Consider the following 288,358-nt stretch of genomic DNA (forward strand, 5'->3'; position numbering starts at 1 on the left):
CTGTAGCTGAGCCAGCAGCAGGGCTCCATGTCGGTCTCGTCGAGGCCCCAGAAGGCAAGCTCCTCCTCGAAGAGGGGTCCGCACAGGTTGGCCGGGCAGTGCAACTTGCCCATGCGATAGTAGTTGAGCACAAAGGCGAAGAGTCCCAGGTGCCAGTCGAAGAAGAGCTCGGCAGGGCTGGGGCTCGGCCAGGCGGGTGCCTGGCTGGGCACGCAAGGTGCTACGGTAGGTCTCGTGCCAGGTGCCCCCCATGTTTAGCACCACCCTGTCCGTGCCGTTGCCCCGGGCCAGCTCCTCCGGGCTTGGCTTGTGGGGGGCTTTGCCTGAGGACTTGCAGCCCTGGCTCGAGGACACACACACGGAGTTGAGCATTGGGGCAACAGGTGCGGCCTCTGATCGATGCACCTCTTGCTCCCTCCAGCTGTCAGTGATGCTCAAATCCCCGGTGGATGGCAGCGAAGACGCAGCCTCCACCCTTCTCGTTGCTTTGCAACTTCAGTGCCATTTGCCTGGCTACAGCAAGACCCTGCCAAAAGCCACAGTAACCCCCCCTCCCCTAAAAAGCAGCAAAGAGACCGAGACAGAAATGCATTTCATCCCACATTGCCTCTTCCTCCCAGTCCAGCAGCTTTACTGTGTCTTTGCCATTTCCACTCTCTTGGAGCCAGCTCCTTTTCCCTGACATCCGATCCCCGCTCGCTATAGCCCAGCATCACCCCTTCATGATCCAACAAATGCTTTGTCTTTGCTACCTCCATCTGGCCTTGGAACTTTCTGCCCATAAAGTAACATGAAGCATGATCGTCCCAAGCTGGAAACGTGGCTGATATGACATGCGCCCCGCCCCACCCCATCCACTGCACCCCAGCCAAGCAGAGAAGGCAAAGGGTAAGACACAGTTTTGAAGCCCCGGCCTTCCTTGTGTCCTGTGTGGCTGCACTGCCGGCCCTGACAGGCAGTTATGACAGGCCCCTAGGGCTGGCCTAGAGAAACCCTGCCTCTATGGCAAAAATAGAAAGTTCATAGGGCCATAGATAAGGGAAGTAGGGAGGTTAAGTAGGGAGAGCTGCTGTTGGACTCAAAATGGGAGGTGAAATGGACAGAGAGGGAGATATAGAGCAAGGAAGGGTGAGAGAAATGCTAGGCCATGCATCCAACCTTAAAAAAAAGAATGGAAAGGGGGCAGGGAGACAGACAGAAAGAAAGAGGAGGGGGGCATGGTCTGCTTATGTGTGGGGATCGTGCCGGCAGATGGGGCATTGCTCCAATTGCCCCCATATGCATATTGCATCGGATCGGGCATAGGTCGGTCCCGATTGGGCAGGTTCGTGAATCTAGCCCTAAGAGCAGCAAGCAGTCCTATCAAAACAGTAAATAAAAATACTAAATGTGTACCGTATACTGTATTAGAAAGTCTGTTTGCTTCATTATTCTGTATCAGTTTCCATACAGGATTTCCAAGAGGAAAAAAAAGCACAACTACCTTGTTTTACTAGTTTTACTTAGCAGTAACTTGAATCATTGCCTTCATCATATAAAAATACATACACATCACACTGATCATGCTGCATTCCTGCTTTACATAGAGCAAAAAAATAAAAATTTAAAAAAGACTTTCACGAGGATACTTCTATTTGGTCCCGCTGCTTGCTCTGTTTGTTTGGACTTCCAGCACAACGAGGATGTGCTCTAACTGAACTAAAGCAAAATTTCATCTCATTCCAACACCATTTTATTCCAATTCCCTTTTATATTACTAAATCAGCAACAGTTCTTCCCAAGCCCCACATGCTTTGAAATAACTCCCTTTAGGAAGGCTGCTTCTGCATTGTCCATAGTCCAAGCTCTCTCCAGGAGCAAAAGCCAGACCCAGCATTTAACAATAGCACTGGCGATAGACCACTGTGCAACAGAGCCAAGATAAGATCAAATTGCAGTATACCGAAAAACCTAATCCTACTGCTTAAGGATGATCATTTCTAAACACTGCTTCAAGAAGGTTCAGGATAAATAATAAAAATCACGATGAACATGCATACCACCCACTTCAGACATCCCTCTACAGTCACACAGATCTCTGATAAGACACAGGCCTGCTATCTCCCCCCAACTCTGTCAACATCACACGTAGTAATAACTGTATGAAAGACTGGACACATTACCAATATGAAAACTTTCCATCTGTGCTTACTGAACGGCTGCTTTCATAATTTGCTACATGGTACCCATTATTTAGAGATGCACTACAATTGCTAGGCATCACTGGGTGAGGGCGAAAGTTTGAGTAATTTTCTCCAGCATGGAAAGATAGAAACAATCAATAACAAATGAGTCAGATTAAAGTTACTAACATCACTTTGGCAGATCTAAAACTTATTTGCCTCAGTATATGGAGAGGGAGTTTGACAGCCCAAATGATAAGATGGCATTTTGACATAATAAAATGCAATAACTGTACTAGGTTCAGTATCTCCCCAGATCTCATTCTCTCATTGTTTTATTGATTTAACCAAACCCTTTTTGGAAAATTAATACAAAGAGGTTATGATTAAAGGTTATAGCTTTCAGTTCATCAATACAAAATAATCTCTCTCCTTGGAGGTATGGAAAGGAAAGCAGATTTCTAGACCACTAGCAAAACTTACTGCACCATTATCTGCTTTCAGATTCTCATCTGAACATGAAGCTTTCCAACATCTCCCATAACAAGTCATCATAAAATCTTCATGTCTTCCACTTCCTCTATAACAGGAAGTAAAAATACATTAAAAGCAACAAAGTTAACCATGTATTGCTGGTGATTATCCAACCAGGTTAAGAGAAAGCCAGAGCAGTTAAAGTGCCATTTAGTCATCCTGCCAGTCCTCCAGTGCCCACTCAGGCATTGTGGTAGAATAGTCAAATTCTGCTCCTTTGTACCGCAGGGCATGCAAATACATCACCAAATCCTTGGGCAATGGGTCTGGCCTCTCAATCTTACACTCCCCACATAAAGGATCTTTCAGTATCCTTTGTATTTCTTCTTGTCCATTGGGACTACACCCTTCACTTACTTTAGCTATCTCCCCCTTCAAAGAAAAGTCCACATTGGAAATGTCTATGTTTGCAGGCTGGGAGACACCAGATTCTTCAAAGTCTCTGCCTTCTATTACAAGTTTCAAATTATCTTCTGAAAGATCCAGAATATTCAACCTCTGATTTGCTCTATGTTCTTCCACCAAAGCCTTGAGCAGCTCATCATCAATCTTACCATTTTTTCCTTTTGTAGGACCCCAAGCATTTGTGTTATAGATAGGGTCATTAACTATGGGGTGACCCAAGAACTGCAAATGAACACGAATCTGATGGGTTCGGCCAGTATATGGGAAGCATTTAACCACACTGGATTTGCCATTATAGCTGAGTCTTTGGAAAATAGTCTTGCAGTATTTGCCTTTAGGAGCCACAAGATGCATTACAGGTATATAGGATACTTGCAGAATGGGCTCTTCACATGTCAGTTCACCTTCAGGAAACTCTCCAGCTACCCGGCATACATATTCCTTCTCCACCTGAAAAAAACACAAAAAAACAACAGTTACCCAACTTAATTTACTCATATATAACAAACTTAGCAACGAAAACTACAGTTCTGCAAAGTATTGTTGACATAAAATCACCATCATGGAATAAATTTTTCTCCCAATATCTGCTTATCACTCATCTGGTTTCTGCTTTACTTTATATTCTATTTGCTCTACTGAGTAACTTAACTGCAAGCTCTTCAGTTATTAGGTTCTTACCTTAATAATCTTTTTTTCCAGTAGAAAAGCAAACGAGTCCTGAACGAGTGGGTAGTGCATCTTTACCCACGAGTACTGCAGAAGGCATCATCTACATTTTCAACTCTGCCTCCCTGCTCTTTCTCCTCAGTTTGTACCAAAGCAAAGATAAACCCTGAAATAGGAAAATTAACAAGGAGGGGTACGGCGACTGAAGTAGGAAAATTAACGAGGGGCAAGAAAGCAAAACTCATTAACAAATGCTACATGGCATCAACAAGACAGAACGAAATCAACCACCTACCCGAGTACAACCAGCACCAACAATTCTTCAGCTCCGACAGTCAAGAGCAATCCTATATATAAATTCTTGTATCTCTGAAGCCGTAGCTTTGTATTATTTGAATGCCATTAGACAAGCCTCTGCAGAAACATATCTGTCTGGGGCGAAAAGCAGGCTACACTGATAACTGATAGGGTGGCGCTTCAGGACTCATGTGCTTTTCTACTGGAAAGAAGATTATCAAGATAAGAACCTAGTCTTTAGTTCCAGTGCAAAGAGCACATGAGTTCTGAACCTGTGGGATGTATGAAAGCAGTCCCTTGAGCTTAGGATAGGAAAGAAAAGCCTGCTGCGAGCACCACGTGCCCAACAGTGAAGTCCTTTTGTGCTGCCACATTCACTCTATAAAAAACTTAGTAAAGGTATGTAGAGTGGACCATGTAGCTGTCCTACAGATTTTATCATCCAGTACTATATTATACTTCGCCCATGAGGGCACCACACTTCTGATAAAATGCACTTTCAAGGAAATGAGAAGATGTTTGCCACATCCAGTGTGGCCAGAAATAGCTGGCATATCCAACAGGAAATCGAAACCTTAGAGGCCGGTCTTCCTGTCTAGTTCAGATCCATTATGACAAAGCGATGATCTGAAAGTTGGAAATCCTTTGCTGCTTCCAGGTAACAAAGGAGTATCCTTCAGACATCTAGCTGTGCTAGTACTTTGTCCTGCTTCTTTGCACCTGTGACCTGAAATGCTAGCAGTTGGACTTCCTGATCCATATAGAACCGCCAACATCACCTTCGGCAAAAAGGAGGGAATCGTACGTAGGATCACTCCTGTGTCCTTGATTCTGAGGAATGGTTCCCTGCATGACAAGGCCTGGAATTCTGATCTTTCTAGATGAAATGATGGCCACCAGAAAAAAAATATCTTTATTGTGAGATCTGACACTGTTAGCCTCCTGTAAGGACTCGTATGGAGACTTAATTAAAGCTCTCAACAAAAGGTTAAGGTTCCATGAAAGACAAGTGTAACCCCTTGCTTACCTGGATGCTGGGAAGGGGCACAGAGAGTTATTTTTATTTGTTCAGACTACAGCTGGGACCAATTTATAAGCTGGAGTTCCACAGCAAGCATGCACCAGATTTTCTCACTAGCTCTCTCGAGAGATTACGGGAGCTCACGGCAGCCATTTCCTATGAGTGATCTGCACAGGGCAGGAGCGTAGGAAGATCGCTCCTGCCCTGAAAACCTGCTAGGGATTCCGGGGAAAAGCGGGAGGGAGGTGGGGAAGGTCCGGAATACAGCTTTAATTCTGGGGGAAAACGGGGGGTGGGTCAGAACTGGCCCGAATATTATTCAGTTTTTTTTATATTCGCGGGCTGGTTCTACCCCTAACACCCGCGAATATTGAGGGAAAAGTGTATAAAACAAAACTGAATCAAAAGGTAGTATGGTAAAACTACATTATTGATAGAAAAGGACAAGGAAAGGGACACACAATTGGAAGGGAAGACAAATACTATCGAAAAAGAAAGGGATCAGAATCTTTGTTTGAAAGGAAAAAAGGGAGAGATCGTCCTTATGAGGACGGTTAGAGCCCAAAGGCATCTTTAAACAGGAATGCTTTTAAGTTGGATTTCAAATAATTTAAAGAGGCAGCTTCTCTTAAATGGTTAGGAGTAGAGTTCCAAAGAGATGGGGCAGTGACTGAGAAAATATAAGCACTCGTCTCATTTTCCCTGAGCTCAGTGCCATGACTGGAGGGTCTCCGAGCATGCGTGGATGTCAACACAATAACATCACATGCATGCACATGACATCATCACATCGACATCCGCGCATGCTTGGAGGCCCTCCAAACATGGCCCTGAGCTCAGAGAAAATGAGACAAGATTTGTGTGGGGGCAGAGTAGAGGCGCCAATGGCGGAAGTGACACTTGGTGCGCATCATGAGTCCTTCAATACCTGGCGACACACCCGGAATTTTGCCGCAGCACATTAGTGTGACGTGGCACACAATTTGCCATTCACTGTGCTATATGGTGTATGGTTTTACATTTGTTTCCCTACTAATTTTGCATTAGCAATGTACAATACCATGATTGACAAAAGGACAAAAAATGTATTTTAGAAAACTTAAGGCATTAGCCGAAATTCTTAGAAGCCGTGAGAAAAGTTACTGGTATTTGTTCTAGGAATATATATTTAAAATAAATTTCCTATCCTTCTCAGCATCCTAATAATAACTCCTGAGCCTAGCTGAAGTCCCTACCCTAATTCTAGCATATCCCTGCCTAAGGCAGCAATGCCTCCTCCAGTGGTTCTGACCCCATTTTCTGACAGATATGGTCCCTGGCTCCACCCCTTCTAGTTCTGTACTCAGCTGATACCAAATTTCAGATGCCCCCTGAGTTTTCCAGCCCTACTGACACATGAGACAGTCCCCCTACAACAGGGGTGTCAAAGTCCTTCTTCGAGGGCCGCAATCCAATCTAGTTTTCAGGATTTCCCCAAATGAATATGTATAAGATTTATTAGCATACAATGAAAGCAGTGCATGCAAATAGATCTCATGCATATTCATTAGGGAAATCCTGAAACCCCAACTGGATTGCGGCCCTCGAGGAGGGACTTTGACACCCCTGCCATACAACAACATTGTGAACCAGATTCTTCTTTGCAATCAACAGTTTCATAATTCATTTATAATCCCCAATATTTGAATGTTACAAACTGATGTAGGGTCTGATGTATTCCAAAAGTTTGATGCATTTTATTCACAACTAATGTTGATTTTATCAGTGCCTTAATTTTTACACTTCAGGCTTGTTTCTCTTTATCCACTAGCTGTTTTTCTACTACCTTTTTTAAAAATAAACTATGTTTGTTGTTATCTGACTACAAAGAGTTTTATTGATATGCCCAGTAACATCAGCAACCTCATCAGCCACAGAAACAGGAACCACAGGAATCATATAAAGACCTCCAATTTTGTAAATAAACCCTGTTAACTGCTGGGGGTCATCATCTTCAAATGCCATTTGATGTGACTAACCTGATGTCCTTGGATCTGTTCACTGAGCCTCTTTTTCACTTCTAGAGTTTTAGCAAATATCAGTACACCAGAGGTCATGCAGTCTAATCTATGAACAGGGCGGAGCTCCCTCAAGTTATGCTCCTTGCCCAGAATAAATATGACCGTGTTGTGTTGGAATCTGCCACTAGGATGCACTGGAAGAGAAGATGGCTTGTCCACAACCACTATGTCTTCATTCTCAGCCAAAATGCAAACGGGTTGAGCAGTGACTGGGGGTTCATGACGATGCGCTGTGTTCCTCAAGAAGTCATTATTCTACAAGAAATATATATCCTGTTAGAACAAAAAGACATGCAGTTCAACTGCAAAATGTTATGCCAAATAGTTATCTAACCCTAAGGTGAAAGGGAGGAAAAATTACTTCACATCAGGGCTCACCAAATATCAGTTGCCAGGTCACCATGGCAACTGGACATATACTTCTGGCACCTGGGATTTTTGTAGTCCTTAAAATAAATAGTTTTTTCTGCAGCTACTGCTGCAATCAGAGCAGGAGCTTCTCCCTGCACTTTGTGGTTTTGTGAGAGTGAGCCAACAGTACAAGAACTCTCAGGTTGATCTTGTGACTGTTCAGATCCTGATAAGAGAATGACAAGGAGACAACTTTGTCCCCATCCCTGCAGGATCTATCTCCACCCCATCCCCGCAAGTTCTGTCCCTGTAAGCTCTGCGCTCATCTGCACAAGCCTCAAACACTTTAAAATCATAGGTGTTCAAGGCTTGTGAAGATGAGGGTAGAACCTGCATGGATGTGGCGAGGATGGGACAGGGATGGAGACAGATCTCGCAAAGACAGGGACAAATCTGTCCCCATGTCATTCTCTGAGAACAATATGAGAATTCCTGCACCACATGGATCAGACTCATGGAATCAAGCAGAGCAGGAAGCAGGAAGTTCATACTTCCAAGGCCACAGACAGCAGGGTGTGGCCAAGGGTTGATTAGTTTACAAACAGGGGATAGCAAGGTGTGGCCAAGGGCTAACTAGCTTAAAGACAGGGACTAACAGGGCATAGCTAAGGGCTGATTAGTTTGCAAGGTCATGCATTTGGGCTGCAAAAACCGAAGGAACGGTACAGTTTAGGGGATGAAGAACTTCTTTGCACGACAGAAGAGCAGGACTTGGGTATGATTGTATGTGATGATCTTAAGGTGGCCAAACAGGTTGAAAAGGTGACGGCAAAAGCTAGAAGGATGCTAGGGTGCTTAGGGAGAGGTATGGCCAGTAAGAAAAATGAGGTATTGATGCTATTGTACAAGACCCCGATAAGACCTCATTTAGAATATTGTGTACAATTCTGGAGGCCGCACCTTCAAAAAGATATAAAAAGGATGGAGTTGGTCCAGAGGAAGGCTACTAAAATGGTGCATGGTTTTTGCCATAAGGTGTATGGGGACAGTCTTAAATATCTCAATCTGTATACTTTAGAGCAGTGTATATCAAACTGTGTGCCTCCTAAGATTTCAGGTGTGCCACAGCACACTGGGAATGAGGAGAAACGGTGCCAGCTGACTGCCTACAGGACGTGCCTCTCATGGCAGAGACACGTCCTGTAGGCAATCAGCCAGCGCCTCTCATTCTCTCCGACCCTCTTCCCTGCTGGCATCCCTCACTTGATTCTCAGGGCCCATCTGGAGGGCTTTCGCGCATGTGTGGTCAACGTGATGATGTCATCACAGTGACATCCACGCATTTCCAGATGCCTTGAACCACGGCTCGAGAAAGTTTGCAGGACACTGCTTTAGAGAAAAGGCAGAGAGGGGAGGTATGATAGAGACATTTAAATACCTATGTGGCGTAAATGCACACGAGTCAATTCTCTTTCAATTGAAAAGAAGCTCTGGAATGAGAGGGTATAGGATGAAGTTAAGAGATGATAGGCTCCGGAGTAATCAAAGGAAATACTTTTTACAGAAAAGGTAGTAGATGCGTGGTACAGTCTCTCGGAAGAAGTAGTAGAGGCAGAGATTGTGTCTGAATTCAAGAAGGCGTGGGATAGGTACGTGGGATCTCTCATAGAGAGAAAGAGATAATGGTTACTGTGAAAGGGCAGACTAGATGGGTCATTTGGCCTTTATCTGCCATCACATTTCTAGCTTGTGAGGGAGTGGGATAATAGCTGAAGGAAGGTCAGTGACTGGCTTGCAGGGGGATAGGATGACGGGTTCACTGGGCTACAAGTGGGCTGATCAGCTTTGCAGGAGGAAGAAGTTGACTAGCTTGCAGAGGTGACAATATGGGCTGGGCTGACTGACTTACTGGGTTATAGGCTTTGGCGTGAGAGTTAGGTGGCTTTCTGGGGTGGGGGTGGCTGATTGAAGGGAAAAGTGAGAGCTAAAAGAGTTGGAATAATAACAGGGTGGTGGGGAGAAAGGGTGGTGACTGTCGTGAGGGATATTATAGACTCCTGGCTGTTTATTTTAGGCTATGGCCTAAGGAGGTGCATCAAGGATAATTTTACTAAGCTTTATTTTCCCTTGGAAAACAGCCTAAATCAGACTCTAAACAAGGTAAAGGTCTCAGAAGAAATATCCCCACCAACACTCAACTTCAGCAGAAACAACTAGGGTGGGGGGAGGGAGAGATGAAAGTTTCCAATATCCAACAAAATTTGTCAACATCTGATTCATAGAAATACTCACATATTATTTTAAAGTACTAAAAAGTAATTTTTCGGAAAGATCAAAGTTATTATGATCTATGAAACAGATTAAGATGACAGATTTTAAGATTAATATGAATAGTTTATTATTATTATGCTTAGTTTCTATCTCTCCTATAGAAGTTGATATATAGTGATGACATTAACCACTACCATGATAACTTTCAAAGTGGTTTCATTATAATAAAGAGGATGACAAACATGGTCTCCATTGTCTTGTAAGACCAACCCTTTGTAGGGAAGAAGATTAAAAATGTGAGTCTGTCTGTCAAGTGACCTAACATCAGCATGAATTTGACTGCGTTTTCTATGGAAAGCCTCAATTCCCTTCAATGGGAAGGGACTCGCCTTAAGTACAATGTTCAGATCCTGCACCGGTTCCTCGTTGAGGCGCAGGCGGCCAGCTCTGGATGCGGCGTGGTAGTATTCGATAGGTTCGGCCCGGAACTCAGAGCTGAAGACCTGCAGGAGACTTTTGCCCACCCATCGGCCCTTACAATAAGTCTCGAAGTCGAAGTAGTAGGGCCGCACTTTGCGCAGGCCGCCCTCCAGGTAGCATTCCGTTTCGCGAAAGTGAGACTCTCCGAAGCTCACACCGAGGTGACGCTTCTTCGGTGGAGGCACGTACCTCTCCCCGCGGCCCGTTTTCAATTTCCTCTGGCTCCAGACCCGCTGCTTCTTGTTTGGCCGAGCTGGCTCATGTGCGGCGCCTTCTTCGCTCTTCCGCTTCCCAGCCTCCTGCAAACCCCCACTATGCTGGCACCAGGCGGCTGTACGAATATTACCGAGTACATGCTTCCAGCCCTGCACTATGCGACCACGACGAGGGGCCCTCACTAAGAGCATGGAGCAATCTACCAACACCGATCGCATGCACGAGTTCAGCATGATGCTAACTCAGCCAGTTACCGCCGGTCGCACCCCAAATACGCCAGGCAGCCAGCAGGCCTATTGGAGGACAGGGAGCCAAGAGATGACCCAAAGCAAACGTCACGTTCTCCATGAATAGGAGTCCCCTGGCACACTCCCCGCGGGAAACCATCCCCATGTCATTTAATTTAATGTAGTGTCTTTTATACCGCTAAGTCTCCCAAAGCAGTTTGAAAAACAATTAAATTGACTGAAGTCATGACCAAAAATCTAATCAGAGTAAAAAATGGGCACAACCACTGACCCTCAAGAATGCTGGTGTAGACTGAGGTTGAGATAGACACTAAATAATTTATTTTATTATGTTAATAAATAAATGTTTAATATGGTGCTTTGGTTAGATTGTGATCCCTTTTGGACAGAAAGGGAAGTTTTAAGCACCTAGTGTTAACTGCCTTGATCCCACAATAATTGTAAGGAAAAGCGGTATATCAAATAAACTGAATATACATACATACACTAAAGAATGACATGGGATGCTTTCAAGGGTTACCAGATTTTAAATGAGTAAAATCCAGACATGTGGCCCTGCCCCTCAGCCCCACCCAGTTCTGCCCTGTTCTGCTCCAGCCCCACCCCCAAATCTCCTCAGAGCCACATTTGGAGGGCCTCCAAGCATGCATGGGTGTGATGTGATATCACATGCGCAGATGCTCTACAGACGTGACCTCAAGCTCAAAGCTTTAAAGCCATCCGGATTCCTGGATAGTCCTCTAAAAAGAGGACATGTCAGGGTAAATCTGGACGTCTGGAAACCCTAATGGTTTCCGACAGTTATCCATGGGAACTGTGCCAAATTCTGTTACTGTGCCATTTAGCTTTCCAACACTAGCTTATAAAAAGTGAAGGAAGCAAGGATGTGGTGGGAGGAAAAAAAATGAAGAGGCACATTTATGGAAGCAATTGGTGAGGAAGAGATAACTCAAAGCAACAAAGAATGGAACCCTTGTGTAAATTATTACTATTACCGTATTTTTTGCTCCATAAGATGCACTTTTTTTCCCCCAAAAAAGTGGGTGGAAAAAAGTCAATGGCTGGCCCGGACCTTCATTCTGGGATAAGGCTTCTGTGCCAGCTGCGTGCAATCGCTGTACCTACCTGGCCCTTCCCAGCAATAGGTTCCGTGGCGGCTCCCCGCTCATTCAGTGACCTGCTGCTGAGCCAGAAGTCCAACCCCTCCCCCCCACAGCAGCAGGAGGTAATTAAATTCAGTGGGCGGGCTTGGAGGGGGCAGAAGAGGATAAAGGCTGGAAGGCAGTGAGGGAAACATAGGAGGGAGGGAGGAAGGGATAATTGTTGGGCCTGAGTGTGTGTGTGGGGGGGGAAGAGGACAAAGGCTGGAAGGCAGTAAGGGGAGCATAGGAGATGGAAGGAAGGGACAATTGTTGGGCCTGAGGAAGGAAAGAAAGAATGAAATCACCAGACAACAAGGGGGAGGAAGAGGACAAAGGCTGGAAGGCATTGAGGGGGGAGATCATAGGATGGAGGGAGGGAGGAGGGGAAAATTGTTGGGCCTGAGGAAGGAAAGAAAGAAATCACATGACAACCAAAGGTAGGAAAAATGATTTTATTTTCAATTTAGTGATCAAAATGTGTCAGTTTTGAGAATTTATATCTGCTGTTTATATTTGGCACTATATTTGTCTATTTTCCTATAGTTGTTACTGAGGTGACATTGCATATTTTAAAAAGTCATCTGCCTTGACATCTGTGCCCTGTCCTTGCCACCACCAGAGGGGGGATAGGGTACAAAGCCTGGCAGGGAGGGGGGACAGGGTGCAGAGCCTGGCAAGGAATGTGGGGTTGGGTGCAGAGCCTGGCAGGGAGAATTTGGTTCAGAATGTTTTTTTTCTTGTTTTCCTCCTCTAAATTTAGGGTGCATCTTATGGTCTTATGGAGCGAAAAATACGGTAATTATTTCTAGAGCATTACCAGACTTATGCAGCACTGTAGAGTCACAAAGGAGACAGTCCCTGCCCCAATGAGCTTACAATCTAAACAATCAAGACAGACCAACAGGTTGCCAGGGAGTTAGAGAGGATGATTAAACTGCTGGCTAGCGTGGTGTGCAGAAGGAAGTAGGGTTATGAGATCAAGAGAGTTGAAGCAAGGAGGACCTTACAGAGTTCTAGCGTGCCCAGTTTAGAGATGTGCAAAAGAATATGCAGAAGCACAAAGATAAACATTGGGCCCTGAATCTAGCATCTCCAATCAAGCAGGCTATGAATTTTGTAGAATTAAAGGCACCTGGAGCAATTAGGGTATATTAGGATAAATTCAATATAGGCCATAAAAGTTAAGCATCAAAACCTTGGTGCTAAGCTAATATTCTATAACAGTAGAATTATACTAGTATTTCACATATAAGTTCACAGTTACGCACCCAACTTTAGGTGTAACCACATATACCACCATCTATGACTTGTATAAATGATGGTGTCTTAAGTGCAGCTGTTGGCACAAAAATACAACCATTCTATAAAGTGACACAAGGTTAGTCAGAATACTCTTGATATGCTCATTCCCATGCCACTTTAATGGCCCTTTTGCAATTATACAAGAGAGAAGTTAGGCAGATGTAGGGTTACCAGACAACTTTTTAGAGGACTGTCTGGGTTCCTGGATGGACTTTCCAAAACCTAGCAGTTTGTTCGTAACTTGGAAAGCCCTGAGCTCTAGAGAGCCTTCAAAAAGCATGGAGGACCTCCAGACACGGCTTGGAGGTCAGAAAAAAGAGATGAGGCTTTTGGGGGGCAGGGCTGGAGGCAGAATAGGATGGGTTGGAGGCAGAACAGGGTGGGGCTGGGTTTCGCCGTTCTTAAATATGGTAACCCTAGGCAGATGACAAGCAAGAGGACATGGATTCAGCTGACTCAGACCATGTACATTTTCTCACTGCACATTTAAAACCCCTGTTCTCTCATTTTTTTACATCTCTGGACATATATTCTATACATAATACACAAAAACTCTTAGAACTGCAAGGTACAGGCGGAATATAAGTCATTAATGTAATGTAATGTAAAAACTCAAATCTTCTTGCTGTCTTTTTTTGTATTTTAGTACTGTAATTGAGTGTGTTGCTGCTCTTATTTCTATCTGTAGTGTCCTTCCCTCTCCCCCCCTCCATTTATTGTGGGCTTACTTTCACTAAACCATATATATTTTTTTATTGATATAATTTTGGCTCAATTTATGGTTTAATCAGAACTTTCTTTACAGTTTTAGTAACATTTATGACAAAGCACAACATAAATTGTAAAAGTATGGAAAAAAATCTATTTTTGGTGGCACATCAAAAGCGCGGACATTGGCGCACCGACAACCCCATGCAGACATATACACGCAGGACCAATGTGCACCACCTGTTTGACCACTTTCACGCCTTACCGTTAGCGTTCTGAGGGAGGATGGGGGGGGGACCCCCACTACACTTATAACTGCTCGCACTTCTGCTGGGGAGTGTGGGGGGAACAACCCTCCCACTATACTGAAAACTCCCATACAGCGAGAGAACTGAAGTTTTCAGTGTACTGGGGGGTTCCCCCTCCCAAAACACCCCCCAACGGGAGCGTGACCAGTTCTAAGTGTACTGGGGGGGGGTTCCCCCACCCCCCTCAGAACGCTAACGGTAAGGCGTGAAAGCAGCAGAATCGGCAGCGCGCATTGGTCCTGCGCCAGAAGTCTGGTGGGATTGTCTGTGCGCTTTCATCAGTGTACCCTATTTTTAGGATAGAAAAATCCTAAATTCATACTAAACCAGATGACATCCACATAATCACATATTCAGACTAATAGACACACTTAGAAGCCTTAAGGCCTAAACAACCACAATCGTCATTCCAAGATAATATAATCCAATGTCCCAGGCACAACAAATCAAAGCACTGTAATCCACAGGTAAAGGTGAACAGGTGCATTTTCAAGGCACCCCTAAAGCTCTTAGCTGAAGACCAGGTTTTCACTGGCCTAATTTATCAACACCTATCTCGGATGCCTAGCGTTGCCTAACTCAACCATCTCTATTCTCCGCCCCGTAACCACACCTGCTTTTCAGGTAGCCATTGTTAGGCACTGGAAGGTGCCTCCACTTAGGCATCGCTAGGCGCTGCACAGAATTCTGCACCTAACTTTTAATTTTTTTTTTTTACTACTTATTCAATTAATTTCAATGGCACAGTCAGTTCCCATGCTATTTAAGCAAATTAATTTAAATTAGAAACATAGAAACATAGAAATAGATGGCAGATAAGGGCCACGGCCCATCCAATCTGCCCACCCTAATGACCCTCCCCTACCTTTACTCTGTGAATAGATCCCACATGTCGATCCCATTTGGCTTTAAAATCAGGCACGCTGCTGGCCTCAATCACCTGAAGTGGAAGACTATTCCAGTGTTATGCCTATGGCCAGGGGGTAACTGAAACTCAGCATACTACGTGACATGTCTCCTCAAGTCTGCTTATCTGACCTTCTGACCTCAGTGACATGGGTGTTGCCAAAACAGAGAACAAAAGGACAGTAAAACCAGGTTGACCAGGTGTCCGAGTGAAGACAGCTGGTTTCTGCAACAAGTCTGCTTATCTGCTATCCTGACCTCCGTGACCTGGGTGTTGCCAAAACAACAACAAAAGGACAGTAAAACCAGATAGAAAGCTGGTTTCTGCAACAAGTCTGCTTATCTGCTATCCTGACCTCCGTGACCTAGGTGCTGCCAAAACAAAGAACAAAAGACCAGGACCGGGTGTGCCTGAATCATAGTGAAGGACGCTGGTTACTGCAGGACCAGCTGTATAACTATGAACTCAGCAGCTTTCACCCTATATAAGGACGGGACTCTGCCCCTAACATTAGAATCCAAGACGTTGCAACCATGGGACAGTCTCCTTTGGTCCACCCACCTATCAATTGCAGGGATTCCCAATTGTGAAGGATGGTCGTTGCCTGGGATCACGGTGAATCTATTTTATTCTTATATTCATATATATATATATATATATAATAAAGGGTTATTGTTTATGCTTTTATATTGTCTGTGTGCTTTTCTGAGTGTCACTGATCATCCCATCTGACAGAAATAAGTGGCGGAACATCCAGCGATCAACTACCCTTTCAGTGAAAAAGAATTTCCTGGTGTCACTGTGCAGTTTCCCACCCCTGATTTTCCACGGATGCCCTCTTGTTGCCGTGGGACCCTTGAAAAAGAAGATATCTTCCTCCGCTTCAATGCGGCTCGTGAGATACTTGAACATCTCGATCATGTCTCCCCTCTCTCTTCGCTCCTCGAGCGAGTATAGCTGCAATTTATCTAGCCGTTCCTCGTATGGGAGATCCTTGAGTCCCGAGACCATCCGGGTGGCCATTCTCTGAACCGACTCCAGTCTCAGCACATCCTTGCGATAATGCAGCCTCCAGAATTGCACACAGTATTCCAGGTGGGGCCTCATCATGGATCTATACAATGGGTGTAGGTTGTCAGGCCCCATTGCCTTGTTAACCTTGAGCTTTGACAGCTCACAGTAGACACTGCTGGGCGTAAACTCGAAATTATTAAACGGGTCAACTGTGTCAACCCTTGTCTGTAGCTGAGGGCCGAGTCCCGGCGCCTCTCGGGTGAAGACTGAGCAGAAGTATTTGTTTAACAGTTGGGCTTTTTCCGAGTCCTTTTCTACATAGTCTCCATCTGGTTTCCTAAGACATACTATCTCGCCTGAGTTTTTACTTCTGTCACTGATGTACCTGAAGAAGGATTTATCTCCCTTCTGGATGTTCTTCGCTAGAGACTCCTCCATGTGGAATTTGGCCTCCCTAACTGCTGTTTTGACGGCTTTTGACTTTGTCAGATAGTCTGCTCTAGAGTCCTGTTTCTCCGATTGTTTGTAAGAGATGAATGCTTTTTTCTTCTCCTTGATGAGGTCCGAGATCTCTGCAGTGAACCACTATGGCTTATTGTTTCTGCGCCGTTTACTTACTAAGCATGGATTTTAGTTAGGCAAAGGCGACCTCAATTACGGCGCCTAAGTAGGGTGCCTTTTATAGAATCTGGCCCTTAATGTTAGCCCAGCATAGATCACATTACAGTAGCCAAGTCTGGATATAATGAGAGCTTGAATAAAGTAGGAAAAGAAACATCAAAGTGAAATTTAATAGGACAGATTTTCCAAAAAATGAAAAATCTAGTCTTCACTACAGATGAAATGTGATCTGAGAAAGTGAATTATTAATCTATTTTAACACCCAGATATTTAATTAAAAAAATTTTTAAAAAGTAAACAATGCTTTCCTTTCAGCTGCTGAATTTTATTTAAGAGGCTTTTTTAGAATGTGGATAATTGTATAAACAAAAAGTTAGTAACCCCCTGTACCTTTAATAGTATACTATAAAATTTTAGCTTTCTAGTGAAGAAATTAATTCATTTAATTTATTTGCCTTATCCAGTTCAGATACATATCATTACTGGATATCTGAAAAATGGAACATGTTTCAACAGGTAATCCATTTACTTAGACTTTAATTTGTTAAATCTTAATGATGGATTTTAAAATCACACATAATGTGAATAAATCATAAGTAGTAAGACAAATTCCCTCCCCCCCTTTTTTTTACAAAACCATAGCTGCGGTGATAACAGCTCCAATGCTCATAGAATTCCTATGAGCATTGGAGCTGTTACTGTCATGGCTGACGCTAAAACCACGCTACAGTTTTGTAAATAAAAAAAAAGGAGGGGGGGTTTATGATTTGCACTGATGTATCAAAGGCATGTGGTATGTCAAGGGCCCTGATTCCGCAGGCCCTTTGTGTTTGTGCTTCAAAAGTCAAGAGCCCTACATCCAGCAGGAAATACAGATCGGCCTATCCTACAAGCTCTTAGGCATGGGTTATTCTGAATACAAATGTCCAGCTTATTGGAGAAAACCCTTCAATCATCTGCTTTATAAATGACTAAGCAGAGAAACTATGGATGACTATGACCGACTGAGAAATTATGGATGACTATTTAATCATGTGGCCTCTTCTGTCCTTTTAAAAATAAGTAATCAGTTTTAAAGCACCTAGAATAATCTATTTGTGTGCAAAGATGGTGCTGAAGAACAAGTCATGAAAACATTCATCCCTCAGAATCAAAGTTTGTGCTATTAGGATATGGTATCTTGCTCTTCTGCATGAAGATAATGGTTTCATTCTACAAACTGCCATGGTCCAGTATCAGAGTTAGGTTGGATGATGCCAGAGTCATCAGACGTTGACTGGAAATCTGCTCTTTCACACTTATTGCTTAGCTTGGTCATGGGCTCCCTCCTTTGCCCAATCCTAGGTTTATAAATAAAGACTCCCTTTAAAAAACAATAGGGAAATCTTTAATCCCATCTTCAAATTCTTTATAGCTGCAGTACATCAGAGTTCATCACTAAAATAAAAATAAGAAACTCATGTTACTGCTCTGTTTCCATTAAACTTATTCCTCACTATATGTCCTAAAGATAAGTTACATAGCTTACCTCTGCTACCACATAGATATAAACTCTTACAGTTAGGGACACTGAAAGCATGTGAAGAATGCTGTACAGCATTTTGCATACAGGTGGTTTGCTAGAAATAATTATTAATTTCTCCTCTTTTGTGTGGCAAAATCAAGTCATCACCAATTTCACTTTCTTCCTGTCTAGTGGCCAATATTTCATTTGGGAATAACTAGAACATAAAACATTATTTAAATAATAAGGAGATGTACCCATTACTATACCAATCAATTAATGAAACTTTTCTAACTCATTGTAAATAGCACGGAACTTCCCGGTCCGGCAGTATATAAACTGTTGTTATTATTAATGTTGTTAATATCAGATGGTCACTGTTATACTCTGTAATTCACCGACTGTACAGTTTCACCTCACTGTAAACCGCCTAGAAGTCGCAAGATTGTTGGCGGTATATAAGAATAAAGTTATTATTATTATTATTATACAGATCCTACACTTTTTCTGTTATACATCCATCCCACTGTTCCGCTTAGGGCAATCTGGTGCATTCCTAAGACACAAGACTTTCTCTACCTACACTAGCGGGACTTGCCATAGTTACTTGTCAAAACTAGAGAAAACTAGGTTTATGCTTATTTGGATACCCTCAATAATTTTCTTATTTTGTGTCCTGTCAACACCAAATTTTCAAGCAGTGGGGGGTGGGGGGGCGGGGCATAAGAAGCTGGCCATGGTTTCTTTCTGGATCCAAGTATTTCACACTGAAGGGTGCACAGGTGCCATCCTCCAGTAATAATGTTCCCATTCAGAGCCCTATCAACATCAAAGTTTTAGGGCATTATTGGGGACATCCAGGAAGATAAAAGCTCTTTGACAAACAGCACTTGAGCGCTTATTAACTTCAAACCCCTGCCATTTATTATAACATTTATAATACACCAAATACATCTAGATGAATAACAGTTAAACATTTAAAACAATAACCATCACTATGCAACATTTAGGGCTTCTTTTATTAAGGCGCGCTACGGGGGTAAGCGCGTCGGACATTTCATCACGCGCTAACCCCCGCGGCAGCCTAAAATCCTAACGCCTCGTCAATAGAGGCGTTAGGTATTAGCGCAGCAGGCGATTTAAGGCGCGGTATTCTGCGCGTTAAACCGCTACCGCGCCTTTGTAAAAGGACCCCTTAGTCTGACACACATGAATATCATATCAAAAGTCAAGCATCATTCGACATTATTTGTTAAACTCTTGCACACCCCTTTCCTAATACTGCTGAAGGGTACTAAAACAAGATGGCCACATTTGAGGAAGATGAGAAATCTCTGAATCTGAAATTACTGCATGTTAAATGAACTAGATTTGTGTTTCACCATTATTAAGGGGTCCTTTTACTAAGGCGTGCTAGCCGTTTTAGCACGCGCTAAACGCTAACGCGTCCATAGACTATAATGGACACGTTAGTATTTAGCACGTGCTAATATTTAGCATGCGCTAAAACGGCTAGCGCACCTTAGTGAAAGGACCACTAAGTTAGGTAAGAAAGCACAAAAACTAAACATGCACATTTTAGAGGACTAATCAGAGGCTGTGGCACTGAATTTCAGTATTCTTTAAGGGGCTTATTTTCAAAGCACTTAGCTACACAAAGTACCATAGGTTTCTATGGTACTTTGTGTACCAAAGTGCTTTGAAAATGAGGCTGTCTAGCAAACTAAAAGTATGTGTTTGCATGGTACAGTTTAATATTAAGACAGGTATAGAGAGGGCTCATTCAAAAGTAAAGGTTCTAGACTTTAAAAAACGAACTTTGTTTGGATGGGGGATTACGTCAAGGAATTCTTGTCTGGATGGGAACATCTGGAAGGAGTAGAAATGCAGTGAGCAAAACTGAAAGGACTTATTGTAAGGGTGACAAACCTTTTTATGAAGCAAGTAAGTAAACATAAGAGGAAAAGAATGCTGCTTTGGTTCTCAAAAGTGGTAGCTGAGAAGGTAAGAAAAAAAGCGGTTAGCTTTCATAAACTACAAAAGATAGCAGAAAGAGGAAGACAGGAAAAATATCTAAAAAAGCTAAGAGAGGCTGGTCGAGTGGTCAGGAAAGCAAAGATACAAATGGAAGAAAAAAATAGCTGACATGGTAAAAATGGGAAAACAAAACATTTTTTAGATATATCAGTGATAGGAAGAAGTGCAAAACTAGCATTTTGAGACTCAAAAGTGAAGGAGAAGAATATGTAGAAGCTGATAAAGAAAAGGCTGAATTGCCTAACAAATATTTCTGTTCTGTGTTCACAGCTAAAGCGCTGGGAGTGGAACCACAGAAGATAAATGCGAATAGAGATGGAAGAATGGTAGACCCCGATCGATTTTCAGAGGATTGTGTTCGTGAGGAGCTAGCTAAATTAAAAGTAGACAAAACAATAAGACCAGATGGTGTACATCCAAGGATACTGAAGGAACTTAGGTAAGTTCTGGTGGCTCCACTGAATGATCTTTTCAATGCTTCTCTTGAATCGGAAGTGGTACCCAAGGACTGGAGAAGGGCGGATGTGGTCCCTCTCCACAAAAGTGGAAGTAAGGAAGAAGTAGGGAATTACAGGCTAGTAAGTCTGAATTCTGTGGTAAGCAAATTAATGGAAACACTTTTAAAACAGAGAATGGTGAAGTTTCTGGAATCCAGTGGATTACAGGACCAGAGGCAACATGGATTCACTAGAGATAGGTCTTGTCAGACAAATCTGATCAGTTTCTTTGACTGAGTGACCAGAGAATTAGGTAGAGGAAGTGCACTATATGAGGTGTATTTAGATTTTAGCAAAGCCTTTGACAGTGTGCCACACAGACGTCTAATAAATACTGTAAACTGAGTTCCCCCGGGATAGGCCCCAAAGTGACAGGCTGGGTCAAGAACTGGATGAGTGGAAGACAACAGAGGGTAGTGGTTAATGGAGATTGCTCTGAGAAAAGGGATGTTACCAGTGGTGTGCCTCAAGGTTCTGTTCTTGGGCCTGTTCTTTTTAACATTTTTATAAGCGATATTGCTGAAGGGCTGTCAGGTAAGATTTGCCTCTTTGTGGATGATGCCAAAATCTGCAATAGGGTAGACACCTTGGATGGTGTAAATAACATGCGAAGCTTGAAGAATGGTCTGAAATTTGGCAGCTAAAATTTAATGCTAAGAAATGCAAAGTCATGCATTTGGGCTGCAGAAATCCGAAGGAACTGTACAGTTTAGGGGGTAAAGAACTTATATGCATGAGAGAAGAGCATGACTTGGGTGTGATTGTATGTGATGATCTTAAGGTGGCCAAACAGGTTGAAAAGGTGACGATGAAAGCTAGAAAGATGCTAGGGTGCATAGGAAGAGGTCTGGCCAGTAGGAAACAGGAGGTATTGATGCCCCTGTAAAAGACTCTGGTGAGACCTCATTTAGAATATTGTGTACAATTTTGGAGACCGCACCTTCAAAAAGATATAAAAAGGATGGAGTCAGTCCAGAGGAAGGCTACTAAAATGGTGCGTGGTCTTCGTCATAAGGCATATGGGTACAGACTTAAAGATTTCAAGCTGTATGCTTTGGAGGAAAGGTGGGAGAGGAAAGATATGATAGAGACATTTAAAACCTATGTGGCATAAATGCATATGAGTTGAGTCTCATTTGAAAGGAGGCTCTGGAATGAGAGGGCATGGGATGAAGTTAAGAGGTGATAGGCTCAGGAGTAATCTAAGGAAAAACCTTTTTACAGAAAGGGTGGTAGATGCGTAGGTACAGTCTCCCGGAAGTAGTGGTGAAGACAGAAACTGTGTTTGAATTCAAGAAGATGTGGGATAGGCACATGGGATCTTTTAGAGAGAGGAAGAGATAATGGTTATTCGGATGGGCAGACTAGATGAACCATTTGGCCTTTATCTGTCATTATGTTTCAACATAGTTACCTTCAGATGATCAAGGTTAGCAAAGAAAGAAAGAAGAGTCATTGATTCACTTACCTTGGCCATTGCTTCTTCTTGTCTGTTAGGGGCACATAGATTACTCCCATCAACTGTGTCTTCACAATCTGACCATCACTGGTCTTGTCATACTGCTCTAGAACTTGGTTCCCACCTTCTGGGCCAACTGGCAAAATAAGTCTCCCACCTGGTTTTAATTCATCAAGCAACTGAAAAAGAAAATATCAAAGGGAGTAAATTCAGAAAAGAAATCAATACACAAGTAAATCATATTAAAAAATTTGCAAGAAACAGATTTTTTCTTATTGAACTCTTTCAATCCTAAACTATAATGCATCCTGTTTAGCAATGGGACAAATGAGAGGCTGGGATCTGCAACGCTAACTACAGCAGTAATGAGAGCAGATTAGATGATCGCACAGTAATAGAGGTGTAAGTATCCTTAATGCATATATAAAATACAAAATCCAGTGTTATGACAAAAATCTGTCAATAAATAGATCAAATAAATACATAAATAAACAGAATCACAGCAATGGCATGCAGTGACATTTCTAGCAGATGAGTCAGTAGAGGAGCTAAACCAGGGGTGGCCAATCTCAGTCCTCGCTAAGTCGGTATTTCAGGATTTTCACCATGAATATTAGGGTGGTCCATAAGACTATGGTAAAAATTCAACCTTATCAGAACATGCCTCCACAAGTCTGAATATGTTCTAACTCATGTAGATAAGATATGGTTAAAATTTTAAGTAGTTTGGGAAAATTTAGAGGTCGCACATGGTCTTACAATATCCTCATAATGCAGGTGTGGCAATGTGGTTAGAAACTGTTTCTTAATATTGGATACTAAAGAGCTATTCTTTAAAGCTGTTGTTATTGACAACAACCATTTTATTGTTATTTGAATAATAACTTAGAACTAGTAGTGCTGCAAAGCAGAAAAAGAGATTATGTACTTACCCTGGTAAGCTCTTTTCCAGGAGATAGGTGAGACATTCTAGACAGTAGGGTTATTTCCTTATAGCCGCGTGCTGCTGCAGAAGGACTCCACTCTGGATTTTTCCCTTTACCTCTGTTATATTTCACTGGGCTCTCTAGCTCCACCTTCAGTTAGTACCCAAGCACATAGAGTCACCCAATACACATGAAGTAGGGGCACCTGTAGCAACAGGCTTAAACAAATTGTTCTGCTCAAAAGTAACTAAACAGTACTGTTAACTGCTAACACAGGCTTCAAAGGAGCTCAGAAACTATTCTCAAATAAATTGAAACATATATACAAATTCTTCCCAGCCCCCAAGGGTTGACAGGCATCCAAGAATCAGCTTGGAGAAGCATAAACAGACTGAAAACTGTAAGCAGGTGCAGGAAGGGCAGGGTAGGAGTCTAGAATGTCTCACCTATGTGCTGTAAAAGAGCTTACTAGGGCAAGTACATAATCTCTTTTTCTAGTGCAATACATGAACATTCTAGACAGTAGGAATGTACAAAAGCAGTCCTCCAAAAAGCTAGGGCGGGCTTGCTGCGCTGACCCTTAAAACCGAGGACCCAAAGGCAGAGTCCTGTCTTGCCACCACATCCGTCCTTATCTGTTAAGGTCCATACAGATTCACTGGTTAAGAGATGTTTTATTGTCCTCTGTAAGCTGCGTACTATTAGGAAATATTTTGATTTTACATCATTTAAAATCCTGGTCCAATCTTCAATCCTTTCAATATTGGATTATTGTAATGTTATTTAAATAATCACTATATAAAATAACCACTAGTTGATTAAAAATCATACAAAATACAGCTTTTCATTTGATTTTTAATTTGAAAAAACACAATCATATCAGTGTATATTATCAAAAGCTTCAATGGCTTCCGTTTGAGGCTAGAGTGTTATTTAAATTTGGATGCATTTGTTTTAAAGTTTTATTTGGCTTAGCACCTGCTTACCTTGTTTCTCATTTTAGTTTTTTTATTTTTAAGAAAAATATCCATAGATCTAGTTGGTTTTATTTTCCTTCAGCAAATGCATGTCGTTACAAAAAATTTTTGGATGGGACCCTAGCATTCCAAGCAGGATTAACCTTTTCCTATCATAATAAATTTTACGTTACGCTGGTTCCAATTGTAATTCTTTTAGCAAAGTTTTGTATTATTCACCGTTATCGTTTATGGCTATTGTAAACATAATGTAAATAAATCTAAGTCTGTAAATTCAAATATTTTGTGTTCCTGGCTCTTTATTAGTCCATACAGACTGTTTATCCATGATGGCAACGACATTTTTGGAATGTCCCGTCATCCGGGACACATGAAAGGAAAAGATTAATGAATTCATGTTTGAATCTTCTTGTTTCTCCATTTCTTACTTACTATCAATTTTGAAAAGATCTTAAAACCCATTTATTTAAACAACATAATATACATTATTGATTTTAATATTATCATGTAGTTATAATGTACTTTTTATCTGCACTTATTTTAGTTGATATGTTATCTTTATTCATTAGTTTTAATGTTTGTATTAGTTACTATGATTTTATTATGTATGATGTTATTATTATGTTGTATGCTGAGTACCTAATTGTGTAAACCGCTATGAACTGCTGGTTAGGCGGTATATAAAAATAAATTATTATTGTTATCATCCACTCTGTAGAACTTTGCCGCTCTACAAATCTACTCAGGAGAGACAGATCTAGCTTCAGCCCACAAAAAAGCCACACTCCTGTTAGAATGTGCCTTAATAGAAACAGGAGACTGTTTCGCCGAAAGAATGTAGGCTGACAAAATGTCCCTTTGGATCCATCTGGAAATCATGGCCTTGGAAGCGGGAGCACCCCACTTAACTGAGTGAGTCAGCACAAACAAATGGTCAGAGAGACAAAACTTGTTGGTGACCTCCAAATAACACAGAAGAACTCTGCGCACATCCAGTTTCCTGTGACTTGTAACCTGTCGGTTGAAAACCAGGCAAACATACTTCCTGATTGACATGGAAAGCCGAAACTACCTTTGGCAAGAAGGAAGAAACTGTCCGAAGGGAAACCCCTGCCTCTGAAATATGGAGGAAAGGGTCCCTGCAAGACAAAGCCTGCAGTTCCGATGCGCCAATATAATGGCGACCAGAAAAATGGTTTTGAGTGTAAAGTCCAAGAGGGTAGCATCTTGAAAGGGCTCAAAAGGAGCCTTGGTAAGGCTAGACAACACCAAATTAAGGTCCCAGGAAGGGAAAGGATGCTTAACCGGCAGTCGGACACAAAGAGCCCTTTTCAAGAATCTAGCGACATCAGGATGAGACGCCAAGAAGACCAATGCTCCCAGAATCTAAAACAGGAGAGCCCAGCCACTTGGACCCGAAGAAAAGCCACAGTGAAGCTTTTATCTAAACCAGACTGAAGAAAAGTGAGAATTAGCGAGATTGGAGCTAAATAAGGGTCCATCTGGTCCTGGTCACACCAATGTTGGAAGGCCTTCCACACCTTAGCGTAAGCCGACACCATTGATGACTTCTTAGACTTCAGAAGAGTATCAACAACCAGAGCAGAATATCCCTTATGCTCTAAGGCTGTGTGCTCAAGAGCCATGCCTTAAGAGGACAGTAACCCGGATTGCCCATGGAAACCGGACCCTGCATGAGAAGGTCCAGATAGGTACTCAGCCGAAGGCTGTGACCCTTGCATTGCCTCATCAGATCTGTGTACAATGGTCTGCGAGGCCAATCTCGAGCCACCAGAATGACATGGCCCAGATGAGCTGCAATCCTACAAATAACCCAGCTGATCAATGGCCAAGGAGAAAAAACATATAGGAGAATCTCCTGAAGTCACGGCTGCACCAGAGCGTTGAGCCCCTCGCTTCTGGGCTTGGATCTTTGACTGAAAAAGCGATCCGCTTTCTTGTTTCTTGCCGTGGCCATGAGGTCGAAGCAGAGCCTCCCCCAGTGCCCCACTGCCACTTGGAATGTTTCTGGGGACAGGATCCATTCGTCTGGATCCATAGTCTGTCTGCTGAGGAAATCTGCTTGAACATTGTCGGAGAAGACCCTGACCGCTTGGCCCTTCAGAGACTTCTGCAATCTCATCAGAGATAGTCGAATGGCTCTGAGCTCCAACCTGTTGATTAACCACTTTCGCTGAGAAGGCGTCCAACACCCCTGATCAGGACAATGTCATTACCATGATCCAGGAGGCAATGTGTAGCGGTACACCCCTGTGGAGCAATTGCGGGAGAAGCCACCAGTCCATACTTGCTTGGGTTTCCAGAGTCCAAGGTAGATGGGTCTGCAAGGCATCCCTGTGTGGAGCCCATTGAGAGGACACATGTGCTCCCTTGCCCAGTGTGGCAACCATTGATCCCAGAACCTGAAGATAATCCTTCTGGAAGACTCAGCCCACTGATGTGTCAAAAAGGACTCCCAGGTATTCCAGTGATTGTGTGAGTGTCAGATGGTTCTTCCTGAAGCTGACAATCCAGCCCAGGTCTTCTAGCACCTGGAGCACCCGCTCTACCATTTGTCGTCCCTCAGCCAATAAGGGAGCTCTGATCAGCCAGTTGTCCAAGTAAGGGTGAACTTGGAGACCCATCTTTCACAGGTAGACTGCCACTACCACATCACCTTAGTGAAGGTCTGGGGCGCTGTTGCTAGACAAAAGGGCAGTGCCAAGAACTGGTACTGCTGTTCCAGAACATGCAATCGCAAGAATTTGCGGTGGTCTGGAAAAATAGGAATGTGTAATCTTTGAGATCCAGAGAGGCAAGAAACTCTCCTGGGGCCACTACTGCAATAACCAAATGCAGTCTCCATTCTGAATCAAGGAATCTTGAGAGACACATTCACATGCTGAAGATCCAGAATAGGCCTCCAATCTTCTGAGCCTTTCTTTGGCACGATAAAGTAAATGGAGTATCTGCCTGAGCCCGAGAGGTTAGGTGGTACTGGCTCTATAGCTTGAATATCCAGCAAGGTCTGAACAGTGGCTTGCACCCTGAGTGCTTTGTCCAGGTGGCCTGGAGGAGAGTCCATGAAGCAATCTGTCAAGGCCTTTGGGATTTTCAGTGAATCCCCAGCCATTCAGCCATGCTCTTTTTTTTGTTTACATTTTGCTTGATGCAGTTTGATTGGTTGAACAGAATTTCCCTTATTGCATGTTTTTCTCTTCCCCACTCTAGGTAGGTGCCATTGATCACTGAAATTCTCTCTGATTCCCCTCTGACTATTTTAGACACCACGGTCTTCTGACACAATATTTGGCCATTAATGAGCTTGACTTCACTAACACATGCCACCCATTTCATAAAACACAGCATTATGTTAACAATATATTTGGTCCTCACTCAGTTGTCTGGTTTTAATCCAGACTAGCCTTAATCCATTCTGGCATTAACCCATGTTTATTTTTCACTTTATATGAAATATTATTGAACATCAAATTATTTTATGATTTCATATTTAAGAATTATTTTATGTACAGTGCTATGATTTATATGTATTTATTTGATCTATTTATTGATTGTTTTATCTCTGGTTAGCAGTTGCCCCTGACTCAGCCTTGTAGGTGAAACATGTCACGTCAAGTTTTGTGTACATTAAAGATTCCTTTACCTCAGCTATTGTGTGGTCATCTGTGATCTGCTCTCGTTGCCCTGATTATCAATCAACAGTTTTCACCCATTCTGTGTCTCTAGAAAAATTCATTCATCCATCAGGCCCTCAACATAAACAGATGGTTCAATGACTTGAGATTTAAACAGGCTGGTTAAATCTGTGAACGCCGCTTGATTTAAGGGGGATTTCCTTGATAAAACCCTTTGTGGGCGAAACATAGATCTATGTCGGAGTGCCTGACCCCCACCCGTGTAGATTAAGATGAGTATTTCTAATTACAAAATATTTAAACTATATATTTATTGAGATCAATGACGACCATAGGTGCCGTAATGCTGTATGATCCAAAAGTCTAATGGCATACAGGTGGCACTACCGAGGTCTATAAGTTAAATAAAGCAGCACTTAGTTAAATTAGACTCTCTATATGTTCTATTGTGTTATTGGCCAAATAGAGTCTTGAGAATACTTTTGAGCTAGTTGGTTTGATTGCTGTGTTCAGTCAGAAGTCTTTTGATCCCATACTTTAAAAGTGAAATACTGAACCTTTCTTCATAGGGAAAGGGGAAAGAGAATGGGGACGTGTATACTGCCTTTTTGTTGCTTTCACATAGCCCCTGTTCACTCTTACCGCCTGGGGTACTTTTGCCGCTGCTGCTCCCACATGTATAGCATCATAAGGTGCTTCTCCAGGGTAACCCTGCCTGCCATCCCCAACTGTATAAATTAAGAAAGAAGATTAACAGGCAGGAAGAAAATAGAACTTCTCTGCATTCACATAGCTTATTTGCATATCGGAGAAAGATTCTTTCATTTTATTTAACATAATTTATTAACCACCTTTATGAAGAGATTCACCCAAGGTGGTATACAGCACCTTTACATAAACCTGACAGTTTTGTAAAGAGCACAGCAACAGTAAAATGATCAAATATAAGCATGAATACAATCAATGAGGCAAACCTGGAGACAGGCAAATTGAATCCTGATAACAGGAGTAACAGGATACAGTGTCAGAAATATACACATTAAAATAACATAATAGAATAATCATATAAATAGACCAAGGGCTGAAGCCCAAAAAACTAGACTGAGGAAGATAATACTTCAAAGATAAAATAAAACACAATACAGATACATGTATATAGGCTATGGGCTCCTTTTATCAAAGTGCGCTAATGGAGTTAGCGCGTCGGACATTTCATCACGCGCTAACCCCCACGGCACTAAAATCCTAACGCCTCATCAATGGAGGCGTTAGGTACTAGCGCAGCAGGCGGTTTAACGCGCGGTATTCCGTGCATTAAACCGCTACCGCGCCTTTGTAAAAGGACCTCTATATTTAATTGAATAGGCCAAACTCCTTAGGACAGGGGTGCCCACACTTTTTTGGATTGCGAGTTATTTTAAAAATGACCAAGTCAAAATTATTTACCAACAATAAAATTTTAAAAAAAACACACAGAGAAAATGTTAATTATCATTTATATTTGAGGTTTTTTTCAAAGAGATCAAGGCAGATGACTTTAAAATATGCAATGTCACCTCAGTAGCAAATATACAAAAATAGACAAATATACCCCCCTCCCCTGCAATAGCGATTTTTAGCACAGGCAGCTGCGCTGAATGCCCCGCACTACTCCTGACACTTATAGGCTCCCTGCGCTAAAAACAGCTATCGCGGACTTTAGAAGGGTGTTAAAGTAAAGCAGTTGTTTGATACATTAAGCCTTTCTTAATTTTATTTAATTAAATTCCTTTTTCTATCTCTCATATAATGTGACCACTCACCCTAAATTGTGGTCTAAGAAATTGATTATTATGATTGATTGATGTAAGTTTGATTTCTGATGCCTTGAATTGGTTTTCCTCCCTGTGTTTAATGGTGCAAGATTTATTCTTGTGAAATTTAATGTAAAATTAGAAATAAATAAATTTTTAAAAAAACCAGCTATTGTGGTTTAATAAAAGGGGGCCCTAGTGCAAAACATAGATAGCAGATATAAATTCTCAAAATGGACATATTTTGATCACTAAATTGAAAATAAAATAATTTTTCCTACCTTTGTTGTCTGGTGATTTCATGAGTCTCTGGTTGCTCTTCCTTCTTCTGACTGTAAATGCCTCCTGCATGCTTCCTCTCCTCCAGACCTTATTCCATTCCCCAACCAACATCTCTCTCTGTTCCTCCATGGGTGCAACTTTTTCTTCCTCTCTCCCTGCCCCCCTTTCTTTCTTTCTTTCTTTCTATCTCCATGCCCCATTTCTTTCTGTCTGTCTTTCTTTCTTCCTCCCTGCCCTCCTTTCTTTCTTTCTGTCTGTATGTCTTTCTCTCTCCCTGCACCCCCCAAGCCACCGCTGCCGATTTCTCCCTGCTTCCCCGATGCCAGGCCAGGCGCGTACAAGCACCGAGCCCACAGCTTTCCCCCCTCCCCATCCCCCCACCCCCTGACGTCAATTCTGATGTCGGAGAGGAAGTTCCGGGCCAGCCGGGAACTTCCTTTCCGACATCAGAATTGATGTTGGGGCGGGGGGGAGACTGTGGGCCCGGCGCTTGTATGCGCCTGGCCTGGTGTCAGGGAAGCAGGGAGAACAGAATGCAAAGGCAATGCCACTGCAATCTACTGGTCGATCACGATCGACCTTTTGGGAACTCCTGCTTTAGGAGGTGTTTAAATATTGTGTACTTAGCTGCAGTAGTAAACCTAATATTAGATGTGAAGATAGGTAGGACAATTGATTTGGTATGAACATATACATATAAGTAGGACGATCGATGTGCCGGTAACATAAGTAGGATGATTGATTGATTATGCCATAATCATGCTGGTATTAATAACTCAAACACCGCTACAGAAGCCCCTGTAACTCTGTATAGAGCCCATATATTGTAACACCTCACAGAAGCTTTTTCTAATTCTGTATTGTAACACCTCTACAGAAGTTAATGTGATGTAACACCTTTACAGAAGCTCATGCAAACCGCTCTGAATTGACTCCCCAGTCATTAGTAGTGGTATAGAAGCTAACAATAAACATACAGAGCATGATACATAGAATTATTTCCTCTGCATTTACAGCAATGCTCTCCAATCTTTTTCATGTAAAGGGCCGCATTGTGATTATAAAAAAGCTCTGAGGGCCACAAAAGATTTCAGACTTACACATACTACTAATTTTGTAAATCGCCTTCATACCGTTCAGACTGGGTATTAAACATTAAAACTGAATACTAATATTGATTGTACAACATTTCAAGGATACATTTTAAAATCTCACTTTATTTTGGATTGTCAACAGTAGAAAATTCCATAAATGAGACACCTGCAATCCGTGTCGTCGGTGGGTGGCGTTCCTCTGATCGCCTCCATTTGAATATGGACCCATAGTGAATTGGTCATCCTGCCACGGATCGGACGCGATCGGGCAGGTTAGTGAATCGGGGCCTTTAGGACTGTTTGCAGTCAAGTGGGCAAGATTGAAATTAAAGCATTTACAAGATTTGAAGAGCATATCAACCAACTGAGGGCTGCAAGTTGGAGACCATTAATGTACAATAAATGTGTTGTGGGGGGTTAGTGGATATGTGTAAAAATGCGTGAATGTTTATTTGTGTTGGTATGTGCGTATGCATGTTTGCATGTGTGCGTTTTTTCTGTGGGTCTGTGATCAAGAGAGGAGATACGAAGGGAAGGCAGCTAAAAAGCTGCAATTCCTTAATCACAATGTTACAGTGAAATTACTGTTCAAGGGGGTGGTGTGGCAGTTGCAGGGCTTAGTTTTTGGGTGTGGAGAAGTTGGAGTGGTGGGACAGTTGCAAGTGGTAGCTTTTGGGTTGCTAATGGCTGGGCCAGCCCTAAATTCTTGTTAAATCTGTAGACTAGTGAAGCTGGTTAGAACTGAAAATGGAAATAAAGGTATGTATTTTTTAAAATTACTTAATTGTGCTATACCTAGACCAGTAAGAGTCAAGTTGTTCATTTTGAGTTTGTAACATGTTACAGAAAAAAAGAGGCGATAATGCTACTGTACAAGCCATTGCTTCCTGGCTGGTCAACCATCAGCTAAAATTAAACCCCACCTGGAGAAAGTCGCTGCTTATCCCTGGGGTCAAGTAGCTTGGAAATCTTGCAACTTTCTAGGAATCTACCAGGTACTTGTGACCTGGTCTAGCCACTGCTAGAAATGGGATTTTGTTAGATAGACCTTTGGTCTGCCCCAACTGAACAACTCTTATGTTCATCCACAATTCTCAATAGAGAGAAAAAAAAGTGTGGGGAAGAGCACTTACCTAACAGCTTTAAACGACCAGAAGTGAGCAGAGTTGGGTCATCCTGTTGAACATTTCGAATTGAGTCACTCACAAGTTCTCCTATGTGTTCAATACCCACCACCTTCCCTGTAGCACCTATCTGAAAATAAATAGGTTACAGAGCCATTAACTTCCAAGCTGCCACAGAGCAGATCCTGTAATCTAGTCCCTGGTGAGGAAGTATGGATTTTGTTTTCCATTGCATATGTTTTGCTATGTGCTGCACTGCTGAGTAGGGCAGAAGCTGAATTTCTAGTAAGGGCTGGTTTAAAAGCTGCTATATTCCTCTGTCTTTATTATTATCTAGTCAATTTTCCAGTTATTGAGAATCTACTTGCACATGAAATGCTCTTTGTGATATTTCCTGAAACCAATCTATTTTGCACCACTGGTCTAAAATGAATGCTTGGAAACATATACAGTAAGCAAATCACAATTTGAATGGTTTTAAGTGAGAGGCTCAGCTTGCCTCTCTTCTCACGGCATTTTATTAATTAATGCTTACAGATGTTAATAAAGACTAAACTCGTCACTCATTTTACAAGAGGCTTAAATTGGCTCACAAATAGAACCTCACTACCTTGACTAAGAACATATGAAGACTGTGTCCCTCCTAAAGGGGAGCAGCTCTACCAAAGATAACGATGTATGTTTGTTGGGGGAAGGTCTTTCTGTGGGAATGGGTAGAAGTGAATTAGAAACAACTCCAATGTGCTGCTTACCATTCTAGCAAAGCAAACAGTTAGGTATCCACTTCCTGATCCCACATCCAGTGCTTTTGCTCCCTCCACCAGCTTATCTTTCAGCAATTCCAGGGCATGTGCATGCTGTAAGACACCATCCATCAGCCTATCAGGTTTTGCTCTTACAAGTCAAATAGGGCTATTGCACCCTTATAAAAGCACTAAGTATGGGTACTTTATGTAAGGAAAGGGATTGGGACTTGTATACCTCCTTTTTGTAGTTTTTACAACCACACTCAAAGCAGTACAAACAGGTACTTCAAGCATTTTCACTATCTGTCACAGAGGGCTCACAATTTGTCTAATGTACCTGGGGAAGTGGAAGATTAAATGACTTGCCCAGGGTCAGAAGGAGCAGCGGGGAGTTTGAACCCACAACTTTAGGGTGCTGAGGCTGTAGCTCTAACCACTATGCCACACTTTCCTCTCCGCTGTGGTGTAGTCGGAGTGGAGTATTTTAAAGGTAAATTTTATAATTCCTAAGGTTTGGCATTCAGAATATTCAAATGATCACTTAGCTGTATATTTTATTAAAGATTTTTGCATTCATAGTAAGAGACTAATAAGTAACATGCATATCCAGACCTTATTTAGGATGGCAGAAAATTTTGCCCTTACCATATGGGGTGCACTGATGGTAGCTTTGTATCCTGAATGGAAGAGAACAAAAATCAGTTTTTGAGAGGATTAAAGAACACCCTTCAAATCTGCGAGCAGTACAGTCATTTCCAGGAAGCTCAGCTATGTAGGAGCCCTTCCACTGCCGTACAACTCAGCTTTCATTCTTTTCCTATCTTTCTCACAGTGGGCATTCAGAGCCACCAAGGGCATTCTAGAATTCTTTCCAGTGGACATGGCACTTAATTTTTAACAGCACTTAACCTCACTTAAAAATGTGATCCTTCTCTTTCTGTGCCTAAATGAGCAAGGTAATCTCATAGGGTCTGCACAAGCATGGATAAGACCCCCTCCACTATAAAGTCATAATGAGTCTTCAGAATTAGGGTTACTGCATTTCAAGAATGGAAAACTGGGACACACTTGTACTGCTGAAGCACAAGGGCATGGGGGAGGGGGGTTGAAGAGGTGGTCTACTTCTTCAATCTTAGCTACAGCACATTCAGGAGTCCTGGTCAGAAATACATGTATTGGCTAATGGTGCAAAGCCAAAACTGGGGCCTTCTATCAACATAACTTTCCAGCAAATATGTACACCCTGTTTTCCATTCTGTCAGGGGCACCAAACCTCAGCCTTGGCTCACTCCTAGTATCTGTTACTAACATTCCTGTACCTGTTCCGCCGAGCATCTTTGACTTAAATCTCACATACAAGCTGACTTCCTACACTTTAAACATATGCTGACCTCCTTCAGTTTGCTCTTACACTGGCTAAGCAAGATTACTACACCCAGTTAAATAATTCTTTCTTCCAACCCCCCGCCGTCTCTTTGCCACGTTGAACTCCCTCCTCAAAGTTCCCCCTCCTCTCTCCCCAGACTATGGCTGAATACTTCCATGACAAGGTTCACAATATCACCCTTGAATTTGCTACAAAGTTACATCCTTCTCCCATCCACTCTCTTGACCTTCCAGCTCCCTCTATCCTTTCTTCTTCACCTGAACAATCCAGTAGCAACCCACATATCCTCCCCCTCTAGCCCCACCTCCCCTTGCTGGGTCCCTCGCTCTCGACCCTCCTTCAACTCCTGCTGACTTTTCTTCCTTCTCTAAAATCACGGAGAAAAACCACATGACTTCAAGCCTCTGACCCCATTCCCACCCCTCTACTTGACTCCATCTCACATACTGTTAGCCCTGCTATCTGTCATATCCTCAACCTATATATTTCCACTACAACTGTTCCCAAGGCCTTCAAACGTGGTGCCTTCAAACATGCTTCTCAAAAACCCTCTCTAGACCCCACCTGCCCTTCCAACTGTGTCCCTTCTTTTATTCCTATCCAAGCTACTCAAGTGTGCTGTCCTACATCACTGCCTTGACTTCGTTTCACCTAAACCGATTCTTGATCCTCTTCAGTCTGGATTTTGTCCCCTACACTCCACTGAGACTACCCTTACCAAAGTCTGCAGTGATCTGCTCCTAGTCAGATCCAAGGGCCTTTACTCAATCTTCATCCTTCTTGACCTGTCTGCTGCTTTTGATACTGTTAATCACTGCCTTCTTCGCTTGGATTCCATGAATCTGTCATTTCCTGGTTTGCCTCTTACCTCTCCCATAGCATCTTTAGTGTATGCGCTAGTGGATCCTCCTTGGCTGCTATCCCACTAGTGGTTGGTGTACCCCAGGTTTCTGTCTTAAGACCTCTTCTCTCTCTACACCTCTTCCCTTGGTGCCCTGATTTCCTTCCATGGCTTCTAGTATCACCTATATACTTATGATTCCCAGATCTACCTTTCTACATCTGAGATTTCACCAAAAATCCAAGAAAAAGTCTCTACCTGTATGTCTGACATTGCTGCTTGGATGTCTAGCCACTACCTGAAACAAAACATATCCAAGACTGAGCTGCTTCTCTTTCCTCCTAAACCCTCCTCTTCTCTCCCTCCATTCTCTGTCTCTGTAAATATACTGTTATCGTTCCTGTCTCCTCTGCTCGCAACCTTGGAGACATCTTTGACTCTGACCTCTTATTTTTTATGCGCATCCAGCAAACTGCTAAAGCCTGTCGCTTCTGTCTCTACAACATCACCAAAATTCGCCCCTTCCTCTCTGAGCACACTACCTGGACCCTTGTCCACACCTTCGTAACCTCACGCTTAGATCACAACAATGTACACTTCTCCCTTCGTATTCACTGTGATAGGGGATTAACAGAGCCGCAAATACAGAAAAACCACGAATAACTTTTTCATATGTTATTCGCTGTTTTCTATTAAAAACCATCATGAATATGGTGAAACTGCGAATAACATGGTGGGAGACCTGGCCTGTTCCTGAAGGAGAGGCAAAACACAGTGAAGAAAGTTCTGGGAATCGGTGATTTTTCTCTGTAAACTCTTGGAATTGGCGATTTCTCTATGCAAGTTGATGTAATTTGGGGGGAGGAGCAGCAAGCTAAAACCGTGAATGATCAAAACTGCGATTACTGAAACCGCGAATATGGAGGGAGAAGTGTACTTCTAACAATGTACTTCCACTGAGCCTGCAATCTGTTCAAAACTCTGCTGCACAACTCATCTACTGCCAGCCTTGCAACTCTCACATTACCCCTCTTCTCAAATCACTTTACTGGCTCTGTCTCAGCCTTCACATACAGTTCAAACTCCAATTACTAACATACCAGTATGTTCATTCTGCAGTCCCTCAGTATCTCTCTTCTCTTGTCTCTCCTTATACACTTTCCCGAGAACTCTGTTCCTCAGATAATTTTTTTCTGAACTTTTCTCCTCCACTGCCAATTCCGTACTTCGTTCCTTTCACCTTGCTGCCCCATATGCATGGAATAGACTACCTCATGCTTCACACCCTTTCCTTTCCCTTGTTTAAAAATAGCCTGAAATCCCACCTTTTCGTGATCTCCTTCAACACTTAACCCTCTCATAAGAACATAAGAAGTTGCCTCCACTGGGTCAGACCAGAGGTCCATCCTGCCCAGCGGTCCGCTCCTGCGGCGGCCCATCAGGTCCGCGACCTGTGAAGTGGTTTCTGACCACTTCTATAACCTACCTCAAGTTCTATCTGTACCCCTCTATCCCCTTTTCCTCCAGGAACCTATCCAAACCTTCCTTGAAACCCTGTACAGAGTTCTGGCTTATCACCTCCTCTGGAAGCTTGTTCCATGTGTCCACCACCCTCTGGGTAAAAAAGAACTTCCTAGCATTTGTTCTAAACCTGTCCCCTTTCAATTTCTCCAAGTGACCCCTAGTGCTTGTGGCTCCCCACAGTTTGAAGAATCTGTCCTTATTCACTTTCTCTATGCCCTTTAGGATTTTGAATGTTTCTATCATGTCCCCTCTAAGTCTCCTCTTCTCCAGAGAGAACAGCCCCAGCTTTTTTAACCTGTCAGCGTATGAGAAATTTTCCATACCTTTTATCAGTTTAGTCGCCCTCCTCTGCACTCCCTCGAGTACCGCCATGTCCTTTTTGAGGTACGGCGACCAGTATTGAACACAGTACTCCAGGTGCGGGCGCACCATTGCGCGATACAGCGGCATGATGACTTCCTTCATCCTGGTTGTGATACCCTTTTTGATGATGCCCAGCATTCTGTTTGCTTTCTTTGAGGCTGTCGCACACTGCGCCGATGGTTTCAGTGATGTGTCGACCATCACCCCCAGATCCCTTTCAAGGTTACTCACCCCTAGCCGTGTTCCCCCCATTTTGTAGCTGAACATCGGGTTCTTTTTCCCTATATGCATGACTTTGCATTTCTCTACGTTAAAACTCATTTGCCACTTATTTGCCCAGTCTTCCAGTCTCGTTAGGTCCCTTTGCAGGTTTTCACAGTCTTCCGTGTTCCTAACCCTGCTGCAGAGTTTGGTGTCATCAGCAAATTTGATAACCTCACATTTTGTCCCCGTCTCCAGATCGTCAATAAATATATTGAACAATAGAGGTCTCCCACTGCTCATCACCCTAGCCATCAGTTTAACCATCCCCTCTGCTAACTTCAATCCCTATCCTGGCAACCTGTTCATCTGTCTTGATTGATTAGATTGTAAGCTCATTCGAGCAGGGATTGTCTCCTTCATGACTATGTACAGCACTGCATATGTCTGGTAGCGTTCTAGAAACAATTATTATTAGTAGTAGTAGTAGTAGTAGTAATAGTACAGAGATCTAAATCAGGATTCAGAAAACAAGAAATGCAGAATTAAGAGGCCAATGTACTGCTAATACCAGAATTAACCCCACAGTCTCCCTCCTGGTAGGATTATTATCCAATGCCTGCTACATCAATGCAAATGCTATAAGAATAGTTTGCTTCCATTCCTTTTATTCATCTATGAAATCCCCTTTACTGCCATTCCAAGGAAAACAGGAGTTTATAAATGAGCCATGGATTGCAAAATTAGTTCATGTCCACAGCTTTTTATCTACATGATTCTACTGTAACATCATTAAAAAAATCATACAGCTCTGCCAACAGCATCATCTTACTGAGCGGCGCACTACTTCTGGAAGGTTCTATTTACAACAGCTCCTTTCATTATCACCATTAGCATGCTTTCAGCACTAACAAGCAATCAAGTACTTCAGAAAAAATGTCCACAATGAGTCAAATAAAAAATACAGTAGTTGAATATCTGGATTGTTTCTCATGCAGCCAAAAAATAAAAGGGCTGTTTCAAGGATTATATACACCTCTGCCATACAGCAGCTCTTGTTTGTCCATAACATTTTGCTCCTCAGTTCTGCAAATTTTAACAGGATGCCAATGTGAGAAGTAGAAAAAGCACCTATTTTAAGCCTATTTTACTAAAACAGCACAAGTGTCTAGTTGCCTTTGTAAGAGGCCCCCCAGATACAGCACTAACAGCACACAAATGCCGATGCCCAAACTTACGCCTACTCTGAAAAAAGTATAAATATGGGTATGTACGTATTTGTGACCCAGGTGACAATGTGTGCGCAATGGTTAAGAAGGTATATTTCAAACTGCGCATGATGAACAACTTAAGGCCATATCTATCAGGCAATATGTTTAAGATTGTCCTGCAGACCTATAGTCTTATCCAGCCTTGACTACTGTAATCTGTTTTTGTTTTGTTTTTTTGGGGGGGCATACTTGCATCAGCATTAAGCGCTTTGCAGGTTGTGCAAAATTCAATGGTTCGGACACTTTTTAGATTAGGAAGGCGTGAACATATTACCGAAGGCTATATAATGTTGCACTGGCTCAAATTAGAGTACCGGATATGTTATAAACTGTTGTTAATGGTTTTATCTTTGCGTACACAATCAAGCACCCAAGTACCATATGCTCGCTAAGTCAGTTGCATTCTGTGGATCGGTCTGATCTACACATTCCTACAGTGAAGCAATTAAGGTTAAAGGTGTCTAGGACCAGGATGTTTTCTCGTATAGGCCTCCAAGAATGGAATACACTTCGATTGTATATATGCCAGCACGCAAATGTGAGCAATTCCGAAAGACTGTTAAAAAGATATCTTTTTTGTATGATAAAGTATGGGAACTGAATGTTATGCAGTATGTTTGAGTGCTGGTCGGGTATTGTAATTTTGATAATAATTCAGTCATATATGTATCGATTTTATGATTTTGTATGTATTTGTTGTGACCCACTTTGTGTAAAGCGGGATAGAAATAAATAAACTATAAACTATTAAGCCTGATGTTAACCCTACTTCTTGCTATGATGGGTAATTATAGGGGAGATCTGTGCCCTGGAATAAGCATCAGTTTGTAACATTACAGTCACATCTAGTATTTTTGCATAGAGCAGCTATTAGACCTGTACTACCAGGAGGGACTGGGAGGGAGCTGGTGATCTATATATACAGAAATATTAGGTTCTTACCTCAATAATCTTCTTTCTTGAAGATGTGTTTAGTGGTCCTGAACATTAGGATTGCAACTGCAAGTTGCTAACAGAATGCTGCTAATCATCTTTTGAACTCTGCCTCCTTCCCAGGAAGCTGATCCTGCTCCCTCAGTGTGTAAAAAAGCAATCAAGTAGCAGACATGACCAGAAGGAGGGAAATGGGGAAAAATCCCAGACACAAAGTGACATCACTGGCTGGCATGGACGGCTGAATGTTTTGCTCTGCATGCCTTGATAAAGAATTGCGTTCTGTCCTGCGTGCTCAGTTCATGGAGAGTTGCAGTGCGGATGTAGTTCGCATGAGTAAATGGCGCAGTCCAGCCGCAGACCTTTGAAGGACTTTACCTATACCACTGGTGACTCAGAACCTAGTAAAATGGTGGCTCATCGAGTTCCGCAGGCTGCTTCTCCAGCATTATTAATGGAGTCAAATTCTACTAGAACATAAGAACTGCCACTGCTGGGTCAGACCAGTGATCCATCGTGCCCAACAGTCCGCTCACACGGCGGCCCTTAGGTCAAAGACCAGTGCCCTAACTGAGACTAGCCTTACCTGCATATGTTCTGGTTCAGCAGGAACTTGTCTAATTCCCTAGAGGGTGTTTTCCCCTATAACAGCCTCCAAAAGAGTGTTCCAGTTTTCCACCACTCTCTGGGTGAAGAAGAACTTCCTTACGTTTGTACAGAATCTATCCCCTTTTAACTTTAGAGAGTGCCCTCTCATTCTTGATACCTTGGAGAGGGTCAACAACCTCCTGTCTTTATCTATTAAGTCTATTCCCTTCATTATCTTGAATGTTTCTATCATGTCCCCTCCCAGTTTCTCTAATCTCTCACTGTACGGCAACTCCTCCAGCCCCTCAACCATTTTAGTCGCTCTTCTCTGGACCCTTTCGAGTAGTACTGTGTCCTTCTTCATGTACGGCGACCAGTGCTGGATGCAGTATTCCAGGTGAAGGCGTACCATGGCCCGGTACATCGGCATGATAACCTTCTCTGATCTGTTCGTGATCCCCTTCTTAATCATTCCTAGCATTCTGTTCGCCCTTTTCGCCGCTGCCACACATTGCGCAGATGACTTCATTGACTTGTCGACCAGTACTCCCAAGTCTCTATCCTGGGGGGATCTCTCTAAGTACTGCACCAGACATCCTGTATTTGTGTATAAGATTTTTTGTTATTAACATGCATCACCTTACACTTATCCACGTTAAACCTCATTTTTCATGTCACATTGCAGGTCTTCGCAATCCTCCTGCCTCTTCACTACTCTGAATAACTTCGTATCGTCTGCAAATTTAATCACCTCACTCGTCGTACCGATTTCCGGGTCGTTTATAAATATGTTGAAGAGCACGGATCCAAGCACCGAACCCTGCAGCATTCCACTAGTGACGCTTTTCCAGTCTGAGTATTGTCCATTACCCCCACTCTCTGTTTCCTATCTGCCAACCAGTTTTTAATCCACGTGAGTATTTCACCCTCGTTTCCATGGCTTGCAATTTTTCAAAGTAGTCGTTCATGCGGGACCTTGTGGAACGCCTTCTGAAAATCCCTTGTTTATCTGCCTGTTTACTCCCTCAAAGAAGTGCAGCAAGTTCATCAAGCAAGATCTTCCCTTGCTGAAGCCATGCTGGCTGGTCCTCATCAGATTGTGTCCGTCAAGGTGATCAATGATGCGGTCCTTTATCAGCACCTCTACCATCTTTCCCAGTACTGAGGTCAGACTCACTGGTCTGTAATTTCCCGGATCTCCCCTTGAACCTTTCTTGAAGATTGGCGTAACATTCGCCACTTTTCAGTCTTCTGGAATCCTTCCTGATTTGATCGACAGATTGGCTATTAGTTGAAGCAGTTCAACTATAGCCCCTTTCAGTTCCTTGATTATCCTCGGATAGATGCCATCCGGTCCCGGGGATTTATCATTTTTAAGCCTATCAATCTGCCTACATACCTCTACCAGACTGACTGTCAACCCTGTGTGACCAGGCAGGATCCATCCTGGCCTTGGTCCCAGTGATTTCCTGATCATCCACCAGGAGAGAAAGCCGGAGGGAGGAAGCTAGGAGAGAGGAAGACAAGGGAGATAGCAGCGGCGAGAGTAAGCTCCGCCTACCCTCACCGCATCAGCAACAGAATCATCGGCCGGACTCCCCTTAAAAGGAGGAGAGCCACGGCGCGAAGGCCACTGCCGTATGGAAGAAGAAGAAGGAGCAGACAGCAGCTGGTAGGAGAGAAAGCCGGAGGGAGGAAGCTAGGAGAGAGGAAGACAAGGGTGATAGCAGCGGCGAGGAGCGGGCAGCAGCGACAGTAAGCTCCGTCCACGTGCACTGCATCAGCAACAGCATCATCGGCCGGACTCCCCCTTAAAAGGGAGGGAGCCAACGGTGGCGTGCGGCGAAGGCGAGCGGCAAAGGTGCTCGCCTTAGCGAGAGCGCCTTTGCGAAGGGCCTTAAGAAGGGCCGGTCACTACATCCAGGAACAGAAGGAAAGACAGCAAGGTAAGAAAGTAGCAAGCACAAAGGGGGACATATACATACATATACAAGCGAAGTATACACTCACAGGCAAGTAAGGCAAAGGATCAGCAGGCACAGAGGACAAGGAACAGGTAGGCCCAGGAGGGACCACACACACGAGCAAAGAGAAGCAACAGAGGGTGCAGAAGAAGAGCAGAAGGACCAAGAGATAAGGAAGGGGTAGGCCCAAGAGGTAGCATACGCGCACCTCAGCGAAGGGCAGCAACAGAAGAACAGGAAAAAGGAGACTCGGGAGAACACACACATGCATACAAGCAAAAAGGTAGCAGACGAGGGAACACACACACATACACAAACAAAAGGAACTAGCAGGCACAGAGGGCTAGGAAGAGGCAGACAGCTCGCGCGCACAAGCGGAGGGAAGCAGGAGACGAAGAAGGTAAGGAAGAACCAGGAACAGGAGTGAGCACAAAAGCAAAGAGTAAAGGCACTTCAAGAGGCAAACAAGAATGGAAGCTGAAGGAACCCTGAGGATATGCTTCCCAGTATATTGCACGGACTGTCACATGTACGACTACCTCCCCTCAGGGAGGCAGTCATATGTGTGCGGACAATGTCAGGAACTGAAAAGCTTGAAGAGCGAGGTCAATAGTCTGAAGCACAGGATCCGGGAACTGGAGGGACTCTACATCTCAGAAGACCCACTCCAAAAGACCAACTCCAGACAGCCGAAGACCCTATGAGAGAGAGGCACATCGAGGAACAAGTCAGGGAGCTCGAGAAGTTAATCGAGGATACCTACAGGGGAGTGGAAGAACAAGAGCATGAGCAGAGCAGGAACAAGGAAGATGCACTAAATGGAGGACCAGAACCACCTGACACCAAGGCAGAAGGAATCCATGGAGGAATCTTCCAGGCAGAAGTGGCAAGATCCTACCAGTGCCTAGAGGGAGAAGAAACAAAGCGCACCAAGGACACAGACCTGCGACCGCAGCGGAAACTGAAAAAAGGGAAATCTGCAATCCTGGTAGGAGACTCAATCCTAAGGCAGGTGGACAGTCACATAGCAGGAGGGAGAGAGGATCGGCTGGTGACCTGTCTACCAGGAGCAAGAACTAAGGACATCATCGACAGAATTGAAAGGATCCTGGAAGGAGCAGAGACGGAAGAGACGGCAGTGATAGTCCATGTCAGGACAAATGATGTCACCAGGAGAGACTACAGCAGGAATGCACTTACTGAACAGTTCAAGATCTTAGGAAGGAAGCTGAAAATGAGGACTCAGAGGATAGTGTTCTCAGAGATCCTACCAGTACCGAGGGCTGATGTGAAGAGACAGACGGAACTACAATCAATAAATGCGTGGATGAGGAGATGGTGTGAGGAAGAGGGATTTCACTTCGTGAGGAATTGGACAACGTTCTGGGGCAAGAACAAGCTCTAAAGGAGAGATGGACTACACCTGAGCATGGCGGGAACTAGACTACTAGCAAACAATGTCAGGAGAGGAATGGAGCAAGCTTTAAACTAAGAAGAAGAAGGAAGCCGACAGTCGATCAGGTGTCGATGATTCGGAAGACAGTATCCCGAGAAGATACTGAGTGGGGAAAGTGTTGGGAAAATGATAAAGGCACAAAACAGGAGCTGAAAAACCAAGGGAGACAGACGAAAAAAGAGGAAGTTAAGAGGAGTGTACTACGAGCGGTAGACAAAATGGAGCAAGATGAAGGGGAGGATCCAGAGGAGGATAAGGGGATTACAAGGGAGACTGTAGCAAGATTTATGGTATACTAATCAGTTACATAAACAAGTTACGTGTCTGTTAGTTTTGTCTAGGGAAAACCATAAACGCTGATCCAGGTTCAGCTTTCTTGCCTGTTTATACGACACAAGACCCAGGCTAATGAGAAATACTTTTATTATGAAAATAGAAAAATATAATTCACAAGCCAGCTGCAATATCTAAATATTGTTCACAAAATATCTGATTACATACATGAAACTAAGTACATAATTATCACAATACACTTGTTAGATAACTAAGTAAAACTAATTGTTACACACACTAAACAATTCCTTATAATAATAATAATCCCTGATTAGCAGCAAATGATTCCAGTTATCACCAAGGTAGCTTTACAAACCTTGTCCTATATCACAATCGGATATACTTATCTAACCCCAGCTGATAAGATAATAAGTTCCATATGCTCACCCTCTGATTAGGCCTCTGGTGAAAATTAGGTGAAATGGAAACTTTCTTGTTAGCTTTAGGAGACGTAAGAAATCCTTTGTTAAAGGCACACGTGTTCGTCAACCACTGGTAAGGCTATAATTCACTGGCAGTCAAGTTTCCTTGTAGTGCTGGAATTCAGAGCTGTTTAGAGTCCGATTTACTCTCTCTTAGGCAGAGAGTCACACGAGGTAACTGTTCAGGTCTTAATTATTTAAGAAAGAGATGCGTGCAGGACACCTGTGGTAAGATTTGAGCTTCCTCGCATCCCGACACAGACTAATTATAATTCGCAACTTTTCACTTGGACCTCGTCAGATGACGTCCTCGGACCAATCCAGAAACAGAACTTAGATGAATAGCCTTTCTGTGTAAGGTCTCATACAGGCTGGGAGACATAGGCGCCTTGAGACAGATAAGACAGGATAGGAGCATAACTCCCCCAAGAATCACACAGTCTAATTATGAAGACATAGATGGATGTCCTTGAGTAGAATACCATTCTGGTACATACCCAGAATGCATCAGGCAGAAACAGCAAAGATGTGTTCTTCTTTCTCTCTTCTTGCAAAGTTCATGCTGGAAAGATTTCTTGCAGACAGTGGTTCAGGCTTGATGATGTCAGAGAGGCCTAACCTTCAGGTGCTAATACGGAAACACCCCTACAAGACAATAACTTGGAGTCTGCAGGACAGGTAGGGGACAGAAAGAAAAATGAAATGCAAGGGAAAATAACAAGGAGGAAAAAATACCATGACCTGAACTGCATGTACACTAATGCAAAAAGCCTAAAGAACAAAATGGGGGAACTAGAAGTCATGGCCAAAGATGAGAACCTAGACATTATAGCGATCACGGAAACATGGTGGAACGAGGAAGACAAATGGGACATAGTACTGCTAGGGTACAAGCTCTACCGAAGAGATAGGTCACATCAGAAAGGAGGAGGAGTACCACTTTACATAAAGGATACCATTCACTCAACCGGAGTGGACGCAGCAACGACAAATGACAAACTAGAATCACTATGGGTCAAAATACCGGGAAGAAAGGGAGCCGAGACAAAGATGGGGCTGTACTACCGCCCACCAGGGCAAACTGAAGCAAGGGACATAGAACTGGGAGCCGAGTTGAGGCGGGAATGCAAAAAGCAAACACCGTAGTTATGGGAGACTTCAACTATCCCGGGATAGACTGGAGTCTTGGAATTTCCAAATGTACAAAGGAAACGGAGTTCCTAGAGGCTGTACGGGATTGCTTCTTGGAACAGCTTGTCAGGGAGCCAACAAGAGGGACAGCCATTCTCGACCTAATCCTCAACGGGCTGAATGGAAGTGGAAGTAGTGGGACCATTAGGGAACAGTGATCACAACATGATCCAGTTCAAAGTGGATATAGGAGTGCACAAGGGGAAAAGAACCATTGCAACAACATTTAACTTCAAGAAAGGGAACTATGATGCCATGAGACGAATGGTGAAGAAGAAACTCAGGAACAGCTTCAGGAAAGCACAGAAAGTGGAGCAAGCATGGTCCTTATTCAAAGACACAGTAAATGAAGCGCAAAACCTATATGTACCCAGATTTAGAAAAGGGTGCAAAAAGAATCAAGCAAAAGACCCGGCATGGATAACCAATGAAGTCAAGAAGGTGACGGGGGCAAGAAAACATCATTCCAGAAGTGGAAAAAGGATAAAACCGAGGAAAATTGGAAAGAGCACAGGAAGCATCAAAAAGAATGTCATCGCATGTCAGAAAAGCAAAAAAAGAGTATGAAGAGAGACTTGCCAGGGAAGCACGGAATTTTAAACCATTCTTCCGATATGTGAAAGGAAAACAGCCGGTGAGGGAGGAGGTGGGACCGCTCGATGAGGGAGACAGGAAGGGAGTGGTGAAGGAGGAAGAAGAGGTGGCAGACAGACTTCACAAAGGAGGACATATCCAACGTGCCGGAACCGGAAAAAATCTTCAAGGGGGATCAGGAGGGAAAATTATCATGCACGGAGGTAAGCCTTAATGATGTACTCAAACAGATAGATAGATTGAAAACTGACAAATCTCCGGGCCCAGACGGAATCCACCCGAGAATACTGAAGGAGCTCAGAGACGAAACGGCGGAGTTGCTGCAGCAGATTTGCAACCTATCCTTGAAAACAGGGGTAATTCCGGAGGACTGGAGGATAGCAAATGTTACACCTATCTTTAAAAAAGGATCAAGAGGCGACCCGGGGAACTACAGACTGGTGAGCTTAACCTCAGTTCCGGGGAAGATGGCCAAATCATTGATCAAAGACAGTATCAATGAACATATAGAAAGAAATAATCTGATGAGAACAAGCCAGCAAGGTTTCTATAAAGGAAGATCATGCCAAACGAATCTACTGCACTTCTTTGAGGGGTAAGCAAACAATTGGACAAAGATGACCCCATAGACATCATATATCTGAACTTCCAGAAAGCCTTCAGCAAGGTATACCCCATGAGCGCCTACTAAGGAAACTGTGGAACCACGGGGTAGAAGGGGAAGTGCACAGATGGATCAAAAATTGGCTGGCAGACAGGAAGCAGAGGGTAGGAGTAAAGGGACACTACTCCGGCTGGAAAGGGGTCACGAGTGGCATCCCGCAGGGGTCAGTACTGGGACCGCTGCTGTTCAATATATTCATAAATGACCCAGAGTCAGGGACGAAGTGTGAAGTTATAAAATTTGCGGACGACACGAAACTCTCCAGTAGGGTTATAACTGTGGAGGAATGCAAAGAACTATAAAGGGACCTGAACAAACTGAGTGAGTGGGCAAACAAATGGCAGATGAGCTTCAATGTAGAGAAATGTAAAGTCTTGCACATAGGGAAGGGAAACCCGATGTATAACTACACGATGGGGGGGTTGGTGCTGGGAGAAGGTAAATTGGAAAAGGAATTGGGGGTTTTAGTGGATAACACAATGAAGCTGGTGGCACAATGCGCAGCGGCCTCAAAGAAGGTGAATAGAATGCTGGGCATTATCAAAAAAGGTATCACTACCAGAACGAAGGAAGTTATCCTGCCACTGTATCGGGCGATGGTGCGCCTGCATCTGGAGTACTGCGTTCAATACTGGTCGTTGTACCTTAAGAAGGATATGGCGATACTCAAGAGGGCCCAGAGAAGAGCAACAAAGATGATAAAAGGCATGGAAAACCTTTCATATGCTGAAAGGCTAGAGAAGCTGGGGCTCTTTTCCTTGAAAAAGCAAAGACTTAGAGGGGACATGATAGAAACTTATAAGATCATGAAGGGTATGGAGAAGGTAGAGAGGGACAGATTCTTTAGACTAACGGGGGAAACAAAAACAAGAGGGCATTCGCTAAAATTGAAAGGAGACAGATTCAAAACAAATGCTAGGAAGTTCTTCTTCACTCAGAGAGGGTGGTGGACATCTGGAATGCGCTTCCAGAGGAGGTGGTAGGGCAGAGTACGATTTTGGGTTTCAAAATGGGATTGGATGATTTCCTGAAGGAAAAGGGGATTGAAGGGTATAGTTAGAGGGTTACCTACAGGATATTAAATGACTAGGGAATAGAATGTTTTAGGTATAAGATCACTTACAGGTCGTGAACCTGGGGGGGCCCCCGCGGAAGCAGACTGCTGGGCGTGATGGACCCATGGTCTGACTCGGCAGAGGCCATGCTTATGTTCTTATGTTCATTTCTTAAATGAAGTCTTCTTGTCTCTGATCGCTTCCTTCACCGCTACAGTGAGCTACGCCTGTTCCTTGTTCTTATTCCTCTTGGTGACTGTGTCCTTAAAAAGGGACCATGCTTGCTCTAGCATTTTTACAGTGCTTATCCTCTTCTTAATCTTCTTCCCCACCATGAGTCTCATCCCTTTGTAATTCCCTTTTCGGAAGTTCAGTGCCGTGGCCGTCATTCTGGATCGATGTTTTGCCCCTGTGTCCAGACATCTTGAATTGTAATAGTTTTGTCACCTATCTCAGGCCTATTAATAGGCCCTGAGGGCATTGAAACAGGAGATACCAACAAAATTTGTTTTCCCATTAAATATCTTTTTGAGTCCAGCTCTTTTAGTTGTGGAGAAGTAGAGTCCAATCTTGCAATAAGGACGGAGTCATCCTTCTCCAAAGAAGTTAAGGCAGGTTGAGGTTGAGGAGTGGGTTCACCCGAGTATAGAGAGGCAGATTGAAGTTGACAGAGATTCTTACCTTCAAAGGTGATCCAGAAATCGTGCAAAGGTAGCGATCCATCGGACCAGTAATAATTGGTATAGTAGCAGAGGAAACAATCTTCGGCTTTCTTTTGCCCATAATTACCTCCTGGCTTCTTTCTGCTTCTCGCTCCTCATAGCTCAAAAGGGGCGTGTCCTGCCCATTTGGACATGCGGCTGCGGCTCACCGACGTTTAAATCACTGGAGAGAGGACCTCCCCTCCAGAAGGCAGCAAATGCCGGTTGGTGGCTTCAGGGATGCCTGACTTGAGATGAAAATTCCACAGGGTTTAGTCAGCCCTTCCACAATTGTGCTTTTGAACCACTAGTTTATCACTGGTGAACACAGATGAAGTCCCTTGAAAACCAAACACAAAAGTTTGAAAGAAATTCTCACAGAAATGGGTAACCAGTGTAACTCCCTTAGAAGTGGTGAAACATGATCATATTTCTTCTTATAAGTGATCAATCGAGCAGCAGTGTTGTGTACCTTTTTAGCCCAACCTTAGGAAGGCCTGCATACAAAGCATTGCAACAATTTAATCTACTAACAAAAGCATGCACTACTTTTGCAAGATTTAAGAGGTCTTAATTGTTGAATTAAACTGAGTTGAAGATAACACAGTCTTATTACAGTAGTAAGCTGTTGGTTAAATTTCAATGATGCATCATAAACTATCAAAAGTTACAATTTCATCCCTGAGAGGAACCAGCTTACCCTTCAACACAGGGGGAAAACTCAAAGAAATAGGTAACCAAAGTGCAGCAGGTTTGTCAACATTCAAAAATAAGTCATGTTCTTGAAGCCACTGTGCTAAGTTTGTTGTTTAAATCAGACATAATATCAGCTTGATTGTTTTTCATGAAAACAAGTAATTGTAAATCATCAACAAATAAATTAAATGAGCAATCCTAACTCTCCAACATTCTGACCAGTGGAATCAGGTACAGGTTAAAAAGAATGGGAGATAAGTGACCCCTCAGAGACACCACGACACAAGATCAAGCTATCAGATCTGACCTGATTCCACGGGACAAATCGAGTCCTATGAGAAAGATAAGATTGAAACCACTTCAGAACATCTGAACAGATGCCAAACTTGCCAAGTAAATCTAATAACTTGGAATGAGACACTGATCATGTTGTTGCATTATTTTACTGCACAAAAATTTACTGCAGCTACTCACGAAACTGTAGACCTTTACCGTCACTACTCTTTGCGTGTCTTACCTATAGTTTGAGGAGAATCCATATATGAAAAATATTTGATGTAATGGGCCCGGTCAGTGGCCAGCATTACATCAAAGACACGTTCCGACTTGATCACTCCATTTTCTACAATCCAAAAAGAAAGAAAAAAGGATGAACAATACTCTTTCCTACTGCAAATTACATTAGTGCTGGAACTTATTACTCCTGGCAGAACTCTGTTCAACTTTGCACAGCAGAATTTGTGCAGAATTCCCCATCCACACAGGCTTCTGCATATGCTGTGCAAACCTTCGCTTCTGCTCCTGTCCCCTCCTTCTCCCCTGCACTGATTTGAACTTTCCTTCCGACTGCCCCCCCTGCCCCCCGTGAAATCACACATACCTGTGGGCCTCCAAAGGAAGCAGCAGTGGCAGCAGCTAGCCAACAGAGGCAGTGCTGTGAACAGGCTGCTTGCAGCCAGCTCCACCAGGGCCTTCCTTCTGCCACAGCACTTCCTGTAGATAGAAGGCATGACAGAAGGAAGGACTTGGCAGGGTTGGCCGTTCACTGCTCTACCTCTGCTGGTTGGCTGCCACCACTGCTCCTTCTCTGGAAGGCCTGCAAGTATGTCTAATCTCACAGGGCGTGTTGGTTGGAGAGAGAGGCCAGACCCATGTAGGGGAAGAGGAGGCAATGGGAACATGGATGTTAGACCACAATTTGGGGAAGGAGCTGGAGGAGGGAACATGGATGCTAGGCCCATGATGGGGTGGGGAGTGGAGGGGACTGGATGCTGCACTGCAAGTGGGAGAGGAGGGAAGGGACACGGATCCTGGATTGCAAGTTGGGGGAAGAGCAGCGGAAATGGATCCAGGACTGCAAATGGGGGGGGGGGGGTATTAGGAGGAGACATGAATGCTAGACCTGCAGGGGGAGAAGAAGGAAGGGAACATGGATCCTGGGCTGCAAGTGGGGGGGGGGGGTGGAGAAGGGGACATGGATCCTGGACTGTAAGTAGGGAGTGGAGGAGAGGAGGGGACATAGGTCCTGGACTGAAAGTGGGAGGGGGAGAGGAGGGGATATGGATGCTACACCTGCAGGGGGACAAGGAGAGAGGAGGGGACATGGATGCTGGACCAACGTCAAAGTATGCAGCCTAGGGGTGATCATGGACAGCGATCTTTTGCCCTCTGACCACATCTCCCAAGTATTATCTGCCTCATTCTACCACCTCCAACAGCTACGGAAAAATATGACAATACTTCTCTGACCCAGACTTCTCTCAACTACTTTACGACTTTGTCCTCTCTCGTATGAACTACTGCAATGTGCTCCTAAACGGGCTCACTGGAAAAAACCTCCATCGACTTCAACAAGTACAAAATGCCCCAATCCGACTCCTGAAGAACCTCCGCATATCAGACCCAATCGCCTCGGTGCTATGAGCTGCTCACTGGCTGCTGATCAACCAACGATGTATATTCAAAGGCCTAGTAATGGCCTACAAACTCTTCCATGACATGGTATCAGCCTATATAGCCACCAAACTTCTGCCCTACACCCCAAATTGACCACTTCATGCCCTTCACCTTGAGAAAGCTCGGAAAAGATCTTACTCACACTACCTACCATGCCTCTAGAATAAACTACCTAACCACATGAGATCAACAGAAGGTCTACTGAGGTTCAGGAAGGCTATAAAAACTCACCTCTTCCCCTGATCCTCTATGAGAGTGTGCTGATCCAAATTCCCCTAACCTTCTGACAAAGTGCCCCATACCATATTCTCTCATAGAAACATAATGGTAAATAAAAGCCAAATGGCCCATCCAGTCTGCCCATCCACAGTAACCATTATCTCTTCCTCTCTCTAACAGATCCCACACTTTCTTGAATTCAGACCACGCCTATCCCACGCTTTCCTGAATTCAGACACAGTCTCTGTCTCCACCACCTCTTCCAGGAGACTGTTCTACACATCTACCACCCTTTCTGTAAAAAAGCATTTTCTTAGATTACTCCTGAGCCTGTCACCTCTTAACTTCATCCTATGCTCTCTCATTCCAGAGCTTCCTTTCATTAGAAAGACTCAACTCATGTGCATTTATGCCACGTAGGTATTTAAACGTCTCTATTATATCTCCCATTTCCCACCTTTCCTCTAAATTATACATATTGAGATCTTTAAGTCTGTCCCCATTCACCTTATGACGAAGACCACGCACCATTTTAGTAGCCTTCCTCTGGACCGACTCCATCCTTTTTATATCTTTTTGAAGGTGCGATCTCCAGAATTGCACACAATATTCTAAATGAGGTCTCACCAGAGTCTTATACAGGGGCATCAATACCTCCTTTTTCCTACTGGCCACACCTCTCTACCTATGCACCCTAACAGTGGCGTACCAAGGGGGGGCAGTCCACCCCGGGTGCACAGCTTGGGGGGGTGAACAGCCGGCCAGGTCCGGGTCCTCCTGCCCTTCCTTTCCCCCAGTCTGCGCCTACAATCTTACCTCCCCGCTACTGCTGCTAATTGCCGACAAGAAGTCCTCTTTCCGACGTCAATTCTGACGTCAGAGAGAACGTTCCGGGCCAGCCAGGCAGTGATTGGCTGGCCTGGAACGTCCTCTCCGACGTCAGAATTGATGTCGGAAAGAAGACTTCTTGTCGGCGATTAGCAGCAGCAGCAGGGAGGTAAGATTGCAGCAGCGTGGACCGGGGGAAAAGAAGGAGAGAGGAGCTTTTTTATTTCCATGGCAGGGAGGGAGGGAGATAGGTAGGCAGGCAGGCAGGCTGGCTTTGGAGGTAGACAAAATCTGAAAGGCAGTGGGGGGACATAGAAAGGAGGCACTGGGGGTACTAAGGACATGGGAAGGAGGCACTGTGGGCACTATGGACACAGGAAGGAGGCACTGGGGGTACCATGGACACAGGAAGGAAGCACTAGAGGCACCATGGACACAGGACGGAGGCACTGGGGGCACTATGGACACAGGAAGGAGGCACTGGGGGCACCATGGACACAGGAAGGAGGCACTGGGGGCACTAAGGACATGGGAAGGAGGCACTAAGGACACGGGAAGGAGGCACTATGGACATAGGAAGGAGGCACTGGGAGCACCATGGACACAGGAAGGAGGCACTGGGGGCACCATGGACACAGGAAGGAGGCACTGGGGGCACTAAGGACACGGGAAGGAGGCACTGGGGGCACCATGAACACAGGACGGAGGCACTGGGGGCACTAAGGACACGAGAAGGAGGCACTGGGTGCACCATGGACACAGGACGGAGGCACTGGGGGCACTAAGGACACGAGAAGGAGGCACTGGGTGCACCATGGACACAGGACGGAGGCATTGGGGGCACCATGGACACGGGAAGGAGGCACTGGGGCACCATGGACACGGGACGGGGGCACTGGGGGCACTAAAGACACGGGAGGGAGGCACTGGGGGCACTATGGACACAAGATGGAGGCAATGGGGGCACCATGGACACAGGACGGAGTCACTGGCGGCACCATGGACACAGGAAGGAGGCACTGGGGGCACTATGGACACAAGATGGAGGCACTGGGGGCACCATGGACACAGGACGGAGTCACTGGCGGCACCATGGACACAGGACGGAGGCACTGGCGGCACCATGGACACAGGACGGAGGCACTGGGGACACCATGGACACAGGACGGAGGCACTGGGGACACCATGGACACAGGCACTGGGGGCACCATGGACACAGGAAGGAGGCACTGGGGGCACCATGGACACAGGAAGGAGGCACTGGGGGCACCATGGACACAGGAAGGAGGCACTGGGGGCACCATGGACACAGGAAGGAGGCACTGGGGGCACCATGGACACAGGATGGAGGCACTGGGGGCACTAAGGAAATGGGAAGGAGGCACTGGGGGCACCATGGACACAGGACAGAGGCACTGGGGGCACCATGGACACAGGATGGAGGCACTGGGGGCACTAAAGACATGGGAAGGAGGCACTGGGGGGCACTAAGGACACGGGAAGGAGGCACTGGGGGGCACTAAGGACACGGGAAGGAGGCATTGGGGGCACCATGGACACAGGACGGAGACTCTGGGGGCACCATGGACACAGGACCGAGGCACTGGGGGTACTAAGGACACAGAAGGATGCACTGGGGGCATCATGGACACAGGACGGAGGCACTAGGGGCACTAAGGACACGGGAAGGAGGCACTGGGGGCAATATGGACACAGGAAGGAGGCACTGGGGGCACCATGGACATAGGAAGGAGGCACTGGGGGCACCATGGACACAGGACAGAGGCACTGGGGGCACTAAAGACACGGGAAGGAGGCACTGGGGGCACTAATGACATGGGATGGAAGGAGGGAGGGAATAGAAAGGGACAATTGTTGGGCCTGAGTGCAGAAAGAAAGAAATGAAAGAAAGGATACACAGTCAATTAATAGATGTCCCCTTTTGATGAAAAAAATAAATGGTCACGTTATCTCTGACTTACTTTCTCTGCAGTAGAGTCAGCAGCCGCGCTGAGGTGCAGGAAAGTCCAGCGATGACTCATCTGCCGTCTCTGCTCCGGAAGAAGTAAGTTACGTCAGAGGGGGTGACTTGGCAGACGCAGTCATTGCAGGACTTTGCCACAACTCCCTCCGTCTGCTGGGTCCACCCCCTCCAACGTAACTTACTTCTTCCGGAGCAGAGCCAGCAGACGAGTCATCGTGGGACCTTCCAGCATGCGGCTGCTGAGTCTGCTCCAGAGCAAGTACGTCGGAGTGGGGTGGACTAGCAGCCGGCAGCTACAGTTATTATGGGACCTTGCTGCATGAAGGGAGAGAAAGGAGCAGGACTGCTGGAATGGAAGAGTGGTGGACGGAAAGAAAGGGGGCAGGGTGGTATGAAGGGTGGTGCTGATGGAATTGATGTACAGAGAAAGGGGAGAGTTTATTGGAGTGGAAGTTTATTGGAGGGAAAGGGGGCAGATGCTGATTGAAGAGGGGTGGATGGTGAGAGAAAGGGCAGACATTGGATGGTGGGGAGGCTATGCTGGATGGAAGTGCAGATGGGAGAGATAAGGAAGCAAATGCAGGAAGGAAATGGGAGGAGAGAAAGAGGGGAGCAGACGCTGGATGGAAGTGGACAGAGAGAGGAGTATGTACTAGATGGAAGGGTTGGAGAAAGAGGGTACATGAGGGAAGGAGAGGATAAATAAAAGGAGGGCACATGATGGGGAGAAAAGGATTGAGTTAGAGAAACACTGGAGGGGTGAGGGAAAGAGGTGGCAAGCTTTAGGTAGACAGTAAAAAAGGACATTGATGAGAGGGTAGTAAGAACGTAATCTAGACAGATGCAGAAAATAAATTGAAAAGGAAAATGAGGGAAAAAAGGGAAAGGGATTGAGAGGAGAGGTGTGGGAGAGGGAAGGAGAGGAGAGAAATGCCATACCAATGGGGGTGAAAGGAGAGATGGCATACAGTTTCTGGAAGAGGCATAGAAGGAGAAAAGATGCCATATAGGGGAAGAGAGACAGCAGACAGTAGATGGAAGGAAGAGAGTTACAAGAAGATGAGGAAAGCATAAACCACAGAAGACAAAGGTAGAAAAATGTTTTTTATTTATTTATTGCTTTAGGAGACATGTGTCACTGTTTCTGTGGTGCACTATATGCAGAGTCCAGTTTCTTACTGGTTCAATTTAACCTTTGTTTATGTATTTCTATTTTATCCCCCTTTTACAAAACTGTGGAGCGTTTTTAGCGCCAGCCATGGTAGTAGCAGCTCTGATGCTCAGAATTCTATGAGCGTCAGAGCTGTTACCACCGTGGCTAAAATCCACACTACAGTTTTGTAAAAGAGGGAGGGGTTAGTTTGTGATTACATATTCCATACTAGGCGAAGGTATTTTCTGTGTTCTGTGTGTTTGAAAGACATGGTTTTTTGTTAGGATTGACTGCAGGATTGATCTGTACTAGTCTGGCTTGTTTAGTTTTACAATGGGTGTATTGATGTTGTACTGCTCACTGCAGTATATAAGATGCTGCCTTTTCCTAGGTACTCATGTGTGACGTGTAGCTTGTTACTATAAATCATGTTTTTCTTACAGATGGGGGGGGGGGTCAAAAATGATGGGCCCCGGGTGTCACATATGCTAGGTTTGCCACTGCACCCTAACATCGTTCTAGCTTTCGCCCTCACTTTTTCAGCCTGTTTGGCTACCTTAAGATTATCACATACAATCACACCCAAGTTCCGCTCTTCTGTTGTGCATATAAGTTCTTCACCCCCTAGACTGTACCGTTCCCTCGGGATTTTGCAACCCAAATGCGTGTTTCTTTCTTGCATTTCTTAGGATTAAATTTTAGCTGCTAAATTTCAGACCATTCTTCAAGCTTCGCTAGGTCTTTCTTCATGTTATTCACACCATCACGCCATTCAATGTTCTTCCACACCTTGTCATAATGTTCACCATCTCTATACTAATCCACTAGAATATACTCTACTATACACCATATTTACTATATTTATTTATTTTGTTCATTCATTTTCTATCCCATCCTCCCCACAGAGCTCAGAACAGGTTACAGTAGAGTCTTAGTTAATTGGACTTTGGTTATCTGATGCTCCAGATCAACTCACTGGCGGCTCACTAGGCATACTATGTTTGCCATACTATGACCACCATAATCTCTCATATCATGTTTGCCATTCAATGTTTACTGTATCATGTCTTCCATACAAAACATTTCTAGAGTCTATTTCAAATGTGCTTGCTTTACATTTAAGATCTTGTATGGTCCTTCCTTGCTCCCTCTATTTTGGAATTCTACAAGATCTGAGATTACCAGACCTTCTCAAAAACTTAAATTATCCTTTCCTACGCTGAAAGGCATCATCTATACTGGAAAACTAGGTAAGTCTCTTCTTTTCAAATTTACTGAGCTCTGGAATAATTTTCCTGTCCAGTTGCGTGATCTGGGCTCTCTCCAATCATTCTGCAAACATCTGAAAACTTGGCTTTTTTCAAAATTGTGATCTTGATTTCCTTCTATATTATCCCTATCCCTATTGTATTTTTTAAAAAAAATTTTACTGTAAACCGTGTCGAGCTCTATTCTTATAGAGAAGATGTGGTATATAAGCTTAAGTTTAGTTTAGTTTACATGCTTATCTTACCATTTTTGCCCAAGTCATGTCTCACTTTGTCAGCCACACTATGACTGCCGTGCTATGCTCTGCCATTCTATACTCACCATGCCATGTTTCACTGTACCATGTTTTGCCATTTTATGTTTTACCATGCTTTGTTAACTATATTTGCTATCTCTATCAAACAATGGTTACCTTGCTATTTTCAACCATACGATGTCTGAGAGTGTAGTGCAGGGGTTACAACTACAGCCTCGATACCCTGTAGTTGTGGATTCAAGCCCATGTTGTCCCCTGTGACCCTGAACAAGACACCTGGTCTCTCACTGCCCCAGGCACATTAGATAGATTGTGAACCCACTGGGACAGATGGGGAAAAATGCTTGAGTACCTGAATAAATACATGTAAACTATTTTGAGCTCCCCTAGGGAAAATGATATAGAAAACTGAATAAATAAATACAGAGAAGGACGATGAAAATGATAAAAGGGATGGGTCGACTTCCCTATGAGGAAAGGCCAAAGCAGCTACAGCTCTTCAGCACTGAGAAGAGACGGCTCAGAGGTGATATGCTATAAAATACTGAATGGAGTGGAAAAGGTAGATATGAATCATTTTGTTTACTCTTTCCAAAAATACTAGGACTAAGGGAGACGCGATGAAGCTACTAAGTAGTAGATTTAAAACAAGCCGTAGAAAATATTTCTTCACACAATGTGTAATTAAACTCTGGATTTCGTTGTCGAAGAATGTGGTGAAATCAGTTAGCTTATCAGTATTTAAGAAAGGTTTGTATAGGTCATTATTAAGATGGCTTAGAGCAGGGGTGCCCAATAGGTCGATCGCGATCGCCGGGTAGCTCGCCAAGGCAAAGTGAGTCGATCATCCAGGACTCATTTTGCTTTGGCGATCTATCGGACCGATCAGTCTTCCTCTCCCCAACGTCAATTCTGCCTTCGGAGAGGAAGTTCGGGCCAGCCAATCGCTGCTTGGCTGGGCGGAACTTCCTCTCCGACGGCAGAATTGACGTCGGGGAGAGGAATGCTGGTCTGCCCAAAGCAGGGAGAGCATGGGGCGTCGTCGGCTTTGGGGCCTGTTATCCATTGGTGGTGTTTTGGGTCCTGTTCCCCGATGGCAGCGGCAGTGGCAATGGCTTGGGGAAGGGCAGGGAGAAAGAAAGAAAGAAAGAAAGAAAGAAAGGGGGCAGGCAGGGAGACAGAAGGAAAGAAGAGAAACAGAAAAAAAGAAAGAGGGCATGAAGAGAGAAAGAAAGAAAGGTCAGGGAGAGAGGAAGAAAAAGTTGGGGGAGGGAATGAGGTGTGGAGGAGAGGAAGTATACAGGCTGAAAGAAAGATTGGATGCACAGTCAGAAGAAGAAAGTGCAACCAGAGACTCATGAAATCACCAGACAAGGTAGGAAAAATGACTTTATTTTCAATTTAGTGATCAAAATGTGTCTGAATTTATATCTGCTGTCTATATTTTGCACTATGGCCCCCCTTTTACTAAACCGCAATAGTGTTTTTTAGCGCAGGGAGCCTATGAGCGTCGAAAGCAGCGCTGGGCATTCAACGCAGCTCCCTGCGCTAAAAACTGCTATTGTGGTTTAGTAAAAAGGGAGGGGATGGGTATTTGTCTATTTTTGTATGGTTGTTACTGAGGTGACAGTGCATAGAGTCATCTGCTTTGACCTCTTTGAAAAAACCCCGGAATAGGAATGATAATTAACAATTCTATGCATACAGTGTGTGTTGTGTTTTTTTTTTTTTTATTTTATTGTTGGTAGATCATTTTGACTTGGTCATTTTTAAAGTAGCTCGCGAGTCAAAAAAGTGTGGGCACCCCTGGCTTAGAGAGAGACACACAGAAAGAAAGACAGACAGACAAGAGGCCAGGAAGAGAGACAGACAGAAAGAAAAACAGACAGACAGGAGGCCAGGAAGAGAGACAGACAGACAGCGGGAGTGAGAGAGATAGAAAGTAGAGAATGACACGGTGGCGGTTTACCCGCGGCCACCGCATTTAAGCCGCGGGTCACCGCCGAAAACGGGGAAGAAAACTAGCAGTCGCTGCGGCGACGGGGACAAGGCCATTCACCGCCCGCGGAAACGGTGAATAGATTTGTCCCCGCAGGCCAATGTCCCCTCTTCTAAGAACCGCTATTTACCCGTGTTTCACCGTGTTCGTGAACGGGTGTTAGATTTCTCCGCCGAGTACACATTTTCCCCAGAGACGCCAAGTCCCGACACATTCGGTTGCCCTCACGCTCCGAGCACCCCCCCCCAAGGACCCGGGACTCCCTTTCCCTTTCTTTCTCTCGCTCTTCCTCCCCCCCCCATAGCACCACATCCCCCCCTCCATCTCAACCCCCACCAGCCCTACCTCCGAACTTGTTTTCGAGATCGCCGGCAGCAAACAGCAATTTATACAGGTACCTGCGACGGCCCCGGAGCTTTCCCTCTGCCGCGCCCGCCCTCCCGGAAACAGGAAGTTCCGTCAGAGGGGGGGGGGAGGGCGGGAGGCGAAGCTGCGTCAGAGGAGGGCGGGACGTCGGTGTGGGACGTCTTCGAGGTTGGGTTTTAGGCGAGGTGTAGGAGTTGTCAGTGACAGCGAAGAGTACGAAGGTAGGATGTGGGGAGTTTGATAACGAGGGAGAGATACCGGGCTGCAAACGGGGGGCAGGGAGAGACATGGTGGACCGAGTAGCATGGAATTAGGGAGGGAGAGATGCTAGACCTAGGGGGAGGGAGGATCTGGATTGAAGAGGGGTGATTAGTATGGAAACGTGTAGAGGCTGGGGATTAAGAGGGTGAGAGAAAGTTAATTTCCGGACTGTCCAGCGCCGTAGTTCATACTAGGCCTTGCTCCTGTTCAAATAAAGAATGTAAACTTGAGAAGCGTCTCCTGTCTATTCAGATGCACCCAAGTTTACGTGCGCATGCATGAATGCATTTGCCCATATATCACTGTATGGTTCCCACACTTATTGTGGCTAAATCTGTACGTGCAAGACTTTTCTATGTCCCGTAGCTTTATTTTACGGTTTGGGGGTTGGTTTGTTTTTGCAATTTAGAATACACAATTATTTGTTTTTGTATAGTTTTTAAGTAATATTAAACAAAGTTTTAAAGTTTTACAGAATGTTTCCTTTAAACGTAAATAAAGAAAATTATATAAAATCGTACCCGTTTGAGGCTTTTATGTATGCGACGGTGACGGTGACGGGGCGGTGAATGGGGTTGCAGTGGCGGTGACGGGGCGGTGAATGGGATGGCAGTGGCGGTGACGGGGCGGTGAATGGAATGGCGGTGACGGGGCGGTGCAGAGGATGGTGAGACGGTGACGGGGACCAATTTTTTCACCGTGTCATTCTCTAATAGAAAGAGACAGGGGCAGGGAGAGAGACAGAAAGAAAGAAAGATAGACGGGGGGGCCATAGAAACAGAGATAGACAGGGGGCCAGAGAGAGAGACAGACAGACAAAGGGGGCCAGGAAGAGAGACAGACAGAAAGAAAGAAAGAAAGATAGACAGTGGGAGGGAGAGAGACATAAAGAAAGGAAGAAAGAGACAGGGGCATGGAGAGAGACAGACAGAAAGAAAGATAGACAAACAGGGGGCCAGAGATACAGACAGATAGGGGGGGCCAGAGAGAGAGACAGGCAGACAAAGGGGGCTAGGGAGAGAGACATACAGAAAGAAAGACAGACAGACAGCGGGCCAGGGAGAGAGATAGACAGAAAGAAATACAGACAGACATATATTCTTGCACCTGTTAATGTAACGGGCTTAAACACTAGTAAACAATGTAATACAGAACATCGCAAGTCACTCAGTTTTGGTTAGTGCCCCAGAACCCCTCCCCACCCCCAACAACTAACAATAACACAATGACCAACAAGGAAACAAATCAAAAGAACCCAGCAAGAAAACAAACCCCGTTCAGCACCAAAACAGCAAAGTGCAACTATAAACTGCTCAAGTGTACCCCCCCGGTTCCCCCCCTCCCACTGTGGTTACATACAGTACCCCAAAGACCTCAAACCAACCCACATCACCCAACCCCCCAAACTAGAAAGCCATCCTTCCTCTTTACAATGTAACTTAGATGTATTGGACCACTGCACCATGTTATCAGCTATGGCTTAGGGAATCTGTTTTTGTCTTCTCGGACCCTGATCTGGGCAATCTAGTGCCCAACTAAAATAAGAAGTGCTCACAGAACCAGAAAATGAGGAAGATAACGAGTCTGTTCAACACTGTACTATCTTAAACAGGTATGTAAAGAATTTGTACACCATCTCTGTGCTTTCCATATGTTTCAGAGAGCTCAAGTCTAGCTAATAATGTTGAGGCGTAAAAATCTGTATATCCCCAGATTCAGAAAGGAGTGCAAAAAGAGTCGAACAAAAGACCCGGCATGGATAACTAAAATAGTGAAGGAGGCGATAGGCAATAAGAAAAATTCATTCAGGAAATGGAAAAAGGACAAAACTGAGGGGAACTGGAAAGAGCACAGGAAGTATCAAAAAGAATGTCACCGTGTGGTTCGAAAAGCCAAAAGAGAGAATGAAGAGAGGCTAGCCAGGGAAGCACGAAATTTCAAACCATTTTTTAGATATGTTAAAGGGAAGCAGCCGGTTAGGGAGGAGGTGGAACCGCTGGACGACGGAGACAGGAAGGGAGTGGTGAAGGAGGAGAAAGAAGTCGCGGAAAGACTTTTCGTCTGTATTCACAAACAAAGACACAACCAACATACCGGAACCTGAGCAATTCTTCAATGGAAATCAAGCAGAAAAATTAACATCCATGGAAGTGAGCCTGGAAGATGTGCGCAGGCAGATAGAAAAACTAAAAACTGACAAATCCCCGGGTCCGGACGGAATCCATCCAAGGGTTCTGAAGGAATTAAAGGAGGAGATAGCGGAACTACTGCAGCAAATTTGCAACCTATCCCTGAAAACAGGCGTGATCCCAGAGGATTGGAAGATAGCCAACGTTACGCCCATCTTTAAAAAGAAGACTGGAAAGTGGCGAATGTTACTCCAATCTTCGAGAAAGGTTCGAGGGGAGATCCGGGAAACTATAGACCGGAGAGTCTGACCTTGGTTCTGGGGAAAATGGCAGAGGCACTGATAAACGAAAACATCGATGATCATTTTGAAAGAAACAAACTTCTGATAACCAGCCAACATGGTTTCTGTAGGGGGAGATCGTGCCTAACTAACTTATTGCATTTCTTCGAAGGAATTAACAAACGGATGGACAGAGGAGACCCCATAGACATCATATACCTAGATTTCCAAAAAGCCTTTGACAAGGTGCCTCATGAACGTCTACTCCGGAAACTGAAGAACCATGGGGTGGACTGAGATGTACATAGATGGATCAGAAACTGGTTGGCGGGTAGGAAACAGAGGGTAGGGGTGAAGGGCCACTACTCGGACTGGAGGAGGGTCACGAGTGGCATTCCGCAGGGATCGGTGCTTGGGCCGCTGCTATTTAATATATTCATAAATGATCTAGAAACAGGGACAAAGTGTGAGATAATAAAATTTGCGGACGACACCAAACTATTTAGTGGAGCTCGGACTAAAGAGAACTGCGAAGAATTGCAAAGAGACTTGAACAAACTAGGGGAATGGGCGACGAGATGGCAGATGAAGTTCAACATTGAGAAATGTAAAGTATTACATGTGGGAAGCAGAAACCCGAGGTACAAGGGATGGAAATCCTTTCATACACTGAGAGATTGGAGAAACTGGGTCTCTTTTCCCTGGAGAAGAGGAGACTTAGAGGGGATATGATAGAGATTTACAAGATCATGAAGGGCATAGAGAGAGTAGAGAGGGACAGATTCTTCAAACTTTCAAAAAATAAAAGAACAAGACGGCATTCGGAAAAGTTGAAAGGGGACAGGTTCAAAATGAATGCTAGGAAGTTCTTCTTTACCCAACGTGTGGTGGACACCTGGAATGTACTTCCAGAGGACGTAATAGGGCAGAGTACGGTACTGGGGTTTAAGAAAGGACTGGACAATTTCCTGCTGGAAAAGGGGATAGAAGTGTATAGATAGAGGATTACTGCACAGGTCCTGGACCTGTTGGGCCACCGTGTGAGTGGACTCCTGGGCACGATGGACCTCAGGTCTGACCCAGCGGAGGCATTGCTTATGTTCTCTCCCAGACATTGGGCTGTAAGTTAGCGCCTAGATCATGCTTACCCACACCTATCTTAATTGCTTTAATTGGCTTTAATCAGTGTGGTAAATGACCGTGCCATTTAAAACCAATGAAAAACTTGTTTTAAAAAAAAATTAGGCACCAGAATCGCACCTAAGGTCAAAATAGGCATGGTTAGAGGCAGAGATGACCTTAGGTGCCGCTAAGCACAATTCTCCCAAAATGACAGTAATATAGGCCAGAGTTTTAAAGCCCTACATTACCAGTGCCTAAGTTTTTTTCTTAGGTGCCAGTAGCTGTGATTCTGTTAACAACGCTTAAGTGTGATTGACAAATGGCTGGTGCAATTTTTCTAGGCGCCAGCCGATTTAGACATCATTTGCAGAATCTGGCCTTTACTGTCTCCTCCCTTCAAAGATATAATTATTAATGTAGCCTATCATCTAGAAAAGATTCCACACCCCTGGCATGGATAACTTAGCCCTAGTATATCTCCCAACATAATTTCTTGAATAAACACTGGCTGTGGGGGAGCTTACTGTACCCCTTTTCCAGTCACTTGTCAGGGAGAGCTGTTATGGAGAATGCTGCAGTAGTTAGAGATCTATGAAAAATACAATTTTCACTAGTCCCAGCCACCAAAACTCACAGAGGGGCTGGATCTGTTACTGACAGGCAAACACATAAGAAGCTTTGACTTAGAACTGTTTGTTATAACTTTAGAAAATGAAGTCAGTGCAGCCTGAAAAATCTGCTTCTGATAAAATCAGAAGGCCTAAAGTTAAATGAGCAAGTTCTACAGTATAACCAAATTATTTTAAATGAAATATGAAAATCCACTTGATGAGAACTCTAGCCCTGTCTTTTACACATTGTTCCTTATGTTTTGCTGGAGTCAGTCAGTACTCACTGTGGAGGTTGTTGATAAGCTCAGCATGCGTTTTCCCACTTGAAATCCAAGCCATGGTTCTAGTGAGAATCAGTCCCATGGGTAAGGCGAAAGTCGCCAGTCGCATTTTATAGAATCTCATATGTCACACTCCTCAGGCCTGCCCTCTGAGCCTACAAATACAGCAAGGCCAATTTACATTAGGCAGAAATTAGATCTGACCTCCTCTAGTGCAGCACTAGCCAGAATTAAGAATAGAATAGCAAGTGACTGAAGCAGAAATAGTATGGAAAGTTCAAATGCTGTCAAGCTAAACTGTAAATTTGCATGGCAGGTCGATTATTCCAAGTTATAGCATGCTGGAACAGGCTGGATAGGATTTCCAGGTGACTTATCCACACACACACACATACATGCCAGGACACACTTTGTAACTGACAATAAGAGTTTTTATTATTCGGGCAGGTGGGATCTCTTGGAGAGAGAAAGAGATAATGGTTACTGCGGATGGGTAGACCAGATGGGCTATTTGGCAACGTCAGAGGGAAGGCTTTCAGCTGAGGCATGGGACGCTGCCCACGGCTTTGTGCACTGCAGCACTGAGGAAGAAGGAGCCGGCCTGTAGATAACACCGGGGGGCAGGCCAGAAGGCAAGGCACAGCATGGAGGGAGGGAGACAACAACGGTAGGGGGAATGATTTTATTTTTTAATTTAGTGATTGATTTACATCTGCTGTCTGTTCAGGAAGAAATGCATTTGTTTCTTTTCCTCTGGGGTTGTACTGCATGCAGTCTTGCATCTTAGGGTTTGTTTGTATATATTAGTACTTTTAGTTTTTAGTCCCATATTTGCATGGGGTTATCTGTGTTCTGGTATGAATGAATATTGAGAAGCATATAGTGTGCTCTGTGTAGTTAAATTTCGTGGTTAACCATTATGTGTTATTAATACGATTATATTGTGTGTGTGTGTATATATATGAAAAATGAATGGAAAAAATGGTGTTACAATTAGTACTATTATGGGGGTGGGGGCGGAGATTGGGTGGAGATGGGCAGGATCTGGCCCATGACATAGCCCAGTCCACAAAATAACCGGTGCCAGTCCACAAAATAATTATTTCATTTCCGCCAGTCCATAGGTGTCAAAAGGTTGAAGAACATTGCTCTAGACCACAGAGCTATGAGCTCCTGGCACCATTTCTGTATTGGGAAACATCAGGAAATATATATATTTTTGAACTCACAAACAAATCATTCATATGTTTAAAGAATAAGCATAAGCAGCATTGCAATCAGATTCCAAGGCAATGTGGTCCTCTGAGTAATCATCTCCAACAAGGATTTTAGGAAGCCTGTAGGTGCTATATTGGCCCAGGCCTCATCCTAGTCAAATCCAGTTCCCAACTGTCCCCAGATGGTAAACATTAGGCTCTTACCACTGGTGGCAAAGCTTCCAGTGGCATTTTAAGGATCTCTTGAAAGGACCAATAGGGACTTAGAAAATTTTAAAAGTTTGTAATTGTTCCCCTCACTTTAATATTTAGAGAATCATCTTTCACCAAGGCTTTTCTGAGAGCTTGTTACTCTTCCCTTTTTTCTTCTAGAGAGCCAATCTTGATAGCATTCTTTTTTAGCACTTAGGCCTGATCAATCACTGCCCTAGAAACAATAGTAACATCTCCCACAAGTTAGCCAGATTCTTTCAACAAGTAGTTGAGAACTTCAATGGCATCTGATCAGGAAAAGTTTTGGTAGCTTATGTAGACTAAAATCTGTCCGTCTATTGTTTTATCGAAGTCATTTTCCTACTCTTGTTCACTTGATCATACTGGCCCAATTAGATTATTGTAATTCAGTCTATCATGGTGTTGTTAGTAAAGCAAATTTAAAATGATTACAGCTGTTACAAAATACTACAGTTAGACTGATATTTAATAAAAACAGATTTGAGTATGTTACTCCGCTGATGAAAACTTTACATTGGTTACCAGTAGAATCTAGAGTGAAGTTTAAAGTTTAAGTGACTTGGCCAGGTCACAGGGAACAATGCAGTTTGAACCCACAAGTGAAAGTAAATGTGCAGTTTAACAGCACACACGCTTTTACCCTCTGCAGAAAGTATGTGTGGGAATAGAGAATGACACGGAGACCGTTTACCGCGGTAAACCGTGGGTCACTGCAGTATATCCGCAGGAATGGAGACATTTGCAACTGGTTTACCACAGGAATGGGGGGCAAGACTTTTCACTGCCCCACGGGAATGGGGACAAGATCTTTTACCGCCCCGTGGGAGTGTTAAAAAGTCTTACTCCTGTGGTAAAAAAAATTGCACCCATGCCAGACTCGGCATCTTCTCCCCAGCTCCTCTTACACCTATTTTACCTTCAGGAGCCAACCATGCCATGATGAAGACAGAAGGAACCTAAAACCAAAGCCTGAGACCAATGTGATTTGAAGAATAAAATTACCAGACAACAAAAAGAAAAAAAAAAGAAATTATTTTATATTTTGTGATTAGAATATTTAGATTTGAAATATGTATCCTGCTAGAGCTGGTATTAGACATAACTGAGGATGCAAAGTCCAGGCTGTGCTCTTTAGCTTCCAGCTGGCTTAGGACTCTCTCTCTGACCAGGGGGAAGTTGCCTTAGTTGCACTCCCCTAACATTATTCTTGCCATATGTGACTAAAGTATTCTGTTAGCTTGATTTTTTTATGTAGCATTCTGTAGCAATTTGGTTTGTTCAGTTTTCACAATAGTGAAGAGGATATTTGTGAAAGGGAGGGGAGATGGTTTTTCTTGAACCTTGCTCTGTTTTATTTGTGTTTATAAAATGACAATTGTCAGAGAAGAAGCTTCCGCCCACACACACGTGACTGCAGGGCGGCACAGGCAGACTTCACCAGCATCAGTTTCTTTTCTAAAGCACCGCGAAGGTAAGGGGGAGGGAGGGGGATAGATTTGGCCAGAGGGAGGGAAGGGGCCGCACTTGATCGGTAACTGCGCACCTTCCCTCCCTTAAGTTTCTTTACACCATGAAGGTAAGGGGAGGGAGATTCTTGGGTCGCTGAAAGGTGGTGAGGTGGCAAGAGGGTAGGGTGGATGCTGCGGGGACGGGGCAGTGAAGGGGACGGGGACAGGGCGATGAAGGAGATGGCGGGTTCGGGGACAGAGCAGTGAAGGGGACAGTGGTCTGGTGACGGGGACAGATTTTATCCCCGTGTCATTCTCTAGTTGGGAATATGGTGGGTCTCAGGGAGAGGGGAGAGGAGAAGGAAGAAAAGTCAGGTGCTTGCCTTTCTCTCCCCCAATCATTTTGTCAGACCTTACAAAAAAAAAATGCCTTGAGCTAAAAATACATATATTTTTTCTTTCTATAAAATGTAAATACCTTGTAATTATTCATCTTGAATTTTAACTAGTTCATGTGATCTTACATTCATTGTGAACTTTATTAAACCTGTCTTTGTCATTAGGAACATTGAACAAGTTCTGATTTTTGAACTCCAAAGCCAGGCATTCTGAGATATGGCAGACTACACAGTATTCTGTATTAAAATAGGTTGGCAAATTCCAGAATATTAAGGGATATGAGCTAGAAAAACACAACTAACTAAAAATGTTTCAGATATATTAAAGCTGAGCAGCAAATAGGGGCCCTCTTTTACTAAGCCACAGTAGAGGTTTCTAACATGGTTCAGAGTGCCAAGTACTCCCCCGCTTTGGGCTACAGTAGAAGCCTCTACCACTGCTTAGTAAAAGTGTGTGTGAGGGGGGGGGGAAATGATGTTTTAATGTGATGCTGAATATGAATTCTAGTATGTTTCTATTTTATAGGCTAAGTATCCTAGAATATTTTACAAATTCAACTAATTTCTTGTGCACTGAAAGATCTTGGTATTTGAAGTGGGTGTCAAAATTCTTTAAAATAATCTGTCAGGCTTACCATGTAATATGAGATGGAACACACAGTTTTTACCAAAGATAAAAACTATGGTAAAAATCAAGGATGTACAAGAAAAGCAAACCATGTTGCTTCCCTTCTCTTTTGTGTGGTGAAATGCTGGTAACCATGAGTAATTCAAAATAAAGTTATCTTAACTTTCATTCATATATATGGTTACCAATTTGCATTTAACCCCCCTCCACTCCTCCCCCCCCCCAACAGTAGTTATGCATCCTAAAAACCTCCACACTATTTATGGGCTACCAGAGTTTTATAGGGAAGCTTTATTTCCAAACGGGCCCAAATTAATTAGTAAGGGGACACTAACCCCCCCCCCCCCCCTTTAACAAAACTGTAGTGCATTTTTTAGCGCCGGCCGTGGCAGTAACAGCTCCGATGCTCGTAGGAATTATATGAGCGTCGGGAGCTGTTACCACTGAGGCTAGCGCTAAAAACCGCACTACAGTTTTGAAAGGGGGGGGGGGAGTTAAAAGTAAAACCACCTGTTTGCCAACCCTTCTGTGTTCTTTGATTTATAATCCTGATTACTGTGTATTAATTAATGCAGCTTCTTGTCAAATTTGTTTGTCGTGACTAGATTGTAAGCTCTTTTGAGCAGGTACTGTCTCTTCTACATTTTGATGCACAGCGCAACGTATGTCTAGTAACGCTATAGAAATCGATTAGTAGTAGTTATTTGGTCTCCGTTTTTCTGGTTGTCCCCATTTTTGATCATTTGCCCCCTCATTTCTTATCTCGAAATCTGTCGTCTTCCTCTTATTTATTCTATCTCGTCCATCTGTTCGCTTTAACGTGTATCTGTCCCTTCACCCCAGTTGTCTCTGCTGCTTTTTCTTCAAAGCTGAATGTTTCTCTTCCCTTCTCCAAATGTGGAACCGATGATCTTGTTAAAAAGCTTTATTTGAAAATGGTGCAAGATCATCGGTTCCACATTTTTTGCCTTCCGCTTTGCTTTCGTTTTTGTGGAACCTCTTCGGTGGTCTACTTTTTGTTTTTCTCTTCCCTTCTCCCCCAGTCTCTTTCCTCACCTTTTGGTTTGGTACAAGTAGCTTCAGTTTCTGCTCCGCACACGTTTCGTCAACTGCACAGGTTTGAGTCGTACGGGTGCCCGTACGCATGCTGTGTTCTCGCGATCGAGAAGGAACGAGAGCAAGCGTACACCGCGGCACCGAGAAGAAGTCTGAACGTGAACGTGGACGCGGCGCGGTAGTGCAGGTGAGCGGAGGCGACCAGAGCATGCGTGGAGGGGATAAATCAAAGCGGCAGCGCTCTATTCTCTGCTGCTTTTAATTTGAAGCATAACATTATAGTTGAGAATGCTAAACTGCAAATACCCGAGGGTCACAGTGCGGTATAGGGACTTTGGAGCACCTTTATAAGTTGGAGGGGATCGAACAAACCAAGTCTCCCAGCTCAGTAGAAGCTGATACTGTGTTGGCCAAGGCCCATTCCATTTCACTGCCTGGGACACACAATGGGGGTTTAGCCTGTTTTCAGAGGCTTGTGTATGTGTTGGTATTAGCTTCTCCGTTCGATGTACTGTACCGTCTATCTAAAAGATGCATCAGGAGGGACTCAATGTCACGAGGTTTTTACTTTGTGTTGAGGAAGTAGGTGGAGGTGTGTGAATATAGCTTCCATCAGTTCTGAAATAAATAAATTATTTTGTATGTTTTCTTTGCCCGATACTTAGGAGTGGGATATTGAAATTACTGGAAAACAATCTCTGGCCAACGGCAGTATATTTGACACCCAGGGCCAATCATTTTGAACACCTTCTTCTCTCTATGAAAATATACAGTACAGTATATATATTTAGTGATAATCCATGGAGTCACACAACGAGGGTGCACCTAGGAAAAGACAGCATTTGATGTTCTAGTGCTCACTGCATGGTGGGAGACCTGACCTGTTCCTGAAAGAGAAGCAAAACACGGTGAAGAAAGTGCTGGGAATCAGCGATTTTCTCTGTAAACACTTGGACTCAGCAATTTCTCTTTGCAAGCTGATGTAATTTTGGGGGGAAGGAGCCAGCAAACTAAAAACCGTGAATAATTGCAATCACGATTGCTGAAACTGCAAATACGAAGGGAGAAGTGTATACCCATTGCAAAACTAAAGAAGCCAAATTAGTACAGATTGAACATGCACAGTCAATGCTAACAGAAAACCATGTCTTTTTTATAGTTTCAAGTTTAATAAAAATGTACTATACTGCCTATCAGTTCTAAGCAGTTTGTACATAATAAAAATAGGGTAACATAATTAAAACATACAGGACCTACTGTAACGATAGGATTAAGGTAAAGAAGTACATCATACACACAGAGCACAGATACACCCTTGCCCAGTATGGAATAAGTAATCACAAACTAAAAATATAAATATGTAGACAAAAATTAAACAGAACCACTAAGAAACCAGACAGTGTACAATGCAGCATCGCAGAACCAGTGACACATCCCCTAATACTGCAAAATATAAAGAAAGTAGACAAATAAAAATCATCACTTACAAATTAACAAATAGAAATAAAACAAAAATGGAAAATAAGAAAATACCATTTTATTGGACTAATACATTTCTCAGTTAGCTTTAACTCAGTATAGTACAATGTACTAGAGAGCTGCACGGGGACCACGGGAATCTCCCCAGGTCCTCGGGGATCTGGCAGAGATGGCAGCTTCCTATGGCATACTTGCTCACTCTTTTCAGACCACTGGCAGCTGACCCTGAAACCTTCTCTCCGACGTGTTTTGTGTCAGAGGGAAGGCTTCCAATCAGCTACCAGTAGCATGGAGGAGGGAAGTAACACTGCCAGCGGCCTGAAGAGAAAGGCTGGTAAGACACTGCACAGGCTCGGGGGTGGGTGGGAAGAGAGGGAAAGAGATGCTGAACACATTGGTAGGGGGTGTGGGAAGAGGGAAGGAAGGAAGAGTTGCTGCATGGGCTAGGGCAACTTGCAGCTCTTCTGCCCCCCAGACCTACTGAAGTATCTGGTGGTCCTGCGTTCTTCGAGGTAGGAGTGCAGACCTTTCTGCCTTCTAAAATGGCTGCCGCGACCTCGTCTGATATTACTGGAAATGTTACACGCATCTGGGAAAGGTCACGGCCCCATTTTAGAAGACAGCTGTGAGGAGGCAAGAGCAAAAGGGCTGCATTCCTACCTTGAAGACTATCACTGGACCACTTGGTACCTCAGTAGGCCGAGGGGGCTACCTTAAATATGGTAGAGTGGGGGCATTTTAAGGTTGAGCTGGCAGCATCCCTGAGAGGGCTCCTGTCCCCAAGATCCCCCCGGCTGGACCCGGTGCCCAGGAAGGCCCATGAGGGATGGGAAATCATGGGTTGGGAGGGAGAGAAAAGGTTGGGGCCTGGATAGAGCCATGGCTAGGGTGTTCTTATCTCAATAATCTTCTTTCCAATGCAATAGGTGAGACATTATAATCTAGACAGATGGGTTGTGTTTCCATGTCCGTGTGCTGTTTGCAGAAGGAAACCACTCCGGATTTTTTCTCTATGCGTCTGCTGTACTTCTTTGGGCTCCTTAGCTCCTGATTATTCAGCTCTGCCTGCATTGAGATCACACAGACTTTGGCTGCGGATTGGTGGACTTTGGCTGGATCATGGCGATGACAGGTGTCGGCCTTTGGGACTGGGGAGTCCACTGCAATTGTCCCATCCAGGGGTGTTGGACATTCTCTCAGAGGAAGTGGTCAATCAACCGGTTGGAACTGAGAACCATTTGGCTGGCTCTGGTGCAACTGCAGAAGACTCTGGAGGGCCAAGCGGGTCAGGGTCTTCTCCAACAATGTGATGGCAGTATCCTGTCAATCGATAGGGAGGGACCAACAGCACCCCTCTGGCTCAGGAAGTCTGCCTTCTTTTTCTGTTGGCGCATTTGGTGGGAGTCAACAGTGTTCAAGCCGACTTCCTCAGCAGACAGATTTTGGATCAGAGTGAGTGGACTCTGTCCTCAACGGCATTCTGAACCATAGTGTGACATGGCCATGGCAAAGAACAAGAAAGCAGATCGTTTATTCAGTCGAAGATCCAAGCCCGGAAGCAGCCATGGTCTCATGAGATTCTCCCGTATGTCTTTTCTCCCTAGCCCATGATAGGCCAAGTCATTTGGCGGATCTGGCTCCAGATTGACCTTGCACAGTGAAGTACAGCAGAGGCACAGAGAAAAAAATCCAGAATGGATTCTACAGATGGCATGTGACCATTTGTCTATCTACTGGAAAAAAGCTTACCAGGATAAGTACATAATACTTTGTATTTGGGGATATCTAAATCGGTCTCCACAATATCATTCCCTGCACATCAGTTCTGAAGACAAAAGGGGATAACATTGACTTCAAACAATACAGGAGATGAAGCTGGGCAAAACCTGATTGAATGGTTTTTAGCACTTGAGCACTCATATTTAATTTTGAATCCAAGCTTACTCCTAACAAGAGCATTTCATTCTTAACCCTCAGCTTTTCATTCATTATCCAAATATTCTGGCCATCCTTCATCAACCTCACGTGAGACAAACATCACCTCAGTTTTGTCCACATTAAGATGTAATCCATGTGCTACCATTAACTCCACATAATTATCCATATAATCATTCAATTGGTTTTCTATCAGCATATAACCTATAACAGACTGTTAATGAATCAAATAACATACCAATTTTAATTATATAAATATTACTTTCAAACAATTTTATTGATGACAACTGATTTCCACAGTACAACAATAATCATGACATCCACTTTGTAATACAGAAATATTAATGTATTATGTGTCACATTAGGCTAAAAATTTATATTGATAAATCTTGCACTGTAACTGTGTCTGATTTATCCAGTAAACTGCATATTATGTTTATTGGCATTAGATCCCTAGTATATGTCAAGTAAGGATAAAACTTACTTGCACTGGAAGTATGTGTTGAATTAGGATAAAAACTTGTATGAAAAAAACCCCAAACCTTTATACTGTAACTATAGCAAATTGTATATTATGTATATCAACCTGTAACAATCTGTTCTCTTTTGGGAGAACAGATAGAAAACAAATTAAATAAATAAATAACAGCTGATACAATAAATGCACAATACTGAGCAGAGCTTTGAGTTTCTGGCCCAGAAATATCTAAGAAACAATTTAAATTAAATCATTAATTATAGAGTGTATGTTTGGGCAGACTGGATGGACCATGCAGGTCTTTATCTGCCGTCATTTACTATGTTACTAAATGTCCAGTAAACCATATTTAGTCAGTATAAGCATATAAATAATCCCACTTAATTCCTCCCCCACCCCCTCCCACTGTTTACAAAACTGTAGTGCGGTTTTTAGTGCCAACCGTGGTAGTAACAGCTAGGACGCTCATAGGAATTCTATGAGCATCGAAGCTGTTACCGTTCCGGCTGGTGCTAAAAACTGCGCTATGGTTTTCTAAAAGGATGAGTTTATCAGATACCTTCTTAGCGTCAAAACTTATAAGCAAGGATGGCATTTTCTCTCTGGTTCAAAATTCCAAGGATGTCAGATTATTTGCTGCTGACTTGCCGTGAACAAACCCCACCTGAAAATCATGGAGTAGTTTGGGCAGAATCCTTGCTAATCGATTGGCCATAACTTTGGCTAATAACGTTACCTCAAAGTTAAGCAACAAAATGGGTCGATAGGAATCTGGCCTGGTGGGATCGCTTCCTGACTTCAGAAGCACTAATAATTGAGCTACATTAAGAGTTTCCGGCATGTCCTCTGCATTAACCGACATGTTAAACATATTAGTAAGTGGTTGCATTATATCTGCTTTCATAATCTTATAAAACTGAGCTTGATACCTAACCAAGTGCCTTTAAGGTAGAGCTTTTCCCAATGGCCAACTCCACTTCCCTTTATTTCATCATATAAATATTAAATAATAATGCTGACCCCCTGTGGAACTCTGTTACCTATAGGAACTTCCTTTGATGGAAATATTAAAGTAGATCTCATGAGAATACCAGTGAGGAAGAAAATTAAAATTCTTGGAATTTGGTTAGATTCGACATTATCAGTGAGAGATCAAGTGTTAGCTACAGTGAAATCTTCATTTTTCCAAAAGTAGCTATTGAATAGACTGAAGCCAATGTTATCAAAATATGATTTTCAGATAGTAGTTCAATGTATAATATTACAGAAATTGGACTATTGCAATGCCTTATACCTGGGGATGGGATCCTCTTTAAGTGTTGGGCACTGCAGGTAGTCCAGAATGCCACTGAATGAATGATTTTTGGAAGTGATAGGTTGGGACATGTAACCCCCTCCCTCCTTTTGCGACAGTTATACTGGCTTCCTGTTAAATGTAGAATTTTGTTTAAAGCTTTAGTGTTAATATTTTAGGCAGTGCATAATGGCATACTTTGGTATTTATCACAAGCTATGACATTGTATAACCCCCTTTAAGATATGAGATGACGATGTGCTTGTCACTAGATGGAATGCAGCGTGTGAAATATGCGGAGACTAGGATGAAGGCGATTTTGATAGCAGGGGTGAAAATGTGGAACAACTTAGTTGGACAGTTAAGAATGATGGACAATATGCAACATTTTAAAAAGCTGCAGAAAGCAATCTTATTTATTGAAATGTTTTGTTAAATATGAAGAAACCCACTGCAGTATTAATCCTTTACTTCTAACTTTTCCAGCTTTAACAACAGCGCTAAATGAATTGAACCAAAAGCCCCTGATACATCCAATGATACCATACAATAAGACAAATTACAAATTTGTTAGAAAGTGATGTGAACTACATTAATATGTTGTTTTGCTTTTCAGACCCTTGTCCTACATATATTCCTATGAAAATGTTTCAGAACATTGACTCTGCTACCACAAGGTCAAGTGAAGACCTCTGGACTGAAATCTGTTCATGTTTGCCAGCTGCTAACCAACAGGAGGATTCTAGCAGTACTTTTTCAGATTCTTTCATGGGTTTCTGTGCAGAAACAGAAAGCGAAAGCTATTCATCCTCCGAACATCAGTATGAAAATCAAGACGGTACTGTCCAAAATTGCATAAAGCCATGGGCTCCATTGAAGGATTCTGAAATGTATTTAGCTTCTCTAGGTGAGTATTTCTAGCCCATTGTATAACACTGCAAGAAGCTAATGTAAAATTTGCATATGGTATGTGGGAGGTGCATTGACAGCCATAAACTTTCTCCTCCAGAGAAACAGACACTTGTATATAAAGTTCCAGGACAGTTTGAATTGCGTGCCAATGGGAAGTTCTTTTGAAACGTGTTGAGTAGCTTGAAACCTCACAAGTAACCTCCTTTTTTCCGTGTGTTGATATCTGTTTTCTTCTCCAAGCTACAGCAGTTTTTGTGAAAGTATGTTTTCATGATCTCTTTCATATTTTTCATCATGTGCGACCTCAATGAGCAGCGCTACAGCATGAAGTTCTGTTTTAAATTGGGTAAGACCGCTACAGAAACTTATGAAATGTTGAAAGTGGCTTACGGGGAATATGTGGAAGGTATTTTGAATATTTCAAAATTCCTGAATTTTGGGCAAAAAACACAATGACGGTTCTTCTCCAGCTACCTTAGTCTCCTAACTTGGCCTCTGCTGACTTCTTTGTGTTTCCTAAACTTAAATCCATGCTGAAAGGAAAGCGATTCAACACCATCGAAGACATAAAGCAAAATTTGACGCAACAACCTTTGGCGATTCCTAAAGATGCATTTAAGGACTCTTCCAGAAGTGGGAATGACGTAGGGAAGGGGAGTACTTTGAAGGGGACCCAATGGAATAAGTTGTAAGGTTGTTTAATACATTTTTATAAAATCAGTCCTGGAACCTTTTTAAGAGACTTGTGCAGGTTGGAAAGAACTACATGAGCCTTGCATGCTTTTCCCACACCTTGTGATCATTGTTAAGCAGAAGGGCCTGGTAGGATTTGAACCCTTTACCTTTCTTCAGGGTACAAGGCTGACTGAGATAACAGTAAAACTGTTTTCTAGCCCTGGATTTTGTGAGGGACATTTGGGATCTTGAGTGGGTTTGAGAGTGCTGCAGCAGCTCCAGAAGGATTTAGTTTGCGGATTAGCATTCCCTCCCTCTTAAATAGGAAGGAGATGATCAGAGGATAGGAATTTGTGGGACATATTGAATCTTCTTTAGGAGTTCCTCTACCCCAATGCTTTGCTTATGTCATACTCATCAAGGGCTATTTTAAATGAAGCTAATCTATCCAGAACAAAGAGAAGTTTGGGGAGTAGACTTTATATTGCTGGTGTTTCTGAACCTACAATATAATAATCCAAGTACTTGGCCTATTAAAGTGGCCATACATCTAAAACTCCCAGTAGTTGCATAAGGTTCATTTAGGAATGCTATGTCTGCCTCAGAAAAATCCTTGGCAAATACAATTGATTAGGTGTTAGGGGCAGGATCAGAACTGCAAGATTTTACGAGGGCTATAGAGCAGAATACAACCCCTGGGAGGAATATTAAAATGTTATAACAGCAGATAAATGACCTTGAGGGATCTGATGTTTTGGTTAAAGTTAAAATTGTATTTGCAGGAAGCCAAGAACAAAAGTATTCTGGGAAGGTGTCTCAAAGTGTATAATTCCTCGATGGAAGAACTACATAGTATGACAACTTATAGATAGTTTTGGCAAGCCATTAAAACATGGTTATTCCATGCTTACTTAGTTATGCTATTTTGGTCTGCTCTTTTGTTCAGTTACTATTAGTGTATTCTGGTGTATTTTATTAATGTAGGAGGATGTCTTGTACTCTTTTGATGCACTTGTGGATGTTTGTATTTGGTATAAGTGTGTACTGTATTCTTGCTGGGCACTTTTGGAATCCACCTTGAACATCTTGGTAAATTTGGAATCTAAATGTTTAATACTAAATTAAGATAGCTTTATGATGGAGACTTTTGAAATGTAGTATAAAAGGCTTAATTGGAGATTGATTGAGACATGATATTGCTAAGGTGGCAGAGAGCAGTGATGGAAGTCCGTGTAAATGCAGAAAGTGAGAGAGAAAATAATTATAGGGAGTTCCACAAATATGTTTGCTCAGAGGATAATATAATGTTATCCTGACTCTACATACAGTGAAAGTACTGAATTGTTACTGCTTATAACAAAGGAAATTGGAATTCAAAAGCCCCTCTTCATTCTCATCCATAATGGCAATGGCAGTAATTTTGCTAGAGTTAAACTAACCTCGGTTTCAGTCTGAGGGCAAGCAAAGATGTGCATATATTTCAAGTTGGATTTTAATTACTCACCTTTCCAAATCAGAGCTAAAGACAAATTACGAATTGGTTACAAAGAGTATTTCCCAACTCAAGAGAGTTTATAGTCTGTTTTGTATGTAAGGGAATGGAGGGTTAAGGGTCTTAACGCCAGGAAACAAGACATGTTATTGAGAAAATCCATGGTTTCCTTCATTCTCTGCCCACTGCTCTAACCGCTAGGCTATCCCTCCCACTCCTTTTTTGTCTTTGTAGGCAGAGTGGAGAGTGTTAGTAGAATGTCTGAGTGTTTGCTGGCTGACTTTTCAGTGCTTCTCTAGAATCGGGAGTGGTATCAGAGGACTGGAGAAGGGCGGAAGTAATGAAGAAGTAGGGAACTACAGGCCGGTAAGTCTGACTTCTGTGGTAAGTAAATTAATGGAAACACTTTTAAAACAGAGAATAGTGATGTTTCTGGAATCCAATGAATTTCAAAAACCGAGGCAACATGGATTCGCTAGAGGCAGGTCTTACCAGACAAATTTCTTTGACTGGGTGACCAGAGAATTGGATAGAGGGAGTGTGCTAGATGTGTTGTATTTAGATTTTAGCAAAGCCTTTGACAGTGTTCCATATAGATGTCTAATAAACTGAGGGCTCTCGGGATGGGCCCCAAAGTGACAGACTGGGTCAATAACTGTTTGAGTGGATGGCAACAGAGAGTAGTGGTCAATGGAGATCTCTCTGAGGAAAGGGATGTTACTTGTGGTGTGCCTCAATGTTCTTTTCTTGGACCTGTTCTTGTTAACATTTTTGTAAGCGATATTGCTGAAGATCTGTCAGGTAAGATTTGTCTCTTTGCAAATGATACCAAAATCTGTAATAGAGTAGACACCGCTGATGGTGTGAATAACTTGAGGAAGGACCTAGCAAAGCTTGAAGAATGGTCTGAAATTTGGCAGCTAAGATTTAATGCTTAGAAATGCATTGGGCTATAGAAACCCGAGGGAACAGTACAGTTTAGGAGTGAAGAACTTTTGTGCATGGAAGAGGAACGGAACTTGGGTGTGATAGTATGTGATGATCTTAAGGTAGCCAAACAGGTTGAAAAAGCAACGGCAAAAGCTAGAAGGATGCTAGGGTGCATAATGAGAGTAGGAGAAAGGAGGTATTAATGTCCCTATATAAGACTTTGGTGAGGCCTCATTTAGAATATTGTGTTCAATTCTGGAGTCCACACCTTCAAAAAGATATAAACAGGATGGAGTTTGTCCAGAGGAAGGCTACTAAAATGTTCAGTGGTCTTCGTCATAAGGCATATGGGGACGGACTTAAAGATCTCAATATGTATACAGTGGAACCTTGGTTTTCGAGCATAATTCGTTCTAGAAGCATGCTCGTAAACCAAATTGCTCGTATATCAAAGCAAGTTTCCCCATAGGAAGTAAGGGAAACTCGCTTTGATTGGTTCCACCTCTTACCCCCCCCCCCCCCCGAGGCTACTGGCGCTGCTCCATTTTCCCCCCCTTGAGGCCACCGACACTGCTCCATACCCCTCCCCGCGATCCGGCATCCCCCCCTGCAAACCAGCATCCTCCCCCCCGCTCGCATTGCCCCCCCTCCACCGCGATCCTACATCCCCCCCCCCGAGCACGGCAATGACATCCCTTACCCCGACTGGGCACCAGTGCCGGTGCCCAAAGATCCTCCCTCTTCTGGCACGGCCTGGGCGGTGCATCGGAGATCCTCCCTCTCAGATTCAGAATCTCGGAGAGAGCGAGACCAGAAGGCTTTGAGCATGCGCAAATGCTCAAAGCCAGTCCAGCCGGCCCAGCCCAGAAGAGGGAGGATCTCCGACGCACCGCCCAGCCCAGGCCGTGCCAGAAGAGGGAGGATCTTCGGGCACCGGCACTGGTGCCCAGTCGGGGTAAGGGATGTCATTGCCGTGCTCGGGGGGTATGTAGGATCACGGGGGGGGGGGGGCAGACGCGAGCTGGGGGGGATGCCGGATCGCGGGAGGGGGGCGCTCGTACAGCAAGGCAAGCTCGGTTTACGAGGCACCAAGTTTGCAAATGTTTTGCTCGTCTTGCAAAACAGTCACAAACCGGTGCACTCGTAAACCGAGGTACCATTGTACTTTGGAGTAAAGAATGACAAGGGGACAAATTTTTTTCCCTGTCCTCTTAGGAACTCAATTTCCCTGAACCGTCCCCACAAGTTTTGTCCCTGCCCCATTCCTGTAAGCTCTGCCTTAACTGCACAAGTCTCAAACACTTATGATTTTAAAGTGTTTGAGGCTTCTGCAAATGAGGACAGAGCTTGCAGGAATGGGGTAGGGACAGGAAAAGAACTCTTAGGAATGGAGAAAAATTTGTTCCTGTGTCATTCTCCAATTTGGAGGTAAGGTGAGAGAGGGGAGATATGATAGAGACTTTTAAATACATATGTGGCGTAAATATGCATGATTTAAGTCTTTCATTTGAAAGGAAGCTCCAGAATGAGAAGGCATATGATGAAGTTAAGAGGTGGTAGGCTCATGAGTAACTTTTTTACAGAAAGGGTGGTAGATGTGTGGAATAGTCTCCCAGTAGAAGTGGTGGAGACAAAGACTGTGTCTGAATTCATGTAAGTGTGGGACAGGCACGTGGAATCTTTTAGGGAGAGGAAGAGATAGTGGATGAGCAGACTGGATGGGCCATTTGGCTTTTATCTGCCATCATGTTTCTGTTTTTCCACTGAATATCTTATTTCAGGTTGTGAGAAATATATCACGATTACAATGGTTCCTATTTGCAGATTTTTTTTTTCACTATTTTCTCTGTATAGGTCAAAACATTCTGATGAATGAAGCCTAAAGTGATTTATCTTCATATTGATTACCTGCTTGCACTTTAGACACTTGAAAATAACAGTCTACTGAACTTTTTTTATTTCCATTTCAAAATACTTAGAATCAAAAAACTCTTTGAGAAGAACACAGTGAGGTACATAATCGAAATGAAAATACATCTAAAAACCTGTCTAAATCGGCACTTGGACGAGCAAAAAGACAAGTCATCCAAGTGCCGATAATCGAAATGGGGTTTTTAGATGTATCTAAAGGCATCTTAGGCCTTTTCACTGCCGCTGTGCGCCCAGAGTGAAAAGGGGCATTTTTCGAGCAGTGGTTAGGGTGGGAAGTGGGCGGGATGTGGGTTGGCCAAATTTAGTCGTCCTACAGCGATAATCGAAAGTTTGACAAGACTACCTATACCAGGGGTGTCAAACTCAATCAAATTAAGGGGCCAAAATCCAAAACACAGGCTAAGTTGCGGGCCAGGCCCAGCCCAATCTCTGCCCCAGACTCCGACCCCATAGTAATACTAATTATAGCACAATTTTTTCCATTCATTTTTCCATATATACACACAATATAATCTTATTAACACATAATGCATAACTACAAAATTAAACTATACAAAGCACACTGTATGCTTGTCAACATTCATTCCTACCAAAACACAGATAACCCCTAAGCAAATATGGGCCCAAAAACTAAAAGTACTAATATATAAAAAAGAAACCCTAAAATTCAAGTCTGCATTCAGTACAACCCCCAGAGAAATAAAAAGAAAATGTATTTCTTCCTGAGCAGTGCAAAAAATAGACAGCAGATTAAAATTCTCAAAATTGACACAATTCAAACACTAAATTGAAAATAAAATAATTCCCCCCTACTTTGTTGTCTCTTTCCCTCCATGCTGTGCCTCCCTCCAGCGGGTGTCTTACCTTCTGGCCATTTTATGCAGCCCGCGGTCCAATGCCCCTGGTGTTCTCTTGTGGCCGGCTCCCTCCTCCTTACAGCCGCAGTGTGCACAAAGCCGTGTGCAGTGGCTCCTTGCGCGTTCTGCACCTGAACCGGAAGCCTTTTCTGACGTCGCAACGTCAGAGGGAATGCTTCTGGATGAGGCATGGGAAGCACAAGGAGCCACTGCACGCGACTTCGTGCACACTGCGGCTATAAAGAGGAGGGAGACGGCCACAAAAGAACACCGGGGGTATCGGACTGCGGGCTGCATAAAATGACCAACTGGGCTGGATTCGGCCCGCAGGCCTTGAGTTTGACACCTGTGGCCTAGGTGGAACTTATAATTTGCGACTTAGGCGATCTAAAAAAGATATAAGTGCCCATTAGTTATCCAAAGTGACCAGATAACCACTGCAGGGACAAAGTACAGACCCCCTCATGCTCCCCCAGTGATCACTGACCCCCCCCCCCACCGCATAAAAATCAGATTACAAACATACATACCTTCCTCCAGAATATCAGCACCTGACATAGGAAAGCCTAGTAGAGCTGCATAGGGGTGGCTTAAGTAGTCTGGGGGGTGGACTAGTGAATAATAGAGAGGAAAACTCAGGCCCATAAGCCACTCCAACCACTTCATTCATGGTGGAACATGTGCATCCACCAAAACCCCCTCAAACCCTACTGTACTGCCATATAGGTGACACCTGCATCCATAAGGGCTATTGGAGTGGTAGACAGATGGGTATAGTAGATTTGGTGGGGGAGGGGCTCACCATGACCTGCAAGGGTATTGTGGTGAGATGTTTTATGTGCCACCTTGTAAGGTGCCCTACTACTCTGTTGCCATATCTGGGTTGCCAGTCCATCACTTTGCTGACCCCTCCCATATCCAGAAGGTCTTTTTCTAGGCATTTGGGACTTGGGTGATATTTTGGACGAGAGTGCAGTATAAAGATGGATGACTTGGCGGTCTGGATGATCAAATGGCTGGACGTATAATTAGCCAATTCTCAAAAAAAAAAATTTTGGACGTATTTTTCAAGTATGGACTTTGGACACTTCTAACTTTGGATGTCTAGCGCTCTAGGCCCAAAACAGACTTAAGACGTTTTTTGTTTTTTTTTAATTATGCTGCTCAATGCATCTACATGAGACAATATCTTAGACTAATCATCTATAGATTATAAAAAAATAGATATATATTGAAATTGGCCTTCAACAAAGAGAATCAAAATAGTGACTAACCAGTGGAATCGGGAAAATATCAAAGGAAATATAGCAATTAGGCAATATTTATATTGTTAAAGCCCAGTTCCAATTCTGAAAGCAAAGTTATGGATTATCCTTAGGTAAACCCCTATTTTTCAAAAAGAAATGAAGTTGAAAAGGTTCATAAAAAAACATAGAAGTGATTCTCAAAAAGCATAACACATTTACCAGGATAACATAAATTACATTTAACTCCCATGACTATTAAATTATGATAAGTAAAAAACTTCTTTCTCCTGGATTGGGTTGACTTAAAAACATCGGGAAAAATTGAAGTCTACTTACTTTTCGTTAACCAATAGCCCTTTTTTATTCATATTTTTCACTTTAGAGAGAAAACTGAGAAAAATTAAGGGGATGTCACAGGAAGTTACTGCTAAAGACATGCTGTACACACTGGCCCAAGCAAAGAAGGAATGTTGGGATCGATTACTGCAGGAATTATCTGAGCCTGAAGTTTACGTGGAAGGACAGGAATGTGATGAAAGGTATTGAGCAGGGCAAATATTATAGCCAATGTAAATGAATAGGATGCCAAACGAAAACCACAGAGTTTTTTTATTTTTTTAATAAAGAATTACATTTTTCAAGAGCCCTGTTTATCTGTGGTAACTATTCTTTGGCTAATGAATGGGATGCAGACAAAGTAAAAAAAACTACTTTCACCTTGATTATTCACTCCACATTTAGGCTGGAATGTACTGTATTTTTGTCAAAAAATCATAAGGGAAGCCCCTTCATACTATAGTGGCATTCTGCTCATCAACCCATAATGTATTGAAAAGGGAGTAGATGCGGATAAACCTTGTCCCTTAATTACTGGCCTTTATTTTGTCCTTTCTGTGGGGGCATGGAGGTAGGCACACTTTGGTGATTATCTTTAAGCTTTAGTGATCTGTTTATATTCTGTGTTTTAAGACTACCTAACTTCGGTGTGTTTAATACATAAAGGAACACTCAACTACATCTGACATTTCATTGAATGTTCAGCTTTTTAAGTCATGTTGCTGTTTTCCTCCCCTCAGCACCCTGGAGCATTTCAAGCGCTGGCTCCAGCCAGACAAAGTGGCAGTCAGCACAGAAGAGGTGCAATGCCTTATACCCCGGGAACTTAACACAGAAAAGCAGGAAACTGAAGAAGAATCTGCAGCAGCAGAACAGTGAACTTCTTGTCTCTGACCAGGAATGTTCAAGATGAAAACAGCTAAATTTCAGCTATAGGTCAGCTTGACTGCAAGACCAATAGCTTCAACTGTCAAAGCAGATGGACTTAGGACTTGGTCTGTGCCCTGAACATGTAGACAGTGCCTACTGTACTGGACATTTTATAATTTATTTCCCTGTTTGCAGTAACATGTCTCTCCTATTAGTTTTGAAGGATTTGTGCTTCAGTTTCAAGTGCTTGGACAGAGTTCTCTATAATTTTTGTTGCTTTCACTATATCGGTCTGATCTCAGAATGGACCATCTTCTCTTTTGGGTTTGAACCTTCTGTTCTTTGCCACTGGTGCTTTTAGAACGAGGCCAATCCTTTTCGAGAGGCAAATCGTGGCATTAAAGTCTGATTTAAGCTTGTTGATTATGCACCCTCATAGTATTGCCAGCTTGTACACTGCCCTGTGGAAAGCCTTAGCTTGTTTCCTGAATCTGATTCCTGCTTCTTAGGCTTACTGAAGGTGCAGTTGAGGTAGCATTCTCAACATGAGGGAGCAAGGAAAGAGGAGAAAGTTTTTCTTGGTCATTGCCCAATGGTGACATCTAGTGGCTAATCTCAAAGTGCACATGAGAGCCACAGTGTGCAGTCTTTTGGCTGCGAGATTGGGAGGGTGGGGAGGGGGGCATTCCAGATAGTTATGAAAACTTAATAATTCCAACTGTGTGAGAAGCCTAAAGGAGCAAATTATTGGTGCTGTATGTGTTCACCTAGGACACCAAGGTTTGAGTTTTGTCTTTGCCTTCTGTTCTTTTGGAGCCATCTAGGTAAAGCTGGTGTTTAAAAAGCACTTTTAAGTAGAGCCACATACTTAACTGTCTTTTATTAACTGCTACAGGTTTTTTTTCTCTAAGCCATTACCAGATATATACTGTGCCATACAGATACATGTAAAATAGTCCCTGCTCCTTGGAGCTTACAAGCTAATCATAAAAACACGCATGACAAATGAGTCCATAGGAATTAATTTATTATAGAGAAGCCATTCTTATTTAAAAGCAGCCTTAAAAAGTGAGTGTTTAAACTGGATTTAAATAAGGCAAGAGAAGGGAGGGAGCATGATGCTTGGATTCAGGAAGCCTATTCCAAGACTAAAACACAGAAAGTGTCAGGTATTGGCAGTGCAGAAGATGGACATATATAAGAGCAACTCCAGAGTAGAAGCATTGATCTGTAGCTAGTAATAGTCTATATCTTGCAAAATGAAGGTGTTAAATACTTATTTTGTGAGAAATGCAGGCATTTCTTTAATGTTCTTACTACATATCAAGACTGTTCATCTTGGGATACCAAATCATTCCTTGATCTGGTTTACATACTATAGCTACAGCACAGTAAGCAGGACTGGTGTACTTGCTTATTGTGGCAGGTTAGTAGATGATAAATTCTGGAGCTAGGGTATGAGTAAGCAGGGGCCTTGCGAGGGAGGAAGAACTAGGAAAAGGAACACCAACACCATTGCTGTTGTACAAAGGCTCAGATATGTTATTTGTATATAGAAAGTCCCCATAGTCCATAGTTGTCTGTGCTGAAAAGTAGGGATAGGAGGCACACCAATAGTCTTCTAATCTATACCCCTATCATTAAGCAGGAACAAATGTACTAGAAGAATGTTTCTACCCTGCTGTTGAAAACATTGGTGACTTTTTCACTATTTGGTAACTCATTACAGTACTTAACTTTCCTGCCTTAAATCCAATCAATAAGCTTCCGATTGGAACATAGAATAAAATGAATTGGTAGACACTGGATTCATGGATACAATATGGCTATTGCATAGAGTGTGAAATATAATACTGAATATTATATAATATTTCAGATGCATTCTTAATTACAATGCAATATTTGGTGTATTTAATGGACTAGAATAGTCCTTTCCGTGACATGGTTACCTTAGGTCCTGTATAAAAGTCAGTTATCTGGTGGTATACAAAGAAATTCCCTGAATGCTTTTTCTCCTGCTTTATATTCTTTTCTGTTTCCCTAGGTGAATACTACAGGAAATCAGTGCCAGCTTTCTTGGAAAGATTGTTTTTAAGGTTTCATTCATTACCTTACCTTTCTTTTTTCATAGGCAGCAGGGGTCTCTCCTCTTCCCCATTCTCTATTTCTGTGAACAACATCCTCATCCTCACTCTCTCATTAGCTCACAGCCTTGGGGTAATATTTGGTTCATCTCTCTCATCTTCACATATCCAACAGACTGCCAAAATCTGTCATTTCTTTACAATAACACTAAATCAGACCCTTCCTTTTTAAGCGTACTACTAAGACCCTCATCATCTCTCGTCTAGACTACTTCAACCTGCTTCTCACTGGCCTTCCACTAAACCATCTCTCTCTCTCTTTCCTTCATGAGGCAAATCTTTCATTTGAAAAGAAGCTCCGGAATGAGAGGGCATAGGATGAAGTTAAGAGGTGATATGCTCATGAGTAATCTATGGAAACACGTTTTTACAGAAAGGATAGTAGACGTGTGGTATAGTCTCCGGTAGAGGTGGTGGAGAAAAAGACTATAGGCTCCTTTTAAGAAGGTGCGTTAGGGCCTTAATGTGCGGAATAGCACGCGCACTAGCTGCTACCGCCTCCTTTTAAGCAGGTGGTAGATTTTCGGCTAGCGCACGCTAATCTTCTGCGTGCGCTAAAACCGGTAGCGCACCTTCGTAAAAGGAGCCCTATGTCTGAATTCAAGAAAACGTGGGACAGGTACATGAGATCATTTAGGGAGAGGAGGAAATAGTGGATAGGCAGACTGGATGGGCTATTTGGCCTTTATCTGCCATCACATTTCTGTGTTTTACCTTCTGCAGCAATGAGTGTGTGGGAGAATGTATCCCTTAGAATTGATGAGTACTAGTGCATATATGCCTTCCTGCCGTCACCCAATCTTTCCCATGCCATCTCATTGTTTGATGTCCTGGGGGTAGCAGGTGCAGAGAAGAGGTGGGCACATTGCATCTAGGAAATAATGGGGGATCAGGGAGGTTGTAGGGTTACTGTGTGGTGGATACTTACATTTAACTCTGAGTTGTTGTCTCACGCACCAGATGAGGGCCAGGTTCTCCCAGTGTACCCACCTATAGTGATGCCTGAGAGATTCCATGTCCTGGTGGATACCAAAACACCTGCAAGATACAAGTTGGTGGAGAATGGGATCAGGTGATGGGCCTTCTAGGCTTCATATACAATCATGTTACTTGTGTACTTTTTCTCAAGTACCTAATTTCATTTTAGTTTGGTACATTGTAAACCGCTTAGGTCAGTAAAATGCAGGAGCGGTATATCAAATCTTAAACATAAACAATGCTCTACACATGGCATTAGACAAATAGCAACAGGCTATTCCTGAAGCCCTAAAGAGCACAGGCTTGCCTGTATCTAGGGCTTAGATAGTGGAGGCCACTGACTGACACGCACCTCTGAAGGGTGCTTCTGATATAGTGCCAGGCCTTCGGGGAGACACTGTAGGGTGAGGCTCCTGTCGTCATGTAATGCAAAAAGGTGCACCATTCCATCAGAGCCTCCATCTCCCATGGGGAGTAATTTGGCTCCCTTCTTTCCCCTATCACAAACACTTTCACTCACATTCCCTCACTCATACATTCTCTCACACACTCTGGAGGTCAATCTTACACCCTTTCTCACTCTTATCTCACACTCTTAACTGTCTCTCTCACATTAGCACTCTCTCACGCTTACTCTTTTCAATATCTTTCCAACACCAAACTCCTCACTATTCACAAAGAATCGTCATTCCCTGTGCAGGGCTATGTATAGATGTGCAGGATGTCAGGAACATCCTGTTACTATGTTTTGATGTTATCGGGGACTTTTTCTAGCAGAACTAATGGACGTCTACTTTAGATGTCTTGCGGGTCATATAATCGAAACTCGTGGGATGTCTACCGTAGAAGTCTTAGAGGTTATATAATCCAAACACTTGGCTGTCTAGTAGGACGGGTTTTAGACAGCAATTTTACAGGTATTTAGCTATGGTACTTGATTTTCAAAACGTCATGTTCTTCCTGGACATCTTTTCGATTATGGACTCTTTTTTTGGACGTCGAACTCTGGAGATCCTGAGTCGGACTTAGACATCTATTGAAAATGCCCTTCTAAGTATATATATTATTTTGTTGTAGTTTTGTCCTGGATCACAATGTAATTAAAGTTGGTAATACTGTATGCCATTTTGTTTGCATATTTTAAAAATTAGCATATTGGCTTCATCAGTAAAACACAGGGTAGGTTTTTCATTTAGGTCATAGCTGTATTCTGAATCCAAGTCAACTCCAGCCTTATTTTCAGTTATTGATACATTTATTACAAGGTCTCAGCCTGACTTTTTTTTATCACAATCCACAGCAACTGGCTTCTGCTTAAATAAAGGTTGTGTCTGCATGAAACTATTAAAGTAGCATTCTTGAATATTGGTGTCAACCATAAGAAATCAATAAAACCCACTATGTAAAAATTACCTCCAAAACTCCAACACCACCACCTTTGTACATATTGAACTGGGGGTATCATTAAATATCAACATTTAGGTTTCTTGTAGCAATGCAAAGCAAAAATACCAATAAGCTTTCTTTAATTTCAGCTAGTTGTTTTGCAAACAATCTGAACCCTGCAGGCGCTGTGTGTGCCACCCTTCAAGCTTTTTCAGGGAAAACACAAACAATTATATTAGTAAATAGAAAGTAGCTAATTAATACTCAGAATGATTCAAATTTGTTTGCTTCAAAGAGATGGCCTGAACGCCCTACCCCTGATGGCATGCCTAAGTGACATACTGTAGAGGCTCATTTTCAAAGCACTTAGACACACAAAGTACCATAGAAACCTATGGTACTTTGTGTGTCTAAGTGCTCTGAAAATGAGCCCCATAATATCTCTTACTGGCTAGAAGAGCTGCAGAAAAATGTATTTCTTCACTGCTCCTCCTTTGGTTGGCAAGGTAGCAGGAGCATCCACCTTCATTTTTTTTTCCTCTTCTGAGATCAAATATGGAACTTGGATCTCTTGCATTGCAGCTGAAGCCATATGGCTCAAAATTTTTACCTGCAAGCAGGATACTTGTTTGTTGCTTCATAACGATGACCATTTTATTCTTTAGTTGCCAGGCAGCATTGTAAATGAATAACCCAGATAACCCAGATGCAAGATTAAAACTAATCCAATTTTCAACAAATAGGGAAAACATGCAGAGATTTACTTTTGGAAATATTTTCCAGTGTAAACCTATAGAGATTATGTTGGGGGGTGGAAGGACTTGTATGTAAAAGCTGTATAGGTTTTGGGCTCTATGGGGATGAATGTGTGTTTGTGGGATGGAAGCTATAGGTTGGGGTGGTTTTGTGGAAAGGATTTGATGTGGGTCTTTTTGGAAGGGGTTATGGATGTATGGATGGGGGGGGTCAAACGTATATAGAGTTTTGTCTACACATAGGTTACCCTGGTCAAGTTATATGCTTTCAATGAATCCCTAAAGATACTTGTTTGTTACTTCATAATGATGACCATGTTACTTCATAATGATGACCATTTTATTCTTTAGTTGCTAGACAACATTGTAAATGAATAACCCAGATGCAAAATTAAAGCCCAATTTTCAACAAATAGGAAAAGCATGCAGAGACGTGCTTTTGGAAATATTTTCCAGCATAGACTTAGAGGTTATGTTGTGTGTGTGTGTGTGTGTGTGTGTGGTGGTGGGGGGGGGGGGTTGGAAGGACTGGTATGGAAAAGCTATATAGGTGGACTCTGGAGAATGAATGTGTGTCAAACTTCCCTGTCATTTCCAGCTGCCCACGCAGGGTCCAATTGCTCTGCAGGATCCAAAACACTTTGGTCTTACAGCATGGCTCTCGAGTTCACAACACTAGCACGTAAAGGGTATTCAGATAGAGTTGTCTCTACCTTTCTAAGATGTAGGAAGAAGGTGCCATAGCAGCATATGCGAAAGCCTGGAAGTGCTTCCAAACTTGGTGTGCTCAGAGGAGTGAGGACCCAAGCCCTGCACCAATCTCTGTGGTACGTGTCATCCTGAAGGAAGGTCTGGAAAAAGGCCTAGCAGTTGGCTTCCTAAGTTCAGCTTGCAAGGCTCTCCTGTTTTAGGCCTAGGATTAATAAGAGTGTTGTAGCCACACATCCAGATGTGACCAGGTTTTTGAAGAGTGTGTTATGCCTCCATCCTCCTGTTCGACAGCATTTTCCAGCGTGGAATCTTAATTTGGTCCTCCGGATGGTGGCGAGAGCGCCCTACAAACCTTTGGAACAAGCTTCCCTGATGGTTTTGGTAGTGATTACCTTCTCCCAACGAGTGTTGGACCTTCAGACTTTGTCCTGAAAAGATTCATTTCTCAGAATTTCAGATTTAGGCTTGGCTTTTCTTACTAAAAGTGGTTTCCAACTTTCTTGTCATTCAAGAAGTCTGCTTACCTGCCTTTATTCCTTTGGGATCAAGAGAGAGTGATCAGGTGTTGAACTTGTTGGCTGTGCGCAGACTCTTACTGTTATATCTAGAGGTTACAAATGAATTTCGATTGCCAGATCATCTGTTCGTATTGACTGGGGCTGCCTGTAAAGGTCAACCAGCTTAAAAAGCAACCTTTTTGAGATGGATCCATATGGCCATTTCTTCAGCCTATATCAGAAGTGGAAAACGTCCTATATCCATAAAGAGTAGCTTCCATGAGCAGAATCTTCAGTGGTATCCCCAGATGAAATCTGTAGAGCTGCCACTTGGTCTTCTCTCCATTCATTCATGAATTTTTACAGGGTTGGCTTGGCGGCCAAAAAGGACTCCGCATTTGGATCTTCAGTCATCTGTCCCACCCTGAACTACAGGGACTGCTTTGATACATCCCACACATTCAGAAATGGAGTGTCTGTCACATTAGAAGGAAAGATTAGGTTCTTACCTCCAATAATCTGTCTAGTAGGCAGACACTTCATTGCTATCAGATGTTCATTTGATGCTTATTGCCTCAAAGGTGCCGGGGAATACAGACATCTTGTTTCTTTCCTTTATCCAACTTTGACAAGAATAGAGGATGTGATTGCTGTGTTGAAGAACCTAGGGGGATATCTATGAAAACTCTTACACTTTTAGTGCAGGTGGCGCTCTAGTCATTAACTTGTTTGTTTTATACCTTGTTATGTATTGCAAATGATTAAGTTTTGTTTATCTGTTATATATTTAATAATAATAACTTTATTTTTCTATACCGCCATAGTCAGATGACTTCTAGGCGGTTCATATCGAAAGAAGGCTGGACATTCAGCGAATTACAAATGTGTGAGGGGAATGTTGCAGAAGAAAGGGGGGGAGGGAATGTAAGCGGGGTTGAGAGGGGAGGGGATGTGAGAGGGGCTTGGGATTGCCTGAAAGATGATATGAACAGATATTTAAGGATCTGAACAGATTAGACATGTTTCTCAGAGCGTGTCCTAGTACCCCTCCCTCTTCTTTTTCCTCTCCAGGGCTGAACATCTGTTTTGGTATGAACTGAGGAATTGAAGGACAGCCCAGAAGAAGGGGGGTGGAGCAAAAGAATGCTAATTAATCTCTACAAGAATTCTCACAAGAGGGGGATTGGCTACCCACACATTCAGGAATGGAGTGTCTTATCTACTAGAAAAAAAGATTATCGAGGTAAGAACCTAATCTTTCCTTGTTAAAGCCCAAAATGTGTTAAGTTATAGTTGAGATGTGCAGGTCAGTATTTTAGAATATAATCTGCCAATTTAGAGCCTGTTTCTAAAATGCAGGAGAAGTGGACATTTATTTGCCTGCTCCATGCAACATACACATCCATTTTAGCAAAGTAAACATGGAAAATAGTGACATGTTCAAATCCACACATAACCAGACATGTCTTGGCACAATGGCAATGTAAACAAGCTTGTTCTGGCACATACAGGTACTTCATACATTTTCCCTAGCTGTCCTGGTGGGCTCACAATCTATCTAATGTACCTGGGGCAGTAGAGGACTTGTCCAGGGTCACAGGGAGCTGTATAAGGATGCATCTCAGATATGCACTTGCATTATGGGTACGTGTGCAAATATAGCAACATGACTGACTTGTTCTCTCTCTCTTTTTTATTTATTTATTTATTTTTTTAGTGATCCTTAAGATACATGTGCCCACACACACCTTCCAAAATATTAGGTATCAGGTGTATCACATAAGACGTGGCTGTGTAAGCTTCTCCATGAAGGAAAACAGATAGTGAGGAAATCTATTTGTGAAATGATGGAAGCTCCTGTGTGTTGGGTGTGTGTCTGAGAGAAAAGATTTCAGCAGGATGGAGAGTGATTCAGAGGACAGGTGTCTTGAAACGAGAACTTCCCAGGCCAGGACCTCCACAAGGGGGGCAAAGGGAAGGCACCAACTAGGGGAGCTGGCAGAAGGCCAGGAGGTAAGAGAGGCAGATGAGTGGCTCCAAGCTATAAGGTTGTCGGAGGATGAGAATAATCCTAAGAATGGTCCTTGCAAATTATGAGGACATATTTGGGGAGCAAAGTAAAAATACTGCCCTCTGCCTCCAAGAACTTAATTTGGTCTACCATAATGCGGACAATCAATAATATAGTGGTGACGGCCCACACAATGGAACAAATTAAGCACCATTACCAGGACAGGTCTACCATAATGGGGGCAGTCAACAATATAGCGGTGATGTCCCACACAATGGAACAAATAAAGTGCCACTACCAGGACATGAAGTCCAACTTTCAGAAAAAGAAAGCGACCATCTGCCAACATGTTGCTGAGACAGGTGGAAAACCACCCTGTGACACCATGCTGGCAACCAAACTGCCCTACCTATTTTGAGGGACTCCGAGATCTGGATACTGGCTGTGAGGATGCAGGTAAGTGTTAGCAGACATGTGGGATACTGTATGCATTATTAATAGTGTTTGGCAGAGTGACCAGGTTACCCATTCCAGAAGGGAGACTTTTTGGCCAGTCCTGGTTTTAAAATTACATCACAAAGCAGTGTAGCATTTTAGCCCATGATTCCATCCATTGAAATCAGTGTTGCAGGTCCCATAATGCACCAGGATGAGGTTGCAGAAATCCAGGACTGACCAAAAAGTCTCTCCTGGAATGGGTAACCTGGTTAACCTAAGAACAAACCATAGCTCCATCTGGTGCAGGTGATAGCTAGGTAGTTACTCAGCAAAGTACATATCAAAGAGGGTCACAGTGGGTATTGTAGAGTGTGACAATTCCTCACACAAATGGCCTAATGCTAAGTCACCTACAAGGCCAACCTAGTGCACTGGGAATTGACTGTGCAACTGGCAGATCCGTGATATGGCTCTCTTATGTGTACATCACCCATGAGGCTATTTGTGTAGGTATTTGTGAATGTGGTGTTTGAAAGAGCAAAACCTTGCACTGCTGTTCATGGTTTAGGGGAAGGTATGTAATGGAGCTTTTCCTGGGTAATACAGCTGTTTGCGGGGAACATAGTCATCACATCTACATCCATGTTACATACGTGGTCAACATGATCCAACCCAGGAGCCATTCTACCTTGCACCAAAGCATCCTTTCCTGATTGGAGGGATGTATTGTTAAATAGCTGGTGATACAACCATTGCCCCAAGCCCCTTGAGGAGGTCTGATGTTGGAAGTCGTGATATTTCACAAACTTCGTAATATGACATTTGGCCACATCGATGGTTCAGCATAGAACATAGAAACATAGAAATAGACGGCAGATAAGGGCCCACGGCCCATCTAGTCTGCATAGCGTATAAGATCAAACAAGGAAGTATCATATTCTCCATGTTACCCACTGTTTGATCCCTTTACCAGTGAGTTTTTCAGGACTGCAGAATTAGTGTAGTAGTTAGAGCTGTGATCTCAGACCCTGACATACTGGGTTCAAGTCCCACAGCTGGTCCTCGGTGTCCAAAATAATTACTGTAGATGCAATTTCACACAGTTTGTACAGAAAAGGTGTGTTTTTATCCAAAGTGACCTGTTAACTTTGCAATTCCATAAAATACATAGCATCTAATGTGACATTGATTATATAGAGATGGAGATTAAAAATATATGTATGGATATATAATATATTTGAGCAGTACCCAGATCTAGGTCATGCTAATAAAAGAGCCAAACATTTGTGAGAAGCCTGACGGTTTTTCCTAATATCATGTCTTAAAGGACCCAGTCCTCCCAGGCCATAGGATTCACAAGACAGGCAGTCATGCCACTATAGCAGATAAGGCAACATTCACTCTGCCCAAACTCATTACCATAGATACAAATTCACACACAGTTACTACTGAAAAGGTACGCTTTTATATAAAGTGAGGCATGACCCTGGAATTCCATTGGGGAGACAGCATCTAATGTGACATTGATTATATAGAGATGAAGATAAACAAATGTATGTGTATAGATAGATGGAGAAAGAGAAATGTATATGTGTGTGTATATACTCTGAAATCTTTAAGACTTGGCTGAAACACAAGTCTACAACAACCCAAAACAGGTAGTATAGAGAGGTAAAAAGGGGTCTCAAGCGCTCACAGCTATAAGCCCGACATTCTTTTCAAGGCTAATAACTACAAAGTGAGCTATCATCGGTCCCATACACTCTCTTCTTAAATGATTTTTATAAATTTTTATACTTTTAAATAGTTTAGTGATCTTAATTTCTTATGCAATACTCTCCCATTGTGATATATAATCATGAAGTACTTAGCTTCAATGTATATTCTTAACGACGGAAGATCTCCGTTTCACTCTCATATACAATGAGAGAGCTTCATCAGGACCAGAGTGGTTGAATTAATCAACACTACAAAATGAAAACAAGGAACAAACTTAATTATTCATAACCTTATTTATAAATAAATAAATAATTTATCCTATATTTTAGATCTTCCAATTAGTGAAAGCACCAGAGAACCTATTTTGACCCATTACTATTATATGTATCCAAAATCTTTATCTTAAACTTCAGATTCATCTATTTAACTTTAAAACCATTTGATTTAATTTCCTTTTATGATACTTTTAAAACCTCTACTGTTATACCGATACATATTTAAATATACATTATTTCACAAAATATTGAATGCTAAATACTAGATGCTGACAAGATTACTCAGTCCCAGAACGTCAACTTAACTGCCTATTACTACTAACCTTTATGAGGTATATAAATGCCCATTATTTCTTCCAAGCTGGTCCGTATACAATTGCATTAAAGATAATTCTTTTAAAATTATAATCCTTTCCTTCAACTAGACAGCTCTATTGCAAATAGGTTATCAAACATACCTGTTCAAATAGCCCCTTGTAGACTATTTTAATTTCAGCTTTTATTCAAAGACTCATAGAAAACTTTTTCCGAGTTACTTTTAGGGTGTCCTACATCACTTCCAGGCTTGTTTTACCGGAAGGACCGATCTGTACTGAGGATTGTAAACAGATCCTGCTTATCATATAACGGATTTTAAAGGACAGCGAACACTTGTACTGGAAGTTATATCCCGGAAGTGATGTTGCTTTACCCTATCAAATAATCAGTCTTTATCTTTATTTTTACCTTTGTTTTTATTAAAAACAGAAATTAATTTTAATTTTATCTCCAGTTAGGAGGTCATTAAATACCAAAAACAATAGCGGCAGTGCAAGCTCTCTCATTGTATATGAGAGCGAAACGGATATCTTCCGTCATGTTACTGTGGTCAGAAGGCCGGGTATGATAATACTCACCCGAGCTAAGTATTATTATATTTACATTATAAAATTGAAACAAGGATAAATAGATAAATTTAAGAAATGAGAGTATATGTCACACACTTTGAATTGAATTAATAAAGATGCAAGGACCGATGATAGCTCACAAAATAGTTAAGTGCCAAGACTAGTTCTATTAGCTCTTAACTGTGAGTGCTTGGGATCCTAATACAGTACATCAAATATAGTCAATTTAAATCAGGTGTATGAACGTTTAGATCCAACATTAGCCTATTTTTTGGGATGTAAAAAATTAGACACCAAAATATAAGTTGGGTGTGTCCTAGGACATTGCAGGAAAGTTAACTCCCTAGACTCCACCAAAAATATATAAACCTCAAATCTAAATTTTTAAGATAAGGAGCACCCTCAGCGTGAGTTTGAAAGCTTTAAAGAGCGACTCAAGGAGCAGCTCTAGTGCTTAGAATAGCAAAGCCAGCAAACACTGAGCAGAGATTACCACTGGCTGCCAGCTGCACACCTTCACCTGGGTGCTTTAAAGTGCAAACAATGTGCAATAAATAAATAAATATAAAAGTGGAAGACAAAAAGTTCACTCTCCTGCAATGCCCCGAATGCCTAACCCACTGACCTGAACAGAGAATGAAAAAATTAGTCACTTGTCCCTCCAGTTACTTAGCTGAATAAAGGTGCTGTAGTCAAATAGTAGCAAGGAGAGTCCAGCTTTTTTTGGATCAAAGACCAAATTTAAGGTGCAGTCCTCTTTCAACATGGCTGGAAAAAAAAAATTTTTTGTTACCAAAATGCACTTATCCACGTTAAACCTCATTTACCATGTCGCGACCCATTTCTCCAGCGTGTTTGTCACTCCTCTTAATTGGTAGAGGTGCAGAAGCAGGGTCCGCAGCACCAGGCTCTCCCCTCCTTGTAGTCAGTAGCCTGCACGCCAAGCAAGGCCACCTAAACAACCGAGGATTGATTTCTCAGATTTTATTTTTTGGGTTGGGTGGGATTTGTAGATTTAGCTTTATTTTGTGGAATGGTGAAGACAACCTTTACTTTTTATTAGGGTTAGTTTTGTTCATTGGAAAATTTGCAGACGACACCAAACTATTTAGTGGAGTTGGGACTAAAGAGGACTGTGAAGATTTACAAAGGGACCTGAACAAAATAGAAGAGTGGACGATGAGATGGCAGATGAAGTTTAATGTAGAGAAATGTAAAGTCTTGCTTGTAGGAAACAGAAACCCGAAGTACAGCTATACAATGGGAGGGCTGGTAATGGGTGAAAGTACCCAAGAAAAGGACTTGGGGGTAATAGTGGACAACACAATGAAGCCGTCGGCACAGTGCGCAGCGGCCTCTAAGACGAATAGAATGCTGGGTACTATCAAGAAAGGTATTAACAACCAGAACAAAAGAAGTTATCCTGCCGTTGTATCGGGCGATGGTGCGCCTGCATCTGAAGTACTGCGTCCAATATTGGTCACCGTACCTTAAAAAGGATATGGCGATACTCGAGAGGGTTCAGAAAAGAGCGACACGATTGATAAAAGGTATGGAAAACCTTTCATATGCTGAAAGATTAGAGAAACTGGGGCTCTTTTCCCTGGAGAAGTGGAGACTTAGAGGGGACATGATAGAGACTTACATGATCATGAAGGGCATGGAGAAAGTGGAGAGGGACAGATTCTTCAAATATTCGAAAACTACAAGAACGAGAGGGCATTCGGAAAAATTAAGAGGGGACAGATTCAGAACCAATGCTAGGAAGCTCTTCACCCAAAGGGTGGTGGACGCCTGGAATGTGCTTCCAGAGGGTGTGATAGGACAGAGTACGGTACTGGGGTCTAAGAAGGGATTGGATGATTTCCTGAAGAAAAGGGATAGAAGGGTATAAATAAAGGATTACTATACAGGTCCTGGACCTGATGGGCCGCCGCATGAGCGGACTGCTGGGGGTGATGGACCTCTGGTCTGACCCAGCAGAGGCACTGTTTATGTTCTTATGTTTATGTTTATGTTAAATGTAATGGGTAAATTTTGCATTGTTGTCTTCATGATGTCATGCTTATTCAGTTCTATGTAGACACAAGATGTCATGTTTCTATGGATCGGCACATGGGATCTCTCAGAGAGAGAAAGAGATAATGGTTACTGCGGATGGGCAGACTAGATGGGCCGTTTGGCCTTTATCTGCCGTCATGTTTCTAAGACATTTGAGTATGTTACAGTTGTACCTGAGTCACTTCAATTATGATAGAGGCCAATTGGACTAGTAAGATTCTCACAAAGATTCATACATTATATGAATACCTTAAGGCAGGGGTGTCAAAGTCCTTCCTCAAGGGCTGCAATCCAGTCGGGTTTTCAGGATTTCCCCAATGAATATGCATGAGATCTATTAGCATACAATGAAAGTAGTGTATGCAAATAGATCATATGCATATTCATTGGGGAAATCCTGAAAACCTGACTGGATTGTGGCCCTCGAGGAAGGACTTTGACACCCCTGCCTTATGATGAACCTCATTTCACCTATAAGTGTGGTTGACCCTCCCAAGATATTTTAGGGCAAGAGCTGGAAAATGGCTGGTCAGGCTTGTATGAATCTAGTCCAGAGGAGGGCAACTCCGGTCCTCGAAGGCCGTAATCCAGTCGGGTTTTCAGGATTTCCCCAATGAATATGCATTGAAAGCAATGCATGCAAACAGATCTCATGCATATTCATTGGGGAAATCCTGAAAACCCAACTGGATTCTGGCCCTCAAGGACCGGAGTTGCCCACCCCTGATCTAATCACATGGTGACATCTGTATGCAGTCCCCTGAGTCTGCAAGGCTGCACTTCATTGTGAGCACAAATGTGTTATTTTACCCAGGTCAAAATGTACATACCACTTCCCAAACCAGTGTGTTGCACCGCACCTCAAATGATACCACGACTCCAAAGTCTGAGTCTTCTCATTAAAATACATGTATATGTGCCTATTCCCTGGCCCTCTCTTTGTGACAGGCCATGAATGTGTATACGATGTGCAAGATCTCTTTGCAGGCATAGTATGGATGTGATGCCTTAACAGCAAACTATAACAGATCAAGCATAAGTAGTGGAGACAAAAATATTAAATAGAATAGGCGCGAGAATTGGTCCTTGTGGAACTCCACATGGTAACATAAAGGTCTCCATGGTCTGATCTTGTAATTTTAATTTGTAAGTTCAATCGTATAAGTAAGATTTAAACCATTGTAAGGCTGTGTCAGTTATGCCGATATCATGATTGATAGTATCAAATGTCGCGGTGAGGTCTAGCGAGATCAGCAATACTGATTTAAGTTGATCCATGTAATTAAGGACTACTGTTGTCAGTGCAAGAAGCAAGGTCTCTGTTGAGTGATTTGGACACAATCCAGTTTGGTTAGGATGTAGCACATTCATTTGATGCATAACTGTGGATTTACACTAGTGTTCTATAACACACTGGCACAACTGCCATTATAGAATGCTAGCTAAATGCCCAGTTTTTTTGGTGCCTAATGTTTAACAACCCATATAGAATTTAGCCCTATACTTCATATAAAAGGTTATGTATCATTTTGTGTACGAGAGGCTGCTGAAAAGTTCTCAGCCCAACCAAGAAGAACATGATGTGGAGCCTTGTAACCTACAAGTTATTCCACACTTTTCTTGACACTTTTCATTTCATATCATTGAACTGAAAAGTATCAAGAAGTGTGTGGAATAACTTGTAAGTTTCATGGCTCCGCATCATGTTCTTCTTGGATGGGCTGAGAACTTTTCAGTGGCCCCTCATGCACTTTTAAAATGCAATAGCTAGCCTTTCTCAAAACCCCCCCCCCCACAAAAAACCAACCTCATCATGATCAGTCTTGCCTGAATTTGAGCATTGCTGCTTTTATGATGGCAAATGTAAAAATAGAAATAACTCTGAATTTGTATACAGAAGCATTAAATAAAAAAATCTGTCTAGTGTGGTGCAGCAGCTCCTTTAGGTGTATGCCACTCAAAAATGAATGAAGCAGAAGGACAAATCCCATCATTCCCAGTCAAACAATTCATACCCAGGATTAGTTAACTAGAAAATGACACAGAATTGTACTGTTGATTATGCCTTTACCATGTAAAATAGCTAATTTAATGTACAGCTTATAAGAGCACCTAAGTACGGTACTTTAAAATGACAGATATATCGCTTGTAATTCATGAAATGAGCCTCCTCTTTGCCATGAAAATTTAGTGCAATCAAAGGTGATTTTCCCGACAGACACTTAAATAACAAATTCCAGTCACTATTTCCTGGATTCTATATAGGTCACCCAAAGGTGGGCACTGGAAGTTGCGTGCAGATATCCTCATACACTATTCTATAACTTGGTGGCTAGCCTTTCCCACATGTAACCTAAAAGAGGACGTGTGCATAGGTAAAGACATAAAGGTGCTCAAGGGCGTCCTCAAAAGTTAGGTACCAAGTTATAGAATAGTGTTGATCTGCATCTACTTTGGCATGACCTACACGCTATGCTAGTAGGTGCTCAGCGCAGATTTTTTTTTTTTTTTTTTAAAGCCTATCTTTTTGTGCTATACATAGAATCCCCTCCTCCCATCTGCTTTGGTCACATGGACTTGTAAGTGCATGGAGAAAATGGAGTTTAACAAACAGTATAGACAATTTTTTCATTTTTTGACACATGCACTGGGCCTAGCAGAACTGAAACACCGATGAACAAGCAGAGACAGGGTTGAATCCCAAGGGAGTTGAATGAAAAAAAATTCAAGGCCTAGCAAATAAGACCTCAGACCTATTTCTATTTGATCTTCCAATTAAGTTTTTCATCTGATGTCTGTCCTGCCTTGTTTTCTTTGTATAGGCCATTCTCTTTAATTGGGTCCCGGAATGGATGGCTGGGCCCAAGGTCCTTTGTTTAGATTTTTGTCCCATCAAATAAGATACAGCTGTTTTATTGGTATGAGGCCTAATATGCCAAAATGACGGATATTTTGGTGCCTTTTTGTCCCCATCTTGAACACTTGGGTTTGCCTTATCTATAGTCCAGTGCAGTTAGTGTAACCTTGAAATTATTTCTTGGCAAGAAGCCACAAACACTTGTGCATGATCTCATTATAACAAGAAAGTATTATCTTTTAGCTCATTAGTTTGCAAAAGTATAGTTATGATTTACATGAGAACATTGATACTTAAAAGAACGGAATAATTTTATTTCTTTGACCCTGAAGGTCAGGGAGAGCCAATTCATATTTTCCATTATGACCAATGGGATCAAAACCATATACATTCCTGCTGATTTCGCATGTCCAGTGGACTTCTGTTGGGGTCTGCATGAGCTCTCTCCACCTCATTGGAACTCCCTAAGTGTGTATGCAATTCTGAACGCTTCTAACTGAAGTAACAACTCTTTTCTTTCTGTTTGTGTGTGTTTCTGTAGTTAGGGATCTGATTTCCTTCCTACCGACTCCTGCACTGGCTGCCGATGGAGGCACGTGTGAAGTTTAAGTTTGGATGTTTCTGCTTTAAGGTACTTTTCAGCCTGGCCCCCAGATATATAACTGACCTTTTCTCTTTTTCAACTAATCAACATATGAGAAGCTCAAACTTGAATTTTGTTTCCCCACCGGTTAGAGGATGTAAATTTAAAAGACATCATCAACATCTCTTCTCGTATCAGGCAGCATTATGGGGTAAAGATCTGAAACAATTACTCATGCTTGCGAATATTTCTGGGGAATTTAGGGAACACCTAAAAAATATCTGTTCCTAAAATATGTAGGCAGCTGTACTGCTCAATCTTTCCCCACAATAACTGACCGCTAAACTTTAACTCTGTTAGTACTACTCAATCTAACATTTTTTAATCGTAAACCGCATAGAACTTCACGGTCCTGCGGTATATAAACTGTTGTTATTATTTCCTGTTAATGTAGTGCTTGCTGATTATATCTTATAGATAGATACACATCACTTTAGATTAAGAGAAAGCAAAAACTCTATCTTCATTTAATCCTCTGTCACCAGTTCTGGAATCACTGCGAGACGTTCCACTTTTCCCACCACCACCGGAAGACTCTAAGCTCTACATGTATGTGTGAGCGGGTTATTATAGTGCCCAGCTTTGCTTGTGTCTTTACAGCTGAGATACTACAGAAGAAATCAGCTTGAGCTGATTGGGGAAGCCTTTCCTTCCTGAATAACTGTTCTTCCAGTGAAATAGGTGAGACATTCTAGACATTCTAGGGTAGTGTCCCTATGGTGTTCTAAGTCTGTTGGTAATCTCAAATTAATAAACAGTTTGTGAAGACTTTATTATTAGTTCCTAGTTACTTTAGAATTCTTTCTTCTATCCACCTGGAGGTTGGCAGAGTGAAGTTCAAGCATGCCTATTTCTCAGAGCTCGACCATAATGATCTTTTAATACAAATTTTTTTCCCTTAGGGCTACAGAGAATCTGTAAGGCATGGTCACCTAACACCACCACAAAAAAAATGGTGATGGCCAAAAGTGGGAATGGAAGTATTCAGAGCAGTGGTCATGCAATTTTCTATACCAGTCTCCCAAGGGAGCTCAGAATCGATCTAATGTATCTGGGGCAGTGGGGAGAATTAAATGTCTTGCCCAGGGTCACAAGGAGCAGCATGGGTTTGAACCTGCAATCTTAGATTACTGAGGCTGTAGCTTTAACCACTGTGCCACACTCTCACCCCACAAATAAGTTTAAATGGGACATGAACATGGGTCCTTGGTTTACAGTCCAGTACACTAACCTCTAGGCTACTCCTCTAACAGGTACAGAAAATAAGACTTTGAGGGCACATGAAAGAACTGTGAGTAGTAAATGAATACATGAATAGGAATTTTGATAGAAACTAGCACATAGTCACACTGAAGTAGTGGGAAAAGTGTTTTATACAAGTGTCACCAAATAGCTGCCTATAACTAAGGATGATGTTGCACAGTTGAAAGCCACAGTGCTAAAGGCACTTTTATCTACATAATCTTTAAGGCATCTTTATTCAGAAATCACAAGTTTCAAGTTTCAAGTTTATTGGTTTTTGATATCCCGATCATAAAATAAATATCTGACCGGTTAACAATAAAAATAAATTTTTTAAAATAAGAGTAAAAACTAGTTATAGGGGTGTAGAAATATATTGGTAAAACATATTAGACATATACAGACAGATGTGACTGTGGGGTTAAAAGAAGAAGGAGGGAAAAAGTTACATAAGATAAAGAGAAATGGGATAGAGGGGAGGAATGAACATAAGGACAAGGGTGCTTGGTGTGAGTGGTATCCTCAAGAAAAATTGTAATGAGAAAAGCAAGAAGTAGGAGTTTTGGTAGCAAGAAGTAGGACTTTTGGTATAAGGTAATAAGTAAGTGGTTAAAAGAGATTAGGATTTATTAAAGGCATCTTGAAATAGAAAAGTTTTAAGATTAGTTTTGAATTTGGCTAAATGGGTTTCATCCCGTAAGAATTGAGGGAGAGAGTTCCATAGCGTAGGTGCTGTTACGGCAAAATTAGTCTTTCTAGTATAGTATGATTCTTTTAGAGAGGGGATGAAAAGGAGTTTTTGGTCTGTAGATCGCAGAGCACGGGGAGAGCTTTGAGGGATTAACAATTTATCTAAGAATAGAGGCAGGTGAGAGGATTTAATTTTGAAGGAGAGTAGTAGAATTTTATAGGTTATACGGTGTGTGACTGGGAGCCAATGAGCCTCCTTAAGAAGAGAAGTATGTGTAGGGAGGCAATACTTTTTCAAGGAAATTTTATGTAAATGACATTTTGGAATGCTATAAGAAATTGTCTGATACTGTATATGTGTTGGGGTAAGTCTCTATTAGGAAAATTCAATATTTTTTTTAGCAATCATTTCCTCCCCCCCACTTTTTTTTTTTTTTTATACAAAACCGTAGCGTGATTTTTAGCGTCGGCTTCGATGCTCATAGGAATTCTATGTACCCAGGAATTCTATGCGTGTTGGAGCTGTTACCTCTGTGGCTGGTGCTAAAAACTGCGCTACAGTTTTGTAAACAGGAGGGTTTATTAATCAAGTCACCTAAACTAATGCACTAGACAATTCTGAGCATTCTGTTCTAAGGTAACTACTGTAATTATGAACTGCTGAGTAAGAAGGTACCAAAGTGGGGCTACAAATAACAGAGATAAAGGCTATATACAAGTTTGAAAGGACAGTTTCCACTTTTGAAAGTTTTGTGAATTAAAGGGTCAGCATGGGACTATGCAATTTTTTTTTTCCATGTTCTACAGTCTAAAAGCTGCAGGTACATAAAGTGGAGTATGCAATTTCAGGCCTTAATTACTTTTTTTTAAATTGATAAATAGGTCTAATTTTTATAAAGACAATTTAGTTCATACCTGAGGCTGACATTTTGCAGGATTATGTGGTTGATATCCTTCTGTTTTTTATATACATCTGCATCTGAATATGAACTCGCAGGCCTTGAGCATGCGCAGATGCTCAAGGCCCAGCAGAAGAGGAGGCCGATCTTCAGGCACCGGCATCAAGCACAGGACATGCCTGTGCCCAGATGACAGTAAGAAGCGGCGGGGGGATGCCCAATCATGTCAGGGGAGTGTCCAATCGCAGGGGGGGGGAGAGGGGTGTGCCGGATCGCAAGGGGGACCTTCAGGGGGAGCAATGCCAGTTCTCGTGGGGGGGGGGGGAACGTATCAAAGCGAGTTTCCATTATTTCCTATGGGGAAACTCGCTTTGATAAATGAGCATTTTGGATTACGAGCATGCTCCTGGAACGGATTATGCTCGTAATCCAAGGTGCCACTGTATATATATATATATATATATAAAAAATATATATATATATATACTATGTAGTTGATATATGTGGTTGATATATATATAATATATATAAATAAATATAAAACAGAGGGATATCAACCACATAATCCTGCAAAATGTCAGCCTCAGGTATGAACTAAATTGTCTTTATAAAAATAAATTGTGACCCACTGAGCGAAAAAATTACCAAAATATATCTCACAAACCCATTTTGGTACTTTTTTCGCTCAGTGGGTCACAATTTATTTTAATAGTCATCAATTTTGGGGCAGTGCACTGGGAAGCTGGGTTTGATTTTCACTGCAGCTCCTTGTGTCCCTGGGCAAGTCACTTAACCCTCGGTTGCCCCTGTTACATAACTTAGATTATGAGCCCACTAGGGACAGGAAAAGTACCTGCATATATTATGAGAAACCACTGAAAATAATAATAATAGTAATAATAACAACTTTATTTTTGTATAGTGCAATACCACAAACAGTTCAGAGCGGTTTACAATGTAAGAGACTGTACAAACACAGCGAAGATACAATGCAAGGGAATGTACTATGCAGTTGGGAGCAGTTTACAATGCAGGGGACTGTACATATTCAGTATAAGTATTTATACAGCGAAGAACAATGCAGATTTACAATGCAAGAGATTGTACATATACAGCAGAGGTATTTATAAAGTGAAAATACAGTGCGAGAGACTTATACAGCAAGGTACAATGCAAGGGACAGTATAATGCGGTTGAAGCGGTTTACTATGCAATGAGAGTTACATATATAGTGAGGATACAGGGTGGTGAATGACAGGAAAAAATGCAACCAGTATAAATTACAGGAGGGTGCCAAGATGGGGAGGGGTTAGAGAAGGATGGAAGTATTAGATTGAGGGGTAGAATTTGGTTATTTGGTGAGGGGGGAGGGTTCGAGAAATTTTTCATAGATGAAAGATTTGAGAGATTTCCTGAAGGATGAGTAAGATGGGGCAAATGAGATGAGGGTGGTCAGGCAGTCTGTCCATCTGCCAGCTTGGAACGAGAGAGTTCTATTGAGGAATCTTTTGTAGGAGCATCCCTTTGGGGAAGGGTAGGTAAACAGATAGGCATTACATGTGCGAGTGGTTCCAGGGAACACAAAGTGGTGAGACAGATATATAGGGGACAAGTCAGTTAAGGTTTTGAAGCAGAGGCAGGAGAATTTGAAGATGACTCTCGCTTCTATTGGCAACCAGTGAAGTTTTCTGTAGTAAGGGCTGATATGGTCTGACTTTTTGAGGCCATAGATTAGGTGGACAGCGGTGTTTTGGATGAGTCTCAGACGTTTGATGGTTTTCTTGTAGGAGCCCAAATATATGATATTACAGTAATCCAGTGTGCTTAGGATTAGGGATTGGACCAGCAGTCTGAAGGAGGGGAAGTCAAAGTAATGTTTGATGGTGCGGAGTTTCCAGAGGGTGTAAAAGCATTTTTTGACCTGGGCATTGGTGTGGTCTTCGAAGGTCAGGCAGCGGTCTAGGATGACTCCAAGGATTTTGATGGTGGGATTGATAGGGTAAGTTAGGCCGTTAAGTTGTAAGTTGGTGGTCATTAATTTGTGGTTGGGACTTGCAAGGAAGAGTTTAGTCTTTTCTGGATTTAGTTTCAGTTTGGACCGAGTGGTCCAGTATTCGACCATGGTGAGTACTGATGAGATGTGCTGTTCTGTTTCTTGTAACAATGAGGAGATGGGGATGACAATTGTAATGTCATCTGCATAAATGTAGGATTTCAGCTTTCGGTCAGATAACATGTGTCCCAGAGAAGCCATGTAGATATTGAATAGTGAAGGTGATAGGGGGGAGCCTTGTGGAATTCCACAGAGGTTGGACCAGGTATGGGAGTAGGTTCTCTCATTGTGTACTTGGTAGGTGCGGTTTTTTAGGAAGCCTGTGAGCCAAGTTAGTACCTGTCCCAAAATGCTTATAGAATCGAGGTAACTAAGCAGAATGTCATGGTCTACCAGGTCAAAGGCACTACTGAAGTCAAACTGGAGTAGTAGAGCACTGTTTCCCTGGGAGAATAGTTGGAGGAGGTAGTCGGTTAGTGATGCTAGGACGGTTTCCGTGCTGTAGTTAGTGCGGAATCCAGACTGGGAGTCATGAAGGATGTTAAATGTTTCGAGGTAAGACATGAGGTCCTGGTTTACAAGGCCTTCCATAATTTTGAGGAAGAAGGGTATGTTGGCAATGGGTCTGTAGTTGGTGGCTGTGGAGAGTGGTTCTTTGGGGTTTTTGATAGTTAGAGATATGAGGATGTGGCCGAGTTCCAGCGGGAAGTAGCCGGTGGACAGGCAGAAAGTGATCCAGTTGAAGAGCTCCACTTTGAAGGGGGGAGGAGCTATTTTCATGATGGAGGATGGGCAGTTGTCTAGAAGGCAGTTGGATTTGGCATATTTAGAATATAGTTCAAAGGTCTCAGCCCAACCAAGAAGAGTGTGGAGCCATGAAACTTACAAGTTATTCCACACTTTTTGTTTCAGTGATATGAAATGAAAACAAAAAGTGTCAGAAAAATTGTGGAATAGCAGCTTGTAAGTTTCATGGCTCCACATCACTCTCTTGGTTGGGCTGTAAACCACTTTGACTTTACCCATAGAAAGGTGATATATCAAATCCATGACCCTTTACCCTTTAATGTTTTTCAAGCCATAAATTATGAGCGTGATAAAAGAAAACAACTAGTAATCATAAATAGCCTTTATTTTTTTTCTAATTGGAGGCATGTTTTACAAAACAGAGCCTGATTACAGAGTTCTGAATGTAATTGCAACCTTTTTAATTAACTGCAGATCTGGAAAATTTAACCAAGTGAAGATTTGGTGTTTAGACTGCAGTTCACACTCCTTGTAAAATATCCACTTTTTCTCTGAAAGCTTAATAGTAATTATCACTGTGGCTTTGCGCAGCCTGCCCGATGCGCTGGAGTTTGGCGCTGTCAATATTGAGTCCTTCACAGTCCTAGGAGAGTGTATCCCAAACCTCGTTCTAGAACAGTGGTCTCAAACTTGCGGCCTAGGGGCCACATGCGTCCCGCAAGGTACTATTTTGAGGCCCTCGGTATGTTTATCATAATCGCAAAAGTAAAATAAAACAGTTCTTGATCATATGTCTCTTTAGCTATAAATTAAAATATTATTATTAAGACTTAGTCAAAAGGAAAGATTTATAAACTATAAAGAGTTTTACCTCATGCAAAATTGTCATTTCTTTAATAAGACATTAACTATTTTTTCTGAGGTCCTCCAAGTACCTACAAATCCAAAATGTGGCCCTGCAAGGGTTTGAATTTGAGACCACTGTTCTAGAGTAGGGATCTCAAAGTTCTTCCTTGAGGGCCGCAATCCAGTCAGGTTTTCGGGAATTCCCCAATGAATATGCATTGAAAGCAGTGCATGCACATAGATCTCATGCATATTCATTGTGGAAATCCTGAAAACCCGACTGGATTGTGGCCCTCAAGGAGGGAATTTGAGATCCCTGTTCTAGAGGCACCCCAGCCAGTTGGGCAGTGTATGCATGAATATTCTCATGAATATTCATTGTGGATATCCTGAAGACCTGACTGGCAGTGATGCCTCCAGGACCAGGTTTGGGAACCACTGACCTAGGTTATAGAGAATGATGGCAGAGAAAGGCCATGCAGCCCATCCATATCATTTCCTATCACCTCTTCCCCTTGAAAGATCCCTCATGCTTGTCCTGTACTCAGTGGCATAGTAAGGAGGCAGGGGAAATGGACTGCCCCGGGTACTGTCTGAGTGGGGTCGCTGGCTGCACCTCTCCATCTTTCATCCTTCCTCGCCCCTCCCCTCTCCTGCTGTGTGCACCTTTCCTTAAATTGTACATTAACACATTTCATTCTCTAAGTTAAAAATATTAAATCTGAACTTCAGACAGCCAGTACATGTGGTGTGTATGTATTAATGTATATGTGTGTATCCATGTCCTTTATCCATATTTGTGAATGTATGTGGATATGTTGGACAGAGTTGTTGTTTTGTGTGTGTGTGTGTGTGTGTGTGTTTTTAACACAGAGACATATTATTCTAAGATTATCCAGCAGAACACAGAAAACTGCATGGCACAATGAAGTGGCTTCTTTTTGTCCCACCTTTACCATATGTATGTATTTTTTTTCACTATAGATATACAGTATTTTGTATATAAAGTGAGGAAGTGTGTTCTCCCCCAAGCGCAGTGCCTGCTTCCCAGGCTTTCCTGATGGTCATATTTTGATGAGCATTGATTTTGGGACTGTTTTATAGTCATATTTTTTTATTTTTCACTATTTGGGACATGGAGGTTTTTGTTTAACACTTGATTGAACACAGTTTATCCTGGCATCGCTGTGCATTGTTGACATTTTAAGCCATTAGTAGGGGGGGTGCTATGGCATTTGGTTAAACACCCACATGTCACAGTGCTGTCGGTGCAAGATGGGTGTTTTCAACTGAGCACTATTTATTAATTTATTACATTACATAATTTTCTATATAGTTTTTGGAGTTATTTTATTTAGCATTTATTATATAGTTTTTGTAGTATACTTTTGGATTCCATTATTTTGTCGTCATATTTTGATGAGACCGGAATTTTAACTAGATACGATTTATGTATAACAGAACTATAAATGAGATTTGCGACACAAGCTACTGAAATTATGTAAATATGTTTGGGAGGATTTCACGCTGCATTTAGCTTCAGACTTTTAAGACCGAAAGTGTCCAATCCCTAACTGAAGAATGAAAATGTTCTGTCACACTTCCTTCCAAAGTGCTGTTTCATTCAGCATCAGAGCGAGGACAGCTCCTGGCTAGGGCTTTTGTTCGAGCCCGCCCTCCCGCCCTTTCCCATCGGTTCTTTCGTATTCTGTTCCAAACAAGAAAGTCAAAGGACTCTCATAGCATCAAAGACGCTGAGACTCCGGAGACGATTACATTCAAAAAGTCTTTCACTGCTCCGATGTGTACCTTTGCCTCGGCTTTGATTCTCTCTCAGCCACAGCAATCTCGAGGCACTGATGACCGTGCAAAAGCTCCCTATGGATTCCTCCAACGAGCAGCCAGATTCAGTTTCAGGTGGAGAGGAGTAAAAAGTCCATCCCACCCTGGTTTGATTGGCTCTGCCTTTCGGCACAGCCTGTGATTGAAGCTGCGTCTCCAAATGACATCTGCTCGCTCTAACCTCAGGCAAAGAAGAGTTTCAGACCCATGGGGTAGTGTAGGTGACTCGCAGGTTTGCTGTGGAATGGCATGAAGTCCTGTCCTATCTTCTCCTGCCAGGCAGCGAGCACGGCAGCATTTGGAGGGCAAAGATGAGTGAGTATATTAAACCAAACAGGTCGCCTGCAATAAAGGCAGAAAGTTACAGCACTTAAAGCAATCGTGTACTCGCAAATGCCAAAGAACTTAGGGAAAATTAATGCTGCCCGTATAATTTTTCTGCTTACATAATTTATCAGATCCTGTTCGTTTAGTGTCCTTAGAGGTTCTCTTTAGTTATAAATGTTTCTAATCTCAGGTCCATTTCTCACAGCATGTGTTATCAGCTATTAGACTTTTCGACTCGTACACCGGTTTCCAGCCAGATGTTTACCTTATTTTTGTTTCACTTTAGTTTTGAGCTGAAGGGGTGGGTCAAGCAAAAAGGAAAGGGCTGAAGGAAGCAACCACAGCACCTGCCTGTTTTCTCTTTGAGATCAGGATAAAGGTATTCCATTTTGAAAGTCACTTGTCTTTTCTGTTCCCTTCTCTAAACTGTATTTTACATTAAGGTGGGAGCTTGAACTTCTGTACAAACAGTCTGAACTAATTACCACAAGAGGCAGACTTCCCGGTGGTCTTCATAACGCCAGTTGTGGTGGGTTTAAGTTTTCCCTTTTACATTGGCAGATCAAAGTCAATAAAAAATTAGTAATGTTTCTTTTTTTCCCCAAAAAAATTGACTTTTTCAAGAGTACGAGTAGTTTAGTAATTAATGTTTGTTAACTGAATGGCCTTAGAATAATTATCTTAGCAGTGCTTTGAGAAAGTTACATATAACAAAACAAAGGAGGCACATAGAATCGTATCTTATTGAGACAACTCAAACGTGAATGATAGATATTGATGTAACTAGGAGAAGAGTCTTCTTCTGTGGTAACAGGTTTCCTTCAGGAGCAATGTAGCCCTAGTTTTGTGCATACCATGATATTGATGACCTGACTCCTAAGTGGAAACCTTTGATAAGGATATGAATAACATGGTTATTTATTCCTTTAGTCTTAATTTTGCATTGTGGTTTTAGTTATTTTCAGGTAAAATATTTATTCCCATCATTAAAATTAATGTCCTATTGCTTAGTCCAGATTTTAGGTTTACATCTGCAGCTACTAAATAAAATTAGATGACATACTATCAATAATTACTGATAGCTCTGATTCACAAGAATCTAGTATGATCTCCTAGATGTAATAATCCTAAACTTTTTAATGGGGCTGGAATAAGACATTCAAAGTCTTCAGAAGGGGATTCAAAAATTGTTCAATGTAATAATGTGATGATAACAATGTATTTTCATACAGTTTTTTTCTGATTCTTCAATTGTATTCATTATAAAGTTTGAAATGTCAATAAAGATTTACAAAAAAAAAAAAGAAGAATGCTATAATGATATACCCATTCCTACATTACTTAGGATTTTAACATATTGTTTCACTTGGTGATAGTAAATGAAGGTGATTCTCCTTATCCTTTGAATGCAATATTGCATGTTAAGAATGCGAGAATCTGAATTAGATTCTTCTTTCCTAATGTCGGTGAGATTTTGACAGGCTGTATAGAGAGTGTGGCACATTGGTTAAAACTACAGCCTTGGCACCCTGAGGTTGTGGGTTCAAGTCATTTAATCTCTCTGTTGCCCCAGGTACATTAGATAGATTGTGAGCCTGTTAGGACAGACAGGGAAAAAAGCTTGAGTGTCTGAATAAATTAATATAAACTGTTCTGAGCTCCCTTGGGTGAATGGTATAGAAAATTGAATAAATAAATACAGGCAAATCATATTTTTTGGGTTGGGCAAAGAAATAACAAGTAGAGAATGACAAGAGAACAAATTTGTCCCCATCCCCATAAGTTCTGTCCCTGTCCCAGCCCCATTCCCGCAAGCTCTACCTTAACCACACAAGCCTCAAACACTTATGATATTAAGGTGTTTGAGACTTGTGCGGATGAGGACAGAGCTTGCAGGAATGGGACAGGGACAGAGCTCACTGGGACAGGACGGGGATAGAGACATCCCAAGTGGATGGGGAAAATTTGTCCCCATGTCATTCTCTAAAACAGGGGTGCCCAATAGGTCGATCGCCAAGGCAAAGTGAGTCGATCGTGGAGCCCGTCCCGGGCTCTGTGATAGACTCACTTTGCCTTGGCGATCTACCGGGCTGATCAGCCTTCCTCTTCCCGACGTCAATTCTGCCGTCGGAGAGGAAGTTCGGGCCAGCCAATTGCTTCCTCTCCAACGGCAGAATTGACGTTGGGGAGAGGAATGCTGGTCGACCCGACGCAGGGAAGCAGGGAGAGCTTGGGGCGGCGGCGGCTTTGGGGCCTGTTACCTGATAGCGGTGACTTGGGGGCCTGTTCCCCAATGGCAGTGGCTTGGGGGAAGGGCAGAGAAAAAGAAAGAAAGGGGGCAGGCAGGGAGACAGAAGGAAAGAAGGGAAACAGAAAAAAAGAAAGGGGGCATGAAGAGAGAAAAAAGAAAGGGCAGGGAGAGAGGAAGAAAAAGTTGGTGGGGGAGAATGAGATCTGGAGGAGAGGAAGCATACAGGCTGAAAGAAGGGAAGAAAGATTGGATGCACAGTCAGAAGAAGAAAGTGCAACCAGAGACTCATGAAATCACCAGACAACAAAGGTAGGAAAAATGATTTTATTTTAACTTTAGTGATCAAAATGTGTCTGAATGTATATCTGCTGTCTATATTTTACACTATGGGCCCCTTTTACTAATAGCGGTTTTTAGCGCAGGGAGTGAGAGCAGCGCTGGGCATTCAGCTCCCTGCGCTAAAAACTGCTATTGTGGTTTAGTAAAACGGGAGGGGGGTATATTTGTCTATTTTTGTATGGTTGTTACTGAGGTGACAGTGCATAGAGTCATCTGCCTTGACCTCTTTGAAAAAACCCCGGAATAAGAATGATAATTAACATTTTCTCAGCGTACAGTGTGAGTTGTGATTTTTTTAAATTTTATTGTTAGTAGATCATTTTGACTTGGTCATTTTAAAAGTAGCTCGCAAGCCCAAAAAGTGTGGGCACCCCTGTTCTAAAACAAGGCAATGACAAGTTAGCTTTAGACAAAAACTTGCTTCCGGTGTTCTTCAGTTTTAGAATATATATACACGGTGTCTGGAAAATGTGGGAACTCTTACATAATTTCAAAATACTTTGCAATTGTTTAAATATTTAAAGGCCCTTTTACTAAAACACAATAAAACATGGCCTCCAGTCTTTCCTAGATGCTGAGGCCACCTTTCAGCACGGCAGTGAAATGGCCCCATTTCCCATTTTTCCTGTTAATGGCCAGGCACCAATTTCCCCATTAGTGCTGGGTCATTTGCATGTAATCTCTAACTGCCACCTATTATGTAGGTGGTAAGAGATCCTGCACTAACCACCTACTAATTGGTTGGTACAAATCAATGTACAAGGGGGTTCTGGAAAGTTCTCAGCCCAACCAACCAACTTCCTAAATTCTGAGCGTTATTTTGGCACTGTAGTTGAAAAGAGTGTTATCTTATTTCTTTAAGCGCCAATTTGCAGAAGCAAAATTCATTGATATCCACGTCATTCACTTCTTGGTTGAGCTGGGAACTTTTCAGCACCCCCTTGTAGTAGAGCATGCCTTCTCTCCACCCCAGACCTGATCCCAAGACTACTGCAGGATGCCTAACCATGCCCCAATATATTTTTTTTTAACCTGCAATAAACATAGGTTAGTGCTTACCACAGTTTAGTAAAAGGATCCCTTTACAAGGGGCCACAGAAAAGTTCTCAGCCGACCCAAGAAGAGAATAATGTGGAGCCATGAAACTTACAGGTTATTCCACACTTTTCTTGACACTTTTCATTCAATGAGGCAAATGCATCTAGTATGGAGAAACCAAGCCATTGTGACATCACCAAAGAAGCTGGCTTTTAGCCAGTGGTGGAATGAGGCATTATGACATCACAATATGAGAGGCTGCTGAAAAGTTATCAGCCCAACCAAGAAGAGCATGATGTGGAACCATGAAACTTACAAGATATTCCACACTTTTCTTGACACTTTTTGTTTCAGTGATATGAAATAACCTGACCCAGCCCACTAGACCACCAAAGGGATCGGTGGGAGGGAGGAATTGTTGGGGGTTTCCAGTTCTTTTTTTTTTTTGGGAGGGGGCTCTCCCAGCTGGCTCATCTGATCAGGACAGGGGAATCCGTGACCAGCTGAGCCAGCAGGACTCCTCATGGTCGCCAATTGGCTTCAGAGAGTCCTGCGACACAGCTAATCAGAGATTCCCCTGCTGCGATAGGAAGGAACAGCGGCTAAATAAGCCCTAAAAGAGCTCTTTAAAATTGATTGGGGGGAGGATTCGGTGAAGGAGGGATGGGGAGAGCAGTTGTGCCTAGCGATTGCTCTTCTGAGCAGGTGTCAGGCACAGTTCCTTCCCCTTTTACCGGTGCTGCTCTACACAAATAGAATGCATATGATTTGCATTATTTTGTGCAGTAAAAACAAATGGCTCCCACCATGGTATTTTTTTGCCATGGTGTCGGAATGTTTGTGCATCCTGCTCTCAGAAATGTCTTGAATTTCATGTAGAAGTTCGGGGCTCTCTTTTTTTCAGGATACTATATCTATCTGTCTATCTATCTATCTATCTGCTTCGCCCTTCATTGTAGAGGTTTAAAACAATGCAATGTAAGCCTAGGAAGCTGTGGAACCACGGGGTGGGAGGGGATGTGTACAGATGGATCGAGCACTGGTTGTCGGGTAGACTGCAGAGGGTCGGAGTAAAGGGACAATACTCTGACTGGCGGGGAGTCACGAGCGGTGTGCCACAGGGATCGGTGCTGGGGCCGTTACTCTTCAACATATTTATCAATGACCTGGAAAAGGAGGCAAAGTGCGAGGTTATAAAATTTGCAGACGATACCAAACTGTGCGGCAGAGTTAGGTCCAGGGAGGAGTGTGAGGACCTGCAAAGGGACCTGGACAAGCTGGAAGACTGGGCAAACAAATGGCAAATGCGCTTTAACGTGGAAAAATGCAAGGTCATGCATATAGGGAAAAAGAACCCGTTGTTCAACTACAAATTGGGGGGGGGGGGGGCATTGTTGGGAGACATCAGTCTTGAGAGAGACTTTTTGTGTGCTGGTGGATGCATCACTGAAGCCATCTGCACAGTGCGCAGCAGCCTCGAAAAAAGCCAACAGGATGCTGGGCATCATAAAGATGGGCATAACAACCAGGACGCGGGAAGTCATCATGCCATTGTATCGAGCGATGGTGCGTCCACATCTGGAATACTGCGTTCAATATTGGTCGCCGTACCTCAAGAAGGACATGGCGGTACTTGAGAGAGTCCAAAGGAGAGCAACGAAACTGGTAAGAGGGCTGGAACACTGCCCATACGCCGAGAGGTTGGATAGGCTGGGGCTCTTCTCTCTGGAAAAAAGGAGGCTCAGGGGAGATATGATAGAGACCTTCAAGATCATGAGGGGCATAGAGAGGGTGGATAGGGACAGATTCTTCAGGCTGAAGGGGTCAACAGGCACGAGGGGCATTCGGAGAAACTGAAGGGAGATAGGTTCAGAACAAATGCAAGGAAGTTTTTTTTCACCCAAAGGGTCGTGGACACTTGGAATGCGCTACCGGAGGAAGTGATCAGGCAGAGTACGGTACAAGGATTCAAACAGGGATTGGACGGATTCCTGAGGGATAGGGGGATCGTGGGATACTGAGAGAGGTGCTGGGATGTAACACAGGTATAGAAAGCTAACCAGGTAATAAGTATAGAAATCCAACCAGGTCGTGCATGTGCAAGACCGGAGGGTTAGGACTTCGATGGGAAGATAGGACTCAATGGGAAACCAAGGTGGCAAGGGGGCCCCTTCTGGTGACTCAGACAGGCCGTGACCTGTTCGGGCCGCCGCGGGAGCGGACTGCTGGGTGGGATGGACCTATGGTCTGACCCGGCGGAGGCACTGCTTATGTTCTTATGTTCTTAGATGTTTTTAAGAAGTTATTGGAAACATATTTGTGTCGGCATTTATGTGAATCATGAGGTTGTTTTATTTATAGGATCTGTTTGTAAAAAGTGATGTGTTAGATGTTTCTACTTTGTATGTTGCTTGTACACTGCTTTGGTATATACATTTTTAAATAAATAAATAATACCTTATAAAGATAAAAGCATTTAAAAATTTGTTTATTTGTTCATTTTTAAACTCAATACACAAGTATCCACTTGTTACAGAAACATACAGTTAATGATAAAGAAAAAATATAAAGACAACATATTTTTTTACAAATCAAGAAAAATATTAATCTCCATTATTAGACCACCACAATAGTAAAAGGGGAGTGAAAATATAAGGCAAGGAGAACTTCAAAAGAAAATTAACATATATATCAAAAGGCTTTAACACTTCTCCAGCAGTAAATTTCTTTAATCCAATCTAATATACTGTTCTTCAAATTATCTTCTTAAGTTCAATGAAAGCATTCAATTGTTCAGGAATAAAGAGTATATGGCTCAAACCACCCAACCATATTAGATAAGGATTAAGCAATCTAAAATGTAGCTCCAGTATTCAAATTTTCCTGTCTAAGAGCAAGGAAAGCTTTTCTTCGTTCTTGTGTGACCTTGGACATCTGGAAAAATTCAAACTTTTTGTTCATAGATTAGAGTTGTGGAAATACTTTTTCATAATATTATTCAAATCCTGTTCAAAAATAAAGGAAATAACCAAAGTAGCTCTTTGGGTGATTTCGTTTAACGATTGCTCTAAAATAGCAGATAAATGTTCCAAGTTCAATTTCTGATATTCTACGGACTGAGAAGATTGTAATATATTTTCATCCTAGGAATTTTTCTTAGGCACCTTCAAATAACCCCGCCCTCTATTTTTTTTTTTTTTTAAATAAAAGCTTAGCATGGTTTTTAGCGCTGGCCATGGTGATAACAGGAATTCTATGAGCATCGGAGCTGATACTGCCGTGGCCAGCACTAAAAACCGTGCTACGCTTTTGTAAAAGGGGGGTGGGAGTGGGTAAATGCTTTTCTTTATAGGGGGAATCATTTCAGAAGAAAAGCTAAAAACTTCCATTAAGTATTTCTTAAACATGTCTATAGGTAGAATCCCCATATCCATTGGAAAATTTAAGAAGCGTGAAGTCAGTCTTCTATTAAAATTTTCTAACTGCTCTTTCTTCTTAATGATATTTGATCCTTTACCACAGTACTTTGGAATTCTTGAAAAGATGTAATATCTGTTTGATATATAGCAGAGGAATCTAACTTAAAGTCCTCTACATCAGTGTTTTTCAACCTGTTTACACCCGTGGACTGGCAGAAATAAAATAATTATTTTGTGGACTGGCAAACTACTAGGACTAAAATTTTAAAACCCCGTTTCTGCCCCATCTCCGCGAGCTCGGTCACCTCAGTAACTATAGAAAAATAGACAAATATAGTGCAGAATATAAACAGCAGATATAAATTCTCAAAACTGACACGTTTTGATCACTAAATTGAAAATAAAATCATTTTTCCTACCTTTGCTATCTGGTGATTTCATGAGTCTCTGGTTGCATTTCCTTCTGTCTGTGTATCCTTTCTATCATTTCTTTCTTTCTGCACTCAGGCCCAACAATTTCTATTCCCTCCCTCCTTCCTTCCTATGTCCAGTGCCTCCTTCCCATGTCCTTAGTGCCCCTTCCTGTCTTTAGTGCCACTAGTGCATCCTTCCCATGTCTTTAGTGCCCCCAGTGCATCTTTCCCATGTCCCTCTCACTGCCTTCCACACTTTGTCCCACCCCCACCCCCGAAGCCAGCCTGCTTGCCTGCCTACCACCTTCCCTCCCTGCCCCGCAAAAAAAAAAAAGCCTCCCTCCTTCCTTTCCCCTGCTCTTACCGCCCTGCCGCTGCTGCTAAAGCCGACAGGAAGTCTTCTTTCTGACGTCAATTCTGACGTCGGAGAGGACGTTCTGGGCCAGCCAGGCAGTGATTGGTTGGGCCAGAACGTCCTCTCCAACGTCAGAATTGTCGTCGGAAAGAAGACTTCCTGTCGGCTTTAGCAGTAGCGGCAGGGCGGTAAGAGAAGGGGACCCGGGGAAAGGAAGGAGGGAGGGACAGGAAATGATCACCTGTCCTGTTGTCCCCGAGCACAGCTTCAGGACAACGGGACAGGAGGTCTGAAAACAGACCTATGGTCATTTTAATCTTGCCGGCCCTGCGTGGACCGGCAGAAATTTCCTGCGGACCGCCACCGGTCCACGGACCGGCAGTTGAAGAACAGTGCTCTACATTTTTATTTAACAAGTCCATTTTAGAAATTAACATTGCTACCTCAGTCGAGGATTTCTCCACTATTGTCGTCAGATCGATGATTGCTTTCCATAGAGACTCAAGTGTAACCGCCGTAGAGAAGTCAGAAACTGCAACTCTCAAATCATCTAGTTGATCTTGGTGTCTTTTCTGTGGGGAGTAGCCTTCACTCAGAGCTTCTAGCGGCCGCATTTCAGCAAATGCATGTTGCTCTGGCAGCAAACCCATTCTGATGCTGGACACGGTGGTTGAATTGGTTCCAGGGGAGAAAAAGTAACATCAAACCCCACTCCTTTAGGCCAAGCAAATGCAGGGCTCTCACCTTCGGTCTGTGCCACTGGGTTCCCGGTAAATTATCTCTCTATTCTCTGTTGTACCAGAAAGGAGGTGTGGTCTAGTGAGGTAGTACCCCGCACCGTTCCTTTTCTTTTGGTATGTGGCATGGTTCAACTAAATTTGCTGCAAACAGAAGCAAGAAAATTACGGTTCAGCAGAAGAGAGACATGGAGCTCACCAGGTACGTGCCGCCATCTTAGCCACTCCCCCCAACCTGCAGAAAAAAGCATTTTTCATTTCAAACTTGTACATTAGATTTTAGTATTGACATAGCTTGACATAAAGAGAACATTTTATTTAATGTGTGATGAGAAACATGTATACTCATCTCATTTTATTAGATAAGACATTAAGGGGGGAATTCATCAAAGTGCAGTAAAGTGTTGACCTTTATCACACCTTGATTCCCTGGAAGCATTGGTCTGCGACTTTGTGGCCCAGTGCTCCTGGACAGTAAAATAACACCAGCAAAAAACAGGGGTTATTTTATTGTGGTTTGTAGTTGTGTGTCACTGCAACTTGCATTAGGACAGTTGAATAGTAATGAGATGCAAAACATGCATTTGTATATTTTGCATCTCATTACTTATTTAACACACAGGGACTTAGATATCGCTGCACTGTTTTTAGAAATGCGGCATTAGGGCTGTTTAAGTCAGGGCCAATCATTGAGACTTAAAGCCCTAAAACTTCTTGATGAATTCACCCTAAGCGTTACCTTTACTAATTTGTGTTAGGTGCTAGCACACTCTTAACAAAGCAAAAAAAATAGCCTAACCTGAGATATGCTTGTTTTTATGTGTGTCTGTGGTAACTATGTGGTAAATATATATATATTTTTTTTTTGGGGGGGGGGGATGTCAGGGGCAGAGCGTGGGCATTCCTGCATTAATCAGTTAGTGCATTTACATTGCCATGTGTTAAAACATGGGAGCTCTTATTGCCTACAAAATAGGTGGTGGTACATTAGAAAACTGGAATTTATCCAGCCATGGTAAAACTGGTCTTAGTGCATAGGAATTACCTGTTTATGGGCACACTAAGGCCATATGTTATCGCAGGTTAGTAAAAGGACCCCTAAAATGGCAAAATTTTATTCATGCACTATACTGCAGATATTTGTGTGACAAGCAATATAAAGCCCCTTTTTCAAAGCCATGGTAGTGAGTGCCAACGCGGCAAATTCGATGCAGCCCATAGGAATTGAATGGGCTGCATCGAATTTGCCGCGTTGGCACTCACTATTTGCCACACAGGAATTGCTACCATGGCTATGTAAAAGGGGGCCCTTTGTATGATACTGCATCTAATATAAATGTTGAAAGACTTCCGGCGGAGGCATGGGACTGTGAAGTCGGGTGCTTTGCAGCTCCGATACGCCCGCCACAGATCTGTTTATTAATCGGCGCATTTACCCGGAAACCGCTCCCCCGGGCTTTGGGGTCTCGGCGATCAGACCTTGTGCTGGCTTTTCCTGCGCGTGGCGGAGGGATGGCCGCTAAGACGCCGGCGAAGAGCCACGAGCGGGTGAAGCCGCTGGAAGCCAAGATGGCGGCGCCCGCGGCTCCTGCCTCGCCGGAGTCCCCCAGCTCAGTCTGGATCGCAGAGGTGTCGGCGGAGGTGCAGGCCGCGCTGGAGGGCACGCTTGGCGCCAAACTGCAGCGGATCTTGGATAAATTGGATTCGATGGACCAGCGTTTTGCAGCCCTCACCTCTGAGGTCCGGAATACCCAGCAGAGGGTCAGCAATGCGGAGGATTCGGTCCTCCGGCTGACTCAGGAGCAGGGGGTGCAGGCTTCCTCTCTGGCAGCACTAAGGGCCAAGGTGGAGGACCTGGAAAACCGGTCCCGCCGGAACAACCTGCGGTTCGTCGGCCTGCCGGAGAGTATTGCGGAGAGTGACCTGGGGGACGTCTTGGAGCACTGGCTGATGGAGTCCCTGGCTTTCCCGCAAAAATTGGGTCCCCTGCATATTGAGCGAGCCCATCATTTGGGACGGTGGAGAGACGGCGCGGAACGTCCACGGGTGGTGATCTGCCGGATTTTGAATTACCGGCATAAGATGGAGGTGCTTCGAGCTTTGCAGCAGGGGAAGAAGCTGCAATATAACAATATCTCCATCCTCTGTTTTCAAGACTACTCTGCGGAAGTTTCCCAGGCTCATCGCAAGTTCTCTCCTCTCTGCTCTACACTGGTTCGCCGCCATATTCCATTTTCTTTGCAGTACCCGGCACGCTTGCGGGTGATGTTCTCCGGCACGGCTCACCACTTTGACTCTCCCGAGGCCGCTCAGAGATTTGTAGATGAATATCTTCCTGCTGCCTCCTCCTAGACTCTGATGACCTTGCTGCCGCTTTGTTGGGGATCCCTTAAAGCTCTGGCCTTTGGGTCTTGGGCTTGCGGGGACGCCTCCATGGACCATCTTCTCTGCCTCCCCTTGGTCTTCTGTTGGACTTGCTCTGGCCTACTTAGGGGCGTGAGCTCAATGTTGTTGGGGTGATTTTGGTCTCTCCTGGTGGGGAAGGATGGGAGTGCGTGTGTGGTTTTGGTGGTTTGTTGATTGGGGGCTCATTTGGCTTAGGTGTGCTGGAGGGTGCGTGTGGAAGGGTCGAGTGTTGAATGTCGGGGGGGGGGGGGTTGGTGGCTGGATGTCTTGCTGATCCTGTGGTGGGCGTATCTTGCTTTCAGGAAGTGGCAACCGTTGGGTTGCGGTGTGGCTGGTGGGTAGGGGGAAGCGGGGTGGTAGGGGAGGGTGGGATTTTTTGGGGTGGGGGAGGGGTGGGTTTTTGGGGGGGTTGGGGTATTCCTAGGTTCAGACTGGTGGGAGTAAGGAGGGCATCTTGGTGGTTGCTATGGCTGGGGGGGTGATGGCTGGGACACTCCTCTGGTTCGGCTCAAAGGGTTCTATTGTACTGGCTATTTTCTCTCTACCTTGTTTTTCCTGGAACATAAACTGATTTCCTGGAATGTGGGGGGTATTCATTCCCCACTCAAACGTTTTAAAATTTTACAGCAGCTTAATCGGAGGCGAGCTTCCTTGGCTTTTCTACAGGAAACTCGGTTAACCTCTGTGGAACACGCTAAGCTCTGTACATGGTGGGTGGGTGACCATCTGGAGGCTCCGGCTCTGGGGGGAAAGGGAGGGGTAGTAATTCTCTTTTGTAAGGGCCTTCCGCTGCAGACTCATAGGGTTCTCAAAGATCCTGAGGGCCTTTATTTGATCGCCTCGGTTACTCTTAACAATAAACCCCTGCTGTTATGCAACCTTTACGCTCCTAATAATCCCTCTGCCAAATTTTTTAGGAAACTGCGTACTCTTTTGTTACAATTTGGAGATATTCCTTTGTTGCTTGGGGGGGATTTTAATGAGGTTCCGGACCCGCGGCTAGATCGCTCTTCCTCAGCGGGGAGGGAGGCCCACAAGAATTGTACGGGGGCTCAGCTTTTGGCTTCTTCACTTGATTTGTTGGATGTTTGGCGGGTTTTGCACCCGGTGGAAAGGGATTATTCCCACCTCTCTAGGGCCCATGGTACACTTTCTAGGATTGATCTAGTTCTTTTGTCCAGGGAATTGCTTCCGGTGGTTCAGGATGCAGTGCTTGGCCCCATTGAGATATCCGATCACGCGTGGGTGAGCCTGGACTGACAGTGGGGGCCCTCTAGGGGAGGTGGCGCCTGGTGGGTATTCCCATGTCATCTGTATCGGAACGCTCGTTTTCAAGATTTTCTGTTGAGTAAGTGGGGTGACTTTCAACATACCAATCAGGAGCATAGAGAAGATCCCATTCTTTATTGGGAGACGGCGAAGGCTGTACTGCGCGGGGAGATCTTGGCGTTTGCGGCCCACGAAACTAAACTTCGTCACCGGGCAGTGTTAGCGCTGGAGCGTCGGGTTTTGTTTTTGCGGAGACGATATGCGGGTAGTGGTTCTTTGGGGCTCCGGACGCAGCTTTTAGAGGCTCAGCAGGAATTGAATGAACTCTTGCATCGGGGAGCGATGCGTTCTCGGGATCACTATAAATTCAAGTTATTCCGGTTTGCCAATAAGAGTAGCCAGCTGTTAGCTCGGTTGGCCCGCTCTCATCGTGGGGCGTCCGGTGTGGCGGCGTTGAGAGATTCACGGGGGGATCTCCATCATAAGCCTGAGGATGTTAGCCGTATTTTGCGTGATTTTTTTACCGCTTTGTATGATGCACCTGACCTGGACCTCCTTGACGGTAAGGTCTATTTGGATAGTTTGGATTTGCCCCGCCTATCGATCAGTGACTCGGATATGTTGGACTGTCCTCTTACTGCTGAGGAGGTGGAGAGTGTGATTCGTGCATGCCCGTTGGGCAAGGCACCGGGGCCCGATGGTTTTCGAGGGGAGTTTTATAACTCCGAGATTGCCCCGATTTTGTCGGAGATTTTTAATTTGAGCGTGGCTAAGGGTTTTTTGCCCCGTTATTTGAACCTTGCGCAGATTATAGTTTTTCCCAAGCCGGATCGGGATCCGGTTTTGCCGGAATCATATCGACCCATATCCTTGCTGAATTTTGAAACGAAATTGATGGCTAAAGTACTGGCCAATCGTTTGGCCCGGGTGCTGCCTTCTCTGGTGTCTGATCAGCAGGTGGGTTTTGTACGTGCTCGCCCGGTGTCCAAAAACATTTGTCGCATTTTGTTGGCTTTGGAGAAAGCTGGCGTGGAGGGCACCCCTGCCCTACTTATTAGTTTTGATGCTGAAAAGGCCTTTGACCGGGTGGGGTGGGGGTTCCTCTTTGCTGTGCTTCGTGCGTACGGATTTGGCCCTTTCTTTTTCATTGCTCTCCAGGTGCTGTATAGTGATCCAACGGCGCAGATCTCGGTGAACGGGGGCCTTTTGGCCCCCTTTCCAATTCGGAGGGGTACCCACCAGGGCTGCCCTCTATCACCCTTGCTTTTTGCTCTTTATTTGGATCTGTTGATTTGGGAGCTGCAATCTAATGTGGACATCTGTGGCCTTCAATTGGGGGCCACACATTTTAAGGTGGCAGCTTTTGCGGATGATCTTTTGGTATTTTTATCTGATCCACGCCGCTCCTTGTCTACTCTCTTGGAGAGCGTTCGGGAATTCGGGGACTTCTAGGGGTTTGCACTGAATCTGACTAAATCTGAGGCATTGGCCTCTTCGGCGGGGCTCCGGGAATCCTGGGGAGGGACTTTTCCATTGAAATGGGCTGATTCTTCCTTTCGCTATTTGGGAATTCAGCTTTCTATGGATGTGCGGGAACTTTATAGATTGAACGTTACGCGTCTCTTGACTTCTATGGGATCGATTCTGGCTACTTGGCGTGATTTACCGCTCTCCCTGATGGGGAGAGTGCATCTCTTTCGGATGGTGTTCTTCCCTAGATGGTTGTACGTTCTGCAGACGCTTCCCCTATGTCTTTTGCAACGGGACATTCGGACCTTTTACTCTTTGCTCTCGCGGTTCTGTTGGGGGGCCGGAAGCCTAAGTTGAGGTGGCACTTACTGGTGGGCTCGTGGGTCCAGGGAGGCTTTGGGGTGCCGAATCTCATGTTTTATAACTGGGCTTGTCTATTGCGGCATATTCGAGATTGGGCTTTGGGTACCGCTCTCTATATGGACATCTCCTTCGAGCGTGATTATTTCTATCCTGCTCACCTCTTGTCTCTTCTTCACGCTCGGTTGGTAGAGGTGCCTATTCCTGGTAGGCGTAGTGTCTTGTTTCGCCCTCTTTGGGAGGTGTGGCGGCGGATTCTTCCTCTGTGGCATCAGGACCCCCGGGCTAGCGTGTTGTTGCCTCTGGCCGGTAATCTTTCTTTCCCTCCGGGGTTGGTGCCTTCCATTTTTGGACGATGGCGGGCTAAGGGATGTGAATTTCTCTTTCAGGTTTTGCGGGATGGCGGGGAACTGCAGTCCTGCGCTGATTTGCAGCATGGGGGTCTTCCCTCTCTTGGTCTTGCTTACGCGCATTGTCAGTTGCAGCACTATGTGCACTCGCTTCCTAGAGCCTCCCTTTCATTATCCTTTGGGAAGCAGTTTAGGGCTTTTTTGGAGGGGGGGGGAGGATCCAGAACCTCAGATCTCAGTTTCTTTTTTTCAACGGAGGCTTGCGGCCCTGGGGCCTCCTCATGATTTTTCCTCTGTTTTGGAAGTTTGGCGGAGGGATTTGGGGAAGGAGCTTGGGACGGATTGGTTGCTCCGCGCTATATGCCGGGTTCCGGCCTAGTATTTAATGCGGAACTACGTGAGTGCCTGTTGCGGGCCTATACCTCCCAGAGCCGGGCCTTTTATATGGGGTGTGTGGATACCCAGTTTTGTCTCACCTGTAACACTGAAGTGAATTCTTACTTTCATGGCTTTTGGAGTTGTGAGAGTATACAGGGTTTTTGGGGGGGCTTTGGCCTCCTTCCTGCAGGGCCTTCTTCGGGTTCCTGTCCCTCTTTCTGTCTATCACATGTTGTTTGCTCACTTCCCTGCCTTTTCTGTTTTTTCTTCTGCTGAAAAATTGTTTTTGAGCATATTTTAGGGAAGAAGTGTATCTTGAATCATTGGCTGGCCGATGTTCCTCCCTCCTTTTGGTGTTGGAGAAACAAACTACATGAGTTGCTGTGTTGGGAGGCCCGGCTGGCTTGTTCCTCTCATCGTAAGAGCAGTGATTTTATTCACACTTGGTCTCCTTACTTGGACAGTTTGCCGCCGCGAAGTCGTAGTCGAATTGTGAATAGATTGCAACTGTATTCTGCACCACCTGTCTAACCTGGGATTCTTTTCTGTTGGGGTAGGGGGAAGGAGGGGTTTGGGGGGGAACAGGGGGGGTACGGGCCTGTTGGGGGGTGTTTGGGTCTCTTCGTTCCCTGAGAGGACATCAGAGTCCAGACCTCTTTGGGGGGGGGAGGTGGCCCTCCTTTGACTGTTTTTGGACATGTTACAATCCTTTTCTGTATTCTGTGGCTGTGAGTTGTTATTCTATTTACCAATAAAAAAAGTTTCATACTAATATAAATGTTGAAAATTAGAAATATTTTAGTGTGATCACATAATTAAATCAGTGACATTCCATGTTTGGGAGGGGGGATCCGCCCCAGGTGCAGCCCATAAGAGGGTGCTCTAAAGGCCGGCATCATGGCCAGGAATGTCTTCCCCTTCCAGCAGAAGTAGCCTTCACAATTTGCTGCTCTTCCGGCGTTGTACCTTCCTCTACCAGGTCCTGCCTTCATAGAAGCAGGAAGTAGGTGGGACCAGCAGGGAAGAAGTCCCAATGCCGGCAAGAGCAGTGAGTTGTGAAGGCTGTGCTGCCGACAGGGAGGGGAGGTGATAAAGAAAGAGAGAGAGGGCGGTAAGTACCTATCGGGGGAGGGGAGGGAAGGAGAAGAGACATGCTGCACCCGATTGGAGGAAGGAAGAGAGAGGGAAGGAGAAGGAAGACCAGGGAAGGGAGAGGAGAAAAGAGAGATGCCAGAGCATGGGGAAGGGAGGGAAAGGAAAGAAGATGCCAGATCATGGAGAAAGGAAGGAGAGGAGATTCCAGAGCATGGGGGGGGGGATGGAGGAAGGAGAGATGGAAGGGAATGAGATACCAGGACATGGTGGAAGTGAAGGATACAGAGATGCCAGACCATGGGGTGGGGTGGAGTTGGAAGGAAGAGAGGAAAAGAGAAAAGAAAGATACCAGAGCATGGGGGATGGAATGGAGACAGAGAAAAATGGAGAGGGGTGAAGCTGAAATGAATCATGTATAAAGGAGAGATGTATATAGGATGGAAGGGGCATAGAAAGAGGGAAGATGCCATATGGAAGGTGGAGAGGGTGGATACAAGATGGAAAGGAGAGGGCAGACACCAAATGGAAGGAAGAGGATAGACAGTGGATGGAAGAGAGAGAGGGTAGACAGATGGAAGGGGTGGAGTGAGAGGGCAGACAGTGGATGGAAGTTGCAGAGAGAGAAAGGGTAGATACTGGATGGAAAGAGAGTGAAAAGATGATTAAAACAGAAATGACAAAAGGTAGAAATATATTTTTTTTGTTGCTTTAGAATAAAGTAGTATTATAGCTGTATTGATAAACGTTTATAAATAGAAAATGGAAATAAGATAATCTTTTTACTGGACTAATTTTAATACATTTTTACTAACTTTCAAATACCTCGGATCAGGACAGGATACCCTAACAGCAGTATACTATATACTTCCCCCTCCCAATTTGCAGTTTTAGGACTTGCAATTTTGATTATTCGCGATTTCCTAAAACCAGAATCACCCCCACCTCCATCCTGCCTCCTGGACCTCCCCGGACCTTACCTGGTGTTCTAGCAGTCTTTCGGGGCAGGAGCGATCTTCCTATGCTCCTGCCCTGTGCAGATCACTCATCCAAAAAGGCTGCCGTAAGTTACCGTCGTAGTCTCGAGAGACTAAGGGAACTCACGGCAGCCATTTTGGATGAGTGATCTGCATGGGGCAGGAACGTAATAAGTTGACTCCTGCCCCATAAGACCACTAGACCACCAGGTAAGGTCTGGGATGCCGGGGGGAAGACGGGGGTGAGTCAGAGTTGGCCCAATAGTTATTTGCTAATTTTCACGGGGCGGCTCTGCCCCTAAACCCCGCGAATATTGAGGGAGGAGTGTATCGACTTGAGGAAGGAGGATTTGGCCTTTGAAAGCTAAAAGAAAAATGTATTAGTACAATAAAATGGTATTTTCTTATTTTCCATTTTTTTTTTAAATTTCTATTTGTTAATTTGTAAAGTGATGATTGTTATTTGTCAGTTTTTTAAATTTACTTCTGCTATCTTTATATTTTGCACAGTATTAGGGGACATGTGTCACTGTTTCTGTGGTGTTGCGTTGTATGTAGTCTGGCTTTTTGGTGGTTCAGTTTAAATTTTGTCTAGTAACATAGTAGATGACGGCAGATAAAGACCCAAATGGTCCATCCAGTCTGCCCTACCTGATTCAATTTAAATTTTACATTTTTTCTTCTTAGCTATTTCTGGACAAGAATCTAAAGCTTTACCCTGCACTGTGCTTGGGTTCCAACTGCCGAAATCTCTGTTAAGACTTACTCCAGCCCATCTACACCCTCCCAGCCATTGAAGCCCTCCCCAGCCCATCCTCCACCAAACGGCCATATACAGACACAGACCGTGCAAGTTTGCCCAGTACTGGCCTTAGTTCAATATTTAATATTATTTTCTGATTCTAAATCCTCTGTGTTCATCCCACGCTTCTTTGAACTCAGTCAGAGTTTTACTCTCCACCACCTCTCTCGGGAGCGCATTCCAGGCATCCACTACCCTCTTCGTAAAGTAGAATTTCCTAACATTGCCTTTGAATCTACCACCCCTCAACCTCAAATTATGTCCTCTGGTTTTACCATTTTCCTTTCTCTGAAAAAGATTTTGTTCTACGTTAATACCCTTCAAGTATTTGTACGTCTGAATCATATCTCCCCTGTCTCTCCTTTCCTCTAGGGTATACATATTCAGGGCTTCCAGTCTCTACTCATACGTCTTCTGGTGCAAGCCTCCTATCATTTTCGTTGCCCTCCTCTGGACCGCCTCAAGTCTTCTTACGTCCTTCGCCAGATACGGACTCCAAAATTGAACACAATACTCCAAGTGGGGCCTTACCAATGACCTGTACAGGGGCATCAACACCTTCTTCCTTCTACTGACTACGCCTCTTTTTATACAGCCCAGCATCCTTCTGGCAGCAGCCACTGCCTTATCACACTGTTTTTTCGCCTTTAGATCCCTCTCCCAGTCCGTGCATATCAGCTTCTCTCCTCCCAGCATATACGGTTCCTTCCTATTATTAATCCCCAAATGCATTACTCTGCATTTCTTTGCATTGAATTTTAGTTGCCAGGCATTAGACCATTCATCTAACTTTTGCAGATTCTTTTTCATATTTTCCACTCCCTCTTCGGTGTCTACACTGTTACAAATCTTGGTATCATCTGCAAAAAGGCACACTTTTCCTTCTAACCCTTCAGCAATGTCACTCACAAACATATTGAACAGGATTGGCCCCAGCACCGATCCCTGGGGGACTCCACTACTCACCTTTCCTTCCTTCGAGCGACTTCCATTAACCACCACCCTCTGGCGTCTGTCCGACAGCCAGTTTCTGACCCAGTTCACCACTTTGGGTTCTAACTTCAGCCCTTCAAGTTTGTTCAACAGCCTCCTATGAGGAACAGTATCAAAGGCTTTGCTGAAATCCAAGTAAATTACATCTAGCATATGTCCTCGATCCAGCTCTCTGGTCACCCAATCAAAAAATTCAATCAGGTTCGTTTGGCACGATTTACCTTTTGTAAAGCCATGTTGCCTCGGATCCTGTACCCATTAGATTCAAGGAAGTACACTATCCTTTCTTTCAGCAAAACTTCCATTATCTTTCCAACAACTGAAGTGAGGCTCACCGGCCTGTAGTTTCCTGCTTCATCCCTGTGACCACTTTTATGAATAGGGACCACATCCGCTCTCCTCTAATCCCCAGGAATCACTCCCGTCTCCAGAGATTTGTTGAACAAGTCTTTAATAGGACTCGCCAGAACCTCTTTGAGCTCCCATAGTATCCTGGGATGGATCCCATCTGGTCCCATAGCTTTGTCCACCTTCAGTTTTTCAAGTTGCTCATAAACACCCTCCTCCGTAAACGGCGCAGAATCTACTCCATTTTCTCGTGTAACTTTGCTAGACAATCTCGGTCCTTCTCCAGGATTTTCTTCTGTGAACACAGAACAGAAGTATTTGTTTAGCACATTCGCTTTCTCCTCATCACTTTCCACATATTGGTTCCCAGCATCTTTTAGCCTAGCAATTCCATTTTTCATCTTCCTCCTTTCACTAATATATCTGAAAAATTTTTTGTCTCCCTTTTTAACATTTATAGCCATTTATTCTTCCACCTGTGCTTTCTCCAGACGTATCTCTCTCTTGGCTTCTTTCAGTCTACCCCTTTAGTCCTTTCTGCTCTCCTCTTCTTGGGTTTTTTTATATTTCACGAACCCCAATTCTTTCGCCTTTATTTTCTCAGCCACTAGGTTGGAGAACCATATCAGCTTCCTTTTTCTCTTGTTTTTATTGATTTTCTTCACATAAAGGTCCCTAGCCATTTTTATTGCTCCTTTCAGCTTAGACCACTGTCTTTCCACTTCTCTTATGTCCTCCCATCCTAACAGCTCTTTCTTCAGGTACTCTCCCATAGCATTAAAGTCCGTACGTTTGAAATCTAGGACTTTAAGTATCGTGCAACTGCTCTCCACTTTAGCTGTTATATCAAACCAAACCGTTTGATGATTGCTGCTTCCCAGGTGAGCACCCACTCGAACATTAGAGATAATCTCTCCATTTGTGAGGACCAGATCCAATATCGCTTTTTCCCTTGTGGGTTCCGTCACCATTTGTCTGAGCAGAGCCTCTTGAAAGGCATCCACAATCTCCCTACTTCTTTCCGATTCTGCAGACGGAACATTCCAGTCCGCATCCGGCAGGTTGAAATCACCCAACAACAGAACCTCCTCTTTCCTTCCAAACTTTTGGATATCCACAATCAGATCCTTATCAATTTGCTGCGATTGAGTCAGAGGTCTGTAGACTACACCCACATAGATAGAAGTTCCATCTTCTCTTTTCAGAGCAATCCATATCGCTTCTTCCTCTCCCCAGGTCCCTTGCATTTCGGTCGCTTGGATATTGATCTTTACATAGAGAGCTACTCCTCCACCTTTTTGACCTTCTCTGTGCTTCCTAAAAAGATTATATCCAGGTATGTTTGCATCCCATCCATGTGATTCACTGAACCATGTCTCTGTGATAGCGACAATATCTAGATCTGCCTCTAACATCAGGGCTTGCAGATCATGAACTTTGTTGCTTAGACTGCGAGCATTTGTGGTCATCGCTTTCCAGCTATTTTTCAGCGATAATCTCCTTTATCGTATGGATTTTTGTTTCGTTTCACTTTCTGTTGCAATACTAAGAAATGAGTTGCTGATATTGCTTATGTTGCAGTCTTTATTACTATCACATCTTTTCTTTTGCCGGGGGTGGTCTCTATAATTGTCCTTCGTACATACACCACCCCCACCTTCTAGTTTAAATGCCTAGAAAAATATTGTCTAAATTTCTCTGCAAGGTTTCTTTTTCCCGCTGTAGTAATATGTAGCCCATCAGTGCAATATTTCTATTTTTAGTTTGTGATTAATTATTCCATACTGGGCAAAGGTGTATCTGTTTTCTGTGTGTATGAAAAGCACATGGTTTTCTGTTAGCATTTCCTTGCAATGTGTCTGATTTTCATTCATTTGTTTACATTATGAATGTGGGATGGAAAATAACATTGGGCCCCTTTTTACAAAGCCAAGGTAACGATTCCATTGTAGCAAATGCACCGAAGCCCGTAGGAATTGAATAGGCTTCAGTAAATCATTACTGCGCCTTTGTAAAAGGGGCCCTTAATGAGAGAACATGAGAAAGTTATCCAGAAAGATGAGGTTCAAAGAAAGAAATGCATACATTCTACTCAGACCAAAATACAATGATAAATGTTGTTTTCCTGAGATAGAGGGATATATGAGTATAGGCTGTGAATGGAGATCAAATGGGAATAAAATGAGCACTATCTTTCCAACTATTGGGAAAATATCTTGGAATGTATGCATTGCTTTCAAAGATCTAATGTGTTGTTGTTTTTTTTTTACATTTGTTACAGGTAACAAAAGATGATGTGTGGATGATGATGTGGATAAGCAATTACAATTGAATCCAACATGATGGAGAACACGCACCTTAACCACTCTTTGCAGAACAATTCAGTTTCAGTATTTTCTGGTCTTGACCTCCTTTTAGATTTGAAACCCCTTTTTGTTCCCCTTTATGCCATTTTGGTAACTGTGGCCTGCGCAGGAAACTTTCTTCTCATACTGCTTATTGTCCTTACCAAAAAGCTTCACAACACTACTAACTTTCTCATTGGGAACCTGGCCGCGGCAGATCTGGTCATGTGCATTTTCTGTGTTCCACTAACTGTGTCTTATGCCTTTGAGGCCCGTGGTTGGCTCTTTGGGGTATTTATGTGCCACTTCGTCACACTGATGCAAGCCGCCACTGTTTTTGTGTCTGTGTTATCCCTAACTGCTATTGCTGTGGATCGGTATATTGTTGTTGCTTACCCAATTCGTAGAAGGGTGAGTTGCAGGTCGTGCATGTATTTTGTTGCTTTCATCTGGTTGATCTCCATTGCAGTTTCGGCACCAACATCCATTCATACCCGTTACCTTGACCTAAACAAGATTGGTCATGACATGATCATCTGTGAAGAATTTTGGAAGCGGCATGAGAAACAAAGGCTGTTCTATTCCTGCTCTATTCTACTCTTGTCCTACATGCTCCCACTGTCTGCTGTGTGCATCTCCTACTGTGCCATTTCTTATCGTCTGAGGAAGAGAAATGTTCCAGGGGCTTCCTCACATAATCAAGAAAAGTGGACCAATAAAAAGAGGAAGACCTTTCGAATGCTAATTATTTCAGTCATGGCCTTTGCTCTCTCATGGCTCCCTCTCCAGGTGGTTAACCTGATCAGAGATATTGATGAAGAGTTTAGTATTATAGGCAAGACTTATGTGAATGTCATTCAAGTATCCTGTCACTTGATTGCTATGAGTTCTACTTGTTATAACCCTTTTATCTATGCCTCACTGCATGACAAATTTCGGTTCCATCTGAATAACTATTTCTATCATCATAAGAAAAGAACCACAACCTTTTCAAGCAAAACTTCAAGGCTCAATACATGTTCCACCATGGTGGACAATCCAATTGGAATAACAGATAAGATAATTCTGCAGGGAAGGTTTTCTTTTAATTGATAGATGGTCAGACTGTATTAGAATTCATTGAACTTCTTTGAGCCATGCCTAATTGTTGAAGATCGACCAGAAATTGAATGCAGCTTTGACCCAGAAAAATACTCTGCATTCACAAATCAATTAGTTTAGCAGCTTATGAACTTTGACCTTGATCAAAACCTAGATGGATATATGTTAACGTTTTATCTAGGCACAAATCGGTTAAGTTTCTTTCAGACAATTGCTATAGCTACTTTTTTATTTTTATCATTAAGACTTCATGTTCCTAAGAAGCCACATTCTTACTGAAAAAAGAAATCTATACACACTGTAAAACTCTGTTTTCAAATGAGATTTATGTTTGCATTCAATATTGGATATCATGTGAGTGCATTTCATTTCCTGTGTCCTAAGATTTCTGCTGTTTCCTGAGATTTCCATTGCACAGTTTTCTCATCACTTATTAGCCTTGCAGTAAATGTAGCTCCGATTAGACATCAGTCTTCTTCTCAGCAGATGCTTTAAAACCTGGATTAGCTGAGGGCTTTTATTTGTTCATTAATGTAAAAAAAATCAGTACTTTAACCAGACAAAATGGGTAATACCACCCGAAAAGCAAGCAGGCAAATAGAACACCTCGCCTTGGGATATATGCAGACAAACAGAAAGGCAAGGGAGGCATCTTTTCAACCAATGATCAAGTCTTTATTGAAATCAAGAAGTCCCAACAAGGATCCCAGTTTTGGCATATGACAACGCCTTCCTCAGGGGACACTTAGCTAGTAGTCACTGAGTTAAAAGCACTCTGGAATATACATACAGAAGCATTCAGAGCAATCCGAAGACATTTTAAATCTATTTTTCTAGTATAGGGTGTCATTTACTAATGGTTACCTTGTACTGTCCATCGCATGGCCCACTTTATTTCCGCGAGCTCTGTAGTAGATAGCATACACTAAAACATTTGGTAAACCATCTCCCCATGGTGATTTAATGGGTTGCTGCTAAAGCACAGATGTGGAGAGGCATTTTCAGCATGACATCTAAGTCCAAGTTTAGACGTGTTTAGAAGTATGTCCAAATATCGGGTAGAAAAAATGGCCATTTTCAAACTATCTATCTTTTTTTTTTTTTAATGACCTCTCTAGATATGTTTGTCTTTCGTACATCTGTCTTTTTTGGCCATTTTTAAAAAAACAAAACATCCAAATGAAAAAAGCACAAAACAAAGTTTTCAAGTTTTCATGTTTATTTATTAATTTGATGAATCGCTTATCCATAGTTTACTAAGCGAATTACAACGCATTATATAAACATGTTAAAAAACATACATATAATATTAAGTAAAACAGGGTAAAAAACAGATTCATAAACAAACTTAACAGAAATACAAAAAGGACAAAAGGGAAAATTACATCGTTAATGTTTTTAGAAAAGGAGAGAACATTCAGGGAGAAAACATAAGGAGGGATGACTTAACTACACTGCCTAAATTATGTTTATTTTAGAGACTAAAGGCATCCTTAAAAAGATAGGTTTTTAGTTTATTTTTAAAATGACTGAGTTCTTTTTCATCTCTTATGTATTGTGGTAGGGAGTTCCAAGTTTGAGGGGCCACTATAGAAACCATTGGGACGGAGGAGGAGCCAGCATTTTTAGTAGACTGGCCACACAGACATTCCAGCAGAGCAGTGGGGCACTGCAGTGAACTTTACATAACTCATCATAACCCCCTTACAGTGTATGGTAAGTCCTTCAAAACTCACCCAAAACCTATTGTACTCCACTGTATACCACCCCCAATAGCCCTTATGCCTGCAAATGTCACCTATATGTCAGTACAGTAGGGTTTTAGTGGATTCACACTTTCCATCACAAGTGTATGGGCCTGGGTCTCCTTCTCTGCCGTCCACTGCATTGACCACCAAGCTATTCCAGACACCATCTTACTGCTGTAATAGGACTGGTTATGGATGTTGCAAGAAATTAGCACATAACCCCAGTCCTTCGGAAGTTGCACTGGTTACCAATATAAAGTAATCTTGATTGTTCATCAAATGCTATACCATCCAATACTTTTCTATTGTAAGCAATTGCTGATGTTATACTGTCCTGGTAGAGCACTGTGTTCAGAAAATGCCATGTTACTTGAAGCAGTGGCTAAAGTGAGATAGGCTGAGATTAGAGCAGCTGCTTTTGCTGTGGCAGGTATTAAAATGTGGAACTCATTAATGGGGCAGATTGAAATGTAAAAAGCCATTGAAAACACAGTTATTTGTATCTGCTTTCATGTAAGGGAAGATTTCTATTTGCACAGATGGACGTGGGCAAGAAATGTCATGAAGACTCTGCTTTTTGTAATGTTGATTTTATGTTATATATGTTTTATATGGAAACAATCTAGATATAGATGGTATATACATTTAAAAAATAAAGAAATAAATAGATAACATCTGCAGCTGTCATACAAGCAGGTATGTAATGGTTCAATCACATCTTTGGGGTGGAGAGGAGGTCAGTTACCACTGGGGGAGTGTGTGTGTGGGGGGGTCTGCCTTCATCCCTTCAGTGGTCATCTGGTTATTTTGGGTACCTTGTTGGCACTTATTCGTTATTAAAACAGTTCTAGCCCCAAACGTCCAAACTGTGTCCTGGATGTTTTGAAAAATATTTGGTTTTAACTGTAAAATGTACAAAGAGGAACTGGAGTCAATGAAATTTATCAAACATCCAAGAAAACCTCCAGTAATTAATATGCTGAATAACTTGCCATGACTTCACCTTGAATAACACAAAAGGTAAACGCTGGATGAGGGAAAAGGCCTCAGAAGCCACAAGATGCTAGTGCTACACCAGGGCTGAGAGAGAGAGAGCTAGACAGAACAGATTATAAACCCGCCATGGTCCTGTCCAAAACACACCTCTAACATTGCCCCTTGGAATTTAGATGAACTACTGACAGACAGCATTGAAAACCACCTAGAAAATAGGTTTTACAAATGACAATTTGGATGTTTTGGAAAATAAATCGTCCAATCTCCGCTTTATATTGTTTTTTGGATGCATTTGTCTTTTGAAAATGAGCTTCTTAAGGCTCTTTTTACTAAGCTGCGATAGTAGTTTAGGGGCGTGCTGAATTGCCATGCGCGCTAGACTTTAACGCCAGCATTGAGTTGGCATTAGTTCTAGCCACATAGCGTGGGTTTAGCGCACGCTAAAATCCTGCATGCGCTAAAAACGCTATCGTAGCTTAATAAAAGGAGCCCTTAGTCTAGGTCTTTATGTTCAAATCTGTCTTATTATTATTAATACAAAATAACAAACAACAAAGACATCAAAGTCAAAGGAAAGATCTTCCAACAATACAAAAGTTATTGCGTTGTTTTGGTGAAACAAAAGTGGAAACCCCCCACCCCCCCAAACCTCACCCAAGCAGCAATAACCACCCGTACAAGATTCCCCCCTCCTGTGTCCCATGAAGCAAACAGAAGTCAAGCAACAAAACTCCAAAATGCCAATGGCCCGTGCTCTGGTGGCCCTTGCAGCTTAGTAAAAGTGTGGCGGGGGAGGGGAGTTAGATTATATTGAAGTCAGATTGAGGTATCCAATTTTCAAAACATATCAGCTGACTGGGTTGTTGTTCTCAAGGACCTTGCTTGCCAATTGCTGCTCTAACTACTAGCCTATTCTTTCACTCACTTTTGGCCATTTTTATGCCACCAACAAGCCAAAATGTGTCTAAATAAAGTTTTGTGCTAGATGAACCAGTGAGCAGTTTCACTGATTAACAAACTGGCCTCAAAATTCCGAAGGATACTACTCAAACCAGCGCACAAAGCTCAATGAAGAGTCCTGTATTACTATCATTGGCCACCAGGGGGACAGAACAGAGAGAAAAAAAAACTCCCTTGCACTGTAGGGAGAAAAAAAGCCTTTGACCCAAAATATCCCAGTTACATCTAAAGCTTCCACTGGTCATTTAACACAAAACTAGAAGGCAAATGAGTAAAGTCACCTATTTGCCATGCCAGCCTGACTTGAACAATTATTATGCCACTTCAGGTCTTTCTGAGACCATTTTTACCAACAAATGATGCTAGAATCATGGATGACACAATCAGTCTTTTTCAAACCAAACTGTAGTATATCTTGTCCATAGCAATGAATTCTGTATAATATACACTTTTTTCCACATAGTTCGGTATACAAAACACGTGATAAATAAGGGCCCATTTTACAAAGGTGTGGTATCAATGCTGCTGCGGTACATGCACCGAAGCACATTCAATTCCTCTGGGCTTCTGTGTATTTATCGCGGCAGCATCGTTACTGTGGCTTTATGAAAGGGGACCTACCTGAATACTTTTATCTGAGCTTTTTTAAATGTTTCTCAAGTTGATAAAAATGATTTTGTGAACTAAGGGTTGACATTTATTGAGTACTGTGCATGGCAAACATTGGGCTTCTAGGCCTGAAACAGTAAAAGATATGTATAAAGTAACTCGTTAATTTACTCAGATATGCAAGCTAAAGAATGGAAGCATATTTTCTTCTTTTATGTACGATTTGTTAATTTGAGATAATACATTAAAGGAGAGAGCAAAAGTGCACTTACTTCCTTCTCTCATGCCAGAAAGCAAGAAACAGTTGAAATAGCAGATAAAGAAAATAAAGAAAAAGGTGGTTATCATGGAAAAAAAATCAAACATGCTAAATTAAGCTTCATTCTGCAGCTCATTTAGGAGATGCCTGGGAGAGAAAAGAAAGTTCATGTTTCAAAAAATTAATTTCCTCCCCAACAAAATATTATTATACAGAATATGACTCCTGCCCTTCCTTCTTGTTGACATCTTCAGGCAGCTTGAGTGCAAAACTGCACACATGTTCCTTGGACACTTTCCTGACAAGGGGAAAGTAAAAATCTTGAAAGGCTTTAGTTTTGTGGTATCTCTCAGATGAAATAAATGGATTTTTCACTCACTAGGATGTTGTTCTAATTCAATGCTTTTACTGTATACTTGATATAATTGAATGACTTGGTACAATTCAGTTGGCTAAATAAAAAAGTAAAACAGTCTAAAAATCCTTAAATCACTTCACTAATTTTTAAGTTGGGGTCACTTTAGATCCAAATGAACTGAAAGACAGCCACTAAATACTATATCTTCCCATGCAGGACCCCAACACTACTCACTAGCATGTGACAATGAAATCCATCCCTTTCACACTACCTTCAAATCTTTCATTAAGGATATTCTCAAGGAGGTGGATATTTCTAAGTGCATTCCTTCAAGCATGTGGTTCTTTCCACATCCATGTCCCCTTTTCTGTCACAAGCCAGGGTAGAGAAGCAGAGAGTAGTGAACGAAAAAAAGAATGATGATGGGGGCCACTCTAGAGGTCTCCAGGATTTGCCTCTGGCTCTGGGGCCTTACATTGAAGAAACACTGCCTTAAACAATTACTTCTAGGAAATCTGAACAAACTAGTGTTTTCTTGGCTTCCACTTCCTAGCTAAGGTATGCTGGTTCCAGGCTTCACTGTGCAGATTACAGCTTCACTGAACAGTCTATTGAAAAACAGAGACTCCTCATGGCCATGCACTGCAAAACTCACTGCATTAGACTGACACTTCTCTGAGAATCCCTTTCAGTTAATCCTCTTCTGTAACCTTAGTGTTATCAGCCAGACTCTGTAGTTCTTTGGACAACTTTCTTTAATAACTTGAAGAATAAACACTTACAATTTGAAGATTTCAAGGAAGATTAGGAGCCTCAATTGAATCCCGTTTCCCAAATTATTTGAAGCCCACCACTCTCACCCTTCCTATTGTTTGTTTTCCCCTACTTGTCTTATTTACTATCAACAACTTGTATTTCTTTCCCCATTTTTTTCTTTTTGTTTAATATGTTTTGTCAGGTTAGTCTTATTCGTTTGTTTTGTTTCACCCAGAAATTTGTAATTTTACTGTTTTGTACATCGCTTAGAATTTTGAATAAGTGAATAATCAAATTTATAATAAATTTGAACTTGAATCTTCTTACTCCACCTGCACAATCCATCTAAAGGAAAGCTGGGAATGTGTCCACACACCCTGTGGGAAATAACACTGTATTCTAGACTTAGATATTGAATCTAAACTGTATTAGGCTAGCAGAAATAAAGGGTGATAACCTGGTAGACCCAAGTTTTCATACAGCCTTGCGGTCAAACAAAATGCATGCTGTTCTCTCTCAGAAGCTAAAGAAGGCGGGCTTCTGTGGTTGCATCCAGGCTCTCTGGGAGAAGCAAAGTTTTCTGGGGATTTAAGTCTACAGAGCCCACTTTACTTACATATCCAAGAATAAACACATATACTTGATCTATATATGAACTAAGAAAATGCCCACATAAAATGGGGACAGAACACAAGATACTCTTTGGAGATAATTTCATCCTGGTCTCTGACTTTTTTAGTACCTAGTTTCAGGTGCAATTCTTCTGTAATCTCACACATATCTCTGGAAAACATTTGAAATACAGAGCCCCTACTGATTCATTGGGCAAGCAACAAACTCAGTGGCAGTGTTCTACAACTGGATATCTTTACACTAATTCCCACAAGAACTTCACTTCTTCCAATTCAGGTAATCTTTCCAGCAGATGAGGAGTATGGCCCCAGTTCCTCTCTTTTCAAAAGGTCATCATCCTCTTAACCTTCCAAATCTCACCAGTTCATCAAAAACTCCACAAATTTTCCATAAGCCAGATGGCCTTGGGTCATAGCTACCGCTCCAGGATAGGAGATGAATGAAAAAAACAAAACAAAACATGAACTGAAGTGGAATTTCCAAGAACCATTAATTCTATTCTTTTTTACCTCATCATTCTAATGTCTCCAGTAGGAGACACATTAAGGGCTTTCCTACATATGTAACCTAGATACAAGAGATCAGTTATAAACTGGCCTCTAATTGCTTCAATTTTATCCTCTTTTATCATTCCTTAAACTAATATAAAAAGACATGAAGTGAACTTTGTGGAAATAAATGGTCGCAGCTTTATTTAAACTTAACACCAAATAAAATGCACATACAGGGCTGCCGTAATAATACGGCAGACAAGGTGGCAGCTGTGGGGGGTGGCAAGAACAGCTGCAGCCATACACTCTCAAAGAACCATCTCTGCTTACTGTTACCCACAATTAGCATTTAAATTCCGTCTCAGCATACTTTCTGATGTACATTGACTAATTCCTGTTTCAAGCACAGTCAACTTTTTCAGTTTCATTTTGTGGAATTCCTAATGTACATTCAGCTTCATTTAAACATAGAAACATAGAAGATGACGGCAGAAAAGGGCTACAGCCCATCAAGTCTGCCCACTCTGCTTACCCACCCCCCGTCTATGCCCTAATGACCCAATTTTCTTATCTTGATCCTCGTAGGGATCCCACATGGGTATCCCATTTATTCTTAAAGTCTGGCATGCTGTCTGCCTCGATCACCTGCACTGGAAGCTTGTTCCAATGATCAACCACTCTCTCTGTGAAGAAATACTTTCTGGTGTCGCCATGAAATTTTCCACCCCTAAGTTTGAGCGGGTGCCCTCTTGTGGCCAAGGGTCCCTTGAGAAAGAAAATATCATCTTCCACTTCGACACGTCCCGTGGTGAGACCAGCTCTACACTATCGAGGAACGTAGGGAGAGGGGAGACATGATCAAATTAAATGTTTCGATCATGTCTCCCCTCTCCCTACGTTCCTCGAGAGTGTAGAGCTGCAATTTGTTCAGTCTCTCTTCGTACGAGAGACCCTTGAGCCCCGAGATCATCCTGGTGGCCGTCCGCTGAACTGATTCAATTCTGCGCACATCTTTACTGTAATGTGGCCTCCAGAATTTCACACAGTACTCCAGATGAGGTCTCACCATGGCCCTGTACAATGGCATTATGACTTCAGGCTTACGGCTGACGAAACTTCTATTGATACAACCCAATATCTGCCTTGCCTTAGATGAAGCCTTCTCCACTTGATTGGCAGTTTTCATGTCTGCACTGATGATTACTCCTAAATCTCGTTCTGCTGAAGTCCTAGTTAAAGTTTCTCCGTTCAAGAAGTACGTCCTGCATGGATTTCCACTTCCGAGGTGCATGACCTTACATTTCTTAGCATTGAAGCCTAGCTGCCAGGTTGAGGACCAACTTTCCAATGTAAGCAGGTCCTGCGCCATATAATTCTGTAAACTGCATTTACTTACTATATTACATAGTTTGGCGTCATCGGCGAATAGTGTTATTTTATCTTGAAGCCCTTGAGTCAGATCCCCTATGAATATGTTGAAAAGGAGTGGACTCATGACCGAGCCCTGCGGCACTCCACTGGTCACCTGGTTTTAGAGAGGGTACCATTAACCACCACCCTCTGAAGTCTGCCACTCAGCCAATCATTGACCCATGCAGTTAGTGTCTCTCCTAACCCCATCAATTCCATCTTGCTTAGCAGCCTGCGGTGTGGGACACTGTCAAAAGCTTTACTGAAGTCCAGGTACACGACGTCCAAAGACTCTCCCAAGTCCAACTTTTTTGTTACCCAGTCAAAGAAGCTGATGAGATTGGATTGGCAGGACCTACCCTTGGTGAATCCATGCTGACTGGGATCCCGAAGAATCTCTTCATTCAAGATCGTGAACAAATTGCTTTTAATTAGTGTTTCCATGAGTTTGAATACTATTGATGTGAGACTCACCGGTCTATAATTCGCAGCCTCTGTCCTGCAACCCTTTTTATGCAGAGGAACGACATTAGCTAATTTCCAGTCCAGGGGAACTTTCCCCTTACTTAGGGAGAGATTGAATAGCTCAGCCAACGGTTTCGCCAGGACATCGCTCAATTCTCTGAGCACTCGGGTGCAAATTGTCTGGTCCCATGGCTTTGTTCACCTTGAGTCTTGCCAGTTCACTGTAAACTTCATCTGGTGTGAACTCAAAATTCTGAAACGGGTCTTCTGTGCTTTGTGTTGCCTTCAACTGCGGACCATGTCCCAGTGCCTCACAGGTGAAGACTGAGCAGCCATGGGACCAGACGAGTTGCATCCAAGAGTGCTCAGGGAACTAGGCGATGTTCTGGCGAAACCGTTAGCCATGCTCTTCAATCTCTCCCTAAGTACAGGGAGAGTACTCCTGGACTGGAAAACAGCTAACGTCATTCCTCTGCACAAAAAGGGTTGCAGAGCAGAGGCTGCGAACTACAGACCAGTGAGTCTCACATCAATAGTGTGTAAACTCATGGAAACTCTACTTAAAGGTAAATTAGACTCGATATTGGATGAAGGGAATCTAAGGGATCCCTGTCAACATGGATTCACCAGAGGCAGGTCATGCCAATCCAATCTTATAAGCTTCTTTGATTGGGTGACAGGAAAGCTAGACTCAGGAGAGGCTCTGGACATAGTATACTTGGATTTCAGTAAAGCTTTCGACAGTGTCCCACACCGTAGACTATTAAACAAGATGAAATCGATTGGGTTGAGTGAGAAACTGACTGCATGGGTCAATTATTGGCTGAGTGGAAGACTTCAGAGGGTGGTGGTCAATGGCACCCTCTCTGAGACTTCGGAGGTGACTAGCGGAGTGCCGCAGGGCTCAGTCCTGGGACCATCCCTTTTTAACATATTCATAAGGGACCTGACCCGGGGGCTTCAGGGTAAAGTATCACTGTTTGCCGACGCCGCCAAACTGTGTAACATAGTAAATGAAAGCAACCTCAAGGACAGTATGACGCAGGATCTGATCACGTTGGAAAACTGGTCCTCGACATGGCAGCTGGGCTTCAACGCTAAAAAATATAAGGTCATGCATCTCGGCAGCGGAAATCCATGCAGAACATACTCCTTGAATGGAGAAACGCTAGCTAGGACTTCAGAGGAACGGGACTTGGGGGTAATCATCAGTGCAGACATGAAGGCTGCCAAACAAGTAGAGAAGGCCTCATCTAAGGCAAGGCAAATGATGGGATGTATCAATAGAAGCTTCGTCAGCTGCAAACCTGAAGTCATAATGCCACTCTACAGAACCATGGTGAGACCTCATCTGGAATACTGTGTGCAATTCTGGAGGCCATATTACCGGAAAGATGTGCTTCAAGCTGAATCGGTCCAGCGGATGGCCACTAGGATGGTCGCCGGACTCAAGGGTCTCTCATATGAAGAAAGACTGGGCAAACTGCAGCTCTATACCCTGGAGGAGCGCAGAGAAAGGGGTGACATGATTGAGACATTTAAGTACGTCACTGGTCGTGTCGAGGTGGAAAACGATATATTCTTACCCAAGGGACCCTCAGTCACAAGGGGGCACCCGCTCAAACTCAGAGGGGGGAAATTTAGTGGTGACACCAGGAAGTATTTCTTCACGGAAAGGGTGGTAGATTACTGGAACAAACTTCCGGTGCAGGTGATCAAGGCCACCAGCGTGCTCGATTTTAAGAATAAATGGGACATTCACGTAGGATCCCTACGAGGGTCAAGTTAAGGAACTAGGTTACTAGCACTCAGACTCAATGGGGTGGGTCAATAGAGTGGGCAGACTTGATGGGCTGTGGCCCTTTTCTGCCGTCATCTTTCTATGTTTCTATGTTTCTATTCATTCAGTAGTTCAGCTTTATCGGAATCTGCTTCCACGTAACTTCCATCCGGTCTTCTAAGGCGTACTATCCCGCCTGTGTACCTTTTTCTGTCACTAATATACCTGAAGAAGGATTTGTCCCCCTTTTAATGTTTTTTGCCAGAATTTCTTCCACTTGAAGTTTTGCCTCCCTAACTGCCATTTTGACCGCTGTAGACCTGGTCCTATATTCTACCTTTGCCTCTCTTTTCTCCGTGTGCTTGTAGGAGAGAAACCCTTTTTTCTTCTCCTTAATGAGGTGCGAGATCTCTGCAGTGAACCATTGGGGTTTATTGTTTCTTTGTCGTTTATTTACTGATTTTATGAAGCGACTAGTTGCTTCATGTATGGTTGATTTCAGTGTTAACCACTTAGCTTCTACATCATCGGTCTCTGCTTGGTCCTGCAGTGTCCAATGGACGAAATCTCCCATGCGTGCGAAGTCTGTGCCCCGGAAATTGAGTACCTTTGTTTTCGTGTTTGATCTAGGGAAGCCTTTCCTAAGGTTGAACCATACTATGTTGTGGTCGCTGGAGGCTAGCGTATCTCCTACTGAGACCTCTGAGACGCTTTCCCCGTTGGTGAGTACCAGGTCGAGGATCGCCTGGGCCCTAGTGGGCTCTGTTACCATTTGTTTGAGACGTGCTCCCTTTATGGAGGTTAAGAGCCTCCTGCTACCGCTGGTTGTCGCTGAAAATGAGTTCCAGTCTACATCAGGACTTTTATTATTTAATGTTATATTTAAACTTTTTTATGTGTCAGATTCTTTATGTGCTATTCTAATTATTATATATACTTGAATATAAACCTGAGTATAAACCAAGATATAATTTTTGCCCCCTCCCCCTTATAGGGGAGAAATGGTAACGAGTATAAACTAGAGGGTTTATTTTCTATTATTCCTCCCCTTGCCTTCCCTGTGGTGCCCTACCATCCTCCCTCTTGCCTTCCTGGTAATCTTCTCCCCCTGCCACCGCCAACCCCCTGAACTGCCAGACTTCAGCATGTACCCACGCCTGTGCTTCTACCCCCACTGGCTGACAGCTAGCATTTCCTCACTCCCAAGCAAGAGTAAACCCTCCAGGCCTACAGTGATTTCCTGGTGGTCTAGTGGCATGTTGGGACAGGAGTGATTCTCACTCGCTCCTGCTCATTCTTTCTTTGAGTAAAAATGGCCAAGACTTCCAGTGGCAGTCTTGTGAGGATACCTTAACCGCGCAAGCCTCAAACACGTATGATTTTAAAATATTCGAGGCTTGTGCAGATGAGGATATAGCTTGCAAGAATGGAGATGAGAAAGAGACAGAGCTCACAGGGATGGGATGTGGATAGAGAAATCCCACAGGAATGGGGAAAATTTGTCCTTGTGTCATTCTCTACTCGCAACCTCTATTTGGTATGGATGTCCATATGTGAATGGCAGCTTTCTGAATGTGCATGCCTTGCAATTCATCAGCTGAAGCTGTCTTGTTTTAGTGTCTTCCTTTATGTTGCATACATTGTATTTCTTCCAACAGGAGAGAGCTGAGATCTACTTACTAGTTGCTGTTCCAAAATAAATGGTCATTGCTTAAAAAACCTAGAGTATTTCAATTGGAAAAATGGTATGAAAATAACATGTAAATTAGCGATACTTTTCATTGATAGGGCCTATGCCTTCAATAATTCCTTGGAGCCAGGGCTGGTCCTATCACTAGGCAATCTAGACATTCACCTAGGGTAGCAGCATTCAGAGAAGGGAGTGGTGATGCACCAGGATAACATCCCGTCGTTCCCTCTTCCCTACCTTGACCCTTCAGTCAGCACTTTCCCTCCCTTCTCTTCTCCCTGCTGTCACTATTATCCTACCTTTTCTGAACCAGTGTGGGGACTTCCAGGAGAGCCTTGCACTCATGTATTTCCCATCAACAGGAAATGCATCAAGGGGAGGGCAGGATTCGAGGGGAGGCTTCTACTGTAAAACTCCGCACTGGCACTATCTTTGCTGCAGTTTTGATTTAAAAGAGGCAATAGAATTTTAAATGTAGTTCGATGGGATACTGGAAGCCAGTGAGCATTTTTTAGAAGAGGAGTGACATGGTCAAATTTTTTGGCCTTACATATGATTTTGACAACAGTATATTGTATGATTTGAAGTCATCTTATTTCTTTTTGTGAAATGCCTTGATAGAGAATTGCGATAATCTAAATGAGAAATAATGAATGTATTAGAATGTTGAGAGATTTTAGTTTGAGAAGTGTGGAGATGGAACAGATTATTTTAAGTCTGTAGAAGCATTTCTGAACTACCAAACTAATCTGTTGGTGGAAAGTAAGTTTGTTATCAAGGATTATTCCAAGGAGTTTTATTGTGTTGTCTATTTTGACTGGAATTGATTTTATGCAGATTGGAGCCCCTAAAGTTTCCATTCCACTACTTGGGAAAAGAAGAGCTTTGATTTTGTCAATGTTTAGCAAGAGCATATTATCATGGCTGATTTTGTCCAATTTTTTATTGATTTCCCTAATTTCTTCTTTGTTATGAGATTGGATAGGGTGTATTAATTGTATGTCTTCAGCATACGCAAATACTATAAAGCCTACTGATTGTGCGAGAGTCAGTAATGGGGTTAGAAAAAGGTTAAATAAAGATTGGTGATATTATTGATCCTTGTGATACTCCGTAGTCTTGGATGTAAGGGTTTGAGGTGGAATTTGCAATCTGCAAAGTATGAATTAAACCATTCCAGGGCAGTTCCTGAGATTCTTGCTGATTGCAGTCTTTCCAACAATAAGGAGTGATTAATAGTATTGAATGCAGCGGTTAGATCTAAAGAGATTAGGAGAACTGATTGCCTATGATCTAGATAATAACTAATTGAAGTTGTAAGACCTATCAGTGAATAGTCAGTGGAGTGGTTTGGCCTAAAGCCCGTTTGATTTGGATGCAAAACATTCGTCTTTTCTAGGAAAATAGATATTTGATTGAATACTATTTTTGATGTGAGTTTCAATAGGAATGGGATATTGCCTATTGGTTGAAAACTGGAGCAGTCTTCTTTAGGGATGTTTGGTTGCTTGAGGTTTGGTTGAATGGTTGCTGTTTTCCAAGTTATAGGCATATTTCCTATAGAAAGACCATTAGAGATCATGCTATGAATGTATGGGTCAAATATTGAGAAATATCATTTTAGGATTATAGGGGAGATGGTATCGAAAGGATTACCGGACATTTTTATACTTTGTAAGGTCTCTTCAATTTCTGAGTTAGGGTGTTTTGAGAATATGCTAAATTGTAACTTAGGATATTTGCTGGGTGACTCAAATGATTATATTACCATAGACATGATGGACCGTCGGTGTGTACCAGCATGGGAACTCTTATATTCTTATGTAAAAAATCTTGGTCCAGATGTGCATGTTTGGCCATAAATGTTTATTTGTCCACATAAATGTGTTTTCTAAAATCTACCTTTATAACTATGTGTTTAGAATATATGAATAATAGATAGAGTAAGCTTAGACAGTAGTTGAACCCCCTGGAACAACAGGTGAGCTATGCTATGCAAAACAGTGGTCTGTACATGTAAATCTTGTAGCTGCCCTCTCAACCTCTGAATTATTAAGCTAGCATTTTCTCCTTCTTAAATACAGTTACTGATAGCTAAGAAAAAAATAAGATAACAAGTGTTATCACTGAAGACTGGCAAAGAGAGTCCAGGGTTATAAAAGGAAGTTGTCGTCCTTTAGCAATAAGACTTTTCAGTACATGCAATGAGTAATTGATGCATTTAGGAATACAGAGTTCACCAAGAACTTGTGTTCATCTTATTACGCACAATCCTTTGGTGACCTAAGGAGCCTAATTATTTCAGGCAATATCAAAGGGATAATGCACTACTCTGCCTACTTAAACCTATTAATGTGTGCATTTTGCATATTAGATATAAATCAGTGTTAACTACAGCTTTTAATTTGTCTAAAGAACTGTATTCACTATGCGGAAAGACTGACCACTGCAGCTAATTACAGTGGATTCCAGTTAATTGGGATACAGGTTAATGGGGGGCAAATCCCGAGAACAAAAAAACAAATCAAGAAAATAACCAGAATTTGCTTTGACCCATCCTGCCATTTAAATGAGGCCAGTACCTACAGGGCTTCAAAGAAGGTTTGGATAGGTACCTGGAGGACAAAGGGATTGAGGGGTACAGATAGGAGTAGAGGTAGGTTATAGGGATAGGAGTAAGAGGTAAGTTATAGAAATAGGCAGGGGCCACTGCTCAGGCAATAGGCCTGATGGGCCGCCGCGGGAGTGGACCGCTGGGCGAGATGGACCTCTGGTCTGCCTCAGCGGAGGCAACTTCTTATGTTCTTACCTGCCCATAGCATGCTTGTGATCATACTTCATCTAGCTGCAGTTGATCTTGGCCTTACTGCGACAGCACATGTGGTGTATATAGCAATTTTTGTTTTTCATTTAAAATGTGTATCCTTCCAAAAGTGTATAGGAGAGATATAACACTTGTGGACGCCTACATCTGCACTAGAAACCTGTGCTGATTTTCTTCAGCTGCAGTCAGGGTGCACATGATCGATTTCTCCATTCTTATTAACTGTTTTCAGGGAAAATATTTGCCTCTGATTTGTACCAACTGTTCCTGTTCATCTAAAGTCAGCCCTGTATTTTTGTTAGTCTTTAATAGAAAGCACACATTTTGTCTTATGTATATTTCAGCTTTTTAATTCTTCACCGCTTAATTAGGCAAAAGTATTTTAAGAACATACGAATTGCCATAGTGGGACAGACCGAAGATCCATCAAGCCCAGTATCCTGTTTCTAACAGTGGCCAATCCAGGTCCCAAGTACCTATCTAGATTCCAAGTGGTAAAACAGATTTTATGCTGCTTATCCCAGGAATAAGCAGTGGGTTTCCCCAAGCCGTCTCAATAATAGCCTATGGACTTCTCTTTTAGGAAATTATCCTAAACCTTTTTAAAACCCTGCTAAGCTAACTGATTTCACCACATTCTCCAGCAACAAATTCCAGAGTTTAATTACACATTGTGTGAAGAAATATTTTCTCTGGTTTGTTTTAAATCTACTACTTTGTAGTCTCATCACATGCCCCATAGTCCTAGTATTTTTGGAACAAACAAGCATTTCACATCTACCCTTTCCACTCCACTCAGTATTTTATAAACCTCTATCATATCACCCCTGAGCCGTCTCTTCTCCAAGCTGAAGATCCCTAGCCACTTTAGTCTTTCCTTATAGGGAAGTCATCCCAAACCTTTATCATTTTCTTCACTATTTTCTGTACCTTTTCTAATTCCGCTATCCCTTTTTTGAGATATGGCGACCAGAACTGCACACAGTATCAAGTTGTGTCCATACCATAGAACGATACAAGGGCATTATAACATTTTCATCTTTGTTTTCCATTCCTTTCCTGATAATTCTTAACATTCTATTTGCTTTCTTAGCTGCTGCCGCACATTGAGTTGAGGGTTTCAACATAAACTCAACAATGACACCTAGATCCTTTTCCTGGGCAGTGACTCCTATCATAGAACCCAGTTATAGTTTGGATTCCTCTTTCTCACATGCATCACTTTGTACTTGCTCACATTAAATGTCATCTGCCATTTTGACGCCCATTCTTCCAGTCTCACAAGGTCCTCTTGCAATTTAACAACTTTGAACAACTTTGTGTCATTAGCAAATTTAATTATCTCACTAGTTATTCCTATCTCTAGATCATTGATAAATATACGTTTGAATGTGGATGGGGGTTTCATTCATTGATCCAAAAACCTTCAATATAATTTTGGATTGATGATTGAAACCCCCATCCACATTCAAACCTAGAGATTGCATATTTGGCATGGATTTCTGAGATCCTTTTCCTTCATTTTAGCACTTCATCGATATAGCGTATAAATCTCCTTTGGGGATCTAGTATTTGTAGTGATTTATTTCATTTTTGCTTATTGTATATTCTATGTGTAGCCATATGGAAATACAAGGCACTTTATTAAGGGTGCATGTGCTTCCAATGACTGGTTTGATTAATTCATCATTAGTGCTGTAGGTTTACAGCAGCCCAGGTAATCAGAGCTGCCTATGATTGACTGTTTGTTTAAACTATCTGCACCTGTGGAGATTGGAAGGTTAAATGAAGTTCATATAGTGCAGACCTGCTGGCACCAGTAAAATTGACAGAGACCCAGAGTAACAGGTCTGTGGTAATTTCTGGAACCTGAGCATGAAAGAAGCCAAGGCAGCCCTTAAAAAGATTGGCCCTTGGATGCTCTAGGGCAGTGGTCTCAAACTCACGGCCCAGGGACTACATGTGGCCTGCCAGGTACTATTTTAAAGACCTGTATGTTTATCATAATCACAAAAGTAAAATAAAACAGTTTCTTGATCATATGTCTCTTTAGCTATAAATTACAATATTATTATTAAGACTTAGCCAAAAGGAAGGATTTGTAAACTATAAAGAGTTTTACCTCAAACAAAATTGTCATTTCTTTAATAAGACTAACTGTTTTTTTCTGAGGCCCTCCAAGTATAAGGTGACCATACGTCCCGTTTTCAACGGGACTGTCCCATTATTGGACAGACCGTCTCGTTGTCCTGAGCCACCGCTTCGGGACGCCGAAATGTCCCGTTTTCAGGGACAGCGTCCCGAAGCTGTGCGCGGGGACAAGGGGACGATCGGTCCAGCGTCAAACCCCTGCAGTGTTCTCCGCGCCTGGCTAATCCTGCTGCTGCTGCCAATGCACCTTCCCGGGCTGACTTCAGCATGCAAAGTGAACCCATGCTCTGGGCTCTAACGTGTGCGTGCCGGCTTCCCTTCTCTTCCCTCTGAAACCGGAAGTTACGTCCCGGGGGGAGGAGAAGAGAAGGGAAGCCGGCACGCACATGTTAGAGCCTCGAAGCAGGAGTTCACTACAGGCAGCGATGGAGGGAAGCTAAGCGAGAAAACAGAGGGAAGCTTACAACTTGCTTCGGGCTTTCCTCGCTGCCGGGTCTGACTCCTGCCTACTTTCTGTTTCCGCGAAGGCAGGACCTGGTAACGAGGAAGGCCCAAAGCAAGTTGTAAGCTTCCCTCCATCGCTGACCTATGGAAGATAGGTCAGCGATGGAGGGAAGCTTGTGACTCTGCCGATGGGAGGGATGGGAAGAGAAATGATGCTGCTGCACCCAAGGGGGGAGGGGGAATAGAAAACATGCTGCTGCTGCACCCAAGGAAGGGGAGAGGGGGAAATAGAAAAGCTGCTGCTGCACACAAGGGGGGGAGAGAGGGGAAGAGAAAGCTGCTGCTGCTGCACCCAAGGGGGAAGGGGGAATAGAAAAGCTGCTGCTGCACCCAAGGGGGGAGGGGGGAAGAGAAAAGTTGCTGCATCCAAGGGGGAAATAGAAAAGCTGCTGCTGCTGCACCCAAGGGGGAGGGGGGAAGAGAAAAGCTGCTGCACCCGAGGGGGGAAGAGAAAAGCTGCTGCTTCTGCACCCAAGAGGGGTGAAGAGGGGAAGAGAAAAGCTGCTACTGCACCCAATTGGGGAGGGGATAGTGGAAGAGAAGAAGATAGGGGGAGAGGAGAAGAAAGAGATGCCAAGACCATGGGAAGGAGGGAAAGGAAAGGAGCTACCAGACCATGGATGGGGGAGAGATGTCAGGGTATATGGGGGAGGGGGAGGAGACAGATGCCAGACCAGGAGGATGGAAGGAGAGAAAGGAAGAAGAGATGCCAGATAATGGAGTGGGAGGGGGAGATGGAAGGAGAGGAGAGAGATCGGAAGGGATAGAGATGCCAGACCATGGGGTGGAGTGGGAAAGAAGGAAGGAAGGAAAGGAGAAGAGAGAGATGCCAGAGCATAGGGGAGGGGGTGGAGACAAAGACTGGAAGGCAGTGATGTGGACAGAGGAAGGAGGAACCGAGGACACTAAGGATATAGGAAGGGGCACTAAGGATTAGAGAGTTGTGCGGGGACAGAAATCCCACCCGTCCCCGCCAAAGTCCCACCCGTCTCCGCGAGGAATCCCTCCGTCCCCACACGTCCCCGCGAGGAATCCCCTCCATCCCCACCCGTCCCGGCGAGGAATCCCCTCCATCCCCACCCGTCCCTATAAACTACAGAAATAGTTATTTCATTTAATTATGCTACTGAATTAAAGGCTCTGGTAGAAACCCATTTACAAATAAGCAAAAAGACTTTATTAATTTGGAAATATTAATTGGGACTCCGAAACTAGATTGTCTTCCCTCCTTTGTGACCTTGGATTCTGGAATATCTTTACAAATTGATTTTTCTTCTAAGATACTGGGCGTTCTCATAGACTCTTCACATACTTTCAAGGACCAAATAAATTCCCTTGTTAAGAAGTGCTTATTCAGTCTTCATATGTTGAGAATAGGGGCCTTTTTCATCAGCAGCATTTTTCTGTTTTGGTCCAATCCATTATATTAGCTCGGTTAGATTACTATAAAGCAATTTATTTGAGCATAGCTAAGACCTCCTTGTATAGACTTCAATTAATACATAATACTGCTGCTGCTAAGCTGATCTTTGGAAAAAGTAAATTCGATCATGTGTCCCCATTGCTCCTAAAACTTCACTGGCTTCCTGTCTATTGCAGGATTCATTTCAAATGTGTCTGTATTGCCTTCAAGATCCTTCTTCCTCTTCTTCCTTTATCTTGGAATGCTTATAGATAAGGTGACCATACGTCCCGTTTTCAACGGGACAGTCCCGTTTTCGGGCCGACTGTCCCGTTGTCCTGACCCACCACTTCGGGACACTAAAATGTTCTGTTTTCAGGGACAGCGTCCCGAAGCTGTGCGCGGGGCACCAGGACAGTCCATCACTTTCCCTTCCTGGCACGTCAATTGAAATGCTGGGCCGCCGCCGCTGCTTCTTGGCTTCTTCGCGTCAATTTTGATGTCGGAGAGGAAGTTCGGGCCACTCAGGCAGCGATTGGCTGGCCCCGAAGTTCCTCTCCGACGTCAAAATTGACGTCGGGAAGAAGTCAAAAAGCAGCGGCGGCGGTCCAGCATTTCAATCGGCGCGGCAGGGAGGCAGACTGGCAGGCAGCGGCGGTACACGGACGGGCAGGCAGGGGGTTTGAATCCGGGGGGGGTTTGAATCTGCAGATGGGGGGTGTTGAATCCGCAGGGGGGGAGTGTTGAATCCGCGGGGAGGGGAGTGTTGAATCGCGGGGGGGTTGAATCTGCCGGGGGGGGGGTTGAATCAGGCACTGGAGAGAGGGAAGGAAGTAGGCAGGAAGGCTGGCTTTGGGGGGAGGGACAAAGGCAAGAGAAGACATAGGAAAGAGGCACTGGGGGCACTATGGAAATGGGAAGGAGGCATTAGGGGCACTATGGATATGGAAGTAGGCACTGGGGGCATTAAGGACACAGGACAGGCACTGGTGGCACTATGGACATGGGAAGGAGGCATTGGGGCCACTAGGGACATGGGAAGGAGGCACTGGGGGCACTAAGGACACAGGACAGGCACTGGGGGCACTATGGACATGGGAAGGAGGCATTGGGGGCACTATGGACATGGGAAGGAAGCACTGGGGCACTAAGGACAGAGGCACTGGGGGCATTATGCACATTGGAAGGAGGCACTGGGGCACTAAGGACACAGGACAGAGGCACTGGGGGTACTATGGACATGGGAAGGAGGCACTGGGGGGCACTAGGGACACAGGACAGAGGCACTGGGGCTCTAAGGACATAGGACAGAGACACTAGGGGGCACTATGGACATGGGAAGGAGGCACTGGGGGCACTAAGGACATAGGAAGGATAGAGGGAGGGAATAGAAAGGGACAATTGTTGGGCCTGAGTGCAGAAAGAAAGAAAGAAAGAAATGAAAGAAAGGATACACAGTAAGAAGGAAGCACAACCAGAGACTCATGAAATCACCAGACAGCAAAGGTAGGAAAAATGATTTTATTTTTAATTTAGTGATCAAAACTGTCAGTTTTGAGAATTTATATCTGCTGTCTATATTTTGCACTATATTTGTCTATTTTTCTATAGTTACTGAGGTGACATTGCATATATTAAAGTCATTTGCCTTGACATCTTTGAAAACCCCAAATGATAATTAACATTTTCGCTGCATATAGTGTGCTTTGTAGTTTTTTTTTAATTTTGAGGTTACCATTATGAATTAATATGAAGATATTATGTGTACATGAAAAATGAATGGAAGAAATTGGGGGGCGGGGCTAGGGCAGGGTTGAGGCGGGGCTAGTGTGGGATTGGGGCGGGATTGGGGGTGGGATTGACAATTAATAGATGTCCCCTTTTGATGAAAAAAATAAATGGTCGCGTTACTTTTTCTCTGTTTGTACCATTGTACCAATTTCGTTGATTGTCCAGCCCTTCTTCGTTGTAAACCGCCTCGAACTACTATGGCTTTGGCGGTATATAAGAAATAAAATTATTATTATTATTATTATAGATCCTGTCCTGCAAGAAGCACCCAGCAATATAAGCTCTCCTTTCCCTCAGTTAAGGGAATAAAATCAACTAGGAACCTCAGCCAATCCTTATTTTCAAACTAACAGAATTATGGAATGAAATTCCCTATATTCTAAGGGGTCTCTAATTCCTTTCAATTTTTTCGTAAAGCTGTAAAAACTATTTTGTTTTCTAATCACCTTAGAAATCTTTTCTAGCTTTGCTTTCTCTCACTCACTGGCTTTTTTCCCTTCATATTGATTTTCTTTTTTAAATACTGTTAATTGCATCGAGCTCCTTGTTTGGAAATGATCCGGTATACAAAGTTAAGTTTTTAGTTTAGTTTAGTCTACCCCAAAACACAGTTTTATAATAGTGGACAAACTGGTCAGCTATCTGTTGCTCCCCCTCATACCATGTCCCATGAGTATCTCAGATAAGTGTAATAATTTGATGTTTCTTGAAGGGGTGGACCAAATTGGCTAAAAGCTTCCCAGTCTTACTCCCCCATCTATAAAGGAGATATCTTTGGCAGGAGAGAGTGCTCTGTGCGCTTATTAAGCAAGGCTTCTATTTTTGCTCGAATGCCCTTGTATTCCAATCGGTCCGAGTCGGACAAAGTGGCTATGTGTGCCCGTCTAAAAGTATACAATGTCTGAGTCAGTTGGAGAAACTCGCCCATCTCTTTCCTTCTGTTTAGTGGCCATATAGACAATGATGTGGCTTCTCAGTACTGCTTTAGAGGCATACCAATAAGACACCGGCCCCACCTCAGCGGAGACAATTTCCACAAAGGGGGCTTGTGGGTAGGTGTCAAAGTAAGCTCCACGGTCGCATAGTCAGAAATGGTAGCCTCAGAGATCTCTGACCTGGTAGCCCTAGAAAACAATTGCATATCAAGAAGGAGATAGTCCAACTGGGCATACACCTTATGGACATGGGAATAGAAGGTTAATTCCGTATCGTAAGGGTGCAGTGCATGCCACACATTCGCCAAATCTAAATGTTGCATAAGGAAGCCCATCCCATGGTCATCATGAGCCTTCATTCTGGCCCTGGGGGGTTTGCAATCCACTTCTGGATCTGCCGTGATATTGAGATTTCCACCCCCCCCTCTCCCAGGATCAGCTGATAATCCAGATAACTCAATAATAAGTAGAGGACAGTAGAGAAAATTTTATGACAGTAAACGCTCGGGACATACAAGTTACAAAGGAGTAATTTCAGTCCCCACAATTCCCCCAGGACTATGATAAAGCGACCCTTTTTGTCCTGAATTTGGTTATGCGGTGTAAAGAGCAACCTCTTATGCAGCAAGATTGCCACACCCCGCTGCCTCCCACTGAAAGTGGAAGAGTAGACTTCCCCAACCTAAGACCTCTTCAACTTGGCATGTTCAATCTGTGTGAGATGGGTCTCCTGCAAATATGCAACATCTGCCACAACTTCCACAGACTAGTGAGAATCTGAGACTTCTTAATAGGGGACTTAATACATCCACATTGAAAGTAATCAGCTTCATGTCAGCCATACCTACGGAAAGAAGGAAGAAAGGACCAAAAGGCAGGATAGAGGAAACCCACCCCCAGCAACATAAGCAGCAGTGAGTCAGCCATGATCATCAGACAGCAAAAGCCCAAGACAGAGAGTATTATAGTTATGCAGCTCAAGCAAAGCCTCCTAGCTAAGCTCCACAGCTGCCAGTGTGGGTATGCCCAACCTTGGTTCCAAGGATACCTCAGCCCACCCACCCCAAGCAACACCCAAACATACACATACCACCATGAACACCACACAAACCCCAGTCCTCCCCCTCCACCCCCAACCCCAAAAGCATGCTCACCCCCTAGCATACAGTCCCATAGTCTATACCCCATCCTACCTGGAAAAAAACTACCCCCCCACCAAAAGACCCCAAACTTGCCTCCCCTCAAAAATAGAACAACAAGAACATGACAGATCAACCAGTCCCAACAGGTCAGGGCTGATCAATGCCGGAAATCCTGGGACCCCACATGCTGGTGTTCCTCCAAAGCACTGAGAGAAATCCTTCGGTACTCAGGAGCCCAAACTGTAAGCCTCCGGGAAACCCTGAACCAGGGTGACCTTCGCAGACTCTCGGAAGGCCTCGACACCAGCCCACAAGGGAATGGAGCAGTCCAGGAAAGGTCCGAGCAGTCAAGAACAGGCAGGATACTCCTACGAAGGCACTAGGAGCAAGAAGCAGGCCTCCAGTCCCAGCACAAACACAGAACCAGGCAATTGGGCACTACACAGCCAATGGAAAAAGGGCAGGAAACTTCACAAGTCCAGCTGATCAATAGCACCAATTCAGGCAGAGAGCCACTCCATAAAAACTCAGGCTTCCTCTGCCGTGGCAAGGTTGACAGTCTTACCAGTGTGCCAGACTCTCAGCTTCACCAGAAACACCAGGACAAATTGAATGCCCCTGTTGTGCAAGTCAGTGCAAAATGGAGACATGAGCTTTCACTGAGCCGTTACTTCTACAAAATAATTGAATACCAGCACCTTGGATCCTTCGTACTCCAGGGCCCCAACCCTCCGAAATACATTGAGGAGAAGCTCTTTTTCGCGCCAGTTAGCATAGCAGGCAATGGCCGTGCACTCTTGCCCTTCACCGTTGGTCATGCACCAATGCGGTGGGAGGGAGGGAGAGCTTTGCTTAAGCCCTCTCTCCGACGTCAGCGCTGACATTGGGAAGACTTCCGTTCGGCTGTAAGCTGTGGCAGGGCAGGTAGGGAGAAGACGAGCCTCGAGGCTGAGTACATCCAGCCCCGCAGGAACCCCGCGACCCTCAGAGGTGTCCCCGTTCCCCGCGGGATTCCCGTCGTTCCCGTTCCCGTGCAGCTCTCTACTAAGGACACAGGAAGGAAGCACTGGGGGCACTAAGGACACAGGAAGGGGCACTAAGGACATAGGAAGGAGGCACTGAGGACATAGGAAGAAAGGAGGCAGGGAATAGAAAGGGACAATTGTTGGGTCTGAGTGTAGAAAGAAAGAAATGAATGAAAGGATGCACAGTTAGAAGGAAACACAACAAGAGACTCATGAAATCACCAGACAGCAAAGGTAGGAAAAATGATTTTATTTTCAATTTAGTTATCAAAATGTGTCAGTTTTGAGAATTTATATCTGCTGTCTATATTTTGCACTATATTTATCTATTTTTCTATAGTTACTGAGGTGACATTGCATATTTTAAAGTCATTTGCCTTGACATCTTTGAAACCCCCCAAATATAAATGATAATTAACATTTTCTCTGCGTATAGTATGCTTTGTAGTTTTTTTTTAATTTTAAGGTTACCATTATGAATTAATATGAAGATATTATGTGTACATGAAAAATGAATGGAAGAAATTGGGGACGGGGCTAGGGCGGGATTGGGGGTCGGGACTGAGAATTAAAAGATGTCCCCTTTTGATGAAAAAAAATAAATGGTCACCTTATCCAAGTACCTACAAATCCAAAATGTGGCCCTGCAAAGGGTTTGAGTTTGAGACCACTGCTCTAGTGGGTAGTGGTACAGTGTCAGTAGCTACACCCTCAGAAAGGATTTAAGATCTGCTTTTATGGTGCCAGGTCTGCGGTTTTCTTGCCCAATTGGGCTGCTGTGGAACACTGGTTGCGAGAAATTTTTTAGAACTTCACAACCTGGCTGTGTTTTTTGGGGCTGGTTTTAGATTTTTGGGCTGTAATTTGGGCTGCATCATGGCACTGTATCTTCAAGTCGGTTCGGCATTCAGCAGATCAGCACTTAGTGCAGATCATGTGTTCAGTATTCCACCAATGGCGGCCGTTGCCTGCACTGTCTTCCACAGCTCCTGATTGGTAAGGCTCGACTTAGTGCAGGAAGAGGCGGTCGGAGCATACAGCGAGTGATTTCCTGCACTCGCCGGCGCACCGGCTGCTCTCTTCTGCCTCTCCCACTGCCCTCTCCAGTCTCCCCCATGAAAAACTGTATTCACGGTTTTTCAAGATTCGCGGGGATTCCTGGAACGGAACCCCTGTGAATATCGGGGGAGTACTGTACCGAAAACACAATATGGAAAGCACAATATGTCTTGCGCGCACAATAAGGACCTACTATGCCCATTTACCTTACGCTATAAGATCCTGCGCGCTATTGTCTTCCTAACTCGGTTCATAGTCAAATGCGCGCAGTCAAATGCGTGAAGACAAGTGAGCGCAAGACAAGTTCTGGATTGTGATTAATAAGTGCATTTGTGTGATGTCTTATTTTACGGTAACTGAGGGAATGTGAGAGGCCAGGGTTGAACTTGTTCAATCTAAACCCTCTGGTGTTATCTTTTCCCGCTGTTGCTATACTAAAATACAGGGTTTAATTTTCACTCCACCCACCCACCCGCAAGGATCAGGATTGGACTTTTTTTTTCCGTAGCAGAGCCTTCTAGTAAGTATATAGGTTAAGGAAATAATGGAATTAAAGATTGTGATGCCACTTACTGGAGTGGAATATGGTCAAGGATCCTAGGTTCAAATCTCACTGGGGTTCCTTGTGATCTGGGGCAAATCTCTTAATTTCTCCATTGTATTATGCACAAATTTGTAATGCCTCTAGGGCAGTGTCTCCCAAACTTTCCGGCCAGCAGCACACTAAATCCAGTGCCCTGACTGGAAGGAACTCGGAAGTGTACGGATGTTGATGCGATGATGTCACAAGCATGTATGACATCATCGTGTTGACATCTATGCATGTGTGGAGGCCCATCTGGACACGACTCGCTTCGGTGAAGGGATCTGGGAAGTGCGGGGAGAGGAGGAGAGACTCTGGCCAGGAGGAAAGTCATCTGTGCCAGCTGACTTCCTACAGGACATGCCTCTCGTGGCGAGAGGCACGTCCTGTAGGCAGTCAGCCAGCATGGAAGACTCCTCCTCATCAGTGTATCGCAGCACACCTGAAATCTCAGGAGGCACACTGGTGTGCCACGGCACACAGTTTGTGATACACTGCTCAAGGGCAGAAAATTAGCTGCTGTAATTGAATGCAAATCGCTTTGAGCATCTCCTGAAAAGGTATAACTTAAACCCAAGATATTAAAATAATTGTTGCCACAGCTAGGTATGGAATCAAGATGAGAAAAATAAAATGAGGAAAAATTGAAAAGATAATATTCAACAGCTAACCCCCCCACCTCCCCAACTATGTCTCTGATGTCACTTCCTGCCTGGTCCCCCACGAACACAGAGGCGGGTAACCTAACCTTGGTCCTTGAGGGCCACACAGCACTTACTAATGGGGGGTGGGGGTGAGGTGGACTATCTTGGGCACAATCTTAGCAGGGTCAACGGTGACACTTTCAGCCGAAACACTGCTGCTTCCAGCCCTGTGGTTAATTTGAAACCTCACTGAAGATCCAGAGCTGCATGAAATTTTCACTCATGATGGGTAAGTGGTCACAATACATTCTACCTGATGAATATTTTGCAGATGAATAAAGTATGTTATGGCTTTAATTATAGCTGATTATACAATTTTTATGTTATGCATTCTTGGGAATATGAAGAAATATGAAAGGGTGCTGAAAAGTTCTCAGCCCATCCAACAAAGTTGGGGAGGTCTCCATCAAGGGCTATAAACTTAGTCCAGCGAGTTTTCACTTTTTTCTTTCCGTTGGAAAATTACTGAACGAAAAAAGTGGAAACTCGCTGGACTAAGTGTTTAGCCCTCGCTGGAGACTGTCCCAACTGAAGTTAGTTGGGCTGAGAACTTTTCATCACTCCTTCATACAATGGGCTGGTTTTTCAACACTGCAAAAGGTTCTTAGGATTTTCTCCCTCCAATTGACCATTCATCTTAAGCATCTCTCCTCCTCTCTACTTCCTCGTACCTCTAACTCTTCACCAGCATGGGCAGTATCTCCATCCTGCTGCTCGCGCTGGCCTCAGCTCTCCCTCTGAAGTCACTTCCGGGTCATGGGACAAGAAAGTGACCTCAGAGGGAGAGCTGACGCTGACGAGGGCAACAGGTTGGAGATGCTGCTTGCGCCAGTGAAGAGTTAAAGAGATACAGGGGGAAGTGTGCATGTGGCGGGGAATGGGGGCAGAGAGGAGGGTTTGAGTACACCACCACCCTGGGTGCCTCCTACCCTTGCTACACCACTGATAGTGCCTCATTCACCAATAAGAAGGAGTAAAATTGATTTAGAAGTTCACTACTTGGTGAAGTTCACTACTTGGTGTGGCCTGAGTTCTTGAAGGAATGAGGAGATTGTCTGTCTGGTGCATGCTTGCTGCAGGCCCCCAGCTTGGAAGTTGGTCTTGGCTCAGGTCCCAAACAAATAATTTTGTGTGCCCCATCAGTCAGCATCCGGGAAAGGTTACAGTAAGGCCACCACCTTAGGGTTACCAGATGTCCATGAAAACCCAGACGTGTCCTCTTTTTGGAGGACTGTCTGGATGACAGGACAGATTTTAAAACAACAGCCGTTTGTCCAGGTTTTCAATGAGTGTCGAACTTGGGACTGCGTCTGGAATGCCTCCAAGCATGCATGGATGTATATGCATTTGTCATGGTTAAGGGAGTCGCTTCGGGACATTTAAGCTTGCCCAAGGCAGGGCATGTGCATGGTTTCATCTGGAAGTGGCCTTGGGCGAGCTTAAGCAGCCCTAGGCATCTTCTAGGGCCACGACAGACGAATGAAATGTAGGCAAACAAAATGCTGGCCTACATTTCAAACAAATGCAGCCACTGAGCTGTTCACAGCAAGGAAATCCCCCTGCTATGATCAGCTGAGCAGCCATGGCAGGGAACCCCTCTGCAGCATCGGCTGGCAGGAGGGATGCTCACTCCCTCCTGCCCCTGAACTCCCAAATCCCTCCTGCAGCAGCAGGGCAGGAGGAATGCCCACTCACTCCTGCCCCCGAACACCTCGTCCCCCGAAGTAGTGCAACAGGAGGGATGCCCACTCCCTCCTATCTCCACCCCCCAGAACTTCCCAACCCCCCTAACCTGCTACACCCCCTTTCAGACCCCCCCTACCTGTAGAAACCCCCCGGCACCTCGCAAAACCTGTAGACCCTCCTGGCACTCCTAAGCGTCCTCCCACCCCTGTACCTTTCCCAAAGACAGTCCAGCCGGAGGAATGAATATACCCTCCGGCCGGTAGGCCCGTCGCTCCAAAATGGTGGGCCTTCCTCTTCCTGGTGCATTCTTGGATGTACCGAAGAAGGGCCTAAGTCCCTGATGCCTAAGGCCTCTCCTTTCCAGTGCATTCTGGGAAGCAGTGGGAGTGGCTAAGACTCCAATTAGCCATCTCTCCATTATTCCCTTTCCCCATGCCCTGGGAAAGTCATTTTCAGCAATCTGGTGATGTTTGCACATTCAAGGGTATTTTGTATCCAAGAGAAACTCTCAGAATGTAGTGCCTGTAGGGACCCATTAACTCGCATTCTTTGTGGATATTTAGTATTTGAGATAAAACCATGAAAAGCAGGCACAGGGATTTCAAAACGAATCCACTATTTATAATAATAATAATAATTTTATTTTGTATACCACCATACCCAGGGAGTTCTAGGCGGTTCACAGCAGTTAGATAAAATACAAACAATGCAATTGAAATAAAAGATATGAACAATGCAATCATAGAAGTCAAACTAGTTATATGTCTACCATTTAAGTGAAGGAAAAAAAAAATACATACAAGCCATAAGGAGGGAGCAACAATCTTAAAAGAATGAGAGGAGATAGTAATGAAGTACGTTAAGGATTCAGTCTGTTGAATTGTTGAGTTTTAATCTGCTTTCTAAAATTGAGATATGAAGAGGCATCAAGCACATTTGGGCGAGCCATGAATTTAGTTTAGCCGCCTGAAAAGAGAAAGTTCTTTCGAAGAATCTTTTAAGATGACATGATTTTAGTGAGGGAAAAGCAAACAGATGTATTCTGCGGGAGCTCTTATTGTTATAACTCAGGTTGAAGTGAAAGTAAAGATAATCCGGTGACATACCAAATACTGCATGAGAACTTAAATAGCACTCTGGATTCAAACGGCAGCCAGTGCAATTTGTGGTAGAAAGGAGTGATGTGTTCCCATTTCTTCAAGCCAAAGATGAGACGGACGGCCGTATTTTGGACCAACCTCAACTTCCTGGAGATTTTCTTGTATGCGCCTAGGTATATGATGTTACAGTAATCCAGAGCACTCAGAATAGAAGATTGTACCAAAAGACGAAAATAGGCGTCAAAGTACTTTTTTATGGTGCGGAGTTTCCAAAGCACCGAGATACTTTTCTTAAATACTAGGTCAGAGTGTTTCTCCAGTGTGAGATGCTTGTCTAAAGTGACTCCTAGTATTTTTAAGGATTGCTCAATACCATAATCCAGCCCATTCACATGTAACGTAGTTTCCTTGATTTTGTCATTCGGAGCTGCCAAGAAAAATTTAACTTTAATCTAAACGCTGACATCCAAAGTTCAACCTGATTTAGAATAAATGATAGAGAATTTAGCAGCTCTGATGTAAAGCAGGTTAGCGGAATGACTAAGGTGATGTCGTCCGCGTAGATAAAAAAATTGAGCTTTAGTCTCTGCAAGAGGTTTCCTAGGGAGGCAAGATAGATGTTAAACAGGGTGGGGGACAAGGGGGCACCCTGTGGGACTCCACAGGGGTTGACTCAACCATAGGAAATAGTATCATCTTTAAACACCTTATAGAATCTATTTTCCAGAAACCCATGGAACCAATTGAGAACATGGCCTGAGATTCCAATGGCTGTCAGACAGTCCAGCAGAGTAGAATGGTCAACCAAGTCAAATGCACTACTCAGATCACGTTGCAATATCAGAGCACTTGATCCTTGGCTGAAAAGTAGGTGAAGGTAATCATACAGAGAAGCTATGATTGTTTCGGTACTGTGACCTGACCTGTGACGGATTGGTTGTAATGTAAGATGTTGTGTTTCTCCAAATATGTAGCGAGTTCGGCATTTACCACCCCTTCTGCTATTTTGGTTACCAGAGGGATATTGCCGATAGCTCTAAAGTTAGATGCAATGTTAGATGGTTCTTTTGCTTTTTTTTTTAAATTGGTGTAATCATAATGTGACCTTGTTTCACTGGGAACTTCCCTGAGGATAGTAGAAAGTTTACCCAAGTCAACAGCTTGACCTTAAAATTGATTGGGGCAGATTTCATGACATTTGGAGGACAGGTATCCAATCTGCAGGGGGAATTAACATACTTATTGTAGTGTTTACTAAAAGTTTGCAAATCAATGGTTGAAAATTTGTTCCAATTCAGGTCAGCTCTGGAATCGTCAGAATCTTGCAAAATGGGGTCACACCAGTGGGGCTTGGCCAGAGGGGTTAGCAAAGATCTTAATTTTTGTATTTTGGAATTAAAAAAATCAGATATGCTGTTTGCAGTTAAAGTAGGTTCTTCAGGATGTCAGTAAATGTTTCTATATTGTATAAATCATTTACCAGTTTAAAAAGGCTGCTGCTATTGATTGAAACGTTACCAATTTTTTGGGCATAGAAGTTTTTGTGTTTTTCTTTGGAAAGATTTTTGTAGTTTTTTTTAATTTTAATCTCCAGGCAACTCTATGCTCTTGTGTTCCTGATTTTAACCATAGTGTTTCTGATTTTCTTAAGTCTCTCTTTATCATCAGCAGCTCTGTATCAAACCATCCCTCTAGGTTTCTGAGTCTTTTTCTACGGGTTTTAATGGGAGCCATTTCATTTAGAATGTTAATGCTATCATTAATCCAGGAGTTCATAAATTGTTCGGTTTCTTCATTTTGTTCTGATACGATCTCATAATGAGACCAGAATTCTACAGCATTTATCTTACCTCTGCTAGTATGAAATTTTTTATTTCTTGTTTTGGAGTTATTGTTTGTTGGTATAGTTGTCTTTAATTGGCAATCAAGTTCAAAATTGCAGTCTGTGATCAGACCATAGTGAATCGGTCAGTATTCTTGTTTCCAGTAAATTTTGGGATTAGGCAGTTCTCTAGTAGAGAAAGTAACTAAATCTAACTGATGGCCTCTTTGGTGGGTTTTAACTGGAGGAGGTTTGAAGTAACCTAATGAAGAGATGAGTGACCAAAATTCCGTAGTTTCTGACTGGTCTGCTTTCTCAAGGTGAATATTAATATCTCCATATAATAAGTTGTAATGGCTTAATAAAGAATTAGTTAGTAAAAATTCAGAAAAGTCCTCCTTGGCTAAATTCCATTTTTTGGGTGGAACGTAAAACAGTATTGTTAAAGCTGCCGCTAGAGATTTGGATGATAATGATAGTGAAAGAATTTCTAGGTTGGAAGTAGATTTTGAATTTAGGATAGAGCAGTTTAAGTGGTCTCTAAAAATTATAGCTAGACCTCCCCCCCAAGCTCTAGCTACTGATAGAATCTTGAAGCCTGGGGGAAGGCAGTCTTGGATAATAATATCATTATCAGATAGCAGCCATGTTTCTGTAAATAGAACAAAGTCAGGATTAATTTCTTTCAGCCAGTCCTTAATCAGTATGGACTTGTTCCTCATGGATCTTATATTTAAGTAAAAGCCATGTAGGTTTTGGTAGTTGGCAGGGTCAATTGGAAAAAAATGGGAATAGGCTAGTTTTTTAAATGATCGTTGTTTCTATATGTATGGCTTGGTTAGTCTACGTAGTGGTGGTAAAATTGGTATTGGAAATGGGCCTGCCTCTGTGTAATCATAGTGTGAGATTGTTGAGGTTTTAGTCTTTACTGCACGAAATGTGGAGTAAAGGACTGGGATTGGGGCGGGGTTAAGTGAATTGATTACGCAGATTCTGAAGTTAATCAAGTAGAATAAAAATAGCAATAAGCACAGTCGAGAATTTGGGCAGGCCATGATGTAGTTCTTTTGGTAAGAAGATTAAATTATTGACTAAAGTTATCAAATAACTTAACTGAATTGGTCCGTGATTATCTATGGCAGTTGTTTGGAAGTATTGCTTAGATAACTAACCATCGGAAGTATCATTTAATTTGTGAATTCATAAATAGCGGCAACTTAAACCAACGAACCGGTCTAGTCATGAAGTAAGGACATAACAGTCTAACAAAGAAGGAAAAAGGTCTGGTCTAAAGGTCTGTGTGGCCCAGTCCAGATAATAAAGACATCCACAGGAAACCAGTATCCAGACTTTTAGTCCTGCCTTTAGATCTTCTGTTGCTTCACGATGGTGCTTCATGAAGGCGCATACTAAGGCGCACGCGCCTTTGCCGTGCGCCTTAGCTGGCACGCCGAACGGCAGCACGCCATTAGCTGCTGCAGAGTTTAAGTGTTCCCGGCAGCTACAGGGGGGCGGAGCGCGCTCACACGCTCGGTTCAGCAGGAAAACAGGCTGCCTTTGAGCCTGCAGGCCATTGGTCTCGGTGCGGGTCGCTGGTATCGGTGGGCGCGGGCAGGACAGCAGAAACTGGCGATCGGCTCCAGCTGCTGCAGAGTTTAAGAGTTCCCCGCAGCCTCAGGGAGGCGGAGCACGCTCACATGCTCGGTTCAGCAGGAAAACAGGCTGCCTTTGAGCCTGCAGGCCATTGGTCTCGGTGCGGGTTGCTGGTATCGGTGGGTGCGGGCAGGGCAGCAGAAACTGTCGATCGGCTCTAGCTGCTGCAGAGTTTAAGAGTTCCCAGCAGCTTCAGGGGGCGGAGTGCGCTCACACGCTCGGCTCAGCAGGAAAGCAGGCTGCCTTGGAGCCTGCAGGCCGTTGGTCTCGGTGCGAGTCGCTGGTATCGGTGGGCGCGGTGATAGGGGAATAGCAAGACAGCAAATACAGAAAAAACATGAATAACTTTTTGCATGTTATTCGTATTTTTCTATTAAAAACCATAGCGAATATTGAGAAACCGTGAATAACAAAAAAGACGAGATTCGCAATGGTGGGAATCAGCGAGATTTCTTTGTGCACTGCTGGGAATCATCAATTTTATCTTTAAACGCTAGGGGATCAGTGATTTTCTCTGTGCATTGCTGGGAATCAGCGGTTATATCTGTAAACGGTATGAATCAGTGATTTCTCTGACATAAGGGGGGGAGGCGCCAACAATCAAAAAACCGTGAATAATTGAAACCGCGATTGCTGAAACTGCGAATACGGAGGGAGATGTGTAGTTTCTTTGGGTCTGCCTAGCCCTGCCCCAGCACTACGTCCCCAAAGAAAGCCTAGAGCAATTTTGAAAGAGGAATTTTCTAGAGGTAAATATCCATTTCCTATGGAAATTATTTTGATAATTTCTCCTTTAAGACTTCTCAGGCATGTATGTGACTTTTCCTCCTGCTCTTGCTTAATTATTGGAGTGGCATCTGCAGCTCAAATTCATGCATTTGTTTTTGTTTAATTTGTTAAGAAACCCTTTAATTTATTTCTGTTAATAGGCTAAATTAGCACATTTGTACCATAATAAACAGAATTCTTAAATTAGCTGTTCACATCTTCATAAGCACTCTGGCTAGAGAATAGTGCTTGCATTCATTCCATAGAAATATTTTCTTTCAAGCACTTGCATGGCTTAGTGACCCCAATTTCATTCCATTTCACAATATTCAAATTAGACTTCAAATGTTCCAGTTTTGCAAGGTGAGGGTTGTTTTTTTTTTTTAACATGCCTGCTGTGGCTATTGTGTTTATTGTCAGCAAGTACTCATTACTGATCATGTGGTAATACCAAGATCAGGGGGTAAAAAGTTCTATTTGAAAACTGGAACTAATTGTCTATCTCAGGCTGTTGTATATTGTATCGTGTGTCCACGTATCGCCGAGCATTTTTGTAACATTCGATGCCCGCTACAAACAGCCCCCCTGGTCAGTCATTGGCTGGAGTCCAAACATCAGGTAGAAGATGTTAAATACACTGCGTTATTGAAAGCTAATAAAGTTACTGGGAATGTGTCTCAATATTTGATACAAGAATAATAATAATAATAACAGCTTATATACTGCAATACCGTGAAGTTCTATGCGGTTTACAAAGATTAAGCAAAGGTACAAATTGATTAACTTTAAGAGGGGAGGAAGAAAGAGGGTTAATAGGACAGGAAATCCATTTTTGAGGAGAGAGTGATCAATAGAACAAGTTAATCGCTATAGAGGGGAGAGAGAAGAGAGGATCAGTTGTCTAGATACTTTAGGAACAGGTGTGTTTCCAGACGTTTCCTAAATTCCTCATAAGTAGTGGGCAAAAGCAATTGTTCTAGGTCTTTACCCCATGATGCTGCTTGGTGCATAGATTCATATTCCAGAACATAGATTCATATTCCAGTGGCATACTCTAGCCCAGGGGTGGGCAATTCCGGTCCTTGAGGGCCGGAATCCAGTCGGGTTTGCAGGATTTCCCCAATGAATATGCATGAGATCTATTTGCATGCACTGCTTTCAATGCATATTCATTGGGGAAATCCTGAAAACCTGACTGGATTCCGGCCCTTGAGGACCAGAGTTGCCCACCCCTGCAGCCCCTGAGGGGTTGAACAATGAGATTGATTGGTTTAATAATTACATTTCTTGTAGTTTTCCACGCATTGGTTAGGATGTCTGCTCTTACATGATGTCCTGTGTGACGTTGGTAATTGGGTGGTGTTTTAAGGGAGTGGTCTGTCTGGAGGAAGCGCGTCACCAGAGCTGTCTGTAAGCTGGGTGGAGTTTTGTTACCCGGTAAGCTGTGATTTGAGAGTTTAGTAAATTTTATTGAGTTTGAAAGAGATATTTACATGTAACCTTTGGAGGATAAGGTGCTTTTTGAATTGCAGGTCCCACTTTTCACTGGGTGGTAGTTATATTGGTTATGTTTTTTCCCTGCAATGTCCCCTCCTGAAAAAGCCAACCGTGAAACCCGGGTTGAAGGGTCAGACAGAGTATGACAGCAGCTACCTACATATAGGTGACATTTGTAGGCATGAGGGCTATTGGGGTGTGTTAGGAGAAGGAATATGTAGATTTTATATGGTTACAGATATATACAGTATATATTGCTAGAATGTGCCAGGACTAATTTGATGAAAGTGTTGCTGATTTATTGGGTAGGGGATTAAGGCAATCAGAGGTAATGAATTGGTATCCAAGATATGCTTGCTTCATTAAGAAATCAAAAAGATATGATGCAACAGAGTTCTCAAGAACTTGAATAAAATGTATTTTACTTTTCTTTAACATTATACTGTAACATGACAAAGGGGAATTATGGATAGCATTGGCAGTTGAACTATGAGTCAAGAGGCAGCTGATAGTGGACAGAAGGGAGGAGGTGAGTGTCTGAAGAACCAAGATAGGGGAAGTTGAACAGCTGGACAGAAGGGCTTTTGCAAAGGGGGGGCTTCTGGACGCAAGTCTTGCATCATATAAGGGAAACTGTAAATAAGAGGGGAAGGGGAGATGTAAATAAGGGCGGGAATTCACGTGGGGTTCTTGGGGTAAGGTGATAGGTTGTGAGCCACCTCTGTCTTTCCCAATGAGACAAGTGGACAGGATTTGATGAACAGGAGAATCATGTTCAGGAAATACATAAGCAGACGATGAAAAAGAGAAGTGTGTGCCTGCCTTTGTTGGACACCCTTCGTGCAAGAAGCATAACAATAAGCTTCATTGGTGGGTCCATTAGGTTTTGTGTGGGTTTTGGAGGGCTCACCATACACTATCAGGGGGAGATGTGTATCTGGGCCTTTTTATATGAAATTCATTGCAGTGCTCCCTAGGTTACCCTACTGCTTTGCTGGAATGTCTGTGTGGACAGTCCACCAAAAATACTGACCCCTCTTACATCATGGTAACCCTCCCCCCCTCCAACATAGATGCACCAAGGGCGAACACATCTAGAAATGGTCATTCAAAAAAAAAAAAAAAAGGACCTTTTGCCGTTTCAAAAATGGCCATTTAGATGTCATATCAAAAATATCCCTCTTGTTTAAGGACATTTAAGGGTCCTTTTATTAAGGTGCGTTAAATGCTAAGACATCCATTATATTCCTATGGGCATCTTAGCATTTAGCGCACCTTAATAACAGGACCCCTTAAAGACTGCTGCTCCATGGAGATCCAACATGAAATAAAACATGAAATAGAGTCATTCACCATAAACAGTTACATATACAAACAGAATATTAAACCATCCTAAGAATCATATAAATTGAATCCATCTGCTTCTCATCCCGAAGCAGGGCAGAATTGATTTAACTAGGCAATTGACTTTTAAAGTGTGTTTATTCCAGTAATCAGAGCTGAGCAGAATATATCAGTATAATTCTGAGAAATATTCACATTACTACTTCATTTCTCGTCACCAGCATTTGTAGTCTCAGTGAGAGACCTGTGTCTGACTCCAGGACCAGGCTTCTAGTCATGAACCAGCAGAGGCATTGTCACAAGTCCTTATGATTGGTTGGGAAGAAGCAACTGTAAGTGCAGACATAAGCAATGGAAGGGGATGAGCTACTGGAGTTATGGCCTGATCAATTTTTGCTTCGGTATCCATTCTGTGCTGGAACCGTCGGCTCGTGTTTATCTAATTACTGCATAGGCTTTTGTTCATTATCAGTTTAAATTGCGGTTTGATTCAAAACCTTATTAACCATGGACCCCTGAGGAAGGCGTGTTTACTGAAACACGGATCATGTCGGGTCCCTTGGTTTGTAAAAAGGTGGTATCATTGACCGCATTTAATATTTTATATAATAAACACAGCCTGCATCTTGTACATATTGTCTGCACTTTTTTTATTGTTTTGTGCCTGATCAATTTATTTCATGCCACACTATTGATATTAATATTGATAAAACTAAACATAATAGAGTGTAGCATGAACTATATTGCTATTAATGAACTAAGCCTTCACTTATAAATTATAACACAGTAAAGCCATTTGCTTGTGATGATCAATTTATTTGGCACACAAAAAAAAGAAACTGCAGACAGTTGTATAAGATGCAGGTTATCTTTAATTAAACAGTCTTTTTTGCACATAGTATAACTACTTTTTTACAAGCCAAGGGACCCGACACGGTCTGTTTCGATCAACATGTCTTCTTCAGGGGTCCCTAAGTTCTGATGATCATAGGGAAGCCGTAACAAATAAGCAAAAGCCTGTATGATAAAGTTCCAAGTACCAAGGTGGCTGTTCACGAAAGATGCAGTGTGTATAACGGTTGATCAATTTATTCCTCATACAGCATCAGAAACTAGGGCAGTTTGGGGGGTCTGGGATGGGAATTGTTTTCTTTGCTTCCTCCAACTACAAAGATATTCTGCTGCCTCCGACAACAGTATAGAAAGGAATCTGGGTGCATGCGTAGTTGATTCCAGTGGAATAAGTGTCCCAAACAAGTGGGAGTCAAAACAAAAGGCACAATGGAGAGTGGCAAAGTAAAAAGTTCTTTCAAAGCTCCTTATTAATGTAATTCATAAATGTGACTCAACACAAGCTGTGTTTCGGCTTTCCTGCCTTCATCAAGAGTCCAAATCTAAAAATAACACGATAATCATAAAAACAACAACAAATTAAAATGTTTAGAAAAATACATATTAAAAGAGGCTTCTTACCAGATGATACCCATACAAATTTTATGCAAGAATGAATGAAGAGCTCCCAGGGTATCATCTGGTAAGAAGCCTTTTTTAATATATATTTTTCTAAACAGGACATCATGATAAAAATAAGCAGGCAAGGTGGACATCATCACATTAAAAAGAACGTATATATTGATGATCTGAAAAAGAGGGCGTGTTTCTTCAAAAACTCAATAAAAGAGTATCACTTTGGGCTCCTTTTACGAAGGCACTAGCCGCTACCGCCTCCTCTTGAGCAGGCGGTAGTTTTTCAGCTAGCGCGTGCTAATCCGGTGCTTGCGCTAAAAACGTTAGCGCACCTTCATAAAAGGAGCCTATTGTGTTCTGTTTCTACTTCTATATATGACCAAAAATGAACACGGAGGTCAGGTACAGAGGTAATTGCACTTGTGCTGCCACACTGAAACTGTCATTGGAAAGGTTTCATATGCCTCATTTAGATTTCTTCCTCAGCAACCTGCAGTAGGTTCCAACATATGCCTTCTCAATCACTTAAAACTTGGGTTGAGTCTTTCCCTGAAACAGAACTTATAACAAAAATGGGTTCATTTGTTTTTGTTTTGTGAGGCCTCACCAACGGGAGCAAGGGAGAGCTGAGACCGGCTGAAGCTAAAAATCAACATTTTCAAGCTTATTATCTGGGGTACTATAGATGTTCGATGAAAAGAAAACGGCATAACATTGATGCGGATGGATTAGAACCGTTGCAGCACAAGTTGTGTCGAGGCATGAATGCACTGATGTTCAATACTGATTCTAATAGTTCATGCTGTATTCCGTTCCTGAGTTTAGTCTTTGTGAGGTTCATTTGAGAGAGAATATCCGTTCCACAGCTGCATTATTGAATGGGAGAGCCAACAAGGATAAGGCAAATTTCCCTATTCCATTGAACTCATACTCACCTGCCAAAGCCCCTCAGCTGATCATGGCAGAAGATTCCCTTGTGGCAATCAGCTGATGGGACGGGATCAGACACAATTCTCTAACAAGCGTCTGTGACATGAGTGCCTGTTAGAGAATAGGGCCGGCTAGGCGAGGTTGGGCATCTGTCCGTTAGGGCCGATGTGATTCTATATAGGACACCCATGTGCGATTCTCAAAAGCCCTTAGGCGGCTGCTGAGACTGGGCATCCCATACAGAATGTGACCCGCTGCGATCAAGACATGGACAGCAATCCTTGCGTATATCAGCAGTGAAGCAAATTATCTTCCTATTGGTGCAGTGAACTTTGGAATCAACTTCTATATTCTGTTAACAAACATGAACTTGGAACGGTCATTCATGGCAAAAGGATGTGAAGCGACAATGTTGGGCTTACTTTGTTGAATTGTTAAAGGAGTTACGTCAACAACTTCCAGCTCATATCCAGCAGTTGGAATCATTGGCAGAACCGAGTCCATCGGTTGTTCTTGGAACAAAAAAGCCCATGTTGTCTCAGCTTTCTTTTTTGCCACTTATACAAGAAAAGGAAACCTCAGAGATCTTGAGCAACAATGGAACAAACAATGTTGTTTCCAGGCCAAACACAGAAGATGTCAATGTTGAATAATTCTGGGTGGATGTTATCAATTATATAGACAGCACGAAATACAGGCAGCATGAGCTAGTCACATCATTGCCTCAACATCCGTGCATGCGCGAAGGCTTCCAAATGTGGCCTTCAAGCTTAGGGAGGTTCGTGTGGGGGTGGGGGTGGAATAGGTTGGGGCCAGGTATCCACTTTATTCACAGAGGAAATCTGGCAGCCATAACCATAGAAAGGGGGAGAAGTTGATGTTGCACCTGCTCACAAAGCAGGTAGAAATTCTGCAGGTCCTTCCAATCCAATAGACTATTTTCAAAAGGAAATAAATGCATACTAAAGTCTCCTAGGTGGGCAATTTAAAATTTCAAAGGGGCAATTTTTAAACGCAAAGCTTTTTATGCTTCAAAAATGGAAACAGGTAGGGTTCATAAACCAGCATTCCACTAGAAACCAGCTGTGGGGTGGCTTTTACAATCAGAGCATGGCCCTAAAATTACCTATGTACATTCTATAATTTTCTCTGCAAGAAACTTTGCAACCCTATGTCCTGTCTGTCCAAATTAGATTGTAAGCTCTTCGGAGCAAGGACTGCCTATTGCATGTTAAATGTATAGAGTTGCGTATGCTTTTCAGCGCTATAGAAATGAGTAATAGTAGTAATACCGTGTTTCCCCAAAAGTAAGACCTACCCAAAAAATAAACCCTAGTCGCCGGCAACAGCAGCGCTTCCCCCTGCCCGCCGCCAGCCCCACCACTTCCCCCCCGCCCGCCGCCACTGGAATCCCCCCCCCACTGACCCATCTCTCCCTCCCATCTGAACCGCGAGACTAATACCTTATAAAAGCGTCGGTAGCAATCTACACAGGCTGTTTCGTGGCCTTCTATCTCTGATGATGCCATCAGCAACGCGGCAGAGGAATGCCCGGGAGATAGAAGGCCGTGAAGCAGCCTGCGTAGATTGATGCCGACGCTGTTATAAGGTATTCCTGTCTCGCAGTTTGGATGGGAGGGAGAGATGGGTCAGTGGTGAGGGTGTGTGCAGTGGGCGGATAGAAAGATGCTACACGAGGGGATGGGAGGAAGGGAGGGATAGAAGCTTCAAGGGTTCTGCTGCACAAGGGATGGGAGGGAAGGATAGAAGCTGCAAAGGTTCTGCTGCACAGAGTAATGGGTGAAAAAGACACTGCACAAGGGGTGGGTGAGAGGGGAGGAAAGATACTGCACATGTGGTGGAGAGAAAGGAAATAGGATGGAGAGGATGCGGTATATAAACTTAAGGATTAGTTTAGTTTAGTTTAGGAGAGGAGAGGAAGGGAGAGATGGTCATTACATGAAAAAAATAAGACATCCCCGAAAATAAGACCTAGTGCCTTTTTTAGGCCCCACATTAATATAAGACAGTGTCTTATTTTTGGGGAAACACGGTAGTAAAAGTGCTGATGGAGGCACTGGGAAAGGAATAAGGAATTGATAGTGAAGCAGGGAAAGGAAAGAGAAGGCATAGACATTATAGATTGTGAGAGGAAAAGAGACTGAGGAACGAGATATCGTCTGTGAAAGTGAGAGCAGAGCTGAAGTGAATGCAAGCTGGAAGGGTTCATGGGCTGCGATACATAGATAAGTGGGTGAGGGGTGGGCTGAAGAAAGAGAAAGATGAGGACAGGGAGAGGAACTGTGTGGGATTCAAAGAGCAGGGGGATGATAAGGAAGAGAGGCTGAGAAAAAAGAGTTCTGTGCATAGGATCAGGTTGGAGGGAAGAAGTACTAAGAGATGAAGACAAGGTTTGAAGCAGCAGGAGTGGTGAGCCTAGGAAGAAACAAAAAAATAAGAACAACAAGATACTTTTTAGATTTTTGTGCTCCTGGTTCTAATCCAGGGATGTCAAATGTCAGTCCTCGAGGGCCACAATCCAGTTGGGTTTTCAGGATTTTCCCTATGACTATGCATGAGATTTATTTGCATGCACTGCTTTCATTGTATGCTAATAGATCTCATGCATATTCAGTGGGGAAATCCTGAAGGCCCAACTGGATTGCAGCCCTCAAAGACCGACATTTGACACCCCTGTTCTAATCAGTCAGCCGTGTCCAGTGGTAGTAAGAGGGGGGAGGGGTTGGATGCCCTGGGCGCTGTCTTTGTGGGGGTGCTGGCACCTCTTTTCTCCTGGCCCGGTTCTTCCCTGCCCCTCCCCTGCCACATGTGCACCTTCCTTTCCCCCATACCTCAAATTCTTCGCCAGTGCAAGCAGCATCTCTAACCTGCTACTTGCATCAGTCTCAGCTCTCCCTCTGAAGTCACTCTCTGGTTGCGGGACCAGGAAGTAACGTCAGAGGGAGATCCAAGGCCGGCACAGGCAGCAGGCTGGAGATGCTGCTCTCACTGGTGAAGTTAAAGAGGTACGGTGGGAAGGAAAGACACGTGCGTAGCGGGGGTCAGGGAAAAAGCAGGGGCGGAGGTACCACCGCCTTGGGCATCTCCTACCCTCGCTATGCCACTGGCCATGTCTCACAACTGAGCAAGCCTACGAATCAATAAGTGGGAGATACTCGTATATTACTAATTGGGCTGGGTAAGTTTGGGTTGCTGCTGGTGTCAGCTCTTTTCTTCCAACCTTGCAGTCACTGGGGGTAAATAAGGTATTTAATTAGAAGGATGGAAAAAGGGGAAAAAGTTGTGGAAGGATGGAAAATCATGAGCTGAAAATCTTCCTTTTAAAACTTACATTCTCTACTCCTGGCGGAATTCTGCATGACTGCACAATGCAGAATTTCCATAGAATTCCACCTTTCCCACGCAGAATCTCAATCATGTCAGCATTTTCGGGTCATGGTATTGGCAGCAATTCCCACACACTGCCTGCTGCTAGCCCGGAAGTCTCTCAGTAGCAGAGGAGAAGCTTCCGGGTTAGCAGCAGGCAGCATGTGAAAGTTGCTGCCAATAACGGGACCTGAAGAAGCAAGAGGGAGGAGAGGAAGGAAAGTTGCTGACAGAGGGGGAGGGGAGGATGAGAGGAAGGAAAGTTGGTGGCACTGGGGAAGGGGAGAGTGAGAGGAAGGGACTTTGGTGGCACAGGGGGAAGGGAGGGGTGAGAGGAAGGAAAGATGCTGGCTCAGGGGAAGGAGAGGGAGACATCCATGGTGAGGGGAGAGGATTCTATGCTAATACTAAGGATAAGCAATGGGTTTCCCCAGGTCTTCCTTAATATTTTATGGACCATTCCTCCAATAACCTGTCCGTTAACTGCTTTTACCACTTGCTCTGGCAGTGAGTTCCAGAATTTATCTATCGGTTGAGGGAAAAATTATTTTTTCCTGTTTCTTTGAAAAGCACTACTATATAACTTCTTGGCGTCTCCCCTAGTCATTGTAGTTTTTGAAAAAGTAAACAATTGATCCACGTTTACCTATTCCACTCCATTCAGGATTTTATAGACCTCTATCAAATCTCCCCTCAGCCATCTCCTCTTTAAGCTGAAGAGGCCTAATCTCTTTAGCCTTTCCTCATATTAAATTGCTTTCATCCCCTTAATCATTTTTGTCATCCTTCTCTATACGTTTTCCGGTTCCATTATGTCTTTTTTGAGATGCAGTGACCAGAATTGCACACAGTATGATATTGTTTGATTTATTTTCTGTTTCTTTCCTAATAATTCCTAACATTCTGTTTGATTTTTGATCACCGTCACACATTGAGCAGAAGATTTTAACATTGTCCACTATGACACCTAAGCCCTTTTCCTTGGTGTTGACTCCTAAGGCGGAACCTAATATCAAGTAGCTACAATCTGGGTTATTCTCAATGTGCATTACTTTGCACTTGTCCACATTAAACCCCTCGCCTTTTTTTAATAAAACCAAAGCTGGTTTTTAGCACCAGCCACGGCGGCAACAACTCTGATGCGCTTAGGAATTATATGAGCATTGGAGCTGTTACTGCTGTGGCCTGTGCTAAAATCCGTGCTATGTTTTTTTAAAAGAGGGGTAAATTTCATTGGACATTTTGATGCCCAATTTTCCAGCCTCCCATGATCCTCTTGCAATTTCACGCAGTTTGCATATGATTTCACAACTTGGAATAATTTTGTGTGCTCTGCAGCGCCTTCCTTAGGATTATCACGCTGGTGACTGCATACAGAGAGAAGAAAGTGATGCAATAAGAATGAGGAAAGCATTCCAATTGGCTGTGAATGAAGACAGACTACACTGAAGCTCTAACTATGATGGATTTAAATTGAGATAGAAGTCTAAAACAGGCGGAGGAAACTATCACAGCGCCCCCCCAAAAAAAAGGCTTTCAATATTCAAAATTATATTATAATATCATGCTTGATAATGGTTTGAAGCTAAATGTTGAGGAAATAGAAATAATGATTGTAGGAGAACGGCAGGAACACCTTTGACTCAATGGCATACTCTTAAACGATCATTTGATTACCGTTAGTGAAGAGATCAAAATATTGGGGGTAATTCTTGATGCAAAATTATAATTTAAATCTCAAATAGCAAAAGTAATGCAGACTGCATACTTCGCAATCAGAAAACTACTCCAACTGAAATTCTTTTTATCAGGCTGGGATCTCAGACAAGTTTTGCAAACATTAGTGCTTTCAAAGCTTGATTACTGTAACGGTATTTACTTGGGCCTTCCTTCTGCCCGCTTGAAAGTACTACAGATTGTTCAAAATTCTGTAGCATGTGTTTTGGTGAGGAAATCGTGATATGAACATATTACACCAATTCTAAAGAAGCTGCATTAGTTACCAATCTGCTACCAAGTACAATTTAAAATCTTGAAAATAGTCCATCAAGGGTACTTAACCAGATTATCTGACCAAATGCCTGAAAATATCTAAACCAAATAGAGCATTGAGATCAGAGAATAGGATGTTCTTAGATGTACGAAAGATAGATGAAATCAGATATGCTACCACCAGAAAGTCATGCTTTCAGTTGCAGGTCCGGCGCTATGGAATGGGTTCTCTGGAGTGATACGATTTTGTAATAATGTACCACTGTTTAGAAAATTTCTTAAGACACATCTTTTTGTCTTAGGATTTAGTTGATTCTCACAATTTATATAGACGTGGGTCAGTCTAGTAAGTTCTCAGTGAAGAAAGAAAATAAGGTTGACCGATGTTTTTTCCCCATTTTATTACACATAGGTCTTGTAATGTGATGTAAATTGTACTGTAAAATTTGGAGTATAATTGTGCATGTTTCTAAAATAAATAAATACTTGTGTACAAGATGTAGGGACTTGGACAAACTCTAGAGGACACAAAGGGCTGGATTCTACAAATGGCACCATGATTGGTGGCTATTCTGGACAATAGCCCCCTTCGTAATCCCACCCAGATCTGATCTTGTAAACTGTTAACCTCTGATCTCTAACTATGATTGCTCCATTCAATTTATGGAATTTCTCTAATTCACTGTAAATCGCACGGAACTTCACGGTCCTGCAGTATATAAACTGTTGCTATTATTATCACTGTTGTTACTATCTGATGTTCTCAGCTATACTCTGTAAGTCGCTGTCTGTACAGTTTCTCTTCGTTGTGAACCGCCTAGAAGTCGCAAGATTATTGGCGGTATATAAGAATAAAGTTATTATTATTATCATAACGACCACTGATCGCGTGTCAATCACACAACGGCGCCATTTGGAGAACTACAGCTACATGAAAGGTAGGCACTGGAAATATAGACCAAGCCTATATTTCCATGAGAATTGCGTTTAAAGAGGCACCTAGGGATGCCTTAGGCCACTTTCAGCATTAAATATGTCTACAGTATAGTGGCTGTAGGCACCCTTAGGCACCACTTTAGTCATGACAAAGGTGCACATAGAATTCCTATGCGTGTTGGAGCAGCATCAAAGCATTTAGCACCCCGGACTGCAGTATAAACCTCTACCGTGGCTTAGTATAAGAGGGCCTTTATTTTTAGAAACATTTTCCATAATATGCAATAGAACTCAGCACAGACTCTTTACATGCAACATTACAATATTATTTATCCCTTCAAAAACCTCCCAGCATTCCTTTATTACCCTCTTGCTAACCCCTTCCCCCCCATTCTTAGACTTCTGGCCAATATTGTGATCATATGGCTTCCAGTGATCACTTAAAAATTCCTCATTGCCATATCTGGTGCACTGACTCTTCCATCTCCTGATTCAACAGTCCTTTCCTCTGTCTGAATCTGATATTTTAAGTCAGTTCTTGCTCCCACCTTGTGAATACTTTAGGTTCAAACAATTTTTATTGATGAAAACAACAGCAAAGACAACGCCAGGGCATCCCTAAGGTGCAAAGTACAAACAATGATGCACCATATACAATAATACAACAAGCATGGACAAAAGAAGAGTAACATCAACCAAACTCCCCCCCCCCTCCTACTCTACAGAGGGTGAGCGAGACTAATGAGGGCGGAAAGGCACCCTGAGGCCCTGGACTCTTATGAGCCCTGAAGATGCTGCACCACTCCCTCCCCCACTGAAGCCCACTGTCCTATCCATGACTAAGTGCCAGAACCTCCAATACCCCTCACCTCCCCAATGCCCCTGTCCCCTCTCCCCTTCAATGGTACTCTCCACCCTGCCCCATCAGAACTTACCATTACTCTCCCCGCCCAACCATCTGAGCGCCCAGGTCATGACACCCATCTTAAGACCGCACTGCGGCCCTGTGGATGTAAGGCTTGCAAATATGGCTCCCAGATATTCAAGAACAACATCTTTTGCTTCCTAGCCCCTCCGGCATCTCGTGCCTCCCAGATGGCCAACTGATGCAACTGGTTCCACCAATGCCAAAACGCCGGAGGGTCAGGGACCATTCAGCACTGAAGAATACATTTCCTAGCCAGTAAACTCATCTTCCTGCACAGAGCCCGATGCTCCCTCGGCAAATGGCCAAAATCCTCAGGCAGATCGAAGACAAAGTGGGCCGGGGTACTGCACAGGGCTCTCCCAATTAATTGTAAATACTTTAAACAAACCCACATGTAACAGCCATAGCCCGGTTACCCAAACAAGTCACACAAATGCTAACAAGCAGTCTGGGGAGGTAGGAGAATAAGTTTTTATTTATACAGAATTAGCGGTCTGTTTTCCTCACAGATCTCCCCTCACAGAAACCTGCTGCTTTCCCAAAATGCATTGCCCCTCTCAGTTTAGTTTAGTCAGTCCAGAATTCTGGGTGATAGTTTTTCACGCCCAGCTAGGTGCACAGTTCATGCAACCCTACCTCTGAGAGAGAATTTTAAGATACAGCCTTTTTACTAAGATTACCATATGTCCGGATTTCCCCCCCGACATGGCCTCCTTTTGAGGTCTAGGGGGGGTCCAAATTTTCCAATTGGAAAATCTGGCAACCCTATTTTTTACTTACTCCTGTGTAAGCAAAAGACTTCAGTTCAGCAGGTTCTTACCTTAGTTGAGAATAAGTTACAGTTCTCTCCTGATCCTCTATGTCCTTCCTTCACTTGGAGCCCCTGGTTTGATCCTGGCTCTTTCTTTTAAACTCTCCTCTACTTTCTGGTTTGGCACTTTCCTCTCCTCCTCCTCTCTTGAAGCTGTTTCCATCTCTGAGCTGCTTTGCCTTTCTTCCAGCTGGTGAGGAGAGGGAGTGCTGGAGGTTCTTCCAGGAAACCTGTCTGAGGAGCTGAACTAACCTAAGGGGCAAGGTTTCATAGCCTCTGTCACACCGTAATTCAGTAATTATGCACCATATGTTGGTTTGTGGAATCTGTCTCTGCTGCTTCCAATGACCCAAAAATCGATATAAAATAATTAGGTTACGATGGAATTTCAGGGTTAAATTTAGTGCTACAAATTGGTTTAAAGAGGAGATCTCACAAGGAGCTGGGTTTTTTTCTTTCAAATATCTTGAATAGAACCATTTTTTCTTAGCATGTATCATGTTTTGTAGTTTTCTGTTATTGTCTTCTTTTATTGAAAACCAATGTCAAAATGGGCTTTAAGGGGCAATTACGCTCTAGCACATTTTAGTAAATCTCGGCTTAACTTTGCAGTCAGATTCACACTATACAACAAAATGCCTAAAGAACATTGATTTGTCCAGTGTGAACAACACTGTAAGTTTATCTCATGTCACATCTGTCCTAATAAAATTACAATCCAATTTGTAGTAAAAAAAAAAAATAAAAAAAAAAAAGGCATGCATTATTGTAAAAAATGTCAGATTTAATAATTAGGTGTAGGGTCATTTGTTTACATTTTTCTGAATTAGGATATGAAATGTTTCCGTTACCAGACTTAAGAGAATGTAATTAATTTCACCAGGGTAACTTAATGTACCTGATCTTATTTTTTTATTTATTTATTAAGTTAAATGGAAAGCTATATTTTATGATAATCCATGTGGCTATAATTGTACTAACTTTCTGATACAGGTAAATTGTTCATGATTTCAGAAGAACATCATTTATTGTCTTATTAATTCTTTCCTCGGTGTTCTCTTCTTTCCTACTCCATCAAATCAAACTTAATTTGCCTAGCAATTGAATACTGGTGTTAAACCTCAGGCTAATTTTGAGGTCATAATGCTTAAAATAAAATTTTGCGTTGCATAATGGACCTTTCATCAGCCCCTGATTACATTTTGGGCATTAAATTAATTCATATTTCATGGCGAAATCAAATGCTAAGCACCTCAGCTGTTTATCAGGTCTTTTGGTTTCCTGAATCGATACGAATGTAAGTGGTACCAGCTTCAGTTTAATGATCTGAAGCACTGCGATGAATCGCACTTCTTCAAATGTGATTTCATGATCCTGTAACATAGATGGATCAATCATCCCTATCTCCTCCCATGTTCAATATCTGGACTTTCTATTAGACTCAGGTCTGTCTCTGCATCCTTAGGTTAGAGCTATTTATTATTGTTAACCACATAGGGGCTCATTTTCTAAAAAGAAAATGTCCCAAAAGTGGCATAAAGGGGCAGATAGATGTTTTTCTTGTCAAACCATTTCAAGTCACTGTTTTCAAAACATATATTCTAGACAGATATCTATGCTGTTGATGAATAGTTCTTCTAAATCTCAAGGGGGCATGTTAGAGGCATGGTATGGGCGGGACTTGGGCAGGCTTACAACTTGGATGTTTTTCAGCCATAATCAAATATTTAAGAATACGTCCAGGGCACATCTGGGGCTAGACCTTTTTAAGAATGAATAAGTGCCAAAAAGATGCCCAAATTGATGAGATGACCACTGGAGGGACATAAACATACCCTCCCACCCAGTGGTCACTGACCCCCTCCCAGCCCTCAAAGACATGAATAAAAGAGTACATTCCTGCCTTTATGACAGCTTCATAGTCTTAGTAGGGCAGCAAGCAAGTTCCTGGAGTAGCCTAGTAGGTGGTGTAGTCAACCACAGAGGTGGGGACTAGTGCTGCCCGATTCAGGGAAAACATTTGATTCAATTCAGCCTTTTGGACCGATTTTTCAATTCGATTTGCTTTTCCTGCCCAATTGGGTGTTTGGTTTTTTCAAACATCCTGGCGGGTTTATTTTGTAGCCTCTTCACCCACCCATTGCCCTCTCCAACCCTATGCTGGCACTGCTCAAGTTATTATTCAAATCATGTTGGTCCCAAGGTCTGTTTTGTCTTCTGTTAGCTTGCTCACTAGGGTCTCCTGCTCATTTGACGTTTTCTTCTTTCTCTGTACTCACCATCCATCTTCCATCTTTGTACCATTTCTTCCAATGCCATAGCCAACATTTCTTTCCCCACTGTCTACAATTTCTCTCTCTCCCTGCCTTGTGCTCTCTATTCCCCTCTATGCAGCATCTCTCCCTTCATCCCCTCCGTTATCATGTGAAATATTTCTCTCTCCCCATGCACCATCTCTCCCTATCATCCACCCTATGTCCAACATTTCTCCATCTCTCTTCTCCATGCATGTCTTCCTCCCCTCCACCATCTGCAGGATTTCTCACTCTTGCCGCTTTGTTGCACTTCCTTCCTCTCCTCCATCCCATGTCCAACAATTCTTCTTCTCTTACCCCCTGTGCAGCAGCTTGCCGTCCTTCCCTCCTATCTTCCAGTGTGGCAGCTTTGCATCCCTCCCATCCCCCTTTGCAGCACTTTCCGACCGACCCTCCCCCTCCCCCCCCGAGATTTGACATACCATCAGGTCTCCTAATGTAGCAGTGGCAGTGGACAGCTAGCAGACGCAGGCCTGCCCTGACAGGGTTCCCCTCTGCCGTGTCATCAGTGATGCGGCAGAAGGAAGGCCCTGGCAGGTCAGGCCACGAACAAGTCTATTCAGAGCCTGCGTCTGCTAGCCATCCACCGCCGCTGCTGCAGCTGCTGCTTTAGGAAGCCCTGTTTACTGAATTGGTGAGTCCGATTTGAGGGGGAAAGGAATCGATTCAAATCAATTCACCGAAGTGAATCAGCAAATCAGGAAGCACTAGTGGAGACTCAGGTCCATATCCTACTCTAACTATTAAACATGGTAGAATAAATGTGAGTCTCTCAAAATCCAAGCACATCCCACTGTACCTATAGTACATTATAGGTGACACCTGCAGACAAAAGGGCTATTGGTATGGTATACAGTTGGGTCCAGTAGGTTTTGGAGGGTTCACCATACACCATAAGGGGCTTATAGTGAGATGTGTACCTGGGACCATTTATGTGAAGTTCACTGCAATGCCCCCTGAGGTGTCCCACTTCTCTGTTGGGATGTCTGTGTGGCTAGTCTTCTACAAATGCTGGCCCCTCCCAATGGCTTGTTCTGTGTGGTTTTCTTTTGGACATGCATTTTTTTGAAAATGGTTCAAAACGATAGACGCACAGAGCACAAACACATCCATTTTTGAAAAAACAAGATAGACGTTTTGCAGTTATGAAAATGGAATGTTTGGTACTGGATTTTTTTGTGTGTCTTCCACAAAATGTCTAATCTCAGACATATCAAAAATGCCTCTCAGTCATCCTTATGGACCCCTTGCGGTATATCAAGCATTAGAAATAAATAAGTAAAATAAATTGTTCTTTTATTAGCTTGTATGAATGTCCTGGGATTGTGTGTTACGCTTTCCTATTTGTAATGGATTTTTTGTTTTATACTTTGCTTACTTTCATTTTTATTGTATTGTAAACTGCCAAGTTACCTGTAAAACTTTGCTAGTATAGCAAGTTTTAATAAACTATAAACCATAAATTACAATTAGTAAACAGGCTTAAAGCTTTGAGAACTGTGACCCAAGCATTAGGTTTTATCAGACCTCGATTACTGTAACTCCATTTACTTGGCCTGCTGACTCCTTACAGTTTGTTCAGAAGTCAGCAGCCCATATGTTGGTTGGGTTGCACTGTTCCCGTATCTAGTGATCAAATTCAGATGTAAAAAAACCCAAAATAAGGAATAGTATAGTTACTCAAATACAAAAGATCTTCCAGACCCAATTATTGGTGGTACAGAAGCGGAACGAGCCTGAAAAATTAAAGCACAAATCAACAAAAAAAAATGTTTAAAGATATAATACTGTAATAGTGAAGGACAGGTCCTCAGTTTTCACAACTGCCTGGGGAATTCTCCCTCAAAGCACCATTGCCACAATAGTACACCCAAAGAAGTATCACCTGTGAAACATCCCTGGACCTTGCCCGGTAAAATAAGTGAAAGTGAGATAATTATGCACAAAAATTATGTGCTAAGAAAAGCTTCATTCCACACTTCAAATTATGCATGTTTGTATGTATTGTGTACACACACACACACATACACACATACTGTATATACATTTATAGTTTATTAGCACATAACATAAGAACATAAGCATTGCCTCTGCCGAGTCAGACTATAGGTCCATCGTGCCCAGCAGCCCGCTCCCGCAGCAGCCCTACAGGTCAAAGACCTGTTAGTGATCTTTTAATATTCATGTGATACACTGCTCATTGGGAAAAACCATCTTGGTTGTTTATGCCACACTATGTGAAGGTTCAAAACTCACAAACACCCAGAGGGGAATATAAATCAATCACTCCTAATACAATTCCCAAATATAACCCAAAAAAGGTGGATAGCACTACAACCGAATACCCACAACCATGGGAAGTAACGTGTTTCAGAAATTACGTATAATATATAATAGTGTGGTCTCAGTGTGACAGTCAAAGCTATGGTGCGGTGGTAAACCAGTGCTCCTGGCTTAACGTAGTAAAGCGAGACTCTTTCTCAAGTCACACTGTACACCATAATAGACCTCACTTGTGCACACAAATAATAATTTTAATAATGTTTTAAAGTGCTGGTGCAGAAATAATTTAATTTAATAGAAAGGCAAAAGGTTGCAGTGCTATCAACATTTCAAGTTTAAAGATCAAGACCAGCGGAGTAAGTGGACTTATCTGCGGGGCTGCCCGATGTGTTCTTTTCCGTTATTCTCAAAAATATTTCTTAATTTCCAAACAAGGCATAACAAGGACGCCAGGTTGTAGCTTAGTTCAACTGGTCCAGTTTCAGGTGGAACCCTTCTTCAGGAGCTGTGAAGGACATAGTTTAAACAAATAAATATACGGCATGCCGCCAAGTTGTGAAACGCCACTATATGAAGGAGCACTTTTGATAGTGCACCTGCTGTAAGTCTGACTTTGGATGTTTCCCATAAGACGACAAAAGTTGGGGCATGGAAACGTCCATTTTCAAAAACCGCTAGACCAGTGTATCGCAAACTGTGTGCCGCATGAGATTTCAGGAGTGCCAGGAAACACCGGAGAGGAGGTACAGGCGCCAGCACCGGCTGACTGCCTACAGGACGCACCTCTCACGACAAGAGGCACTTCCTGTAGGCAGCCAGCCACCGCCAGAGCCCCTCCTCCCTGGCATCTCGCCTCCTCTCCGCACCTCTTCTTTATCAGCAGCCCCACGGGCGGCTCAGGGCACTTCTGGGTGTCCTTGAGCTGCGGCTGCCGGTTGAGTGTGCCACAGATCGTAAAGTTTGCGAGACACTGTGCTAGATGTTCACTTTTTTTTTTTTTTTTTTAAATGACCTATTTGAACATCTTGGCCATCAGGAAGTCTAACCTTAAGACCCCTAACTTTTTTTGCCATGTTCAACCACAAAAATGCCCAAGCTCAAAGCGTCCAAATCCAGACTATTTGAATGTGGGAGGAGCCAGTATTGTAATGGACTGGCCACATTGCCCTTTAATTTTACTCCAACATATCCTGTATAAACATGTTTATGTTCTGTTGAATTTTTTTAAAGTTTACTCTTGAATATCATGCATGTGCTATAACTCATTTTTGTACAAATCATGCTGTGTACACATGATCAATACATATTTACTAAGGAAGATACCCGTAAAAGGAGTTCAGTAATGAATGGTTTCCAAGCATTGCCGGCTACTCTAGAAAAATAGGATGTGAGTCATGAAGGGAAGTAACATTGTTTTGTAGGGTCATGAAATAGTTAACTGTTGTTTAAAATATTGCTCTGGCCTACATAGCTGAAAACAGTGTATAATCTATTGACTTCATCTGCCTAAAATGTATGTCCCTACCTTACCACATTGTAAGCTGAATAGATAAGAGTTTGAGCCATGATGTACCCTGCCCTTCTGTACATTTAACTGTAAGAGTTAGATAAGTGTCCTGCTAGTGACCTGCTAGTGTGAGCTTAGAACCAATGAGTGTTAAGAAAAGTAACACGTGAAAAGCTTTTTCTAGAATTCAGTTGTATAGCCAAGGTCACTTGGACACACAATGTCAGAGGCGTGAAGAAAGTACAAGTTTTATTCACAGCATGCATGCTGGACCCCTGAGCTCCAAGCTGGCTCAGAAGTGCCGAAACCAGGAAGTTACAGAGATATTTATTCATTTTTCTGGCTATACAACTGAATTCTAGAAAAAGCTTTTCACGTGTTACTTTTCTTAACACTCATTGGTTCTAAGCTCACACTAGCAGGTCACTAGCAGGACACTTATCTAACTCTTACAGTTAAATGTACAGAAGGGCAGGGTACATCATGGCTCAAACTCTTATCTATTCAGCTTACAATGTGGTAAGGTAGGGACATACATTTTAGGCAGATGAAGTCAATAGATTATACACTGTTTTCAGCTATGTAGGCCAGAGCAATATTTTAAACAACAGTTAACTATTTCATGACCCTACATTCCCCCCTTTCAGGCTGGCGTACCTAAGGAGCCAAGCCTGACAAAATAAAGTTAGGGGTCAGGAAAGTCGGGGTCCCCAGTGGGTAAGGGACGATACTGGGAGAGGGCCAATGCAGCAGTGGAACGTTTGACAGCAGAGTCCATAGTTCAGTGGAGCAGCTTTATGGCTATGGGGACTACACAGGGCAGGCAGCAAAGGAGCAGAGAAGACAGGGCGGCAACCAGCAAGATGATATTCAGTGCTGAACCAGAGGGCAACCAGGAGCTGAAGGTACCAGAGATCCAGTCTGCAGTAAGATCACGCCAGGTCTGCTCAGGAACATGAGCCAGTTTGGTGATACGATCCACATCGTTTTCAATCACTTTACTCAAGTTCAAGGCAGCAGTTGGAGAGGTTGAATTTATCACAGGCACAGCAGCTAGTAAATAGTCCAAAGCTAGACGATTCTGATAAATAGCAGTGCGCATTTTAGCATTCGCTCTGCCAATGGTACTCAAAGCTCGGGAGGTCTCATTGGTTATCAGTTCGAGTACAGCTTGTAGATAAATAATGCAGTTCAGCATATAGATTGGGGTCCGATAGCCCCAGATGTCATCCTCGGTCCATGTGGCAGGTTCATAAGCAGCAATGATCCGTTCTGCAGGCCAGTCATCACCCCATTCACCTATTTTAAGGGAATTGGTGGAAGTAGACCACTTTTGGCGACCTCTGGTGTTGAATACAGGGGCTCCCAGGTGTTCACCATCGGGAAGAAGCTGGGACGAATCATGCGAAGCACACGTACCAGTCTAGTTAGCAGGCAATCAAGAGTAGGCAAACAGATCACAGAGCCAGTATCAACTATCAGGAGCTGACCATCATTCATAGGAAGTTCCATTAAGCAGTGTCTGAAGGGCGCTGAAGACAGTGGGAAGCAACAATGGAGGTTCACAAGGCCCATCGTGAAGGTCGTGGACCTGACGTAAAAGTGAGGGTCTGTGAAGTCAGATTTAACATGTCCAGCTGCTTTGCCTCCCATAGCCACTGTTCTCCCATACCAGTCCCTCCTCATACAAAATAATTGCTAACATTAAGAGTCTGACCTATAGTTTCAGCAAACTATATAAACAGATTTCTAGTGATTACAGGATATCAGTATCTACTTTCATAAAATTGGGGAAACACCAAAGAGTGATGGACAGGAGCACATGAGCGGGATACAATTCAGACATATACATCAGTACCTGAGTCTCACCTTTTACCATCAATATACAATGCCATGCAGTCTCTGGCCTTCTGGACTTGGACATTGGCATTCCAGTTATATGGGTCAGTGATAGTGAAAACCATGGGATTACAGTAGCCTGTAGTACACAAGGGGCCGGAGCTAGGACCTATAGTAAGGGAGGCAGACGGGGTATTCTTTCTCATAAAGGACAGGCTCCACCATTAGTGAAGGTTTCCTCATAGGGGCAGTTCTTAAAGGCATCAGGTTATACAGACCTATATACTTAGCACATTTGGTATAATAACGCTGTCAATCTAGGGAGCCACACAAAACTGAATTAGGGGTAGTACCATGACCTTGAGAAACATCAAATAGCACACATGTATCACAATACAAAGACACCGGGCGAGTGGGGTCTACAATAAGAGTCTAGTTGATAAGTGGACCCTCAACATCATCAATGCAGATTTCCGCCCACTTTTAAACTTCATCACCAGTAGGTTGGAAACAGAAAATACCCTCAAATGTTTGACATTTTCTGTACTTAACTCCTTCATGCAAACAAACATCAGGCAAAGGGGCTGCACTTGTTAAGTACAAAATACAGAAGAAAGAAACATAAGTGAGGGCAACACAAATATCATATCTATATATACTAACATAGGAAGCTCATTTTTCTTTCAGGCACAACTTAGAAAACTTCAAACAGTTATACTCAAGACACTTGCTAAAGGCAGTGTGAACCACAGGCAGTCAATTAAACTCAAACACTTATAAAGAATTATATTCAGAACACCTGCTAAGTACAGTGGTAAATATTCAGAACTTTTGAGGTCTTAGAAAGCTTCAGCTGAAGATCCGTGTTGTAGTGGAACCAAGTTTCATGTCCGGACACCTTGATAACTGTAAGAGAAGAAATTATTACAGTAAAAGGACCTATCCACCTAAGTTTCAGGGGGTCTGACTTCCAAGTTTTAGCCATACTGTATTTACAGGGACATACCCATGGACTTGTGTAGCTATCGATAGTGGGGCCCTTTCCAGGACCCATTTGTGGAGCTCTTAAAGGGCTTTAGCTAAAGACTGGACCTGACTCTGGAGGATATCTGATCCCAGAGTAGCAAAGGAACCAGGATCTGGGTTCACAATGGGTGGTGGCCGGCCGGACATGAGCTCAAATGAGGCTTAGATGGGATGCATCTAATCTGAAAAAGAACAGAAAGCAGCAGGACAGGCCAGGACAGATTAGTTTCTTCAATTCATTTTGTGAGAAGGGTCTTAAGAGTTCTGTTTATTCTTTCGACCTGACCAGAGCTCTCAGGATGGTAAGCAGCATATAATTTCTATTCAATTTGGAGGGCCTGAGCAATTTGTTGGACAACATCGGCAATGAAAGCAGGGCCATTGTCACTGCCTATAAAAACAAGGAGATCAAGGCACGGAATTATTCAGGAGGTATTTGGTTACGTCTCTGGCGCGTTCAGTGCAAGTAAGGAAGGCTTTGACCCATCTAGTCAGGGTGTCTGTGAAGACTAGGAAGTGACTGAGGGAACGGGAAATGGGCATGTGGGTAAAATCTACAGACAGAACCTGCATCGGATATGTTCCAATAGGTTGGTATCCAAGAGGTGGCAGTCATCTGATTGGGAATTTTATTCTAGAACCGACAACACACTGTCGGACCATATTCCGGACTAGCTGATCAAGGTGATTGGTAAAGAAATGTCTCTTGAGAGTCAATTTTAATAGCGGGTTCTCCAGAGTGTGCCAGATCATGGCATCTTTTGACAATCGTGAGGGCCAGGTGTTGAGGAATAACTATGAGGGTGTTGTGCTTGCGTTTGAAGTATCAGTGTGTGGGTCTGGATTGGCACTTGAATTGGCGCATTTTGTATCCACCCCCCTTTCAGGACAGACTGGCCCAAAATAATGCATGCCCAAGTCTGTTCCTGAGAAGCGTACTGGGGTGTAAGGGAATCCAGAAAATGAATGATTGTATACAGAGGGGCCGAAAGAGGGGGCAGAGACTGGCAGCTCGGGCTGTGCGGTCGGCAAGGGCATTGCCACGAGAGACAAGGTCCGTCACGCATCTGTAAGCATGGCAGTGCATAACAGAAACACGTGAGGGTAGTTGTACAGCCTCAAGAAGGTCAAGAATAAGGGGAGCATGATGGATCAGGCGGCCGGAGGCTGTAATGAAACCTCGATATTTCCAGATGGCCCTATGGGAATGCAAGTTAAGGAAAGCATATTTGGAGTCAGTATATATATTGCAAGACTGAGAGGCAGAGTGACGCAGGGCAGAAGTGAGGGCATACAGCTCAGCTTCATGGGCAGAAGGGCCAGAGGGCAGGGGCCTGAGTCAGAAGTTTTTGGAGGCAGCGAAAAGACCGCTCCTGAAGTTGGGTCCAGACAAAAGGGGCTGAGTCATCGCCTTTGGTGGAATCATACAGAGGATGAGCAATAGTAGAGAAATCAGGGATCCAGATGGGACAGTATCCTGCAATACTGAGAAAGGTGCTCAGAGCCTTGCAGTTATCAGGGACAGGGAGACTACAGACAGCCTGGACACGGGTGTAGGAAGGGACCTGGATTTGAAAGCCAAGGTAGGTGACACGAGGAAGGCATACTTGAAATCAATGTAAATATGGCCACAGGAAAATTTAAAAGGCAGACCCACTATCTGAAAGACTCAGATAAATAATAATAATAACAGTTTATATACCGCAATACCGTGAAGAGCTATGTGGTTTACAAAAGATTAGAGAAGGTACAAAATAATTGAACTTAAGATGTGTACTAACACATAAGAATTGTTCTCAATCCCTATTCTATATCAGGTTCCTACCCCAAAGAGCTGACTTATAAAATTAAGCTAAATGCAGTTCTGGATCCACCCACTAAGCAGGGTAGTCTGACACAAGCGCTCTCTAAAGCAGCAGTCCCTTCACTATCAGCTGACTGGCAAAAATATTTACTTCAATACAAAAGCATTCCTAAAAATTACATTGTTATACCTAAACTTACATTTTTTATATACAGAAATACAAAACAAAGATTGGAATATACAGTAAAACTTTGGATTGCAAATAACTTGGTTTGCAAGTGTTCTATAAGACAAGCAATGATTAAATTTTAACTTGCTATACCAGCAACGTCTTGCAATACACGTACATACAGTATAGAAGCATCACATTTTCACAACTGAGCCAATGGTTCCTCTCTATATGACACTGCAGGAATGCAGTGACTGTTCCAAACGAGCAAGGGCTTGCAATACAAGTATGTATATTTTTGTACACTAGTGCCCTGGAATACAAGCATACTTCTGGAACAAATTATGTCCCACACCAAAGTTTTACTGTACTCACAAGTTTAAACATTGTTCATTTTTATTTTTTTTTTACAATCAACATGGGTCTCAGTAGAGACTTACTCCCCCTTCCTACAGAATTTCACAAAGGAGAGAGAGTTGCTTAAAGATCAAAGAGATCAAATTACAGATGTAGTCCTTTTCAGAATTTTTAAATTTAGACAAATAACTACTAAATTTGGACAAAGAACTTCTTTTTAGCATGGAATATAATTTCCAGAAATCATATTTTTCGTTTATATGCATTTCTGAATATGCATATACATTTTATAACATAGCCAAAAACTTCAAATGCAAAACCACTTATCTGTTTCAGGAGAAACCACATTTGAAGTGCTAAACATTTCATGGCCCTTATCAGCACAAAAGGAAAAGTACTCTCCTCTCATGCTGTGAACAACTGACAGTTTAAACTTCACTAATACATTTGGACAGACAGAACTCATAAAAAAAACCCGGGATACTGCAGGACTTGGGAATCAGATGAAGGGAAGAATTTGGCAAGGTCTGAAGCAAGGACGGTGAAGGGTTTTCCAATTGGAATGCAAAATAGGCTGACTGGAAGAGGAACCGACAGCAAACGAATGCATAAAAACTTAACGGGTTATGTCCTCTTCCAGGGAGCCATAGGGGGCCAGCCCACACCAAATATCGGCCATTCTAACTGGCACAGACAAATAAGGGTTGATTTGTTAAGTATAATCAAAGACAAATTCCTTTTTTAAAATTAGCTAACATATCAAGGGATCCCCACAGGTAGACAGACATCCCCCCATTGTGCAATGGAGGACAAAAACACTTCCCTGAATTCCTGGCCCCGCCCATCTCTGGACTAGGGAAACGCAGGCTGTGGAAGTCTTTTAGTCAGAATCTCAACTGAGGGACTGACAAGCTGCCAAAGATTATCCCTTAACATGGCTGCTGACTGCATCTGCTGGATAGTAAAAGGACTTCACCAGCCCAAGATAGACTGAGAGACTGAGATCAGGATGAAGTCTGTTATAGTGAAGTATTGGTTTTATTTGCAGAAAATAAATTACATTTGTTTGTGAAGTTTTGTGTATCTGGTTTCTTTCCCTTCCTGTGAGCACCATTTCCCTGCTAATATATTTTGTGAATTGAAGAACAGTGGTGTGTGGCATTTGGAGAGAGAAAAGCAGTAAAAGGACAAGATGGCAGAAAAACAAAATACCCAGCACTTCAGTCTCGAAGGCACTTCAAAATACAAAATGAGAAAACATCAACATTGTCACAGGGGAGAAGTGGGAAGAAAGGGCAACAATACAAGGAGGAGATGCACAAGAGAGTCCAGTATTGTCAGTAAAGAAGAAATAGACACAGCAATGGATTTAACCCTTTGTCTTCTCCTAGGCTTTGGAATAGACAGATGCACGGGAATGGGGATGATAGGAATCCCGCAGATCTCATGGGGATCCCATGGGCTTCCCCTCCTGGGGGTAATGGGTATCTCATGGGGATGCCCCCTCAGGTTGCGGGAATCCCATGGAGACCACCTCAGGTCATGGGGATCCCATGGAGACCCCCCCTCTTGGTTGCAGAGATCCCATGGGATTGGAGGCAGCTTGAGGGGCTCAAATACCTTGGTGCGCCTCCTTTTCCTGCCCTCCATCTGCACTTGCTCCTCTACAAAGCAGCATGCAGCGCTCCCAGCACGCCACCTGTTGTCAACCCGGAAATCTTCCCTCTGACATCAGAGCTGAGGTTGGAGGGGAGGCTTCGGGTCAGCCATGTGCAGCGTGCAGGGCCTGTGGCCCTGTGATGAAGTACAGCTGGAAGGCAAAATGGGAGGGGCCTAAACCTGGGACACAGAAGGGAGGACATTTGGACACAGAAGGAGGGAGGGGGCATGAACTTGGAACAGAGAAGGGAGATAGGAAGGGGGCACAAATGTGGTACATAGGATGGAAGAAGGGAGAGAAAGAGATGCTTTGGTGGGGGAGGGAATAGAAAGGGAGAATTGTTGGGCGTGAGTGTATCAGTGAGAGGGAAAGAGATGGTGTACATGGGGAATGGAAGAAAGAGGAGAATTTGTGGTCATAGGGAGGGAGAGGAGTGAGGTACAGATGCATAGGAAAGAGAAAGATAAGAGGGAGAAATGTGGTGGCGAGGGAACAGTGGGACAGATTGAAAGGGATGCAAAAGGGAGGAATGTTGGACATAGTGGTGGAGGGAATGGAGGGAGAGCGGTGATAGGAGAAATGTTGGGCATGGGGCTGGTGGGCAGGGACGAAAGATGCTGCACATGGTCTGGGGGATGAGAGAGGGAAAATGGATGTGGCAGTAGAGGGGATGAGAGAGATATATCCTGGATCCCTCTCTCTTTCCCAGCTCCCTTTGCAGCAAGGGGGGTATGGAAGAGTTGTCGGACTGTGAGAGAGAGAGAGGAAGATTTGTTGCACATGGGGGTGGAGGAGAGAGGAAGAAATGCTGTGCAGGAGTGGGGAGGGGAAAAAGAGGGAGATTGATCCAGGACAGAAGGGAGTGAGGATGCTGTACAATGGGAGGAAGGGAAGAGAGAGGGAGAAATGCTGGACCATGGTAGGAGGAACCAATGGACAGCAACAGAAGAATTTGCAGAAGACAGGAAAGCAGAAAAAAGAGAAACTGGGACCAACTTGATGGAAAGATAAATCTCCAGGCAACAAAGGTAAAAAAATAATTTATTGGCTGAAATACGTATGTTAGCTATGGGAAATGTATGTAGCAGATGTCTTTGTAATATGCTCAAAAGAAAAGGAAATGCATTTCTGGTTTTATTTCTCCAGTTCTGAAGTACTTGCTGACCCTTGCTGTGGCTTGTGAGGATCCCCAAGTTCCATGGCACCAGCTGAACTCCCCTCCACCAAGTACAGCAGTCGCTGGCAGCATCCCTGAGCCACTGAGGTGCCAGCTGCTAGCATCTGTGACTCAGGGACGCTACTGCTTGGCTTGGCAAAAGGGACCCCAGGCCACCTTCAGAGGAAGTCCTCAGCTGACATAGCTTGGGGGTCCTCAGCAGCTGCAGTTTTTATATTTTATATTTATATTATAGGCTCTGACAGAGACCCATTTACAAAGTATGTATTCTTCCCAATTAATATTTCCAAATTAATAAAGTGTCTTTGCTTATTTGTAAATGGGTTTCTACCAGAGCCTTTAATTCAGTAGCATAATTAAATGAAATAACTACTTCTGAAGTTAATAGGAATGGGCGGGGGACGGATTCAATTATTTGTGGGGACGGGTAGGGACAGATTCGATTTCAGTGGGGATGGGTTTGATTTCTGTCCCTGTGCAACTCTCTACTTTGGAACAACTGTCTGGCCTCTCAAGGGGGTTCTTTCTCCAAAATCATGTTTCAGTGGGTTCAGAGGATCTTCCTTCATTTTACATCGGTCAACCATCACATAATGATGGGGCTGTGCAACGGAATCACTTCTGGTAATGGGATAGATTGCTGATATAGAGCAGATTTCCTTGGCATGTCTTCTCTTAAACAGTTGCCTACTGCTTATTGGGAAGTCTGACCCTGGGTATTGGTGCACCCATGATTACAGATAAAATGGACTAAGATCAGTGACAGAGATTAGCTTGGAGAGAGGATGAAAACTATATATACAAATGAAAGCTTAATAAAGAGAATAGAGCTTATCACTCTAGCAAAGCTGCTGAGCAAAGAAATGTGAAAAATGATGAGTGACTATTCAATCTGTAAAAGGGAAATCTAGCTATTAAGGGGATGAACTGTAAAATGGTCTGGCTGAGTGTGGCTAGGAAATTGTTCAGAATGAGGTCAGACCTTGTGACCTCTCATTTTCATACTTGAATTATGTATCATTGTATTTCAGATATACCGTATATACTCGAATATAAACCAAACCAAATATAAACCGAGGTAACCTTTCCCCCTTAAAAAGGAGGAAAAAAAGTTGACTTGAATATAAACTGGGGGGGGGGGGGTGTTAATATTCATGTGCAGTGCCCTGCCCTGCCAGGCTCTGCTTCTAGCCCCCCTCCCTCCCTGCTAGGTTCTGCACCTTGTTTGCCCTCTCTCTCTTCTCTGCTAGGCTCTGCATCCCTCCTCCTCCCTTCCTCCCCTGCCGGTCTCTGTACCCACCCTGCCTCCTTCCTGCCCTGCCAGGTTCTGTACCCTGTCCCACCTCCCTCCCGATGCCTTACAGGCCTCCACAGGGCCTACTATAAATCCTGATGGTCCAGCGGTGGGACAGGACAGGAGGGATCCGTCTCCTGTCTCCTGCCCCAGCCAACTTTAACAATTTTTATCTCCCTCCCTCCCGCCACTCCTACCCCCCGTGTATCTTTTAAATCCCTGGTGGTCCAGCAGTGGACCAGGACAGGGATTCCTTCCGTTTCTGCCCTGGTCGATTTTAAACAACTGTTATCTCCCTCCCATCCCCTCTGTGTACCTGTTAAGTCTCTGGTGGTCCAGCGGTGAATCATGGCAGAAACAATCTTCCTTCATTCCTGCCCAGTCCCATGAGAACTCGCAGCATCCAATTAGCTAGTGACTCTGCATGGGCAGGAGTGAAGGTCGCTCCTGCTGCAGTTCACCGCTGGACCACCAGGGACTTAACAGGTACGAGGAGGGGGCGGGAGGGAGATTAAAGTTGTTTAAAGTCGGCTGGGGCAGGAGACGGGAGAGATCCCTCCTGTACCATCCCACCGCTGGACCATCAGGATTTATGGTTAGGCTTCGGTGTCACTAGGCGCCATAGACTTAAGGTGCTGATCCTGGAGGATACCTAGCAGTACCTATTTTTAAAAAATCTATTTTTGATTTTTAATGGCACAATCAATTATCACACCACTCAAAACCAATTAAAACACTTAGGCGCCGGCAGGCACGATCTAGGCACTTCCCAGTGCCTAACATTTGGCGGCTTTTATGAGAATCTGGCCCTAAAAATGTCGAATGTCAGTAAATCAAACTAAAAGTAATAATGTATACATTTTAAGTAAAATACAATCTATATGAATGACATATAAAATGTGCCGTACAGTAAGCCTACCAAGTATATGAGTGCTAAGAAACCTGAGACTTGTATAATTATACTTAAATGAAAAGATGAGAAATGATAAAACAGACCTGTCGGATGTCAAAAGATGTCAAAGAGCAGAGTCTGCCTTCAATAGTATCCACAGTGTTCTAAAAAGAAAAAGTGGGGTTAGATAAGGTAATAACAAAAGCCATTAGAGAAGCACAAGCACTGTGAATTCGTACAGATAAATTATACCTTCTCTATTTGCCTGATTGCCTCACTTCTAAAAGAATTTTTAAAAAAGTACATGTAAACCAAATATATTAGAGCAGCTTTCCCATGCAGTTTTTTGCTATACCACTCCATGGGATTGATTCTCCCATTGTCCTCCCTTGCTTGTATATATTTTTTTATATATCCTTTTTTTAAACTTTTAAATGTGAGGCAATCAGGCAAATTAATAATGAAGGGGAAATGTTTTTCTATAATACAGTTTACAAAATATAGCTCAAATACTGTATATCCTCTATAACAAAACCCTTACCCCGCGCATGCGCAGTTGATACAGCGTGATCCCTGCCGCCATGATTTCTGCTTCTGTGCCGTGTTCGATTTGTAGCAGCAGGCTGAAGAACTGGAATTCCGCTGTCAAAAGATAGCGGAGAGGGTGGATGTCAACTGGCAGGGCTTCCAGGAGCGCAAGAAGCAAGTGGCCCTGGCTGTGCTGAGCCGGTGGGGAGGCAAGCAGGCGGCCTGCGAGGCGCTCGAGCAGATGCAGGCCCGCGAGCAGCGCAGGGAAGAGGCCATGGTTCAGGTGCGGATTGAGGAGCGCAACAAGGAGCTGCTGAAGCTGCGTCGGAAAATCACCAACACCGTGCACGTCCTGGCCCACCTGAAGGAGAAGCTGCAGTTCGTGTAAGCCGAGAACCAAGTCAAGAAGGAGCGGCTGGCTGAGGTGGAGGCGGCTGTGGCGTTTCGTTGTGACATTCTCACCAAGACCAAGCAGGCTCGTGACAGCCTAGGCATCAGTAATGCGAAGTTGTGCCAGAAGTGCGGTCTGCTGGGCAACGAAGCGCTGCTGCGGGACTTTGAGGGCAAGATAGATGCTGGTGAGGAGATGAGCCGCGAACTGGAGACACTGAAGCGTTGTCATGCAGACCTCACCCTTAATTGCAATGCCATGAAGAAGAAAATTAAGGGGGCAAAGGACGCCAAAGAGGTCAAGGTGACCAAAGCATCCTTGCAGTAGTGATACCAGGACTTCAAACCATCTTCTGTGGCATAGTTTGAAAAGTATGAATATTGCAGGGGGCCAGGGAGAGAGACAAACAGACAAGGGGCCAGGGAGTGACACAGATAGAAAGAATAACAAATAGAGAGGGGGCCAGAGAGACAGACAGACAAGGAGAGAGAGAGACAGAAAGACAGACAGACAGAAAACGGCCAAAGAAAGAGAGAGAGAGACAGAAAGAAAGAAAGACAAACAGAAACATCTATTCTAGCACCCGTTAATGTAACAGGCTTAAAGACTATATATATGGGACAAGATGGGTGGTCCAGAGTCTGTTAGAATAAATAGATTTAAAGTTATCCCTTAACAATTTAGAAATATCTTTGGTTAAGAAGTTCAAATATTTGGGTATTATTGTTGATTTTCAATTAACATTCACTGATCAAGTTTCAGACTTAGTCAAGAAGGGGGAGATTCTATAACCAGTGCCTAAACCTAGGCATTGATAGGCACCCTGCTGATGCCTAAGTAACTAAAAAATGCAGTTAGAAATGTCAGTGTTAAAGGCCTACCGACACCTAAAAGGCAGCTGAAATGGCTGCTGGAATCGCAGTTAGGTAGCCACTTAAGACTGCAGAACGCCAAAGTTGATGTGGCCAACGCCGGAAGTAGCATTAGGAGGCTAAAGCGCCTACCCAGGCGCAATTCACACTAAGATAGGTGGCTGAAATGTAGGCTTGGAACACCTATTTTTTTTTTTTTTAAATAAACATACTATATATATATATATATATATATATATATATTATATATTTATATATACCGTATTTGCCGGCGTATAAGATGACTTTTTAGTACCTTAAAATCCTCCCCAAAGTCGGGGGTCGTCTTATACGCCGGGTACAGTTTACATGCCCTTACTTGCGGGGCTGGATGTACTCAGTCGCACGGCTCTTCTTCTCCCTACCTTCTCTGCTTGCAGCACAGAGCCGAACGGAAGTCTTCCCAACGTCAGCGCTGACGTCGGAGGGGAGGGAGGGCTTAAACAAAGCTTAAACAAAGCCCTCCCTCCCTCCGACGTCAGCGCTGACGTCGGGAAGACTTCCGTTCGGCTCTGTGCTGCAGGCATGGCAGGTAAGGAGAAGGAGAGTAGCCTCGCGGTTCGAGGGGCGGCCGCCCCGCCCCGGTTGCAGCACAGCCGGCCAGGTTCCCTTACTTTTGTGGCACTTCCCCGACCGACCGATAACAGCCCGGGTCCGACAATCCTCCCTGCCCTGTAGCCGCGAATCTAAATACCTTCTTACAGCAGCTGTAAGAAGGTAATTTAGATTCGCGGTTAAGGGCAGGGAGGTTTGTCGGACCGGGGCTGTTGTCGGTCGGTCGGGGAAGTGCCACAAAAGTAAGGGAACCTGGCCGGCTGTGCTGCACCCGGGGCGGTAGAGAAGGTGTGCGGAAGAAGGGGTCGTCTTATACGGCGAGTATAACACAAAACTCTATTTTTTAACTAAAAGTTGGGGGGTCGTCTTATACGCCCAGTCGTCCTATACGCCGGCAAATACGGTATATAAAATCGGAGGTATGTATGTGTGTATGTATGTGTGTGTGTATGTGCTGCGATCACGCAAAAATGGCTTGACCGATTTGAACGAAACTTGGTATGCAGATCCCTCACTACCTGGGATGATATGTTCTGGGGGTCTCGCGGCCCACCTGCACACGTGGGCGGAGCTACAAACAGAAAATCAGATTTCACCCATTCATGACAATGGAAAAAATGTAAAAAGCTGCCATTCTCACAGTAATTCCAACTATAAAACACTTTCTATGACACTATAACCACTAGGGACATCGTTTCTATTCTACCACGGACACCATACATATAGAGTTTGTATGTTCTAACTGTGTTTGTAACTGTTTCCTTCATGCACCCCAGTTCATAATGTTATTACATTACATGAGTACTCACATATCCTGAACTAGGAACACAGGTTCCATTCTGAACCGGGAAAAAACTGCATGGAGTTTCTTTTCAACCTGAGTTTCCACATATTGAGTTGTTTAAATCAATACTGAAACTTTTGGATGCCACTTATTCCAACAGATCTTCCTTTTCAGTTTAAGAGATTGCAAATTCCAGTGAGACTTGCATTCTCTATCACAATCAACAAATCACAGGGACAGACTATTACATACTGTGGAGTGGATTTAAGATCCCCCTGTTTTTCCCATGGACAACTTTATGTTGCTTGATCAAGGGTGGGTTCACCCAAGAATTTATATGTTCTTGCTCCTGGAGGTGAAACTAAAAATGTTGTTTATAATCAAGTTTTGTGTTAGTTGTATTGTATTCATTTTGCCAAATATTTCACATTATAATTTGAATATTGTACTTTTTATAAAGCTGTAAAAAAATAATTTCATTCACCACTATAAAGTATCTTTATTTCAATCCATTTACTGTGTTATTGCTATAATTAAATACCCGTGCAACGCCGGGGCATCAGCTAGTATATATTTATATTTAGGACAAGATGGGTGGTCCAGAGTTCGTTGGGATAAATAGATAGGTGGCTAAACTCAAGGTAAGTTGTTTGTACAGTTAAACAAGATACAGTATAAGGAACTGATCTAAGTTACAGTGTGTGTAGCAAGCTAGTCCAAGCATAGAATGAGCGTATAGTCAGTCACCCTATGTATTATAAGCTTGGGAGTAGAGTCAGACTTTCATCTGCTTCCTTTATGCAGTGTTACTGAAGCCCACAAAATGTTGTATTTTCTCTCAGGCTTGTGTTTTGTGAAGTCACACAAAGAAATAAACCTCCAAGGTAAAAATTTAAATATTTCCCCAGCTGTCTTGAATATATTTTTTGTTAAGCCTGTCTATCCAAATTAGATTCTAAGCTCTTCTGAGCAGGGACCGACTATTAAATGTTAAATGTACAGCAATGCGTGCTATAGAAATTATTAATAATAGTAAAGGTAATATGAAAAAGTATCATAGGAAGAATATTTACAGGTTTTCCTCCATTTACATGGCTCTTGCATTTTTGCAAGAGTATTCTAATTCTTTTCTAGAGCCTCTGGATATGTTAAAATATACCATCAGAATGGAGCATTCTGCTTGTTATCACTTTTCCAGGTGTTTCATTACAATTAGTCAACTTTCTTCAGCTGGAAGAACCGTGCAACTTCCCTATGTAAAGCAGAATTAACAGCTGCCATTGACGTCTGTCATCGAGAAGGGTTCAGCCACAAGTGCATATTGATATTATGCTGTGCTAGCTGACAGTAAAAATAATTACTTTGGAGACAGTAAAAAAATAATTACTTTGGTTCCACATCAGTAACTTATCCCCTTCCCTCTGGTTCTGACTCATGTTGAATCCTATCAGAATATCTATAGTCCATACTCTGGACTATGGTAGGGCTATGCCATGTGGGAACTGAGAAACAAGAGACAGTTTGTTTCAAAGCTAGTCTGACCTCTAAAGAGCTACACTATGATGTTATATAGTTCTAGCTATGTAGTTTAATGTGGTAAAAATTGTACCATCTTGAAATTCTGCTTCAGGGAGAATACATTGCACTGGATATATGAATTTCCAGCTTCATATGGGTTTAAACTCCTAACTTTGAGAGTTCAAGGGGAAGTTAACAAGGGTAGGGTAAAAGGTATGCTTTTACTACACCTTGATTTACCACAGGTGTCAGCAATCTGAAACAGATGTCTAAATAGTTGAAAGGTATTAATATGGAAACAGTTCTTTTCTAGAGAAATGAAATGGTTTAACTAGAGGGCAAAAACACCACTTTAGAAGGCTAAGAGTCTCTATCCGACGAAAGAAAAAGCCTCAGGTCTCTTGGTTGAGCTTACCTATGCTCTTACCACCTCCGCCCACATCATTGGCAAAAAAACTTTCTTCAGAAGTGACTTATTGCCACAAAAGTTATGTTATTGGGATTCGGATTCTTAACAACTTTACAGAAAATTGTGTCAAGAACTATTGTTTTATCCCAGGACAAGCAGGCAACCTATTCTCACATGTGGGTGACGTCATCCAAGGAGCCCGGATGCGGACAGCCTTGCAAGCAGACTTGCGTGAAGAAACTCAGAAGTTTTGAGTCTGTCGCACTGCACATGTGCGAGTGCCTTCCCGCCCAGCACAGGGCGCATCTCCTCGGTTCTCAGTTTTCCGCGGAGCTGAGAAGTCCGTCTTTGACACTCTGCACTGAACTTAGTTTGTTTTGTGCCTTCTCTCACCATGGCTCATGTTTTATTTTCTTATTACCATGTCGCTGTGCTTTTCTTTTGGTCATTGTTTTTAAAAAAAAAAAAAAAAGTTGAATTTTTTCGTCGAGTGATGGTGGAGCCTGTCGCATGTCCTCAGCCTGCGGGCTTCAACTTTGCGGCGGCTATTTTTCCTTCTATGTCCCGGCCGATCACGGGCTTCAAGAAGTGTAGTCAGTGCCGGCGTGTGATCTCCCTCATTGACCCACATCGCTGGTGCCTTCAGTGTCTGGGGCCTGACCATTGCCCGGAGTCATGCGTTCGCTGTACTACTATTCAACCTCGAGCCCTCAAACGTCGTCGAGTTCAAGTGGAGATTTTCAGTATGGAAACTCCTGCTACACCCTCGACCTCGATTCGGTCAGGCCTGCTATGGGGTTTCCTCCTGCCTCCACGACTTCTACCTCGACTCTCATCAGACCTTCCTCGTTTGGAACGTCCTCGACCTCAAGTAAACCTGCCAAGTCTCCTGAGCTTTCCTCAGGTCAGATACCTCAGCAGACAGTCTGTTTGGTGGTTCTCAAACTGCCTAAACATCATTCCTCCAAGTCGAAGCATTCTTCCTCTTCATCCTTGGAGCCTTTAGCCTCAGCAAGTGGTCCAGTTTCAGATTCGGATCCACAATTGAAGGTTACCATCCAGACCATTTTGGAGCGGGAATTTGTTCAGTTACTGACCAAATATAGTCCTGCCTCTACTCTGCTTCCTGCAGTCCAGCCTGGGCATTCAGCAGACTCACAAGAGGTCGAGTCCTTGCCTGTGCCTCAAGCTGAATCTATACGCTCTATGCATGGAGTCGAGTCTTTGCGAGTGTGTCATCTGGAATCCTCACACTCCATACAAGGAGCCAAGTCTTTGGGAGTGCTTCGAGATACCTTGATCCAGACCATAGAGTCTATGGGTCTTCGATCTACAGCTTCCAGCCCTATATCCTCACATAAGGCATTGCCGGTTTCGAGGCACAAGGTGAAGTCTCCTCGACCTCGTATGAGACCTGCTTCCAGGCAGCACTCATCGTTGGTCAAGGCACTCATTTAGGCACAGGTCCTCCTCCAGTAGAAGCCTTCCTCATCCAGGCCTTCCAGCTTTTCGAGGCCTCCAACTCCTCGATCCAGGACACTAATAGGAGAACCTGAGGGCTCCGCTTCTCCCAGTGCCTCATCCCAGTCTGTTTATTCGCTGGGATATCAATACTCCAGAGAGGCCTCACCTTCCTTTTCCACTCGAGGTGCCTCAAGGTCATTGAGTCCCTCTCGAGGCCATCCTCTTGCAGATCGATTTTACTTTTTCTCCTTCCTCCGTCAAATGGCTGAGGACCTGAATCTTAAATTGGACCCTGGTTCTAAGTACTCTAAGGAGTATTTAGAGGAAATGAGTTTGCCCCGGCCTCCTGCGGAGTCTCAAACTTCCTCTTAACAGACTTCTTTCTCAAGCTTTCAAACAAAACCTGGAGACTCCTTATGCCATCCCTGCTGTTCCAGGCAAGTTGGAATCGAGGTATAGAACTGTACATTGCAAGGGCTTTGAGAACTCCCAACTATTTCATCAATCCCTTCTTGTGGAATCTTCCTTAAAGAGGAGTCATCCTTCCAGGGTCTATGCTACCGTACCTCCTGGCATTGAGGGCAGGACCATGGACAAGTTTGGCAGTCGTCTTTATCAAAATTCGATGATGGCCTCCAGGGTTTTAAATTATAATTTTATCTTTACTACTTATTTCAAGTTTTTCTAAAGACCTTGGTCAACACAGGGTTTTAGAGTTCCAGCATTTCTACATTGGCACAACTCAGTCTTCTTATGATGCCTTTGAGCTTTCCTTGAGGGTTACTGCTTTACTCCCGTTACTTCCTAGTTCCAAAGAAGACGGGCGATCTGTGGCCCATACTGGATCTCAGGGCTCTCAACAAATTTTTGGTCAAAGAAAAATTTTGAATATTGTCCCTGGCATCTTTTTATCCCCTTTTAGATCAGAACAATTGGTTATGTTCTCTAGATCTCAAGGAGGCTTACACTCACATCCCCATTCTTCCGGCCTCCCGTCAGTACCTCAGATTTCAGGTAGGGAATCTGCATTTTCAGTACAGAGTGCTACCCTTCGGCCTGGCATCATCTCCTAGAATGTTCACCAAGTGTCTAGTGGTGGTGGCAGCAGCTCTGCAGAACCATGGACTTCAGGTGTTCCCCCTACCTGGACGACTGGCTCAAAGATTCAACATCTCAGGGGGTTATTGTAGTGACCCAACGGACTATGTGGTTCCTACAAAGCTTGGGATTTGAAATCAACTTTCCCAAATCCCACCTTCAGCCCTCTCAGAACCTACAGTTCATCGGAGCTGTTCTGGACACTGTCCAACTCAAAGCATTCCTTCCTCAGCAGCGTCTGGATGCTCTCCTTCAGCTTTGCCGCAAAGTGTCTTCCCTTTCTTCAATCTCAGCGAGACACATGATGGTACTACTCAGTCACATGGCCTCGACTGTTCACATGACTCCTTTTGCCAGACTTCACCTCAGAATTCCTCAGTGGCTCTGGCATCTCAGTGGGTGCAGGCTTGCGACCCACTCTCTCAACACATTGCAGTCACTCCTTCGTTGAGACAGTCTCTCCAATGGTGGATGCTCTCTTCCAATTTCTCCAGAGGTTTACTGTTTCAAACACCCCCTCATCAGAAGGTCCTCACAACAGATTCCTCAACCTACGCTTGGGGAGCTGATCTCAACGGTCTCCGTATTCAAGGCCACTGGTCCAGCACGGATTGTCAGTGTCACATCAATCTGTTGGAACTCAGAGCGATCTTCAGTGCTCTCAAAGCTTTTCAGCATCTTCTTGACAACCAGGCAGTCCTTGTTCGGATAGACAATCAAGTCGCCATGTACTACGTCAACAAGCAGGGAGGAACAGGATCTCTCCCTCTATGTCAGGAAGCTCAAAGGGTGTGGGACTGAGTGATCCATCACAAAATCTTCCTGAAAGCAGTCTAAATTCAAGGAGAGAAAAACTGTCTGGTGGACAAATTGAGTAATCTTCTGAAACCTCATGAATGGATACTCAATTCCTCGCCTCTTCATCACATTTTTTCTCAGTGGGGAACTCCTCAAATAGATCTCTTTGCGTCTTCCCACAACCACAAACTGCCTCAGTTCTGCTCCAGGAAATACTCTCCTCATCTCCTCGAGGCAGAGGCTTTCCTTCTGGAATGGACAAATTTGTTCCTGTATGCATTCCCTCCATTCCCTCTCATTCTCAAGACTTTTGTCAAGCTCAAGAACGATCATGCCACCATGATTCTAATAGCTCCTCGGTGGCCCAGGCAACCCTGGTTCTCCCTTCTACTTCAGCTCAGCAGCAGGGACCCATACCTTCTACCAGTTTTTCCATCTCTGCTTACACAGAGTCAAAGATCTCGTCTTCATCCCAACCTACAGTCTCTGCACTTGACAGCTTGGTACCTCTCAACATAACTCCTCTTCAGTTTTCTTAACCTGTTTGAGACATTTTAGAGACTTCCAGAAAGCCTGCCACTAGACAATGCTACCACCACAAATGGACTAGATTTTCTACCTGGTGCATTTCTCATAACAAGGAGCCTCAAGATACCTCCTTGTCTTCCGTCTTGGATTATCTTCTGCATTTATCTATCTCTGGCCTCAAGTCTACATCCATTTGAGTCCATCTTAGTGCAATTGCTGTTTTCCATCAGCCTATTGAAGGGAAACCCCTTTCAGCTCATCCTGTGGTTTCCAGATTTATGAAAGGACTTTTCAATGTCAAACCTCTTCTCAAACCACCGCCAGTGGTTTGGTATCTCAATGTTGTTCTTGATCAATTGATGAACCCCCTTTTGAACCAATAGATACAGCTCATCTGAAATATCTCACTTGGAAAGTGGTGTTTCTCATTGCCTTCACATCTACTCAAAGAGTCAGTGAGCTGCAAGCTTTAGTTGCTGATCCACCTTTCACAGTTTTCCATCATGCCAAGGTGGTTCTCTGTACTCATCCTAAATTCTTACCTAAAGTGGTTTCAGAATTTCATCTCAATCAATCCATTGTACTTCCAGTATTTTTTCCAAGGCCTCATTCTCACCCTGGAGAATCAGCTCTTCATACTCTGGACTGTAAGCATGCTTTGGCTTTCTACTTGCAATGCACTCAATCACATAGATCTGCTCCTCAACTTTTTGTCTCCTTTGATCCAAACAAGTTGGGACATCCGATTTCCAAGCGCACCATCTCCAACTGGTTAGCAGTTTGCATCTCTTTCTGCTATGCTCAGGCTGGACTGCATCTACAGAGTTGAGACATAGCCCACAAAGTTAGAGCCATGGTGGAAACAGTGACTTTCCTCAGATCTACTTCTATTGAGGAAATCTGCAAAGCTGCCACTTGGTCCTCGGTTCATACCTTCACCTCTCATTATTGTCTGGATGTTTTCTCCAGACGGGATGGCCATTTTGGCCAGAGAGTATTACAAAATTTATTCTCCCGAATTGCCAACACTCCCACCATCCCATTCTGGTTAGCTTGGAGGTCACCCACATGTGAGAATAGGCTACCTGCTTGTCCTGGGATAAAGCACAGTTACTTACCGCAACAGGTGTTATCCAGGGACATCAGGCAGCTATTCTCACAATCCACCCACCTCCCCTGGTTGGCTTTTCTGTTAGCTATCTGAACTGAGGAGATGCACTTGTGCTGGGCGGGAAGGCACTCGCGCATGTGCGGTGTGGCAGACTCAAAATTTCTGAGTTTCTTCAAGCAAGTCTGCTTGCGAGGCTGTCTGCATCCAGGCTCTGTGGATGATGTCACCCACATGTGATAATAGCTGCCTGCTGTCCCTGGATAACACCTGTTATGGTATGTAACTGTGCTTTATAGGAATCCTTCGCATAGCCAACGTTTCATGGTATCAAGCCGCTTCCTCAGGGATTGTGGACTTCTAGTTTACATACACAGCTCTCAAGGCAATTCAGAACAATATATAATGTATCATTTTACTGTTTAAATCTACTATTAAACTCAAGAATTTAACGTCGCTCACTGAACAGTTGTCTTACGATCTCTTCAGCAATCTGCTACAACTGTGGCGTCTCAGCTGTTTGTAAGAGAAAATAGCCAATCCCTCCCTGCTACGTCATCACATAGGGAAGAGATGGACATATCTCATTGGATGTCCAGCTCAGCAGCCAAGGCAATTCTGGATTTGCTCCCTAGGTTATTGAAATTTGAACTATTTGGAAATGTAAGAAGACTCTAGATTAGTAAAAATAATACCAATCTATATAAGAGTTTAAACCATTTGGAGTTATAGTTCCCAGTTCATAAATCCATTGCTGTTCTCTTTGCTGAAGACACAGTTGTCCGTTTCCTCCATGGATAATATGTTCAATATGATCTAACACACAAAATGTAGGGCAAACTTCCAGACAATTAAGAGTGTGCCTTAATGAACATATAAGTGCCTTAGGTAGAAAAAACACACAGGCACCAATGGTACAACATTGTTTAGATCACAAGCATGATTTTTTTTCAATTAAAGTTGGCTATACGAAGGACTCCTATAAAACAATAGTGGAGCATAGGAAACGGAGAGTGGGGATAAATGGACAATACTCGGACTAGAAGAGCGTCACCAGTGGGGTGCCGCAGTGCTCGGTGCTTGGACCTGTGATCTTCAACATCTTTATAAATGATCTGGAAATTGGTATGATAGAAACATAGAAACATAGAAATAGACGGCAGATAAGGGCCCACGGCCCATCTAGTCTGCCCACCTTAATGTCCCTCCCCTACCTTTGCCCTATGAAGAGATCCCATGTGCCGATCCCATTTGGCCTTAAAATCAGGCACGCTGCTGGCCTCAATCACCTGTAGTGGAAGACTATTCCAGCGAGATGAGCGAGGTGATTAAATTTGCGGACGATACTAAGCTATTCAGAGTAGTGAAGATGCAGGAGGATTGCGATGATTTGCAACGTGACATAAACATGCTTGAGAAATGGGCTGCGACATGGCAAATGAGGTTCAACGTGGATAAGTGTAAGGTGATGCATGTCCAATACAGGATGTCGGGGGCTGTACTTGGAGAGACCTCCCAGGAAAGAGACTTGGGAGTTCTGATCGACATATCAATGAAGCCATCTATGCAATGTATGGTGGCGGCAGCGAAAAGGGTAAACAGAATGCTAGGATTGATTAAAAAGGGGATCACAAACAGATCGGAGAGGGTTATCATGCCTATGGTGCGCCTTCACCTGGAATACTGCGTATAGCACTGGTCGCCGTACATGAAGAAGGACACGGTACTACTCGAAAGGGTTCAGAGAAGAGCGACTAAAATGGTTAAGGGGCTGGAGGAGTTGTCATACAGTGAGAGATTGAAGAAACTGGGCCTCTTCTCCCTTGAAAAGAGGAGACTGAGAGGGGACTTGATCGAAACGTTCAAAATACTGAAGGGAATAGACTTAGTAGATAAAGACAGACTGTTCACCCTTTCCAAGGTAGGGAGAACAAGAGGGCACTCTCTAAAGTTGAAAGGGGATAGATTCCGTACAAATATAAGGAAATTCTTCTTCACCCAGAGAGTGGTGGAAAACTAGAACGCTCTTCTGGAATCTGTTATAGGGGAAAACACACTTCAGGGTTTCAAAACAAAGTTGGACAAATTCTTGCAAAACTGGAATATACGCAGGTGAGGCTGGACTCATTTAGAGCACTGGTCTTTGACCTGAGGGCCACCGTGTGAGCGGACTACTGGGCAGGATAGACCACTGGTCTGACCCAGCAGCAGCAATTCTTATGTTCTTAGTTCTTGACACAATTTTCTGTAAAGTTGTTAAGAATCCGAGTCCCAATAACATAACTTTTGTGGCAATAAGTCACTTCTGAAGACAGTTTTTTGCCAATGATGTGGGTGGAGGTGGCAAGAGCATTGGTAAACTCAACCAAGAGACCTGAGGCTTTTTCTTTCGTCGGATAGAGACTCTTAGCCTTCTAAAGTGGTGTTTTTGTATTTAAATTATCAATTTTCCCATTTCACCATAATTTTGAAAATAACTAGAGGGCATGAATTGTGGTTGCTGAGTGGTAGACTTAGGAGTAGTGTTAGGAAATTATTTTTCAGAGAGAAGGTGATAGATGTCTGGAATGCCCTCCTTAGGAAGGTGGTGGAGATGAAATTGGTGAGGGAATTTAAAACAACTGTGGGATGAACACAGAAGATCTCTAATTAGAAAATGAATAGTATAAAATGAGAAACTAAAGCTGATACTGGGCAGACTTGCATGATCTGTTTCCCATATATAGCTATTTGATTTAGGATGGGCTAGAGAGGGCTTTAGTGGAAATTCCAGTAATTTGGAAAATGAGGTCCTGAGGAAGTGGCACTGTGGAGTAGAGAATGATACAGGGAAAAAATTTGTTCCCGTCACCGCCCTGTCACCGTGACCACCGTCCCTGTCCCCACCCCATCTCCGCAACCACTATCCCGTCCACGTCCCCGCGACCACTGTCCCTGCCCCGTCCCCGTCCCCACGACTACTATCCCCGCAGCATCCATACAAGCCTCAGTACTGCAATATTTAGCTTATTCCTTCCTTATAAATCAAAGTTCTGGCTGCTGAACTAGAGAAAGAGATGTTAAGCTGGCAGGGCTTTGTTTATAAATTTTTATCAACACAACTAATATACTACTTTATCCTAAAGCATAAAAATAAATAAATAGAAATTTTTTTTTCTACCTTTGTTGTCTGGTTTCTGCTTTCCTCATCTTCTCATTCAATTCCTTCCATCCACTGTCTGTCTTCCATTTGCTCTGTTACTGTGTCTCTCTCTTCACCCCCCCCCCCTCAATTGGTCTGGCACCCATCTTCTTCCCTCCGCTCCCCCCATAGTCTGGCATCTCTGCCTTCTTCCCTTCCAGCGTCTTCTCCCCACTCTGGCTTCCCCATTTCCCTTCAGCATCTTCTGCCCACACTGTCTTCTCCATTTCCCTTCAGTGTCTTCTGCCCACACTGTCTTCCCCATTTCCCTTCGGCATCTTCTCCCCACTCTCTGTTCCCCATTTCCTTTCAGCGTCTGTTCCTATCCACCCCTCTTCAGTGTCTGTTCCTTTCTTTTCTACCAACACCCTTCCTTCTCGCCACCTCACTGCCCTTCAGCACTCCTTGCACGGCCCGAGAATCTCCCTCCCCCTTACCTTCGTGGTGCGTTTTAAGTTACTTTCTAGAGTAACTTGCTCAAGTCGCCCGAGCCTGCCTGCAGTTGAATGCATCTGTGGGCTGGGCGGAAGCTTCTCTGATGCAACCGGAAGTTGCATCAGCGGAGAAGCTTCCGCCCACTGACACATGTAACTGCAGGCAGGCTCAGCCAGCTTGAGTAAATTACTTTGGAAACTAACGCACCGCGAAGGTAAGGGGGAGGGAGGGAGATAGATTTGGTCGGTAGGAAGGAGGGAAGGAGGAGGCCACGCAGGATCGGTGACTGCGTACATTCCCTCCCTTAACTGCGGGGACAAGGCCATTCACTGTTCCACGGGGCAGTGGATGGACTTGTCCCCATGCCTGCAGTGAGCACTTCCCCCCCCCACCATTTTGTCGGGTTACCCGTGGCTAACAGCCACCGTGTCATTCTCTACTATGGAGACAGAGGAGGAGCAGGAGGGCATCTAAGCAGTTTACAATAGCAAGATAAGGCAGCTTACTGAAGGCGTAGTTTACATCAGAAAATTGGTGGTGTAAAGCAAATACAGACAAGGAGTATGCAGTGCAATCAAAGGGGGTGGGGAGGGTCCTGCAATGTGAGCCACCAAGGAGATTGTTAGGGATTAGACTGTTGATGGAAATATAAGAACATAAAAATAGCCTTACTGGGTCAGACCAATGGTCCATCAAGCCCAGTAGCACGTTCTTGAACAACATAAAAAAAGACTTAAAAGCAGAGCCTCAAACTTTTTCAGGGCGAATTTACCATAGATATCAAATGGAGATGACTATTCTCTGCTATGTGTCTGGCTTTCCTCGCCTTCTTTCCTCATTTTTGTAGGCTTGCCTGGGAGGGAAGGACTGAATTAGAATGCCCCTGCTGCTCGAGTCTCAAAAGATGGGGCAGAACTATGCTCCAGGCTGTTCCCCGGATATTAAACTGTTCCTAAATTTATGTGAATCTTTAGCTGAAAACCAAGGCTCCAATGTCTGATTGAAAGTAGGAGACAAATTTAAACAATTAACTTACTCTAAAGAGCTCAAATTTAGGAGCTCAGCCTTTTCTGACAATCAGGGTCTGTATGATACAGTGGTGCCTCGCATAACGAACGCCTCGCACAGCGAACGCTGCGCACAACGAACTTCATGTCTTGCTTCCTACAACGAACTTCGTTTCACACAACGAAGTCGCCCGAGCTGCATCCTTCCGCGCAGGCACTGCGCTTAACTGCCCTCTCTCCGCCTGGCTCCCTGTGCAGTGGCGGACCGTCGGCTCGCAGGGGCCCGGCGCCTACTGCTGATGCGTTGGGGGGGGCGGAGCTACTCTCGCCGCTTCCCCGATGCTAGAAAAATAACAGCTTTGTTCTCTCTCACCATTGGCATTCTGTTTACATATTGAAAGAAACAGGAAAAAAAAAGCTTATCCATTAAGACCATTTTGTAATAAGTATAAACTAGTATTATAGACAGAATGATCTGCCCAAGGAAATGGACAACATTTTCAACCATGCAGGCATTTAAAAAATGAACAGTTAAGTCCCAGTTTTTGCCGCTGAGACTCTGCCCTCTCTCACTGTAAAATTAGACTCTACTTAGTCTGTCTTTAAATTTAAAAAATGTGTGTTGTTTTAAAAAACAATTATGTTTTTAGATGTATCTAAATAAACATAATAACAAAAAATTTATCTTTTTTATGTCATCTTAGCATATTTTATGCTGCAGAACGAATTATTTTTTTTAACATGTATTGTTATGGGAAAACGCGTTTCACATAACGAACTTTTCGCATAACAAACTTGCTCCTGGAACGAATTAAGTTCGTTGTGTGAGGCACCACTGTATACTTATTGATGGCTATCACTGCAAATATAGAGAGATGAAGAAAGCCTATCTATAAAGGTTAAGAAAATTTGGGTTAACCGTCTCATTTAGCATGAATTTTGGTCATATCTTGGATCAAAAAAGGGAATAGTAACTTAAACTCAAGTTCAACTGCCAAGTTGCCTTTGATGTGCTACAAGTCTTCAAACATGTAGAATTATGCATTTGGAAGAAAACAACAGTAATCATATTAGAATAAAAGGAAATCATTTTAATTTCAAATACATGAATGTATATTTATAGCTCTCTGGTATAATGCAGTCTTAACTAAGCAATACATTTTGAGGCTGAACAACTTAATTCCCTTTATGGAGAGAAATGGCTTAAAAGAAATGAAAATTTATATTGTGTGTTCCATTTCAGGGCCTGTTTTAAATTGCTGTGTACTCTGTAGTGCCTTCTGCTTACATCTCGTCTTTGGGGCAAATTGGTAAACTGGTATCAACAACATTCTGTTTTAATGACAAGAAAAACAGTCTAATTACTTGCTCTGAGGCAGATGAAAATGTTTTTCCATAATGCACACCTATTTTATAACACACATGGGCACCTCACAGCTCTGCCTCTGTCCTGCCCAGCCCGTTAGATTGATATTTGGTACAATGAATTTGATTCTGTCGCCCCCTTCTGTTTGAGCTTCATTGGTTACCTGTGAAAGCTCATGTATTATTTAAAGATTGTTTCGTTTTAAAAATGTTAGCAGTCTAATGGGGATCACTTGGTAAAGATGTTTCCTTCTGTTAAGGATTTGAACTATAAAGTTTTCCATAATTACACTGCGCAACTAATTTTAACTTTTTTTCTGGGGCAAGAAGAAAATGAGGTTTACTTTATAGAATTTGACCTCCTGTGTATGAAAATAGTCTCAGTTTTCTCCTATCATGTATAGTTTTTAAGCAAATCGAAAATATTTATAGCATGAGAAGTCATAATGTAACGCATTGCACCGGTTTAAGAGATCCTATAAATATTATTTTCTAGAATCGTTTTGCTGTTGAAGTGCATTTATAAATGAGATTAGGAGCATCTCTAATTAATGTTCAACAATACTCAGCCAGCATTGATGAATTCTGTCTAACCCAGGGGTCTCAAAGTCCCTCCTTGAGGGCCGCAATCCAGTCGGGTTTTCAGGATTTCCCCAATGAATATGCATGAGATCTATGTGCATGCATTGCTTTCAATGCATATTCATTGGGGAAATCCTGAAAACCCGACTGGATTGCGGCCCTCAAGGAGGGACTTTGAGATCCCTGGTCTAACCTGATATCGTTTCTCCATTGTAGCAATCTCCTGGTGAAACCTTTCCCCGTGCTCATCACTAACACTACCAAGATTATCGGGGAAAAAAAATCTAATTTGAGGCAAATTATTTTAGCATTAGAAAATATAGCAAAAATTTTAATTTTTGCTTTATAATGCTCTTTTGCCAAAAACCAGAGAGTTATACTGAAAAATTAAGGCCAGTTTTGAATTCAGCGACCCCAAATCATTATAGAACACCCACTATAGTTCATGCCCCAAAACCTCTGTCGCACAGTGTTATTTGTTTATCAAGCACTTACGATTTGGAGTTCTTACCCTTATTTATAAAGTTCTGATTCCTTATACTTCATCTAGATTACTGAGGTCGAATGACCAATACTTATTGGTCATTCCCTCTCTTAAAATTATTAACACACGGCGGCATTCTATCTTTCCCGTTACAGCTCCTCAAACATGGAATACTCTTCCAATTTATTTAAGAGAGGAAAAGAACTTGCAAAAATGTAAGAGCAAACTCAAGGGTTTTCTTTTTAAAGATGCATTCAATGACTAAATGAATTGCTTATGACTCTCATTTCATCTATATATCTTTTGATAGTTTTCTCTTTCCTATTGTTTTTAACCTTAATTGTTTTTCTTTATAATCAAATTGTATTTCCTCCCTAGCCTTTCCTTGTGTTTTTATTATGTTTGTATAAGTTACGGTAGTTTTTTAATGTTTAGTAGATTTAGTATTTTTGTTAGTTATGTTTGTTTCCCCTAACTCTGTAATTTTTATCAATTTGTACATCGCTTAGAATTTGGAATAGGCGATTAATCAAATTTTATAAAAAACTTGAAAATCATTTAGAGAGACATGAAGATTGGAACCTCTTCTAGTCTTTAGTGTTGAAGACCATTAGCTTGCAATAGATACGTTTAGTTTAGCTTCTCTCAGTCTTAGTTGCATGTTGATTGCTTATTTGCCTTGAAGCATCTTCTGTGTGGGGGATTTGTTTCTTTTTTGGAATTGGATCTCTCTCTACTTGTGGACTGATCAGCACTAAGGTCCAGGTTCTCTAAAGGGTACCTAAAATTAGGCACCTCTTACAAAGCTGCGCTGGTGTTTTTAGCGCCGGCTGCTGCGGTAACAGCTTTGACGCTCATAGAATTCCTTTGAGCGTCCGAACTGTTAGTGCCATGGCTGGCGCAAAAAATGCCAGCGTGGCTTTGTAAAGGAGGGGGGGGGTTCATTGGCAAAATAGGCTCAATAATTGCTAAAAAAAAATTTAAATTGGACGATAGGCACCTATCGCATAGGGCTTAGCGGCACCTAACGCCTAAGTGGGTGTTTCTATGGGTGGAGCGTGACTTAGGTGCCTCTAAATGCAATCCTCCCAAAACGTAGGGGCCTGAAATGTAAGAAACCCTCATCTACATTTTAGGCGCCTAGGTTTTTACATAGGCGCTGCTAGCTGCGATTCTGTAAACAGCGTCTAAGTGTGATTGACACACAGCCAGCTGATTTAGGTGCCATTTATAAAATCAGCCCCTAATTGTTTCTTATATTGATTATAGAGTTTTTTCTTTTTTGTTATGTTTTTCTAAAAGTCCTTTACTTTATCAAGTGAAATGCTTGTTAATATTAACTGAAATGAAAATATTTTAATTTGTCAGCTCTTCTTCTCTTCAAAGTTATTTTACAGAATTTTTATTAGGATAATTATATGTATTTGTTGGTTTTTACTGTATTATGTATTTTCCTAATCTCTTGTTATCAGTTTGTTTTTGTTACTCTGCGCCGGACTTGCTTATAGGGAAAAAGTGGGCCTAACACAACATAACAAAACCTTTGCTCGATCCAATTTCAAGTTCAAGTTTATTAGGATTTTATATACCGCCTATCAGGATTATCTAAGCGGTTTTTACAATCAGGTACTCAAGCATTTTCCCTATCTGTCCTGGTGGGCTCACAATCTATCTAACGTACCTGGGGCTATGGAGGATTAAGTGACTTGCCCAGGGTCACAAGGAGCAGCGTGGGGTTTGAACCCACAACCCCAGGGTGCTGAGGCTGTAGATCCAACCAGTAGTGCATACTATTATTCTTTATGTCCTGTGGCAGTTTTTAAGTTCCTACTCACCTCCCCCCCCTTTATCAAGCTGCGTTAGGGGTTTTTATTGCCAGCTGTGACGCTTACAGAAATTCTATGAGCACTGGAGCTTTTACTGCCGTCGCCTGCGATAAAAAACCCTAATGTGACTTGATTTAAAAAAAAAAAAAAAAGGGGGGGGGGGTTTGTGCGTAAAGCTCTGTTTTACCTGCAGCAAAGATTTATAAAATTATTCCCTAAAAGTGCAAGATCAGTTCCATGCAGTTGTATTTAGAAATTTCTATTTCTAGTTATAAGCAGAACAGCTCAAATTGGCTAAAACCAAAATTTCAATTTGTATAAATACAGTATATACAGATCACCTTTCCAGTTGTTTTGGCTTTTGAGGTTAACAGGATAAACCAGATCATCCACCAAGAAATCCCCACTGATAAATGTTGATCACTTTAATGATTCAAATAGTTCAGAATTAACTAAAGAAAAATTGTTGAAAGGCAAATGTCTCAGAGCCCCAGACGATATCATGGGAAATCACCTCATCAGCCTAAAAAACCTTCAAAAAACAATTGTGTAAGTCACTTCAAATTAACTTTATAACATACCGTATTTTTCGCTCTATAAGACACACTTTTTTCCCCCCCAAAAAGTGGGTGGAAATGAAGGTGCATCTTATAGAAACATAGAATATGACAGCAGAAAAGGGCCTTCGGCCCAACAAGTCTGCCCACTCAAATAATCCTCCCCCCTAAGTTCTTATTTGAAGTGAACCCACATGTTGATCCCATTTGTTCTTAAAGTCAGTCACATTATTGGCCTCAACTACCTGAAGTGGAAGATCATTCCAACGGTCATCCACCCTTTCGGTGAAGAAGTACTTCCTAGTGTCACCATGAAATCTCCCGCCCCTGATTTTTAGCAGATGCCCTCTTGTCGCTGTAGGCCCTGTAAGGAATAAGATGTGTTCTTCCACCACAATACAGCCAGTAACGTATTTGAACGTCTCTATCATGTCACCCCTCTCTCTGTGTTCCTCGAGAGAGTATAGCAGCAAATAACCTAGACGTTCTTCATATGGGACATCCTTGAGTCCTGAGACCTTCCTGGTGGCCAACCATTGAACCGATTCTATTCTCAGCACATCCTTCTGATAATGTGGCCTCCAAAATTGCACACAGTATTCCAGATATGGTCTCACCATCGATCTGTACAGCGGTATTACCACTTTGGGCTTATGGCTGACAAAACTTCTCTGGATGCAACCCAGCATTTGTCTAGCCTTGGATGAGGCTTTCTCTACTTGATTGGCTGTCTTCATATCTTCACTAATGATTACTCCCAGGTCCCGTTCTGCAACAGTTCTAGTTAAGGTCTCACCATTCAGAGTGTAGGTCCTGCATGGGTTTCTGCTACCAAGGTCTTTAACTTTACACTTCTTTGCATTAAAATTCAGCTGCCAAATAGCAGACCAGTGCTCCAGTAAAAGTATGTCTTGTGTCATAGTGTCGGGCACGGTACCTCCGCCCACTATGTTGCATAATTTAGCATCATTGGCAAATAATGCAATTTTCCCCCAAAGTCCCTGAGACAGATCTCGTATGAAGATATTAAATAGGATTGGACCCAGGACCGAGCCCTACGGTACTCCACTGTGCACTTCCGACTTTTCAGAAGGAGTACCGTTTACCACCACCCTTTGATGTCTGCCACTGAGCCAGTCCTTAACCCATGCAGTTAATATTTCTCCTAGCCCCAACGAACTCATCTTATGGAGCAAATATAACATCACCCCCCCACCCACCCCTGGCGATACCTTTTTTAAAATTCTGTTGGTCCAGCTCTGTATCGGCGGAAGCTTTCCGCACTCCTGCCCCTCCCCCGCTGGACGGCTGCCTCCTCCTCTTGCGCCAGAGCGGCACATAAGGCACTCCTGCCTGGTTGCACGCCGCTCCCTGAATGGCTGCCGTCAATTCTCCTGGACTTCTGGTAACCCCCAAACTCTTGTAATCTGACCTTGAACTGAATAGGTAAAGGTGGAATAGAAAACCTGATTAGCATAACATAACATACATGTTTAAATGTATATCATTTTCAGAGTAGGTATAAATGTGTGTGCTGATCAGAGCTGGATTAAAGGATAGGCAACTAAGCACGTGACTTGAGCCCAGAAGTTTAAGGGCTCCTTTTACTAAGGTGTGCTAGCGTTTTTAGCGCATGCTAAAGATTAGCATGCGCTAACCATGCGCTAAACGAAAAATACTAACACAAGCTCTATGGAGGCGTTAGCATTTAGCAAGTGCGGTATTGTAGCGCTTGCTAAAACCGCTAGCGCACCTCAGTAAAAGGAGCCCTAAGCGGGGTGATATCAGATGTGCTGAGGACTCAGGAGCTTTGGATTGCCAACTGTCTGGATATTTTAAGGATTCTACAAATTTGTAAATTACTGTACTAGGCTTGAGGTCAGAATGATGGATAATGTATCTGGACATTTTTCACAATTTATTCCTGTGTAGCTCTATTATCCTTCCAGTGCAGAGACTGTGGTAGGATCCAGCCAATGGGGAGGCTCTAGTCACAGGAAGGAGGGGCTGAGCTGCAAGGGCTGAAGACTCGATTTTGGAGAGAGCATTGGAACCAGTGAGTAGAGAATGAAACGGTGACAAAATTCATCACCATTCCCGTCCCCGCGGATAACCGCGGGAAATAATGCCATGTCATTTTCTAGTGTCTATTTCAACCTCAGACCTTCTACACTAGCATTCTTCAAAGCAAAGCTTGTGGGTCAGTGGTTGTGGCCATTCATACTCTGATTCTTATGTGAGCCAAGGATAATGAAGCCATTGTGACATCACTGATGTGATTGGCTCTTAGGCACTGGTGGAATGAGGCATTATGACATCACAATATCTGCTCTGGATACCAGAGACTATCATTCTGTAGTGTCTATTTCAACCTCAGTCCTTCTACACCAGCATTCTTCAAAGCAAAGCTTGTGGGTCAGTGGTTGTGGCCATTCATACCCTGATTCTTCCCTCTCTCCTTAAAGAATGACATGAAGATGGTTTCCCACGGTTATCCGCGGGAACGGGAACGGTGATGAATTTTGTCACCGTGTCATTCTCTACCAGTGAGTATTGTAGGGAAGAGGGATAGCTGAAAGGGAGTATGTGTGGAGGATCTGCTGCAAGCCAAGGAAAAGAACTGGCAACAAGTGCAAGAACTTTGCACTATGATGTGTAGGTGAGGGCACTGCCTAAGAGAGTGCATGCACTTATATATGTTTCTGTCATATAAATACAGTAGAGCCTCTCTTTGAAAATGTGGACTTGAGCTTCCCCTTGAAAGGACACTGCCACTAATGTATCTTAGTGCATACATAATGAAGGAAAGTTTTCAGCCCAGAGGATTTACTCAGCTAACTACTAAGTTTCCTGTCCTAATACTGCCTTCTCTGTCTATATTCTCATATTAAAAAACCAAAGAAAGTGAATTATTTTTTTATTTTGCTGCTTCTATTTGTTGAATTATTTTCACACGAAAACTTTTTAAATATACATCTCTAGTTTGAACCAGAGGCAATGGCGAGCAAAAATGACTTGTACAATTTCTTTGGTTCTTGGCACACTGCTGCAGAGCTGCTAGGAGGGAGACTTTTTAGCTACTCTAGTGGTTGAACTTACATCTATTACTACTACTATTTAACACTTCTACAGTGCTGAAGGGCATACGCAGCACAATGTCACATTTTGACATTAGACAGTCCCTGCTCGGAAGAGCTTAGCATCTAACTTGGACAGGCAGACATGACTTCGAGGGTTGGAGATGCAGAACCCAAGGTGGGAAGAGTTAGGAGATGAAAGCATCTCAATTCAGTGTGCTTGTTGTAGTCCCTGATATTACAAAGTGCGATCAGTGCTTCATGTCCCATAGGACTACAAAAATCTAGGATTAGAGAATGACACGGTGACAAAATTCATCACCATCCCCGTCCCCGCGGATAACCGCAGGAAACCATCTTCATGTCATTCTTTAAAGAGAGAGGGAAGAATCAGAATATGAATGGCCACAACCACTGACCCGCAAGCTTTGCTTTGAAGAATGCTGGTGTAGAAGGACTGAGCTTGAAATAGACACTACAGAATGACAGTCTCTGGTATCCAGAGCAGATATTGTGATGTCATAATGCCTCATTCCACCAGTGCCTAAGAGCCAATCACATCAGTGATGTCACAATGGCTTCATTATCCTTGGCTCACATAAGAATCAGAGTATGAATGGGCACAGCCATTGACCCGCAAGCTTTGCTTTGAAGAATGCTGGTGTAGGACTGAGGTTGAAATAAGACACTAAAAAACGACATGGGATTATTTCCCGCGGGGACGGGAACGGTGATGAATTTTGTCACCGTGTCATTCTCTATCTAGGATCTCCCTCCTGGAACTGGGTAACTTGGCAGCTCTCCAGGTCTAATCATTAAGCCTCTCCATTTGAGGCATGTACTGTATTTACAGGGTCCTCATGTTCACCCACAAAATATTAGGCTTGGCACGGTCCCTGCTATTTCTGAAAAAGTGAAATATTGGGAGGGAAGGAACAAGGGGAGAAAAGAAGTAAACCAAGGGGAAATCCCGGTAGAAGGACCCACAGATATACAGTATGTTTGCCTAGAGCCCAATATAGTGTTAATCCAGCCCTGGTGCTGACACTTGTGCACTACTGGGACTGGATCTGGGAATCTATTTTGTAAAGGTGCTTGGCGCCTTTTTCGACATCAAGATCTTTGCAGAGTAGTTTTAAGTTGGATTTCTTTTTGGTTTGGTTAAAATGATCATCTTTTGATAAAAAGTGGGAGCTTTCTATTTTTTGAAGAGGGGAGGTTTGCAAATACCAAGCAGCTCTTAATGTTCTTTACAAAATTTCTTATGGTCATTTGAGGCACTGGAACATTCATAGTGATGAATGTGTTCAGCAAACTATAAGGTTAAAAAAAAAAAGAGTGCAAGTTCTGTTGCCATAGAAACAAAACAAAATAATGAAGTGAAATCGCTGTTTGCTAGATCTAGATACAGGAAATATTAATCACTGTCTAAATCCCCTGTCACTGAGAACAGCACACATAAAATAAGCAATGATTTTTCAGCACGTCATAACAAAACTCAGATAACTAAAAGAAATCATTTTTTTTGTATATAAAACCTATAAACATAATACAGCTTCCCATTCAGTTGATATTACTTGATTTTAGAACACATAGGGGGTCATTTGGTAAGGTGGTGCACAGATTTAGGCAGAAAGAAAATAAGACGATCATAATGTTGCCATACTGGGACAGACTGAAGGTTCATCAAGCCCAGTTTGCTGTCTCCATCAGTGGTCAACCCAGGCCACAAGTACCTGGCAAGACCCCAAACAAGTAAAACATATTTTTATGCTGCTTATCCTAGAAATAAGCAATGGATTTTCCCAAGTCCATCTTAATAATGGCTTATGGACTTTTCTTTTAGGAAATTATCCAAACCTTTTTTTAAACCCTGCTAAGCTAACTGCTTTTCACCACATTCTCTGGCAACAAATTTCAGAGTTTAATTACATGTTGAATGAAGAAATATTTTCTCTGGTTTGTTTTAAATTTACTACTTAGTTCAGGGGTTGATTGAAAAGTAATGAGACTTTAAAAAAAAAAAAAATTCAGAATCAAATGATTCCACAGGATCTGAACATTTTTATTTTTCAAAGTAGCACCCTTCACATCCAATACATTTTTTTGCAGCATTTCAAAAACAATTCAAAGACGTACAGTCGACTGTTTTGTGGATGTGGTGTTTTTCACTTCATCATCTGAAGAGAACTTCTTTCAGCACAGTTGTTTTCTCAGGGTTGGAAATGGCCACGTGCAAAGTCTGGGCTATATGGATGGTGCTCTAGTGCTGTCCCATGTTAACTTCAGTCAGTGCTGCCAATACAACAGCAGTAACATATGGCCGGGCATCGTCTTGAAGCAAAAACCACTTTCTTTAGCAAATGTGGTCTTTTCTTCCTCATGGCTCCATGCAAATGGGTTTTCAGGACATCTCTATAGCTATGACAATGTTGACATCCATAACCATGATAGATGGCCTCCCAGAACGCGCTTTGTCAGTCACTTGCGTGTTACCCTCTTTGAAGTGCTTCCATTACCAAAATATTGCAGCATGACTAATTGTTTCACCACGTTATGCTTGCAGTAACATTTCAAGAACATAAGAAATGCCTGCACCGGATCAGACCATGGGTCCATCTAGTCTGGCGATCCACACACGCGGAGGCCCAGCCAGATCTACCCTGGCGAATACCTTAGTTACTCAATGTGTCTTTCAAGAAGATATGCATCCAACTTGCCCTTAAATCCTGGAATGGTGGTTTCCTCCACAACCTCTTCCGGGAGAGTGTTCCAGGCGTTCACCACTCGCTGTGTGAAGCAGAACTTTCTGACATTTATCCTGGCCCTGTCCCCCCACAGCTTCAGTCCATGACCTCTTGTCCGAGTCACCTTCGACAATGTGAATAAAAGTGTTTCCTGTTCTATTTTGTCGAATCCTTTCAGTATTTTAAAAGTCTCGATCTGATCCCCTCGCTGTCTCCTCTTCTCGAGGGTGAAAAGTCCCAGTTTTCTGAGGCGATCTTTGCAAGTTTTACAAGTTTCAAGTTTAGTAAGTATTTGATAACACACCTATCATTACATCTAGGTGGTTTCCACAAGAATAAAAATTTATAAACATAGGGGGGGATTTAAAAAAAAAATCATATTAGGACATATAATCAGTAGGACTAATTAAATAGAGACACAAAGGGTGAGAGGGAAAAAATACAATATTCAATTAAAATAAAAAAGCCACACAGTAAGGGGGGGGGAAGAAAAGTACTGCACTACCTAGAAATAGAGGGTTCTTTTTTTAAAATATCTTTATTCATTTTAAAGCCAAAAATAAGTGCAACATATTTTACAGACATTTTACACTTTAACAGCCCTTAAAATCAATCAAAATAATATTCTATGACAATACATATACCCACCACCCCCGTCTACATATCCAAAAATTGCACTCTAATTTAAAAAAAAAATTAAAAAATTCTTCTCACCCACCCTGGACATGTATTATCAAAGGGGAAAATCAACAATCACTCCTTACAGAATTTTGTCAATGGCTCCCAAATATCCATAAACTTCCTATAATGTCCCTGTTGTATGGCCATCATATGTTTCATTTTAAAAGTGTAACACAGAGATTCCCACCAAAATATATAATTTAACCAATCCCAGTTCTTCCAGTTCCTCAAAATAAGTTGTATGGCCACCCCTGTCATTATAAAGAGAAGTTTGTTATTCCGAGCAGATATTTGGCTTTTAGCCCTCATTAACGTATCAAATAAGATGTAAATCACTTCAAATTAACTTTATAACATTGTTGGTAAACACTTTATAACATTATAACTTTATAACATTGTTGGTAAAAACTGTTCCTTACTCCAGATAGTTTCATGCCCCTGAGGCAGCCCTATTGGGCAAAACACATCGGGCACTGTTCCTAGGAACATTTTGAATTTAAAAAAAAAAAAAAAGAGAGACTGTGGATGAAGATGTTCTCAATGATGATTTATTTATCAGGCTTCACAATAAAAACATATATAAATAGGATAATCCACATGTGTTGTTCCTAACAGACCCAACACAGTCCGTGGTTTGGTAGACACGCCTTCCTCAGGGGTCCTAAAAATATATATTATATTATTATTTCATTGTATTATTAACGTGAACAGTGCTACTGTGAAATTATGGCCACCTTGATGAAGTGGATAAGTCGCTAAGGTGTAAAAATTGTACGCACTATTTGTGTAAGTTGCTAAGCATAGCTAAAGAAATTACAGGAAACCTATAATTGATAATATTTTTTAAAAACTTGGGTGTGAGTGGCAATTTTATGATTTATTACATCACTCACACCCAAGTTGGACAAAGTGCCAGGTTTTGAAAAAACAGACTGACTCCCGGACATGTCTTCGAAAAGGAGGACATGTCCGGGAAAATCCAGACCTCTAGTAACCCTACTTTAGATCATCAGAAAAAGGGGGTTTCTTTGGATCACAAAAAATTATTATTTTACAGAGTTTTAATTACACATAAAAATATGTCAACTTATGCACAAATTAATACAATATAAATGACATCCTGCTCAAACCGTTAGTACGGATGCCCTGATTTAGAGAAAACTTTCCCAAATAATGAATTCACTAGGAGGTTGAAGCATGGAGTGGACGGAGACGTACATAGATGGATCAGAAACTGGTTGGCGGGTAGGAAACAGAGGGTAGGGGTGAAGGGCCACTACTCGGACTGGATGAGGGTCACGAGTGGTGTTCCGCAGGGCTCAGTGCTCGGGCCGCTGTTATTTAATATATTCATAAATGATCTAGAAACAGGCACGAAGTGTGAGATAATAAAATTTACGGACGATACAAAACTATTTAGTGGAGCTGGGACTAAAGAGGAATGCGAAGAATTGCAAAGGGACTTGAACAAACTGGGGGAATGGGCGGCGAGATGGCAGATGAAGTTCAACATTGAGAAATGTAAAGTATTGCATGTGGGAAACAGAAACCCGAGGTACAACTATACGATGGGAGGGATATTATTGAATGAGAGTAACCAAGAAAGGGACTTGGGGGTAATGGTGGACATGACAATGAAGCCGACGGCACAGTGCGCAGCAGCCGCTAAGAAAGCAAATAGAATGCTAGGCATAATCAAGAAGGGTATTACAACAAGGACAAAAGAAGTTATCCTGCCATTGTATCGGGCGATGGTGCGCCCGCATCTGGAATACTGCGTCCAATATTGGTCTCCGTACCTTAAGAAGGATATGGCGTTACTCGAGAGGGTTCAGAGGAGAGCGACACGTTTGATAAAAGGAATGGAAAACCTCTCATACGCTGAGAGATTGGAGAAACTGGGTCTCTTTTCCCTGGAGAAAAGGAGACTTAGAGGGGATATGATAGAGACTTATAAGATCATGAAGGGCATAGAGAGAGTAGAGAGGGACAGATTCTTCAAACTTTCGAAAAATAAAAGAACAAGAGGACATTTGGAAAAGTTGAAAGGGGACAGATTCAAAACGAATGCTAGGAAGTTCTTCTTTACCCAACGAGTGGTGGACACCTGGAATGCGCTTCCAGAGGGCGTAATAGGGCAGGGTACAGTACAGTACAGAAAGGATTGGACAATTTCCTACTGGAAAAGGGGATAGAGGGGTATAAATAGAGGATTACTGCACAGGTCCTGGACCTGTTGGGCCGCCGCGTGAGCGGACTGCTGGGCATGATGGACCTCAGGTCTGACCCAGCGGAGGCATTGCTTATGTTCATCATATACAGGCTTAATACCTCAGTACATAGAACCTCTTATAACATATATGTAATTTCAAGTCCTTATCCTGGATATATCAATTACCATATAATCATTTACATCAAACCTCCGTCCCTACTTTAGGGCCCATACCTAGGCACTCAGTTTATTAATAGGTTTTCTATGTGGAGCTGTGTCAGAGACTTTGGTATAATTTAAGTACACCTCATCTAGCACTCTCCCTTGATCCAGCTCTGGTCACCCAGTTAAAGAAATTAATCAAATTTGTCTGACAAACCTGCCTCTAGTAAAATCATGCTGCCTCAGGTCTTGCACTCCACTGGATTTCAGAAACCTCTCTATTCTTTGTTTTGGAAGTGTTCCTATTAATTCACTTACCACAGAGGTCAGACTAACTGGCCTGAAGTTTCTAACTTCAAAAGCAGACCTTTTGTTTCTTATTTCATATCGTTATTAAAGATGCCTTATAAAACAAGATAACACATGCGATTAAAAACAGTAGAAAATAATATAGCAGTTATTTGAGAAAGCCAGACAAAAGAGATGTTTTTCGATCAAATTTAAAAAATGATAGAGAAGAGAAGCCTTGAATGTCAGCTAGGAATAGAATCTAAAGAATGGAGGCAAAAAGAGAGGCAACTCGAAAGCGTGAAGAACTTTGTTAAACTAGGGCTGGTTTTTACCATTAGGATCAGAGGTAGGCAATTCCGGTCTTTCAGAGCTGGAGCCAGGTCAGGTTTTCAGGATATCCACAATGAATATGTAAGAGATGGATTTGCATGCACTGCTTCCTTGAGATGCAAATCTATCTCATGCATATTTATTGTGGATATCCTGAAAACCTGACCTGTCTCCGGCTCTCGCGGACCGGAATTGCCTACCCCTGCAGGTCTAGAATACCAGAATTTGGGGAAAAGAGAAAGCTGCATTTTTGGATGGAGCATCATGGCTGGTGAGGATTGCCAGGCCCTTTTAACCAAAGAGAGAGCACAGCTGGCTGGCTTAGGGTTATCATAAGGCTCCAGAAAAAGGAGGATGGATTGAGACATCTAGGTTTTCCTTCCACTGAAAGCAATGGAAGTAAAACTCGAATGTCTTAATTCATCCTCATTTTTCTGGAGCCATAAGGTAACCCTAGGCTGGCTGGTCTAGAGCAGTGTTGCTCAAGTTCTTCAAGCCAAGTACCCCCTAAGCCTAACAAATACCAACCGAGTACTCCCACCCAAGCTCCACCCCAGACCCACCCAAGCGACACCTCAGACCCCACCCAAGCTCCATCCCCGACCCCACCCCCATAATAATAGTACTAATTGTAATGCAATGTCTTCCAACCATTTTTCATATACATAATAATAATAACTTTTATTTTGTATACCGCCATACCCAGGGAGTTCTAGACGGTTCACATCAATTATCAAGGTTACAAACAATGAAGTCATTTAAGTTAACAGTTTAGGAATGTACAGGTCATTGAAGTTAACAATGAGAAGGTCGTAAACAGGAATATACAAGAATGTACAATAGGAAGGTTAAGGCAGATGACTTTAAAATATGTAATCAGTAACAACTATAGAAAAGTAGACAAACATAGAGCAAAATATAGACAGCAGATATAAATTCACAAAACTGACACATTTTGATTACTAAATTTGAAAATACAATTATTTTTCCTACCTTTGTTGTCTGGCGATTTCATGAGTCTCTGGTTGCATTTCCAATATTTTTTTCTTTCTGCACGCTTCCTCTCCTCTGGACCCCATTCCCTTCCCCAACCAACATCTCTCTCTCTCTCTCTGTCCCTCCATGAATCCAACTTTTCTTCCTCTCTTCTTCACCCCTATTGGCAATATGCCCCCTCTCTCTCTCTCTCACTGTCCATATGTCTTGAGAGATCCAGGCATCTCTCCCATCCCTCTACTGCAACATTTCTCCCTTTCTCATCCCCTTGATCATGTGCAGCATTTTTCACAAGTGTCCATTGCCCAGCGATTAGCTGGCCCAGAACCTTATCTCCGACATCAGAATTGACATCCTGGGGGGAGGGGGGGCGGAAAGGCCCACATGCCGTGCAAGTGGGCCGTGCGAGTGGGAGTGCCATGCGAGTGGAGCCGTGTTGGCTCCAGTGAGGTGGCAGGGTCGGCTTCAAGGGTGGGGGGGGGGTGCAGCGGGTGGGCAGACAGAGACAGGGAGGGATCCCCGCTGCCGCCGGCTTCAGTGGGGAAAGACAGGGATCCCCGGTGGGAGGCATGGAGGTATCCCTGGTGGTGGCTAGGTCGCGTACCCCCAAGGATACGTGTACCGTGTGTTGAGAAACACTGGTCTAGAGCTCTCCACTATTCTACCTTGTCATTAGCATTGGCACTGTGAGCCTGTTCAAAATTCATTGTTAATGGCTAGCACTTCCTGACTGAGACAAAACATCCTGACAATTAATTAAGGCCTAGCTATTCAGATAGGTCTTTCCAGAAGGATAACAGATGACTGTTGATTTGTAATTTGGCAAAAGGTAAGATAAATTATGCATGCTGTTCATTAATGTTATGTCACTGTGAATCACCTTGGGATGTCCAAATAGTGTGATAGATAAATATGTATAAATAAATGAAAGCACTAGAATGCTGCATGTAGACTGCATAAAAGTAGGCCTTCTGTTTTACGAGTGCCTATTTTTATGGGTGTATATGCTGGGAAACTTTTTATATGTAATTAGTTGAGCAGTGGTTAGAGCTACAGCCTCAACACCCTGAAGTTGTTGGTTCAAATACCATGTTGCTCCTTCTGACCCTGGGCAAGTCACCTAATCCCCTATTACCCCAGGTTCTTTAGACAGGGTGTGAGCCTACCAGGACAGATAGGGACAAATGCTTGAGTACCTGAATGTAAACCACTTAGGCTATAAATGGTATATAAATACTAAAATCCTCTAGAATAAAACCCTAAGCGCACATGCACAATTAGGAGGCCGTGATCCCTGCTGCCGTGATGTGTGCCTCCGTGGCTGCATTCCATTTGTGGCGCGTGTGCCAGATTGGGGCATTGCAGTGGATTGAATGGCAGTATGTCTCAGCAACGGCTGCCAGGTATCCTATGCTGGTAAGAAGTGGAGGGGGAGAGGGAAAGGGGGCTGCTTTGGGGGGAGGGATGTGCTGGGGGGAAGACAACAATCATGCTTTGCTCTGGGAGGGGGGAAAACAGAAGGGGCTACTACTGGATAAGGGGGGGCAGGTATTGATGGACAGGGGGAACAGTGAAGGGGTGCTGCTGGACAGTGGGGAGGTAAAAGAAAGGTAGAAGGGCTATTGCTAGACAGGGAGCAGGCAAGGGGTGGTGGTGGACAGCCGAGGAAAGTTCTAGCACCTGTTAATGTAGCGGGCTTAAAGACTAGTCAATAAATAAATCACCTATAAAATAAATTTGTGTGCTTAAGTAGGAGCTTATAAAATTATCCTAAAATATAGAAACATAAAAGTCAGCACTCATAAAATTTAGCAACTACTTATTTGCAAAGTAAGGGTAATCTTTTAACCGACCGCCAACGAAAACTGGACACTACAGAAACAAGGCAGAAAGAAGATTGACTCGTTTGAGCTTTGGTGCTAGAGAAGGATTTTATGCGTTCCAGAAGAACGAAGAAATCGATTCTGGACGAGATCAAACCAGCTATGTCACTCGAAGCCCCCAAATGATGAAGTTACGACTGTCTGATCTTGTTCACATCGTCAGAAGAGAGAGAAATCACTGGAAAAGGACATCATGTTTGGGAAGATTGAAAGAACCAAGCAAAGAGGGCAACCTGCAATCAGATGGCTGGACACGTTAAAAACAACCATGGGGATGACACTGGAAAACCTTACCGGACTAGCACGTAACTGATTTATTTCTAGATCTGTAATTCATGTCGCTAGGACTCGAACACAAGTCAATGGCATCTAACACTATCCCCCTCTTTTTCAAATGCATAGCGCGGGTTTTAGCGCCGGCAGCGGCAGTAACTGCTCCGACGCTCATAGGAATTCTATGAGCGTCAGAGCAGTTACCACCGCTGAAACCCGTGCTATGCGTTCATAAAAGAGGGGGTAGATTATTAGGGCCAGAAGGTGCCTGGTTTTTAGTTTGCTTTTCCTATAAAGTCAGGTGTCAGGTCAAAAGCGCGCCGGGACAAAGTCGCGCCCAGACAGTTGAGCGCAGCGTGGAGGCGCGCGCCGCTCAAAATTAATGTTTTCAGGGCTCCGACAGAGGTGTGTGTGGGGGGAACCCCCCACTTTACTTAGACATCGCGCCGCGTTGTGGGGGCGTTGTGGGGGGTGTGGGGGGATGTAACCCCCCACATTTTACTGAAAACTTTACTTTTTCCCTGTTTTTAGGGAAAAAGTTAAGTTTACAGTAAAATGTGGAGGGTTACAACCCCCCCAAACCCTCCCTAACGCCGGCGCGATATCTATTAAGTAAAGTGGGGGGGTTCCCCAACAAAACCCCCCATCGGAGCCCCTAAAAACAGTAATTTTGAGTGGTGTGCGCCTCCGCGCTGCGCTCAATTGTCTGGGCGCGCCTTTGTCTTTCACGCCGTTGTCTATGAACCATAAAGTCATGATGTATCCTTCTAATAAGTAGGAACTACATGGGTCTTTCTGTCATATACTGCAAATCCATTTCCCAATGTACGTGGCGGATGTGGTTGTGACATGCAGGTCTCCTAGCTGCTGTGATAATGGCATATATGAGAGTGGAGCACCTTTCCCCTGTGTTAAATCGTGTATGTTGACATTGCAGAGCGAAATCCTTTATGTGGGAGAGACGCTCATTTTTTACAGCCCCTGCTGTCATGCTTTGATGTATTGAATAATGTAGTAAGTTGTCAGACCATGAAAAAATTGAATATTCTAAGTAAAAGCTGTTCTTTGACACCCGAGGAGCCAAAGCAACATGTGTATGGGCAGGATAATCTGCTCACCAATTAAGGAGAATAAATGTATGTTTGTTGGTGTTTGGATATGACCATCTTTCAAAATGGCAAATTTTCCACGCTTTATATCTTCCTAATATATATCAACATACCTGGCAAAATTTTTGCATTACGAGTGACCACACATTTCAATGTTCCAAATGCAGATTACTTATAAAGCTTCATATCGGTTTTTATATGGGGCCTTCTGACGTGATCTAATGTAAGTGTATTAACAACACATTATCCACACAAGCCACAAATTTCATTTAGCCCCAAATTTTCTTAAGATATAAACTTTTCTTCTGTGTAAAATTAGTATGAGAAGAAATAAGTTTGATCCCACTGCCAACATGGCCAGTGTTTTGAATACTGTATCAAGGAAGTGGTCCATAACAAGTCTAGTAATGTTCATTTGTTTTGCTGGGGGGTGACATATTTTAAATTGCTTATCCCGCAATTATATTTTGCTACCCAATTAATTAGATTATGACTTACTAAGACGTTGGTATTTATAAAGCAAATCCAAGGTTTTCAAAATTTGTATTGCTGCTGCTTTTCTCTCATTGTTTTCTATGGGTCTAGATGTGTAAATGTTAAAGAATATATTTGTCAGGCCTACCGACGAGTGAAGTGTGGGCAAAAACTTGAAAAAGGGTAGCTGCATTAGGGCTAGACGCACTAAAGTCTCTAATCATCTAGCAATCATCACTAAACCAGTTTGACTGGTTTAGCAACCGATCTAATTTGCTGATCCGATGCACAAAACGTCTCACTGCATGGTTTTCCATGCAGTTGTACATTCTCCGATTCTAACATGCAAATGAGGTCATTAATATTAAAACCAGTTATCTGATTGATGGCCTAACATTGCATGCCAGAATTGGATCAGTAATACTGACCTCCCAAAAATGACAGGGGGAGGGGCCTTAGGCAACTGAGACAATCAGGGCCTTAGGTCCCGCCACATGCATCCCAGGATGCACTGGGAAGGGGAAGGCCCACTATTTTGGAGTGGTGGGTCTGCGAGAAGAAGGGATTGGGCATCCCTCCTGCTACTTTGTGAACAGGTACAGGGGAGGTTCGGGATGTGTGGGGGGACCAGTGGCAGGAAGGACTGGGCATCCCTCCTGCTGATTTTTTTTTTTTTTTTTAGGAAGGGAAGTGGGGAAGAGGAGGGGAGTGGAGGAGTCGGTTCGGGAGACTTGGTGGAGGAAGGGTCAGTTCAGTGGGGGTGATTCACAGCGACAGAAGGGAGTGGGTATCCCTTCTGCTGATTTTGGCTGGTATGGGGGGGTTCACAGCAGCAGGAGGGAATGGGCATCTCTCCTACCTCTATTTTGGGCCTGGGGGGTCAATAGGGGGGACACTGTCATCAGTGGTGGTGGGGGAGGGGTGGCACTTGTATTTTCTTTAATGGGGCAGATATTGTGTGTATGTAACACATGCACAACATCTGTGCCATTAAAAAAAAGAAAAAAGCCCCAACAGCTGAGTGGCAGATGACTGCTTTGGGGCTTCTCCTGCTGCTCATCTGTTCAGACTTCCCCAAATGCTCTGTGCATGTATTATAGTCACTCTCACAGCGACTGATCAGACAGGATTACAGCGAACCTCCGTGCAAATCATTTGCATTCAAAGTTGTTGCAACAATCGATCAAACCAGAATTGGCTCAAAATTTATTTATTTATTCATTTTTCTATACCGTTCTCCCAGGGACAGTTTACATGAATTTATTCAGGTACTCAAGCATTTTCCATGTCTGTTCTAGTGAGCTCACAATCTATCTAACGTACCTGAGGCAATGAGGGGACTTGCCCAGGATCACAAGGAGCAGTGTGGGTTAAACCCACAACCTCAGGGTGCTGAGGCTTTAACTTTAACCACTGCACCACACTCTCCTAAGAGTCTTAGCGATTGTGTTTTGTTCATCCAGCCCTTAGATTGGTGTAACAAAATTGACAAAAGTAGATGGCATAAGGTATAAACTTGCAGTCTCATTTCCTTGTTGCAGACGGGATAAGTGTTGTTTATACCTTTGCATATTGAGCAATGCTGACTTGGTATGCCTTACTCTTTGAAATCAGATCTCAACATGATTATGGGGTTCATTTTTAAAAAAGTAAAACATCCACAAAGTGGCATAAAGGAGCAGACGGACGTCTTTCTCACAAACCCTTCCAATTCGGTATTTTCAAAACCTATTTTCTAGACAGATTTCTATGCTGTTCGTCCACAGTTTGTCTAAATCTCAAGGGGGCATATTAGAGACACAGAGTGGGCAGGACCGGTGGATGTTTTTCTAAGCACACAAGATGAAGTGGGAACCAAACAGGCAAACGATCAAACAGCAAGCTTCAATCAAATCAAACAGCTCTTTATTATGGAAATACATTTGGTGTTCTCAGCACAAGCTGTGTTTCGGCAGAATGCCTTCATCAGGTGTCCATTATAATCTATAAAACAATATACAATAAAACATATCTAACATAGAAATTAATTTAAATTACAAAAATATAATATTAAAATACATGAAGAAAAACTATTACCAGAAAATCCATAAAACGTATTTAAATAGAGCAAAAGAGCTTATTCCATACAAACAAAACAGAACAAGGCATTTCTATACCGCATAACCGGTAAGTTCAATGCAATTTACAAAATTTAACAAATAATACCAAACCAGAGAGAATAGCTAAAAACCGTGCTACGGTTTTGCAAAAAAAGGTGTGTGTTGGGGGGGGGGGTAGGTTAGTCTAATAAAAAAGGTGTTATTTTTTTCCTTTTTGTTTTATTTCTACATATTACCACATTGTGGTACAAACACATAACTCTTTTTTTTTCTTCTTTATTTATATTTTGAACATATTATCAAGAATAAACTTCTTGTACAGAATATGATTGAGTCAGCATAATATAAAACAAATGAAGTAACAACTATATGACAAAATTACTATTTACTCATCAAAATTAAAGTCCCAAAATTGAGATCCAAGATGTTCCTGAGTGAGAAACTATTAAAAGAAAAAGAATAAATTCAAATTGCAATTAGGCGGTCAGATGAGAATGGACCAAGAGTAAATTTATACATTGAGATTTTCTTTATCCCCTTCAAGGCCCCTCCTGGAGAGAAATCCTGTCAACTGAGAGGGTTCGAAGAAAATATAATTACAAGATTTGTACTTTACAATGCATTTGCAAGGGTATCGTAAAAGAAATGATGCCCCCATTGCAGTGACCCCAGGCTTAAGAAGCAAAAATTCCTTCCTTCGTTTCTGAGACTCCCTTGTCACATCCAGAAATATTTGAACTTTATGTCCAAGAAATTCTTTATGTCTATTCTTAAAATAAAGCTGTAATATCCAATTTTTATCTGGTGATAAAACCACCGTAGCCAATAGGGTAGCTGGAATAGCTACCTCCCTCATTGAAGATTCCAATAATAATGTTATATCCATTTGTTCACCCTGACCTTGTTGTTCTAGTGGACGCTGTTCTTCCGAATTTTTTGATGTTGGCAAATAATATATTTTGGAAAAGGGAGGAAAGGCATCATTAGGAACATTAAGAACTTCACAAAAGTACTTTTTCAAAACTTCTTTTGCTGATAAAGAAGGGATCTTTGGGAAGTTCAAAAATCTAAGGTTATTCAAACGCATATTATTTTCCATCATTTCCACCTTTCTCCTAAGGTTAAGATTGTCCTTAATCAGTGTCGTTTGGATTTGAGTTACTTCAGTTATCTTTTTATCTATTTTTTCCACATTATTTTCCATCGATATATTTTCCTGTTTAAGTCCATTTATTTCATTTCTTTGTTCTAAATATTTCTCTTCTAGTACTTTAATTTGTGGTGACAATGTTTGTCCCAGAGTAATTACCAAGTCCCAAATTGAGTCTAGGGTAACGTTCATGGGTTTAGGAACAGAGAATATACTTGCTTGCATTGTTCCAGCTTCCACAGCAGTGGCAGTCTTCTCCCTCTGGGAACCTTGCTCCATTTCAAGTCCCCTTGTTGTTCTCACCGCAGTCTCGTCTTCCTCCAGTGCTTTGCCCATTCCAGCCTCCCGGGAAACGAAGCCTGCCTCCTCAGACTGACTACTCTCCCGTGGAGAGCTAGCACGCTGCGGCTGAGGGGGCGGGGTTCTAGCGTCGGGGCTCAGAGTCGACTCTAGCCCAGGGAAGCTTGCCGCGACCTCACTCCTTCCCGGCGATTCCAGCGGGCGACTCCCCGATGCAGCTACTGCCTCTTGGTTCAGACGCCGCAAAAAATCCTCCATGGACATCTGAAGAGGAGTCTCCAGGTGCCTCGAGGCTCCAGAAGCGCCTTTCCCTCTCCTTTTCGGCATCGAAACGGCACTAGGTAAATGTTGTTCGTTAGAATCTCTGGCGGCGTCTCACTCCAAACACATAACTCTTATGCTTGCTGAAATAAATAAGCTTTAAGCAGCTTCCTTTAGCATTGGCAAATGCTTGAAATAATTAAGTTTAATAATTAACCCCCTCCTTTACTAACGCGTAGCACGGGGTTTTAGCGCCCACAGTGGCTGTAACTGCTCCGACGCTCACAGGAATTCTATGAGCGTCGGAGCAGTTACCACCGCTGCAAGTGCTAAAAGCCACACTAAGCGTTAGTAAAGGAGCAACTGTCTGGGGTGGAATATTTAAACCTCTTAGGGCTCCTTTTACGAAGCCGCATTAGAGGCTTTAGCGCGCGCGACTTTTAATCGCGCGCTAACCTCCGCTCTATCCCAAAAACTACCACCTTCTCAAATGGAGGCAGTAGCGGCTAGCGTGGCTGGCGGTTTAGCACACGCTATTACGCGCGTTAAACCGCTAACGCGCCTTCGTAAAAGGAGCCCTTAGTTTGTTCAACTAACATTAAAAGTACCACAGACTCCTTTTGAATCTTGCCCCTTTAACATGCCTAGGGGGAAAAAAAACCCAAAAAACATAGCCAGGATTATTAGTTCCAGGAAGATGATGGAAAACATCAATATGTGTGCGTGTACACACACATACACTCAAAACATAGTGAAATGACAAATGACTAGATAAGCGTAATCAATGCAATCGAATGTGCTCTCTTCCTTCTCGCTGTAGTCATGGCACTGTTTGTTGCCTGCAACCACAGGAAAAAAAAAAAAGGAATAAAATTGCTTATTACTATAGCTCTTAAAATAGTTTAATTCAAAAGGAAAACATTGCTCGGAAGCTTTCTCACTGCAAACAGTTTATTGTGACATCAATGAATGTTTGCAATTTTATGAAATTGAAATAGTATGGTAGCTGTATTAACCCACTTTGAAGATAATAAATAGAAATACAGCATATTTTTATTTATTTATTTATTACATGAAATGGAAGGAAGCAGCACTGAGTGTACACAGATCTGTACAGAATATTGTAGAATCAGATATGGCAGAAAGAAAAGCATGTCTTACATGGGGTCTTGCTTTTCGAAAGAGACCTACGAGGGGCTGCTGATCCAAGAAGAGAATGATGTGGAGCCATGAAACTTACAAGTTATTCCACACTTTTCTTGACACTTTTCATTTCAATGAGGCAAATGCATCTAGTAAATAGGCACAAGTATGGGGAAACCAAGCCATTGTGACATCACCAATGAAGTTGGCTTTTAGGCATTGGTGGAATGAGGCATTATGATGTCACAATACATAATATCATTGAAACAAAAGTGTTATTCTCTTCTTGGTTGGGCTGAGAACTTTTCAGCAGTCCCTCGTATGTTCATCTGCTGCCCCACACATTTGGGGACATAGTCAATATATGGCTCCTAAAAATTGGCACTGCCTACAACGGTGATTAGTGCGATTCTACAAGGTACACCTGTGTACGATACATAACTTAGGCGCTCCCAACACCAGGCCTAAATGCCTGCACCTAAGTTGTGCATAGATATGTGCAGTGTTATAGAATACGCCCAAACTTTTAGGATTGCCCCGATCCACACCCCATTTTCAAAATGTGCACTGCAACTGATACCTACTTTTAATAGAATTGCTTATTCCAAGTTAAGCATGTAACTTTTAACTAGCCCCAATTAGCATCAATTATGAGGTGTTAATTGCCAATTATCAGTACCGATTAGGCCAATTAATCAATTAAGTTGTGTGTACACATTGACTGTGTGTTGTTGTGCATCCATAACCTTAGGCACCATATAGAGATTTTGGGATCAGAAGTTGATTCTATAACTGTGCCCAGAGGGCATCTGGTAGGAGACTATTATATAAAGGAACATAGGCACCTACTTGTGTTGAGGAATGGCTTAGTGGTAGAGCTGCTGCGCGCTGCTCCTTGTGACCCTTGGCAAGTCATTTAATCCTCCATTGCCACAGGTACAAAAATAAATACCTGCATACAGTATACCCCTAAAGTATGCAGGGATTGTGTTCCTAGAGCACCTGCAAACTTTGAAAAACTGCAATTATTGGATGTAGAAAAGGAGTGGGGATCGGAGTCAGGAGAGGGCTGCAGGGGCAGCGGCTGCTGACAGTGCTGATGCGGGCGGTGGCGCTAGCGGCTCTGACTCGGGCTGGGATCGCTGCTCGGATGGCAGGTCAGGCAGAGCAGATCGGTGATGTTGCAGGGCCGGAGAATATGCATGCCGGGATCCTGGGTCGCGGAAGAGGCGGACAGAGGATACAGTAATTGTGGAGGAAAAATCTGCAGACTGGGGCCGCGAACTCTGAACTGCGACTTCGTGGGGGTACACTGTAAATACCTAGAATAAATTACCTGAGTTTGACTGCACTTTGGGGGAGAAAGGAAGAATTATTGAACATGGGGTGGAGGAGATGGAGAGATGCAACAAAGAAGTAGAAAGAGGTGAGGGAGAAATCTTGCATTTGGTGGAGGGGAGAGAGACATGCATGGAGAAGAGAGAAATGTTGGACATAGGGTGGAAGGCAGGGAGAGATGCTGGGAGAAAGAAATGCTGCACATGATAATGGAGGGGAGGAAGGAAGAGATGCTGCATGGAGGAGAATAGATAGGTTTGGCCCAGGAAAGCAGGGAGAGAAAGAGAGACGCAGGGAGAGAAAGAGAGACAATGGGAAAGAAATATTAGATATGGCCGTAGAAGGGAAGGTACAGAGATGAAAGATAGATGGTGAGCATGGAAAAGAAGAAAACATCAATTGGACAGGAGACCCTGGTGAGCAAGTTAACAGACAAACAACAAAAGGTAGAAAAAAATAATTTTATTTGCTGTTTTGTGATTACAATATGTCAGATTTGAAATGTGTATCCTGCCAGAGCTGGTATTAAGACTGCAAGCGTGAACTAGGACCTAAAAGAGAGGGGGAAAGTCTTTATTTATTTTGTTTACATTACAGAGCCGGGGTGGGGTTGGAGAAGTTGTAACCCTATACTTCTGCTAAGACTAAGGGGTCTTTTTATTAAGGTGCGCATTTAGCGCTCGCTAAATCGGTTAGCGTACCTTAATAAAATAGCTCCTAAGTGTCTTAATAAAAAATTTGGCTCGCGACTTAGCTTATGTTTTAGATTTTGGCCCCTTATGTGATTGAGTTTGACACCCCTGATCTAGAGGAGCGTGAGAGACTTGGGAAAAGGGCGCAGGGTTTAGTGATCTATTAGGAATTTGTTGAACAAGTATATCTGTCTGGAACCTTCAAATGGCTATTCGCTGACAGTTATTTCACACAATTGTAATCTGCCTAGAAGCATATCGATAGAGCGAACTATAAATAGTTTGATAAATGAATAAATACAAACACAGTGGGTATGTGTCTATAGACTGCACTGTCTTACAGGATGTTCAGTCTTTCTACTGCTTTAGAACGAAAGCTCCTTCAGTAATCCTCCCCTCAGGACTCTGGGCATCAATACAAAAAGACTGGAATGACAATAACACCTCTAATTACAGGTAATCATATCTATTACATAATTGGGCTCATGCAACGGTTCTCCACTTCAGAAGATATAGAAAAGAGGATCTGAAACCTTGAGTCACATAACTGTAAAATTATTAGTCGTGATGTAGGATAGATGGAACTCACAGCCACAATTTGGGTCTGGGAATTAGAACACCCTCTCTAATCAGCTACCAACCACATGATAAAACTGAAAATTGGTTTCTAGCTCCTTCTCTCGCTGTAATTTGTCTTTCTACTAACAGTTACACAAATGCAATCAAATGACCATTCAGACTGTGGCCTAAAAAGGAGAATGCATTCAGATTTTCCACTTCCCGTTAAGTATGAAACTATGATGATTTGATGGCCACCATCACTTGCCCAGCATAATCTTCACCAAAGGAAAGCTTGATGTGAAATAATTGCCACATATCATAAGGGGTTGAGGGCCATAATGACCTTCCTTGCTGTGGTCTTGTTGTGCTGATAGCTTCTAGGAAAATTATCCTGTTGTTCTGGGCTTCATCTAATATAAAATTACAAAGTATATGGATATTTACTAACATAAATAATATGGGTGGTTAGAAAATTTATATAATATATTGATCAAATAATTTGAACTTTGCAGACTGTTTTAAAATCGCTCCCTAAATATACACTATCCTGTCTTAGGGCAGGATTCACTAAACCTCCAAACCGTGCACGATCCGTTTCCTATTGCATTCCGGCCGACTGATTCAGTAAAGGCCTGCATGCAAATGGGGACGATCCTCAGCACGCCCCCTACACGCCCCCCTGCCCACGGCCAGAGCGATCCCCGCTCATGCGCACACCCTGACAGTAGTGACAGGAGAAGCAGCCTCCTGTCACTGCTGTCAGGGCCCAGCCCAGATCGCTCTTGCCTGCTCCCGGACTCTCCTGCTCTCTGACGCCGTTTCCTGCAGTGCAAGCCCGTGGTTTTAAAGTGGGCCTGCATTCAGGGACGGATTAAAGGATAGGCCTAGGAGGCATGTGCCTAGGGCCCGTAATTGTCAGGGGGCCCTAGGACCGGCGCCAGGGGAGAGCAAACAGGGCAGCTGCCCTGGGCCCAACAGATCAAGGGGGCCCCGCAGTCCAATCTTCTTGATTTTACTCCTACATTGTCCTTTTCAGAGGAGCCCCAACACGGCAGCTGTTCTCACAAGCTGCCGGCGGCTGCCCCAAAGTTTTCCCTCTGCCACGATCTGCCCTGTCAAAAACGGGAAGTTGCGGCAGAGGAAAACTTTGGGGCAGCTGCCGTGTCGGGGCCCCTCTGAAAATGACAATTTTGGCTGCAGGGGAGAAGCAATCTCTTGCCTTGCCTCCTCCTCCCCCCGTACTTTTAGAATGCCTCATCTTCCCCCCCAAGGCAGGGCCGGCGTTAGGGGGGGGAGCAAGGAGAACAGCTGCCCCGGGCCTTCTCTTTTGAGCCGCGAAGGTCGTCTGCTTTCCTACTGCTTCCCAGAAGCGGCGGGCCCACAAGCCTTCTTCCACCTCCCCACCCCTTTCCCCGGACGTCAATTCTGAAGTTCCAGGCCAACCAGGCAGCGATTGGCTGGCCCGTAACTTCCTCTCCGATGTCAGATTTGATGTCGGGCAGGAAGGCTTATGGGCCTGTCGCGTCAGGGAAGCAGGAGGAACTCGAGGGCGGTGGCTTGGTGAAATCAGCAGTAGCGGCGGAGAGAGAGAAAGAAAGAAAGGGGAGGGGCAGGAACAAAGAAAGCCTGAAAGAATGAAAGGGGCAGGGAGAGAGAAAGAAAGAGGGGGCAGGGAGAGAAAGAAAGAAAGGGGATAGGGAGAGAGGAAGAAAAAGTTGGACTCATGGAGGGACAGAAAGAGAGATGTTGGTTGGGATGAGGTCTGGAGGAGAGGAAGCATGCAGGAGAAAGAAAGAAAGGATGCACAGTCAGAAGGAAGTGCAACCAAAGACTCAAGAAATCACCAGACAACAAAGGTAGGAAAAATGATTTTATTTTCAATAGTGATCAAAATGTGTCAGTTTCTTCAAATTTACATCTGCTATATTTATATTTTGCAGAGTATTAGGGGGCTATGTGTCATTGTTTCTGTGGTGTTTTCACTGTTTGCAGTTTGGCTTTATCTACATATTTCTATTTTTAGTTTGTGATTACTTATTCTATACTGGGTGAGGGTGTATCTCTGTTCCGTGTGTATGAAAGACATGGTTTTCTGTTAGCATTGACTAGCCTTGTTTGACAAAATGCATCGGGCATGTTCTTGGGAGCACCTTGAATAAACCTGATATGAATCTCCTTTTTTTCTACCGATCTTCTTTTGATTCATGTTGGATTCTTTAGTGGACCGCTTGCCTTGTTGTTTCATTACAAGTTAACATACATGAAGTGGAATGTACTAGAGGAGTTACAAATTTGGTTGTCTGTACATACATATGAGTTATAGTTGATTGACGTAGAGTGAGGTGTTGTAAACATGGTTATTAATATAGACTTATATTTTGGATAATATTACTGCCTTACAATATATTTGAACACTTTTATATATGTATGGAAAGGGTTCAGAGTTAAAGTACTGGGTAAGTAGGTGGGAAGAGAAGGAAGGGGAATTTGTTCAGAGATGTTTGGGGGTGGCATAGAAGAAAAACTGTGCACTGGTATGCTAATCTTTGCTTGTTTTGAATTTAAAAAAAGAAAGAAATACAAGTGGAAATAAAGAAGTAAATAAGAAAACAGATAAAAGGGGGTGGGGCAGAGGCGGGGCAAGGCCAGGGGGGCCCAGTGTACTTGTGTGCCTAGGGGCCCTCAAAGAATTAATCCTGCCCTGCCTGCATTGCGGAGAACGGCGGCAGAGAGCAGGAGAATCCGGGAGCAGGCACGAGAGATCTGCCCGACAATATTATAACCAAGGTTATAATATAAATTAAATACCTGGTCTGTTTTCCTGAGGCACATGGCCATGTGTTGTATCAAATACTCTGGAGAATTTATGCTAATGTTGTGCTTTAAATATTAAATCCGCATTCAACAGAGGTGCTGTTAATAGTTTCCTAATGCAGTGCTATTTGAGTAAAGATATTGATTGGAATGTTACTGTTCCTTCAAGACGACACATGCTGATAGAAGAGGGATATAGTTCCTGTAGCTTTGATGTTGAAATGTTTTCACAGAACATTGTTTATGGAAATGTTTTTGGTTGAATTCAGTGATTTTGTTTTAAAGCTGAATACTTTAGGTGTTAAAGCAGTTTCTAAACCAGGGGTGTCCAACCTTTTGGCTTCCCTGGGCCGCATTGGCCGAAAAAAATGTTTCTGGGGCCGCACAAATGCGCAAACGCTGCAGCAAGACAGGAGGGAGCCGGCAAGATGGTAAATACCCAGGGGCAGCAGAGGAAAACACAGCATCGCCCTCGCCCGGGGCCGCACAAAATATATCACGGGGCCGCAGGTTGGACACCCCTGTTCTAAACTGTAATTAGAATGTATTGAGAACCTATGCTGATTTAAGAATGTTTCTGATTGGCTGCACAAGTCTGCAGAGACATCAACCGGCTTGTGACAGTTAGACAGACTGAGTTGGCTTTGAAGAAGGGAAACCGGCTCTGGTTTTGTTCTGTGTGTAAATGAGAGTAAGTGAGATAGAAGGTGAAGTATATGAATGAAACTTTAATAAAAATTGTGTGTATGACTAACAGATTTTTGGAACAGATTTAAGACAAATTGTTATGTGAGAAAGGTGTGTGTTGTTTTGATGTCTTCCTAAGAAAATGGAAGAATTTAAATGAAGAGAACTCAGTCTGCTACAATAGTTAGTTTAAGGAAAAAAAAAATAGTTTAGATAGAATTCTAGTTATAGAAACTATTTTTGTTTCTTTTAAACTTAGTTAGTGGAACAGTTCTTAGGTATCCTGAGCTGACAGGCAAACTTAGGACTTACATATAGGGAATGAGGGTATTTTTCCTCTTATTTTTATTTGATTTAGAGAGGTGTAGGGAGAATAGATGAAGGAAAGAGGCCTGAAGATTGAAGAATGAAGAACAAAGATAAGTAAAATTCACCAAAGACAGAAGTCATTTTAATTTCTACTAAGAACAACCTTTGCCTATCTGAAGTTAAGACTCTATGATTTTAAATGGCATTTATGACCCTGAGAACTGTGAAATAGAAAGAAAGGTTTCTGTACTATAAAGGAAACACTGTTGTTCAGTCATCAGTATGTAATTATGATAAATAGTGAATGCTGAAACACATTAGAGTATTAGAATACTGGATCCAGTTAGGCATATGTTATTAAATTATAATGATAAGCACTTTATAACTTATTAAAAGATTTTATTTGCTTTTAAACTTGTTTTAACCATTTTAAAGAAAAATTATTGAATAGGTGCAATAAATTTGTTTTTGCACCTTGCATCTAGTCTGGCTACTCGTTATAATGTTTATAACCTTTGTATATTTTATCTGATTTTCAAAACATTTAATCCTAGCCAGTTCTCTTAAAATCCACGTTAAGAGTGGCTAGTGTTCATTTTTCTTCTGACTTTCCTCCTTTTCTGGCCGGGTGTTGAGCTAAGCCACTTGGATACCATGACTGCAGTTTAGGATCCTCAGCGCTTTGGTACAGAAAAAGGAGGGGTGGTTATGATATTTTGGGTTGTGAATCGGGTCGCTGGCCAATTTGCATGCATTTCTCCTCATTTGCATGCACGGATTAGAAGCAGATCGCAGGAGAGGTAAGTGAATCAGCCCAGAGGGAAATTTGCTTGTTAAGGGGTTGCAAACCGATCGATACACGATCGGTTTGCTTAGTGAATCTAGCCCTTAGTGTTTTTTCATCCTACCATATTCTTCCTGCTGCTTTCGGCTTCCAGCTCAGTTCCAGGCTAAACTAAACTAAACCTTAGGTTTGTATACCGCGCCATCTCCACAAGCATAGAGCTCGGCACGGTTTACAGGGTTAGGTTGAAAAGGAGCTACAATGAAGGGTTATAGCTATGAGCCTTTATTTAGAAACACTTGTGTTTTTTTCACTTCTATTATAACTCTCACGTAGCCAAATCAGTGCAAGGATAATCCTTGGAAAAAGACAGCGGGTTCCTTTGAAAACCAAGAGAACAGTACAGGAGTACACAGAGTATGGCCAGCAGGTGTCTCCCCTGAGCAATGACAGAGACCGCCTTCTCTCAAGGATTCTGCTTCCATTACATACCTAATCCTAATAAAAAGACACAAGGCTTGCAGAGAATTTTTGAGACAGGCTTAAGAATTCAGTTGCCTTTAAACTGACCAGGTCCTGCCTTCAGAAAGTCTTTGTGATTATTTACAAATGATCCTTGTGTGTTTGTGGGAAGTTTTTTTTTTTTCTTTCCCTTAGCGCTCCAGACAGGAAGCAAGGACCCTAGGTTGTTTGTGTTGCGGCAGGGATCACGGAGCTGCCATCACCATTAAAGGCGACATGCCTAGCAGTCTGCCGCCACTTTGGCGCAAGCCAAAAGTGCACTTTTTTTGTGCCGTTCTTCACGTTGTTCTTTTATGCAGTCCTATTTATGGAGTTACCTTTGCTACTTAAGTGCTGACTCTGTCCTTGGAAACCCCCCTCCCCCCCCAAAAAAAAAGCTGATTTTTAGATAAGCAATAAGGACCAGATTCTATAAACAGTACCTAAATTGGCAGGCGCCATGAAATAAAGGCACCGGCCATATGTCAATCACACTTAGACACCATAATTGCTTTGCTCGTTTTTGTTGTCAATCTCAACTGCACTGTTTGTACTGAATCTATCTGCTGTGAACCGCCTAGAACTCCCTGGGTATGGCAGTATACAAAATAAAAATTATTATTATTATTCTTTATAGAATCATGCCTTATGGCACCTATCACAAAACTTAGGCACTAGCAAAGTATGCCAGCATTTTACTGTCTGTGTGTTCTGGCAGGCGCCTAAGTTCTTTTCAGACTTGTGCCTATCTCTCTCCATCCCCAAACAAGCCCATTTTGACGTTAAGCGCTTACCTTTTATAGAATCAGGTAGTTGCCTTTCAGCCAAATAAATGTCTTTTTACAATTATGAGCTTGTTAAAGCTTATTTAGGTAATTAATGTAGGTGCTGATTCAGACACATAGCGGCATCTAACATAGGCATCCTTTATAGAATCTGGCCCTAACTGGACATTTTCAACAGCACAAACCAGTTAAGTGGTGCTCAAAATGATCGGTTAGCCCTGAACTGGCAATTTAACCAGCCAGGACATTTCTGGCTAGTTAAATCACTTTGAATATAGATGAGTATAAACAATTTTTTTATTAGCATTTTCTTTATATACAGGAAATAAAACGAAAAGAATAACAAAATAATTAACCCCCCCTTTTACAAAACCACGAAAGCGGATTTTAGTGCAGGCCGATGCTGAATGCTCTGTGCTGCTCCCGACGCTCATAGGAACTCTATGAATGTCAGGAGCTGTGCAGAGCATTCAGCGCGCCAGCCGACACTATCTAGTCCAGTGGTTCCCAACCCTGTCCTGGAGGACCCCCAGGCCAGTCGGGTTTTCAGGATAGCCTGAATGAATATGCATGGAGCAGATTTGCATGCCTGGCACCTCCATTATTTGTAGATCTCTCTCATGCTTATTCATTAGGGCTATCCTGAAAACCAGACTGGCCTGGGGGGGTCCTCCAGGACAGGGTTGGGAACCACTGCCTAGATGTTTGTGGATGACATTTGTTGTATGTGCTTGGCTGAGGACAGTGGTGTAGTAAGAGGGAGGAGGCGGGCCACCTCGGGTGCCGTCTTGGTGGGAGTGCCGGCACATCTTCGCCACCCCCATGCCACGCCCATGCCCTCCCTTCCCCACCACCACCTCTTTAAATGTTCACCAGCAACAATTTTCTAAATGTGAAGGGTCCAAAAATATATAGGAATTATCTCCATATATGACCAGACATTTACAGGGAAGGAACAAAGATCCTCCCATTGCTAAAGCCTTAGGCTTAAGCAACAGAAAGGCTTTACGTCTCAATTGAGTTGGTCTGGACAAATCAGGAAATATAAGGAGTGTGAGACCATAAAACGGAATACTCTTCTTAAATAAATAATTTTTAAAAATTATGTCCCGTTATGTATTTTAGAGGATCGTTATGGGAGCGATGATATTGTTCTGTTTCTTTTCCCTGTGCACAGTGGTGGGATGTCTTCCTGTTTTTGAAAATGACATTTCGTGAATAGTAGAGGTTTTTTTGCCCATGATACAGAATAAGAAGGGCTTAAAAACTCATTGGGTTGCCGTCTGCATATTATTGATGGTTGAGGCTTTTTCTCCACTTTTGAGTACCGTATTTTCACGCATATAACGCGCGCGTTATACGCGTTTTTACCTACCGCGCATACCCCTCGCGTGTTATATGCGTGAGCGCGGTATACAAAAGTTTTAAAACATAGTTCCCACCCCGCCCGACTCACCCCCCCCCAGCAGGACCGCTCGCACCCCCACCCCGAACGACCGCTCGCACGCGCTCCCACCCGCACCCGCATCCACGATCGGAACAAGAGGGAGCCCAAGCCCTCTTGCCCGGCCGACTCCCCGACGTCCGATACATCCCCCCCCCCGGCAGGACCACTCGCACCCCCACCCCGAAGGACCGCCGACTTCCCGACAATATCGGGCCAGAAGGGAGCCCAAACCCTCCTGGCCACGGCGACCCCCTAACCCCACCCCGCACTACATTACGGGCAGGAGGGATCCCAGGCCCTCCTGCCCTCGACGCAAACCCCCCTCCCCCCCAACGACCGCCCCCCCAAGAACCTCCGACCGCCCCCCAGCCGACCCGCGATCCCCCTGGCGACCCCCACGACCCCCCCACCCCCCTTCCCCGTACCTTTGGTAGTTGGCCGGACAGACGGGAGCCAAACCCGCCTGTCCGGCAGGCAGCCAACGAAGGAATGAGGCCGGATTGGCCCATCCATCCTAAAGCTCCGCCTACTGGTGGGGCCTAAGGCGCGTGGGCCAATCAGAATAGGCCCTGGAGCCTTAGGTCCCACCTGGGGGCGCGGCCTGAGGCACATGGGCCCAACCCGACCATGTGCCTCAGGCCGCGCCCCCAGGTGGGACCTAAGGCTCCAGGGCCTATTCTGATTGGCCCACGCGCCTTAGGCCCCACCAGTAGGCGGAGCTTTAGGATGGATGGGCCAATCCGGCCTCATTCCTTCGTTGGCTGCCTGCCGGACAGGCGGGTTTGGCTCCCGTCTGTCCGGCCAACTACCAAAGGTACGGGGAAGGGGGGTGGGGGGGTCGTGGGGGTCGCCAGGGGGATCGCGGGTCAGCTGGGGGGCGGTCGGAGGTTCTTGGGGGGGCGGTCGTTGGGGGGGGAGGGGGGTTTGCGTCGAGGGCAGGAGGGCCTGGGATCCCTCCTGCCCGTAATGTAGTGCGGGGTGGGGTTAGGGGGTCGCCGTGGCCAGGAGGGTTTGGGCTCCCTTCTGGCCCAACTACCAAAGGTACGGGGAAGGGGGGTGGGGGGGGCGGTCGGAGGTTCTTGGGGGGGGCGGTCGTTGGGGGGAGGGGGGTTTGCGTCAAGGGCAGGAGGGCCTGGGATCCCTCCTGCCCGTAATGTAGTGCGGGGTGGGGTTAGGGGGTCGCCGTGGCCAGGAGGATTTGGGCTCCCTCCTGGCCCGATATTGTTGGGGAGTCGGCGGTCCTTCGGGGGGAGGGATGTATTGGACGTCGGGGGGGGGGGCATCAGGCTTTCAGGATGGGGACAGACCTTCAAGGGGGGACAGTGCACGGAAGTCAGGGGGGGGGAACGGAGAGTCGGGACAGCGCACGGAAAGTCAGGGCGGGCGAAAGGAGCGTCGGGCAGCATGCGCGGTATACCCGTGAGCGCGGTATACCAAAGTTTTTGTACATATCATCGTGATTTCTGCGCGCTATACCCGTGTGCGCGTTTTATACGGGTGCGCGTTATTTGCGTGAAAATACGGTAAATGGTTTTCAGTGGGTACTTCCACCACTTGGCGAATAACATTTTTTTCTTAGATTTTTGAATTGATTGTTATTTTTTTTTGGGGGGGGGGTTTCTTGAGAGATGATATTGTGCAATCATGATTGTTGAGTTTATTAAAATATTTTGTGTGTATGTGTTGGGGAAGTGTGCAACTAGGAACCTGAAAGGTAATTGAGAAGGCACAAGCTTAAAGTTTACCAAGATTGCCTAATGCCCTTGCACTGGTGCTGATAACTTTATTCAAGCTATGAGCCTTTTGCGAGTTACAGCCATGTGAACTTAAAGATGTGGATTTCAGCTTTATGGTATCATGTGTTTTTGAGCAAGGCCAGTATAAGTTATTATACTTTGTGTAGTTTATAGAGGAATGTAACAGGAAAGGTTGAGCTATTTGCTATTGTTTATGTTTATTAAAAGTTTGATACCCTACCATTTCTATGTACAGGTCATGATGCCTTATGATAAAATATCAAAGAAAAAGTACAGAAAATGAAAGTAGAAGGAATGTTGAAATGCTTTACTGTAGAAGAAAAGAACTCAAAAATCCATTATAAAGTGTTTTATTTCTCTTTGTCATCTGTCTGCTGGCCTTCAGAGGACACTGTGTGAAGCTAAGATAGGACCAGTTACGTTAGGAATGCAATACATTTTACAGTGCAGTGTGGAAGATAATGTACTCCATGCTGTATTAAATGACTAGTATTGTTCAAAGTACTTAGAGGAGGATTTTCAAAAACCCGCATTAGAAAGCGACAGTCTGCTAACGCAGCTGTTTTGATACCAAATCTAAAAGCCCAAGACATTTTTTAAAAAATTGGGCATGCAAATAAGATTGGACAGCAGCAAAGATTTCCTACACACACACACACTCTGCTGCACTATTGGACAAATGGAAGGGAGAGGCGGGGAGAAGCAATGTTGACTTTTTTTCAATCGAGCATAAAACATGCCTTTCTCTACAAGAAACTACTATAATTCAGTTAAATCTTGTAATTTGTTTTTAATGTCAAATTTAATCAAGACCCACAGCCAGAAACACACAAGACAAGGGTATCATACACGCGCTTAAGAAGAAACGTTGGCTTTTTTTTTTTTTTTTTTTTTTTGAAATTTAATATTTTATTGAGCAAAATGATAACAATACACAGGCAGCATTCCAACAATTCAAGTATAATGCCCATAAGAATCAACATAATCCCCCCCACCCCCCACCGAGTGAAACAATATAAACCAGAAACCTTAGGAAAATGAAAATACAAGTGGCAACAGCTCAAAGAAGACCCCGCCAAAGGCCATAACGTGACCACTGGCGATGAAACGTGCCACAGGAATCATTATTTAAAGCAGTCAATTTAGACATCAGGTAGATTTGGTCTATTTTATGTAACAATTCAGTACGAGAAGGCAGCGTGTCGCGCTTCCAGTACGCAGCCACAGTAAGTCTAGCTGCCGTTGCAACTAGGGCCACAAAGTGATTCTGATCTACATCCAAGCTCCCCAACGGAAAGTTAAGTAAAAATATTTCCATATGCAATAGAATGGGTAGATGTAGTACATCAGTAAGCAGTCGTTGAACCATCTTCCAAAAGGGTACAATCTTAACACAATCCCACCAGATATGTCCAAAGGTGCCCAAACACCCACATTTACGCCAGCAGTGGCCATCTCCACAGTGATAAAATCGGTGTATCTTTTCTGGTGTAAGATACCACTGAAATAACATCTTATAGCCCTGTTCAACTAAGGGGGATGCTAAGGAAACTCTTAACAATGTATTATAAAGGGAGTCCCATTGCTGAAATTCAAAAGCCTTCCCCAGCAAGAGTTCCCAACGATGTTCATATGTGCGGGCTTGTGGCCTAGTGTATAGAAGTGCCCTATAAAGTCGTGAGATAAGGCCCACCCCAGATCCCATCCTAAACACTTGAAGGAAAGCAGAGTCTGCCCCCTCCCACTCAGGGATCACCCTCCTCACCATAAAATCTCGAAGCTGGATATAGGCAAAAAAATCTGTCGAGGGGAGGTCATATATAGATTGTAAGGCAGCAAAGGGTATCAGTTGTCCACCCACTATCAGTTGACCCAGGACCCGAAGTCCCTCCATCTCCCAACGCCTAAAAATCACAGTATCTCTAGCAGGCAAAAAATCAGGGGCAAATCTAATGGGAGTGGCATAGAAATAACGCTGTCGTGGAAACCAAGCTCGTCGAACCCGGCTCCACGCCAGCAGAGTACATGTCATCCCATAAGACGTTCCAGTCTGCTGATCCCGAAGGATATCCAGAGACAGCCAAGGCAGCGCCGCTAAAGGGTAGGTAGGTTGTAGAGCCTGTTCCAGAGAAACCCAGCGCTGGGAGGGATATGCCCAATGAAACAGCCCTTGCAGTTGGGATGCAAAATAATATGTAGAGAAATCAGGGACTCCCATTCCCCCGTGTAACCTGTCCCAGTACATACGTTCCCTCCTTACCCTAGGGGGTTTACGAGTCCAAATATAAGCAAAGGCCCGTCGTTGTAGCCTAAGCAGAAAACGCTTAGGAATTGAGAGAGGTAGGCAGGAGAACAAATACAGAAAGCGAGGCAGCACATTCATACGCAAAGCACTAATCCTACCCATCCAAGACAATCGCAATCCCTCCCATCGATCTAAATCCGCAAACACAGTTCGTAACAGCGGAGGGTAATTCAATTCAAAAAGGTCAGAAAGTTTGCGGGAAACGCGTACACCGAGGTATTTGATAGATTTAGCCGCCCATCGAAATGAAAATGTTGCACGTAGATCCGTTACTAGCGAGTCCGGGAGGGAAATATTAAGCAACTCAGATTTGTCAATATTAATTTTAAAGCCAGCCACCGTACCAAATTCAGTCAGAACACGAAGCACCTCCATTAAGGAATGGTGCGGTTGGGTCAAGGTAAATAAAATATCATCAGCGTACAATAAGATCTTATGTTCTTCATCACCCACCGCAATCCCTCGAATATCAGCATTCGCACGTATAGCTACTGCTAAAGGTTCCATGACCAATGCGAAAATCAACGGTGACAGAGGGCACCCTTGCCTAGTTCCTCTACGAATCAAAAAATTGGCAGTATATCTTCCATTAACCCTCAAACAAGCCTCCGGTGCAGCATATAATAAAGTCACCCAATGCAGAAAGGCACCCGATATTCCCATCTTCTTCAAAGCTGCTAACATGAACGGCCAGTAAACCCTATCAAAGGCTTTTTCAGCGTCTACTGATAACAAGACAGCCGGAATAGAGTGTTGATGGGCTACTCCAATAAGATCTAACACCCTTCGTATATTATCACCGGGTTGCCTCCCTGAAATAAAACCACATTGATCATTATGGACTAGGAAAGGCAAAAAACGTTGCAAGCGGACTGCCAAAATACGGGTAAACAGCTTATAATCAACTCCTAACAGCGAGATAGGGCGGTAAGACCCACAGAGGAGGGGATCTCTCCCAGGTTTAAGAAGAAGAGAGACCGCTGCTTGACGAAATGAGTACGGTAAACAATCCCCCTCCAAAAAAGAATTAAACAATCGAGTCAAAGGAGCAACTATAAGGGCTTCCATTTTCTTGTAAAACAAGGGCGAAAAACCATCAACACCCGGTGCTTTGGAAGCAGCTAGATGATGTATAGCTGCCACCACCTCAGCAGGCTGAATAGGGGAAGATAGCCACTCCGCATCCACCTCCGCCAAACAAGGCAAGGTGACATTAGACAGAAAAGCATCTATCTCCCCCTTTGTGATTTCAATTTCCGGAGTGTACAGAGTCTGGTAAAAGGACAAAAAAGCCTGGTGAATAGCCCCATCATCCGCACATAGCTGTCCCGATTCAGTACGAATACGAGTAATGGAATGGCGTGCCTGAGATTGTTTAATCTGTGTAGCTAACAAGCGACCCGCCTTACCACCCCATTCAAAAAATCGCTGTTGACGCCTCTGTAGGGCCCAGGCCATGCCCTCTAGGTCAAGTTCCTGTAAATCCCTCCGACACTCCGTCAGGGCTACCCCCCCAGCCTTCGATGGGGCTCTCTTATGAGCAGTCTCCAGGCGTCGAAGGAGGGACAGCAACTTCAATCTACGAGCCACTCGACATTGGTTGCGATATGACCCTCTTGAAATACAACAACCCCGAAGGGTGGCCTTAAAACTTTCCCACAGAGTGTCAACACTAATGTCATCCACATCATTAAAGAGAAAAAATTCCTTGACATCAGACTCTAGTAGAACCAAGGTAGCGGGGTCTTTCAACAGAGAGTCGTTCATACGCCACAAACAACGACCTTCTTTAACCTGTCCGACCTGTAACTCCAGGGACAGGGGGGCATGATCTGACCATACCCGGGGCTCAATACTAGAGGTTAAAACTCGAGGCAGAGCAAATCGAGGCAGCAACCACATATCAATTCTAGTATAGGAATCATGTTTCGAGGAGTAGAAGGTATAATCTCGCGTGTCAGGGTGTAAGAAACGCCACACATCTATCAAATCCTGCCTACGCAAGAAGCGCAGAAAGATCTTTCTATCGCCTCTAGCATAGCGGATGGATGAATTGGAATTATCCTCCTGAGGGTAGCAAGTAAGATTAAAGTCTCCACCTACAAGGAGAGTACCTTCAACATGATCTAACAACACTTGTTCCAACAGTGTGAAGAAGGCCCCCTGCCCAACGTTTGGGGCATAGACATTCAGTAGACTATATAATATACCATCCAACTCAGCTTTGACCATTATATAGCGGCCCTCGACATCCCGCACTACCTCTCTCAATACCACCTGGACACGTTTATGGATTAAAATACCCACCCCCTGGGTCTTTTTTCTGACCTTATTTGAAGAAAGGTAAACATGTGGGTAGTTATGGTGTGTAAGCAATTTCTCATAATGAGATAGAAAATGAGTCTCCTGAATAAATCCAATAGCACTATTCAGACGGCTCAGTTCCTTAAATAATAAGCGCCGCTTTTGCGGTGAATTCAGACCATGTACATTATAAGACAGCAAAGTAAGCTTATCCATTTATATCAGAGAAGAGAAAGCACTGCGTCGCCAAATCTATGCCAAGTCCCGAAGCAAGCAAACCTAATAACCCCTGCAAGTGCAACCTTAAGAAAAACAATAGATAAACATTCTCCCATACCACCATACAAAGAAACACTCGGTCACAACCCTTCCCCTCCCTTCCACCCCCCCCCACCCCCCAACCCCCCAACATCACCCCACATGGTCCAGCTACCAGGGCACCTGGCAACCACGGTACAGGAAGTGTAGAGCAACAGTTCACAAATGGACCCCCAGAACCAGCCCTGTAGTAATAACCTTCGCGACTGAGGCCGCTCTGTAAAGGAAAAAGAAAAAGAAAATGTACATAGCAGAACTGTTCAGGAACACATCACTCAAATACTACAGGTCAATGGGATGAGGACGTGGCCGCTTCCAGAGGGCGACGGGCAGCAGCCGACCGGACTACTCGCTGCCATCCTAGTCCTCGTCCCGATTTGGGCACGGGAGACCTCTGAGGCAGAGGAGCCATCTCCGAAGCTGTCATCAAACCTGCTTCCACCATACGAGACTGAACATCAGCCACAGAAATTGCAGTGTAGTTCTTGCCGGCATGCGTAAAAGCCAATCCAATAGGATAAATCCACCTATATCGAACACTGCGCTCCTGGAGTATACGGGTACAGTCTCTATACATGCGACGGCGGGCCAGGGTTGCTGGGGCCACATCAGGATAAACATCAATATCCGCCTCCTCCCATTTAACGGTTCCCCCAGAGCGTCTCACCGCCCTGAGCACATGTTCCTTATCCATATAGCGATGGAAACAAGCCACAACATCTCGGGGGCGGTTCATATCACGAGGGCCAGGGATGCGGTGTGCCCTATCCAGCAATGGCTTACCCACCTCCACAGGCAAGCCAGCAGTCTCCAGTGCCTGTATGCATATATGATCAATCACCTCCATACAGCGAGGGTCAGATACAGTGTCAGGGACGCCCCGAAAGCGAAGGTTGCAGCGTCTGGAGCGATTCTCCAGGTCCTCCAGCTTTAGGGTGCTCACATCTGCTTTTTCCTCCAGTGCTGCAATCTTATTTTTCAGCTGTGTTAATTCAGTGCCATGTGCTTCCACTGCTACTTCCGTCTCCCCCACCCGACTCCCGAGGTCACCCACCTCTCTTTTCAGCTCAGCAACTACAGTATGGATATCAGCCCGAACTGCAGAAATCTCAGTTTTTAATTCCTGGAACCAGCCTCGCATCTCCATCTGCAGATTCGGCAGTGTTGCATCACCAGGTGAGCCCTCCGCAGCCGCGCCCGGATCGGGCGCCATTTTAGGGCCAGTTTTAGGAGGCCCATTCGGGATCGGGGAGGAGAACGTTTTAATGTCCGTTTGTTTTTTTCGCGTCGCCATCGAGATTTAGCCACGCAGCTTCACAGACAGGCAGAAGAAGGCAGATAGTGCAGGCACGCGAAATCGCGCGAATATCGCCGAAATTAGCCCGGGGGTCCGCGGAGCTATCGCTCTAGGCTGCCATCAGCCACGATGACGTCACTTCCTCCCTCAAAACGTTGGCTTTTAACAAGCGCACATGCCTGTCTCTCCCAAAAAACAGAAGCGTGATTTTACTGCCCTCCACTAAAAATATATAGATACACACTTTTTTTTTTTTTCATTAGCCACAGTCAAAACACAAGTGCTGGCAGTGGCATTATAATGGCACCCCGGACCAGTTGCTGCTTTTTGTTGCCAAAAGCTGACGCCGCTCTTCGAAAATGCCTCGGTGATTTTTAAGAATCCACCAGAGGGCTCATTTGAATGTTAAAGAGCCCATTTGCATGCCATTGTTGGAGACTGCTAGAAACCTCGCTAAAGTCAGATAATCCGTTTTGATAATCTACCACTATAATGCGTGCCGGAAAACTGCTTAGTGATCGTATTAAAGTTTTGAGAATCGTGGCCTTAGTCAAAGTAGAGAATGACACGGGGACAAAATTTTCCCCGTCCCCACAGGAACTCATTTCCTGCCCCTGCCCCATTCCTGCAAGCTCTGTCGTCATCTGCACAAGCCTCAAAAACTTTAAAACCATAAGTGTTCAAGGCTTGTGTGGTTAAGACATAGCTTACAGGAATGGGGCAGGGACAAGGACAGCAACAAAACTCATGGGGACTGGATGGGGAAATTCGAGTTCCTGTGGGGACAAATTTGTCCCTGTATCATTCTCTAAGGCAGGGGTAGGGAACTCCGGTCCTCGAGAGCCGTATTCCCCCAATGAATATGCATGAGATCTATTTGTATGCACTGCTTTCAATGCATATTTATTGGGGAAATCCTGAAAACCCGACTGGAATACGGCTCTCGAGGACCGGAGTTCCCTACCCCTTCTCTAAGGGCTCCTTTTACGAAAGTGCGCTATCATTTTTAGCGCACGCACAAGATTATAGCGTTTGCCAGCCGAAAAACTGCCGCCTGCTTAAAAGGAGGCGGTAGCGGCTAGTGCGCACTAAAACTGCTAGCGCACCTTTGTAAAAGGAACCTAAGTCAAAGTACTTAAGTAAAAGTAAAAATATATATTTTTAAATATTTAAATAAAGTACAGTGAAGAGCACATTAAAAAAAATTTACTTGTAAATGTAAAAAAGTTATTGCCTCTAATACTTTTTGAGTAAAAAGTATTTTAACTACAATGAATTAAACCATTGTTAATGCTTTTATCGCAACAATTTAATTGCTCTATAATTCAATCTACTTAGTCATTTTCAAAATTTAGTATTACTAAAAGCAATCACACATGCAAGTGTGCTTGTGAGTCATTATTAAACCAGGTGCTAAAAAAACTGCACTGGCAGAAGGGAAAATTATATCCTACCTGTTAATTTTCTTTCCTTTAGTCACAGCAGATGAATCCAGAGACTAGTGGGATAACAGCCATCAACCAATAGGTGGAGATAGAGTACACTGAGTTGTTCTCAGGGTATATCTTGGATGCACAGCCTCCTGGCCAAACAGTATAAGTTTTCTCAAAACAGCTGAAACACAGAAAAGGAATGAAACCTACAAGACATAAGGAACATATATAACATCTGTCCGCACATGTGCTACCCAAATCCCTGAGGCTCTCAAACTGAGAATGCAATTCAAAACCACAAGTCATGTCCACACCGCGCCTGCGAGTGCCAAACCCTGCAACAGGTTGGGGCTCTGGATTCATCTGCTGCAACTAAAGGAAAGAAAATTATCAGGTAGGACATAATTTTCCCTTCCTTGTCATCAGCAGCAGATGAATCCAGAGACTAGTGGGATGTACCAAAGCAATCCAAACATAGGGAGGGAAAGAACCCAGGGAATGTGCAAGGCCATGTACCCCCCCCCCCCCCACTATCCTGCCATGCAGCACCCGGCCAAGGAGATACGAAACTCATGCAGAGGTTAACCCCTCCATAGCCCCTGTGAGCAGGAACAATCATCGCCAGAGAACACTATGCTGCGGACATCACTGCCCCATGCTGCTCCCTGGAACATAAGAGGGCAGGCAGCCTCCTACCATGACTACAATGCTCCAGAGAACCTCCCTGTCTTTAGATGACAGCCAAGCCTCCCGCAAGGCAGCAGTGCAGCAAGCCAAGACTGCGACAAGGGAAGGCTTCCCATCCAATTGAAGTCTTTCCAAGCCTAAAGTCCAAGGGGCTCCCATAGGAGGTAAACTGCTGACCAAAGTTGGGAAGAATGCTAGGAGGAGACAAGAGTCTCCCCCCCCCTTGAATCCACAGGAAAAAACAGGGACAACCTCAGAAGCTGAGGAAGTAGATCTAAACATCCCGTCCACTCCTTCATAAGAAGGAATCCGAGAAGGAGCGGCAGGAATCAGAAAAATATTTGATACCTGAGCTACAGGAGAATCTCTGGAGCCACAAGAAATGCTCCCAACTGAAGCCCGAGCCCCAGGACCACCTCCCGGCCTGAGGCCCAAGCCCCAGGACCACCTCCCGGCCTGAGGCCCAAGCCCCAGGACCACCTCCCGGCCTGAGGCCCAAGCCCCAGGACCACCTCCTAGCCTGAGACTCAAGCCCCAGGACCACCTCCAGGTCTGAGACCCAAGCCCCAGGACCACCCCCGGCCTGAGGCCCAAGCCCCAGGACTACTCCTGGTCTGAGGCCTAAGCCACAGGAACACTACTACTTTGAGGCCCAAACCTTCCCACCATTTCAGAAAACTGACGCCGCTAGCTACCACCATGCCTACCCCATGGGCAGTCCCGCACCGACAAAGAACTGCCGACCTCTCCCTGTCAGAGGGCATCTCCAGCCAAAAAACATAAGCACGTTCCTGCCAGTGACCATCAATCACCCCTGACTGCAGCCATCCCTGGAGGACCAGCTGCCCCTCTTCGGAGGACCCGATAAGCAAAAGGGAACCATCACCCAAAAGCTGCTGGTGACCGACCAACAGAAGGAGGGTAGACCGAAGACCGCGCTCCGACTGATTCTGAGTGCAACCAGAAGCAAGTAAAAACATTCAGTACCACGCTGAAAGGCGCCTTTGATCTCCCAGACATATGGGCCCTAAGGCATCCCCCAGCCTAGCGGACCCAAGCCCTTCTCACCAGATTGCGCCACAGAAGTGACCCGAACTGCCAAAAGTCAACTCACCATCAAGCGCCTGCCACTGCCACAAGGCAGTGAAGGATAAGACAGCCTCAGCTCATCTGCGGGAAGGTGTCAAAAATCCTGTCGCTGGTGCCCCCTCCCCCCCCCCCCCCCGAGAGGGAAGAACATCGCCAGGCACCCTGAACTAGGCTTTCACATCCCCGGGAAAGTCCATGCATCGAGCCATAGCAACCCCGAATTGCGACACACCCGGAGCTCCCAACAACAAAACCAGCACTCAATACCTTACCTTCTCCTCTTCTGGCAACCCTTCATGGGTAAGAAGAAACTTCCCGAAGGTACTTTGCCGGTTCGGGTAAGGGACGCTGGGGGGGACCCAGGTATTACCCTGAAGAGAGTGAGGTAGGGATGCTGGAGGTCCCAGGTGTACTTCCAAAGCTGGCACAACGTGCTAGAACACCCCTCCATTCCACAAGCCCGACCTGGCTCGAACTCTCTGTAGCCCCAGGACCCATAGAATCCAGGAGCTGTGAGAAACACATCCACCAACCTGCTGGAGATAGAGTTTACTGGTTGGCCAGGAGGCTGTGCATCAAAGATATACCCTGAGAACAACTCGGTTGATGGCTGTTATCCCACTAGTCTCTGGATTTATCTGCTGCTGATGACAAGGAAAGTGGATTGCTCAGTCTAAGTAAAAAGTTCCTCACATCAGGCCAGGCTGCAATATTACTAATTTCTTATGACTGGGTCTGCAGATATTGAGCAAGAGAATCAGTATCTGAAACATTTGACTTCTGTATAGCAAAAAATACTTTATCTTCATCATTGTCATTATCTACATTAGAATCAGTGTGGTCTAATGTGTCACTTGCATCTTCATCTTTGTTATCATCATCATGCTGGTTAGTTACCGAGAAAGCTTTCACAAAGTTGGAATCATTGTCTTGTTTTTACAATTTTTCATTTGATGGCAAATCCTGTTTGAATCTCTTCAAGAACTGATGCAAGAATGTCAAATGTGTGGGAACCCTTCAGTCTTGGAGCCAAACAAGCAGGCTTCCTCTCTAAAGCCTATCAATCCAGTAGACGGCCACCCCAATGTAAAACTTTCCTTGGGATGACCATCAGTCTGTTGTGATAGAGACATATGGTCTGTTCTCCAAGAATTGATACCAGGTTTAGCTTCAACATCACTTCAAAGTGACTCAACTCATCACTGTTCTGTTTAGCTAGAGACCAGTAACCAGTTCAACAAACACAGGCAACTCTACTGTTCTTATAAGTTATATTTGCTGAACGGCAAAATTTAAGGTGAGATGATACAATGTTTGCATGATAAGGTTTGTAATAGCAAAATCCTGTTCTAGGTTTTGCTGTTTGGCTTGGTTTACTGAGGAATCTTCATTTATATCTTGATTCTGCTTTTACTTTTCACTGTAAGCACCAAATGTAATTAGGGAAAATAAGGAAAATTGGTGAAATTATTACTTCAGTGAAAATAAAAGTTATCCTGTACTTTTTTATATAAGTAAAAGTAACACAATTAGTTACATTTCATCAAGAAGCGATAGTGTGTTTTACTTCGGGCCAGCAGTTCCTATGAGCATTGACCTCACTGGCCTGCAGTAAAAGGCAACACTATAGATGACCATGTAGTAAATAGTTCCTGCTCTTTGATTTGCATTTGAGCACATATTGTACAGGGATATTCCTTAAAATAGATTGTAAACATTTAGTCCTTCCAGTCAGTACTTCTAATGAAGCCAATCATATCCTGTCCCTGTAAAGGAATAAGTCTGTAATTCTACTACTCAAGCTTAATTGGGTAGTTTATAGCTTGATACACTTACAGTTCGAGTGGAATGTCTATATATCACAGGAAATTATTCATTTATTAAAGTTCTAGCAACACAAACCTTCCCTTCTTGGTATTTTGTTAAAAACCTTTTTCAATAGACATTAAAGCTAAAAAATATATATATATAACATTTATTATCAATAGAAACCATCAGTTAGCTAAGCTAGCATTTCTTTTAGCTATGAATAATTCAATAAAAGCAATCTGGACTATAGTACTACTACTCACAGATTTTCATAGCAATCACAACTGGCGATTGAGTTCACCCTCGTGCTACTGACGACTTCACCAGTAGGCGGGGCCAACTCTGTCCCATTCCCGGCAGCAGGCAGCGATGGCAAACAGTACGTCTGAAAGGGAGGCAATAGACTCGGGTGGACAGCACTTCAGCAGAGATAAGGTTGGCAATATTTGACCTGGACTCTCTCATACTCATTGACTGTGACATCCTTTCCCCACATAGGTTCAGCCTGTTTCAATAGCATTTTGAAATTTCAGATGGAATATGTCAGATCCAATTTCCCATCCAATCTGTATAATCCTGGATAAAATTCATTGGACTCATACCTAATGAAGAAATAGCTCAATTCAACAAAACTTTTTTAAAGCCTGTTTCAGAGGCACCTGCATAATCACCAAACCCCTGAAGTATAAAGTGAGATCAACTGAGTTTGTGCAGATAGGATTGCACTTCCGGGCACTAAGGCACCATTTTTATCACGTTTTTGCACTTGCTGTGTCTTAACAGAAAAATAAACCCGAGGCAAGTGAAAGGCTGTGCAGTAACCTCCCCCCCCCCCCTTTTCACACAGACAAGTTCCTTAAAACATGTTAATGTCGAGTGCAATTAAAGCAGCTGCACCTAACACCACTGCTTGAGGTGGCATTAAGTGCATTACTTAACTGTGTGATAACTACAGTGTGCAATCCACACCCAGTTTCCAAGTTTATTATCATCAATCTTGATATACTGCCAAGAAAGAAATCTATCAAAGCGGGTTACAACAGAAAAGAACTACAATATAAATAAGAAAGAAGAGAGTGTTACTCTCCCCCCCCCCCCAATCACATTGCATTATTCCCTGGGGGTGGAGTACTCAGTCAGTGTCCGTTCTGACTGGTAGCATGAAGATCTTCAGTGAAGGAGAGAATCTAGCAAGAATTTGAGGCAGAAAAGTCATTTGCTTCAGGCAGGCTGTAGCAAAGCTGACACAACAGAAGCCACAGTGTGTATAGCCCATTATTCCCTATGGGGAAAATCGGGGGGGGGGGGGGGAGGGGAGTCTAAAAAAAGTCAAATTTAAGGATGTCTGGGGGCCAGGGTTAGATTTCTACGCTTCTAAAACCAATTTCCCTGAATTTTTTAAACTTCAGGGAAACCCCTATAGGCTGGTTTTGATGTGATTTTTCTGCTGGTGGCCATCTTGAATTTTAAACAATCTATTTTTTCTAAAGCTTCCCTCTGCCTTAAAATCTCTTGTTTTGGCTAAGGATCACCTGAGATGGACTCCTCAGGCCAGTCTGTCCCTGTATCATGCCAGTGTTCTGTGTGCCATGGGACACATGAGGAAAGAGGCAGGTGCTTTGGACTCCAGAGGGTATGCACAGAAGGGAAAATAAATCCTACTAAGAAGCTGCAAGCAGCGAAGGTGTGAAACACAAGTGCGTGGAAGTGGCGAAAGCTAAGAAACCCCAGTCAGGGGTCCTACAGGGCTCTTTAGGGCTACCTGTTCAGCGATTTGCCCCAGAGTTTGTGAAGCTCTTGTGGAAAGCTTATTTGACAGGCCCAGGAAGCAATGCACTGCATACGGGCACACCAGCATCAGACCAGGGAGAATTCCCTCCCTTGAGGGTCTCTCTGCCACAGAGCAAGCTGGCCCCAAGCATCTGTGACCAATCAAAGCAGGCTTGGGAGGATTGGAGGTCAACCTCTATGACTTCACTGCCCCATGGCTTAGCTATTGTCAACGCTGGTGCCTCTGCTCTTCCCGCCCCTTGACATACCCCTGTACCTGTTCGCTGGCATGAGCAGCATCTTCTACCTGCTGCTCATGCCAGCCTTGGCTCCCTTCTGATGTCGCTTCCTGTCAAGGCATAAAATCAGAAGGCAGCCGAGGTGGCCCAAGCAACAGGTGAAAGATGCTGCTTGTGCTGGTGAACACTTACAGAGGTATAATTTCAGTTATAATGTGCCATGAAAAACATTTGCTCCGTTTAGTGTGCTGGAGCTAAAAATGTTTGCGAGACACTGTCGTAGAAACTAAAATAATTTGAAAAGGGTATTTTAAAAACCCACACTATAAACCAACTGCAAAAATAAAATGTTTTAACACAATGTCCCTTTTGGCTTTCACCAGAACTTAGAAACATAGAAACAAGATGGCAGATAAGGGCCATATGGCTCATCATCAGCATCGACAATCTCCTCTCCCTTAGAAATCTCACATACCTGTCCCATGCTTTTTTGAATTTGTACACATTTTCTACCACCTCCACCGGGAGACTATTCCATGCATCTCCCACACTTTCTGTAAAAAAGTATTTCCTTAAATTGCTCCTGAGCCCATAATCTATCTTCATCTTATACCCTCTCATTCCGGAGTTTTCCTTCATTTGAAAAAAAACTTACCTCCTGTAAATTAATGCCCCAGAGATATTTAAAACTCTCAATCTATCCCCTCTTTTCTGCCTTTCTTCCATGTGCTTTATGACAGAGACCACTGACCAATCTTGTAGAGGCCCTCTGGAATGATGCCATCCTTTTTATCTCTTTTTGAAGGTGTAGTCTCATGAATTGCACGGAAACAGGGATTGTGGGAATCCCGCAGGTTCCATGGGGACTTGCAGGGATCCCCCCAGGTCTATGGGACTCCCACGGGGATCCCTGCCAGGCCTACGGGACTCCCACGGGAATGGAACCAGGGTTCCCATGGCCTACCTAATGTTCCGTCGATCCAGTTGCTGATTGCCGTACATCTACCAGTTGGGGAGACAGAGCTGGAGCTTGATGTTTTGGGTTTTCCAGTTCAGTTGTGATATTCATATTTCTATTTGTAATTTGTGATCCATTGTTCTGTATTTGGTGACGATCTGTCTGTGTGTTCTGGCAGATGTCTGACTTTGTTTTGAGTTTTCTGTAAAACTCAATTAAACTCAAATCAAAGCTGTCGGAAGTAATTGCTGCTTTTTATGGGGACAGGTAACTTTTATTGGCGGGACAAGCGGAGACAGAGGAGATTCCTGGCGGGGATGGAGGGGATTCCTCACGGGGTCGGGTGGGTACAGAGGTGATTCCTCATGGGGTTGAGCGGGGATGGAGGACATTCTGCCAGTGACAGGCGGGATAGTTTCAAGTTTATTAAAAGATTTTTTAAATCGCTTATTCAGGTTTCTAAGTGGTTTACAATATAAAATTACATAAAAACACGTAAAACTTTGGGGTACTAAATAACGTCAAAATCTAAATAAAAACACTGATAAAATGTACGGACTTACTCAAACAATAGGATAGTGGGAAGAACTGCAATTATTATAGAAAGGGTGTAATGTAAAAGGGAAAATACAGTAGGAATGGGATGATAACAATTTTCTTTTAGTTTTGTCCTTAAAAGGACAGTTTTTATCCAAAGGCGTCTTGGAACAAGAATGTTTTTAACTGCGCTTTAAATTGTTTTAAATCGGACTCGCTACGTAAGTGGTTAGGTAGGGAATTCCATAGAGTAGGGGCGGTAACAGCAAAGTTATTGGAGCGCAACGTATTAATAGATTTCAACGAAGGAATAATTAGGAGATTCTGAGATAGTGACCAGATAGATTTTAATGAGTTATAAGGAATTAGAAGCCTGTTGATGAAATCTGGTTGATTGTTAGATTTTAATGAGTTATAAGGAATTAGAAGCCTGTTGATGAAATCTGGTTGATTGTTTGATTTTGTATTGAATGTTAGAAATATGATTTTATAACTAATTCTATGTTCGACTGGAAGCCAATGCGCGTTAAACAAAAGGGGTGAGACGTGATCGTATTTTTTTGCGCCATAAATAATCTTGACAGCTGTGTTTTGAATAATTTGAAGCCATCTAATTTCTGGTGGGGATGAGTGGAGACAGGCGGGATTTCTGTCCCCACGGAACTCTCTAAATTGCACACAATATTCTAAATGGGGCCTCACTAGCGAATTATACACCACTATTGCCTCTTGTTGCCTACTGGCCATTCCTCTCTCTTTATACCCAAGCATTCTTAGGGTTACCAGATGTCTGGATTTCCACGGACATGTCTGGGGGTCCGTCTGGGCTTTGAAAAGAAATCCCTTTGGGAGGGGGAATCCACGCACGTGCAGATGCAACGCGGTGATGTCACGCTCATGTACGGATGCACATGACATCGTTGTGTGGCATCCGCACATGGCGCGGATGCCTTCCTGCCCAATGAACAGGCAGCAGGGTGGGGGGGGCTGGGGGCGGAGCTGGGGCATAACGGTACGGGGATGGATGGAACTGGGCAGGCCTGGAGGGCGGGTCCATGTAAGCCTAATCCTTCTGTATCATATCTCTCCTTATTCAGGACTGAGTCCGTTTTCACATGTCTTCTGACACAGATCCCCATGCCATTTTGGTTTCTTTTCTCTTCTCTGAACCACATTATATCCTTAGTGAAATACGGCTAAAGGCTTCATATCTCATTTCACAGCTATTTTCTGTGTCATTACTCATTGCACCACTGAGAATGCAGCCCAAATTATAAATCAAGAAAGAATAATGGTAAGCTGGGCTTTTCAAAACTTAATTTGAAAGTAAACATAATATAATATAATCACATTTAATAACAGACCTCTCAGATTGGCAATGTTTAGAGATACACTAGAGGCCAGTGCATAACATAATTTGCAATGTCTGTGTAATAAGATGATCTTAATTGTACGTCCATTTCAATAGTGTTTATTCCTAAAGAAAGTCAAGTGATTTTGAAATAATAATTGAAGAGATACTGATTCAAAATTGAGCACAATTCAATTGGATGTGTAAATGTCTAAACACAATTGAGAAATTGATTCCAATTATGCAGTGGAAATGAAATCTGTGGTGTGACTTACAGATTTACCTTATCATACCATAGAGTTTCTTATATCCTGCACTTTTTCTGCTATGAATCATTGCGGTTTACATTACAGCAAAGTTTTCAGATCTTATAGGTAAGTTTCAAGGGATTATATAGAGAAAAGATGTCTTTAGCATTTTCCTGAAACTAGTAGTGTCGTAGGCTATTCCAGGTCCTTGGTATGCGAAGGAAGACTTGAATAGTTTTTTTCTGTTAAACTAGTTTGTGAAAAGGGAATGCCCAGTTTAAGGTGCTGCCTTGTTCTAGAGATGTGAAAGGACTGCATGAGCTTAATATCTGATTTAAACTTCCCAATGGGAAAGAAAAGATACATGATTTTGGATTCTATAAAGGTCACCCAAATGTAGACGTAACAGGCATCTCGGATCTGGTATCATATCCTCAGTCTTTCACTCTCCACTGTAACTATTCCTGATATCTTTAAACATGTCATAGTTACACCACGTCTCAAAAAACCCTCACCCTACCTGCCCTTCCAACTATCAACTCCCTTTCTTATTGAAGTTATTTGAACATGCTGTTCACTGCCGTTGTCTTGACTTTCTTTTATCTCAAACTATTATTGACGCACTTCAATAAAGCTTTCGCCCTTTGCATTCTACGGAAACTGCCCTTGCTAAAGTCTCCAATGACCTGTTCTTGGCCAGATCCAAAGGCCTCTACTCTATCCTCACCCTTCTCAATCTATCTGCTGCTTTTGACACTATTGACCTCCACCTACTCCTTGATAAACTGTCCTCGCTTGGATTTCAGGGCTTATTGGTTTTCTTCTTATCTCTCACATTGCACCTTTCGTGTATGCAGTGGTAGATCCTCCTCTACCGCTATCCCACTATTAGTTGGCGTACCTCAGGGCTCTGCCTTGGGACCTCTTCTTTTTTCCATCTATACTCATTCCCTCTGTGCTCTGATCTCTTCCCATGGTTTTCAGTATCATCTCTATGCTGACAACTCCCAGATCTACTTCTCTACACCAGAAATTTCTACAGGAATCCAGGCCCAAGACTCACCCTGCCTGTCCAATTTTGCCACCTGGATGTATCACCGCCATTTATAAATGAACATGGCCAAGACTGAGCTTCTTATCTTTCCACCTAAACCCACCTCTCCTCTTCCCCCATTCTCTATTTCTGTAGATAACACTCTCATCCAAACTTATAACAAAGAAATAAACAAACTTACAATTCAGTTTTTCATAAGGATTTCTTCTTTCACAGAATCTACACTCCAACCAGCATCTCCTAAAGTTAGGGCAAGCTGGGAATGAATATCACACACTTTGTGCAGTAGTGAAGTAATGGGGGGTAGGGGAGGGAAAGCACCGGCGCCTCTCCTTCTCTCCACCCTCGTGTACCTCTTTAAATGTTTACTGGCATGAGCAGCATCTTCCAATTGCTGATTGCACTGGCCTCGGCTCCCTTCTGATATTACTTCCTGGCTGCGGGACCAAGACGTGACATCAGAAGGAAGCTGAGGCTGGCATGAGTAGCGAGTGGAAGATGCTGCTTGCGCCGGTGAACTTTTCACGAGGTACTTGGGGGCACTCAGGTGATGGGGAAGAGGGGGAGGGAGGCACACACAGCGCAGCAATGTCAGGTTCCACCGCCCCAGGCGCCAACCTCCCTTGCTATGCCACTAATACTGTGCTCCAGCTACTCTCACTAAACTGTATTTCAGCTAGCAAATTCAAAGGTAAAGGAAATAATACTTTTTCTATGTCCCTGTACTAGCTGAAATGGAGTCTGCTAACAGATTACACAAGAGAAAACAAGCAAGAAGAAGGGGGCGGGGCTGTCAGCCCACCAGGGATGCAGCAATGCACCCTGGGAGCTTGTCTTAAAGCCATAAACCTTATTCACACCTTCACTATACAAATTCAATGCGCCCTGGCTGAGGGGGCAGTCCAGCGTCTAACTTCTTACATGGCAGTTCAGTGCGTTGTCAGTTGTCCACTAGGCACTGTTCATAGAATCATGCCTAGCAGCATTTAAGGATTTAATGCCTACTGGCATTTAAGAATGCTTAGTTGCACTACCATTTAGACTAGGATTTTCTTGGCCTAAATGAGTATGCCTAAGGTAAGCGCCTACCGGTGTCTGTCAATCTACGCTCAAGTTCTACCCCGAATCAGCAGCAAATCTGCCCCTAACCATGCCTACTTGCTGGTAGGCGCCTTGGGCAAATTACATAAGATTTCCATTCTGCTGTGTGACAGCCTCATCAATGGGAAAATAATTGTTTGTCTGTGCATGCATTCCCTCCTGTTCTCTTAGGATTGAGTGAGTACATTTGATTTGTCAGATGGAAGGCTGCTTTATTTAGAGATTAGGACAGACAGGACGCAGCGGGGATACATACCAGCTGCTTCCTCTGATGTGCAGGCATTAGCATTAATGCAAGCAAAATCTTAAATCCCAGAGAGACCGCAGACAAGGAGCGCTCAGAGAGGCTACACGATGTTTTAATAGAACTAATGTCTTTGAATGGCTGATTGCTTTAATTAACCATAAACACAAACAAGTGTAAATAATTAGCAAAATGTGTTGCATCCTCATAGAAGTAACAGTTTGGATCCGCTAAATGGCAACTTACTTTGTGGCGCTGTCACTGGCTCGCTTTAAACAAAGAGATAATAAGGAGTAATAGAATATCTCCTGATCATTAATAATTGGAAGCATGAAGAGCTACCAATTAATGCAGGAAGAGTATTAACATCCGAGCTTCAATTTGGCACACACATTCTCCCCAAACCCCAAAATTTTATATATATATATGGTGCTTAAAGTTATACGCATACTTCAGCACACTTAGCTGATATATGTGTATAACTTAGTAGGACTGATCAGTAGTGATAATTGCCAATTAATGCCTCATAACTGGCGCTAATTGTACTTCATTGAAAATTAAGCAAGTTATCCCATGTATGTTCCATGTTGTCATGTTTGGGCATGAACTTTGTCCACATGTACTTAGATCCAAGATGGCCGCATGAAGAGACATGACCACGGAAGCTCGCTCTTCACAGCAGTTTTTATTTTGTCGTTGGATGTCTTAGACCTCCTCGAGAGTAATGGGGAGGAAACGGAAAGGAGTTTACCAGGTTTCCTTAATGATGCGGAAGTTTGGTCTTTTCCGCAGGAGGTACTCCACTGACTGCTTCTTCAACAATGCCAGGACCAGGATCTTCTGGCAGCAGCATGAGCTTGGTTTCCCTAAGTCCCCCAGATGGGCTTGAGCCATGGCAGCCTAGAAGCCCAAGCAATGTGGTTACAAGCACAACTGAAGGAATTAGGATTTCTCCATCTGTCCAGATGGAGGGCTTGCCTCTAGCCATTTCTTCCCCCCATTCTTCCAGCACTCCTGTGGAAGTTAAACAACCTCAGCAGCTAATTGTGAGTACAGTACTTCCACAAATTTTGGGGATGGTGAGAGAGCTTCTGGTAGCTGCAAAAGCCTGGAATAGTTACTATGGACTCTTTGTGGGGCGCTATGCAGATACTTAATACCACTTTAGTTTCTGTGGTAAAAGTTGTGGGAGAGTTATGGTGGAAACCCAGTTCCATCAATTAAGTCAATAAGCTTTAAAGATTAGCTCTCTTCAGTGGCATATCAAGGGGGAGGGGTGGACTGCCCTGGTTGCAGCCTATAAAGGGGTGCTCCCAGGGCTGGCATTATGTGGGAACTTCTTCCAGCAACAACATCAGTGTTCACAATTCGCTGCTCTGCCTTTGTTAGGCCCAGGGGCATAGTAAGGGAGCAGGGGGGGGGGGTCCATCCCAGGCACCGTCTTGGTGGAGGCTTCCTCTCTGCCCCTGCTCCTTCCCACTCCTCCCCTTGCCACATATATGCCTTCACTTCCCCCCACTGTACCTCTAGCTTAGTGGTTCCCAACCCTGTCCTGGAGGAACACCAGGCCAATTGGGTTTTCAGGCTAGCCCTAATGAATATGCATGAAGCAAATTTGCATGCCTATCACTTCCATCATATGCAAATCTCTCTCATGCATATTCATTAGGGCTAGCCTGAAAACCCGATTGGCCTGGTGTTCCTCCAGGACAGGGTTGGGAATCACTGCTCTAGCTCTTCGCTGGCATGAGAAGCAGTATCTGCTCTCCGTCTGACACATCACTTCCAGGTCCTGCGCCTAGAAAGTGATGTCACAGGGAGCGCTGACACCGATGTGGGCAGTAAGTTGGTGATGCTGATCGCACTGGGAAAGTTAACGAGGTATGAGGGAAGGGACTGAACGTGTGTGTGTGGCAGGAGGGGTGGGGAAGGAACAGGGGGGTGGAGAAGAGGGCAGGAGAGGGGCGCCACTGTCCTAGGTCCTAGGAAGGTCACGAGTGGTGTTCCGCAGGGCTCAGTGCTCGGGCCGCTGCTATTCAATATATTCATAAATGATCTAGAAACAGGAACAAAGAGTGAGATAATAAAATTTGCGGACGACACCAAACTATTTAGTGAAGCTCGGACAAAGGAGGACTGTGAAAAATTGCAAAGGGACTTGGACAAATTGGGAGAATGGGCAGAGAGATGGCAGATGAAGTTCAATGTTGAGAAATGTAAAGTACTGCATGTGGGAATCAGAAACCTGAGGCACAGCTATACGATGGGAGGGATGTTATTGAATGAGAGTACCCAAGAAAGGGACTTGGGGGTAATGGTGGACATGACAATGAAGCCGACGGCACAGTGCGCAGCGGCCGCCAAGAGAGTGAATAAAATGCTGGGGATAATCAAGAAGGGTATTACAACAAGAACGAAAGAAGTTATCCTGCCGCTGTACCGGGCAATGGTGCGTCCGCATCTTGAGTACTGCGTCCAGTATTGGTCACCATACCTTAAGAAGGATATGGTGTTACTCGAGAGAGTTCAGAGGAGAGCGACACGACTGATAAAGGGGATGGAAAGCCTTTCATATGCTGAGAGATTGGAGAAACTGGGTCTCTTTTCCCTGGAGAAGAGAAGACTTAGAGGGGATATGATAGAGACTTACAAGATCATGAAGGGCATAGAGAGAGTAGAGAGGGACAGATTCTTCAAACTTTCAGAACATAAAAAAACAAGAGGGCATTCGGAAAAGTTGAAAGGGGACAGATTCAAAACGAATGCTAGGAAGTTCTTCTTTACCCAACGTGTGGTGGACACCTGGAATGCGCTTCCAGAGGACGTTATAGGGCAGCGAACGGTACTGGGGTTTAAGAAAGGATTGGACAATTTCCTGCTGGAAAAGGGGATAGAGGGGTATAGATAAAAGATTACTGCACAGGTCCTGGACCTGATGGGCCGCCGTGTGAGCGGACTGCTGGGCGCGATGGACCTCAGGTCTGACCCAGCGGAGGCATTTCTTATGTTCTTATGTTATGTTCTTATGTTCTCTATGCCACTTGTTGGGCCTTCTTTGCTGGGTCATGCCTTCACAGAAGCAGGAAGTAGGCAGGACCCGGTAAAGAGGGAGGCCCGATGCCAGCAGAGCAGCAAATTGTGAACGCTGCCGCTGCCCATAATAAAAGGCAACATAATAAAGAATTGCTGAAGACAAGTCCATCTAATAACTAAACAAGTAATTTAAACTGCTTCACTACTAAGCACAGGAGAGCCTATTCTTTGCATTCAGAAACATTTTCAACTGATCATAAAAAAATAAATCTGTGTGTCCGATGAGCCATGCAACATTTGCAAGGAAATCTTTAACATGAATTTGACGCCAAGTGAACCATCTGATGCCTTGTGAAGAAATTTCTAAAGTCTTGTGTGTTCTTTGTTAAATCAGGAAATATCCAAATCTTTTGACCCATGAAAAGTTTCTGTCTATGGCAGAAGTATAATTTCATATAATGAGTCAAAATGTTGTGTGATCATGGCACCGAGGTGCCCTCCTCTTCAAACCCAGCATACACCCAAAAAGAGAGAGAAAAAGCCTCAGACTAATGTAGCAGTAAAGAACCAAAAGGTACAAATCAAAACTGCTTTAAATACTTTCACTGGCAAAAAAATACTCCCTCACAGAACAGCTCAGGTTTAGAAAAGGGCAAAGTCACCCGGAGGCACATTCAAGGACTTAGCTGACAAAAGACGACTTGAGCTCCAACGTTGTCATGTCTTCTCCAATCTTCCCAACAAGCGACCTTGTTTCACCAATGTCTGACTCATCAGGGGAACAAACAATACAGCCTTGAAAAGTGCAACCCCAAGGTTGAGGGAAACTAAACCATTTGAGGGAGCTGCCATCCACCATAGATCTAGTTTTAGTTCCCCTGAAGAAAGTTTCCATTGAAACATGCAGGTCGGGAGAGGTGGCTTAATGGAAGATAACTATTGCACTGAAGAATTATTTTAAAAGCTAAGTGATGGTTATTTTAAGAATGAGTTTATTTAATGACAAGAAGAAGGACTAGAAAAATATATATACATATAAGAATTCAATAAAAGTTGGACCAATGGAGATGCAAACAACCAGAAGTATGCTGTGCCTGGTTGTATTCTGAAGGTCCATACAAAAATTAAAAAGTTAAAAAACTAGTTGCCGGTTGGTTCAATCGGCAATATAAATCCCACATTTATATGAGAGTGGGTCCAGGATTGGGATTATACATTAGTACTTGAACTTTGTGATTTAGATGTTTGGACTAGATATAGTGGCTTGAATTATGAGTATCTTTAGAAGGTAACACCTTCTTCTTCAGATCAGAAATCTTCAAAAGTTAATCATAAACTATATTACCCCCACTCCCGGTTTTACAAAAAGCACACTAGCATTTTTAGCACCAGCCACGGCGGTAACAGCTCTAACGCTCTTAGGAATTCTATGAGCATTGGCACTGATACCGCCATGGCCGGTGCTAAAAACGCTAGCGCTTTTGTAAAAGGGGGGGTGGGGTAAGTTACTCCAATAAAAAGGTATTTTTTTTTTCTTTGATGTTTTTGTTTTATTTCTACATATTAGCTTGAAGAGTGACTAGCACGGCCACCATACTATGTCATTAAAAAAGGGGCACGTCCAGGGTGTGGAAGGCAGAGCCAGATGAGCATGCTTTTGGGATTTCCTTGGAAACACCCCCATAGGCGGTTTCAGCTGTGGACTTTGGCCCTTCTGAAAACCAGATGTAGAAGTCAGTGAATACAATTGTACCTAAAGTGTAGCTGGCCCATTCATTTTCAAAGGAAACCCTGTTTATAACTTCCCTTTGACAATAATCTTGCGGTCCCAAGATCAGGGCCTGATTAATGCATAGACAAAGTAGGCAGGTGCCTAGTAGTGACCAAATGCTTAGGAGGGACCTGTCAGATATGTTAGATAGATTGTGAGCCCACCGGGACAGATAGGGAAAATGCTTGAGTACCTGATTGTAAAAACCGCTTAGATAACCTTGATAGGCGGTATATAAAATCCTAATAAACTTGAAACTTAAACTTGATTTCAAACTTGGCCCTTTAATGTTTAGCTAATTTCTAAAACTCCATACTGGGATAATGTGTGGGAAATGTGCAGGAAGAGAGGGGCTGTATTTTATTTGTCTAAGCCCAACGCCTATCTTTGAGCTCAAGTTCAAGAAATATAGACTTAGGAGTAATGTTAGAAAATTATTTTTCACGAAGAAGGTGCTGGATGCCTGGAATGCCCTCCCGAGGGAGATGGTGGAGTTGGGATGAACACAGAGGATCTCTAGTTAGAAAAAGAATGGTATAAAACAAACTAAGGTCAGAACTGAGCAATCATGTACAGTCTGTATCCCATATTTGGTTTAAGATGAGCTGGGGAGGGCTTTAATAGAAGCTCCAGTGATAGGATGGTTAGGATAGGCTGGAGTGGGCTTCAATGGCAACCCCAGCAGTGGGAACCTAAAAACAGAAACATAGAAACGTGATGGCAGATAAAGGCTAAATGGCCCATCCAGTCTGCCCATCTGCAGTAACTATTATCTCTTCCTCTCTCTAAGAGATCCCAGGTGCCTATCCTACGCCTTCTTGAATTCAGACACAGTCTCTGTTTCCACCACTTCTTCTGGAAGACTTTTCTACACATCTACCACCCTTTCTGTAAAAAAGTATTTCCTTAGATTACTCCTGAGCCTATCACCTCTTAACTTCATCCGATGCCTTCTCATTCCAGAGCTTCCTTTCAAATGAAAGAAACTCGACTCATGCACATTTACGCCATGTAGATATTTAAATGTTGGGGATGGTGTTTTGCTGATTGTATTTAAATGTTTCTATCATATCTCCCCTCTCTGGCTTTTCCTCCAAAATATACAGATTGAGATCTTTAAGTCTATCCCCATACGCCTTATGAAGTAGACCATTCTTAGAGAACCATTTTAGTAGCCTTATTCTGGACAAACTCCATCCTTTTTATATAATTTTGGAGGTGCGACCTCCAGAATTGTATACAATATTCTAAATGAGGTCTCACCAGTCTTATATAGGGGCATCAATACCTCCTTCTTCTTACTGGCCATACCTCTGAGTGAACTTCTATGGGCTATTGCCCAGAAATATTAAAGAAAAAGACAATTTAACCATCGATGAGTGTGACTATCATTTACTAGGTCACTTGCCCTTTTTATATTAGTATTTTGTATGTTAAAGCCTAAAAATACAAACAAAAAAAATCCTGCCATAACTAGAAAGGTCAGTGTTCATTTGGTTCTTGCTAACACCAACCTACATCCAGCCAATCAAGTCACTGTGATGATTTGCAAAAGAAAAAAAGTGTAAACTTTTCTACAGGCTTATTATTTCCAGAATTAAAAAAAGCATTCTGATATGTCCTTCTCAAGAGGCCATGACAGCTCTGAGCTGAAGAGGCAGGTGCAGCCTCTGAACGATGATTATGCAGTTTATTGAGCTGTTTGAACTTATTGCAAACTATAGGAAGGGGAAGGAGACCAAGTGCTCAAGCCGGCAACATTATCAAACATCCAAAGAAAAGATGAATGTATGTGTTCGAATGCACAGCAAGAGACACAGTGACCTGGAATAGAAAAACAGCTTATGTCACAATCTTTCTCAGCACAAGACACTTAAGACTCCTACTACTCGCTCTTGAACACTATCCAAGTTGAATTACCTACAACAAAAATCTTTTAAAACACTTACACTAGTTTGAATATGAGACTAGAATGATGACACATCCTGTTACCTTATACAGTGGCGTACCTAGGGTATGTGGTACCCGGGGCCCATCATTTTTTGACACCCCCCATCTATATGAAAAATATGATTTTTAGTAACAATCCACTTATCGCACAACAAGAGTGTACCTAGAAAAAGACAGCATCTTAAACACTGCAGTGAGCACTAGAACACCAACACATACGTTGTAAAACTAAACAAACCAGATCCTGCACAGTCAATTGATCATGTACAGTCGATGCTATCAGAAAGCCATATCCCTTTCATACACACAGACAGATACACCCTTGCCCAATATCAAAACTGTAACACTTCCCCCCTCTTAGGCCTCTCACCTTCCCCCTTTACACCTAACTCTTTAATCTCTCCACTGTAGTTCCTCTCTCATCTTTCTTCCTGTAAACCGTGCCGAGCTCCGCATTCGTGGAGATGGTGCGGTATATAAACCCAAGGTTTAGTTTAGTTTAGGAATAATCACAAACTAAAAATAGAAATATGTAGACAAAAGTTAAACTGAACTGCCAAGAAACCAGACCCTGGATACAATGCAACACCACAAAAACAGTAACACATGTCCTCTAATACAGTGCAAAATATAAAGACAGTAGATGTAAATTTGAAAAAACTGATACATAATAATCACCACTTTACAAATTAACAAATAAAAATAAAACAAATAATGAGAAATAAAAAAAATACCATTTTATTGGACTAATCCCCGTAAGCTCGGTCCCCATCCCCGCAAACCACCTGATTCCATCCACACAAGCCTTGAATTGTTTTAAATTGAACTTATTATATTAAAGTATAAAAAGAAACAATATTTTGTACAATTGTCAATTTATAAATCAGCATCTTCTCCCCACTCTCTCTTCCCCGTTTCCCTTCAGCGTCTTCAGCCCACTCTCTCTCCACTTTCCTTCAGCGCACGCACATAAAAACAAGCAAGTAATTTTATATAATTTTCATTCTATTCATTTATAGAAATTAAAGTCTAAATAATGCCAGTCACATAACAAAACATGATTTTACAAAAATAATTCCCTGCACAGTCAAGCCTGCAAGGATTACTAGATGTCTTTCAGCAGCTCCACTCCCTCCCCTCCCCACTTACCTTCGTGGCCAAGTCAAAATGATCTACCAACAATAAAAATTTTTTTTTATTTTTTTATTTCTTTATTTATCAGTTTAAAACCAACAATAAAATTTTAAAAACACAAAACACACTGTACGCAGAGAAAATGTTAATTGTCATTTATATTCCGCGGGTTTTCAAAGAGGTCAAGGCAGATGACTTTATGCAATGTCACCTCAGTAACAACTATACAAAAATAGACAAATATACCCCCTCCCTTTCTTTTTTTTTTTTAATTATTTATTTATACAATTTTATAATATTTACCAAGCATAAAAATCTTGTACAGAAAAGTGCGATCAAAAACCAAATTAAACTTATTTTCCAAAATCAAAAAACACATCAAACTTAGAAATGTATGAATACATAAAATAGACTCATTTGATCACACACTAGTCCTCTATAACTGGAACCAAGATTTAAAGAGTAGAGCAAAATTAATCAAAGAACATTTTAAGGAAAAACGTATGTCTACTGCGGTACAGAGAGCTAAACTTCATTAGGCACAGCTATTCCTTTCTCAAGACACTTCATTGAGAGGAAACTTATCAAATGAGATGGCTCTGTAAAGATATACTTCAAAGAACCATATCTAACAACACATTTGCATGGATATCTCAAAAAGAAAATACCCCCTATTTGAGTCACTCCAGGTTTCAAAATTAAAAATTATTTTCTTCTTTTTTGAGTCTCTCTAGAGACATCAGGAAATATCTGGATATGGTGTCCCAGGAAGTCCTTGGATCTATTTTTGAAGAAAAGTTTTAATATCCAATCCTTATCTGGGGCCAAGGCCACAGACAACAAGAGAGTGGCTGGAATAGCCAATTCTCTATCCGATTGTTCCAGTATTGCAGAAATGTCCAATGGTCTTTCCTGAGATTCCTCAACTTTTTTTTTTTCTTTAACTTGGGATTTAACAGGAAGATAATATACCCTTGTAAGAGGAGGCAAAGAACTTTCAGGAATTTCCAATATTTCCGTGAAGTAACGCTGCTCTCGACACTCATAGGTTCCCCGCGCTAAAAACCGCTATTGCGGTTTAGTAAAAGGGAGCCATAGTGCAAAATATAGACAGCATATATAAATTCTCAAAATGGACACATTTTGATCACTAAATTGAAAATAAAATCATTCTTCCTACCTTTGGTAATTTCATCAGTCTCTGGTTGCACTTTATTCTTCTGACTGTGCATCCAATATTTCTTCCCTTCTTTCAGCCTCCTGTATGCTTCCTCTCCTCCAGACCTCATTCCCTCCCCCAAATTTTTCTTTGTTTCACCCTGCCCCCTTCTTTCTTTTTCTCTCTCTCCATACCCCCTTTTTTTCTGTCTGTCTGTCTTTCTCTCTCTCTCCGTGCCCTATTTCTTTCTTTGTTTCACCCTGCCCCCTTTCTTTCTTTCTGACTCCCTGTCCCCCCTTTCTTTCTTTCTCCCTGCTCTCCCCTCCCCCATGCCACCACCATTGGGAAAATGGTGCCACCGCCGCTGGGGAATAGGTTGCCACTGCCACCATCAGGAACAGGCTGGCACCGAGTTCGCTCTGCTTCTCTTTCCTGCGGGGCCGATCAACTCTCACCGCCCGACGTCAATTCTAACATCGGAGAGGATGTTCTGGGCCAGCCAGGTAGCGACTGGCTGGCCCAGAACGTCCTCTCCGACGTCAGATTTGACGCTGGTGGCTAGAGTTGGTCGGCCCCAAAGGGAAAAGCAGGGAGAACTCGGCGCCGGCCTGTTCCTGATGGCAGTGGTGGCACTCAAGTGGCTAAAGAGCCGCAGTTTGCCGGCCTAGGGAGAACACTGGAGGGTGGCCAGCTGTGCACCCCCTTGGGGCGTAAACCCGGGGTGGACCGCCCCCCCCACCTTGGTTTGCCATTGTCTGTATCTCACTCCCTCCCTATGACCAAAAATTCTCTTTTCTTGCATTCCCCGTGTACACAACCATCTCTTTCCCTCTCTTCCTCTCTCCCAAGTCCATGCCTTCTATGTCCAAAAACACATTCCCTCCCCCAGCTCAGCATCTCTTTCCCTCCCTTCCTCTCTCCCAAGTCCATGCCTTCTGTGTCCAAAAACGCACTCCCTCCCCCACCTCTTTCCCAAGTTCATGCCTTGTGTCCAAAAATGCACTCCCTCCCCCCTTTTGTGTTCCACGTTTGCCTCCTAGCCTTCATCTTAGCAACTTTCTCAGCCATCCGGACCGTCCCTCCTCCTCCTCCTCCAGCCTCCGTCGCGCCACCTCATCTGGGGCGCAGCCTTAGTTTCCACTGGGGTGGCGTGACCTGCACCCTCCCTGGCAGAGACCGGGGGCATGAATTGAACTCGTGTCCTGGGACCGGCAGTTTGTGAAATGCCTGGGCTGTATTTATCCCCCGTTTGTTTTTATTGCAACCCACTAGGGCAGAGTTTCTTAAACTCTATGGGGAGGGGGGGGGGTTCTCTACAGCCGGGATATCCACAATGAATAGCTATATAAATCATCTGCATATAAATAATAATTTAATTTTATATACCGCCATACCCAAAAAGTTCTAGGCGGTTCACAACAATCAATTAAAATACAAACAATGCAAAACATTGAAAACAACAAGTTATATGCATATAATATAATAAAACCACATCCATGCAATCAAAAGTTATCTTGTACCGATTCGTTGTGGACATCCTAAAGTCTTGACCGGTTGAGGGCAGGATTGGGAAAAAAAAAAACCAACAACCCATGTATTGCCTTATTTCCGGGTTTGGGTGGAACTCGAGCCGCGAGGCTCGTCTTCTGTTCTTACCTGCCCTGCCGCGCACACATAGCCGACCGGAAGTTTTCCCAGATGTCAGCGCTGACGTCGGAGGGAGGGCTTAAGCAAAGCCTGCCCTCCGACGTCAGCGCTGACATCTGGGAAAACTTCCGGTCGGGTCTGTGTGCACGGCAGGGCAGGTAAGAACAGAAGACGAGCCTCGCGGCTCGAGTTGTATTTAACCCCGTGGGTCCCCCGTCGTCCCCGTTCAGCTCTGTCTTGTGCACCCCCTTGGGGCATGCACCCGGGGCGGACCTCCCCCCCCCCCTTGGTACGCCACTGACCTTATTAGCTTTCCAGAGCTCTTCACCTTTATTTTAGTAGACAGGTTGGATATCAAACCAATATCATATGTATATGGTGACTGGACAAAAAGGGAACTCCTAGATTTTGCCATCTAACTTTGTTTAACAATATAATTTAAACAAATTTTGATCATTTGTACCAAAATAAATGTCAAGCAACAGTTTGCATGATTAACCACTAGAATTCTGCTTACTTTTTCTACCAAACAAAAGTGATGTCGGTGTGATATCACTGGGGTTTTTTTATTTTATTTTTATTAAAGTTTAAAATTTTCCATGATCACAAACTCATACAAAATTAACAGAAATAAAAAAGAAAACATAATTCTAAACATTACAAAGTAAATTGGAAATTTCCCCCCATTTGTTCTGTTATTCAGTCCACTATTTATGGGGAAAAGCTTAAGAAAAAAAAATCAGATTATTTTTAATTCTACAACATTTTTAATCAAACAGATGACCACCTGAGTTAAGCCTAGCTCACTAACTACGAGCCTACATCTTGCTCCTCGACAGGGGTACTGGCAATTATCACTTCTTTACCAGAGATAAATCTAGACAACTGTGAAGACTAAAAAAAAAAAATCTATCTCCTTGAAAATTAACAAGACATTTGCAAGGAAAGTAGCACCCAATTTTAAGACCTGAGGTTGTAGGAGTAGGAATTGCTTTCTCTTCTTATAGGTTATCCTAGCTACATCAGGGTACATTCTTATTTTTTGACTCATAAAGGATTTCTCTTTATGTTTAAATAAACATCTTTAACAACCAGTTCCTATCTGAATCCAGAGCTAATTGGACAAAAAGTGTAGCTACCGACACCTGTTCTGAATCTGACTTTTCTAATATATTCGTCAAGTCCAAAATGCGGGAACTTCTTGTTCTTCAACAGGCTGCTCAACAGGCTGCTTCTTTCCAGAAGGTAGATAGTAAATTTTTGAAACAGGTGAAAATGATGTCTGTGGAACATTCAGGATCTCTGAGAGGTATCTTTTAAACATATCAAGTGCTGAAACTGTGGGTAGCTTAGGAAAATTAATTAGCCTTAAATTTTATTTGCCTCGTGATATTTGCAAGCATTTCCAGCTTAAAGTTAATGTTTCCATTTTCTTTTAAATGGAGCTGATGTTGTTTTCCCAATACTTCCATTGTTTTCCCTTGCTCCACAGATTCCAGTTCGAGTTTTCCAACTCTTTGTTGTATTTTAGAAGTTTCAAAAACACTGAGTTGTTAAATTCTGAATCTGAGTTCCCAAAGAAGATTGCAATTCCGATATAGCTTACCATATTGAGTTTAAATCAATTACTGGATTTTTTTTCAAAGGAGCTATTACGAATTTGTCTGAAAAATCTTTAATTTTCACAGTACCTGTAGAACAGGGGTGTCAAAGTCCCTGCATCAGGTGCCATAAGGCGGTAAAAGGGGCTAAAAGAGACTACAAGGAAAAAATAGCCAAGGAGGCGACAAACTTCAAGCTGTTCTTTTGATATATTAAGGGGAAACGACCCGCGAAGGAAGCGGTGGGACCGTTGGATGACCATGGAATAAAGATAGTGCTAAAGGAGGACAAAGAAATTGCAGACAAACTGAACACATTTTTTGTGGCTGTATTTACCAAAGAGGATATACACAGCATACCGGAACCCATCAGGCTATATGGAGGAAATGAAAACGGGAAACTGACAGGGTTGACAGTCTAGAAGAGGTATACAGGCAGATTGATAGGCTTAAGAGCGATAAATCCCCAGGACCGGATGGCATCCATCCGAGGGTCATCAAGGAACTGAAAGGGACTACACTTCCCCCTCCCCATTCGCGGTTTCGGTAATCGCGATTTCACATATTCGCGATTTTTGGTGGAGGGAAAAAAAAGTAAAAAATAACATCGTTAAGTTTTCCCCCTGGCATCCCGGCCTTACCTGGTGGTCTAGCAGGCTTTCAGGGCAGGAGCGAGCTTCCTATGCTCCTGCCCCGTGCAGATCGCCATTAGGAAATAGCTGTAGGGAGTTCCCGTCGTAGTCTCGAGAGACTACGGGAACTCACAGCAGCCATTTCCTAATGGCGATCTGCACGGGGCAGGAGTGTAGGAAGATCGCTCCTGCCCCGAAAGCCCGCTAGATCACCAGGTAAGGCCGGGAAGGCGGGAGGGAGAGAGGGGTGAGTCAGAGCCGGATATTCGCGGTTTTTCACCATTCACGGTCCGACTCTGCCCCATCCCCCGCGAATCCGGATGGAGAAGTGTATAACTAAACTGCTTCAACTAATAGCCAATCTGTCAATCAAATCGGGAAAGATTCAGGAAGACTGGAAGGTGGCAAATGTTATGCCGATCTTCAAAAAAGGTTTGAGGGGAGATCCAGGAAGCTACAGTCTGACCTCGGTACCGGGAAAGATGGTAGAGGTGCTGATAAAGGACCGCATCATTGATCACCTTGACGGACACGGTTTCAGCAAAGGCAGATCTTGCCTGGCGAACTTGCTGCACTTCTTTGATGGAGTAAACAGGCGGATAGACAAGGGTGACCCAGTCGACATTGTATATCTGGATTTTCAGAAGGCGTTCGACAAGGTTCCGCATGAACGACTACTTCAGAAAATTGCGAGCCATGGAATCAAGGATGAAATACTCATGTGGATTAAAAACTGGCTGGAGCATAGGAAATGGACAATACTCGGACTGGAAGAGTGTCACCAGCGGGGTGCCTCTGGGCTCAGTGCTTGGACCCGTGTTCTTCAACATCTTTATAAATGATCTGGACATTGTTATGACGAGTGAGGTGATTAAGTTTGTGGACAATACAAAGTTATTCAGAGTAGTGAAGACACAGGGGGATTGCAAAGATCTATAAAGAGACATAATCAAGCTCGAGAAATGGGCAGCAACATGGCAAATGAGGATAAGTGCAAACGTGGATAAGTGCAAAGTGATGCATGTCGGTAACAAAAATCTCATGCATGAATACAGGATGTCTTGGGTGGTACTTGGAGAGACCACCCAAGAAAGAGACTTGGGAGTTCTGATCGACAAGTCGATGAAGCTGTCTGCACAATGAGCTGCGGGGGATCACGAACAGATCAGAGAAGGTTATCATGCCGTTGTACCGGGCATGGTGCGTTCTCACCTGGAGTACTGCATCCAGCACTGGTCACCATACATGAAGAAAGACACGGTACTACTCGAAAGGGTTCAAAGAAGAGCGACTGAAATGGTTAAGGGGCTGGAGGAGTTGCCGTACAATGAGAGATTAGAGAAACTGGGCCTCTTCTCCCTTGAAAAGAGGAGACAGAGAAGAGACATGATCGAAACATTCAAAATACTGAAGGGAATAGACTTAGTAGATAAAGACAGACTGTTCACACTCTCCAAGGTAGAGAGAACGAGAGGGCACTCTCTAAAGTTGAAAGTGGATAGATTCCATACAAACATAAGGAAGTTCTTCTTCACACAGAGAGTGGTGGAGAGCTGGAACGCTCTTCCGGAGTCTGTTATAGGGGAAAACACCCTCCAGGGTTTCAAGACTAAGCTGGACAAGTTCCTGCTAAACTGTGACGTACACAGGTGAGGCTGGACTCATTTTAGAGCACTGGTCCTTGATCCGGGGGCCGCCGCGTAAGCGGACTGCTGGGCACGATGGACCCAGGTCTGACCCAATTCTTATGTTCTTATGAAAACCTTTCTGTTTTCAAAATTTCTGACGAATTAGATCCTTTGCATTCTTCACATTATAACATGCATTTTCTTAACATAATTTTTTGTTAACCGCATCGAACTCATGGTCATGCGGTATAAAAATCTGCTATTATGTTATGTTATTCATATTTGAAGCAGAGGCTACACAGGAAACCAAAGAGAAATGTGATAGTGAGCATATAATAAAGCCCACCCAAACTACATTATTATCTTAATTACAAGGTCCAGTTCTCTCAAAATCCCTCTCAAGCATGCAAGGTCAATTTGGCATTGTTGACACCTCGTAATGAAAGATTAGGAAACCACACTGGATCCGATTGAGCCATGATATCAGTCTCAGTAAGGTAAGAATCTCAAAATGCCTGTCCACACATCAATCGCTGCACCTCTTTCTTTGCATATTCCGACAAATTATTCACCCTTGGAATCATCACTAACAGCCACAGCACACATGTGTACACACACACATGCCCCCCCCCTCCCCATTGGTAATTTGAAAAATATAAAGCAGGCTTGTCAAGTTCATTCCTCGAGAGGTGAAAGCAGCCCAGGTTTTCTGGATATTCCTAATGAATATGCATGAGAGAGATATGCATACAGTGGATGTAGTGAGCATTCAGGACTTTCTCATCCATATTCATTAAGGATATCCTGTCTGTTTGCAGCCCTCGAGGACTGAGCCTGGGACAAGCCAGATATAAAGCATCATGTTTTGCGGTGTTTACCATCAAAGATGTATGCAAACCCATCTCTATCTTCACTGTACTCAGGGGTTCTCAACCCGGTCCTCAGGACACACTTAGCCAGTCAGATTTTCAGGATATTCATAATTCATATGCATGAGATAAATTTGCATGCACCATCTCCATTATATGCAAATCTCTCTCATGCATATTCATTTTGGTTATCCCGAAAATCTGACTGGGTGGGTACCCCAAGGACTGGGATGAGAACCACTGCTGTAATTGAAGGACCATCTTGATCATAATTAGGTTACACTCTCAGAAGAAGACAAAAAACCCCCACCTTTATTATTCCAAGGAAGCAATGCTCTATATTTCCGAAGTTATGGTGGCCTGTTGCTCAGACAGCTTTAAATTAGAGAGAAAAAGTATCGTAAAAGGGAAAAGGCTGAAAAGGTGCCCTATCTGCAAGAAAAAAATGCTAGGCATTTTCTACAAAGAAACTCTTGAAAGATAGAACAAAGTATTGCCATAACAGACCAGCAACATAAAAGCTCTTCTTAATATCTAAAAATCTCCTCAGCTGTTGCATTATTGACCCATACTCATCACATGTCTTCCAAAGAGCTGTTAGCTATATGAGCTGTCTGGGGTATTGCAGATGCCAAGGGTCCTTCTCCCATCTAAATTCCAGTTCTTCCTCTGTACGGTAGACTCTCAGTTAACCAGCACCCATGGGGCCATGGGGATTGATAGATGCTAGATAAATGTAGTTTCTGGTTGCTTGAGAGTTACTTTTAAAAATAGGCCTAACTAATACTATGCCATACCATAAACTGTTTCAGACAAACGACCGGACAAATGGTAGGCAAAGCGTGGGCATACTCAGGTGTGGCGTGCCAAGTTTACACTTAAATTTCTGCCAGAAATTGATTTTATTTTCATTTTTATTTAAAGTATTACAGTATTTCCTTGATTTTTTTTGTGTGCTGGTTACTTGAGAGTTCTGGTTGCTTGAGTTCCAGTCAACAGAGTGTATTTATCTTTTCTGCCTACACAGCGACATCCTCCTGCCAGGAAAGCTGGTGATAGAGACGTATAGGATAGAAATGTTAAGTAATATGCAGTGCAAGTCCACACCTTGCTTTCAGGGGCGCAAGAGCAAGGAAGCTTCCAATAGGATCTAGCGTGTAAAAGTCACACAAAATTTCTCTCAGGGACCAGGGGAAGTGATGGGAAGGGACAGAGAAGGGAAGAAGGCAGGAACAATTAGGAGGTAAGTACCTGTATATATGTAAACCTGAATGTGTAACCACAACAAGGTGGTATACAAGTCCCATTCCCTTTTCCTTCCCAATAAGTTTCAAGTTTTATTTTGATTTGATGAATCGCTTAATTTAATTTTTACTAAGTGAATTACAACAAAAAAAAGAACATTTAATTTATCATAATGCTTAAAATATTTTTAAAACAATAGTTAAGACCAACAGACATACAGACCAACCGAAACACTAGCTAAAAAAAAAAAAAAGAAAGGGCAGAACTACAATTGTTAGGGTACAGAAGAGAACCATAAATGGGACAAAAAAAAATAATAGAAGGGGGAAGGTAAAAACCTAGAAGATAATGTAAGATTTTTTAAACATAATTTATGGGTTAAAAGCATCTTTAAAAAGAAAACGTTTTAAATTACTTTTAAAATGACTCAGACTATTCTCCTCTCTCAATTGCTGAGGTAAAGTATTCCAAAGTTGTAGAACCATTACGAAAACTTATCTTGTCGTCGAGTTCCAATAATTTTCAGGGTGTTTCCAAATAGATCTCCAGCCACTTCAGTGTCCAGTCATTTCAGAAAATGTGGTAGTCACACCCAGAGAACATAAGGACAGCCATACTGGGTCAGACCAATGGTCCACCTAGTCTAGTATCCTGTTTTCAACAGTGGCCAATCCAGGTCACAAGTACCTGGCAGAAACCCAAATGGTAGCAACGTTTATTTATTTATTTAATTATTTTTCTAGCCTGTTGTTCCCAAAGAGCTCAGAATGGGTTACATAGGTTTAACATATATAATTTCTGTACAAGTTAATGATACAACTTGTTAGATGCTAGGGGCCAATAATAAAGTACAATTTACTGGTTACAATTTCCTATGGTTGCCCTTAAGATGCAAGGTTTCCAGTACACGTTATACCTAATTTGACACGCTGAAAGTTACAGTGTATGACACAAGTTATCTTTAGGTGGCGTATACCGGTTCTGGTACCAATATGCCTCTCTTTGTAGTCGTATCTGTCAAGCTACCAATCCCAGGCCATGCAATGGCTTCCCCCATGATGGCTTAAGTAAGGAAAAGACACGCCAAAAACAAGAAACACACAAATACAGGAGAGGCAGCTTCTCCTGGAGGAACAGAAGAACAGCTGCAGCCAGCCAAATTCAGACTGGCTGCCTGTCCTAATGCACACCAGCTCCCTCTTTGCCCTGGCAGATAACAGTTACGATTGTACACCACTTTGATACAACTTGAAAAGATCATTAAGCAAATTAAATAAATACAGTAATCTTATCAATACTAGGCCATAATATTCATTTATAAAAATAAGATTGCTAATCTGAGTAGTACAAGAAGTATTTATGTGTAGATATTAGGATAGGAAGAGCTGGCTTGGATGATTCTGAAATCCCATTTGACACTGGAAGAAAAATCTTGGCTTGACTTTGCTCAAATTATTTTAGTCGAATAATTTGAAGAAAGGTATTTGTCGGAGAATTTTTGTGAAGTCTGAGTGGGTCGATTGCTTTTGTCTCGTTTGCAGCTATATTTAAATGCTGTTTTTTTGTGTGGTATGCAGTTTGAGTGGTTGCGTGTGAATTCATATGTTTTGAAAATGTGTCGTTCTTGGTTTTATTCTATTTCTATGTTACCTATGAAAGAGGAAAAGACAGTGGGAAACCCAGAAATTGTGAGGACGAAGGTGAGAGGCGGGACGATGAGGAGAAATTCAGGTAAGGATGAAGAGTGGAGTAGAGGAGGGGAATGCAGCAGACTATAACCCCCTCTTTTACAAAGGTGCGCTATGCTCGCGGGCTAAACACGCGCTAAATGCTAACGCGTGCATGTTATCCTATGGACGCATTAGCGGTTAGAACACGGGTTGATTCAGCGCAAGCTACATCCGCGGTAAAACGCTTAGTGCGCCTTTATAAAAGAGGGCCTAAGAGAGGAGAGCTGAGGGAGACAAGGGAAAAAAGAACAGTGCGACTCCTAAAAGTCAAAACCTGAGACACCACTGTCTGAGAAGACACCCATACCAACGTCCCAGTCTCTTCTGGAACATGCAGTTTAGACAGGATGATTGTGCAGTTTTGGAGCTGTACTGTAGCAGAACAATATGTACGAGCAACTCCAAGGACAGGGAAGAATTACCTCTGGAATGAACACCGCTGCAATATTGTCAGACTAATTTCACAGTGGACACTGAAGACAGGCAAAAAGAGGTTTGCTGACCACAAGGCTGAGAGAGACAACGGGAGCCCACGGAAGGCATTTCTGGAATGCAGCTAAAGGAATTCATAAGAACATAAGAAGAGCCTTACTGGGTCAGACCATTGGTCCATCAAGTCCAGTAGCCCGTTCTCACGGTGGCCAATCCAGGTCCCTAGTACCTGGCCAAAACACAAGGAGTAGCAACATTCCAGCATCTCAAAGAATAGCAAGATTCTGGAACCCCAATAAGAGCAACATTCCAGAGCTGAGATTGTGATGTCATAATGCCTCAGAGCCAACCTCATCAGTGATGTTACAATGGCTTAATTGTCCTATATTTGGCTCACGTAAGAACATAAGCATAGCCTTACTGGGTCAGACCAATGGTCCATCAAGCCCACTAGCCCGTTCTCACGGTGGTCAATCCAGTTCACTAGTACCTGGCCAAAACCCAAGGAGTAGCAATATTCCATACTACTGATACAGGGCAAGCAGTGGCTTCTCCCCTGTCTTTCTCTATAACAGACTATGGACTTTTCCTCCAGGAATTTGTCCAAACCTCTTACTCTAAAATTCTACTCAATTTTCTGCCAACAATCACTTTGATACCCTCATGACAATACTGCAGGCTAAGAAACTCTTGACCTTTATTAACAGCATTTTCTTTAACAGTCCATTATTTGATAATGATGATATGTTTTATTTATTAAAAAAATTTTATAACCCACATAAGCTCAATTCTAAGTGGGTATACAATGAAAGAATACATAAAAACAATGTACAATTTTATGAATCAGAAACATGCAGCATTATCTATCATGCATTCGTCAGAATAAAAAATTCATTGTTTACACTGCAATGATAATCATGAATGCCTGTCAAAAGAGGAGACCTCTTTACCTGCTTTCTAAAAGTAACATAATTCATCAATGATCTAACAGCAGTTGGTAAATGATTCCATTCAAGCGAACCAGCTAAACTAAAAACTCTATTCCTTGTCTCAAAATAAAGAATTAGAGCAGGCAACTATAGCATCTTCAGATCACATGGTCATACAGCTCTGATTGGCCTGGAATGATAATGACAGACTTCCCCTAAAAATCTTTATAAATCAAGCAATGTAACTTAAATTTAACCTGCCAGCAAACAAGTAACCAGTGTAAAGAAATAATTGTTCCTATGAGTGTCGGGAGCAGTGCAGAGCATTCAGTGTGTTGGCTTGCGCTAAAAACAGCTATTGTGGTTTTGTAAAAGTGTGTGTGTGTGGGGGGGGGGGGTAAGTGCAGGAGTAATCCGCTATAATAATTCGCTTAGCATGGATGCGCACTTCAAAGTTGGTGGGTCCGTGATCCGTGGCGCAGTGTCTGCATCAACTGATTTCCTGATCTCCGACTGACTTATGACTATGCTGTGCTTGCCAGCTTCTCTACCCTGTTCCTCCAAAACCGGAGATGGGGGGAGGGAGGAGAAGCGAAGCAGGCAAGCACAGTGTTACAGCCTCCAGAGCATGGCCGAAGTTGCTTCCTGGCTAGGGCGGCATTGAAGGAAGGTAGGGCAGTGAGAGAGGCTTCAACTCGCTGCTCCTGCTTGCTTTGGGCCTTCCTCGCTGCCAGGTCCTGCCTTTGCGGAAACAAAAAGTAGGTGGGATCTGGCAGCGACGAAGGACCGAAGCAAGCAGGAGCAGCGAGTTGTGAATCCTGCGCTGCCGACGGCTGTGTGAGACCCGGGGGGGAGGGGGGATGAGAAACACTGCCGATGGCTGTGTGAGACCAAGGGGGGGGGGGGGGAAATGCTGCTGATGGCTGTGTGAGACCACGGGGGGAATGCTGCAGGGGGAGCAGGGAAGGGGTACTGCTGGACAGGCAGGGAAAGACAGAAATAAATAAATACAGACAGCGGACAGGAAAGACAGACAAACAGGGGGCCAGGGAGAGAGACAGAAATAAAGACAGACGTAAAGAAAGAAAGGGGGCAGGGAGAGAGAAAGAAAGACAGACATTCAGAAAGAAAGAAAGAAATGCCTAAGTCTACACATCTATTCTAGCACCCAGGGCAGGATTAATTCATCAAGGGCCCCTAGGCACCCAAGTGCACTGGGCCCCCTGCCCCACCCCACCCCACAGTGTGCCCAGGCGGAAACAGGAAGCTGCGTCAGAGGGAAGCTTTGGACAAGCAGCACCGCTTGCACAATTACAGTTTGCGTTGCCTTTCTTACCCACGTTGCTTAACCACGTCAATGAGGGGGAGGGCCGTGTTGCCAATTGGGGTGGAGCCTGCGTTGCCGATCGATGCTGGAGGGGCCCATCGCCGTTTGGAAATAACAATGTTGATGCCCTCCTTCATTGGGCCCCTCTGACCATTTCGGGCCCTAGGCACATGCTTACTTGGCATTTTGGTTAATCCTGCCCTGCTAGCACCCGTTAATGTAACAGGCTAAAAAACTAGTATGTTTATAATGGGATCACTTGAAGAGTTTAAACAAAGAGGAAGGTAAATCTAATAATTAAGAATTGCAATAATCTAATCTTTCCCGATCCAGAGCCCGCCCCCATAATAATAGTACTAATTGCAATGCCATTTCATCCATTTATTCTTTATATACACAATATAAACTTATTAAGATTACATAATAGTAAGTAACCACATAATTTTTAATTAACTGAATTATATTCTGCTTTTTTTCAGAGAGGTCAAGGCAGATACAATGTCACCTCAGTAATTGCTACAGAAAACTCCCCTTTAGTGCCAAAGAAATACATCACAAAGTAATACAAAACTCTGCAAAGAGCATAATTATAGCAATGGTTCATCTAGCACAGTAGCCTGTCCTTTTTTCTGGTAACTCTTTAGTTGGGGGGGTTTTTTTAGTTGGTTTTTTAAAAAATCTTTATTGATTTTTAATCTAAAACTGTGTCATACAAATGAACAAACTGTAGGTATTACAGGTAACATATATATCATTCAAGATTTTCAGTTTTCCTACATAACAATAACATAATATAACATAATATATAGTATAAATGAAGAATAAAGTTACCCAAATGTCACCATCAATATTTATTCTCTCCCTCCAACCCCCCACCCCTCATGGATGTGTAAAGGTGAATGAACAAAAGGAAAGATAAGATAAATATACATTATTATAATTTTACAAATTTAGTCAATGGGCTCCAACTTTATTAAATACACCACTAAATCCCCTACACTCTGCATTAATTCTTTCATATCTCTATGTGGTGCCACGTTCAACCACCAAAAAGTATAACTTATTCTGTCATGGTTCTTCCAGTTACTCGTTATCAATTGAATGGCTTTACCTGTCATGATCATAAATAGACGACTCATATTTATCTAGAGTGGGTTTCACATGTAATATCGTTCCACAAATTATAGCCTCATAGTTTTAATAAACATACATTGCACAAACTGAAGCGATGTGAGTTCTTCAACACCCACTCACAACACAAATCACTGCAAAAATAGAGTAGATGGTTGGACAGCTGGGGCCATTTTGAGTCCAAAAAAACTGAAGGAGAGCCGACAAATATCTTCTTACTTGGGGCCACAACACCAACCAAAGGGCTCCTTTTACTAAGGTGCGCTAGTGTTTTTAGCGCATGCAGGATATTACCGCGCGCTACACGGCTAGAAACTAATGCCAGCTCAATGCTGGCGTTAAGGTCTAGCGTGCGCGGCAATGTAGCGCGTGCTATTCCACGTGTTAAATCCCTAGTGCACTTTAGTAAAAGGAGCCCAAAGTTTCTAGACTTCCATCCTCACCAGAACATTTGGCCTCAATCACACAAGCAGAAAACAGAAAAAAAAACAAACCCCTTTTCAAATACAAACCCACAAACCGAAAAGTAATATTGTACACAAATGAAATCCTAATATGTCAGAGTTTGCACACAGTACGCCACAAAGAGATAATGGTTGCTGCGGATGGGCAGACTAGATGGGCCATTTGGCCTTTATCTGCCGTCATGTGTTTCTAAGAAAGAAATGCATTTCTTCATGAACAGTCCAAAATATAAAAACATATGTAAATTTTCAAAATTGACATATTTCAATCACTAAATTGAAAATAAAAACATTTTTCCTATCTTTGTTATCTGGTGATTTTATTTTTGTGATCATCTTGTTGCCTTTGTGCTCTTAACTCTGTTTCCAAGGTATCCTTATGCATGTGCTGTCTCTTTCCTCTCCTTCACGTTTTGAACTACATCTGTCTTTGGTACTGATTTGATTTTTCATATTCAGTTTCCTTCCAGTTTTCTGCCTCCATCTCAAATCTACTTTTCCATCCTTTCCCCTCCCCTCTGTCCATCTCTTCCTCTCTTCTCTATAACATAAAAGCTTGCTTCTATACCGCATAACCGTGAAGTTCCATGCGGTTTACAAAAGAAAAAAGTAACAATCAGAAGAAGTATTTAATTACTTAGAAATTTAACAAACAAATATTTAACAAACAAATATCCTGGCAAGCAGGATGCTGCTATGTGTTAGCAGTCGCAGTTAAAGAGTTCAAGCCTTAGTCCCAGGATGCTGCTTGATAGGCTAGAAGACAATGATGATACTTTTAAAATCTACATAATTTAACTTAGTGTCTCTCAAACTTTCTCGAGCCGGGGCACACTAAAGGTAGTGTCCACGGCTTGAGGCACCCAGAAGTGCGCGGACGTTGCCATGATGACATCATGCATATGCGTGACATCATCACGCCAATTGTGACATCATCCACGCAAGTGCAGAGGCCCTCCTGATGGGCCCTGAGACGCCAGTAGGGGGTGCCAGCAGGGAAGAAGGCCGGAAAGAGGGAAAGCTACTTTTGCCAGCTGATTGCCTACAGTAGTGTTTCTTAACTACTTCAAGCTAAGTCTAACAAATATCAATTGAGTACCCCAACCACAGACCTCCCTAGGCCCACCCAAACTCTGCCCCAGATCCCATCCCCTTTACTAACTGTAATCCAATTTTTTCCATTCATTTTTCATATACACACAATATACACAGCAGATATAAATTCTCAAAACTGACACATTTCAATCACTATATTGAAAATAAAATCATTTTGCCTACCGGCGATCTTCTGCAGGCTGCTGTAATTAGCTTTAAAGGTGAGACCGGGAGGTCAGGGGGGAAGCCGGAGGACGCAAGAGAGAAGGGTGAAACATGCAGGCCTTTGGCGAATCGGGCAGCGCTAGTACTGTACCGCATAGGGAAGTCAGTTGGTAGGCGCCTCTCTTCCTCCTCAGTGTGCTGCAGCACACTTGGAATCTCAGGAGGCACACAGTTTGAGATGCACTGCTTTATCAGATGGAAAAGAGAAGAAAGCGTCTGAGCGCCTAGAACAGGGCTGCCCAAGTCCGGTCCTCGAGATCTACTGGCAGGCCAGGTTTTCAAGATATCCACAATGAATATGCATGAGAGAGATTTGCATACCAAGAAGGCAGTGCAGGCAAATCTTTCTCATGCATATTCATTGTGGATATCCTGAAAACCTGGCCTGCCAGTAAATCTCGAGGACCGGACTTAGGCAGCCCTGGCCTAGAACGTTTTACATTAATAAATGTGAACGAATCCACTAAATAGCCAGGTATAAGACCAAATAATATCTAAAAGCATAAACAGCTAAACTTAATTTTCACATGTGCTTCTACCGGCAACCAATGCAGTTCACTTAGAAAAGGAGTGCATTATCTCTTCTCTCTCTTGTCTTCTTTACCTTCCGTCCATGAGCACAATCTCTTCCTTCTCTTATCTTCCCTCCCCTTTGTCCATGTGCACATCTCCTTTCCCTTCCCTTCATCTATTTGCCCCCGTTCTTTTCCTCTGTCCTTCTC

General features: G+C 43.3%; 3 protein-coding genes across 8 annotated transcripts; 1 reads left to right on the forward strand and 2 right to left on the reverse strand.

The window, feature by feature from the left end:
* Window positions 1-2,238: 2,238 nt before the first annotated feature.
* On the reverse strand, window positions 2,239-10,851 carry LOC117363482 (RNA pseudouridylate synthase domain-containing protein 2-like). Its single transcript, XM_033951272.1, has 3 exons — window positions 10,160-10,851; window positions 7,107-7,403; window positions 2,239-3,551 (listed from the first exon to the last, which is right to left on the reverse strand). Exons 1-3 carry the CDS (start codon window positions 10,697-10,699, stop codon window positions 2,847-2,849), a joined length of 1,542 nt encoding a protein of 513 aa, XP_033807163.1. The 5' UTR covers window positions 10,700-10,851; the 3' UTR covers window positions 2,239-2,846.
* Window positions 7,267-68,946, reverse strand: LOC117363484 (protein-L-isoaspartate(D-aspartate) O-methyltransferase-like). 2 transcript variants are annotated; one of them, XM_033951279.1, is made up of 9 exons: window positions 68,692-68,946; window positions 63,714-63,865; window positions 49,513-49,617; window positions 33,457-33,488; window positions 32,818-32,922; window positions 32,075-32,195; window positions 28,415-28,500; window positions 22,223-22,392; window positions 7,267-7,403 (listed from the first exon to the last, which is right to left on the reverse strand). In XM_033951279.1, the coding sequence occupies exons 2-9, from the start codon at window positions 63,832-63,834 to the stop codon at window positions 7,388-7,390; spliced, it is 756 nt and encodes a 251-aa protein (XP_033807170.1). In that variant the 5' UTR covers window positions 63,835-63,865; window positions 68,692-68,946; the 3' UTR covers window positions 7,267-7,387. The 2 variants fall into 2 exon arrangements, with proteins under 2 accessions (XP_033807170.1, XP_033807171.1); XM_033951280.1 differs by lacking the exon at window positions 7,267-7,403 and adding an exon at window positions 17,239-18,153 and having other exon boundaries at window positions 68,692-68,920.
* Window positions 68,631-133,876, forward strand: CCDC32 (coiled-coil domain containing 32). Of its 5 annotated transcripts, none has more exons than XM_033951276.1 (4): window positions 68,631-68,878; window positions 74,494-74,784; window positions 82,305-82,461; window positions 82,999-85,611. In XM_033951276.1, the coding sequence occupies exons 2-4, from the start codon at window positions 74,517-74,519 to the stop codon at window positions 83,135-83,137; spliced, it is 564 nt and encodes a 187-aa protein (XP_033807167.1). In that variant the 5' UTR covers window positions 68,631-68,878; window positions 74,494-74,516; the 3' UTR covers window positions 83,138-85,611. The 5 variants fall into 5 exon arrangements, with proteins under 5 accessions (XP_033807167.1, XP_033807169.1, XP_033807165.1 ...); XM_033951278.1 differs by lacking the exons at window positions 68,631-68,878; window positions 82,999-85,611 and adding exons at window positions 68,967-69,283; window positions 130,415-130,544; XM_033951274.1 differs by lacking the exon at window positions 68,631-68,878 and adding an exon at window positions 69,005-69,283.
* The last annotated feature ends 154,482 nt before the right edge of the window (window positions 133,877-288,358 follow it).

Source organism: Geotrypetes seraphini, chromosome 7, assembly GCF_902459505.1.
Source record: "Geotrypetes seraphini chromosome 7, aGeoSer1.1, whole genome shotgun sequence".
Lineage (NCBI taxonomy): Eukaryota > Metazoa > Chordata > Amphibia > Gymnophiona > Dermophiidae > Geotrypetes > Geotrypetes seraphini.

Coding starts and splice junctions, on each gene's coding strand:
- LOC117363482 (XM_033951272.1), bottom strand. CDS start 10,699: ATGCTGAACTCGTGCATGCGATCGGTGTTGGTAGATTGCTCCATGCTC. Junction 7,404..10,159: donor ATCTGAACATTGTACTTAAG/GCGAGTCCCTTC, acceptor TATTTCTTGTAG/AATAATGACTTCTTGAGGAA. Junction 3,552..7,106: donor AACAGATCCAAGGACATCAG/GTTAGTCACATC, acceptor TGTTTTTTTCAG/GTGGAGAAGGAATATGTATG.
- LOC117363484 (XM_033951279.1), bottom strand. CDS start 63,834: ATGAGATTCTATAAAATGCGACTGGCGACTTTCGCCTTACCCATGGGA. Junction 33,489..49,512: donor GGATTCTCCTCAAACTATAG/GTAAGACACGCA, acceptor TCTTCCATTCAG/GATACAAAGCTACCATCAGT. Junction 32,196..32,817: donor CTGTTTGCTTTGCTAGAATG/GTAAGCAGCACA, acceptor ATTTATTTTCAG/ATAGGTGCTACAGGGAAGGT.
- CCDC32 (XM_033951273.1), top strand. CDS start 130,473: ATGATGGAGAACACGCACCTTAACCACTCTTTGCAGAACAATTCAGTT.